Source organism: Anastrepha ludens, chromosome 5 (genome assembly GCF_028408465.1).
Source record: "Anastrepha ludens isolate Willacy chromosome 5, idAnaLude1.1, whole genome shotgun sequence".
NCBI lineage: Eukaryota > Metazoa > Arthropoda > Insecta > Diptera > Tephritidae > Anastrepha > Anastrepha ludens.
This window is the reverse complement of record NC_071501.1, coordinates 111,369,572-111,657,929: the sequence shown is the minus strand read 5'-3', so window position 1 is coordinate 111,657,929 and position 288,358 is coordinate 111,369,572. Positions and strand designations below refer to the sequence as shown.

Below are 288,358 nucleotides of genomic sequence, written 5' to 3'. Positions count from 1 at the left end.
CAACAACCTCAAAACTAGTGGAACAAAGCAGGAATAGATTTACTACATTTCGGTACGTTTTACAATTTTTTTTTTGATAAAGGCGAAATTGCAAGCCAGGCCGCTGAAATTGTGAATGACGTGTAGGGTGCCGACAGCTAGTTACCTGCAATTTTGGTTTCGTCGATTCTGTTAGGCATTTGTGATGTTAAAGAAAATGTCGATAAAAGCTGACCGGCATGTTAGTAGTCGTAGCATCGCTCGGGTGCTAAAGATCGGGATAAAACAGTTTTAAACCATTTGCGCAAAAATAATGGGGTTTTTCTTGTCCAAATTAATATAATGGCCTAGACAAACGGTGGGTGATTCCGAGTGATGATGTCTCAAGTTTTTGATTGTCACTCATCTGGAAGTGTTCAGCAACAATTTTAACTTCGGTCAAACACATTCTGCGTAGCAACCAAATATTCGTTTGAGGACGAGATAAAATAAGAGGACGCACCTCGGGATGCACTTGGAGGTTCACGGCTAACCAAAATTTGTGTTGTAAACTCAGCAATAGATTAGGTTAGATTACGTTGATAGACACTTTTCCTGAGGTTGAGAGTGATTGCCACTCTTCCTGAGAGTATAGAGCGGCCCACTTATTCCTAGCGCCCATTGTGAGACCACAAGTTTCGGCACAAGCTCCCCTTTCTAATTCCCGATGTGGTGTAATCATTTCGCCTCTATCATAAATAATGAGATATTGAGGATGGCTGGTTATTCTATGTCTGCAAGGTATTCAAGGAAGTAAGAGTTTGGACAGCGATAGGTGGACCTGTATGTGGGACTGCCAACGGGAGCAAGAGTCTACAAAGCTAAAAAAATTACAAAATAGTAACAGTCTTAGAAGACGTAAACTTCGTTAAAAAAACTCCCTCAACCCAAGGTGTGATGCGACCCGTGCCTATTGGGTGGGTTTGGCAGCCGGGGGATTAAATAAGGCTGTCTTCGTACGGAGCCCTCCTGATATCAGGCCGCCTCAGGTTGTAACGGTGGCCTTGCCATGGTATGGGGCGCTGCCATGGTCGACCGGATATTTCCCCTTCATCCTCTTTGGTCACCGCGCATGGCGACATGCGCAGCTCCCTTGGCGGGGCAGGTGACCGTACGAACCAGATGAAATGAAACCACAAAAACTTAAAAATTCGGATGACGGGAAAACAAACACGGAACAAACGGACAAAATGACGGGAAAACATACCGACGCATCGACAGCACGGACTGATAAAAAACCAAACATGCGGACAGAACTACAGGACAAGCAAACAGACAGACAGGAGGAAGCGACGGACGCACTTAAAAAACAGTCAGACAATTAGACAAGACGCACAAGCAAGGACGAACTGAGGATGACGGGGTCACCCTCAGAGGATGAGCTCTTGGCCTCCAGCCAAGAAACAGTTGAGGGCAAAGCTGTGGGCCACAGTACGCCAACAACCATAAATGAACCAACAACATCCGCTAAAGCCATGGGGCAAAAGCGCACTAATAAAGGCCCATCAAGGTATAAGCTCTACCAGAGGTCTCTCGCTATCCTTGGCAGGATTCGTAAGAACGAGACCGAAGGTAAAGCTCATCCCAAAGATGAGGCTGACAAGGCAAGGTGTCAAAAGGTGGTGGACGAATACCTGGCATTCCAAACCGCCCGAAAGACAGAGGCCAAAAAACGTAACCGTTCGCAAGACGAAAACAAGAGGGCAACAAAGAAGCACAAGATCTCAGATCAGGGTGCGGTTGTCCCCAAACTTACCAAACAATTAAGTGAGGTGGCACGGGACCATCTTCAAATGGCACTGGTGGACGAAACTTCCAACCGCGGCAAACCTGTGCTTGACAAATGGTCGGAGATTGAGGCACGGTTGTCTCGCATAATCGTCGACCATGTCATGGCGAACCCGGAGGGTCAATCCCCAGGTTTCGACTCGGTGGAAGTGGTTCGCGGTTGCCGGGTAATCAAATGTGATGACCAATACTCATTGCATTTCCTTACAAACGCGATTGGCGAAATTCAGAACAGCTGGGATGGCTTGAGGCTCAAGCTCATTGCAGCTAGCGAGATACCACGAAGGCCGAGGGCTCACATCTGGATACCAAACATGGAGTTTGAAGCCAATCAGTTAATTCCCTATCTCCAGGCTCACAACCGCTCAGTGCCGATGGCCGATTGGTCGATCATCAAAGCGGAGGCTCCGCAAAAGCACAGCATGTCGTTCCTCCTTCAAATCACAGAAGAGAGCCTTGAACCACTGCAAAAAATGGAAAATAAACTTCGGTTTGGCATACGGAAGGCCCAGCTGAAGATATTCCGTTCTGCGAATCCGGAGGAGGAGCAGGATGAGGTCGACGGCACCAGCGAACTGCTGATTGGCATGCAGTTAAATGATGCCGAACCTGCGGAAGCAAACCAATAAAAAATGGTTTTAAAGGTTGTCCAAATTAACCTGCAGCACTCACAAACTGCAACGGACAACCTAACCGTTCTCCTAGGGGAGGAGAACGTTGACATAGCCTTAATCCAGGAACCCTGGGTGCGGAGCAACGAGGTGAAGGGGTTCCCGGGAAAAAACTACAATCTGTACTATAAGCGTACTCAAGGTAATCCTATATCATGTATTGTAGCCAAAAAACCCTTAAACATATTTTTAATCCCATCATACAGTTCACAGGATGTGACGGCCGTTGAGGTGGAAGCTGCTGACGGTGTCAGCATCACACTTGCATCCATCTATATGGCACATGATCGGCCAGCACCGCCCGAGGAGGCTTGTGTGCTTGTGCTTGAAGGAGCCAGGAACAAAACTCTGCTACTCGGATGCGACGCCAACGCGAGGCATGCGTTGTAGGGAAGCTCTGAGACAAACGACCGAGGTGAGTCTTTATATAATTTTATTATTAATACTAACTTATCGGTATGTAACAGGGGTAACACTCCCACTTTCACCTTTCCTAGTACGGAGTACTTCAGAGGATGGGAGGAAGTGATTGATGTTACTCTACTGTCTGAAAATAGCTCAGTAAGGGTAGATAATTGGAGGGTATCCAATAAAAGGTCCTTTTCTGATCATAGTTGGATCCTCTACGATTTAGATCTTAAGGTAGATCCACCCCTACCGTATCGAAATCCTTTAAGAACCAACTGGAAGAGGTTCAAAAATGCAGTAAACAAGAGGATAGGAGAGATTCCTATCCCTCAAATCACTCTCACGGAAAACCTTGAGAGTAGGGTCATAACACTGGAAAAGGCATTTAGTAGGCCCTACAAAACGTCCTGCCCCATAAAATTTAGCAAAAAAACTCACCCTCCTTGGTGGAGCAGTGAGCTCTTAAAACTAAGGGAAAAATCCAGATCAACGTTTAACCTCAGCTACTCGACGGGAAATTGGGAATTGTACAGAGAAAGTCGGAGACAGTACAAGAAGGTAATCAGGGCCGCCAAAAAAGAGAGCTGGAGGGAATTTTGTTCGTCAATCGAATCCACCAGGGATTCTGCTAGGCTCAGCCGTGTTCTTCCCAAAGACCACTCAATGGCTTCTTGGGTCCAGAAACCTGATGGAACTTGGACTGCTACAGCAGAAGAATCGCTAGAGCTTCTGCTAAACATGCATTTTCCGGGATGCAGCGCTTACGAAAGTGAGAGGGGAAACATTAGGCGGAGCCAATATAATCCACAGCATCTTGCAAATGAAATTATTACCAAAGAAAAAGTTGCATGGGCAATCAAATCTTTCTCACCTTTAAATCTCCGGGGCCAGATGGGATCATTCCAAAGATGTTACAGGAAACCTTGGACTGTACCCTACCATGGCTAGAGGAGATTTTTAAAGCGTGTTTAAACTTAGGCCATATTCCAGATAGCTGGAAACTAGTCAAGGTCGTCTTCATACCAAAAGCAGGTAGAAGAGGACATGAATCAGCGAAGGACTTCAGGCCAATCAGTCTTTCGTCTTTCCTGTTAAAAACTTTTGAAAGACTTTCGGATATGCACCTCAGAAGCTCTTTGGAGAGCTCTGGTATATCAACTGCACAACACGCATACCTTAAAGGCAAATCTACGGGGACAGCGCTTCTCGAGGTAATCCGAACTATAGAGGGCTCTCTAGAGAGCAAACATTATACCATGGCGGCATTCTTGGATATCGAAGGCGCCTTTAACAATGTTAGCAGAGATGCCATCCAACGGGCGTTGATAGACCTGGAGGTGGACAGTTGCGTTAGTAACTGGGTCATCTCCATGCTAGAACCCAGAATCATCAAAACTAGTATGGGTAATATCAACATAACCACGAAGGTCCACGGGGGCACTCCACAAGGGGGGAGTATTATATCCACTTCTTTGGCTATGTGTGATCAGCAAAATCTTAACAAAACTTGACGGAGGTGGGGTAAAAGTGGTGGCGTACGCTGATGATGTGGTGTTAATGGTGTCAGGACTGTGTCCAAATACGATCAGTGGGATCATCCAAAGGGCGTTAGGCGAGCTTAACTCGTGGGCCACAGGATGTGGGCTAAGTTTAAACCCACGTAAAACAGAACTTATGCTTTTTACCACCAGATACAAGGTACCAACTTTCACCCTACCAAATATCAACGGCAAACTCTGTCACTATCAACCAGTGCAAAGTACTTAGGAGTAATTCTGGACTCCAAACTTAGCTGGAAGTTAAACGTCGAAGAACGGGTAAGGAAAGCAGAAATTGCTTTATATGCCTGCAAACGTATGCTTGGAAGAAGATGGGGTCTTCAACCTAAGCATACATTATGGCTGTATAAGGCGGTTATACGACCCATTCTATCGTATGGTTCGGTAGTTTGGTGGAAAGCTCTAGGGAGAGAGTACAATACCAAATTACTCGGCAGAATACAAAGATCAGCCTGTGCAATAACGGTCGGTGCAATCAGATCATGTCCTAGAGAGGCTCTCAATGCTCTGACACACGTTATTCCAATAGACCTACATATAAAGAAGACGGCAACCATGAGTGCATTTAGGTTAAATGAAGCGGGTCGCTGGAAAGAAAAAACGTATGGTCACGCTAGTCTATTATTGCGACAAACTCAGTTAACCTCGGCGAGGACTGACTACATCGTCCCGATGGTAACGTTCAATAGGAATTTTGCCACACTCTTTCCATCTAAAAAAGAATGGAATAAGGGATTCTCTCTAAACAACTTCGATACCACAGTCTATACAGATGGTAGTAAAATGGATTGTGGTGTTGGAGCTGGTATATATTCTCATAGACTTGGAATTGAAAAATCTGTGCGTCTCCCTAATACCAGCAGCGTCTTCCAAGCGGAAGTACTAACAATTGGGGAAACCTGTAGGTTACTAATCGCAGATTTCTCTTTCAAGGGCAATATCGCTATTCTTTCGGATAGCCAAGCTGCAATCCAGGCGCTGGACGCGACTATAACCACCTCTAAAGTGGTGGAGCAAAGTAGGAGTAGCCTCACCAACTTGAGTGAAAACCATAGAGTAACCTTAATTTGGGTCCCGGGACACCGGAACATAGAACGTAACGAAAAAGCTGATGAACTGGCAAGAGGGGGATCTGCCATGAATAGCGCTCTTGCAGTACCAGTATTCACTCCACTAGGTGCGGTCAAGAATGCAATTTCCCTAAAATACCTTCGAATTGCAGATTGTAGATGGAGAGACCAGACGAAATGCAAAATCAGCAGAACGTTATGGCCCACCTACAACCTCAAGTAATCGTCGACATTAATAAACATGAAACGACGGGACACCTGTAGACTTACGGCAGTCATAACTGGCTTCTGGTCTATCGGAGAACAAGCCGCCAAAATGGGCATCCCTCATAACACATACTGTCATAGTTGTAAACAGCCGGGGGAAAAAGAAACAATCTTCCATTTCCTCTGTGAATGCCCTGCCCTATGGAAGGACAGAATGTTAACCCTGGGAAAACCGCTGTTCGAGAGTCTCGAGCAGCTGTCTGGCTTAGAAGTCAACAACCTAATAAGGTTCCTAAACCGCACAGACTGGATATAGTCCTGCTGTAAATAACTGTTAAACAATTTGGTAACGAGGATGTGGCAACAAAATGGTGCGGAAGCGCTAGTTGGATTCTGGATGAATCACCACTCTAATCAACCAACCAACCAACCAACAGTCTTAAAGCAAGCGGTTCGCTTTGCAAAACTATTTCAAGGTAAGTAACCAACAAAGTGTAGTTTGTTGGATGTGAAATCCGCTACACAAAGCCAAAGTTAGAAAAAAAGTCCAGTCAACAAACCCTGCTCCCTCTTTTGATGATGTTCACGACAAATTTTTAAAAACCTTTTAATTGATGGTATATTCCAGAAACGTTCGGTCCCTTTCGGTAATGAAGAAGATGCCCTGAAAAACTGATGTCATCGCAAAAGCAAAAGCTAACATTAACGCCAAACCACGATGGAAGGGAAAGGCAGGAGAGTTAATGAATATAAATAAATAAATAATAGGGTGTTTGGTCGAGCCCCTCATTCTATTTACGTCTCGATGTTTTTCGAAGGTTGGCGCGTGACTACCATTTGGAAGTTCGAATCTCCGTGCATGAAACACCAAAATCATAGAAAAATTCTTTTGCTAATAGCACTCGCCCCTCGGCAGGCAATGGCAAACCTCCGAGTATATTTCTGCCATGAAAAAGCTCCTCATAAATAAATATCTGCCGTTCGGAGTTGACTAAAACTGTAGATCCATCTATAATGTCTATCTCTAAAAACGGTACTTTGGTTCCACAGTCGAGGTATTCAGACTCAGCGACGAGATTGCCAAAAACTCGCATTCTCAAACAAATTGAGGCTGGCTACTTGGCTCCCTGAGGATTGGAAGTTAATAATCTGATAGGCGAAAGTAATGCTTTCGAGGTTTTTATTAGGTGTACGTATGATCCGAGGACCTACATGGACCTGACATGTAAATATTCGGCATTGAAGACAACGAAATTCACAGGCCGGAAAATTTTAGAGCGTATCAGCTTTAGTGTAGGGAACAAAGATTCAGAGGCTTCATTGGTTATGTAGTTAAGAAGGAAGGGATAGAAACGGTGCAAGTCTGAAAGAAACAGAATGGTATCTTCTGCGTTGGAAGGACCAAGTAGTGAAAAAATATTTGGCTTAATTACATGTTCCTCATTGGCTCTTGTTAAAGTCATACGATGACTCAATGGACGTGCTATTCCAGAAACAAGCAACCATCTACTGGGTTCCAGGACACAAGGGAAAAAGAAACGAGAAAGCGGATATACCAGCCAAAGCAGACGTAAATGTTCCTGTAGCAAGCAGGAACAGCGTACAACCAGCTCTCTGCAAACAACGACTGGTTATAGCTGCAGCAATGGTTGAAGAAGCGAACTCGAGATGGGAACGAAGCAGCTCATGCAGGATCGCGAAAAACCTGATACGCAAGTACAACGTCAGGTCTACAAACAAAATTTTATCTCTTCCCAGGAAAGAGGGTAAGCTTGCAATGGGGATACTGAAGGGACACTGTCTCACTCCATCGTACGCGGCCAAACTGAAGGTAGTGCAGAATGGTACATACGCGAGAGCTACTCTGGAATACCTACTCTACCACTGCCCTGCACTTAGCAAAGCACGAATAAACTGCTTAGGTTCTGCATCATTTTCAACCTTAGAAAGTGTGGCAGATCAAAAAATTAGCAGCCTAACTAAATTAAGTTTTTATCTAAAGACAAAATATAAGGTTCTTCAACTCTACATACAAACACTTGGTATCACGATGGATCAATTTCTGGTCTATGTGCGATCTACAGGATCAGCCAAGTCCAACCTTACCAAGCAAATGAGCTGCTTTTCGGTCTTCTCCAGCAAACTGACAGCAGTGACCAACACCAAGTGGTTTTTACAAGCAGAGTACGACATCATCTATCGACATCAACTAATAAACGTAATTCACCAAACTATATCGCTGTTTTTTGAAAATCCGTACAGCCAGCCATTATAGCGAAATGAAGGCAATTTTCAGCAACGGTTGCAATAATTCTGTAATACTTTTTTATTTGCTAGCTATTTTTCCTCTTTGAAGCAGCAGTTTTGTATTTTTCTTTTCTTTTCCGCCATCAAGATAAATTTTTAAATCGCATTTTCGTTTCGGCGCCTGAAAGTATGTTGGTGTTTCATTAGGCTAGAGCTTCGCTATCCTGCTGTGCACTCAACTAACTAGTAGCGTCTTGCTTTGCTCCAAAAAAAGGATGCCCTCACATACAAAAGCACATATTTGAATGTGTGTTTGTATGCGCAGCGCTACAATTCGTACTTCGTGTTGCAGTTACCACCTGCCGTCCGTTAAATTATTAACGAATTGGCTTTGGCAGGTTGTGTTGCCACTTTGCATACGATTAGTGTGGCACACGCTCTTGCCACTTTCAATGTACGAATATGTGTGTGTATATGTGTGTAACTGACGCTAGTATGTTGAGTTTGGCGTTTGTTGTTGACACCCTTTGTTGTTGTTGTTTTTGTAATAAAGCTGCTACTTGACGACGGTGTTGACGGCCGCTGCAATGACATTCTTGCTGATGACATTAATTGTGCGCTTTAAATTTGTTTGCTCACAAACATATAATCACCTCGCCAAATACCCTGCAGGGAAAACCACTAGTACGGAACTGATGCAACTGAAGTGAATTAAAACCTACCGAGTTCGCGTTTCTTAAAAGAGGCAGACGAATATTACATGCGATGCCATACGAGATTTCGATTGTCTCTCGCTGTCTCCAGCTGTTTTTTCGTTAGTTCGCCTTTGGCATAAGGTTTGGCAGCTGGGATGTAGTCCTGAAAAAATTGTTAAGGGTGATGTAAGACGGCTAATTTTCACCCTGTGTCAGCTGAGCATTGCGCTCTTGGAAAATCTAATTTTTATTTCAGAGTAAATTCTTATTTCCAGCGTTATCGATAGAGAGGGCTTAAAAGGGTCACGCTTAGTTTTCTTTACGATGACCTTGCCCTTCTGAAATGTAGTCTTTCGCACAACCAATCTTTCTTCCTTTTAGGAGAACTTTTGTCTGTTAACATCTTAACATTGGCAAACAAATCTTTACGAATATCAGTTAATCTTCTAAGAAAGTCTAAGGGAGGTTTCCTGAGACGCCAGGTGAAATCTTTATTGGGACGATACAACCAAAAGAGGTTTAAACGACTCATAACCCTCTCCAAAGGATAAACTGAAAATGCTTACGTGAATTTTCAAAGGCAGGCACTGCGGACTGCTTAGCCATCTGCACATGATCGGGATATGGTCCACTCATTCTTGTCATTTCTGCGGCCAATCCCAGGAGACTCCAATGCACCTTCTCCTTGAATGTAGCGCCACAGCACGGAGAAGGGTGAGACATCTCGGCCAACTAAAGCCAGAAGAAAGGCACATCCCCACCTAGCTCTATTCTGAGTTTAATAAGGGAACTGGGTCTGGATGAGTTACTGTAATGAGCACAGGGCACAAAAGACCATGAGGTCGAAGTATAGGGTTTTTCAGTAAGAGCGCTTCAACTTTTGAACTTTTTTGAATAAAACACAAACGGTTTGACTTTTTTAACTAATTTTTTTTTATTATCGAGTTTGAACATATACATTTAAGTATGAAATTCGATTTCTTTTGCATGACCACCGCGTGCACGTTTTACGAAGTCCAATCGTTGAACCCAATTTTCGACCACTCTTTTGCATAAATCGGCCGAAATTCCAGCAATTTGGCTCTGAGCTCACAAATCGTCGCCGGCTTGTTACTGTAGACCAATGACTTCACATAACCCCAAAACGGGACGGCTTGTTAAATGGACCGTAAAATGGCCGTAATGCTCTTAAAGTAGCAGCAACAGAACGATTATTTTCATAAAAAATTTGCACGATTTGCAATCGTTGCTCAAGTGTTTAGCGATCCATGATGAAATGTATACTAATGAAGTTTACAAATGACAAGCGAAAAATAAAAAATATTGCGTCGTTCGCCCTCCCTATCGGAAAAAAGTTGAAGCGCACCTATTGAATAACCCCAAACCTCGAAGTAATCTATCTATCTATTTAATCTTCTAAGAAATAACAATTCGTACAGTGGCCACCACTATAAGTGCCCTATTTCTCTGTCTACAGCTGTATGTGACAAATCCTCGGGATTAGTTAAGTCAAAAATATAAATAATTAAGGATCATTCTTAAAATAACGTTATATGATTATATCAACCTTTTTCAAATTTTTTACTAACACCTCAGAAAGGACATAAACTTACACACTTACAAATTGCATCACTGTATTGTAACAAAAATCCGAGGACTGTGATCAAGTTGGAGAAACCTCGAAAAAATAGCTCCACAACTCTGCTGCTCATATCCGAAGCGTCCATTGATATATATATATATATAATTGGCGCGTACACCATTTTTAGGTGTTTGGCCGAGCTCCTCTTCTATTTGTGGTGTGCGTCTTGATGTTATTCCACAAATGGAGGGACCTACAGTTTTAAGCCGACTCCAAAAGGCAGATATTTTTATGAGGAGCTTTTTCATGGCAGAAAAACACTCGAAGGTTTGCCATTGCCTGCCGAGGGGCGACCGCTATTAGAAAAACACTTTTTCTTCACCTTGGTGTTTCACCGAGATTCGAACCAAAGTTCTCTCTGTGAATTCCGAATGGTAGTCACGCACTAACCCATTCGGATACGGCGGCCGCCATTGCATCCATTGAAATACTCGAAAAAAGCAGCATAAACTTCGCTTTGGCCTAAGAATGGTAAAATTTAAAATCTTCCTCGCATGTGTTGCCCCGAATAGCAACTTAGACGAAATAGCAGAAGAAGCCAACCAGTCGCCCGACAACGTGGTTCCAGAGTCTAAGGGCTTCATGAAATTCTCGGAACCCGTGGATGCCATTTAACAGAGCTAAGCTTCCTTTAACAAAGTCATATTAAGGGTAGTTCAGATTAACCTTCGCCATGCCAGTCTGGCCACCAATAAGCTCTGTATTATTCTCAAGGAGGAAGAAGAATCATGGGCTCAGCAGTCTAGGATCATAAGTATCCACAGCAGGCACTACGATATTTCTAATTCCAATCGAAAGTAAACCTTAATGCCTTTTGCCTAGTGGCCGTTGCTACTACGAGTATTTGGCTTCTGCATATACGGCCCAAAAAAATGCAGCACCTGCTGAGGAAGTCAAGCCTTTGGTGGGCACACTCACATTTCGAAATAAGGCCGTCCTTATCGGCTGTCACGTAAATGCCAGATATACCATATGGAAAGCTACGAGATTTGATTGTTTTTATTATTTTTGATTTTATTATTAGCTGTAATCTTCTTATTTGGAACAAAGGCAACACCCTCACGTTTATATTCTCAGCATCGAAACCATTAAGCGGTTGGAAGGAGGTTCTTGTTATCGCTCTTTCGACTTATTCGTCTGCCATTAGCGTGGCTAATTTGAAAGTTTTTCAGAGTAATTCTTTTTCGAATCACAGGCCGATTCTTTTCGCATTTAATTTCGCACGTGAAACCATATCTCTTCACAGGAACCTTAAAATATAGGTTCATTGTGTTACCAAATTTTGACTAACAAGAACATCCAATGTGGCTAATGAATCTCATCAGATCCTATAGTTAACACTTGAAGCCTTTTTAATGTGCGAAGGCTCACCACTATTTGACTTTGCGGCTTTGCCATACTGCCATATTCCATAGATAAATGCCACGCAGATTTTCTCACTACTTCATGATTTCCCTGCAGGGTATTGGCTTTCGACAACACCTACACGTGCATGCATTGATGTGGCATGACATTTCACTACATGTGCATTCCGACTGACATACACACATACACAATTATACATATACACTCATTTCTGCTTGCGCCTTCATCTCCCATTCGCTTTGGCCACTTTATGGCTATCCTTCAACGCTTAATCTCTTTTGACACCTTTGCTCCGTGCACTGTCCACACTCGATGTCCATGTTCGCCCCCGTTTCCTTGCACATTTGCATATCTTCACACCACCCCCTCCTAACTTCGTTGACCTTTATCTTGTCTTTAGATCGCCTATTTGCCGTTCACTTGTTCAATCGCCTTGTTCGCGTGTTATAATTTGTAATCCTTTTGGTGCTCGGTTTAATTTTCACACCATTTCGGCGCTGTGTTAGCCAACTTTGCTCATGTGTCAAGGGTTTAATGGGATTTGCACCTTCATTTCAATTTTGGACGTTGGTCAACGATGTCCGAATTAACAAATTGTTTGTAGTTGTACAATTATTTAATTGTACTTTGATGAAGGCTTTGACAAGGATATGAAGGGATTAAAAATTTAATGAAGCTTTGACACTTCTTTCTACACAAAGAAATCGTTTTAGTTTATTATTTAATTTTGATAGACGAAATAAGCCTTGAGGCTGTAAGCTTTAGACATCTGAGTTATGCCATTATTTTGAAGCATTAAAGATGAGAAAAGTCGGATGTTAGTTGTCTCATGACAGAAATACGATTGAAGTTGGTATTTGACTGGCGATGGGCGATGCTATTGTAAAGAATTTTGGTATGATGTGTTTACATCTTAATATGTTACATGTCTGCAATTGATACCCATTGTACCCTCGGTCTACGGAAGATGCCATATACATAATCTGTAATATATATACATATATATATATATATATATATACAAAATCACGCCTACACCCTTTAATGAGTACTTGGCCAAGCTCCTCCTCCAATTTGTGGTGTGTGTCTTGATATTTTAGCACAATCGGAAGGAATAATAGTTGTATGCCTCCTCCGCTGATTTTTTATGAGTAGTCTCTTCCTGGCAGAGACACTCTCAGAGATTTCCCATTGCCTGCCGAGGACAAATCGCTGTTAGAAACCATTTTTTCTATCATTTAATATTTCGTGCTCAGCGTTTTGAATCCATGCACTTCCGAATGGGAGTCACACTGCAACTCATTCGGCCATGGCAGCCATGTGGTATTACATTCGGATTATCTTGATTAGGCAGTAAGTGTCGAGCTCAAGTTTAATTGCTCCAATCTATGTCATTGGGGCTGTCATATAGCTTGTGAAATGATCACTTTATTGCAAAGAAGTTTTGGTGACCGATTCACCGCAAGTGACTATATCATATGATTTTACAACGATACCTATTTTGTCCTATTTTTTAAAGATATGTACGAGTATATCAACTCACTGATCTATACTGATAACTAAACTGGGATTTACGATTTGGGCTTAAGCATTTGATGAGTAAAAAAAATTAAAATTTGTTGAAAAAGTTTTACAAAATTGGATCAACCGGATTTTGATATGACTCGGTCGAGGAAGTCATATGACTGAATATTTCTATTACCACTATTTCAGCGATACTACTGACAATTTATTGACAAAATCTTTATCGAAAAAGCTGCTATGTATGATATAGTTTTTCACTCCACAATAAGGTCCAATTGGACTTTATACCTATTGAAGAAATTCGAACATTTCCTTTGCATAGAAGAAAAGGCTTGATACCTAACCGAAAAAAAGTTGTCAAAAGTCAACGGTACTTTGTAATTACTTGAAACTTGAACTTCGTTATACTAAAATTCAATGAGATATCCAGAAAAATTCTAAGATTTTTTCCTAAAGTGTTGAAGGCTTTGATTAAATCTGAAAAATTGTAAAGTTTAAAACTTTGCGTTACATGGTTTTTGTTGCAGTATAAACTATATTTTTGTAAGAAAAAATAATGCTATTTTAATAATTTTGCAATAGGGGGTATATGAAAAGAAATCGTAGGGGTGCGAATTAATAGTGGTTAAGGCAAATACCTATACACTTTTTATATTTTGTTTATACTCGACTACCAAGTATAATGTGCATTGGCTTTAGAACTTCCGTCTAACTCTCTTAAAGGATTTTCTTGATTTTTATGTTGAATTTTCTTAAAAAATTCCCTTTCGAGAAGCATACATTTTGTATTCATCGTTTTTCAAAGGTGAATTCAGTGCCTCCAACTCTCAACTCCAACTTCACATAAGAGAGTACCAATTCCTTACGTCTTACCAGCGAATGTCCGAAGAGAAACTCAAAATGCCAAGCATCCATTAAATTAAGAAATTTTGAATAAATTCTATGCTTAGAATAAATTTTGAGCTTGTCAAAAGTCACATTAGTGAACTGAACCGAAACGACTTAAGGAATATTATCGTCACATCGAATTTCAAAAACTAAAAACATACATAAATTTAAAAGGAAACGAGGCACTGACAGTTGCAACACGTAAAACTCCCGTTATTTTTGGAAGCATGTTTGTATTACTCGTCTCCATATATATACATATGGTTGTTTGTGTGTGTGAGCATTTTAAGTAAAGCATAAGCTGCTGTGCAGAGAACACGAAAACAATAAATAAAAGACTGGAGGAAAAAAGAATAGCACAGAAATAAAAATAACACTTTTTTTGTGTAGGTAAGCTTATCGTTTACGCCCCCTCCCCGCACTATTGCGGCCAGCTGAAGTTATTTTTAAGCCTCGATTGCGCATTTCAAGCACAGGATTTCCACTGTATGCTAAAGCAGCGTTACAACGGGTGTATGCGCGTCCAAGCACATGAGAATCTACAGTAGAGGCTAAGAAAGTTCGAACAGATAATTTGCTTGCTTACATAAGTACATACATACATTTGCAAATGGGGAGTTAAGAAGCAGACTACTTGAGATATTTTGATTCTGTGGAAAAAGTGCAGAAAAGTGGTAGGGAAGTGAATGAGTATAGACAGTTGCTCATCAGAAAACAGGCAATGCCGCACAGGACGGCCTTGCAAGACTGCTGTAGCCACTTAGGGCTCCCGCGGGGCATTCAAGTGATCTGAAAGCTAGTTTCTTGGAAGAAAGGCGAGCGTTCGGCTTTGGGAGAAGGACGCAGTGGATTGTGAGAGGTGGAGGAATTAAACGGAAGATTTATTTGACCGGAATTTTTTTTTGGGTGGTCGAGGTAGGGTTCAAATGCCTTCGCAAAACAATCTCTCCTCTCCTTCTAGGGAGACACCCTTCACGGGACTACTTTCTGCATTACTTCAGGAAGGCCCAGAACGAAATCCGTTAAGGACCAATTCTATTCAGCCACGTCTGGGTTCACCATATCTGTAGCCAGCTTTCATGCTATAGGCTCGTCTTTTTGTGTCTATATCTGTGAGGCTTCTTTTTGTGGCACTGGGTCGAGGTCTATCTTTTTTTCCGTAATACGTCCTCGATGTGTCTTTTTACCGCGTTCCAGTTGTCCTAGCGTTCGAACAATTTGCTGATCATGTTGCCGGGTGCGATGCCGCCAATCTGCTTCCTCAGAGCATCTCTTCCGCGGGCCATCTGTCACAACATAAAAAACGTGTGTTCAGCGTCATCACTCGACGCTTCGCAGTAAATGCACTTGGGATCGCTTGCCTTACCCATCCAATGTACATAGGTATCTCCGGAAGTATGCGCGGCTTGAGAGTTAAGAAATAATTCACTTCAACAAAGTTCCTTTGAACCCTTTTGTCTATAGATGAAATGAGTTTCGCCGTCCATCTGCAATACGGTTCAGTGTCCCATCGGCTTTGTCCCCGCAGCATGGTTTGGCATCTCCATTCCACGACGCTAATAGTGACTCTGAGTGCCTCTGTTCGTTGCACAGCCTCCAGCGCTTTGCGCTTGACTTTGCAGTTTATGGCCGCCATGATTAGCCTTATTTTGCTTTGTGTTGGCCCCCCGATAGCCACATGCCGTCTCTGGGCCCTAAAAGTAAGCCTGCAGTCAAGTTAAATACATACTTAGATATTTCACTAATCTTTCGGGTCACTAGGGTCGTGTCGCCGTATCATCGTATCATCAGGATGACTTCAGTCTTATGTTTGGCGAGCAGTAGGTCATGGTATATTACTCCTCGTTAAACCATTTTGATTTATGTGCAAATCCATTGTCATAAATCCTAAAGTCATCAGTAGCATTCAAGAAATATAAGTCAAAGTATCTAAATCTAACGCAGGATAGTAACAGAGAAGATGTCTGAAAGTCTCTTCCTCCTCCTCCTTCTTGCAGTTTCTGCAATAGTCGAAATGAGGTACGCTCAATCTTTGAGCATGTCGATTTAGGAGACAGTGGCCTGTGATCAAAGCAACTAGTATAGAGACGTGACGGTCCATTCTGGCCAAATTCTTTTTTTTTTGTTTTTTGCATTTCATGTCAGACTATCAACCCATTTCGTGTTGATACTGCTACTTGTACCAAGCAGTTTATAGGTTGAGGTATAGGTATATTATATACCTACAATCCTCATACCAAGAGGAGGCGAGTGGTAGCATTCTCTCTCGCTAATTTGTCTCCAAATGTTAATTGAAAACACTTAAAGGCAGAGGTGACCTCACGAAGACTGTTCATCGATGAAGATTGTTCAAGTCGAGTTGAAGCTTCTGAGCATCCACTGATTCCTTAACAGGTGAGAAGCTTTGTAAATCATCCCCGAAGTGCAAGCAGCTCGAAAAGAGAAAACATAAATAAAATATTTTTCGTGCTATTGCCGAAAAAGATATCGAAACCATCGAAAATACGCATAAAATTCGGTTGACAGAAGGGCCTACAGCAGGGTCACTAGACACATTCATTTTAATGAAATTAAATTACACAAATAATCGGAATATATAAAATATAGAAAAAGTTAAGTAAAATATATAGGAAAAAATTACCGATGTTGCTTTTACGTTATTTTTAAAATGAAACCAGCTGGTGACCCAATATGATGACTTATCGAATATGCATTTCAAATTCTACTCTTTAGCTCTCTCAATAGAGGATCCTTTGAAAAGTCAGGGAGATGTCACTACTAGAGCGTATCGAGGTTATGTTTAGTTAGTAGCATCTCGTGGAAGAATACACTCTAACTTTCAGCTAGATCGGTATTGTTTTTATGTTTGGCATTCGTTTGAATCGGGAAAGTCAGGTTGTTTTCCTTTTAGATCACGACAACGCAGCAGCTCATGCCTTGGCTGTTTTGATCGCAAAATTATTGGAAATAAGGTTCCGACTTGTTTCACCTCCCTCCTTTTCAACAGACTTGGCTTTCTCGGATCCTCTGGACTACTATTTGTTCCACAATTTGAAGAAATCGCTGCCGGGAAAAATATTTTATACAAACGAGGAGGTGATTGCAGAAACGAGTAGCTATTTTTAAGACTTGGGCAAATTCTATTATTCGGAATGGATCAACAAATTTCGGGAGCTTTGGACGAAGTGTCTACGCCTGAAAGGAGACTATACAGAAAAATTGATTTATTTATAAAAATGAATGCGTAATACTAAAGCTAATACTGAAATGAATACAATTCAGGCCTACAACTCCAAATATAGAAAAAAGGTTTTACCTCAAACAACTAAGTAGTTTTTATTTCTGTATAAACTTTTCAAACAACCCTCGTATATACATGTTGATTTTCCAAAAATATTAAATATTTGCGAGTTCCACACTTTCTCACCGCCACTGTATCCATATGTATACAAGTGAATACTAACACTGCATATACATACATACATACACATAGAAATATTTTGGATGCATGTACCCAGGTACTTATGAGCGCCTTTCAGTAACTTTTGGGCCGGATTTAATCCGATTGCAATTGCTCATTTCCACGAAAGGATAATAAACGCCTCAATGAGCTTGCGATACTGACAAATACACACATACACGCACAAATACAAATACAAAACTTAACGACAAGAACAACATACAATCGGAATTAATGGGCGGACAAATGAACTAGTGAATGAATGAATGAGTGAGTGAAGGAGTGAATGAGCGCATGAGCGAACGAAATGAAATGGTCGCCTGACATGTACAAGGACTAGCACACAAAAGGGACATGGAAATGGACATGGACATGGATATGGACGAGTGGTGTGCCGCAATGTGGTGGAGTGGCAATAACAGTAAACAACAATAATAGTAACAGAGATATTCGCTCCATTCGAGCGTATTTAAGCCGCATTAAACAAGGATGAAATGCCGCTACAGTGAACAGCCAACTGCAAGTAGCTGCATGGCGTATGGTTCGGGTGGCGGCACGCAACTGTAAATGCTTATCAACTGAATTTTAATGTAGCACACACACAAATATACCCTGCATGTGTGTGTGTCAGTGTGTGCAAATGCACCGAAAATATATCTAGCACGAGTATTAAATGTCATTAGGCACCTTACGTTTTACGCTTTGCGCTCTACGCTTTACGCTTATGACGGCACTCGTTGGCATTTCTCTAAGGGTATTTGCTTTTGTTATCATTGCGGCGGCGGCCAATATGAGTTTATGCGCAAAATTTATTATGTTATAAATTAGTGTAAATTAAAGGCATATATTTACATAATATTTATGAGTATAAGTAGTGTTTTATGCGCTTATTTGTTTATGTGTACATTTGCTCACTCATTCGTTTGCCCATTCAGTTGCGGGTGTAAATTTAACGAAAATTGTTTGATTGCATGCCAATAAATTTTACTTTAGTTATTAAAATATTAAATATTCATAAATTAAATCACACCTACATACCTACATACATACACAACTACAGACATAAAAGCATACAAATGCGTCTATAACAAAAGCGAATAAATTATTTGAATAAAATATTGGCTGATAAGTGCATGCGAATGTGTGTGTGTGTTCTGGTTATAAAACAAATATACTCATTGATGAATGATAGAAAAAGTGAAATCACTATTAGACCGCCTCTGGCAATAGATTTTTGCCCTCACACTTAGTGAAAATTTTGCGAACATTCAAGTAGGTAAATGCAATAAATTTTCATTTTTTGGCAAATAAAACAAACATCAAGTAAATCCAATAAATTCTCATTTTGAAAAAATTAAAATTTATTCAATGCATATTTAGAAAATAATTCCCACATTTTTGTAAAACGAAATTAATATTTGCAATTTTTCAAATATCCATATAATGGCAGTAATTAAAAAGAGTGGGAAATTGCAAATTTCACATTTTAAACATGAAAAAGGGCTAAAAAATTCATCTACAGAGCTTTCGAATAGAAAAAGCTTTTAACACCTCACACATTTTTTAAGCACACTATTAGTATTAGTAAAGAATTAGTATATCTAAAAATCTTTTTAGAAAGGTCGAGCCAAGAAGTTCCAAGAGATTTAGCAACTCCTAGACCACCCAAGCTAAAAAGCCCATTGTATTTAAAGCTGTGGAAAGTGAAAGGGTAGATTGTCAAGGAGAAAAGGAGAGAAGCAACAGAAGCCAAACGATAGAATAGAATAGAGGTAGTTAGACCTGTGAGAATTTTCCAGATTCGTTGATAAAACACAATTTACTTGTTCTCATGACATCGGAACCTAAAATTCGTTCCCTTGCTCTAAAAAATGCAGGACAGAATATCATACTAAATTAATCATTATTCTTCTTCTTGAACCGCTTAAGCGATTTGCGCCGAGCTCTACAAACTGTGCCAATGGTTTCTTTCTCGTGCGAACCGGCGCAAGTTGGACACGCTAAGTGAAGCGAAGACCTTCTCCAACTGATCTTTCCAACGCAAAGGAGGCCTTTCTTTTCCGCTGCTACTACCAGCTGGTACCGCATCGAATACTCTGTATACTTTCAGAGCTCGAGCGTTTGTTTCCATTCGGGCGACATGGCCCGTCTTAAAGCTCATATAGCCCATTGTTCCATAGACTGCGATGTTCAAAGGTACAGAAATCTTTACCTTACTTTCGATCACTCCAAAAGACGCCTCATCGGATGTTGTCATCGTCCAAGCTTCTGCACCATACGTTAGAACGGGCACGATGAGAGCTTTGTAAAGTGTTAGTTTTATTCGTCTAGAGAGGACTAAATTGCCTATTTAGTCCAAAGTAGCACTTGTTGGCAAGAGAGATTCTACGTTGGATTTCCAGGCTTACATTGTTATAGGTGTTAATGCTGGTTCCTAAATACACGAAGTCTTTTACAAACTCGTAGTGACAACTGTCAACAGGTACGTGGATGCTAATACGCGAGTGCGCCGACTGTTTGTCTGATGACAGGAGGTACTTCGTTTTGTCCTCGTTCACCACCAGTCCCATTCGCTTTGCCTCTTTATCCAGTTTAGAGAAGGCTGAAATAACAGTGAGGTTGTTAAGGCCGACGATGTCAATATCAACGGAGTACGGCAAAAAATTGTACGCTTTTATAAAAAAAATTGTGTCTGAGCGATTAAGATCTGCGGCTCGCCCGATCTTCTCCATCATCATGTTAAAGAAGTCACACGACAGCGAGTCACCCTGTCTAAAACCTCGTTTGGTGTCAAACGAATCGAGGAGATCCTTCCCAATTCTGACGGCGCTACTGGTATTGAGCAACGTCATCTTGCGTAGCCGTATTAGTTTTGTGGGGATACCAAATTCAGACACCGTGGCATATAGGTAACTCCTTTTCGTACTGTCGAATGCAGCTTTGAAGTCGACGAAAAGATGGAGTGTATCCATTGTCCTTTCATGGGTATTTTCCAAGACTTGGCGTATGGTGAATATCTGGTCGATGCTGGATTTTCCAGGTCTAAATCCACACTGATAAGGTATGATACATGCAGTTGGCGGAGGATGGGTATCAGCCTTTCACACAATACGGTCGCTAGAACCTTATAGGCGTTAATTAGAAGACTAATCTCGCGGTAGTTGGCACAGATTACAGGATCATCCTTCTTATGGATTGGACAGAGCACGCTCAAATTCCAATGGACAGACATGCATTGAAAGCAACCGTTTGGTGAGGCCTATGGGCTGGAGGAATCATCGGTCCCTCATTTATTCAAAGACGAGTCTGGCACCAATTTAACAGTGAATGATAAACGCTATCGCGCCATGATAAACGGCTTTTGGATGCCAGAAATTGAAGTCCGTGAACTCCACAACTTTTGGTTCCAACAAGACGACGCTACTTGCCATATAGCCCGTGCAACTATGGATTTACTACGTTGTCGTTTCGGTATGCAATTTATCTTTCGTCTCAGACCAGTGGATTGCCTAGCAATATTGTGTGATATCGCACATTTGGACTTTTATTTTTGGGGGTATGTAAAGTCTAAATGTTTTGTGGATGAAGCAGCTACGATTGAGCCATTGAAAACCAACATTACTTAAATTTTTCACGAGATTCCGACCGAAGTGCTCCAGCGAGTCATTCAAAATTGATGTTTACGGATGGCTGAATTACCGCGCAGTTCAGGCCAACATTTGAAAGGGATTAGCTTCAAAAAATAAATGTCATGAATGGATCTACATAAAAATAATAAATATTGTCCAATCAATTTGAATTTTCGTTGTTTTATTTCAATTTCAAATCTGATACCTCTAAACTGATGACCCTTTATTTTAGATGTAGCTCGTTTCATTTGTTATTTTATTAATAAAAATTTCAGATTAGCCTGTAAGAATAGGTCAGAAAGAACTCTTCTGTTTTTTTACTAAAATTAAGTAAGTAAATAAATAAAAAAGTAAGAAAAGCAAATGCCTATCTACTCAAATTAGAACCGAAGCAAAAGGGGGGTGTCCAAAATTCTTTAATTTTTTGCACATAATTATTTTATTTAAGCTTTTGATTTCTCCTCTTAGGTTGTCAACCTGATAAGCATTGCTGGTGTTTAAGATACATCGCTGTGATAAAATTACAACAATTAACTGCTATACAACAGCCAAAACAAATGGGGAGGTGCTACAAATAGCCACAAAAACAAGCTACCGCAAACTCATGATATGAAGGCACACATTTATCATTTTCAGCGTAAATCTACATGCAAAACAAATAACTGATGCGATTAGAGTGCACCCGGTAGGACGATGGATGGCGCAAGCGGAGCCTAAATGATATGCATGTTGATGAATCTACTTGCCCTTCACGCGTATGTACGGACGCATGTATGAAGGAATTTATCACTTACACGCATATGGCCTCTACATGCGTACATACATACGAACCAGAGGTGTGGGCATGTGTATTTTCCGAACAATAAATTAAAACCATGTAAGCGTATAATTAAATGCGCGCATTGCGAGTAATCAACTATCGCGGCGGCCAGACTGCGTCAGCGACACACCAGCAACAGAAGGCGCTTATTTAGTTACCTGTGTACGTTCACAAAATGCGACAACATAAATTGGAGCGATAAAGTCAGCAACCGAATTGTTGTAAGCAGGTTTGTTCTTATCAGTTCAACATTGAACATTTACATACTTTGATCAATGAGTATTAGTTGGCATACGTTCAGTCAGTTTGTGGTTGAGCAGGTATTAGCTGCGAAGTTGCACGCAAAAATTATAGCATATGTTGGGGCGCATAGCACAGCAGATGTTTGAATGTGAAAAATGTTTACTCGCTATGAGGCTTCGATTTGCAATAATTTAATGCAGCTAGACAAAAATTGTTTATACATTTTTGCCTTATAATTTTCGCCATGTAACGAATGTATCACAGTTTTTTTTTTTTTTTTTGTGTATAGAGAAACTGCGCAACACCGTCAGGGGAAAAATTATAAAAAATCCACAATATTTTTCATTAACTTCATACTTGCACTTTATTATACTAAAATTTACTATAAAACTGCATCACAAAAATGTTTTCAGAAACTCAAATTAAAAATGTGGAATTGATATTAAAGGTTTATCAAAATTTTCTAATTTTTACGTAAAAAATTTAATATTGCATTTATATGGATTTTGTTAGGCAATAAGCTATACTTTTGTACAAAAATAGTCAACATTCACAAAAAATAGAAACATCGTCAAAATCAGTTCAAAGTGTGATTAGCCAACATTTCGTTGCAGGGTGTAGATGGATCAAAAGTGGACGCACACAGAACCTATAAACGGGCCTGGCAATAAACTCTTTAATGCGATAGGCTAAATGAATTTAATGAAGGTTAAACACATCTCAATTAACGTTAGCATGAAACTTGCAAAAGATTTATTGCTAGACACTTTTTATTAAAACCAACCGGCTTTCAAGACTTTATCCTTTCAAATTTTCATATCTAAGTTAGTAGAGTTATATTACAACACCCATCTGTCTCCATCAGTCCAACATTGATGCGGCACTCAAAAGTTTCAACGTTCCAGATTATCTTGTTCGCATTATTAAGCGAGTGGATTCGGCGATACGAGGGGTGCCTTTTATATGTCGGGATTAGAGAACAAAAACAAATTTTAATTATCGAGAATCACTTTATTGTTTTTCAAAATATTCTCCATGACGATCTATACACTTTTGCATGCGTTTGAACCAATTGTCGAAGCACATTTGCCGCTCTGAAAGAGGTACCTCCAAAACATGTATTCCGAATGCCACAACCGCTTCTTCAGGTGTCGAAAAACGTTGACAGTTTGTTTTTTACGTACGGGAATAAAAAGAAGTCATTCGGTGCCAAGTCAGGACTATACGGCGGATGACCCATTAATTCGATGTTCTGGGTGCTCAAAAATGCAGTTGCTTGAGCCGATGCGTGAGGGCTCGCATTGTCCTGGTGAAGAGTGATCTGTCTTTGGCGATTGGTTTTCCTAATTTCTTGGAAGACAACTGGCAAACAAATGGTTGTGTACCACTCAAAATTTACTGTTCTGCGTTGTTCTAGTGGTACGGTTGCGACATGTCCAGTTTTTCCGAAAAACAGGCGACCATTTGCTTGGAAGTGCTTCGTGCGCGAACAACTTTTGTTGGATTTGGCTCATCTTGAAACACCCATACAGTCGACTGCTGTTTATTTTCGGGCTCATACGCGTAAATTCAAGATGCATCTCCTGTCACGATGTCATAGACGTGTTTCGAAGCCCCGCGATCGTATTTTTTGAGCATTTCCTTCGACCAATCGACACTAGCCTTTTTTTGAGCGATTGACAAATTGTGTGGGATCCAACGCGAACAAATTTTTTTGACAGTCAAATGTTTATGCAATATTGATTGTATGCTGGTCCCATTAGTGCCTAAGATTGTCTCAATCTCCCAATAGGTCACATGACGGTCTTGCAATATCAGTTCGCGCACAGCATCAATGGTTTTCGGAACAACAACTGATTTTGGACGACCTTCACAAAATTCGTCTTGGAGTGTACTACGACCACGATTGAGTTCACCATACCATCGATAAACACTGGTCCTTGATGGAGCTTCATCGCCAAAAAATGAATTAAGTTCATCCATGCAATGTTGCTGAGTTAATCCACGTCGAAAGTTGTAAAAAATAATCGCACGAAAATGTTCACGATTTAATTCCATTTTTGGACCGAGATGATTCTTTTAAGTTACTGTAAACAACACAAATAGCGCTGGTATTTCCAAACGTTCTGAGTACGTAAAAGCCAAAAAATGTCAAACTTTGCGATACAGCTGTCAGTTGCCGGATTGCAACACCAGGCTTGCCAAATCCCGAAATATAAAAGACGCCCCCCGTACAATACAAAGAAGGGCTTAAAAACATACCAGGTGTCTGGCAGAGTACCACAAGGGTCGGTATTGCTTCCAGAAGGTGAAGTTGTCCAAAAGTGCTATATTAGTCGAATATGCTGATGATATCGCCCTGGTTGTTAAAGATATAAAACTAAACAACCTGGACGCTGCAGTAAGAGCCCAATATTGGCGCAACAAAGCGGAAATAGAGTTATCAGTTCAAAAAACTGAAGCAGTTTTGATAAGCCCGTTAATATTAGAATAGGTGATCACCAAATACCATCGAAGAAGGCCATGAAATACTTTGGCGTCTGGATTGACGCAAAGAAAAGCTTCAGAGAGCATTTGATGGCCAGTTCCAAAGCGGTTCTTTGACACGAACCTCTGTTAGGGAAGAGGAGGGCCGCAAGGGTTGTTGATTCTATCATATTGTACCAGCGCTTCGGGAAGCGTGCGCGTATAAAACCGTATCGGACGACGCAATCTGTGTCACTGCAGAAAAGCCTCCCTTTGACTCCAGGGGGACCGGCATACATCGGATCAAAAAGCTTCAGAACAAGCGCTGATAATTAGACGATGGCAGCAGCGTTGGGAACTGTATCAAACTCCATCCGGGCATCGATGAGTGGCTTACAAGAAAACACGGAGACATAGACTACTACCTTACACAATTGCTGAACACAATTGACTGTTTCCAAGAGTACCACGCACTAAAGAAGAAAGAGATGCACTAGAAAAGGTTCTGGAGCATCCAATATACTTAAACACCCTCACTAGAAATATTTGTTCAACAAAGAAGTGGTAGTCAAGCCGCTCAGTCTCTGGCAAGCAAAAACGCGTTACTGCTATGTTGGGTAACAAGACACTTCAGGATTATAGGAATTGAGGTTGCACTCAAGATACTAAGAAGAGGTTCATCCTCTTCATCCAAGCAGTTCATCCTGCTGTTAGTTTTTCTTTTGGCATCGAAACCTATTTCGGTCTTATCTGATCGTGCTCTAGGGGGCAATTAAATCAGAATGCGTACTTATCCTGACTTCCCCAATACTCTGGGAGCACAGAACATCGTCTTGCTGGAAAATAAAGGTCAGCGAACAAGGGGACTATCTAGCGAAATTATGCACTAAACCAAAATGTCATGCACCAGAATCCTTTTGCGGCACATAAAGGAAACTGTCGACAGAACACGGAAATCATACAACATTTAATGGAAAATCTAGACGGAAGCAAACCAATTTATGCCAAGAATGATAGGCGACCAAGTTTGGTATTCCGCTATGATGAAAAATGAAATTGATCGAGTAAATTCGGCTACCACTTCACCGACTACTCGGCAGCAGAGTTCTGCAAGGATGAGAGATTTATAAGGTTTGATGGTGCGAAAGAAAATTGTAAGGGGAACTTCGCACTTCGGCAGCCGAATTCTGCACTCTCATTCCAAATGTATTCACGCACTCGTCCAATCAGTCGTTGTTCAGATGGCAACGAAACAACACGAGCTGAAGCTGTGTTGATTTTTTTCGTAAATCCCCAACACTATCTCAGTTGTTTGTAAACAAACAGCTGTTATGAATTATGTGACATCAGCCAATCAGCTGATTCATTCAAATTCGCTGCGACCCGGTTAGCAATCTGGTCTAGAAAGACCTCTGAAATCTTGTCACCATGAATTTATCATTCCTTTTAGGGGCGTCAAGAAGGCTATTAAATCTAGATGAGGAGCTCTTACGAACTCTCACTGGATACTAAATGAGACATTGTAATCTTACCTATCATTTCAGGAAATTAGGATTAGTAGAAGCAAATATTTGCCATTTTTGCGAGCGGGGCAGTGCAACAACTCTGGGAAAGTGCAGCTCTTGCAATACGAATGCTCACTCACTTAGGTTATGGGGCTCTGAATCCATTGTAATATGGAACAAAAGGTCCGAGGAGGTGCTTAAATTCATTAGAAGCCTTCATATATAGGGTTATGGTCAAGTAAAATAGACCACATCACAAGTCGCAGTGAAAGTATAAAATTAAACTTTTCCGACTAGGGTCCATGGGAGGCCACGGATAAGCAAAGCTTTTTAGACAGCCAGGTAGTACGACTGGCAGAGTTGACTTTAAATTACTTACAGTTTAGCTCAATAGGCCTAATTAAATGCGTTGTATTTGTCTGCACCTTTTTACTGAGAACGAATGCTGACTATGCCTGGAGAAAGCTGCGACGTTCGGTCTTGGCTGAGTGTAGATTAATATTTCATAAGAAATGTATATCTGATTCTATGAGAATTAGAAGTGCGGTTACCAAGAACTTCTCAAGCATCATTTAGAAAAGTGAGTTTTGAAGCAAATCATCCAGGTTCTCTAGGTTTGGTGTCATGCCAATTCAACCATTTCGTTTTGAAAACTGCTATAATTTTCTGAAAGTCCGTAAGGTTCTTCTTACAGTGGAGGTTGTTGAAAGATCACACCAGATCTTATTTCATGTTTCATTTATGAACCGTCTGTTATAATATGAATCTCATATTTGCTTAGATTACACAAAAGACGTTTCAAATATCCTATAAAAAGCAAACGAAAAATAGCATAAAGGATACATCGTTCCTAAATTCACGTATGATTAGATGTAAGCCCATTTGTATGCATTCAATTTACGAAATACATATGTATTTCTTCATTTATTCATGTTTGATATTTTACCAATCACTAAAAGTAACATTTTCATGTTTGGCTTTATCGTTGGCTGTCTTATAATATTTTATCAGCTGGAATTTTAAAATAAGTGAAACTATGTTACATTGGCGGCATACGGATATTACATCAAGACAGAAAACTCTGTGTAAGTATACAGATGCAAAATAGATAATCCATCCGCATACCAACACATATATAAATGTATATATGTATGTGTATGCATAGGCATTAGGGTACTTCTTATTTCTCAAATTTCGAAAAATAGCTGCGTGAACTCGGAATTCGCTTTGATCAGCTTAATAACTACCAAGTGATTTTTTTCTTCTCTTAGATTGAGTTTTAGTCAAAGTTTTAGAAAATGATAATATGATTTCCTAGAAATTATTCTTCAAGTTCAGCCTTCAAATCCTAGTACAGAACTGTAAAGACGTCCAAAAAGATATTTTTATGTGCTCCATTGACTATGAAAAGGCTTTTGATAAGGTACTGCATAGGAAACTGTTTGGCATTTTAAGGCAAATGGACATTAATGAAAAAGAAATAAGGTGCATTTCCAACTCGTATTGGGGACAAACTGCAAACGTAAGACTACAAAATCACGTGGCGAGTGATGTTTCAATAAAAAGAGGAGTTCGCCAAGGATTTGTTTTATCACCAAAGCTCTTCAATTTATTCTCGGAATATATATTTGAAAAAGATTTGACATCAGTCAACTTAGGAATAAAAGTAAACAGGGAAATAATAAATAAAATACGATTTGCCAATGACACCACAATATAGGCTAACAAAATTAATGACCTGCAATATCTCCTTAAAGAAGTCAGCGGAAAACGTCTACTATACGGGCAAAGTAATAACACCCAAAAAACCAAATTCATGGTTGTTTCAAAAAACTCTCTCAATAAATCACGATTTCAAACATTTATGTATATGACAATCCGATCCAAAGAGTATCCCGATTTAAGTATCTAGGATGTTGGCTTAGCGAAACATGGACATATGACAGAGAAATTTGCTGTCGCAGCAGCGAGAGAAGCTTTCTTCAATTACAGGAAAGTTCTTTCGAATAAAAGGTTGAACATGAAATTACGTCTTCAGTACCTTAAACGTTACGTTTGGTCTGTTTTTTAGTACGGTGTGGAGGCATGGATACTAAAGGTTAAGGATATGAATAAATAAGAGACGTTTGAGATGTGGTGTTATCGGCGGATGATGAAAATATCCTGGACAGACAAAGTTGATAACAGAGAAGTTTTAACGAAATTAGAAAGGATAGAGAGCTGTTAATAACGATAGAGCGCCGCAAAACCGCATATTTCGGACATTTTACAAGTGGTCTTAAATATGAGTTGTTGCAACTGATTGTGGAAGGTTTTTTTTTTTTTTTTTTTTTTTTTTTTTTTTTTTTTTTATTGAAACGTTATAAAATTGGTATACATTTCATGGTATTACGCCTAGCATAAGCTAACAAGTAACATTATTCTATCCTTAACATTGAAATTTAAAAACAATTATAAATATTTTACAAACAATTATACAGCGTTGGCGACTAAATCTCGTGGCTTAGTTCTTCGAAGTCTTCTTGTGCAGACTGTTTTGGTAAGCTCTGCGGCCTCCGGGTTTATGTGCTCTTTCAGCCTGGTTTCATGGTTACTTGCAAGAATTTGGATTATATCAGCGACTTTTTTCACCGACAGATCCTTGTGCAGGTCGTGATTTCGGACATACCAAGGTGCGTTGACCATGTCTCTGAGAATCTTATTCTGCAGGCGTTGTACAGCTTCAATGTTTGATTTAGTGGTACATCCCCATAATTGAATGCCGTATGTCCATACCGGCTTAACTACTTGGTTGTATATTAATAATTTATTCTGTATTGACAATGTAGACTTTCTGCCAATTAACCATTTCATTTTTTTAATTTTTAAGTTGATTTCAGTTGCTTTAATTTTGACATGTTCTTTCCATTTGAGCTTTGCATCCAAAGTCATACCCAAGTATTTTGCTGTATTACTATATGGAACAGTAGCAGATGATATTTTCACTGGGTTATAGGCTATTTTCTTGTTTGTAAAGTCTACGTGAACAGACTTGCTTTCATTTAATTTGATTCTCCAGTTTTCAGTCCATGCGACAACTTCGTCTATCGATGCCTGTAACTTTCTAGTTGATTCATTTGCGTTATTTCCATAGGCTAAGATACACGTGTCATCAGCAAAAGTGGCTATCTTACTTGTATTTGAAACAGGTAGATCTGCAGTATAGAGCAAATACAGTACTGGCCCAAGAATGCTGCCTTGTGGTACACCAGCTTCAATTTTTTTAATGTTTGAGTATGCTTGTCTTTGTTTCACTCTAAAATATCTGTCTGTGAGATATGATTCCAATAGCAAAGTATATTGATATGGGAGCATCGCTCTGAGCTTACGGATTAGACCTTCGTGCCACACTTTATCAAACGCCTGTGCGATATCAAGGAATATTGCTGAACACACTTGATTGTTTTCTATGGCCTCTTCTATCATGTGTACTATACGATGTATCTGATCTATCGTTGAATGTTTTTCTCGAAATCCAAATTGGTGAGATGGTATTAATTGTTTATTAGAAATTATATCCTTTAATCGTTTGGAAAATAGTTTTTCAAATAGCTTTCCGATGGCTGGGAGTAATGCTATTGGGCGGTAAGATGTGACTTCGTTGGGATTTTTCCCTGGCTTTGGGATCATTTTAATTTCAGAAATTTTCCAATGCATTGGTATGTATTTAAATTCAATGCATGCATTCATTATTAAAGTGAGTTTGATTAGCGCTTTGTAAGATAAGTTCTTTAGCACTTCGGCTGTGATTAAGTCAAATCCTGGACTTTTCTTTTGTTTTAGTTTGGAGATTTCATTTGCTACCTCATCAGTGGTAATACTTGTAATTTCAACAGATTCTTGCACAGTATGGGGAAACAAAGTGTAATTTATCGTTTCAAATGGCTTAAAAATTTTTTGGAGGTGTTGTGCAAATAACTCAGCTTTTTCCGAATCGGTTTTTGCCCAAGGTTGGTTGCTATTTGGCTGTTTAATTGGGGGATTATGTTGAATTGGTCTTTTCATATGTGCCGTAGTCCGCCATAGAGAGTAATCAGAGGTTTTATCTGCAGATAGGTTTTGTAGCTTTATATTTAAAGTTCTGTTTTTATTTTCTTGAATAGCATATTTCACTGTTTTGGTGAGGTTGTTTAATTGTGTTTTAAGTGATGGAGACCTAATCGACTGCCACTTTTTTCTGATTTTTCTTTTTTCCTTTATGAGTTCAATTATATTGTGGAAGGTAAAATCGAAGGCAAACGAGGAATTGGAAAGAAGCAACTGTCTTGTCTACCTAGGAGAGTGGACAGGATTAAATACTATTGACCAGTTGGCTAAAGCAGCCCGAAGCAGAGACAATTACCATAATATTATATCTAATATTTTATAGTTTTGTTAAATGTAAAAAGATGAGGGAGTTATTTATCACATTTGTATTAAAATTAATGAACAATTTATTACTGTGATCGCTTACATTGTGTATTAAGAATTTGCAGATAAAGAAGAAGAAGAAACTATTCAGGTAGTTATATAAAAGTGATAAAAAAAAAACATTAAACACTTTTATTTCATTGGCATGCCCCTGTCGCTCCTATCGTTCACTCATTGACAAAGTATTAACGATGCTTTTCATTTCAATTCAACCGGGCTATTCGGGACATGTTCTTCGATTTTGATGTAACTCAAATATGTTGCTATCTGGTCGCATATTTTTTTGTTCGCCCGAAAAAAATTTTCTACAAGATTTATCGGCAATTTTGTTTTTTGGCTCGAAATCGATTTTTTTAATTATATGGGGTGGTTAAATTTCAAGGGCCGATGTTGAATGTGAACCACACCTAAACGTCAACGACACCATTGGACTTCTTTCTTTGGGATTATTTGAAAAAAAAGGTGTACGTCAATAAGCCTGCAACAATTCAAGAGCTAAAGGATGAGATAATTCGGCACATTACCGGCATAGAACCTTAATTATGCCTCAGCGTCATCGAATATTTGGACCATCGGATGGAGGTGTGCCGCCGAAACCACGGCCGCCATTTGGCCACAATTTTATTCCATATATAATTGAATCATACCAATATTATTATAGTAAAGAAAAGTTACAATAATTTCTTAAAAAAATTGTATTTTATTCAAAATCAACGCCGGCCCTTAAAACTTAACCACCCTTTATAAGAAACATTTTTTTTAATTGCTCATATCTTAGTCAAAAATGAACCGATTAACCGATTTTAATGATTCTGGGTTCAAAATGATCGTCATTACTTGCACGAATGATTATATTAGATTATATTTGTGGGGAGTTGGACAACTCCAAGCACTCAGTCAGTAGACCAATGTACTACACCCGTATAGATATCAGTAGAAAAAAACAGAGCGATAGGAAAGATCAAATGTGGGTGCTAAATTACTTAGTTTGAGTTCACTTTTTGGTTTTTTTGCAAAATACAAAATTTTCAACTACTGTTGTGCTATTGTTTGTATATGAAGTCGCTCGTGCAAGTAATGGCGATCATTTTGAACCCAGAATCATTGAAAACGGTTCATTTTTGACTAAGTTATGGGCAATTAAAAAAAAAATTTCTTATATAATTAAAAAAATCGAATTTGAGGCGAAAAACAAAATTGCCCATAAATTTTGAAAAAAAATTGTTTCGGGCGAACAAAAAAATACGTGTCTTATTATTTTGACCAGAGAGCAACATATTTGAGTTACATCGAAATCGAAGAACATGTCCCGAATAGCCCGGATGAATTGAAATGGAAGGCATCTAATTTAATCGCTGTGATAAAACGTACATGGGAGCTTCGCTTTTTTAATTAGAAAAAATCCAGAAAATTCTACATTTTCGTTTCCTGATAACAACTGTGAAATATTACTTCAAAAATGACAAAAAAATTTCACTTTTATTAAGTCTTAGAATGGAATAAAAGTATAGCCATGATAAAAATAAAAATAAAAAATTCGGCCATATAAGTAGCACCCTAATATTATAGCATAACCATTCAGTTTAAGTGTAAGATAAAGAAGCTCTCAGAGAATTTATTTCTATTTGAATTACCTATGGTTTAAAGTCGACACACTCCTTTTGGTTATTCATAAAAACAGCACATAAATACATAGAATAAATAACAGCGTATGTATGTATGTAGATAATATACACATATTATATACATAAATAGCATTACCAGTGCACAAAAAATGTATGTATGAAAATAAAGGTATGCAAATTTGTAAAGAAAATTTTAAGATTCTTTCGATATTTCTATTTGGGGCATTTTTTGGTTTCCTAACTGCTTCAAGACTAGTATCATATGTAAACTGAGTTCTATCGGTTTAAGATTAGTGAACTCCACAAGAGGTTGAAAGTGAAAGGAAAATATAGACTTTTCATTTTATTTAGTGAAGACAGAGAGCTGTTATACATTTTATTATAAATAAGGGCGAATTGATTGCTGGCCACACACAAACTCACTCACTAATTCGGCTGTAAAAGCAAGAAAAAATCTAAGGAGTAATATACATACTTTAAATGTTTCCTGGTACAGTTTTTAACCTCGATCGGACTAAACTTTTATATTTTCATGTTTATGTAGTAGGGCAACCAAACAAACTTTGAATCGAAAATCGAAGAGCTTCAAAATTTGGATAATCTTATTTTGCATATAAATTTATTCTTAAATAGGGCTGTTGTTTAAGATCTGCTATTAATGGTTTTTCTAATAAGGAAAGAAATTCATATTATTTTTAATGTAAAAACCTTTAATATGTATAGATTTTTGCATTTTATAGAGAGTGCTTCCGTGTCAAGTGATTTAATTATTTCGCACATTTTCGTCTATTACCAGAGAAATTGGTTTATTTGTAGGCTTGACTTTAATAAAAAGTAAACCGAAAAAATTCAAACGAAAGTTAATAATAGTGAGATTTATTCAATATGGAAAATTGTTTAATACATATATAAAATTTATTTATTTTTTTAATGAAGAAAGAATTTGAATGAATAAAGAAGAAATTGAGTCTGTGCAACACCTCCTCATTGAATGACCTGCACTTCAAAGAAGCCGTGTCAACCTTCTTGGCTATTATTTCTTTAAAGACCTGGGAAATTTGGAAAATGTCTCACTGGAGGGACTAGTTCCCTTCTTAGAAAAATCTAAGCGGTTTAAGCAACTTAGTTAGGGGATGGAAATCAGACGCAGGTATCAAACTGGGCCACCAATTCCATACGTCCAGAAGCGCCCAAAAAGCGCTAAAGTTAGAAGCGCTAAAGTTATTGTTAGAAATGAATATAAAAAAATGTATACATTATTTATTAGTACTTCAACTTTATAAAAAAATGTATTTTAATTTTTCTTTACAAAAATTAGTATATAAAAAATCACTTACAATTTAAAAAAGTTGCTCCACAGTCTGCATTATTTCTCCTCGAAATGTTGAAGGATCTGTAAAAAGTAAAAAAAAATAAAATAAAGTTTTATTTATAATTTGATGAATCGGATTTTTGAATTTCGAAAAACTAACAAAAAAGTATGCGTTTTACGTCATAAATGTCACACTTTAATTATGTTTATAAAATTTTTTAATAAAAATATCAAAAATCCGGCTCTACAGACTATAGAAAAAACACTTTCGAATATTAAAAAAAAGGGATCAAAAAATAATAAAAACTGTATGGGTTATCATACAGACCGTGCCTGAAAAAGTAGTTTCGAGAAAAACGAGTTTAAACTTTCAAGTGCCTCAAACGAAGCTAACTGTGCGCACCAAACTCTCGTCGGGCAGTTACAGTTTCTACCATAACTTTTTTTTTCGTTTTTATTTTCTTATGATAAAATACATATTAAAAAAAAATATTTGTTTATTTATTGCTTTATTATTATTTTCTTTAAGTGAAATATAAAAAAAAATGTTAAATATATTTTTTTACAAAAATTTTATTTTTTTTGGTTAATAATTTGCGGGAATAGTTTTTTGAAATATATTTGATTCCTTCACACTTTTTATTAATTTATTTCGTTTAATTTTTTATTTTGTTTGTTTTAATTTTGTTTTTTTGTTAAGAATTTATGGGCACCATTTCTATTTTTACCACCCTAGTTTTTAATAAATAAATAATACTTTTTCCGTAATTTTTGAAAAAACACCCCCTAACTTTTTTTCTTATATATTTTTATTAGTATACTATGGTCATGAATCACTGCCAGTCTCATAATGGAATTGCCATAACTTTTCGAGTTATATTCAAATAGGTAAATCAGTGATAAAATGTACGCTTCGATCGATTTGCAAGCGAACGAGTAAGCTCAGCGATGGAGGGGTATTTAGCACTGAATCGCTCCATATTATTTTTATAAAATCCCTTTCCTCCATAGCGGGCCCAATTAGTGAGTTTGAACAACCGAAAGCTCGCCCAAGGTGAGATGAAAATATCCGCACTGCTGACAAGGATCCAGAGCGAATTGTATACCAGCTGATCTATTTAATGCCGGTGCCAAAGAATTTTATTTTATTTATATAATTCAAAATTTTTATAAAAATTAACTCAAATATCTGGGCCTTAATGTACTCTACTTAATCCATGCTGACATTCATCATAACTTATAAAGTTTTATCGATAATACTGAGTGAAATACTGAAGTTCGTCATCAACCAGCTCATAGGGCCTTATTAGTGTAATTTCAAACCTAGCTAGAAACACATTGCCACCCAATACTTTCCTAAAGCCGGGATGCTGACTGACTAAATAACCATATTAGTCTGACATCTCAGGGCTATCTTCTCCGATATGCGTTGGCTTGATGATACGGCTAAGCAAACCGATGGTACAGTCCAGCCCGTCATAGATGTACGCAAGCCCAAACAACAATTGTCAAGGTCATAATTTCGTATTGAAATGATGATGCAATAATATACAGTAGATTCTGTTTTTATGCGGTTTTGAAATAGTGCGGTTTTTTTTTAATTAAAAAATGCATGTCGACCTATCGGGAATTGTACATATAAACAAGATTCTGAACCAGCTAAGCAAAAACTCATCACAGATTATATCAAAAATGCTAACCCTACAAGTATGGAACCGCCTGCATCACCATCTAGATCAGACGTGTACATTTCCTCAAGTGACGGAAGTGATTTTACGCCAAATCCTAAACGAATGCGCAACATGCGGGTATTGTCTGATTCTATTTCTGACGATGTAAATTTATTTTTCGATTCTGACGTTTCTTAAATAAAGATATAATTTTCAAAAATACAATTTTTTGTTTATGCGATTTTATTTAATTATTTCAGATTCATGCGGTCTATGGAACGTATCTATTGATTGCGGGGAGAATCAAAAAAAAAGTTTAATGTTGCGATAGGACCAAGTTGATTGAAGCGATGAAAAGATCCGGCTCGAAGGACCTAAATGATGCGGGAATGTTGCGTGGAGAATCCTTAATACATTGCGGGAATGTTGCGGCAAAAGTCCTATTTTTCAATATGAAAGTCTGCTGGTTCAGTTTCGAAATTACAATTTTTTTCTCACAATTTTATTACAAACTATTCCCTATATATACACAATTATTTCAAACAAAACCTACTTATGTTCACAGAAAATTATATCGAATAACATGAGTTGCAAAACATTAAAGTATTTTAAACTAATACTAAACAGGACTCAACATCTATAGTTATAATATGGGACTAGTACCCTGTTTTTATGCGATTTTATTACATTATTTCAGATTTATGCGGTTCTTAGCACTTTTGAAACGTATCTATAGTTTTACTATAGAACTGGTAGCTTTTTTATGCTGTTTTTTTTTAATGCAGTTTCTTGCGGAACGTATATACCGCATAAAAACAGAATCTACTGTATAACCTTTTTCATCTCTTTTTATCTATTTATATCTGTATTCAGCTTATATCTTTGTGCTAGTATGCAATCCAGTTGAAGTTAAAACAAAACAAAAAAAATTAGACTGCATTTTTTCAGTAGATCGAATATATAGGTTATCTAAATGAGCTCGTACATATGCCCCCAAAATTTCCACAATTTCCTCACACGTGGTATAGTCACATGACTTCGGATACACACATATGAACATAAAAGCAAATTTTTTAAAATATTCCATAAAAGGTAAGCCCGCGTTGATTTTGATTTCAACTTTTCTTTTATTTCCGATTATTCGAACTGGTTTCTTAATTTTTCAGGGTTATTTCACCTCATAGTGTCACATATATATGGATGTACATATACATAAACCTAAACAAGTTCTTCCAATAGACTCTGCTTTTGTGCGCAGAGGAAGTTGTATCCTACCAATAAATATCGTCTTCGACGGGAATCAAGTCTCTATGAGATGATGTAAATATGCAAGTACGATGGTTTCTATATTTTTTGAAATTTTTATATTTTTTTCACTTCCGTTTCTATCGTGGTTGGGCTGCATGAACTATTGCTGTGGCTGCTGCTGTGGCACTTGAGCACCACAATTTGTGCGAATAACTGTGCATATTTCATGTGCTCAGTATTTCTTTGCATACTAACCAATGCATATACAATATATGTATGTACATATAATAAACGTATGGACGTGTGTGAGTGAGTGTCAATATTGAATACATGTAAGAAAAATATTTCATTAAATATTCATTGCATTTTCATATGTTCATTTCATTTCAAATGTATACACACTGCGCCTGAACGTATGCAAATAGTCAGTGTTCAGCTCAATTGTGGTGGCCAGTGTTGCCGCGACGTCAGGAAAAAATGTATCGTAAAGAAAATTTAAAAATGAATGAAATGTAGCATTTGATTTTTAAATATGAAAGCTACATTGAAAATCAAATGAAATTTAGAAAAAAGGTGTAAAAATTTAAAAATGCTACTTGGTTTTTTACAACGATAACATCGTGTTTTTTATTATGTAAGGTATTATGAGTGTGCAAACACATGAATTCTGCAGAAGTTGTCTAGACGAAGAAGAAGAATAGACGCAACTTCTGTGTCCCTGTCCTGCTCTATCCAGACGTAGACTCGCCTTTTTGGGTAGACAATTTGAAGATCTCGGCTCTGTCGGAATTAAAGGTCTTACAAAATTTTTTAAAAGTACACTTTGATTTTAGGAGGAATAAGGGCTAGTTCCCTACGCGGCATCACAATGGGCCAAGAACCTGAGTGTGTCCTACAGTGGGCAACCGCTTCAAACTCACCTAACCTAAGTTATTCCCTTAAACGCGAAAAGTGGAAACTCGAAACCCTCGAAAGGTTTTTTACAGTCTCGTAAGAAATACCGAAATTTAGAAATCGTATAGTTCAGTTCGAGACTCTTTGTATAATATATCGTAAGAGCTGAAGTAAATAGAAAATCAGCATTCAAAATGCCATGAAAAAGTGAAAAAATTTAAGTTATATCAACGTACTGAACAAAACGCAGTCAGGCATTGAATGGCGCCCGATATATTTTAGTAAAGTGTACTGTACAGCACCGGGCTGGGTATGGCCCAGAACCATTTTTTTTAAAAGATTGAGTCACAAATAAAAAAGTTATTTCTCCGATTTTCGAAGTTAGCCTCCGAATTCGAGATATGGTCTTGCGAAGTTGTGATCGAAAATATTGGCTCGAAATTGGGGCTTCAGTAAAAAGTTATTTAAAATTAATGTGTGTAAATAACAAAAAAAGTACAAATATGATCGTATTCTGCCTTTTTCACCTATTTTAATGGTATATAACTTTTTTAACGCAAGATTATATAACAGATACTATTAGAGGTCAAAAATCAGACCGAAAATTATTTCCAATTGAAGTTGCATTCAGAGGTGGTCCCCAGGGTATAGAAAATTTTAAAATAGTACGAAATCATACAAACGGGCATCAACTGTCTGTTAGTTGTCTAAATGTCAGTGCAGAGTGTTGTTTACAAGCGCGCGAGTGCAATTTTGCCGAGAGTAAACGCGAAAAAAGAAAATCAGTAATGGATTTCAAACGTAAGAAAGCATTATATTTGGCTGGAAAATCACAACCAGCGGTTATTCCTGAGTTCGAGCACCTTAAAATAAATGAAGTATTAGCTTATCGCACCAATACTCGTTACAATGATACTGGTAGCATCGGGAAACGTCGTGGAGGTGGTCATCAAATGACTGCAACGTCACGTGAAATGATTGAAAAAGTCAAGAAGCGACTTGAGCCAAATCCCCGACGAAGTGCCAATCAAATGGCGAAAGAACAGAAAATATCTGACCTTAGCATCCGCCGCATACTGAGAAATTATCTCAAAGTGAAGCCTGATCTCACACCAAAGCATCAACAAGTCAGACTTGAGAGAGTGAAGGAGTTGCTTCGCTTGGCCGAAAGCGTTCAATTTCCGAACATTGTGTTTTCTGACGAGAAAATTTTTCAAATTGAGCAATTCGCAAACTCCCAAATCGATTTGGTTTATTTGACCGACCGTTCATACGAGAGTTTGAGTCATCGATTGGCCACCAGGAGAGAGCACCCGCCACAGATAATGGTTTCGGCCGCTGTAACCGCAGATAGGCGATCTCCAATCGATTTCATCGAGCCTGGCGTCAAGGTAAGTGCGAAATATTATCGAGTAAGTATTCTGGAGGTTGCTTTGAAGCTGCCCACAGCTGCCCACAAACTTTTCGGTGGCCATGGACGTTTCAATAGGACTCGTCACCGTCTCATAAAGCTCGAGAGAGTGGCTAAAAAACAACGTTGCGAACTTCATAACGTCTACATAATGGCTCTCAAATTCACCAGACGCGAATCCGATGGATTATTTTCTTTAGGCCATTTTGAAGAGCAAGGTCCGAACTAAAAGATTCTCCAATCTCGAGGCGCTGAAAAAATCCATTGTCCGCGAGTGAGCCAAAATACCTGTAAGTCACATTCGGGCTGCTTGCGATTCGTTTCTGGACCGTTTCAAGGTCATAGTCAAGGCAAAAGGTGGTCATTTCGAGCAAAAGCAAATAGATTCTTAATTTTGTATTACTTTCACACGTTTTTGAGTTCGAATTGACTAAAAGTAATTTTCCTAAATTTATGTCCTTTTAATTGGTTACACTTCGAGTGTCAGACCCTGTAGGACTAAGTCATGTTTTTATTACAACAAAAAACAAATTGAAATGTTTTATTGTTTTTTAAAATAGAAATATAATTATTGCATGCTTCGAATCGGTATTTAGAGCCCAACACTCGTGTCCATGTTTTGTCAGTCTTCCTGGCCTTTAAGTTGACCTTTCATCACAATTTTTGCCAACCGATCATCCTCCATTCCCTTGATATGCTATTTCCATTCTTTTCTTCTTTTTGCGGCTTCATTTTACTACGAAAAGTTATGTTATGCGATAAAGTACCTTTCGCAAATTGGCAAAAAACGCATCACTTTTGGTACGGATACGTCTCAAAACGGCAACTCTGTTGGGTGGCATTAAGCGCTTGAGTTTGTGTGTATGAGTGGGCGCGTATGAAGTGTTTTTGCTTAAGCGTATGTGTACATTTAATCATGAAACGAAAGAACATTTCATAGTATTTACCTTCACTTCATAAAATTTTCATATTTATGCAGAACATTTCGTATTTTATTTGTACGCATTTTTTTGATGAATGTAAGTTTTTTATTCTTTTCTTCATGCTATTTTCAAAGAGGCAAATATTATATTTAAACAAAAAAATTTAATTCAAACGCAGGCGTCCACTTTGCCGGATTGCAAATTCATTTCGCTTCATCATTATTGGCTTTTGTGCAAACCATTTAAAGTTTATATCATTTTTTGGAAGTATTTGGCTTAAAAAACCTAAGTATTAATCGAAATGTTGGCTATGTATATTATTATTCTGTTTGGGTGCTAAATTTTTCTGGCTCATAAATGTATGTGTGTACATACATACACTGTGGTGAAGGTTTCTAGTGTAAATACAAGAATTTTGTTGAATTACAAGTAATTCTGAGAATTTGTGCTAGAAAATATTGGATTGTTTTTCAGGGAAACCTAATTCGCGCCCCACCTAGTGATTTATCGATACCTGTACTTGTAAATAAATACCTGAGACTTTTTTCACGAAGCCAGAAGTTTCTTTACTCGTTGCTTTTTTTCGAGTTTAGTACTTAGTATCCACACTCTTTTGCATTATTTGCTATATGGCAACGCTAAAACCATCTCAAATTCATTCCATAATGTCGAAAGTGAGGTTTTGCAATGATTCCAATATCCTCCACGTGAAAAAGCTTCAAAAAAGTTGACTCCAATAAACTTGCTGCGTACAAGTGTTGAGTATTTGTGGATTACGAACGGTACTACTTTGCGGTTATGTTAACCGCTTTATGCTGCTGATGAAGTTCATCAGATTTTTGATATCATGGCCTGCTATATCGGTACGCGTAGGAAAGAAGTGAGAACCAAAATGCTTAAATCTTAATCCCGCGAGAACTGCACCGCTAAGGAGAGGTGCTGAGATGATTGTTCCTCATCCTCCATACAGCTGACGCAAAAAGGACTCTTACCTTCGAGTCCAAGTTTCACGGCATGTATACCTCACGGATAGTGTCCTGTAAGGACACTCAGGAAGTTTGAGAGCTGAGGTTTTTCCATTCTCAGAATATCCGTCAAACGCCTCCAATCCACACTTGGGCAAAAGGATTTCGCAACCTTAGAGGTTTGTGTACTTGCCCAGTGCTCGCTGAGTTGACGCGAATCCAATCGTTACAGGAGTAGAGTGCCGGTTGTCAAGGGGATTCAAATCCTCTCTTTGCAGAAAGCTCCCCCTCCAACCATTCCGACGAACTTCGAGCCCTCCATGAACAGAACACCAAACCCCCTGTCCCCAAAGTTGCACCCAGTGCCCCCCTGGATGGAGAAAGTTGCGCACCCATCCGTCGTCAGAGGGATAAACCCAAAGTTTCTAAGGATACTTGAGTGTCCGTAAGTGAAGTCGAGCCTGAAGCCTGAACCTCTCAGCCAGATTGCAATACGTGCAAAGGCAGTTTTGCGCGCGATGTTTACAGGGAACACATTTACAATTACATTAAGCGCTAGAGTAGGTGTGGTTCAAAGCGCTCAACTGATTCCAAGGAGTACAGATCTTTGAACTCTCCGCAGCTGCTTAACCAATGTCAACCAACAGTGAATTCCACGAGACTATAACTCCATACAACAAAATTGGCTTTATTATGATATTAGAGAGCCAATATTCAACTCTAGGCGGGAGGCCCTATCTTTTGCCAATGATTGCCTTCCTTACTCTCTCCTCATTATTCATCCACAGTAGCTTACTGTTAAGGAGGTGCTTCAATTTGTTAGAAAGCACGAACGGAGCGCCCCCTACTGCGGCGAGGTATATTATAAGTGCGCAACTAAGTTCTCGCTGTTTTTTGTTTTTATGAAAACACAGCTTTATTCTGAAAAATGGTTACAAGTGAATCATTGAAAGTATTGCCCATCGCTGGCTCTCGTATACCGTCGCGGTAAAAGTGCTCATATTTTGAGGCTATCGACGGATCAAGCCATTTTTTGAAGTCTTCATATGAATGGAACTGCTGGTCAGCTACACCCCATCGATCGGAACAGGTGATAATCGGATGGCGCAATATCTGGAGAATATGGCGAGTGAGGTAGGATTTCCCATTTCAGTGTTTCCAGGTAGGTTTTAACGGGTTTGACAACGTGAGGCTGAGCGTTCTCATGCTGTAGAATCACTTTTACATGCCTCTCCGCGTGTTGCGACCGCTTCTCGCGCAGTGCTCGGCTCAATCGCATCAATTGAAGTCGATACCGATCCCCAGTGATGATGGTTTCGTTTGGTTTTAATAGTTCACAATAAATAACATCAACTTGGTCCCACCAAATACATAGTATAACCTTCGCAGCGTGAAACTTTGGCCAAGGCGACGACGTAGAAACATGAACGAGCAGTCCCCCTGACTTTATTTTCTTTGGATTGCTGTAATGAACTCACTTTTCATCACCAGTCACGATGCGATGAATAAAACCCTTCCTTTTTTTGCCGCTGGAGCAGTTGTTCACTGGCGAAAAAACAACGTTCAACATCCCTTGGTTTTAACTCATAAGGAACTCAAGTCCGCTGTTTCTGAATCATTCCCAAAGCATGCAGTCGCTTAGAAATTGATTGGCGGGTAACTCCTAATACTGAAGCAAGCTCTTCCTGCATTTGACACGGATCCTCATTGAGCAATGCCTCCAAGTCAGCGTATTCGAAGGTTGTTTGCCTTCCTTCACACGGACGGTCGTCAACATTAAAATCACCGTCTTTGAAGCGACGGAACCAATCTTGGCACGTTGTTTCACCTAAATCTCCATCTCCATGAACTTTTTGTAACTCTCGATGCGCTTCAGCCGCTGTTGTTTCGAATGAAAGAGGAAAATCAACACTTCCCGCAAATGACGATTATTCGGCACAAAATCATACATTTTCACAAAACCAAAAGCATATGATACCAAAAGAAAATCACTAATGTGTTGAAGCAGTTTGCTTACCATATGTCTAAGCTTGGTTTATGACCTTTAGGTTATGTTAGAATCGATGTTTGGCGGCATCTATTGACAAACAGCGGGAACTTAACTGCGCACCCAATACTTTAGGCTACCCAATTCCATACCGAACCACCTTAGTACGAGTCGGCTTGTAGTAAGAGTGTAGTATTTAGTTTTTTTTTTTTCTTTTCCCTTTTTTTGATGATTGTCACACTACCCCAAAAAAATATTTGCATGCCCACAGTAGCGGATGTTATTAAATCGCCCCACTGTCAATAAGTTTTCATGTTGTTGTCAAATTTTCATATGCCTGATTTAATTTCATGCAATCTACTTCCCTCGACAGCCACTCACCCACCTCCTCTTCACTTCGAAAGTATCCCAAATATATATTTTTTAATTTAGTAGCTACTCAAATTCCTCAATCACTCTCATGTCGAATCAGAAATACTAGGCCAAAAATGTCCACCATACTGCTCGCTCCCATCCCTGTTGTTGCCTTAATTACAGCAAAATGTGGAAAAACCGCTTATGGGCTGATAAAAACCAGTTATCAGAGCCATTTTGTCGAGCAATCAAAAAAAGCAGCAGTCGCCACCAAGTGTTCTATCAACAATGATCCACATGCACACACACATATACATACATATACGAGTATTTGCCCATATGAACATAGTAGATATTATTATTTTCGTTTTCCCCATCGCTATCGCTCGCGTTGTGGGCTAAACAGATTTATTGGTATTGTCACACGTTAAAATGCCATCGATTTAAATGGATTGACGAATGATAGTGTGCTCGATATGTAACTGCATAGGATCGCATACAAACATATGAATACGTACATACATACAAATATTAGTAATTTTTTCCTATACTTATGGTTCATAAGCCAAGTAATCGAACTGAAATTTTACAAAACATGTATGTATGTTTCGGAATTTTGATTATATCTTAACAATAGGACCATTGCTCAGCTTTTAAAAATGTCTCTATTTTCGACAAATTTTAGTAGGGTACAAAAAGTATTTGGGCCTTTTGAGAACGAGTAGTCGATAAGGTTTTCATAGCCTGGGAACCAGCGAGAGCTCCCTGCAACCCTAAACTAAGTCACTACCTTTCCCAACGTTAAGTCCTTCCCTTCATATTTTCAATACCGCTATCCGATGGGTACCCCATCGAATACTTTCAGAGATAGATCTTCCATATCCATTCGTATAACTTATTCTTCCTACCTCTGTCGCCTAATTCAACTTCGTTATATTCGTAAAGCTCCGCAAAATTATTATAGCACAAAACCATGAGAGAACATAGGCGAACCCAAAGGGGCATCACGGGCCATCATACTGGTTTTTCGATCTTCAGGCATTAATAGGTAGGGAACACCGTTCAAAAGGTTCGATCGACAAAGATTAGATCGCTAAGACAACAAGAGTCAAATTCAAGTCATTGCATTACCTAAAACCGGCTGTTGTGGAAGTCGTACCGTGAATGGGGGTTCTATCTCTTTATTACTACATTTTTTCACGCAAAATCTAAGTCCAACAGCACAACGGCATGGCGTGGCACCACAGCGTTTAACGTTAGATATACAAAGATGGGTATACCAAAAGCGTCCCTACGAGAGGATCGATCTAGTTGTGCTGGGTGAATCTAAACAAAGTCAGTAAATGTCACAGTAACAATTAAGAACTTAAGAGTTTTCGAAATAAAAGTATTCTGAAGGGTGTTTGGTCCCAAATGCTACAACGACGAATTTCGAAACTTATACCAGGGAGAAGACATCGTCAGATACATAAAATGCTCAAGACGCCAATAGTTAGGACACACTATGCGCATGGAGGACAGCCGCGAATTCCCTAACGATCCGAACCAAGGTTAACCTGGCAAGCCATAGCCGACCTAGAGCTATGGATAGTGCAGATTGGAAGAAGATTGTGGGTGTCGATAGGATTTGGAAATTTTTACGAACTGAGAGCATATTTAAGAAATACGATCCGTACACGTTCAATTTTCTCAATTGCAAATTGGTGGCATATTCTAATATTGAGCCATCAAAGAAAGCGAACAGTAATTTGAGAGTAGAAGGATCAGAGAACTCAGAGTTATACGCAGAATAAATCTTAAGATAGAGTAAGAAGTAGATACAAAAAAGTTAATGTGGGTATTGAAAGCAAAATAGGATTAAAAAAAGACTTTCAATACTGTAAGATGAATGAAAAGATTTTGCGTTTTGGCGAAAGTAACGTGATCACTTGCGGTCTGCGCCACCTCAGCGAGCGCTGGGCAATACACAATCTCGGGGGCGCTCGAGCGAGCTTCTGAGGTTGGAAAAATCTCAACTGTGGGGTTTTCTCATAGGACACTATCCGTAAGGTTTGCATGCTGTGAGACTTGGAATTACCTCAAGTTCTTTTTGCGTCAACTGTATGAAAGATGAGGTAGAATTATCTCAGCATCTTCTCCTACTTCTTTGCTACGTCTGCTAATGTATTATAAGAGGACTATGAATAAGTTCGTGCGGTTTTTTTCGAAATTTGAAACTTTATTGACGTAAAATGGTTACAAATTTAATATTCAAAATATTGTCCATCGCTTACTACTACTTTTTCCCATCTTTCTGGCAATTCACGGATTCCCTTTGTGAAAAATTCGGTCGGTTTTGCCGCAATCCACGAATCGATCCATTTTTTGACTTCATCGTAATTACGGAAGTGCTGGTCAGCCAGGCCATGTTGCATCGATCGGAAGAGATAGTAATCGGATGGCGCAAGGTCTGGACTATACAGCGGGTGGGGTAGGACATCCCATTTGAGCGTTTCTAAGTATGTTTTGACCACTTGTGCAACATGTGGCCGAGCATTGTCATGTTGCAAAATAACTTTGTCGTGTCTATCGGCGTATTGCGGCCGTTTTTCTCGCAGTGCTCGGCTCAAACGCATCAATTGTCGTCGGTAGACATCCCCCGTAATCGTTTCATTCGGTTTCAGTAGCTCATAATACACAACACCCAGCTGGTCCCACCAGATACACAGCATAACCTTCAGGCCATGAATATTCTGCGCCGACGTCGATGTTGAAGCATGGCCAGGGTATCCATACGTTGCCCGACGTTTTGGATTGTCGTAATGGACCCACTTTTCATCGCCAGTCACAATTCGATGCAAAAAACCCTTTCTTTTGTGCCGTTGAAGCAGTTGTTCGCATGCCATAAAACGGCGTTCAACGTCTCTTGGCTTCAATTCATACGGCACCCAATGGCCTACCTTTCGGATCATTCCCATGGCTTTTAAACGTTTGGAAATGGTTGATTGATCAACTCCCAAAGTTTTTGCAACCTCTTCTTGCGTTTGAGCCGGATCTTGATCGAGCAATTCCTCCAATTCGGTATCCATGAACTTTGGCGGCGCACCCTCGCGTTCTTCGTCTTCCAAGCCAAAATCACCACTTTTAAAGCGTGCAAACCACTTCTGGCACGTTCGCTCAGATAGAGCATGCTCACCATAAACTTCCACCAAGATACGATGACTTTCGGCTGCTTTTTTCTTCATATTAAAATAATGAAGAAGAATTCCCCGCAAAAACACATTATTTGGCACGAAATTCGACATTTTCAAGTGTGGTAAAAATATTGTTGTTTACGCTTCAAATAAAAAACTTATACTGACGTTTGTGCCTTACGACAGTAGCTCTCCAATGAATGTTTGGAAATGTGGATCGATGGAATAATAATCAAGTTACGCCATCTGTTGTAAAACCGTAACGAACTTATTCATAGTCCATTAGTTGGCATTAAAAATGTGATGAGCTTCATCAGCAGCATAAAGCGGTTGACGCAACCGCTGTACAGTCATCGTTCATAATCCACACACCCTACGCCCATCGTACTAAACAGGTACTACTTACTCAGTTAGCTGGCAACTAAAACCGATAGTCGGTTCTGACAGCTACCAAAATGTTGTGACTATCGCCTCTGCATTGCGCGCGTTGACACCAGTTAGAAACACCAAGGTCGACGTCAGGTCGTCGTCGTCTGGTCTTTCCAACGTAGATGAGGTCGTCTTGTTTTACGAGTTCCAACAGTGCATTTCATTGAAAAGAGCATCTTCTTTGCTGGAGTGTTATGGTGCAGTCGCTCAACGTGACCTCGCCAGAGATAGCTATTGAATTTTAATGCGCTTCACTACGTCGATGTCGGCGTACAGCTCGTGGTTCCATCGTATTCATTATGCATCATTCACGCAAATCGGACCATAGATCTTGCGAAGAATTTTTCTCTCGAAAGCTCCTAATAACTGCCCATCGGTGTTCGTGAATTTTCAGGACTTAGCGCCATTCAGTAAGACGTCAGTAAGTGTCGAGAGAGGGTTCTGCTTTTCAATTGCTTTGCGAGCCCGAAGTTGCACCTATTGGCAAGCTTTATTCTTCGTTGGATCGCTTGGAAGACGATGTTGTTGGTGTTAATGCGGAATCTTAGATAGACAAAGTTCTTGACAACCAGTTGTCCAATACGCGTAGACTTTTTGTTTGTTGTCACAAGGTACTTTGTCTTGCCTTCATTTACCGCAAGATTCACTCGACGGGATTCTTTTTTAAATCTGGAGATAGTTGCACTGACTGACCGCTGACTAATGTCAACAATTTCGATATCATCAGCATAAGAGAGCAGCATGACAACAGGTGCTAATATTATTAATAAATAAAACGTCTACTATTCGAAAATACTGCCTTGTAGCACCAATGAAATTTCAATGAAAACTTTCGATCATTCACCCTCAATAATTTCCATATATCATCTATTGGATAAAAAAGATTTCAGCAATTGAAGGAAAACAGAATGAAAACCGAGCGAGGCCAATCTATGTAATCGAATTGTGCGTGAAAGTCGATCAAATGCTTTAGAAAAGTCCGTGTAAACGCAGTCGATTTGAAATCCCTCAGCAAAAGTTGGAAATCAACTAAGGCAGGTTGGAAACTGTCTCTGACCAGTCAGTGACAAATTCACGTTGATTTGGTGAAATTAAACTTTTAGTAGCAATGTACGTCTTATCTTATATAACTGATTTAAGCCATGGTGGCTTATTACGCACCGCTAATCCTTTCAAATAGGCATAGAAATACATATGTCCATCCTACTTTGTCATTTTGACATTAATTTTCTTACAGTCATAAAATTCTGATTCTAATCGAATGTTGCATAGCAATAGCATAATTTTGCATGTGATACAAATTAAATACTTGAAAACCTCAAACCAACTTCACGTAAATAATCGCTACACTCCCACTCCCACTCTATTGCATACACAAACTTATATACGCGCACATACATACATACATTTTATGACGCTTACAAGAACCCTGCCAGCAGAACCCTGTAATATTGTATATTATATTTTGAAATTTATCATTCGGTGTCATCGTAAGGTCATCCTTACACGCAATGGCTGGCAGAAACAAAAGCCAAGCACACCCGCACAACTCATCATACTAACGAATAGTGAACGGACAGCAACTGGCATTTGTGCACGCAGCCACCACCACCACCACCTACAATCGCATGCAACAATAAAAGGTAATTTCTCAGAAATAGAAAAAAAACATCCAGCTAACTTCACGTTACAGCGCAAGCCTATGCCGTTAACTCTACACGCGCCGCAATACAAATCGTTGCATAAGCATAGGCGTCCTAACGTTCCGAGTCAATTGCCATGCCGTGTGACCATCTGCTTATCGCAATTGGCTCATCTACATATGTACAGCTACGTGTAGAGGTCGGTGCAAGAGGATTTTAGCACGGCGAGGATATCGTGACTGCAACTTCGTCATGACTGTTTACGCGCAATCTGACGCTTCCAGTGCTGGCTTTATTTTCGACTTATTCGACTTGAAGTTAATGTGGTTGCAACATGAAAACGTGAATAGGGCAAATTCATACAAGTACAGGAGTAAAAATAATATATGTATTTGCATGTAGGTGTATATGTATGTGTATGTTTATAATTATACAAACATAGATGATGCGCCTCATTCAATATAGGACAGATTGACCAGCAACGGAAGTGACAAGCCCGAAACGCAAAGGAAAGCAGAATGAAATCTGCCTGCTTAGAGCGCAACGCAAGCCTGTAGCTTAAAATATAATAAGAAGCATGCCCTGCTTGCGGAATAGACTAATAAAGTTTACACTACGTCTTTGTTTCATTTCAGGCCATCCAAGAGTTTGATATAAACATTTTGGTTTCACTTTTCCCTTTTGTGCGGTTTCTTTAGTCTAATTTTGTAGAATAAAGTTGGATTTGAAGCATTGAAATGATGTGACCCGCATATCACGGGGAAAGTAAAATTGCTTACATACGAGGGTGGCTATTTATATTTCTAGCTTAACAATGGAGGAATTAGAATTGGCGTTGGAAACGGTTGTTTTTTTTTGGTTTTTTTTTAATATTGTCCGTGATGATCATTACTTTTTTGCATTCGTTTGAATAAATTTTCGAAGCACTTTTTACCAGTCGCATTTCCAAGGCATTTTTAAATTGTGTGCGCACCAAAGTGAACCCACCTTTTCTACCACAAAGTGATTATGCAAAGTCTTACAGCTGCTCATCATACTAATGCCCAAAGCTGTTCAATCGTTTCGAGCGTAGCATCGAAATTTTCCAGCACAACAACTAATTTTCAATGACCTCCATTCCCGGGACAAGAGCAAATTAATTATGGTGCCTATGGTACCTAAATTTCGTAAATGGCAGCGTTGGCCAAAACTGATGTTACTTGCCATGTCCGACCGACTGTTGTAGATCCTCCTGTCATTAAATTTCTGCTTAATGACTGTAAGCAGCTGGTTGGACTGATGACGGGCCACTTTCTGTGGGCAAATCACATGGAAAAGTTAGGCATCTCAGACAGTGCACTATGCCCAGCATGTGGAGCGGAGGATGAGACGGCGGAGCACTATGACAATTGTTCTTCAAGCAACTTAATGTCTTGGGGAAATGTTCATTCCAAGATTTTCTTTGAAGAATATTCTTCTACCTCTCGAGAGAAATCGAGTGGTCACCTCTAGGCGGTAGTTGTTGTTGTCGTAGCAGTATAGTTAACTCTGTGAGTGTACTGTAAATCCCCGGTCATCTTCGTCTAGTTCATCTAACGGTAGGCCCAGGAAACTTGCTGTTGCGTCCGGAGGGAGAGGGGTGTTAGATGAGTGGGTTTGATGGGGCATGTGGAAATGTGGTTAGTGTCGTGCGGGGTGCCTTCACATGTTGTATATATGTTTAATATGTCGGGGTCAATTTTGGATAGGTTAGAGTTTAACCTGCTACAGACCCAGTGCCCATTGTGCCAAAGTTACGTGGGACTCTCGGCGAAGCCGGAACACTTTGTCTGAAATGGATGGTGGTTGGACTCCGATAACGGCATTCGGGAGTCGGGAGCTTAAGAAGGTGGTAAGTGTCTCCCGATGAATGTCGTTTATTGACTGTCTGGTCCAGTAACTGTCTGCCAGTTTTGACCTGGATCTCATCAGCGTAATTGAGGCGATGCCTACCGACGTGCCTAGGAGGCGGTTCGGGCTGAAGCAGGTTTCTGCATGGGTAGGACCTACGGTAGCATCCTAACAGAAACTGTTTGCGGAGCACTTTTTTGCGCTCCTTCACAGGCGGTAAACGATATTGCCTGTGCCTTGAGTACCATCGGATGTTCTAACTTTTATTCAACCCAGTATTAAATCAGTCACCCAGTGAGTGGTTAACCGCAATATTAAGTTTTATGTAGGCAATGAAATTGCCAATAAATTGGCCAACTGCGGAGCAGCGGTTACCACATAGGGGCCGGAGCTAATAAACGGAATCAGTTCTGCAGGAATCATGAAGTGGATCAGCGATTATGTATGAAATTTACATAAAGAACGATGGTCCCGTCTTGAACGCTATGGAACTGCAAAGTGTTTTGTGACAAGCCCGAACAGAAAACTGTCGAACTTTCTTCTAGAACTTCGAGGAAAAGACGTTTGGTTGATGGTAGATATTAGTACAAGGCACAATCCATGGGATCAGCATATGACCATTATTGGAATCATTGCGGACCCGGTTTGCCTTGAGGCGGATAGCACTGAGCATTTTCTTTGTGAGTGTGTGGCATTTGCTGAAGCAAGGCTCTGAATTTTGGATTCCGATGAGATGAGAATGAGTAAATTTCGATCTATCAAACTGAAGGATATTTTCAGATTTACCAAAGAAACTGAAAAATTCTCACAGGTCGATCTACCTCTATCTCTCTATTCTACCCCATCTTTTTCCTTCTGGTACTTCTCTCCTTTCCTCCTTGACTATCTACCCTTTCACTTTCCAGAGGTTTAAATACAATTCGCTTTAGCTTGAGTGTTTTAGGAGTTACCAAATCTCTCGGTGCTTCCTGGCACGTATTTTCAAGTTTCAAGTTATCATTGCAAGTTTTAAGTATTTTTATTCCTTTAAATGCGCAAAACATCCCTCTTTAATTTTCTTGACTTATTTGCCTCTTTTTTTTGTTTATACAACACAAACCACAAAACGGAAACCGGAAAAGGTGCGAAGTCGGTTGTATTGGACGCACCTTAAAATGCCATTTAGCGTCATATAACCAACAGCAGTCATCAAGAAAAAAACACAAAAAAAAGCTTAAAAAGAAGGTAAACAGAAAGTCAAAGTCACACATACACACGCACACACGTATTCCCTCACTTCTTACAGGCAGGAGAACTCGCCTCTACCAACTTGCAAGTCAATGGCGCGGTCAAAATCCAGTCAGTAGTTGGCAAGAGGGCCTGCACATGACAAATTATTGCTGCCGCGCTTTGGGACTTTAGCGGCACGTTGATGAGACTCATTAACTTTTATGCCGCGATGGTTAGCAGTGAGGCAAAACAGATGTCAGATAGGTATGTATTTGTGTCTAAAAACTTTTTTTATTTTACTTTATTCAAAGGTTGGTGTGAAAGCAATCTGTCGTGAATGACAGGATATAAGGGGGTCAATGGGAGCGAGAGTGGTTATCATAGACAAGTTGGTTATTAAAGGGGTAAAATTACCGTTGGCAAGTTGTGCTTTCTAAACGAGGTCAGAACACGCAAGACAACAATTGAATAAATTTACTAGAGTAGTGCCATTATTAGTGGAAGAGAAGCGCAGTGTAGTATCGCCGAACCGTAATTACATCGCACATTTTAGCTAACTTTAGTAAAAGAGTAAATTATTTAGTGCGCGTGGCTCATGCGCTCACACAGTTGCTATACCCTACGATTGCGCTTTTGTTTAACTTTTATTAAAATTTTTTTTATATATTTTGTTCATTCACCCCCTATGCTGTCAGTTTGTTTTGTCATAATTTTGATTGAGCAGCAAAATAAACATGACAAAAAAAGAAGCAAAATAAACAAAATTCGACACTTGTGATTAATTACTATTGGGCCTCCTGAAGTGACTTCACTTAGTCACTCTGACATTGCACATTATCTGTTGCAAGTACAAGTGAACAAATATGTGCATGTATATAGTGATATTTTTTTGGAAAGGGTTGTAAGTGCGCTTATTAAAGTCGATTTGCTCAAACTTATTCATTTGGGTTGTGAGTTAATATGCAGGCATGATTTTTGCTACACAAAAGTGTATATTTACTAATGTTTAATGGACTTGTACTCAATTTTTACAGCTCGGAAAGTTTTACTATTTCATAAAATTAATATCAGTGATTTCGTATATTTTGAGATCAAATACTTTTCAATGCTATTCCAACTTGTGAAGGAGAGAAGTATGTAATCAATGACCCACAAGCAATAAATTATTTTCATCAATACAATAAAGTTAATTTCACATCCATAAAAGGTTTAGGCTAGGCACCTGTCGCATGCCCCACAAACTTTAGGAAAGTAACTCCACATAAACTAGCGGACGTAGCAAGTCACACAGTAGGAGGAGAACAAAGCATTACATGATTTTTATGGAATTCAGAACTAGTTTCGTCCACAATCCTCTTCACGCTGAATAGCAATAGACCTTCAGCTCCTAACTCGTAGCTCTTTCAGGTCGACTATGACCAGGTTAACCTAGATTAACCTTGGACGTTCTCGGGTCCGGTTCAGTAGGGAATTTGTGACTAAACAAATTTTCTGAGGACGGCTGTCTTACACCATGGGTTTTAACCATGGGATTCGAATTTTATGTGTTTAAATGAATTGAAATTTGAAAACGTCGAGCCAAGAAGCACCGAGAGATTTGGTAACTCCTAAAACACTCAAGCTAAAAAAGGAATTGTATTTAAAGCTCTGGAAAGTGATAGGGTAGATAGTCAAGGAGGAAATGAGAGAAGTAGCAGAAGGAAAAAGATAGGATAGAATAGAGAAATAGAGGTAGATAGACCTGTGATAATTTTCCAGATTCTTTGGTAAATCTGAAAATATCCTCCAGTTTGAGAGAACGAATTTTACTCATTCCCATTACATTAGAACCCAAAATTTGAAGCCTCACAGAGAAAATTCTCAATTCTATCCGCCTCCTCTAAGCAAGACATGCAAATCGGGTCCTCGGTGATTTGGTGGGCTTATGTTGACCCCTTGAATTGTGTCCTGTTATAATATCGACCATCTACCGAACGTCTTTCCTTCTAAGTTTTAGTAGAAAGTTTGACAGTTTTCTGTTCGGGCTTGTCACAAAACTCTTTGTAGTTCTGCAGCGTTCTGTACTGCACCATCGTTCTTTATGTAAATTGCATACACAATCACTGTTCCACTTCATGATTCCTGCGGAATTGATTCTGATTATTGGCTCTGGCCCCTGTGTGGTAACCGCTGATCTCCAGTTGTCCAATTCATCGGTAATTTCATTCCCTTGAACACCGCAGGTTCTTCGAACCCATAGATATATAGTAAGAGCAAGCTTATTTTGTCTTCCCCAAGTTCAGCAATTCGTGGTTGTATCGTATTCTGTATGTTCACACTCCAGCACTCTTAGCCGTAAGACAGCGTCGACTATCGGCTATTCACTGGTAGAGACGGGTAAGCAGTTAAGACCTCAGCAATTTTGTGTGGGCGTAATACGCTTTGTTTCCTGCCATTCCACACTGGGCCAGAAGACCCGAGTGAGTGGCCAAAACTCTTTTTTCTTAGGAAAAGGCCATAAAACCGATTAAAACCACGTGTATTATAGTTTTTTAACTCTATGAATGCGAATCTGAAGTCAAAATTAAAAAATTCAAAATGGCGGATCCAAAATGGCGGACATGAATTTTAAAAAATCCGTATTTTTGCTTCAAACTCAGAATCTAGGGGTTTAGAACAATGTACTTTACGAATATAGTGTCAACTTTGAGAAATTCAAAATGGCGGATCCAAAATGGCGGACATAAAATTAAAAAAAACAGTATTTTTGTTTCAAACTCAGAATCTAGGGGTTTAGAACAAAGAAAATACGTCTAGAATTAGCTGTACTCATACACCCAGGATATACCGCGAGGAGGATTCTAGTACGATTTAGTATCCCAATTTTTTTTTTGTAATTTTTGTAATTTTTAATTTTTTTTTTTGTAATTTTTGTAATTTTTAATTTTTTTTAATTTGACTTAATTTTTGAATCTGCATTTAAACTCAATTTATTCAGAATCAGAAGTTTCTTCTTCTGATAGTTCAAGTTCATCTAGAAGTTTGTGAACGTCATTAGACGCAATCATTTCATGATCGCGTTCGGCCTCTGTTTCATCTTCCGATTCATATTCGTCTTCATTTGCTGGCACTGCTATGATCATTTTCCATATTTTGAGTATCTAACAAAAGTAACTGTTTAACTTCTACTGAAAGTGGTAAACGTCTTCTGTTATTAGCTCTAGACAACCTGTTCATACTAGACAGTAATGGATCAGAAGTATCTAGTAATCGATTAAAGAGATTCTCTAAGTTTGTTTTCCTATCACATTGTCTACTGTGCCTGAGTCTGAAGTTTCTGTAATCTTTGTTTCTTGATTCAGATGCCTCTTCTCCATATACACCAACTGGTAAAGTACAATGTCTTATTATTTCTCCAGCATGAATCAAGCATTGGATACCAAGGATACAAGGTAACATACAAGCTTGCAGTGGTTAAACAGAATTCTTCAAATTTTTCTGTGTTGATTGGTAGCTGACAAGAAAGGCAAACTAAAATAATTTTCAAATTATTTACGAACTGGCAATCAATCTTTAAGCATTCAACAAAAATCTCTGCATTTTGAAATGCCTTACGTGCGGAATTTCCGTCGTTAGTTGTACCAGAACCACCTGCTTTTGGTATATCAACTGATAGTCCCAACTTTTCACGTAGAATTTTTGAAATTTGAGCTTTCCGATCTGCAACAAGTTTTTTATCCTGAGGCGTACTTACCCTCCATTTCTTAATATTAATTCCGTAAGCTATATGCAAACAATATTCATAAAATCGAATCCACGCATGTAATGGGCTAATACCATATTGAAGTGCATTTTTATCTGGAAGGAATACGCTTGTTTTTTTACTAATATTTTTTAGATCATTGAACTGTTTTGGAGTTGCCTTACAGATTGGACAGCATTGTGATGATTTTGTTCCTGTTAAAATATTCAAAATCTTCCCATCAACTAAAGTCAAATGTAAAGAGAAGTGAACAGTAATTTTGTGACTCATATTAATAATGTTTAAGACCTGCAGGCTGTTAATCTGGCATCCATTTCAGTTTCTTGGGACAAAACAATGTCTGCTGATTCTTTAACAAATTCTAATTTAATAGGTCGACAAAACCGTGGAGATTGTGAATCATGATTGTACCAAACAATGTGTCCATTTTGAGATGTTAATTGTAAAGGGATGAGAGTAGTAGCAAAGATTCTTTCATCGTCAAAATTGTCGACTTCTGAGCTATTTTCAAAAGATTGCTTGTATCTAGAGTGTCTTGTACTTCCGTCAAAGCCCCAAGAGCAAGTTAAGATTAATTCTATTTCTGTTAAAGAATTTGTATCCATGATTTTCAATAAAATTTGTTCTTGCATTCCCACTATTCGACTACCAGTATGGTTCAGTAAAGACTGCAGACAAACTTTTGCCTCGTGTTCATTGATTTCAATATCATCTTTTGTAGGTCTTAATATTTTTTTTACCTCTCTAACTTCATTATAAGCAGGCCAAATATCAGCTCCGGATAATTTACATTCGTGTCGCATACTAATAGGACTATGAATAAGTTCGTGCGGCTTTTTTCGAAATTTGAAACTTTATTGACGTAAAATGGTTACAAATTTAATATTCAAAATATTGTCCATCGCTTACTACTACTTTTTCCCATCTTTCTGGCAATTCACGGATTCCCTTTGTGAAAAATTCGGTCGGTTTTGCCGCAATCCACGAATCGATCCATTTTTTGACTTCATCGTAATTACGGAAGTGCTGGTCAGCCAGGCCATGTTGCATCGATCGGAAGAGATAGTAATCGGATGGCGCAAGGTCTGGACTATACGGCGGGTGGGGTAGGACATCCCATTTGAGCGTTTCTAAGTATGTTTTGACCACTTGTGCAACATGTGGCCGAGCATTGTCATGTTGCAAAATAACTTTGTCGTGTCTATCGGCGTATTGCGGCCGTTTTTCTCGCAGTGCTCGGCTCAAACGCATCAATTGTCGTCGGTAGACATCCCCCGTAATCGTTTCATTCGGTTTCAGTAGCTCATAATACACAACACCCAGCTGGTCCCACCAGATACACAGCATAACCTTCAGGCCATGAATATTCTGCGCCGACGTCGATGTTGAAGCATGGCCAGGGTATCCATACGTTGCCCGACGTTTTGGATTGTCGTAATGGACCCACTTTTCATCGCCAGTCACAATTCGATGCAAAAAACCCTTTCTTTTGTGCCGTTGAAGCAGTTGTTCGCATGCCATAAAACGGCGTTCAACGTCTCTTGGCTTCAATTCATACGGCACCCAATGGCCTACCTTTCGGATCATTCCCATGGCTTTTAAACGTTTGGAAATGGTTGATTGATCAACTCCCAAAGTTTTTGCAACCTCTTCTTGCGTTTGAGCCGGATCTTGATCGAGCAATTCCTCCAATTCGGTATCCATGAACTTTGGCGGCGCACCCTCGCGTTCTTCGTCTTCCAAGCCAAAATCACCACTTTTAAAGCGTGCAAACCACTTCTGGCACGTTCGCTCAGATAGAGCATGCTCACCATAAACTTCCACCAAGATACGATGACTTTCGGCTGCTTTTTTCTTCATATTAAAATAATGAAGAAGAATTCCCCGCAAAAACACATTATTTGGCACGAAATTCGACATTTTCAAGTGTGGTAAAAATATTGTTGTTTACGCTTCAAATAAAAAACTTATACTGACGTTTGTGCCTTACGACAGTAGCTCTCCAATGAATGTTTGGAAATGTGGATCGATGGAATAATAATCAAGTTACGCCATCTGTTGTAAAACCGAAACGAACTTATTCATAGTCCTATTAATATAAATATCCTTAGATAAAGATTTATCCAGTAAATAATTTAAAGCCTCGATTTTCCCTCGGTAGTTTTGGCTCAAACATTAATGGGTCAGAATTATTTGAGATTTCTCTCACACTAATATCGATATTTCAGACATGTTTATGAAAAGGCGCAAAAAGGCGCATATATACCTTATTTAATACTTCTTTACGAACAATTTGGCATACAATTTAACTCATTTGATAGGGGAACTTCGGGGAACTTTGTTTTCAAAGTAAGTCATGTATGAATAAAAAACAGATTTTGTTGATTAAATGTTAAAAAAAAAACTTATTCAACATAAATACACATGGTTTCAATTATAAATTATTTTTTGATATCCATAAAGAAAATTTATGGACGATAATAACATCTTGAGTAGTATTTTTCACAACAACTTATTGATAAACATTGTTTGAAAGTGTTAAAAATCGAACTAAAACTTTGACTTTGAACTGTTACATAAAAAAAACTAATTGATAAAAGCTAATGAAACTTCATAATTTGGTGTAAAAAATTACTCAAAATAAGATGATGTTATAAATTTCCTGTTTAAATTAAGCCGAAAATTTTTATTTTTGGCCACTCACTCGGGTCTTCTGGCCCAGTGTGCATTCTTCTGTCGGGTATTGCGTCGTGACTGCTTTTGTCATTTTTTATTAGAACCCGCAGATATTTAAAGTGCTGAACACCCTGAGAGGTGAATGTCCCGCCTTCGATGTTTTCAAAATTTCGTCTCTTCGCTGCGCGAGATCTTCAGATATTTAGGTTTCATTTAATAATTTTTGATGAATTAGGTCTCTTAAATTCTCATTTTATTTTACGTGCGGTTTATAAAGACCGTATTTTGACAAAGGACTAGGGTCTCAACAAACAGATTATAATTTGATTTACTACTGTGGGCAAAAACTAAGGTGAATTTATTTGTCAAACTTCCCGGGATTAAAATTTCGCTCTAGTTATTTTTTTCATGAGTTGGCAGCACTGTTAATAACATCTGGACCAACTTTCATGTGAATGTCATTATCAGTAATATATTTACGTTTGTGTTTACCAAACGACCAAGAGTGCATTTTTTGATTTTTACAATGTCTGATTTGATTGAGCAGAGAAGTGCCATCAAATTTTGTTTGCGGAATGAAATTTCGGCTGCGGAAATGTTTAGCATGTTGCAGAAGGCATTTGGTGATTCGACCATGTCGCAGAAAAATGTTTATAAGTGGTCCAAAGACTTCAAAGAGGGTCGAGAACGTGTTGATGACGTGGAGCGCTCCGGACGACCATCGACGACCAACAAATGGCCAACACGTCAATAAAGTGAAGGACTTAGTGCTCAAAAATCGTCGGTTGACTTACTGGCAATTTGTCTAAAACGACCAGAATTATAAGCCAACAACTCTTGGTTTTTGCATCACGATAATGCACCATCTTACACTGCACTCGTTCTTCGTGACCATTTCGCCAAAAATTCCACGCATATTGTTACGCAACCACCGTATTCGCCTGATTTGGCTCCGTGTGACTTCTGGCTATTCCCAAAACTCAAGAGAACACTCCGGGGAACGCGTTTCGAGTCGATTGAGGAGATAAAAGCTGAATCGAAAAAGGTGCTGATGGCCATACCGGAAATGGACTATTTGACATGTTTCGGGGATTGGAAAAATCGTTGGCATAAGTGTATTTCATCGAGAGGGGATTATTTTGAAGGGGATGGAATTGATTTACAAGAATAAATAAAAATTTTTCATTTTACAACCAAATTCACCTTACTTTTTGTCCACCTTACTTTTTGCCCACACTTTGAAGCTAGAAATTTTATTTGTCTTCATGAATAGCCTGCTTTCTGTCGCCTTCAGGTGTCGGCTGATCTCCCACGTCTGCGACTCCCTTGAGGGTTCTAATCCAACGCGGCTTCTGTGATGTCGTCCAGGGGTTTACGCAGTGTTTGGCTTACAACTACATTTGCGACGTCGTGCTTCGAGGAGGATGGGTATTTGTTTAGTAATAGCCCATATGTCGGTGTTACTTATGGCTTTAGCCCAGAATATACGCATGATTTTAAAAAGGCTGCTTTTCTAAGAGAGTTGCCACCTGTTGGAGAAATTAAATTAAATTATTAAATTTGATCAAATATTACAAACCAGGTGTCAAATGAAAAATAGCTTAGAGCTTAATTTTAAAAGTATTTTTTGAGAGTGTTGCCACCTGTTGGAGCCATTAAGTGCACGTACAAATATAATAATAATATAAATTAAATATGCCATCATGAATGGGATAGGAAAGAGGTTTGAAAGATCTTACCCTCGAATATATTTCCGAATAGGATTGCCATCTGTTTAAAACTTGAGTTAAATAAATTAAATAATTAATAAATAAAATATTTCTAAATGGGTATCAAATGAAAGAAACTTAGAAAGCTTGTTTGTCAAATAAAAAAAATTGTATGAGAGCTTAATTTGAAAAATATTTTTGGAGATGGTTGCCACCTATTGGAGGAATTAAGTGCAAGTGCAATTAATAAAATAAATTAAATATAACAATATGGATGTCATGGGAAAGTGGTTTGAAAAATCTGACGAATAATTTTCTGAATAGGATTGCCATCTGTTTAAAAAATAATTGAATATGTTAAATAATAATAAATACAATAATTGATAAAATCAATTTAGACAGGTTGTTTTAGCAAATATTGTTGAAGATGGTTGCTACCTATTAAAACAGGTAAATTAAATTAATTAATTCAATAAAATACTAAAATAAAGAAGCCAACTGATAAAAGTTTTAAGAGCGCTTAATTTCAAAATAATTTTGGAGATGGTTACCACTTATTAAAAAAGTTAAATTAAATTAATAAGTTCAATTAAATACCACAATACAGAGGTCAAAAGAAAAAAGGTTTAAAAGAGTTTAGTTTCAAAAACTTTTTTGGAGGTGGTTGCCACCTGTTAAAAAAGTTACATTAATTTAATAAGTTCATTCAAATACTTAAAAAAGGTGTCAAATTGAAAAAATTTAAGAGACCTTAATTTTAAAAATATTTTTGAAGATAGTTGCCACCTGTTAAAAAAATAAAATTCAATTAATAAGTTCAATCAAGTACTAAAATACAGATTTCAAATGAAAAAATATTTGAGAGAACTTAATTTCAAAAATATTTTTGGAGAAGGTTGCCACCTGTTAAAAAGTTAAATTAAATTAATAAGTTCAATCAAATACTACAATACAGGTACCAAATAAAAAAATTTTAAGAGAGCTTAATTTTAAAAATATTTTTGGCGATGGTTGCCAGCTGTTTGAATGATTTGTTAATTCAACTTAATAAATAAGTTAACTGAGTTACTACTATATGGGTGGCAAGCGAGAGAGGTATGGAGAATTTTAATTTTGAATATATTTTTGATTAGGATTGCCAACAGTTAAAAAATTAAATTCAATCAAATGAGCATACTAATGAATACGATTCGGAGGCCCCCCAAAATTACTGAGAAAATAATACCTTATGTATTAGGAAAGGCATTTTAATAATGTTGTAGAAAAAAATTCTGGTTAAAAAGTTGAAATTTTAATGAAAGTTTGAAATTTTTTTAAATTTTCTACAAAATTTTAAACTTTGCGTTATATGGTTTTTGTTGTAATGTGAACTATTTTTTATAAAATACTAGTAGAGTAATTATTATTTTGCAACGGGGTGTATATGAGAAGAAATCCTAGTGGTACGAATTTATAGTGGTTACGGGAAGTGTGAACAAAAAACAAAAAAAATTGCTATACAAAAAGTGAACGGTAATTTATATTTATCTCTTTGCTTGATTCCTCCAAGATGAACATCTGAAATTGCAGGTATAAGAGCCATTTATTCATTAGGTTGAGTACTATTGCTCGGGGAGTTTAGGGAAAGAGCCCTAATCGCAAGCTATTTCAATAAATTATTTAATATATCATTCATTATTTCATAAGAAATTAAGGCGCATGAAATATTTACAATACAAAGATATTTTTCTATTTCCAATTGAACTACTTATAGATTTTTCCTAGAAGGTCTGGTATTAGTTATTTAGATAAGGCCTCTTGCTTCCTTAAAGGAATAAAAAATTATAGTTTATGAAATATCAAATTTACTCTCCAAAATCAGCTACACATTGCCATTAATAATTTCTCACAATAACATCTTTCGAGTGTTTATCAAACCCTTCATTTACGAAGTGTATCTTACCCAAAACAGTGCCATCCCCAATCCAACTAAAAAAAATCACATTACACACATTCCACAAAAATCTCATACAACAATACCACAGCATTGATTAAAGTGCGAGTATTTTTCTCATTCCCTTAAAATGTTTATACTTAATTGCAAGAGTAATAATAATAAGAAAGTGAGTCCTTCAATTACGAGTGCTGCCGATTGTTTGCCTTCATTAAAGCGAAGTCAAAATTAAACCAAACAATAGACCCGTGGCGACGGCACGACACACTGGGACTATAGAAATCGAAACAAAGAAATTAAAAGATGAAGGCGAAAATAAAATGGGAAAAATAAGAAAAATAGGCGTTTAAAATACAAGTGAAAAATTATTTAGAGAAAAAAAAGCGGAAAAACGGAAAGGACAATAAATCGTGTCCTGTGGTGAGCAACGCGGCAAGTGTACCTTGCCTCTCACCTCGCCACACCATACACTCGGCTTTTCTTTGTTTACGTTCGCTTTGTTGGTTTTTTTGTTTGTTTGTTTACTGCGCTGCATGTCATCAGAAATTGAAAGTGAGTGAGTCTACAAGTACTTCATAAATGTCATCCATAGGCCATCACCAACCCTTCGATGCGAATCCGAATTCATTTCGTAATTTCATGCACATTGTGGCTGTTTAACGGTTTAGCACATTGCAATCACGATACGTTATTTTGATGGGTAAGCAAGTATTGAGCAACAACAACAATAACAACATTGAAATGCAAACGTAAACTTGTATGCATATGAACAAATTAATTAGTAAACTGAGGTGACTGGACTTTGGCAACCATACAAGCAATTTTGATATTTTTTTAGTTTTTTATTTACATTTGACTTTTTTTAATTATTATTTATTTTTTTTATTTTTTTATTTTTTTTTTTAAGCTTATTTAAATTTATTTTTTACTCTTCTTTAAAGATAATTTAAAAAAAATTTTTTTTAAATTAAAATATGATAAATATATATTAGTTTCTTCTCTCGCCTTACTTTATTCTTCTCCTTCTTCTTTTTTCTTCCCTTTTCTTTTTTTTATTCAACCATTTTTCTTTTCATTTTATATTATTTTAAAGTGCATGGTTTTATCTTATTAAGCTTTTTTTTTAATTCTGTGTTTTTCTTTTACTTTTAATTGTCTACTTCATTTTATGCTGTTATTACTTAATTTTTTTTATATTTCTTTTTTTTTCACTTTACAGTATTTTATTTTATTTCGGGATATTTTATTTTATAGCTTTTTATTTTGTTTCCTTTTTTTGCTTTTTTTATTCTTTTATTCATTCAATTTAGTTTATCTTTTTTATGAAAAAAAAAATCATTTTAATTAATATTATTTAATTTTATTTGGATTAATTTTTCTTTATTTTTGCTTTTCGCTTTCATTTTTGTTTTATTCATTTTATTTTATTTTGTTTTACTACTTAATTTTTTAAATTGATTTATTTATATCTTTAATTAATATTTTTTATTTTATTTCATTATGCTTTTTTTTTTTGTGTTTCCCTTTTTCATGCATTTACAGAAATTTCTTTCACTTTTAATAAAAAAATTATTTTATTTTATGCTACTGTAGAATTATTTTTTCTTTTTTGTTAAGTTTTGGTTTTTCGTGTTTTTGTTGGTTTTATGCCTTTCTTTTTCAATTCATCTTATTTTATGATGTTTAATTTTTTAATTTTTAATATTTACTTTATTTTATTTTTATTTTATTAGGTTTTATTTTATTGTGATTTCCCCCCTTTTTTATCATTCGAATTCATTTCATTTTATTTTTAAATAAAAAATGTATATTTCATATTATTGTATTTCATTACTATTTTTTTGTTTTTGTCTTTTTTCTTTTATTTATTATTTTTATTAATTCACTTTTCATTTCACTTAATTTCCATTTAATTCTGTTTGAACATTTGCAATTTCAATTCTTAAATTTTTGTATTTTGCTTTTTTTCTTTTGCACTGTTTTTTATTCATTCATTTTTCATTTCATGCTTTTCATGTTATTTAATTTATATTAATTATTTTTTTAGTTTTTTTATTTGATTTCCTTTTATTTTACCATGTTTTTTTTTCATTTATTTATTTTTTTATATTTTTTCTTTTGTCTTTTTTTATTCATTCTTTAACTCTTTATTTTATTTAAAAATCTTTTTAGTTTACTTTATATTACTTTTAATTTAATATTTTATAGTACTAATATATATTATAACCAGAGAACAGAATTCAATTAAATTAAATAAAAAATCAATGAATACAAAAAAACAAAAAAGACAAAACTTAAAAAAAAACATTTAAAATAAAATAACATTAAATAAAATAAAAGAATTTAAAAATTTTAAACAGAATGAAATAAAAGATAAATGAATAAATGAAAAAAGAAAAGAAAAAAAAAACCGAAAATTAAAAATAACAATAAAATAAAATGAGACTAAATAAAATAAAATAATATAAATAAAAAATAAATAATACAAATTAAATAACATAAAGAAACGAGCTGAAAAATTAATGAATAAAAAAAGTGTAAGATTTTAAAGTTGAAATTGCAAATGTTTAAAGAAATGAAATGAAATCTGAAAGATAAAAAAATCGAAAAAGGGCAAAGACAAAGACATAAAAAATTTAATAAAAAATCCTAATAAAATAAAACAAAACAAAAAATAATAATATTAAATATAAATTAAAAATACAAAATATAACAAGAACAAAAAATAGAATGAAATAAAAATTAAGGAATAAAAAATAATTAAAGAATAAGAAGCCCAAATAGAAAACTAAAAAACCTATATTATTATTTATATTTGGTTTTTCTTGTTATATTTTATACATTTTTATTTGATTTTACATTCATCACATACCACAGTATTCGATCTTTCTTTCTCTTTACGCCAAGTAAGTGTTATTGTTGTTGGTTTTGTTTATTTTTTTTTTCTTGCATACGCACTTGCCTTACACTTGGCTTCTTTATTATTCACTCATTCTTTATTATTACCGACGTCAACATCTATTCTTTTGACTGCGAGTTTTAGATTTCATTGTCCTGCCCCAAGCATAATTCCAAGTACTTCCTTCCCCTGCCTTTACAAGCTTTTTATGACATGCTCGTAAGCCTGTCCACACAATTAGGACTTGAGCGGGACAATATTCGCTAATGCCTCACTCACACACTCGCACACTCTCCCACTGTCACTTTCCATTCGAGTTGAGTGATTTCAATCTGTCACATGAATTCGTATTATTTTGGACATTATTTGCTTGATTCCACCCTTGAGATGATTTCTTTGAATTAAAGTCCATATGGCAGGATTAAAAAATCGTAAAAGTAGGAAAAAAACACAAACACACACACACACAAAATATTTAAGAATAATAGTTGTGATACAAGAGCATGAAGACATTTATTGCTGGCGACATACGGACCCCTGCTGCTAGTTAATTAATTGTGAGGGGTTAAAATTATGCCTACAGTCAGGGCACGACGCTCTGTGATAATTATTCTGTAGTTATACTTACTTAGCTGTGAAATACACAAATACCAACTTACTGAAAAATCTGTGTGTGTATGCAATGTCATTAAAATGGTTTTGTTTAAAGTAAACACCATAATTTTTGTAACCACCTGTGGGAAAAATACCAAAAAAAGGTATATTGGGAGAACACCAAAAACAGTAAATATTTAACGAACTTTTAGACAATAACCTGAAATGTCCAGTTTCTCAGTATGATAAATTCCTCTGCCCGATATATCTGTCACCTATGGACGAATGGGTGAACGCAGGTTTCGGATTCTAGTTCTAACTTCGAATGCGATTTACGAATGCGCCATTCCCATGGCTCATTGGCACTAAATTCTATATACTTTGATCCTTAGAAAACTCCTTGCGATATACTATCTTAGTTGGTTCTACAACTGAAAATTGATGATTTTAGCCGCTGTGCGAAGACCATGTGGTTAGAGTCATAGCTTAGATTTCATCCAATTGTGACGATTCTCCCCCTACAAGGCATAAAAAGAAGGCACACCTAAGCTCTTGGACCTAATATGATGCCTTAATTAGTTTTCTTTCAATATCCATCAACTTTTGATGCTTAGATTTCTAAAGTTCACAATCAAATAAATAAATATAGCAGGTACTTACCCTGGTGTTAGAGCTAGAAGCGTTTTTCTAGCTCGAAATAATAGCAAGACTCTGTACTTAATTGTGTTTTATTTCAATTATATTTTCTATATAATAAATCTTGAAATTATATTAATTTTGAAGACCCAGGCGCGTGGCGTGGTCAAGCGAAGAATGAATGCCTTACTGCTAAAGTATACAATGACGATGACGAAGAATGGTGGATGGCGAAATGGAAAACGAAGAGCAAGACGGTGATATATTGTGGCGTGATCTTTAGCTGCAACCATTGAATAATATATAATTATAATATAACGTCTCAATTGGACCAGTTGGACACAGCAAGTGAAGACAAATCCGTCTCCACCTGATCTTTTCAACACAGAGGAGGCCCTCATCTTTCTCTACTAACAGCAGCTGGTACCACATCGAATACTTTCAAAGCCTGAGCATTTGTATTCATTCGGACGACATGAGCGAGCCAACGTAGCCGCTGGATCTTTATTCGCTGCACTGTGTCCATGTTGTCGTAGAGCTCCTAGAGCTCATTGTTCCATCTTCTACGATACTTGTCGTCGCCAACGTGCAAAGGCCCAAAACTCCTACGCAGAATCTTTCTGTCAAACACTTCAAGGGGCGCCTCATCGGATGTCGTCATCGTCCAAGCTTCTGCGCCATACGATAGGACGGGCATGATGAGAGCCTTATGAAGTGCTAGTTTTGTTCGTCGAGCGAGGACTTTACTACTCAATTTGCCTACTTAGTCCAAAGTAGCACTTGTTGGCAAGAGGGATTCTCCAATTGTCTGATGCGTATTAGCTTGACTCTCTGAAGATTGTGCTTCAAGGTGAGGCATACAATTTTAGCAACCTAAGAAGTGTTTTGCTGTTTTATGTTGATAAAAGTTCAGATCTGATTCAGAACTCTTCCTTTACTGAACCTTATTTTAATTTGAACAAAATTTAAACAAAATTCTTCCGTACAAGGAAAACTAATTCAATTTTTTATGAACTCAAAATCCGTACCACACTAAAATAGTTTTACTTTCAATCAACATTCTACAAAATTCAACTAAACACATTCAATTATTCTACACTCGTAGTAGGGCAATAGGTGCATATGAATTGGCCACCACTATATGTATTGACAGTTATTGCCTGCTGAAAATGTCATTGATAATTTTAAATAAAAATAAAAAAATAATAATAAATAAGAATAAAAAAACTTGATTGCGATCCATGGTGAAATGATTCTTAATGGTGTGGCCAATATCAGACCGTTAGGCGGCTCTCAGCGAATTTGGCAGAATCAGCTGATGTTCTGACGTAAGCAGGGTACTGAATCTGTTTGTTTACGAAAAAAGTAAGAATGTTTTAGTGATATCCAAAAAAAATTAATACAATATAACTTCGTTGCTATCTGGACAACGGGTGTGTGAATACATGTGGCATGTGAGTATTCGGATGGCGAATCCCCCCGTGACGTGGCAATCGAAGTTCACCTCACAATTCTGTTTTTCACAATAGTTATTGGCCAAACGTAGTAAAGCCATCATCCTTGATTATGACCATTTCGGGCTCCCTTTGCGTTCTCGCATCTGATTCACCACGTTTCGTCTGCTGTTAGTCGCCGCCGTTATTATACGAGGGGTGCCTTTTATATTTCGGGATTAGAGAACAAAAACAAATTTTAATCATCGAAAATCACTTAATGGTTTTTCAAAATATTCTCCATGAAGATCTATACACTTTTGTATGCGTTTGAACCAATTGTCGAAGCACTTTTGCCACTCTGAATGAGGTACCTCCAAAACATGCATTCTGAATGCCGCAACCGCTTCTTCAGGTGTCGAAAAACGTTGACCTCTCAGTTTGTTTTTTACGTACGGGAATAAAAAGAAGTCATTCGGTGCAAAGTCAGGACTATACGGCGGATGACCCATTAATTCGATGTTTTGGATGCTCAAATATGCAGTTATTTGAGCCGATGTGTGAGAGCTCCCATTGCCCTGGTGAAGAGTGATCGGTCTTTGGCAATTGGTTTTCCTAATTTCTTGGAAGACAACTGGCAAGCAAATGGTTGTGTACCACTCAGAATTTATTGTTCTGCTTTGTGCTAGTGGTACGGTTGCGACATGTCCAGTTTTTCCGAAAAAACAGGCGACCATTTGCTTGGAAGTGCTTCGTGCGCGAACAACTTTTGTTGGATTTGGCTCATCTTGAAACACCCATACAGTCGACTGCTGTTTACTTTTGGGCTCATACGCGTAAATCTATGATTCATCACCTGTCACGATGTCATAGACGTGTTTCGAAGCCCCGCGATCGTATTTTTTGAGCCTTTCCTTCGACCAATCGACACTAGCCTTTTTTTGAGCGATTGACAAATTGTGTGGGATCCAACGCGAACACATTTTTTTGACAGTCAAATGTTTCTGCATAATTGACTGTATGCTGGTCCCACTAATGCCTAAGATTGTCTCAATCTCACGATAGGTCACATGACGATCTTGCAATATCAGTTCTCGCACAGCATCAATGGTTTTCGGAACAACAACTGATTTTGGACGACCTTCATGAAATTCGTCTTGGAGTGAACTACGACCACGATTGAATTCACCATACCATCGATAAACACTGGTCCTTGATGGAGCTTCATCGCCAAAAGATGAATTAAGTTCATCCATGCAATGTTGCTGAGTTAATCCACGTCGAAAGTTGTAAAAAATAATCGCACGAAAATGTTCACGATTTAATTCCATTTTTGGACCGAGATGAATTTTTTAAGTTACTGTAAACAACACAAATAGCGCTGGTATTTCAAAACGTTCTGAGTACGTAAAAGCCAAAAAATGGCAAACTTTGCGATACATCTGTCAGTTGCCAGATTGCAACACCAGGGTTGCCAAATCCCGACACATAAAAGGCACCCCTCGTACCTACAGCTTCTTGTCGTTGTTTGCTGTTGCGCTACCGCGATCAGTGCGTAACATGCAGGGGAACATTTCAACAGGTTTCTCCTTCCAACGAAATTGAAGGAGTGGTATTGTTTCAATTTTCATGGTTAGCCTGAGTGATGGAATGATTCGGTGGACAGCAAATGCCTAGTCAACCAGAACTTTATGTTATTTAAATATAAATTGCAACTTTAGGCAACTCTATGAAGCAGTGTTTTGCTACATTTCAGATACATTCAGGCTAACCAAATTAACCTAGCCCAGCTTTTTTGCTGACTCCATTTCTTCAAGTTTTAGTTGAAACAAAACACATTTTAAATTTGTTTTAGCACAATTTTATATTTATTTTCATTTTATTTTTGATTTGATTTTGTGAAAAATATAAAAAATATCAAGTGTGTATTCTCTTACAATAAGAATAAAAAAATATTAGATCATCAATTAGTATCGATTATCGATTATCGCATAAATTTTTTATTTTTAATTTTTTTTTTTTTGTTTGAATGAATTTCACAAATTCATTAACAAGAATGTGTAGGTATATATGCATGTGTGTTTGTCAATATTTTATAGTTTTTAGCGGAAACAAATAATTTATAATTAACAAAAAAATCAATGTTGACAATTACATTATAGGAAGATAAAGTAAGTAATAATAAAAAAAAAAAAATAATGGCAATAATACTCGATGCAAACAAAAGGAGAGACAAGATTTCGATAGCAAATACTAAGTAGTCACAAATGAGCAATTAAATAACACATACACATGAACAATAATATATGTAAATAGGAGGGCTGTATATAGGAGACTTGAAGATGAGCAAAAACATGACATACAGGCAAAAACTTATGAAAATACTTAATATGCAGCAAGAAATGTGTGAGCAATAAGTAGTTAAAGCAAATATTTATTATTTTACTTATATATACACGTTGCGAAATATGTATAGCACACTACAAGTGGATCATAACAAATGTATTATTAAAAAAAAAGAGCTTTGCTCTTGGACCACTCCTCACGTGCGCTTAGGTTCCTATTTCACGCACATTCAGCACTGAGGCGGAATGAATGAAAAGGTATTTCCCTACAACTACATATCTTTGGGCTGTTGGCAAAACAAGTTATCTGACTTTAGCAGGTTGTTGCTTTTGCATTAATAATTAGTGGTCTTATATTGTAATATTTTGCCTTTAATTTCAAATTTATTAAGATGAATTATTGAGCTAAGACTAGGCATAAATAATAGTGTGAATTCTGCACTAGAACTTAGCTCTGTCGTGCTTAACAGCTAAAAGGCGCTAAATCGAGTTAAGCTATTTTAACAAAAGTTCACTGGTGTGTGTTATAAGTATTCATATAGTCAAGAGTGGGTATATTCAGAAACGCATTATAAATGCGCAGTAATTGCAGCGCTGGCAGCACTGCCAATGTGACAAGTGTTGCAATTGATAGATTGGCAGTATTGAAATTTTTCCTGCAAATAATGCGCGACGTTTGATACAAAAATGGCGTTTTGGAACGCGATGCATTTGCAGTACTGCCATATTTGCATTTCTGAACGCATTGCCAACACTGCAAAAGTACGTTGCGCATTATAATGCGTTATTGAATATACCCAGTAATAAGCAAAAGCAATAAAAAGCATATAATTTTTAAAAGTTAATGGACAATTATGTTTGCAAGCTTCATTTATTTTTTTAATAATAAAGAAGTTCGTCAGTTCTGATGTTAACGACATAAATTAAAGTTATGTTTCTTGAACCAAATTTTATAACGAAAAAAATTTTAAGGAAATCTTTTTTTTTTTAATGACAGAAATCATTTTTGTTTTTTAAGAAGAAAATTTCTTTAAAACATATTTATTAATAAATAAAATATTTTGTTCTTTTATGAGAAATAATTTTTTCTTTTTTTTTTTTTAAGAAAATAGTTTTTGTTTCATTTTTTTTTAATATTTTTATTTTTAAGCAATAGTTTGTTTTAAGGAACTTATTTTTTAAAGAACTATTGTTTTTGAAGAAATATTTTTTTAAGAACTATTATTTTTGAAAAAATATTCTTTTAAGAAATATTTTTTTATGAATTATTTCATAAGAATTATTTCTTCTTTTTCTTATGGCCAAACTTTTTCGATTTTGGACGTGAATTTAACATATTTCTATTATAGCTTACGACTTGATCTTGCAGATTCTTAAAATTTAATTCTCTTTCGATTTATGGATATAACCTTTTAAAACGGACCCTCGAACAGGACAAAAAAAGGCCAGACACGGGTGTCCAACCCAAAGTTTTAAGGAAGGTTTCCAAGAAACAAATTTTTTTACGAAAACACTTTTTTTTTAAGAAATAATTTTTTTAAAAAATAATTTGTTTTAAAGAACTAATTTTTTTAAGAAATATTTTTTTAATAGTTTTTCTAAGAAAAGTCTTTTTTCATAGAAATAATTTTTCTTTTAATAAAATAAAAATTTGAAGAAATAATTTTTTTAAAGAAATAATGCTTTTTTTATGAAATAACACTTTTCTTAAGAAATAATTTTCAGGCTAGACTTTTTCGATTAAGGATGTGAATTTAACATATTTCATTGGTAACGATTTGAGGTTACAGGTAGCTTTCTAAAATTTCATTCTCTTTCGATTTATGGGCATAACCTTTAAAAAAGAATCCTCGAATAGGTCAAAAAAGGCAAGACCCGGGTGCTCAACCGAAGGTTTTAAAAACGGTGTTCACCGGAGGGTTAAAGAAACATTTTTTTAGGAAATAATTTCTTTCAAAAAAGACCGCTATTGTAAGAAACAAATTTTCTTAACGTAATTTCTTTTTAAGAAATATTTTTTGAAAGAAATAATTTGTTTTAAAATCTAATTTTTTTTAGAGAAAATATATTTTTAAGGAAAACATTTTTTTGAAAGAAGTAATTTTTTTAAACAATTATTTTTTTTAAAGAAATAATTTTTTTGAAGAAATAATTTTTTTAAGAAATAACTTTTTTTAGTGAATTGTTTTTTTTCTAATTTTTTTTTTAATTTAAGTGAAATATGAAATTAGTTTCAAATTTATATGTATGCTATACTTTTTTCGTGCAGTGTATACACTCATTATATTTATTTAAAGAAAATATTTTTTTAAAGAAATAATTTTTTTCAAGAGACACATTTTTTTTAAGAAAATATTTTTTAAAAAATATTTTTTTAAGACATAATTTTTGTTTAAGAAATATTTTGTTTTATAGTTTTTTTTTAAGAAATATTTTTTTAAGTTTAAGTGAAATATGAAATTGGTTTCAAACTTGTATGTATGCTATACTTTTTTCGCGCAGTGTATATTCATATATCGATTCGAGAATGAGCAAAATTAATGGCTTGAATTAAGAGTAGTCTTTGTTAAATAGCGTATTTAGACATGCAAACATAAGGCGTATAAAAAATATTAAGAATAAAAAACTACAGCTATAATTATATTTCTAATTTAGTGCATAAATAATTTACGTTTTAGTGACTTAAAAGCAAAAACAAATAAACAGGAATCGAATGTTACAAAGTTCAAGTACTTATTGATTGCATTCTTCTTATTCTTTCTCGTCCTTTCCTTCTTCTTTTTCTTCTTCTTTTTCAACTTCATTACAAAAAGCGCTAGGTAAAAACTTTACTATCACGTCATTCCGGGTATGTTTTGGTGAATGTGTGTATATTTATTTGTGTAAAGCAAAATTCTAAGATGTCAATAATTTTTAAACTTTATCGCTTCTTCTGCATTTTCATTATTTGTTATTACTGCTTAAATTGGTGCAAAAAGTTATTTATTAATATTTAAATTATTGCGATTATTTACGAACCTACAAATTTATTTTTCACATTTTTGTTTGTTCTACATGTCGTCCCCCCCTATGCCAGAGGCAAGAATGTGCAAATTTCACTAGCTTTTGGATGTTCTTTGTTATACCAAAACCTCTAATTTTCACAGTGCAATAAACTTTCAAACTTGATTGCCCAGCATTTCCATTTTTACACATTCAAGTCTATGCCAAAAAGCGGGCGATGTGTAAGTATGCATGTTTGTGTCATTTGGTAGTAGTATTGGTAAATAATAAATTTCTTGTTTTTTTTTTTCATTTTACTGCTACGAATACGTGTAAGTGAATGTAAATTTTGTTTCTCTATCAATTGGGAAGGCAGTCAAGGATCGTTAAAAATATTCTTCACAAATGACACTCGAAATTGTCAACGCGAATATTTCGATCCAGTCATAAGCGCCGTGTATATGTATTTATTGACTTTTTTGTTTTGTTGTTTTTGATACGTTTAGGTCTTCTCTTTGAGCAAAGCGATTAGATGGTTCTTCTTGGCTTTCTCTGATTTACTATACTCATCCAGAAACTATACGCAAATGGGTTAAAAGGAAATATAGTATATTAGTAAAGGGTCATATTTTTATTACAAAAAAACAACAACAACAAAAACAGAAATTACAAGGGAAGATACATACATATGTACGCGGCATATTGTGTTACAAAAACTGAATTTTGCTTTGATTGCAAGTTCAATTTGAGAGCTAATATACAGTGAGCAAAAAAAGTTTTGGCACCGTGCGTTTTTTTTTTTACAATGTTCGCAATATTTTGCGAATTTTTCCCGCTTAATTTTGTATAAAAATATAACTAATGTCGCAACAAAAGCAGCATACATAAAGTTTCAAATTTTATACAACTTAAAAAAAATTCACCAAATTCTCAACAAAATTTCATACTTTTTGCTCAGAATATTAAATTTTTATGGTATGCAGTTTTATAGCTCATTGAATTCCAGTGTGAGTTTTATTATTTTTTTATTAAGGGGAGGAAATTTAAATAAATAATTTTTTTCAAGACGATAAATTTTTTTTAAAAAATATTTTTAAGGAAATATTGTTTTCAAAGAAATAACTTTTTAAAGAAGATTTTTAAAGAAACAATTTTTGTGAAAGAAATATATTTTTTTCAAGAACTAATTTTTTTAAACAAATATTTTTTTCAAAGAAATAATTTTTTAAAGAAATGTTTTTTAAGAAATAATTTGTTTTTTAAGAAATATTTTTTTATAATTTAATAATTTTTCTTATAATTTTTTTTTTGCAGTTTTATAGCTCATTAAATTCTAGTGCAACGAAGTGCCAATTTGAAGTTGGTGAAAACTCCGCTTGATTTTTTATTAAGGGAAACAAATTTAAATAAACAATTTTCTTGTTTCAAGAAGAATATAGAAGTGTTTTTTTTTTTAAGAAGTATTTTTTTAAACAAATAATTTTTTCGAAAGAAATATGTTTTTTAAAGATATATTTTTGTAAAGAAATAATTTTTGGGAAAGAAATATTTTTTTAAAGAAATAATTTTTGTGAAATAAATATTTTTTTAAAGAAACAATTTTTGTGAAAGAAATATTTTTTATAGAATTACTTTTTTAAAGAAATATTTTTTATAGAAATATTTTTTTAAAGAACTACTTTTTTTTTTAAGAAATATTTTTTTAAGAACTAATTTTTTTAAGAAATACTTAAAAAAAAATATAATTTTTGTGAAAAAAATATTTTGTAAGAAAAACTATTTTTTTTAAATAAATATATTTAAGAATATAATAATATTTGTTTTAAGAATTTTTTTTTAAATTTTTTTTGCAGTCTTATAGCTAATTCAATTGTAGTGCAAGTTTGAATATTTTTTTAAAGAAATAATTTTTGTGAAAAAAATATTTTTTAAGAAAAAAAACTATTTTTTAAGAAACTATTTTTTAAGAAAAACTATTTTTTTAAATAAATTTTTATTTTAAGAAAATTTTTTTTTGCAGTCTTATAGCTCCTTCAATTCTAGCGCAAGTTGGAAGTTTTTGAAAACTCCGCCTGATTTTTATTATTTTTTTGGTCTCCAGCGAAAAAAAAATCGATTTTTTTTTTTTTTCATAATTTTGTTGTATGTGTATGCGAGAATACGCCACAGAAAGGATTTTTTGAAAATCGCATTTTTTCACATTTTTCTGGGCACCGACGTGTACCCTCCTCCGGCCGTTTTCATCATAAACTTTATCTTTAAACGCGTTTCCCCGAAAATCGTGTTTTTTAAGCATTTTGGTCACACTTTTCATAGTAGTTATACTCCGATTCAAAAGGTTCGGAAAACTTACCGCTAAGTTTCCCCGTGTACGATTTTTGAAATTTTTTTTCATTCCATTTTTATAACCTTTTAAAGTTCAAAAAATGAGCAAAAAAAAATTTTTTTTGCAAATTGTTGCATAACTTTTGAAAAAAATTAAAAAAAAAAAAATCTGTCACGGGAAAACTTAACCAGGGCAACTCTGAAGACAACGCATATCTAATTTTTGCTTTCTGATTACCCAGGTGGAAAAACCGTGACCAAAATGGAGACCTGTTTCGTTTGGAGGTGGACGTCTTCAGCGCCATTTCAAGGTCGCGGGTGTTAATTTTTTTCAAAGTCAAAACCATTTTTTAAAAGCCAAGACATGTACCTTTAAAATAAAAAAAAAAATTTTTTTAAATATTCACAGGATTTGTCACAATCAATCCCCAAAAAAACCCTTCATTTCAGGGCCTCGAGACCAGAAGACCCCCTTAAGGGAAGGAAGCTGGTGGCCATCAGCAGTAAGGATAGGATAGAATAAATAGCTGGGCACGCAAGGGGCCCACTTGGACAAAGAATTAAAAATTCATCCATTGTGATACCACACGGGAGAAAAGCATAGGGAAAAGAACCAAGCAGGTGGAACAAGGAAGAAGAGGTTTGAATTAGCGGATGACGACCACAGTGGTTTATTACATTTGCGTTAACCGCTGCAAGCTACTGAAGAAGTTCACCAGGTATGTGATATTTAAATCCGCAATATCCGCAGGTGTAGTAAAAAAGTGAGAGTTCAGTGTCTGAATCGTTGCCCAACGAGAGCAGGGCAGCTTAGAAGAAGGTGCCAAAGAAATGATTCCATCTCACATTCCAGACAGCTTTTGCAGAAAGGACTTTGGCTCATCGGCACAAGAAGCACCCAGTTAATATCTACAACTGGTCTGCAGATTGAATCTCAACAAAAGTACTTACAAGAAAAGCAAAAAAAAATCGCGCAAATGTTGAGTCAAAGACAAGAGACATAGCCGGTCAATGACAACAGAAAAATAATTTTGAATCGTGAGTAGCGTATTTTCCATGCGCTACCATAGCTCATAACAGATCTTCTCTTATAATAAAAAAAATATTAAAAACGCGTATGTGTATATGTAATATATCTTCCCTAGTAACTATAATCAACATAAGGGCATACATAAAGAAGTATGCACGTATTTTTGGTAATTATTTTCATCACTTACTTCTAAATTAAAATCACGTGCTATCACATTGCGAGCATTCTGATTTTGGAACGTTATGGTGACTAAGCAGGGATAAACGACCACATTCAAATGTTCAGGTAATTTGGTTAAGCTCTTAATTATAATGGAACATTGCTCTGAGGTGAGTAGATCCTTTTGCGTTGGGAGGAGATAATAGTAACGAAAAAAAGACAAATGCCGAAAATCAAGTATAAGTAAAAATTTTAAATATTAGCAAAAAACAAAACAACTAAAATTAACTACTTACTTGATTCTTTTTGTTGTTGGCACAGAGGAAACCAATTGTCGCTATAAGATCAATAATCACAGCCTGTGTCTCACTATTTTTAGCCGCCGAACACTTATTGCCGCAATATTTGAGCAAAATGGTGACAACATCGAGGAATTTAAGTGAGAGCGTTTCACTGGACATGACATCCTGTGAGGAAGAAAAAAAGAAAGAAATGGTAAATATGTATGTATAAACATATAAACAATATGTTACATAACATTCAAGAAATTAAAAATGTATAATTGGCGCATACTCCTCTGTTAGGTGTTTGGCCGAGCTCCTTCTCCTCAAATACAAACTCTCACTTAAAATGTGGATCCCTTCTCTCTCATTTCGAATAATAAGTCCCGTAACTTTTTCAATACTTATTTTTGCAATACTTTACCCGAAATGCATATTTTTGCGTTGGAAAACGAAATAGATTTCTAAAGGATGAACGTGTGGTCCATTGAGAGCGAGGATTTACTATTTATACATAGGTAGATAGGTGAAATGGTTGAAGTGCCAGTCTGGCACTCCTCAAGTAGCACTAAACATACATGATACCATTATGAGACCTCCAACAGGAAGATATCAACAGCCAACCAGAGCTGTTGATATAGTGGAGGAGATTGATTGGATTTAGGTTGGCGCACTGCCCCAGGCTGTCTAGCTGCCAAACCCGGACATTTACAGAGAAAATGGTCTACAGTCTCTTTCTCTGTAAGGTCCCCATAGCTTCTGCAATGGGGGTTAAATGATAAACCTAGCTTTTCCGCGTGTGTACCGATCGTCCAGTGATCGGTAAATACAGCTACGAGTTTGGAAATTGAATGGCGAGGAGTCCAAAGGACTTTCTGAGTCCTTCTAATATCGAATTGGGGCCAAAGGGTTTTCGAAATAGCACATGAAGAAATGGAGCTCCATCTATTCTGCGCTTTCCTCAGAAATAATTGCAGGATCGCAAAGACTTCCGCTTGAAAAACACTAGCAGCGCTCAGCAGTTTAAAAGAGATAGATAAATTGACTGATTTAGAAAAAACCCCTGCTCCGACTCCCGATTCCATCTTGGAACCGTCAGTGAAGACAGAGGTGCAAGGTTCGGTGCAGATTTACCCCTCGATCCAATCCTGCCTATTTGAGATAGAGAGATCTGTTCGTAGTTCGGAAAAATACGGTGTTAATTGCCCGAGATTGCCTCCAGAGGCCAATTTCCTTTAACCTGATTGCACTTTGAGCTACGATGGAAATTATGAAAAAGTCGATGGGAAGTAAGTGCGAAAGGACATTCAGGGCAGCACTGGGGCAAGTTTTACATGCTCTAGTGATGCCAATTCATGCAGTCCTTTACACCCTCTCCAGTTGAGTGATATTATAGCCCTTCTGAAGAGCTTCCCACCAAACCAGGCATCCATACGTTAAAATTGGCAAAATCACTGCGTTGTACATTGACAGCACGACCTGTGGCTTGAGTTCCCATTTTTACCGGACATATATTTGCAGGAGTAGAAGGTTATACTGGCCTTCTTTACCCGATTTTGTGTAACTTCCAATGGAATTTGGAGTCAAGTATCACTCCAAGATAAATAACTTCCGACGAGAGCGGGAGAACGTGGTTATTTAATTTGGGAAGTCGAAAGGGTGGAGGTTTATATTTTCTGGTAAATAGCACTAGCTCCGTTTTGTCAGAGTTGACTCGAAGGCCGCAAGTAGCAGCTCAGCGGCTTTTCTTTTGGCAAAGATAAAAAATAAACAAGTTTTTAAAGTGCTCTTATTTACGTATTGTGTTTTAGAAGGCTACGCCACACAATGGGAATATTTCCAACAATTCTGCACAGAAATCCTAGGTAATTTTCCACCAATTCTAATATTTTTTTCAATGCTCCTAAATGAATTGGGAAGAGATTGCCTAGACCTGAATTTACATTTTTTTTATTAAATCAAAATACACCTTTGAATGAAAAAAAAAACTCAAAATTTGTTTAATGAAATTTTGTCAAAAAATCCCCACTGTTCCTTACTTAAAAATTTAATTATTCTTTTTTTTTTATATAGTTGAAAAAATATTTTTGTAATAAAGATAAAGACAAAATTATAAAAACACCAAATATTGCCAAACTTTGACTATTTATTTATTTTTTTATATTTAAAATTTTATTTTTTAATGAAAACATAGGCAATATTAAACCAAGTTTCAAGATTTGTACAAGGTTTAAAAAATACTTCGAAATATTTTCATCAAAAACCTCAATTCTTTTTATTAAGAAATTTTAGAAAAATTTGCGATATGCAGTTTTAAAGCTCATCAAATCCTAGATAATAACGTGCAAGTTTTAAGTGACCCAAAATTTTCGTGGAATTTTCATAATTTTGTTTCTTGGCACTATTGCACATCTTTTCATGTAAATGTTAAAATTGTTGACGCAAATTCCAGGTCGACTATACTATCGAATTTTGGTGCCTTAAACTTGAAAACGTTGTTCTTTACGCAGATCAGGAGAGCAGTAGTGATAGCCATCGGGCCCAACCATCGTTGAACTTTAGCTTGTCTGAGAAAAAAACACACACTGCCACTCCTTTTCCACGCCAAATGATATTTACAAAACAGCAATCACTGAGACTTACATTGAGTGTTAAGTAGTGGAGGTTTTTTTTGCAACTACGTTCTTTTTATATGCTTAGATTTGTTGATTAAACATTTGAAAAATATCCTTTTTGTTGTCTCAATTAATTAAAACACATCTTGCAGAAATTTATTCCTACTACTCTTTGTTTTACAGACATCTGTGTGCGTTTCACTTCAGTCTGGTTATTTTCGCCAATTAAATGTTTACATCGGCAAATCCCCCACTCCACGCCTTTGCATCCGCCTGGCCCCAAATCCTTGTGCTAGCAATTTTTCCGTGTGTACTCGTATTTTATTAAATAAACTTTGGTATTTGTTTTAAATTACCACAAATAGATAAGTGCACAATCGTGCGGCGTCCTAACCAAATTTTAAATGCCAAACAAAAAATGGAGAGCTTGCGCGCGCGTCCGCAAGCAACCCTCTCCCGCAAGGCCAGGCGTTCCTACCCTGCCTCTGCCGCGTATAAATTGGAATGCGTTGAGATTGTGTGTGTGTGTGTTGGGTTGATGGTATTTGTTTAGCAGAGGCAGAGATAATTCAATGCTTTCTAGTTTTCATTTTCTGTTAGTGCCCTGCAGGAAAAGCCGCCTGCGATTATGAAAGAACTGGTGTGACTTTTGAAAATTCAGGCCAATTAAGTGAAAACCCGTTGAAAGGAGAACGCAATTGAATTACTTAACCCTGGATTGAACACCTTTTTTAAAACCTTACGTTGGGCAGCCGGGTCTGGCCTTTTTCCGTCCTGTTCGAGGATTCTTCTTAAAAGGTTTTCTCCATAAATCGATAGAAAATTAAATTTTAGGAAACTTCCTGGAAGCTTAAGTCGTTAGCTATAATATAAACATGTTAAATTCACGTCCAAAGTCGAAAAAGTCTGGCCAGACCCGAGTGCCCAACGGAAGGTTAGAAATAATCATTGAACCTGCTCGCTTAAACGTGCAAACTCTTCAGATTCGACATTTTTCAAGGCAATTCGAAATTGTTTGCCAACGCACCTTTTTGTGGAAAATCTTTTCCGTACCTTTGTTGTACTTTTTCTGTACTGTTGCCTATTTCATCATCAAAATTAAATTAATTTTGTACTCAGTATTAATTGTTTTTTGATTTCTTTCTAGCAAGTAAGATTTAAAAAAAAAAATAGGAATATATATTAGACCAACACTGAAGCATACGAGAAATATGAACTCTTTATACACTAGAGTTCAAAATAATAGAATCACGACGTATTACCAAATTTTAACACATTTTTTTATTTAATCTTTTTTATGCTTTTACAGAAGAATAGTGCATTCTACAACGAAAAGCATATGACTCAGACGCTGCATAATTCAGAAAATTTTAACAAATTTGAAAAAAGATGCATCAAAATTACCAACTTTTTACCCAGAGCTTCTAGAAAAATTCAGGATATACAGTTTTATAGCCCACTAAATTTCAGTACAACAAAATGCAAGTTTCAACTGAGTTAAAAAACTCGTTAATTTTTTATATTTTTCTTTTTTACTGAGATGCTGACACTTTCCTCTACATAAGACTTCTGACGCTTGGGAGTTGCGATATCCAAAACACCATTTTTCTGATTAAAATTTTGGAATTAAGTGTCCAAACTTTTAGCTTTGTTGGAATAAAACTTTGAGATTGCGCCTCATATATTAGTTTGGGGAAAAAGAAGTCCATCGAGTCAGTAGATGACTGTAGTGATCGATACCTCGTAAAGTATTGATCAAACAATTGAAAGTTTACGCTCTTTGTCAAGGTGACATTTCACACTAAAAAAATCATTTGCTGTTTTTTTTGTTCCATTCAGCTATGAGTTACAGGGTGCTAAGATTTTTTTTCGTTTTTTAGCGGTGAGGTTGTGTTAAAAATGGAAATGATGATTTCCCTAAATACATCCCTCCGCTTTTCTTGGAATTTTTCCTCAGCCACGAGACTGCTTCGGCATTGCTTCGAGGTAGAGGTCCAAGAACGCGCAACATTCTGAAGGACACATTCTCTTACTCACCCTGCGTCCAGGGTCGCTTGCTTGGAAAAACATATGCTGTCCATTTTGCGCCTCGTTTTTCGGATAATATCATCCATGAAATTTGTGATGCTTCTTCGCCTATCATCATTTCCTCGATTATTTATTCAAGTGTAAATACACCAATAGCTCGTTGCAGAGCTGTTCTCTCTGTGTTCCACCTCTCGCATTTGAAGAAGGTGTTCTCCGCGTCATCGTATTCAGAATCACCACAAATACTTGCGAAAGGACCCGTGTCCAGACAAAAATTGTGTGAAGTAATAGTTAACTTCACCAAAGTGTGAGCGTTTGAATTCTAATGTCGGAGACGCATGGCTCTGGAATTCCTGAGATTTTCGCCTCCCATTTCCGTGTGCGCTGTTTGTGTTAGAAGATCTATAAGGATACGAAACTTATAACTAAAACCGCTGCTTCTGATACAGTTCTGTATGAAGAAGCCACAGTCAGAGCGCAGTTGCGTTGCACAGATTGTAAGGTTTTCCGCCGGCAGTGCACCCTTAGGGAAGAATCAAGTTGTTATTTTGGCAACGCAATATGATTTATGTGAGCTCAATAAGTTAATCCTGAGCCTGTTGCACTCCCAGGTATGCGACCACTCTTCTCGTCGGAAAACTGGCATTGAGAACTTGTATATCTACTTCTAATGGGCACGTCTGTTGGTTAGAAGGATTAGCTCTGTTGTTTTAATTCCCAGGCGTGTAGCCATGTCTGTAATCGGATCATCACCTGATTTACCTTCCTCTGGCTTAGCCATTGTTTTAGGGTCTTAATAATACAAGTAAATAAAGAGAAAATTCGGTACATCTTAAATTTTTTGTACAGTTTGATAGTACCAGAACCGATCGGCTAAACAACTCTATACGTAACTGAGCTCTAATACCTAATTTTTTCAAGAAGAGTTCCTCTACTGAAAAATGCAATCAGGTCTTCAAAGCGCTGATAACTTCATCTAAAGTATGAAGTTTCAGCCTGGTATTGGGTTTCTTAAGAAATGCAGATTGTTCCCAAATTTTCCTGTCATTTTTTATACGGCAATCTGCATAATGAAAACTGAAATTCATTTTCTAAACCACACTCAAAAACGGGGTATACCAAAATCTGTAGGTACCACAAAATTGTAGCATTCAAATACCAAATTCATAATTTTTCCAATTATTCACTCCCTTTCAACACTTTCGCACCTAAAACCAGAAAAAAATGCACAATGAATTGGCAATCGACACACTTTAACGTACATTGCTACCAAAAATACACCAGTTGCTTAAATTGGCAATGGGAGTTCACTAGCAGAATGTAGAATAGAATAGAAAAGAATCTAACGAATTTCCCTACAGGCTTTTTATTTTGTATGCGCATGTGTGTTGATTTATGTACATAAGCTCATTGTTCTAGTTGTTGCTTTTCTCTTGTTGTTTTTAGTTGTTGTTTTTGCTACAGTACTTCTGCAAATAACTTTATTAGGTTTTAATCATGAGCAAGGCAAAGTATATTCAACGCAATTCAACTTTTGAATGGCTGACTGAATGCTTGTGCGGCTGTGTGTGTATATGGGTATATGGGTATATGCGAGTATTTGTGTGCTTAGTTCAGTTCATTTTCTGCCACAAATATTAAATATTTACACAATCAAATGAAATTTTTAGAGATGCTGCAATTATTTGCTTAGCACATAAATTTCAAATTAAAGCCACGATTACAGTTGGAACGAAGGATTGCACGCGAGAAAGTGGTTATAAAATAGAGATGTACATATGTATTACGTACTTTATAATTATATATGTATGTATGTATAATTGTATAAGTACACAAATAAGCTTGCAAGAATAAATCCTTGTTTATTGTGCCTTTTGAACTTAAAAAAAAAAAAAGTAATATATAATATTTAATTCCATTTTTCTACTTGGAGGCGTCGCCCTTTGTCTAATATCCTTGCCCAATCTTTTTTTAATATTTTCCAACCCTCTTTTTCTATTATAAGCAACACTTAGTTTGAAAATTCATTATTCTTCAGAAGTATATTTTCCTTTACCCTGTCTCGTCAATTGAATTCTCTATCCGAACGCATCATACGAAACGATTTCTTTATAGTGTTTTGTGAAATTGAAAGCCATCATCCATATATGTAATTTTTTTTCCTTCATTTAGACCGACAGAAATCTCACCCAGGCACAGATAGCTGTGCAAATAGAATAGAAAGATTCGAAATGACGGCTTGGTTATGGCTCGCCATTGAAAATAGGGAAATAGGCCACCTTCAATTAAAGCCCCTGGTGTTGATGAAACCATTTATGTATATTTGCCCACCCAGTAGTCATTTAACCTCATGGGAATTAGTAGGTAGAATTCTGCTGCTGAGTCCCTTATGAGGTGGTAGCCGAAGCTACTTTCACAATTTTGTTTTCCACCGTAGAGGTTGGCCCAAGGATGATAGATTACTAGATTTGGCCAACAACTATGGTGAAAAACAAAATTGTGAGGGGAACTCCGTCTGCCACGTCACGAGGGTGATTCGCCAGCCGAATTCTGCACAATAATTTCACACATAAAATCTGTCAAATCTGTCGTTGCTCAGACGGCAAGGAAGTATCATGGTGTTAATTTTTTTCGTATATCACTAACACAATCTTAGTATTTTCATAAACAAACCGATTAGTTACCCGGACTACGTCAGCCCGGCTAACGGTCTGATATCGGCCACACCATTAAAAATCTTTTCACCATGGGGATGGCTAAACCTGGTACTCATCCACGATGGAGAGAATAATAAGGTGGCGCCGATTGTGATACCGTTACTTTGCTCTCAGCGAATTTGACAGACTCACTGTGTGTGTAACGTCGTACTTTTGCATTTTATTTATGGGTTTTAAGGGTATCTTGGTATTGACGAGGCTTAAGGCTCATTTGACGTTTGTTGTTTTTTTTTTTTTTCAAAACCAATTTCTGCATTTTTTGCATATTTACTATAAAAAGGTTAAAGCTTCCGTAATTTTGTGTCAAAAGTTCAACAAAATCGGAGGAAAACTGCGGGAGATATAGAACTTTGATCGAAATAATTTAGCTGGGCCAACTTGGTACAAGTGCGGCTTTAGGCTCATTTGACCGATTTTTTCTTTTTTTTAGACCGATTTTTGTGTGTTTTGCATATTTACAAAGGTTAACGCTTTCATAATTTCACCAAAGCCAAGGAAGTGTTTCTTTCAAGTGAATTTATCGAAAAGAAGTTTCGAACGAGGTTATTAAATTATAAAATTTCCTGATCTGGAAAAAGATTAAGCATTTTTGCAAAAATTATAACCGGCCTTTTCTGACCTGAATCGAAGGTATGAATTTTACCAATCGTTTGCTTTAACAAGAATCTTATTGAGATGAATATCGTCAGAGACGGTTAAAATTATAAACAACAACTACATACAAACATTAAGTCACGGTTGTCCTACACTTCGCACTTCCGGTGCTCAGCCCACAAATGAAATCGATTTTTGCGCTCCGATAGCTCAACGAGTGGTCTGGATGGCTCTGTATACTCTGCAGACTCAGCTGAGTGGTCAGCTGCCTCTCTTTGTTCGACCTCATTGTGTGCCATCTAAATTAGTTTGCACATTGGCCACGAGATTGGCAATTGCACGACGCATTCGTCAAAAAGATACGCAAACAAACATTTGGCATAACAAGCAAATAAACAATGCCAGTAAATATTGACATTTGTTGAAATTGGGAAGAGGTATTGAGCGACAATTGGGAGTGGAAAATGCGTCGACAGAGGAAGTACGGTTAAATTGTAGAGGAAATGAATATTGTGGGGATGAAGACTAGAAGGTGAACTGCACACGACAGCTTTGACCTCCAGATGGTATGCACGGTTTTGTTTTTGTTTTTACATTAATATTTTTTTAATTTTCTATTTATGTTGCATAATTTGATCAACTTAGTATTTAGTATTCTAATTAAAAATCGTGGCATTGGGATGCAAAGTTTGTGAAATTTTGCTCATTTTTTATAAAATTTCAAAATTGGCCTTTTATGGTGTTTGTTAGAGAATAGGCTCGACTTTTGTACAAAAATAATAAACATTCAAAAAAATAAAGAAAACTAGTCCAAACAGCTTCAAAAATGTTGATGTGCTATAATTTGTCGCGCTCTGTATATTCTGCCACGTTCCTGCCTTTTTCATTCTGTCCAATCAGCTGTTCTGATGACAAAGGGCATCTTTATAATCTTTCCAACGATATTCAAAACATACTACAGGAGGTCGCTTATTATGATAGCATGGTGAAAAGATTCAGAAGCTCTGGCCAACATTAGACCTTTAACCGGCTTTCAACGAATTTGACAGAATTAGTCGATTGGCTGACATAACCAGGGCCATGACAGCTGGTTTATTTACGAAGAAACTGAGATTACGTTGGACGAGGGTGTAAGTGCATGTGAAATAATCGTGCAGAATTCGGCTGCCGAATCCCCGATTACGCGGCAGCCGAAGTTCCCCTCACAATATTCTTTTTCACCATAGTTATTGGTGAAACCTGCTAAATCTGGCATCCTAGCGAGTACCCGGTGACATGGCAGCCGAGGTTGTTCGCGGAATTTTGTTTTTACCACAGCAGATTGGCCAAGCTTGGTAATCTATCATCCTTGTTATGATTCTTATGGTCTAATGGAATTAAATGTGACAGTCACACAGCGTTGTTGTTGGTCAGATCTCGTATGTTAATATTGAGAATACGTATTGCATATAAATTCTTAAAATGCACTCTCGAATTTCCTCACTTCTACCCGGACAGTAAACTTTGACCAAAGATTAATATTTGTATGCTCCCAACACCAACAAATGAGCGGTAGTTTTTTAAAAATTATCACATTTGGGTAACTGGCAGTGCAGAAGAGATCCTTTTCCGTCTCATGCAGCTACCGTAAGCCCCTGTTTTATGCGCAATTTGAGAAAACGGAATAATTAATGCCATCACCAACATTGGCGGCTGTTAAAATCCAACGAGCGCCATCAGTCGCGAAACATTCATTTGGCGCCTACTGCGCTCTATGCACAACCTCCATACCTACACTCCTTACTATACACCCCCCAGCGGTGCAGGGGTTAGAATATGGTCGACGTAATGTATGCCTGTCGTAAAACGCGCCTAAAATCTAGGTCTACCAGTGCCTGAGCAGTATAGAAGCTCAACTGGCAGTGTGTTCGAGTACGATGTCTTACCGAAGACCATAACTCGGTAGTACAGGGAACAGGAGCCCTCAGAGTTCGATCTGACCTGTTCTTTGGGAACGGCCCTTCGGGGAGGATTTCGTGGTGGCTGTGGTTAGACCTAAAGCGCGGGTAGGCTTTAGGCCGATGTGGAGTTGCATTGCTACCGGGTGCCGGGACCCATAGAACGGCAGAGGTATGGGTAGGCCTCGAGCCTTAGCAAGGCGGTTAGTGTGACCATACCACACTCCCAATTGGTACCTAAGTTATTAGGGTTTTGAGCAATAATTAATTGTTCCGTGTACCTTTGGGTGCCGTGGATTTGAGCTGTCGCCAGCAGGTACTCACGTTAAAAATAAAGGACTCCTTACTACTATAATAAAAAGATTAGAATTTTTCCAATAAAATTTGCGTTTTCTTTTCAAATTTCATTTTTGACTTAGTTGAGTTCTTAGAAACCTCCAACTCATCCCTCATGCACACCTGCCCTGCCTCCAAATGGATCCCTTCTCACTCTCAATCCATTTAATTTAGCGAAGTCTAATATTTGGAACCAAAGTCACGTTAGCTCTACTTAGATGGATATAAGTTGCACAAAAGGATTAAAGGGGGAGTATTTTGTCATGAACTCTCCATTTATCTTTAATACAGACTTTCAGATTTCGGTAGAATATTTCGGGTACATGTCACTACTATGAAAGGAGTGGTCGATTACTTGTTTAATGTAGCCAATATCTGACGCCTCTTTCGTCCCTTTGTAGACCGTATTTTTGATAGCCGAACTGTGGTTCACCTTGAACTCCTATCGCCAGAGCGAAAAGTAAATGAGACGTACTGCATCGGCTCTGACGTCACATCTTTTAAGGTACAATTTGACCAAAATAAACTTAAAGATGTTCGTAAGCTTCATATTCATCTAATTTAGCTCCATGTGCCTTTTCGCTAAACTCACGCTTCAAATTATTACTTCGCGCAAAGTGCAAATCACTGACGTAATACAATGGAGCCGCAAGAGAAGAAAATAATGGAACCAGCATGTAAAGTGAATGGGAGATGATCGGTGGGCAATATGGTGATGAAAGGTCAACTTAAAGAACAGAATGACTGACAAAGCATTGGGAATAGTGTCGGACGTTTGGATCCGGATCCGAATGATGGCATATCTATGTTATTATTAAAAAAAAACAAAATATAACATATTGTAATTTTCTTCGTTGAAAAATCAGCGCCTAGTCCTACAATAAAGATGAAGAAGAAGAATTAGAAGAAGGAAAGCTTTTTAAGGTGATTAATAAAGGAGAATTGCAGAAGAAGCTATAGATGATCACAAAATCGGCTTAGGAAAAGTGTTTTGAAGATTGGAAAAAGCGTTGGAATATTTGTATAGGTTATCAGAGATATTACTTCTAGGGATTTATACAAGGTGGCGCACAATTAATCATCTAATTTCCTTTCTTTTTTTTAATATTTTTTTATTAAATAAAACAAATGATTCATGGGAATTCTACAAGGTGGCGCAAAATTAATCATCCAATCTTCTCTTTTTGTGTTTTTGTTTTTTTAAATAACTTTTTTACTAAATAAAATAAATGCATCGAGCGAATTACAATAGGGTGGGGAAAAATTAATCATCCAATTTTTTTATATATTAAATTTTTTACTAAATAAAATAAAAAAAGATTTTGAGTGACGGAAATCTCAATTTTGAGTTCTACGCAATCTATTGCTTGTTTGTTTATATGTATACTCGTACTTCAGCTGTTTAGTTCATATCAAATATAATTGACGTTCGACGGCATTTGCGAAAATGTTCTAATAGGGTGATTAATTTTGCGCCACCTTGTATACTAAAAATATCAGTAAATAATTGCAGCGGTTTTATTCTGTAGAACAACAATTTACACAAATTATAAATTTTTCGACAGGGTGATTAATTTTGCGCCAACTTGTATTGTATAATAAAAATATCAGTAAATAATTGCAGAACTTTCATTCTACCTTCATTCAGCAATCCCTTTAAATTTGCACAAAATCTCTTCAAAATCTGCACTCTTCGCATTGCTACTTCAATTTGATATCCCCACCTTACTTTGACAGTCCATAGTATTGCAGTGACTTCGAGTACCACAAACTGTACTCAAACATACCCTCACACACCCTTTCAAGCAAACTCACATTCATTAGCATACTTGGGTATCTCTCTTTGAATTGTAGATGCGCGCCGAAAACGCGAAAAAGCAAAATTAAAAATTTAAAATTTAAATATTTCACTTGTTCGAATCTGCATTTTCAAGTGTCAATCGTGCGAAATAGTAACAAGGAGTATAATGTTTCGACAACAACAACAACAAATATAACAAACTGCTGTCATTCAGTTGTATTAGAAACTTTAGCTTACTACTTTTCCGAAACAGAGCTAGAGAGGGAACCTTCACACCAAGCAAGAGAAGAAAGGAGGAAAACAGTATGTCCATGAGAAGGAGGGGCAAAAGGCGCGACAGTTGCTATTCGCGGTTCGATCGTTCGCTCACAAAGGTAAATATTTTGACATTTTACTTAGAGATGCCGCGAACAAGTATGTTAGCATTCGACGACATTTGACATTTGATGGCATGGCACAGCAGTGAGGGATAACTACGCAGTATACGAGCTCTACACACACACACGGGCACAAATATGCACCATTACTCCTGTGTGTATGTATGTGTGCACATGTTTGTGGCGGTAGCGGTTAACAAACAGCGTCAAGTATATCAGGATTATCAGTTTGTCAAGCAGTCAGTCAATCAGTCAGTCGATGTTGCATTTGGTAGCGCAATAGTGCCTTTGGTTAAGTTTAGCTTCTCAATTCACTAGCTCGTCAAATATTCAGGCTACAAATTTCCGTAGGCAAAAGCGACACTCGAGTTGCGGTGCCGGAGAAAATGTGCTCCGTGGAAGTAGAACATAACTATTACCACACAGAATAAATTATTAATACTGCCACGAAATGCGAAATGTTGGCAGCTGAATGTAAATCAACTCGCGAAATGTACATCCGCATACAGTGCAGCATGCAAATTGTGTATGTATTTAGAATCTAGATTTTGAGCACAAAAAAAAATTAGTTGAACATCTTTTGAAAGGGCGAAAAATGTGTAGCAAATAGTTAAACAAATGAATTTCAATATTTATGCGACGAGTTCTTCAAGCTTAGCCAGCTACAATCTACAAGATGACACAAAATTAATCATGCAACTTTTCTCTGATCTCGGAGCTCAAATTATAACTTCGCGGAAAGGTTTTTAAGGCGAGTAATAAAAGAGAATTTGCGGAAAAAGCTGTAGATGATTTCAAAGTCGGCTTATGAAAAGTGTTTTGAAGATTGCAAGAAGCATTCAAATATTCGTATTGGTTGCCAGAGACATTGTGTCGTAAGGAATTATTAGAGATGTCACAAAATTTTCAATCACTTTTTTAATAAGGTGGTATTCTAGTGTAGAATTTTGAAAAAATCTAAATTTTTTTTTTATATATTTTCAAACTTTAGACATTTAAGAATATGTCATTAAGAGGATTTTTTTAATTTCTATTATTTCACGAGTTATATCCTGTTTGGTGCCATAGTATCGGTTCCAATTCGTCTTGTCTGAAAACTTTGAACGCGTTTTTCACAAAGCTACTTTTTTCGAGCTGGCGGTAAGGATATCTCTAATGAACCGATTTACTTCAAATTTGGGGAGGATATTCTTTATACAGTCCTTCATCGGATGACCATTACTTGAAATTATAACTTTTCATTTAGTATTTTGAAAAAAATCAGAAAAATTGAAAAAATATGCAAAACAAAAAAAAATTTTTTTTTAATTTCAAAAATAAAAAAACAAAAAAAAATGTTTTTTTAATTTCAAAAATTAAAAAACAAAAAAATTTTTTAGAAAAAAAATTTTTTTGTTTTTTTTTAATTTTTTTTTTTTTGTAATATAAAAATTTTTTTTTTAACTTGTCCAAGGCTCATTCGATAGCGACAACTATAGTAATTAAGAATCCGTTTGATTTTTATTTTTCAGATCACCAGGAGGTTTGCAATCATGCACGCCAGGACACCCTGTTTATTTTTTCGGCCCCCTAATTTGACTGCGCATAATTTGACAAATTTTAATAATTTTTTTTGTTTAGTTTTTATGGTAATAATTAATAATCAATAAACATATGATAAAAAATGGATGGTAAAATTTTTTTTTGTTTCCTTTATACGGCGCTTAAAAAAACTGGCGACATTCATGCCTACACTCCCTTAAATAAAAAATGAGTTTGAATGTTGGAAATCTTTATATTAACCTTTATGCGCTCCATTGCTTGACTGTTTGTATACTGATTGACGCACGACGCCATTTCCAGAAATTATAAACCTTGCAATAGGGTGATTAATATTAATTGGGTAGCCTAAAAGTTTGGGGAACAAGGTCGTACGGTCACAGTAAGATTCTCCTACAAGGACCCTCGCTGCTCAAAAACAGATCAGACTACACTGTCCCCGACCATAACTTTAAGAAAGATTTTACCGCGCGTTTTCCACCGAGAGCCGAATGGAGCAAAGGGAAGGTGATTGGAAGATACGATATCGAAATCTATACCGATGGTCCTAAGATGAACTGCGGTGTGGGAGCTGGCTTAAATTCGGAGCCGCTCAACCTATCTTAGTCAATTCGTTTTCCTGACTATGCCGGCGTGTTTCAGGCAAAACTTTTGGCGATCAGAGAAGCATGCAAATCACTAAAACTCTACAAGGAAGTTGGTGCAAGAGACAGTCAAGCAGCTATAAAGGCCTTAGACTCCAACTCCATTTCCTCCAAACTTCTCTTACAGTGTAGAGAGGAGCTGGAAATGCTTAGTCATAGGGTTGAAATCACTTTGATATGGGTCCCCGGTCACAGGAACATACGGCGTAATGAGATAGCGGATGAGCTAGCAAGAAAAGGTTTGACACTAGACTTAGCAGAGGCGGTGGCAGTCTTCACCCCACTGAACATAATAAAAGCATCCACTGCTTCACACTATCATGCTTTAGCCGAAAGAAGATGGAAGAAACTAACTACATGTATTACAACAAAAAACACATGTCCGTCATACAAAATCCAAAGGACGAATGATCTGTTAGGATGCTCTCGGCCAAACATCTCACGCATCACTGCAACCCTTACAGGCCATTGGAAAGTAGGGGATCATGCAACTAGACTCAACCTACCCTGCAATCCTATCTGCAGAAGCTGTCAAGCGGAAGGAGCGAAGAAAAGTCTTTTCCACTACTTATGTGAATGTCCAGGGCTAGCTAGGGCACGACTCCGCTCCTTTGGTAAACCTTTCTTGCGCAAATTAATGAGATCTCAGGCATCGAGATAAAGAATTTGCTGCTATACTTGGAACTCACTAAATGGATCTGACTTAGAACAAAAAACAGAAAAAAAAACAAACATAAGAGGACGGTGGTAGTAAAACGGTGCTGCTCACTAATTAGCATTATTTCAGTCGAAATTTTCAACCACTTCAACAACAACAAGTAAACAGCGAAACTTTTTATGCAAAACGATTAATTTTGATTTCACTTGGCTTTTCCTCATTTTCAATATATCTATTTTATATTTTTTAATATACACCCCTCCTCTATCTCCACAATGCACAATGCGAATCTTTTATTATACGCTTTTTCTTTCGACAGACTGAAATTTGGTTCCTATTAATGCAGATTTGACTTTGGCAAACGGATAGCAGTCACACGCGGCAAAATGCACCGCGAACAAGTTGAACAGTATAACACATTACCTGAAAAGTATTGGGTCTAACAAAGAAAGCACGTGTGTTTTTTGTTTGTGTTCAAAATTAGCTTCATTCAGCAACGGAATTTCCATCAAGAACAATCATTCCAGCGCGTATCTGATATATTGGCATACATTTTGCAGAACAATTTATCTTTTGCCTCAAAATCCTCAAAGGCCACAGTTTCAGCGATAACGTTTCGAGCGAAATTTCTTACCGTTACTATTCACATAGTTTTTTAAAGTTGGAAAATTAAATAAATACCCACGTGGTATACCAACTCAGTTCTTCCCCTACTGCAGCAACAAATCAAGCTCATGCAAATGAACAAACCAACCAACCAATAAACCAACATATTGACAAAGTCACAAACAAACAAATCAACAAACAAACAACGAAGTAAATGCAGAAAAAACTGTTCAAAAGCATTCATTCGCTTCTTTGCTTTGCACTCGGAAAGTTTTTCAAACGTAAAATCGTTACAAAATTAAAATACAGAAGCAGACGATGAGGCAGAAGGAATGTCAACAAAAAGACAAATAAAATTAAAATAAAACACATATGAAAGGCATGAAAGTGAATATAAAGTTCAGGACAAATCGAAAACAGTTCAAAGTTACAGATGATAAGCACACGCACACAATCACAGCTATGCTGGCGTCTATTGAGGCAACAACTCAAACGAATTGAATTTAGGAAAAAGTTTCGAGAGTCGCTGTGGGTCTACGGGTGAATATTGAATGCCACAGGTCCTTTGCTTTGTTTCGAATGGCAACCAACTAAATTGAAGTTGCAATTTCCGGAAAATGCAAAACTTTACCGAACACATTTGGTTTAAAACAAATAAAGAAATAACGATAACTTCCAATAACGGTGTTGTGGGCCAACACCAATAAGCGTAGCGTTGAAGTGAAGGACGAAAGCAAGCAATTGAACTGTCAGTGGAGCGTGTCGTGGGACGATTTTTTTCCTCGCTTGCGGAGCTATTTAAATTGGCTGCAAGAGTTTTTAAAATTCAGTTGTTTTGAAAAGAAGAACTGCTTTTTGTGTCATGAGAGACTTCCCATTTAAAGGCCAAAATTATATTCTGTTTTTAACGTATTTTTATGCTCGAGCGCATTACTGAATAAGGGTATTTGTATAGTTTTGTTCACATAACGGGCGCAGTTAACAGTAACGGTAGGTAGGTAGGTAAGATGGCAAGAGTACCCCAGGTACACTTCAAGTAGCACTTACGTGCCGTTTTGATACCATAATGTGGACCACTTCCTGTGAAAAGATTTAGGGAAGAGAAAACCGTCTACAGCATCCTGTTGATGTAGTGGAGGAAGGGAAAGGGATCTAGGTTGGAGAATTTCTTCAAGGCATCCCCAAAGGGCACGCTAAGGAATCTCAAGCGCCTAGCCGCCGGAGCCGGTCATTTGCAGAGAAAGTGTTCCACAGTCTCTTTCTCTGCAGGATCCCCACAGCTTCTGCAATGGGGGTTGTACGGAATTCCCACGTTCTCCGCATGAGTACCGATCACCCAGTGACCAGTGAACACCGTAATGAGTTTGGATATTGAATGGCGAGGGATTCCCATCACCTTAAGCGTTCTGTTTATATCGTATTGAGGCCATAGTGTTTTCGAAAAAGCACACGATGAGACAGACGATCTGTCTTGCGCTTTTTTACGAAAGAAATTGTGTATTTTCCCTTTAACGACGGCCAAGGGGACACCGATGTCTAAGAAGTGGACAGCTGGAACCGGTTCTGCCGACCCCTTCCTGGCAAGCTCAACGCCAATTTCATTTCCCTCTATATTCCTATGCCCAGATTGCCTGCTCGGAAAGATTGCCCTAGCACAACCCTTAGTTTGCGAATAACAGAGAAAGAAGGGGAGATCTGCTTCAAGATGCTACTATGTCCTACAGGAAGTTGTATCCAAAGGCCAATCTCCTTCAACCTAATAGCACCCTAAGCAGCAATGGATTTAACCTGCAGCTCGGCCGCTGTAGCCGAATGGGTTGTTGCGTGACTACCATTCGGAATTCACAGAGAGAACGTAGGTTCGAATCTCGGTGAAACACCAAAAATAAGAAAAACATGTTCTTAATGTATTTCTGCCACGAAAAAGCTCCTCATAAAAATATCTACCGTTCGGAGTCGGGTTGAAACTGTAGGTCCCTCCATTTGTGGAACAAAATCAAGACGCACACCACAAATAGGAGGAGGAGTTCGGCCAAACACCCAAAAAGGGTGTACGCGCCAATTATATATACACTACTGTGGGCAAAAAGTAAGGTGAATTTATTTGTGAAACTTCGCGGGATTAAAATTTCGCTCTACTTATTTTTTTCATGAGTTGGCAGCACTGTTAATAACATCTGGGCCAACTTTCATGTGAATGTCATTATCAGTATTATATTTACGCTTGTGTTTACCAAACGACCTAGAGTGCATTTTTCGATTTTTACAATGCCTGATTTGATTGAGCCTCTGTTCCAGTGCCATCAAATTTTATTTGCGGAATGAAATTTCGGCTGCGGAATCGTTTAACATGTTGCAGAAGGCATTTGGTGATTCGACCATGTCGCAGCAAAATGTTTACAAGTGGTACAAAGACTTCAAAGAGGGTCGAGAACGTGTTGATGACTTGGAGCGCTCCGGACGACCATCGACGTCAACAGATGATCAACACGTCAATAAAGTGAAGGAGTTAGTGCTCAAAAGTCATCGGTTGACTGTTAAAGACCTTACTGATATGATCGGAATATCAGAAGGATCTGTGAAAACCATTTTGAAAGACCATTTGGGCCTACGAAAAGTCAAATCTCGTTTGGTACCGAAAACTCTCAATTTCTTGGAAAAAAGTCGTCGCTTTGATGTGTGTGAAACAATGCTTTCAGACTATCAGGACAAGCTCAAATGCATCATTACGGGAGATGAGACTTGGATTTATGCTTACGACCCTGAAACAACCGACCAATCAAGCGAATATCGTGCTAAAGGCGAGGCCAGACCGAAAAGAGCACGTCAAAGTCGTTAAAAAATAAAAGTCATGATGACAGTTTTTTTCGATTTTCGTGGTGTGGTGAATTCCTTCTACCTGGCCAAACTGTTAATTAGGAATACTATTTGAGCGTTATGCGTCGTTTACGTGAAGCAATTCGTCTAAAAAGACCAGAATTATGGGCCAACAACTCTTGATTTTAGCATCACGATAATGCACCATCTCACATTGCACTCGTTCTTCGTGACCGTTTCGCCAACAATTCCACGCATATTGTTCCGCAACCACCGTATTCGCCTGATTTGGCTCCGTGTGACTTCTGGCTATTCCCAAAACTCAAGAGACCACTCCGGGGAACGCGTTTCGAGTCGATTGAGGAGATAAAAGCTGAATCGAAGAAGGCGCTGATGGTTATACCGGAAATGGACTATTTGGCATGTTTCGGGGATTGGAAAAAACGTTGGCATAAGTGTATTTCATCGAGAGGGGATTATTTTGAAGGGGATGAAATTGATTTATAGAATAAATTAAGATTTTTAATTTTACAACCAAATTCACCTTACTTTTTGCCCACAGTGATATATATACATATATATTTACTACTATTTTTTGAATAAAATATCAATCAAGTGGCCACCTTTATTAGCTATCACAAACTGCGATCTTTTTTCTGAAGTCGCCTCTTTTTGTCACTAGATGTGCCGGGAATTTTCGTTGCAGAAATTCAATTGTTGCATTCGCAGCGTGGCATGGCGCACCGTCTTGTTGAAACCAGTAACTGTCTAAACCTTTCTCACGCATTTGCGGCAGACATAATGAGCCAACATCCATCGATATCGGTTTTGGCGCAAATGCCGGCCCAAACAGTTACTTTCCGGTCATGCAATGGCATTTCATGAATCTCGTAGGGATTTGGTTTATTCACGCTGCCAGAGAGGTTAAAATGTGCCTCGTCAATCATTAATATTTGCTTCCAAAAATTGGGTTCAGTGTTAACCATTCGAGCGACTGTTTGGCCGTATTCCAAGCGACGTGAATGGTCTGTCGGCAATATTTTTTGTGTCACTTGCTCTTTGTATGGAAACAAATTTAAATCATCCTTTAAAATGCGCCGCATTTTAGTTTCACTGACGCCAAAATGCTGAGCGCGACGACGATACGACACTGTTGGCTCCTGGGCAAAGCTCTCCCTCACCACTTCAACAAGTTCATTGGAATGTCTTGGTCGTTGATGAACGATATTTCGAGGATCTCTTACTGTCCCGTCCTCAAAAAAATTCGACACCAACCGACGAATAGTATTGTCAGACGGCGCCTATTTGCCGCGTTACTTTTTGCGATATGTGCGTTGAGTTAGAACAATAGAACGACTATTTATGATGTACAGCGTCACCATTTCAGTGCGTTGTTTCGGTGTAAAGCGATCCATGGTTAATGGTTAATGGTTGTAGAGGGTTAAGGAGTAGCCCTTTAGCACTGCGACCATATTGATCTATTGTGCACCCTATGCTGTCTATTGACTGTTAAGTATGCTTATGAATTGTACCAGCTCCTTCTGAGGGAGTGATTGAAGGTCTTCATCTGTAAGCATGAACTTGTTTAAAAACCTTTTTCTTCTATGCGTCAACCCCGGACATTCGATAATGAGATGTTCCATAGACTCCTCATCTTCGCAGCAGAATCTGCAGGTGCTGGTGTTAGTTATGCCTAATTTATGTAAGTGTTTGTTGCAGGCGAAGTGACCCATGAGGGCGCCTGTGAGAGTGCGAATGCTCTTTTTGTTTAACGTGAGGGCCATGTTGGCTCTTTTAGCGTTGAAACTTAGGAACTTTTTGGAATGTCTAAGACCCTCTACATTGTTCCAATGCTGATTTAATAGAGTTTTGGCCCAGTATTTTATTTTTTGTTTTAGGTTGTTTTTGTTGAATCCGAACATAGGACTAGGTCCGATGAAGTTTTCATCTGCCCCTTTTTTGGCTTGAACGTCTGCCTTTTCGTTGCCGTCATATCCCTCATGTCCCGGTACCCAAATTAATGAGACATTGTTTTTGGATGCCAGATTATTGAGTGCCTTGTGGCATTCTAAGAGGGTTTTTGAGTTGTAACATATGTATAGCTATCTAGAGCTTTTAGGACTAATTGGCTGTCCGAGAGTATTTTAATTCTTACTCTCTTGTGGTTTCTGCGTTGCATGATGTTTACTGCTTCCATTATTGCGTATAGTTCCGCTTGGAAGATAGTGGTGTCCCTGGTGAGAGTGTATGATTTGTGGATTCTGGGCCCCACTACACCTGCTCCTACACCGTAAGGTGTTTTTGATCCATCAGTGTACCATTTTTGTGAATCATCATTCATCCATTTCGGGTTTGTTTTCCACTCTATCCTCTCTGGAAAGGTAACTGAGTATCCTTTTGTGAAACAGAGGGTTGGGTCAATGTGGTCTGAAACTTGAGCCATGCTTATGGTGTTTTTGATTTTGTTTAGGATATTTAGGTGACCGGTGAGGTTGCCCAATTTGAAATTTACTTTCATGTGTAGCATGAGTGCTTGCGTAGCTGCTTCCTCTTGGATTGCTATATGAAGTGGTGGGAGATTAAGGAGTGCTTCCATGCCAGCTGTTGGGGTAGTTCTCATAGCCCCTGTGATGCATAGGCAAGCAAGCCTTTGTACTTTTCCCAGTTTGGTTATCGTTGTTTGTTGGATAGATTTGCTCCACCATACTAGTGCCCCATACAGTATGATTGGTCTAACCATTTGGGTGTATATCCAGAGGGCCATACTAGGGCTGAGGCCCCAGGATCTCCCTAGTAATTGTTTGGTTGTCCACAAGGATTTCGTGGCTTTTTTTGTTATATTATTTATATGTGATTCCCAAGTGAGTTTTTTATCTAAGGTTAAACCTAGATATTTGACCTCTTCCTTTAGTTCTATCACTGTTTCATTTAGTTTCAATGCAGGAAACTTTAACTTTCTTTTTCTTGTGAAGGGGATTATTGTGGTTTTGTTAGGGTTGATCGACAGCCCCTCCTTTTTACACCATTCCCATGTTGCGTTCAAGGCATTTTGCATTAAGTCTGTTAGTGTACTTTCATGGTTGCCTTTTATTATAACAGATATGTCATCTGCATAACCAATGGTTATGAATCCCTTGTTGTTTAGGTGCTGCACCAAGTCATCAACTAGTAGGGACCATAGCAGTGGAGAAAGAACTCCTCCTTGCGGACATCCCTTTACTGTTGTGACATTCAGTTCAGCTTGTCCTAGCGAGGCTTTAATAATCCTCTGATTAAGCATTTGGCTTATCCAGTGAGTTATTATTGGGTTTGCACCTCTTTTTTCGAGTGCTGTTTCCATGGATTTGTAATTTGCGTTGTCGAAGGCTCCCTCTATGTCCATAAAGGAACATAGGGCTATTTCTTTTTGATTTAGGGCCTTTTCTATATTGACAACGAGTGTGTGCAGTGCTGTGACTGTGGATTTCCCTTTTTGGTAAGCAAATTGCAGCTTATGAAGGGGTTTTTTGAAGATTACTTCTTCTCTTAGATGATATTCGAGTAGTTTTTCCATTGTCTTTAGCATGAACGACGATAGACTGATTGGTCTGTAAGATTTTGGAGAATCAGGGGGTTTGTTACCTCCCTTAGGAATAAATATTACCTTCACTTTCCTCCATATCTTTGGAATGTATTCCAATATTAGGCTAGCTCTGAAGATTTTCACCATGACTCGGATCAGTTCCACAGTGCCTTTGGATAGAAGTGCTGGGAATATCCATGGTCGAAATTGTACTGAACTGACGCATCGAAAACATATATGTTGAAGTCGATCGGTTGATAAATGGCAAAGTTATTCAGCGTTTACATACCGAAATAAAAGATGGCGCACCCTGTATAGCATTCACGTCTTTTTCATGGGGGCTCTACTTCATTAGAAATAACAATAAAACGACTAGCGAAAATTCCTCCTGATTAATAGGACACGAAAATGGTAGAGATGTTTTTACAAGGTGGCGCTCGAATTAACTATTGAATTACTTGCTCTGAGAACAGGTGTATGACTTTATCTGTTTACAATATTCTTAATATTTTTGGTTAATTTTGTATAAAAATTGGAATATATTATAATAAATTGTCTGTGCTTAGGAAGTCAGGTCACTGTAGAAATAAAAAAAAAATTTTTTTTTGTTTCTTGTTTAAACTTGTTTAAAAAATGTCTTAATACAATATATTAAACATTACGTACTCAATTGATTAAGGTAAGAGGAAAGTATTTTTTATTGTTAAAAAATTATACTATTTTTGGGATAAAACGCGCCACTAAAGTTATAAAATTTTATTTGGCTAGATTGTACTGCATCTTATTTTAATTTAATTTCATATTATTTAATTTTTTTTTTATTTCATTGCATTTTAATTTTATTTTTCAATATAATTTTATTTAATTACATTAATTAATTTTATTTTATTTAAATTAATTTTTTCTTTTATTTTATTTCATTTTAATTTAATCTCGGTGAACCTCCAAAATATAATTTAAAAACATTTTTCTAATAGCGGTCGCCCCTCGGCAGGCAATGGAAAACTTTCGAGTGTTTTTCTGCCATGAAAAAGCTCCTCATGAAAATATCTGCCGTTCGGAGTGGGCCTGAAACTGTAGGTCCCTCCATTTGGAGGAGGAGCTCGGTCAAACACCCAAAAAGGGTGTACGGGCCAATTATATATAAATATAATTTTATTTTATTTTATTTTATTTTGATTTCATTTGATATTTCTTTGATTTTATTTGAATATAATTTTATTTTAATTTAATTTGATTTTATTTAATTTTTTATTTCATTTTATTTGAGTTTTTTCAATACAATTTCATTAATTAATTTTATTTTATTGCGTGTAAGTTTGATTAAATTTCTTTTTTTTCAATTTTATGCCATTTTAATTTAGTTTTAGTTTATTTCATTTTCTTTTTTTATTTTACTTTATTTTATTTAATTTTCTTTTTTCATTTTATTTTTATTTAATTTAGTTTAATTTAATTTAATTTTGTTTTATTTTACTTTACTTTATTTAACTTTTTTTGATACATTTTTTGTACTTTTTTTCTTTCATTTTATTTTGTTTTATTTTATTTTATTTCACTTTTTTTATTTCTTATTACTTAAACAAATATTTTAATCAATTTTATATTATTTCATTTTTTATGCTTATTAATTGTATACTTTTCAATTTCGTTTTAATACAATTTAATTAAATGATTTGTAATCCTTCCTATAATCCACCTAATTTCTTATATTTCATTTGCGTCAAATTTAATTAAAGTTCTTAAATGAAATTTCTTCTACTCTATACCAAACTAATCCACCACCTTTGCTTACCTGAAACGTCGCCAAGTCCAGCACCGCCATAGAGACCAATAGATTGAAAGTAGCTGCCGCCAATGAAACCGTACGCGATGGAATGCATTCACCTGCAAAGTGTCCGAATTTCAGAAAAGAAAAAAATTTAAATAGAAGCATTACAACAAAACATTACAGTGGAATGCAACTCTTTCAAGACCTTCATCCACAGGCAACATTTGCACAGCCCGGATATGAAGCCAATAAAAACACAAAAGGGTTAAATAACTAATTTCCGCCTTTGCTCGTATCTCACGTTCCTTTACAAACATTCGACAAAAAGTCAATCAACCGTAAAATGCACTTTGTACTCGATTAGAATGTACTTAGACGAATGATTGTGCGAAAGATGTGAGGCAGTAGAGATACGACTATCAAGAGCAATGCTGAGTGAGTAATGAATCACAACCAAAAAATGTAAAAAAAAACGTATCGACTTTCCACTATCCAAAAATCTCAATTAATTTCCCAATTTTGTTTTTTGTTACTTTTTTTATTGCAGCCGCTACTTACCGATTGGCACAACGCACGCATAGAGCATTGAGACTGAACCGAAGAGCTCCGTGGATTTTGCCGCGCTTAGGAAACGCGTCGTATCTGTGGGTCCTGCAAAAGATTGGAAAAACAGACATTTACGTAAGTGTGTAGGAAAAAAGTTATTCAAAAATGCATTTATAGAAAACTATAAAACAAATTTGTACGTGAAATTAGTCAGTAGATGTTAACAAGCACTAATCGCCGCCATAAAGGCTCTTTTAGCAGTTGCAGCACGTCTCCACAACAAATGTAGAAAATTTATTTATGTATTTATCGAATGCTTGAAACCACGTTGCAGCTACTGGTGTTTAAAAGTGGTTAAACGATTTTGATTGCTTGTTGTTGGGCATTCTCTACCGCCTCCACTTGTGACTCACCTGCTGGACAAACATCAATGAAGCGCGTGAGGAAGCCAAGCGTGGCCAATAATGAGAGTACCACACTTTGATGGTTCTCAATGGACTCGCGTATCTTCATACAGCGGCGCGACAGGATTTCTATGAGGCCAATGATGACGGCATAACTGGAAAGAGGAGAAAAGAAGAAAATTAAGTAGACTGCAGAAGAAATTATAAAGAGTAATGCAATAGGGGGAAAGAATGTATATAAAGTACAACTCGCAGAAAAACTATAGTACCGCAACATTTTGATCAACTATAAAACTGCGTACCCCGATGTTTTCTGAATAATCGATTAAAAAGTTGAAAACTGTGATGAGAATTTTTTGAAATTTTTGAATTTTGTTAATGTTGTACCAAATTTGGAACTTTGATTTATACAATATAAATATATTTAAAAAAAATTAACAAAAAATTTAGGTTGAAAAGTATTGCGAATATTATAAAAAGATAAAGGGGCTTAAGTATGTGAGCAAATCTTTTTTGTTTTATTTTGAATAAAATATTTTTCAATTTTCGACAACCACAACTTCTGACAGTGTCTTGATCAGTTAGTTTTGCCTACTTTTCCTTTTTTTTTGTAATTTTCATTAATTTTTTGTGAAAATATAGCTCATTCTCAAACAATTTTCTTATAAATACGAGTTACAAACTTCGTATAAAATTTCTAAAAATTAAAAAAAAGTCATCAAAATTGCGAACTTTTTAATCAGAATCCCCATATCGCCCTTGTTACTTTAAAGCGTAACAACTCAAAATCTGAACATTTTCAGTAGAGACGAAAAACTGTTTCCGTAAATATTAATAATATATTACAAGGAAAAAAATATGTAATATAATTGCACGAAAATATCATTAAAAACAATATAACGGTTGTTTCACTCTTATTTGTTTAGTAGTTGCGCTAAAATAACAAATTATTGAGTTGTTACTCTTTTCCTGAAATTTTTTTATACACTTAACGAAAGACTAGACAAACCACTGAACGATTTTTACAGTGGGTAGAGATGACCACTGTACATTGTTTTCTTGCAAAAAACTAAAATTTGGAAATTTTGAGTTGTTACGCTTTAACGTAACAAGTGCGATATATTTAAATATTATTGACGGCAATACGGCATGGGTCTATGAATTTACATCGAAATGTATTACATAAACAGAAGAATAATCTTCAGTGCCACTTTCATTAGCTCAGCCTTAATCCAGCAAAACTCCTGTGATGATGCGGTCTTTCGCAACCTCCGCAATGGACTTTTTGGGCGTCACGCCTACGATTTTGGGTATTTTTGCATTAGGCTTACTTTCCTCCAAGGACCGTTGTCTGTTTGAAGCAGATTGCACTGGCTTACAATTGAGGCTGAAGTCGAGCATGATTGCTTTCGCTCTTTCAATTGCTTCCTTCAGCTAGTGTGTGAGCTCATTTTCCTTAGGTTGAGTTTCATTCACACTCCTAAGTAGCCTTTCAGCGTTTCTGCGATCCTGGTAGCCCGCTTTCGCTGGATCTACCACCCTCACAAGCAGACATCCTTCGGTACCGGAGCTATCAGTAGCTGTGCGTCCGGCCGTGACCGTTTTTGCGTGTTGAATCGCAGTTGACTGCTGGGCTAGGGCACTTTTGCTTGTACTGGGACATGTAGGAAGTACTGCTGATGTTATAGCTACCGGCTTGACTTTAACTACAGCTGTCACTAATTGTTTTGTTCGACTTATTAGGCCGATTTGTGGTAGTTTTTGGAGCTCGGTGCAACCGTTGCTTGGTTTGCGAAACTGGTCGTTGCTGTTGGTCTGTTAGGAGGAGGATCGATCTCCTTTTTTGTATAGACTATTCATTTTTGGACCCACTAGTGTCGTAGAAAAGATGTCCGCCCGTGTATAGCTCCGAACTACACGGAGGGTGCCAGATATCCGTAAGCTACTTGGTTATTTATGAAAAAGACCGCAAGTCTGACAGATTTTCGGCACGGGTCGCATTAATCCAGCCCTTCAGCTTCGACCATGTTAAAAATACTTTGAGTAATGCTGTACTATTGAGAAGTATCGAACCGTAGTACCCTAACTTAGTAACAGGGTCCAGCACTCCAAGTGTAACCAATTAAAAATACTACAAATTTAGTTTGGAAAATTAATATACTTTTATTCAATTCAAAGTAAAAATGTGTGAAAAGAATACAAAATTAAGAATCAATTTAATTTTGCTCGATATGACCACCTTTCGCCTTGACTATGGCCTTGAGACGGTCCAGAAACGAATCGTAAGCTGTCGGAATGTGGCTTGCAGGTATTTTGGCCCACTCGCGCAAAATAACTTTTTTCAACGCCTCGAGACTGGTGAATTGTTTAGTTCGGACTTTGCTCTCCAAAATGGCTCAAAGAGTATAATCCATCGGATTAGCGACTGGTGAATTTGGGAGCCATTCTGTGGACGTTATCAAGTTCAAAACGTTGTTTTCAACCATTCTTGGTTCACTTCAGCTTTATAAGACGGTGCCGAGTCCTGTTGAAACGTCCATGGTCTGCCACCGAAATGTGTGTCTGCCCACGGCTTCAAAGCAATCTCCAAAATACTTTCCCGACAATACTTCGCATTTACTTTGACGCCAGACTCGATGAAAACGATTGGAGGGCGCTCATCTCCGGTTACAGCGGACCAAACCATTACCTGTGGGGGGTGCTGCATTCTGGTGAACAATCGATGACTCAAATTCTCGTATGAACGGTCGGTCAAATAAACCATATCGATTTGGGTGTTTACGAACTGCTCAATTTGAAAAATTTTCTCATCAGAAATCACAATGTTCGGAAGCAACTCCTTCGCTCTCTCAAGTCTGACTTGTTGCTGCTTTGCTGTGAGATCATGCGCCTTTTGGATCTTGTAAGGCTTGACTTTGAGATCATTTTTCAGTACGCGGCGGATGCTACGGTCAGATATTTTCAGTTATTTCGCCATTTGATTGGCACTTCGTCGGGGATTTCGCTCAAGTGCATCAGCTGCGCGAGCGGCCTGAAGTTGGTTACTCTTCGAGTTCCGAACTCTGCAAGTATCTCCTAAAATAGGGCAAATGTGGTGCTTATTTCCAGCCGGCACCCTAGCGTAAGGTTCAGTGACGGATTTTCGCCAACCCTTAAGGGTTGTGTTAATTGGTTTATTTGATTGCCGTCGGTGATCCATTCGATACTACCACCGGCAAGCCAAAAAGAACATAAGGACTTGATCCGCTATGGGCGCGAAAACCCAAATGATAGAAAAAGTTTCTTTGCCTCTTGGCAGACAATAGAAAACATCAGAGGGTGTTTCTGCAAAAAAAAAACAAAAAACAAAGTCACCAATCATGGCTCGATTCGGCCGTTTCCTGTGCCCAAGATACAAACTAAGACTGCGATTTGTTTTGAGACAACTGAGGTGATAAAGGAGAATTTACAACTGCAGCAGGCGATTGCTTGATGAAAAATGGTTTGAAGATGACCAAGGGGAATTGGAATACATGGATAGTTTTCGTAGTATACATTTTACCTTAACCGTTACAAACTTTGGTAACCACCTTAGCGTAATAAAAAATTTGAAAAATCAAATTACGCAGTCCAAATATTTTACGAATGTGAAAACACAATTAGAACCGCACTTTTATCAGAAACACCTCATAAAGTCACTGAACCAAAAACAAAAACAACACAAAGCACAGCTCTTGACTATTATCAACGGGCACACTAACAACTCGCCCTGTAAAACTGTAAATTAAAAGCAATAAAAATGTCAACAACTGCCAAAAACTCTTCCGTCAGTAGCAGTCCGACAATAAAATGTGTGGAGAAAAATCTGGACACAAAAAATGAAGCTAACAACTTGAAGCTCAGGCAACGCAACAGATTTTAAGCACGCAATAGGAATGTGCAATGCTCATAATGGCAACACTTTTGAGTACCGTTATAGCATAAATAGCGTACGTGTTTTTAAGTAGCGTGTGGATTTGACACTTGTTAAAATATTTGTCTCTTAGCCAATGCTGGCATACTGCACACACATACATACATATATACACACATACATACACACATAGTATCTACACTATTCATCAACAGGCAAGCTACCATAATCGTGCTTGAGAAAGGCGACATGGTAGTTATCCCTTTTCCCCCAGCTATGTGTGCGTGTGTGTGCTCGAGTGGGTGACAAAAACAGCAACGAAATGGCAAACAAATATAAATATGTGAAGAAGAAAAAATATCATGGAAAATAAAATATGTGGTATAACTACTGAAATGACGAAATGAAATGAAATGAAAGAAAGCACCGGAAAAATCCCACCGAATCGCGCAAACAAACTGTTACAATTCACACAAGCGCCCGGGCGCACAAACACACAGCGAGCAGATCGACCAACAAGAAGGATACACAAGGATGCAGCAGACATTTGGGCAAATAGAGAACTTTGTGTACAATGAAAAAAAAACAAAAAAAAAATAGACAAATACAGAAAGGCGCTCGCATTGCCAGTTTGCGCTTAGGCAGCAATTTGAGTAACACAACATCAACAACAACACAAGGTGGTAGTGAGACAACAACGACTCATCAACACGACATCGACATCGACACGTCAATGACAGCGCTCTTAAGCAACAACAGCAAAAATGACAAGAGCAGCCATCGGCATGCCATGGCGTTATCCTCCTGCCTTTGCTAAGAATATTTAACGAACGTGTTTTTTCAGCTAACAAGGATGTTAATTCTATTTTGTTTACTTCGCTACCATACAACACTTGGGTGCATTTATTCCTGTGCGTGTGTTAGTGCGTCCTTAGCTGCTTCTTAGTTTTCGCCCCTTTTCCAATTGCGCCGCATTGTAGCTCTAAACAATCCACTCGATTTTGGTACAGGGGTTAGATGACTTGTTTATTTTTGTTGCCACTCCACTTCAGCTGCTGCAACTGTTAGCAAACTTTGCGAATATGGCAAGTGCATGTGCATTTACCCGATTGCACGAGAAAAACTAAAATCTAAGACATGTATGTATGTACGTAAATACGAGGGTGGCTACTAAAACCTAAATATGCATGCGCCAAATGTCAACGACCGCCAGCAGTTTAAAGTGGAGACTTCTTTCTCGAATACGGTATCTCTCGCTTCTGTAAATACAACTAGCAGGGTTCTTATGGGTTCTTACTAAAGAAATTTTTAGCATGAATGTATGTATAGGGTTTTCCAAGCATAGGTGTTATTTTGATATTCAAAGAAAAGTGCTATTTTTTAATATATGTAAATGATCGGATGTTTATTTCATTATAAAGAGGAAGGTATGCCGGTAGTAGGCAAATGACCACCACGGCCAAGCTTACAGGACAATATCCTTTTCATGAAATTTTCCATAACCGAATTGCAAAGTGGCTGCCCTATGTCCTCGAAAACCTCACGAATTCCACCTTTGAGGTCTTGAATCGACTCTGGCCTGTTGGCGTAGACCTTCTCTTTCACGTGGCACCAGCGAAAGAACTCACAAGGTGTTAAATCACAACATCTCGGTGGCCAATTGTGATCACCTCTTCGAGAGATAATACGATCCGTATTTTTTTGCTTTGGGGGTTCCAATCGAGTGCTTGCCTGCATATTTCTGTGGGCTCCTTTTGAAGAGTATAACGAATCCACCTCCACCACCTCTGCTTTATTTCAGTCTGAATGCGTAACTGCTTACAATTCGCCCAAAGCGCTCTGTTGCTGATTGCTCTGGGGTACCAATTCCGCAATAAACATCTATAACATTTGTTTAGCTTGTTGCGAGCAAGTCTGTCATAAGCAAAGTCTCACAGCCATACAAAAGAACCGATTTTACATTTGAGTTGAAGATACGCAACTTTGTATGTATGGAAATCAATGTAAAATTCCATATCTTGTTCAGCTGAAAAAACCTCCTACGAGCTTTTGCGATTCTGCTTTGTATGTCGTCTGCTGCGCCTCCGTCCGTAGAAATTATACTTCCCAGGTAGGTGAAGTTCTTGACGTTTTGGATTCATAACGCTAAAGCTTCTGATTGGGCCCACGGCATTTACTTTAAGTGATTTAGTTTTTTCCCCGTTAATCTTTACCTCGATTTTCTTTGATTCTTCCCCCAAAACGTCGAGCGTCTTTGCATATCGAAGTGCTTTGTTGACAATAGGCAGATGTCATGAGCGTAATCTAGGTCTTCGAAGTATTTGCTGAAGTTCCATTGTATGTCTCCGCGGCATCCGTCTACAGATCTTGAAAGCACGACACCAGATATAGAGCCAAAGGTAGACTTCCGATAGACAAACGATAGACTTCCATTATGTTGAACCCTGCATTTGAAGCTTTCGTACTGGGTTTTAATTAGCTGGATGATTTTCTCCCGAATGCCTCAACGATATAGCGCGTCCCAGATGCATCCTCTATAAATGCTGTCGAAAACGGTAGTTCAGTCGACGAAAACGACGTGTAAGATCGCTATCTATTCTGCCAGCGCTCAGCAATGTTTCCATTAGCACTGTTTTTTGTCTTCGGCTTCTCTTCCACTCTGCCTACAACCTAAGATTTATCTTCTTTACTTGCCCAGGCACCCAGTAACTTTACCACAAGCTTTGGATAGCGTGTGAGTGTTCTGAACAACCAGTAAATTCTGCGACGAAGAAGCTGCTTATGAAAAAATACACCTGTACAAGATGGCGGGAATTTAATCATCCCATCACAAGATGTTATAACTTTTGCAAATGGCGTCGTACGTCAGTTATATTTGGCACTTGCTGAACAGCTGTTGTACAAAAACCGAAAAGCAACGGAGCCGCTGGAGGTCCAAATAACGATTGCCATCGCTGAATTTTTTTTGTTTTTTTTTATTCAGTAAAAGAGTCATTCAAAAATGATTGGGTGATTAATTTTGCACCTTGTAGTTGATCAAAAATACCTAACCGCGAATTTATTCAATTTTTTTTCACCCTCCCTTGTGCACCCGGGTCTGGCCAAACTTTTTCAACTTTGGATGTGAATTTAACATATTTCTATTATATCCAACAACTTCAGTTTACAAGTAGTTTCCTAAAATTTAATTTTCTATCGATTTATGGATATAACCTTTGAAAACGGATCCTCAAACAGGACGAAAAAAGGCCAGACCCGGGTGCTCAAAGAAGGTTTTAAAAAATATGACCAATGGAGCATTAAACGTTTGCTAATCCTGCGGCATTTGCGAGTCGCAGTGTGCTTAAGAAATTTCTTCTTTTCTTGCTCAAGTAAGAACCTCAACAATATCCAAAATGAAGCGCTCAAGCACCTTCGGCCTTGGCGACTACATCCATTTATTTGCAGAATGAGTCTTACGTCTTTCTGGACGCGGACTATCTAAGCTCGCTAAAGTGTTCCCGTTTCAGAGGAACAACGGAAGTTCTCCATACCAGCTGTCGAGCTTTTCCTGCAATTCCAAAAGTTGTCAGGTACCCAACAGCGCAATGCTGAGTTTTTTCTTACCAGAAACTGAAGACTGCCATAGAGTAAAAGAGTGACTAGCTTGGATGTGAAAATCCGAATGGACAAAACCTCGATAGTGGCTTCGATACTGAGAATTATAGAATCTCTTTAGCCTTAAGCCTGGTTGGAAATTGTGAGTGTGTAAAATACTCAACACAACATTGGAAAATAATAAAGAGAGCAGCTTTCACAGGCATATATAGGTAAGTGAGCCCTTTGGAAACCCAACAGCAAATTTTGGAGCAAACTCGCCACAAAATACAATAGCAAATGGCAGCGAATATAAAATACATACAAACAAATAAACTGAGCGTCAAATAGGAAAAATGATGGGAATCCTGCTTGTTTACCTAAAGGCTGTAGATTTTCATGCAACTGACCAATGAAGCCCTTCAAAAGGAAGCTGTTGTGGGTGTATGCTGTTAGATCGACCACTCACGCCATGCGTTCACTCACACATGCATACATACATATTTGCGTATGTGTTTGTTTGCAAGGAAAAGAGTGAATGAAGTAGGGATACTCTGTTGATTTAAGAAAATTATTAAGGATATTTTTGTGGTGCTGATGAGTTTGCGTTGTACTTTGTTTGCTTTTTTCCTTTTTTTGACAAGCAAAGTGCCACATAAAATCTACGAATGCATGTGAATAACAGGGCGCTAGAATACTAGAATAAACATTTATGTGTATGTGTATGTAGTTGAATGACGCAGAAGGATGCTGGACACAAGACATAGATTATGGAGTAGGTGGTTAAGGCAATAAATTTGTTGGGTTTGTGGGCATTTAGAAGCGTTTGCGCGTTTGAGTGTGTGTATGTGTGTGCAGAAAAGCTGTCAGCACACAAATGGACACGTACGCTGAGTAGTTGACATTGGCGCATGACGGAGAACTCGAGAGCATGAGGAATGATACGAATGATGGATACGTTGGGGCTTCGAAGTTAGAGCGTAGAAAAGCAGCATAGAAAAAATAAACAAAAATAAAAGGGCAACTAAGAAAAATACAGCAGAAAAGTAGAAAAAGTGCTACGCAAAACGAATGGGCATGTGTTTGCGTACTCAAGCAAACGATTCACGCCCGCAGAATATACACACATGCATACATACATATGTGCGTATGTATGCGAGTGTAAGTAAATAGGCTTCCACACAATGCGGGCGAAACAGTTTGCGATCCAGTTCGAGGCAGTGCTGTGGCTCCTCACTCCAACTCCTCCACTGGTGTCAGAGATTGGGATTGAGTAATGGACACTTTTATTTACCGTGCGCTTTATGCCACTTTTATGTGTCAAAAAGGGTCAAAATGGATTTTGTTTAATGTACAAGTAGATGCGACCTCGCAGCAAACGGAGGACGCAGAAGAGGTGCGAGTAAAGTCACACAATTTATTATTTTAGTTTGTCATGGCACAGTAATCAGTCATATTATAGTAGAAATAGGTTCTACTCCACACCCCAAAAGAAGCTTGAAAAAATAACTCACCCATAAAAGCTATTCAAGCTGTGTGGTGGTGGCCCATTACAAAAAAAAACAAAAACGCGGGTGGAATACGCAACTACTCTAGCATCCATTGTTGTTGTGTTAATATTTACGTGCGTCAAAATATTTGCACACAGCAATTTTCTTTACTGTGTTTATTTGCTTGTATTGTGTTGTCATCAACCACACGCACACACACACACACACACACATACAAGCACACTTATTTGCTAACAATTATTGAACATCACAATCGATTTTGCTCTGGTTGCCACCGACGACTGTGGACCATGAATCTGGCAAATTAGTGGGAGGCGGCGTTGGTGGTCGGCGTGCAAGTGGTTAGTACCGCCTGCGGCTCAAGTGCTCCACCTCCGGTCCTCTTTACCCTTTTCAGCTGATTTGTGCTGTGCTGATTTTGTGGTAATTGATGATGTTGATGATGATTTTGTCATTGCGCTTAGAATCATCCTCATTCATTCAACTCATTCAACTCATTTACTTATTCATTTGTTATGATAAATCACGCATAAATATTGTTTGATTTGATAGTTTTAGTGCACAAATCAACATCACTAATTGAAAGGATAATAAAAACAAGCAGTTGTTATTTACTTTCGGTTAGTTGTTGTTGTTGGTTGATATTTATATGTATGTATTTTTGTTTACGCAAATTTTAGTAGCAATCCTCCAATTATCTGTTTACCATAAGAATATCACATTTCTGGTCATTTATGAGTAAGCTAATGCTGATGGGATGGATTTGTAAATAAACAATTTTTGCATTCATAAAAAAGAAGAATTTGTTTAAAAATACTCTGACTCTCAACGTAATTAGAAAAGGTATGCGTATATGATGAAGGTAATTTTTGGAAGTTGTCAAAGGACTTTTTTCTTGTCCGATAAAATATAGCAAGCATATGATCAAATATTTGAAATTATTGTAAATAAGATACATATATAAAACACAAAAAAAAACACAATTAAAAAAATAAAAAATTAATAAACATAAAATATATATGTACATTAGAGCGTCTCGCCCTACAGGCAAAAAAAAAAGTCGCCCGTACCTCCCCTCATATGAAGTGTTTTTGAAAAACAATTAAAAAAAAATTTTTTTTCTGGCAACCCTAGATGTCGCCCAATTGCATTTTTCTTCATATCTTCGGCATTTATTGTCGGATATTAAAGTGTGATACACCAATTTTTTTGTCTCAAGGAGCGAGTTTTTCCTAAAAAAGCAAGCATATGAAATTAAAAAAATATATTTATATAAAAAATACAAAATAAAAAAGGGCAACACACCAACATCAGTTGCACCCATTTAAATGTACTATTTGGTGCGGTGTTATGGCCACTAGAGTTATGGGTCCATATTTATTCGAAAATGAGGATGAAACGCCGGAATCGATTTCAGGAGCTTCTTACAGAACATTGATTGCAAACTAATTTGTGGTTTCAACAAGATGGAGCAACTGCGCATACTGCTATGCAAACTATGGACCTGCCTTAGTACCGTAGTAGGTCTTATTTGGCCCACTCTGTATTATTGTTTAAAAATAAAATAAAAATATATAATAAAAGAAATACATGCTAAATAAAAAATTAAAATTCAAACAAAAAATATTAAAAAAAAAATTATAAAAAATTTATAAAAGTTGAAAAAATATATAAAATTACAGAAAAAAACAAAATACAAATATGAAATAAATATATAAAAAACTATATTAACTCTAAAAAACTTATTTATACTTAAAACTAAAAAAATGTTTTTATTAAAATATAGAGTTATAAAATAACACAAAAATAAAGGAGATATAAATAATAATATAATATAAAAGAAAAAACAAAACAATGTAATAAAAATTATAAAATAAAACAAAACGAAATGAGACAAAAAAATATGATATAAAAAATATTAATCAAAAACAAATGCTTAAATGAAAAGTAATAAAATAAATATTAATAAAATCAATTTTATAAAAATAAGAAATAAATATAAAATAAGAGACATATAGAAAAAATAAACAAAACAATATTTAATTAAATAACTCAATATAAACCAAAACAAATAAAATAAAAAAATAAATTTAAAAATAGCATAAAATATAAAACTTAAACAAAATAAGTATAAAACTAAACAAAAGAAAAAAAATTAAATAGTATAAAAATAAAATAGATATAAACGAAAAAAGAAAATATTAAATAAATATAAAAAAATATATAAAACTAATTAATATTAACTAAATAAATACAATAAAATAAAACAATATAGAGAGACACAAAAAATATAATATAAACAAATATTTATACAAACATAATAACAAAATATTAATCTAAATAAAATATGATAAGTATGAAACACAATTTACATAAAAATAAAATAAACATAAAATGAATATAAAATAATATAAAAATGAAAGATATAAACAAAAATAACAAAAATATAAAACATAATAAAATAATAAAATAATATGAGGCAAAAAAAGAGCAGTGCAATGCAAAGAACATATTAATCGAAATAAAATAAAATAAAATAAAAAAATATAAAATAAATTAAATAAAAATGATAATTTAAAAATGGTTTATAAACTAATTAAAATAAAACAAAATGAAATTAGACGAAAAAATATTATAAAAAATATATTATTTAATCACAATAAAATAAAATAAATAATAAATACACAATAAAAATAAAATAATATCTAAAATAAAATAAAACAAAATAAATAAAAATAAAATTATTAATGTTACTATTATTTTGAATTATTATTAAAAATGGTTTATTATAAAATAAATATAAACTAAGATATTGTATAGTAAATAAAATAAAACTAGTCAAAAAAATGTAATAAAAATATATCCCTCTCTTGGACACTTTTTTTAAAGCCTTGAGTTGGGCACCCGGGTCTTGACTTTTTTCGCCCTGTTCGAGGATCCTTTTTAAAAGGTCATATCCATAAATCGATAGAGATTTAAATTTAGGAAGCTACCTGGAAGTACAAGTCATTTGCTATAATAGAAATATGTTAAATTCCCGTCCAAAGTCGAAAAGTTCTGGCCAGACCCAAGGTGCCCAACGAAGGGATATTGATCAAAATAGAATAAATGAAAATGAAATAAAATAGAGTACAATAAAATAAATCAGTTAACATAAAGCACTACGAGGGTTGCCATTTACATATCTGGCCTTAAGCTCTTCTAGTACTATCGTCACCTGATCTGACGTTTCCATTGGAGAGTTTGAGATATTTTGCTGTAAACTCACTCAAAAAGTTTTGATGTGCGAGCGCAAGGATGGTAGATTACCAGGTTTAGCCAATCTGTTATGGTGAAAAACAAAATTGTGAAAGCAGCTTCGGCTGTGACGTCACCGGGGACTCGGCAGTCGAATTCTGTACGCTCATTTCACATATACTCACACACTCATCCGCTCATTTCACATGTACTCACACACACACGGTCATTGTTCAGGCGGCAACGAAGTGACATTATGATATTTTTTCGGAAATCACAAACACAATCTCAGTTTTTTCGTAAACAAACCATTGGTATGATCCCGGTGACGTCAGTCAATGAGCTGATTCTTTAACTGTCTGATATTGGCCACACCTTCTACATTCTTTTCACCATGGTGGGAGCCATATTAGTGTTGTTTACAGTTAGTTCAAAATTAAACAAAAATAAAAATTGTCTTTCAAAGATTTGGATAAACGGGTTCCCATATTTTAAATCCAGTTATGTACATTGGCGCATAGACGGGCCAATGATCGCTAAGGAAAAGTACGCAGCTAATACAAGTCCCACCCAGGCACCAAACTTTCCATCGCAATGGGCAAATATTCTGCCGTTTTTAAGGTTGATATCAACCCTGCAGACATTTGGTTGCTTTTGACTAGACTTTTAAGTGCTCCTGTTAGGCTTGTACGTATACTGAGAACGAACTTCCGGTTCGGTTTTCTATCTTGAAGATAATAATACGTGCGAGCATATTTTGTGCAAATATTCGACCTTGGCTAGACAGAATTGGGAGGTTTCAATTCCTGTGCAGTTGTACCTATAAGCTTTAAGAATTCTTTTCTTGGGCAGGTATGACTAGGGATATAGTTATAATATAATAGAGATGTAGCAGTACTTTCAGATTCTAGTATCTCTGCGTTCTACTTAAGCCAATTTTCTAGTAGGTGCCTTCCCCAAAGGACGACACTACACAAATGAGAGAAGAAGCAATGCTTAAATGAGGGATTAAATCTGCTTTCAAAATGGAATGACGGCGCGAAGTAAATGGCACAAGAATGCGGAACTGGCAGCGAAAAACTTAATTGAAGTCTGGCATTGGAATTACATAAATACCAAAATGCTTATAAATGCGCAATCACACATAATTTTCACACATATCTACATACATACATACAAATTATATAAAAAAATATGCCCTTACATATTGCAAAATACAAGTAAATCCTTGAACGCATGCAAATTCGACTGCAAAGAAAAACAACTCATATTCACAAGCAGGAATATTTACGACGAAACAGCTGAAGAAAAACAACAAAAGTAAAAACAAAACGAAAAATTAAGGTTTAATGCGAGAAGCGTGGCAGTAATTTGCATTCACACAGAATAATTTCGACAGGATCAACACCAGCAGAGCGGCACACACACGCGTGCACGCATATCTGGCGAGCATACATTTGGGCGCACTGAGCGAATACAAGTATTATTTATTTATGTGCGTGTGTATGTGTGTATGCGATGGTGCATGCGCTGGAATAGTATTTTTGTTTGCACTTGATATTTTAACTTTAGCAAGAGAAAATTTTGCGTAAATTAAAAGAGCTCAAGTAAAAGAAGAATGAAATAACGGCACAACTGCAGACGAATGCAAAAAACTTTGATGTTTGTTTGTGTAAATAAAGTGGTGCATGACTGGCGCGCATAGTAAATGATGAAGGCGATGCCAGCGGCTGAAAGAATGTGCAATAAGAGAGAAGATGTGGGACAGAAGAAATGTACTTTTTGGACGAATTGGCAATAAATCTTTGATGGGAAACTTATTTGCAGTGACTTGTGCAGCATTCAGTAGTTTTATAACGCGTGAAAAACTTTTTAAATTTTCTTGAGATGGATAATTTATAGACATTAAAAAGGCAGAGAAATATGTGAAATATTATTTATTAATAATTTAATGAAAAAAAAAACAACTTTAAAATAAAGTAAATGGATTATGATAAAATTAAAAAAGAGAAATGAAGGTAATTATCAACCACTGGCATCAACCTGGTAACGGACGTCCAGAGCGTGCTGATGATATGGAGGAGTCACTTCTCAAAACTACTAAATGGTGCTGACGTGAGCACTCCCACCAAACGAGAAATTGATCCGAGTAGTACAGTTTGTGATTGACGTTGTCGACGCTCCACCGCTCGACTATGATGAGGTATTGAGAGATATTTTCCAGCTTAAGAACAACAAAACTGCAGGTGCGGAACGCCTGTTGGCAGAGCTTTTCAAGGCTGGAGGTGATGAGCAAACGAAAAGCTATTTGCATAGTAAAACATGGTCGGGTAAAAGTGCTCTGTTCAATCTACAAGCGTAGTTTGTGAAAGGCTGAAACCTCTCGTCAATAAACTGATTGAGCCTTATCAGCGTGATTTCAGTACTGGTAAATCTGCCATCGACCTGATATTCACATTACGCGAAATCCTAGAACATACCCAAAGAAGCAGATCGAGACCCACCACCACCACCTTTTCTTGCATTACAAAACTGATTTCGACAGTGCGATAAAGGATCACCTGTATGTCGCCATGTCTGAATTTGGCATTCCCGCAAAGCTCATCCGACTTTGTAGGATGTTCCAAATTGATAATGGAGAAAATTATTCGCGCCGCCAATATCAACGTATCCTGCACTATTTTCTATAAAAGAGTCATGCTGAACGCCTACGCTGATCATATTGATATTATTGGCATTAGTCAGCGGGCAGTCAATACAACTTTTCTCAGTTTTGAAAAAGAATCCCGTCAATTGAGTCTTGTGGTCGACGAGAGCAAGACAAAGTACCTTTTGTCAACAATCAAAATGGCTACGCGTATTGGATAGCAGATTGCGATTGTCAATTACGAGTTCGACGCAGTCAAGAGCTTTGCCAACCTAGGATCCAGCATTAACACTAACAACAACGTTAGCAGAGAGATTCAGCGAAGAAAACCGCTTGCCAATAGGTGCTACTTCGGGCTCGGTAGGCAATCGAAAAGCGGAGTCCTCTCTCGTCGCACGAAAAAAACGCTCTATCAAACACTCATCCTCCCGGCCTTACTGTATGACGCTGAGCCATGGACATTAACGAATACCGATGGGCGGTTATTAGGACCTTTCGGCAGAAAAAATTCTACGCGTGAATGATGCATACCGAATAAGATTGAACCACGTGATGCGCGCCGACATCGACGTAGTGAAGCACATTAAAATTCAGCAGCTTTTTCTGGCGAGGTCACGTTGAGCGACTAGACCATAGCTCTTTAGCAAAGAAGATGCTTTTTTCGAAATGCACTGGTGGAACTCGCAAAACAGGACGTCTTCTTCTACGTTGGAAAGACCAGCTCGACGACGACCTCACCGCCATTTGCGTTTCTAACTCGTGTCAACGCGCGCAACCTAGAGACGATTGGCGCAACATTTTGGTAGGGCCACGACCGACCATCGGTTATAGTTGCCAGCTAAGTAAGTAAGTAAGTTATTAACGACAGGGAGAGGTATGCATAACAATGTATCATTCCTTCTAGAAGAGCATCACGCAGGCTCTTCTGCACAGACAAGTATTACGAATACGAAAGACTCACTGGATACCAAATGGAACATTGTAGTTTTAGTTATCATTTCGAGAAAATTAGGATTACTAAAAACGATTATCTGTCGTTTTTGCGAGCTGGACAATGAAACACCAGAGCTCAGCCTCTGCGAATGACGAAGACATTCTTGTCAGACGAAATCTCACTCACCTCGATAATTCGGCTCTAAATCCATTGAAAATATAGAAAAAAAAGCGCGAGGAAGTGTTCAAACTCATCAGAAGCTTTCAATTACAGGCTCGCGGTTAAGTGCAATGAACCACATCGAAGGTCCCAAAGCACTTTTGTCCAACAGAAATAACTTAGAAAGTAACTAACCAAGCGCCACGTAACGAGAATGAACTCATCCAGAGCGCAAAACAAAATTGTTAAGGTTAAGCCATTCTGAAAAAAAGTAAGCAGTAGACTAAAGTTAGGAGAGTCGAAAAGCTGAAGAACGCCCAAGAAGCTGCAGATAAAAGACTGGAGACTTTAAAATACCGGGCCAGGTAATATGAAGATCACACGCGCAGTAAGCTAACGTCATATTTGGGAGTAGCTTCAAACTAATTTTTAGTATACAAATTTTTATTTGTATTTTTCACTGTTATAGAATATAAGGAGTGCTATAATTAAGAAATATATACATAAATATTTTCTTAATTAAGTTAAATGAAAAAAAACTTTAGCTCTATTAAAAAAAAAGCAAATATTGTCAGTATTCGTGGTACAGGACTTTATTAATATAAACCCAAAGCCGACTTCGAAGTACAGCCCATGAAAAAATATCAATGAGAATTTTAATAACTTCAAACTTGTACTTAATTGAACTAAAATTTAGTAAGCTATAAAACTGCATACGAAACATTTTTTTACAAATTCTAATTGAAAGCCGTGGAACTGGAATGAGAAGATAGAGAAATTTTTCTAATTTTTGTATGAAGCTTGAAGCTTTGATTTATTTGTTCAAGAAGCTTTGCGGTTCGATAAGAAGAACCCAATTTTATGGTTACATACACTTTATTATTCCTATAGTCTCACTCAATACAGATGTTCCAGTGCGATCCCAATTTATGAATTCCATTCCTGATGTGAGAATCTAGAGCGGCTGCAAAATATGCTTCCGCAGCTGTTATGATCTCATCATTTGATGAAAAACGCTTTCCGTGCATGCATTTTTCTAGGTATGGAAACAGATGGAAGTCGCTAGTGACCAAATCTGGTGAATACGCGGAGATCTTCCAACAATTCGAACTTTAATTCATAGATTAAACCCTTTGTCAAGATGATCTTGTGAAAGAAAATATTTTTTTCTTTAGCAAACTGTGTCTTTTTCACGAATTTTTTCCTTCAGCTGGTCTAAAAGATTACAATAATATTTGGAATTCATTCTTTCACCCGTTGGCAAGTAATCCACAAACAAAATTCCTCTCGCATCCCAAAAAACTGATGGTAAATCGTTCTTGTCTGATTTCTGTACACGAACTCGTTTTGTAGCCGAAGTACCAGGTTCACAGCACTCTTTAGCCTCTTGTTTTGATTTAGAATCATCGTGATGGACCCAGGTCTCATCCATGAATCAACGCACAAAATCGAAAGGATGAAGTTTCGAAAAAACTCTAAATGTTGCTGGGAAACTGACATTCGTATGTGTTTTTTACAGCTTTCTGAGACTCAATGCTTCAATCAAAATATCAGAATTTTCAAAAAATTGAATTTTTTTTTTACATTTTGTTAAAGTATAATATCTTAAAAATATTATGTGAAAAATTGAAGTAAATCCGACAAATACTTTTCGAGTTATTCAACAATTGACAAAGGGAGCTCGGGCGTTCCGGAGTGTTCGTATGCTGAAAAAATGGATGATGCACGTATGAAAGTGGCAGATAAGCGCGGCAACGATAACACTCGAGAAGGTAGAATGCTACGTAGGCACCAGCAAATCGATATTTTGGAAGCTGCTATGACGACTGAAGGACTATTATATGACCCAGGAATAGATGACACAGTGTGAGTAATTAAATAATTCATATAACTCTACATAAATAAATTGCAAACCTTTAAATGCGTTTTTCTTAAAACTATGTTTTTGAACTGGTGATCACTGTAACTTAAAAACCGCTTGGTAGATTTCAATAAAATTCATACTGCTTTTGAAAAACATAAAAAACTGATTCTGGTCAAAGGATTTTTTTTTTCAAAATTTCGGTTTTTCTCTCAAAAACCTGAAAAATATTTCCTGAGGCCGCCATATTGTTAATTTGCTTCGATTGCCAAAAAAGCTTCGATCAGGCACAAGATTATCTATTAATAAAACTAATTTCTCTTGTCTAGATGAATCTCCAGGGACTTGTGATGATCACCGCAAGGGACTTCTGGAGAAGCGGGCTCCACACAAACAGCGATAACTTTTACAATTATTACTTTTTTTTTTGAATTATGCCAAAGTCAAGTCGAAACATGATGTATTAATACTATGTTTTTATTTTTGTAAAATAAAACCATTGACTAGCAAAAAAAATGTATTGAAAATCATCATTTTTTCGGGCCTCTGACTACCCCTAACCCCTTACACTGCTCAATGAGACGCCAAAAGCTTCTACTAGACCTCTACCAGCCACTCGACGATTACAACTTGTATTTTCATGTTTTTGGACGTCCTTGACGTGGATCGTCTGCAAGGCTTGTACGACCACTTTTAAATTCAGCCTCCCATCTTTCTGCAAATTGATGGCGAAAAGTCCTTCTATACTTTCAACACCCGCTTATAAATTTCCTTTGCTTTTAAACCTTCCAAAAATAAAAATTCAATCACCGCACTGCACGTTACTAGATTCCTTTTTAGAAAATATTGTGGCACGTCGATACTAAATGGCTTGTAATAAAAGAATGAATTGACAGGCTGAAACTTAAGGGGTTATATACAGTTAGAATTTAAAAAAATTGATTTTATATATATATATTTTTTTTTGTTAATGTAAAGAATGTTAAGAATACACACAGAAAATTTAATATCGATCCTGAATATTTTCGAAATTACACGCAAGTTTGAAAAGGCGTTTCAGACTTAGGCTCAGTGCTTTTCAAACTTTTAACGCGTTTTTCTCAAAAAGACGGTTTCAAAGTCGGTGACCAACATTACTCAAGTTTTAACGCGAGCTTCTTAAATATATTTTTAGTAATTAATCGAAGATTTTTTCTCACCGATAAATATTTTTTTTATAAGCAATTTAAGGCCGAAATTTTGGTCAAAGATCGTTTTTTTTTTTTTGAGAAACCGCCATTTTTCCAAAAACATTTATTTTGCTTATTTCTTTGATTAATTACTAGATTTAACATTACTTCAACGAAATCTGTTTGGTTTTTTAATTTCAGTGAATCCAGTTCAGAGATATAAAGGTCACCGCAAAACATCTTTTTTCAGAGGAGCTCCCGGAGATCAGCTGTATCTCCATTCCAAATACATATTTTTACTAATACTAAGCCCTAAAATACAGTTAAAAGATAACATAATATGTGTGCAAATTTTTAGATCAATAAATTTAAAAGTTTTCTCAGAGAACATTCTGGAAAATTCGCTTTTTTCGGTCTTCTAACTGTATATAACCACTTAACATACGCTCATGAGCCAACACAACACAACAAACAAAAATTTAGACTGGTAGCAACGCGCTCTCTTGCCGAACCGCAACACTTATTGAGCAACCTAGTATTTGTTGTATTAAGTTTTGATAATTTTGCAAAAGTGAACAATTTCGCAAATGTAAACCCGCATTTTGTTTTTTTTTTTTAGTTCGCATTATCAAACATATACTGTATTCGTGATTTTACTATTCTAACATTCTCCTTAACTTGATTCAATTATCTCCCGTCCCATATGGGCATATCATATTTCATTTCTTGCTGTCACAAAGCCTTATCATTTTTATCAGCTCAAGTAGCCAACAAATTAGCAATGAATCGGTAGCGAATTTCCATTCCAACTTTCACAAATCTAAACTGAATTTCGTGCCATCTGCTTATCAGCAGCCCTTGCTAGCTGTTGTGTGTACATATCTAAGTAGAAGCAGAAGCAGAAGCTGAAAAGATAAACACAGTTTTTGAGAGTGAAACACCAACAATTACATTGAGTGGCCTTCGAACCGTAAGCGAATGCTATTTGTCATATCAAAACAATTATCTCGATGGCAATCGGCGACAGTGTTGGTAAATCCGTATGCTAACAAAGTGGCGCGACCAAACACCCCTTTAACAAACTGCCATAGGCAAATGTGGACCTTATTACTCCTCGTTTTTCCAACTGTAATTGTTATTGTTATTGTATGTATTTCGTATGCTCGGCAAGGTGTTTGAATTCACAGAAAACCTTGTGTCTCTCTACAGCTACAACTACAACTACAAGAGAAACTGTTGAGTTGACAAGTATTTTGAGGTGAAGTCGTGCTGTCGCATGGTATTGGTGCTTAATTCTACTGCATCTCCTACTTCTAGAAGTCTACTTGTGTAGCTGCTGTTGCTTGTTGCTGTTGTTCCAGCTTTTTCTACAACAATTGCGCTTGTTGCTGTCGCTGTCGTTGCCGCTGCTACATATTAATGCCACTGCCAATCTGTTTTGATTTTAATCCAGCTTATTCACCGACTGCGCACATCCCTTTGAATGAAAACGAAGTTGGTGTATGTGTGCGTGTGTGCATTTGCACGCCTATAAGTATGCTACTTGAAAAAACAATGAAAAAAAAACATCAGCTTATTTATAAGAAGCAGCGGAGAGCTTAATGTACGCTCTGCTGCATGAGTTAAGCATACACTGGCGCCCTCTGAAACCAATCTATCAATCAACCACCTGTAATGCGGCGTGAACGTCTGTGCTTTAAGTCTGCGCTACTTGGTTGACCCCCTTGCAGCTTGAGGCATAAATAGTTAGCTGACGAGGCAATTGTCAGTGTATACGTACAGGCAAAGCAACTAGCGGCTGCTGCTTGTAAAATGATAATCCTTACAACAATAATAATAACCTTCTTTGTGTCACCGTCCCAAATCGCCGTAAACTTTATTGCCACCCTCCTTCCCCTGTGCTTGCTCTCATGCCATTTCGCTCTGCCTTTGCTGCTTGTTTGCTGAGCGCTCGACAGGCAAATCTGCTGATGATTATGTCCTTAAGTGCCGAAATCAATGCACACAAATGAACGAATTACCATTACAAACAAAGGTGCATACAGACATACATACTTCTATATATATATATGTATGTGTATTTGTTGCTGCTGTTGTACCTTCGATCATGCTGAAGCTGCACCAATGCAGCTGCCTGCGGACACAGACTTGCGATACTTACATGCATGCATACATATATACATACATACATACATACGTGCATGGTTGTGTGTGCATGCACACGTCTGTATTTGAACATTGTATTTGCAGAGTTGTATCCTCATTGTCGCGTAAGCATTTTCCAATTGTATTCAAGACCCCATTTTGTCCTTTGGTTGATTTGCTTGCTGGCCTGCCGCATGTTTGCCATTTGGTCAAGGGATAACCATCGTAATTTCACCTATTATGTAAATGCCACCGGAAAGCAAGTACAGACATAAGTACATACATACAGGCATACATGTATACATGCATACATATGTACATATATCCCAACATTCATAAATGTATACATACATACTGCAGAAGAAGAAGACATGCACTGTATTTAGAAGTGTGCGTTCTTGCCTTAGTGTAGGTGCTTTCCTGCTTTTGCTTTAAATTTCTATGTGCACATGGGGATGTGAGTCTAAAGATGTGCTTAAGTTCCGGACTTACGGAAATGTTTGGTTTGTGGCGAATGCAAAGATAAACTTAATTAAAACTACAATTGAAATTTTCAGCAGTGGCTTTTTATTTGCCCGGTAATGCTTTAGGGGACTTAGGTATTTCTTTTGTTGTGAAACATTTTACATTTTAAAGTTTTTTCTTAAGCTATAAAGTTTCACTTTTCTGCCGTTAGCTAAATTTTGAGGAGAACTGGAAAATTCCAACGATTCCAGTTATTTGCAGGTATGGACTTCTACTAGTCAGCTACCTTTTCTTGCTACAAAGTTAACTTCTCTTAGAGGGGAAACCTCTTACGAAATCCCATGATTCTTATATCGCAGGTATCAAATATTTTCATTTGATACATTTTACGGGAAATACTGCTAGCTTCTTGAGCAGATATTTACCCCCTATCACAATCATATATGGATATGCTTTGTCCATTTCAGGTAAAATAGAGAAAAAACAAAACACTTAAGCAGACGGCAAACTTCGACTTAGCCTGTTTTATGCGAATTCGCCACCTAGTCGAATATCGTATCGCAAGGCCATTGGAAAATTGGGTTGACAGGTTGACCTAACTTTGACAAGTTTTACAATTTTTTTTTTACTGTGTATTATTTTATTTTATAAAAGTATAGCAATCTACACCACTAAAATAATAGAAAAACCCATTATGGAAAGATTAATGAGATGGCGCCTATTGTGGTACCGTTACTTTGCTCTTAGCGAATTTGACAATGAGTTACGTCGTATTAGCACCAGCATGGCCAGATTAGCATTTTCGTAACTCGATTTAGAATTTTGTTTTGTGTTATTTAGTCTCGGAGTTTTAGTTCTTTCTTTATGACATTTTTCTAGTCTGTTCTAATTAAAATGTAATCCCTTATAATTTTGAAAAATAAACATTTTTTAAAGATTAGTTCAATAATTCACTCAGCTTTAGCACTCAGCCGAAAAGCATCACGCAAAGCCCGAAGTTTATGCTGAGCTGCACTGCAAATCTTAACGAGTAGTTCAGGCGAACCCTCATCAGCTGCTGAAGAGATTCCGTTAATAATAATATCTGCTGAAACTGCGCTGCTTTCGAGAGCATTGCGCTGAGCCTGGGTAGAGACTAGTTCACTGCGAAGAGCCAAAACATCAGTGAATCTGCGCTCAACAGCACTCACTCTTTTCTCAATGCCCGTTATCGTGAGCTTTAAATTTGCCATTTCAGCAGCCAGCTTATCAATCTTCTGCAATACCCTCTATTCTGATATGGCCATTACTGCAGTCAGTTGTTGGATGATTGAGGCTCTCAGCTCTTCCATTTTTATGTCCATTCTCTCCGACATAGTTGATGCAGACGTAGAGGAGTTTTTAGGGGGGATGCAGGTTTTCTCGTTGGATTTTGTTTTTTGTTGATGACTTATGTATGCACCTTTTAACTTAAACTTAAACTTAAAACAAACTGATGGTTTGGTCAGCTGAATCAACACGTAGATATGTCAGCAACAGGAACAACTGGGAGGAGACATACACACCGGCGGATCAGCAACACTTGGCAAGCTTCGCAAAACAACACCAACATTTAAGAGCACAAACGAAAACACGTCTTACTCAGCTGAGTGCATTAAGTCTAACAAACACCATATACTACGTTGTTCAATAAGTTTTGGGGTTCGATAAGAGAGCGCGTTGCTACTAGCATTCATTAGTTTTTGTTATGTTGTTGCACTCTTCATTTCAATCTGTCAATTCACTCTTTGTTTACAAGCCATTTATTATTGACCTGTCTCAATATTTTCCACAATAGAAAAAATCAGGTATCCTGCAGTGATTGAATTTTTATTTTTGGAAGGTTTAAAAGTAAAGGAAATTTATGAACGAATGTTGAAAGCATGTAAGGTCTTCTTGCTTTTCGCCACGAATTACTACAGTGGAAAAATGGGTTGCAGAATTTAAACGTGGTCGTACAAGCCTTGAAGACCATCTAGGGCAAGCACGCCCAAAAACGGCAACACCACCAGAAATTGAAGAAAATACACAGGATGTGGTATTGGAAAATCGTCGAGTGCCTGAAAGAGATTTATTAGACGCCCTTGGCATCTCATTGGGCAATGTAAGCAATATTTTGACTGAAGCATTGAGTCTCAGAAAACTGTGTGCAAAATGGGTGCCGCATTCGCTAAGAATGGAACAAAAACCCATGCGAATGTGACTTTCTCAGCAATCAGCAAAATTTAGAGCGTTTTCGAAAAGAAAAAATGGATTTTGTGCATCGATTCATCACTAAAGATGAGACCCGCGTCGAACACCATGATCCTAAATCAAAACAAGAGGCTAAAGAGTAGTGTGAACCTGGTTCTTCTGCTCCGAAACGAGTTCGTGTACAGAAATCGGTCAAGAAGGTGTATCCGTTTTTTGGGATGCGAGAGGAATTTTGTTTGTGGATTTCTTGCAAAATGGTAAAACACTAAATTCTGAATATTATTGTAATTTTTTAGACCAGCTGAAGGAAACAATTCATGAAAAAGACACAGTTTGCTATAGAAAAAAATTATTATCTTGACAAAGGCTAAAATCTATGAATTAAAGTTCGAATTGTTGGAACATCTCCCCGTATTCACCAGATTTGGCCACTAGCGAGTTCCATCTGTTTCCAGAACTAAAAAAAAGTGCATGCATGGAAAGAGTTTTCCATCAAATGATGAGGTCATAACAGCTGTGGAAGCGTATTTTGCATCCCTTTCAGATTCGCACTTCAGGGATGGAATTCATAAATTTGGAACCTCTTTGGAACCAGTGTATTGATGTTCAAGGAAACTATACTAGATGACAATAAAGTGTATTTCAAACCATAAAATTGTGTTCTTCTTATCAAACCGCAAAACTGTTTGCACAACCTAGTATTTCACTTATACATATATACAGGAATCTTAAAGCATTATAACCTTTTCAAGCAACATCTCCTGTTGAAGCAGAAAAAATGACTGCCTATTTTAGGTGATTGGAGTTGGAACCCGGCTGTCAGGCAGCTTACGTGACGGAACGAACATAACCTTAAAGTATATGTAGACGTGCCACATTCAGTCTGGGTAATATTATTTTCGAATATAACTTTAGTCCTCATTTTGCCGCATACAACCAGAGAAAAAACCAATGAATAAAGCGTACCCATAAAAACTACTCACCTCAAGAGGATACATTTAAATTACACTGGTACGCAATGTCTCAACGGGAGTGTTTGGTACGAGCGCATCTGATGTACTCGTGTACACATAACGCACATGATGATTACGACATTAAAATAGCGCCAGCCAGTAAACAGCCAACAGCTAACAGCTAACAAAAACAAACGAGGCGTCATCAGGTGTCCTTAACATTGTGGAAATGTAACATTTGGCTATTAAACTCAATTTTGCGCGGCGAATGTGGATTTTGGAGGTGTAAATGCTGATCAAACAATGAAAGCAAAACATAACGGCCATAAAGGGGCCAAACGATGAGATGCAAAATGGGGAAAATTGGGTGAGTGAATGATGGCGACAAAAATTATCAAGCACTACGGCGGATGTGGGTAGGCAATAAACGTGCGGGGAAAGTATGTAGTGTTGAGTGTGCATGACGCTTGCGTAGTTTCGAGAGTAGAAGGGAGTAGTAATTTTTGATGAGCAGCAAAGCGACTTCAATCATTTTCATTTGTGCATATATGTATGTATGTATAGTGTGGGCTTGATACTGCGCTTCCTTAATGATGTCTACTTCAGGAGTTACTTCAGCGATATTTTTTCTCCTTTTGGTTTAATGCCGCTCTTAAATGATGCTGGTAATAGTTTTACGATTGAAATGTTTTGTTGATGAAAATCTTGTTAAGGTAAAAATAGATATGCCTGGTAAGAAAAGAGTGGTTAAGAGAGAGTTCATAGTAGTCTATAACTTCAAGATTCTGATTTAACCGTACTACATCCTGCCAAACGCCTTTTTTTAAGAAACTGAGATGCTCGGGCTGCAGACTTGATCTTACTTGCGGACACTCAAGTATTCTTAGAATCTTTGGGTTTATCCACTACACTACGGATCAATGTACACCCTCGGTAAGTCTAAGCAGAATCTCTCTCTCCGCTCACATTCTATCAAGAGAGGCGTGGGCGGTGGGCAACATGGGAAGGGTTGACGAAGTAGTATTCTGCGACTAGCTCCCTATCAGACTCAAGTTGAGGTTACCGAATCACTGCAGTTCATTCCAAGCAGAGGTAGTCGCAATCAAAGAAGTAGCTGATTGGCTATTCACTCGCGCCTTAACTTTCAACAAAGTAAATATTTATTCCGATAGCCAAGCGGCAATTAAAGGCATGGGCTCAATGACGGTGCACTTGAAATTGGTTAGGGAATGCCTGGTTTCACTTTCGATCGCATCCGAATTCTAAGCCTCAACTGGGTACCTGGTTATAGCGACATAGCAAAAAGCTGTGAGGTGAGGTGGATGAGCTGGCCAGACCAGGGACTTATGAGGTAGTTTCACCATGAAAGGAGAGGACTGGGATCCCCTTGACCACCTACGATTTGCTCCTGGAAAGATGAGCTTCGCGGCAACTTAGCGAGCGCTAGGTAAGCGCACAAACTTGTACGGCCGCGAAATCCTTTTGGCCAAGTGTGGATCGGAGGTGTTCGAGGCATATTCTGAAGTTACAAAATCTCAGCTATCGAATATCGAATTTAAACTGTTCTCACAGGACACTATCCGTAAGGTATGCATGTTGTGAGACTCAGAATTACTCCCAGTCTTTTTTGCGTCAGCTGTTTGGGGGATGAGGTGGAAGCAACTCAGCTGGACTGCTCTCACGGGGCTAAGCTGTAAGCATCTGGGTTTTCATGTCTTGGCCATGTCTGCTGATATAACAGGCCTTGATATTAAAGACCTAAGCGATTAACACAACCGTAACTCAGCCATCCTTCGTAACCTAAAAATACTCAACTCCTTCAACCCAAAATAATTCAAAATAAGAGAATAATAATCTAAATTTTTATTCGGTTGGAAAGTATGAACCTAACAGCAATAGGAATCGACTTACGCGCGAATTGTGCTCTTGTTACGCGGTTTATTACAACTATTTAAAATTGTTTTTGCAGTCACATTAAAATAAAATGTTAAATAATTTACTAAGGATGCGGAAATTGAGTGGAGAACTTCGTTGAACTTGGTTCTACTACTTGGAGAAGCAGAAGGGGAATAAGGTGAAAATAAGCCTTCGTATTAAATAAATTAGTAAGAAGGCCCAAAATTGAGGGCAGGTCTTTCTTGAGGTATTTGGTTTTTCTGCTTGGAGCAGAAGAAGGGGAATAAGGTAAAATAAGCCTTCGTGCAAACTCAACACATCTAAAACTGATATACACATCCAGATGTATTTGATCAGCCAATTTTTAACAAAATAATTGTGAACGCAAATCAGACACTCCCCTTGCAATATTCCCCTTTTATTTCCACACAATACTTAGTGTAAGTCTTCCCTTAATGACTTTCGTGGCATTCAAATTCCACATGGTTTGAATCTGCATAGCTGCAAAAACAAACAGCAACAACACACAGCAGGCGACACCTTTAGCAAAATTCGAATTCAATTTGATTATTTGTACACACACAGGGTGTTAAAAAAAGTATGTTAAATATTTAGTGAAGTAAAAGTAGGAACCAAAAGAAGCACAGACGTCTTAATAAATATGGGAATGCAAACTAATAGTTTTGGAGACTTGGCAAATTATTCATGGTTAGCTGCTTCCCGTGGCCGCATCCATTCGGTAACGCTCGAGTACGAAATCTTGGGTAAGACACACCAATTGATGGAAAAAAATTTCTAACAGCGGTCGCTCCTCTGCAGGTATCTGCCGCTCGGAGTCGGCTTATAACTGTAAATCCCTTCATTTGAGGAGGACCGCGGCCAAACAACCAACAACAAATATGTGTATGTTTTTATCATAATTGGCTGATGGTTTGTGCAATTATTTGTATTGATTTGGAAGAAAATTAGCGCCAACTAGCACCCTCATTAGCCAAAGAATGGGAATTGGGAGTACATTTGTGTGTAGAACGCTCCTTTGTACAGTTAATCCACCTTGTTTGCCACCCATCGATCCAGTTTTCTCGTGACGCCGCGCGAGTATACGAGCTTGTAGGCCTCTGTGTTCTCGCTATTTGGACAGCTTCCATTGGGAGTTTGTCTAGCTGGTGCAAGCCAGATATTACTAAAGCTGCATGGTAGGGCACTGGTTGAAAGGCGTATAATCGGTAGGTAGACTGTAGACCTCAAAAGTATGCGACATGTTGCGTTTGTTCGCCCAAACAGGTGCCATCATGCAAAATTCGACTTTTTACGACAGTAGCCAGGAGCTGACGATGATTTTGTGTTGGTCCTCGTACGTTTAGCATCAGCCTCGATAGCTTTGTGATAGTAGTGGGTGCTTTTTTTGCGGGTGTACTTCAGGTGTGCTTTGAAAGACAGCCTTTTCTCTATCATCATTCCCAGATATTTGCTTACAGAAACGGTCAATATGTTGAAGCCCCCAAATTCCAAAAGTGACCTTTTTTTTGCTCTTTTAACTAGATATAAGAACGGCTTTGCTATTTTCTTGCGATAATTCCAAGTTATTTTGAGCTCACCAAGATTGCATGCTCATGCCTATTAATTTTACTTATTTTTTTTCTTTTGCTCCATTCTATTACCTTCCTAAATATTTTCGCGTCGTCTCACATGTTTTTGGGTACCCTGTATAAGTAGAATCATTTTTCGAATTGCAACCGTTCGCGTTGTGTGCACGCATCTACTCATAACTGCCGCTTGTACACGTAGTCGTGGGCAATCAGCGCACACCCCGCAGCCATTAACAGCGCGCCCGTGCTACGCAGCGTCAACACACCCTTTCGCCCCTATTTCCATTGTGTGCGGCATTGTGGCGTGTAGAGTTTCATTGTTTTGACATTAGGGATATGCGCCGTCGCGCATGCGCACCAGTCTTTCACCACTACCAGCAGATAGACAATGCAGTTGCCTTCTAGCAGGCGCCCCTTGCTGTCTGCTAACCGTTCAGCCAGCCAGCCACCGTATAGCCATCTAGCCAGCTTGACACGTGAGTGAGTGGCATATCGAATACGCAGCAGTGATGCTTATGATCGTCTGGTATTGCCATTTTTGTAATCAACTGTTGACAGCACAAACGAAATTGTATTTTAATGAAGTGCGCTCCAGATGATGATGTCTGTGATAATGTTGATGATTGCTCATTAATGCGACACGCTGAATAGGTTCCGGTTGCTAGTCGGTGGCATGCAGCCTGTGTCTTTTCACTCTAAGCTGCCTGTTTAACCATTAACCACTTCATATTTTGTGTACATTTTTCCGCACACGAGTACTTGTTTCAATTTTTTCCGGGTATTTTCCTGCGTTTCGTCTGTTTTGATTTGCATTTAAAGGACATCGCACCGCAAAAGGGTTGTTAGATTGGAAAATTGTTTTTCTTTAACACCTTTTCTCACTTTTGTAGTTTTCGCCTTTCGCCTTGCGACTTTGTTATTTTAGCTGGCTTGTTCTGGCCTGTTGCTGCCTTCAACGCGTTGTCATGCCGTTCCTGTTTTTGCTTGTAATCCAGAATGTTTTGTTTCAATTTCGGATTTTCGGTTTATTGTTGACTTTATTTCATTGGTGTAACGAAGCGAATTTCAGTCGAATGAATTATGAATTTGGTGAAGTACGAGTGTGAGTGACGTGGGAAATATGTTTTTCTTTTTTTTTTTGCTTTTTTCTTACAGTGAAACTATTCCAGCACAAGCAGATTGGCGGAAAAATTGTCAAAAATTTTAAATTAAAATTAGTAAGGGCCATTCATTCAGCTAACTACTAAAGTGAGCTTTGCTAAACGATCAGAAAAACTAATCTTACCAAGAAAGTAACCCTTAACTCTTTTCGTGGTCGCTATTGAATGACAAAAACAAATATTCTACGCTGTTCTTTATTTCCCAAGCCTTAATGAGTTTCGTTTGTGCTTAAACCTAACCATAAATTTTAAAGGACACTTCAAGTAACTTTTAAATCATCGGCCCGATAGCTTGAAAAGGCATCATGAAATGAGATAAATTGTTAGGAGTCAGTTGAGAGGTCGAAGCTGAAGGTTAGGTTAGGTTTATACAGTTGTCCTCTAGGAAACTCTTAGGCTCATAGGCCATTATGATGCCGAGTGAGGAACTTGTCCCTATCTCTCCTAAAACCAACGGGTGCTTCTTAAAATATGTAGAATATGTCTGATTTCTAATTCATTAAAAAATTGTCTATCTAGAATAGTAGACCTACGTCTAGATAGAGCAGGACGATGGTACAGAAGGTGCGAGATCGACTCTACCTCTTCCTCATCTAGAAGAAGTCATCTTCTGCAGAGGTTATGTGTTTGCACACCCGTCTTCTGAGAGTGCCTACCTATTAGGCAATACCCCGTTATAACAAAAATCAGTGTGCTAAGACTCTGGTTGTGGTGGTGGTTTCATTAAGCCATCTTTCGTTCGCTGGTCTTACGATTTTCTCAAGGATAAATAGCTTACAAGCCAGTAAGGTTATGCCTATGTCATTGTCTATGTACTCATTTGTCAATTTGGGGCCGAGTCTCGTTAGTTCATCGGCCCTACAGTTACCCTCACAATGGCCAGGAACCCATGCTATCTTCAGGTGAAATGACTCTGCCATCTCGTTAAGAGATGTGCGGCATTTCATGGCTACCTTGGACGTTGTCGACGGCTTTGTGTGGTGTTTTATCGCCACCTGGACGTCAGGGAAAATGTAGATATCATTTCCAGAAACCGCATCACATCCAACATCACCAGTATCGCAGCTTTCATTATTACCATCAGTTCAGCCTGAAACACACGGCAGCAGTCCGGAAGCCGAAAACTAAAGGAGATCTGCAGATGTTCGGAATATACACCCCCGCCCACCCTGCCCTCGAGCTTTGAGCCATCTGTGTATACTCGGATGGTCTCACGCTGTCTTACATCGTCCCGTTCCCACTCTTCCTTTGAGGGTAAGAGAATCGTTAATGTTGTAATGGCAAGTGTAGGCAGGAGTGCATAGTCCACCTGTCCGGGAAGCTCCGAAATGTCAGCCAGGATTTTACCACGACCGTAGTCCGTGTTTGACCCTTAAAGTGTTCAGCCTTATTGCCGCACTGCGCGCGTTATACATACCTTGCCCGCAGATCTACCGGAAACAATTTTAATGTCGCATAAATACTTTCAATGGTGTGACTGACATCGCAACGGTTACTAGGACAGATGCTAATCTTTGAACCTTGTCAATTCTTTTGATGTTCACACCCTCCTCAAGGGCATTCCACCATATTACAATACCATAGTAGAGAATTGGCCTAACTAATGCGCTGTAGAGTTAATGTATCATTCTTGGTTCCAACCCCCATTTCTTTCCAATTAGCCCTCCGCAGGAGTAGAACGCCATCATAGCTTTGCGAGCTGAAACGTGCAGTAATCCAAATTTCAAATACAAGAGCACAAGCCAGAGACAATACCGTGAAAGCTTACTCCATTTCCACGGCAGCCGGTTTTACGTACTAGAATGACTCAAGTTTTTCCTCGAACAAATGCTTATGCCCCAGTAAACTAGCCTTGTCTAGCGCGCTGAACCGCACCACTCGCCTATCGTCACTGGAACATCTTCATGCAACAAGGCTGCTCTAATACTTCTTCTTAGAACTGGCGTTGAGCTTAACTCTGGACCGGAAGTTTATTTCTACTGCGTTTTCTAAAGACGGTTCCACCCAAACTCCGCTTAGTTTAGATGTAATAAGTATAATTGGTTGGTACCATCTTAAAACCTGCTCAGGCCTTAAGACCCATGTGGAGTGATCCACACGGTTTGTGGCCACATGTTGCTGCCGTCATCAGGCGCACTTAGCTTCCACGGCCTCTACTTCGCGTAATGCGGTGATGTCAAGCACCAGAGAAGGAACCCCTACGGCGTCTCTGAGCAACATCACTGCCCCCTTTTCTCATACTCATAGACATACTATATATCCGGGATGTGAAGATATGCCACGATACTAGCCACCTATTCAATTTCCCTCTCTAACCCACTCACCTAACACTCGTCTCCGTCTCGACCTAACCCTACGAAACAGCATGTTTTCTGAGCTAGACTATGACGATCGGTGGCTACCATGCACTGGTAGGGCTTGATGAACTGCTACAACTAGAACAACAGCCGTGAAAACTCTGTTTTCCAAGAAACAGAAGTGAGCTTTCAGCAAAGGTCGGCGCTGAGTTATGAGCGGGTCCTGATAATTATTATTTCTTTTTTTTTATGTCCCCCTTTTCACCTTATATCTTGCTGCTGAAAGACAACCAGACTTATTTAAATGTGTGATTCGAAAGCAAACCACATATCTTCTGTAAAGAAGACCCGCTCGCTAGCAGAAACCTCTCAACATGAACACTCCTTGGATGTGATGAACACCTGTTTATTCTTAAATTGTAAAAATTTACTATAAATGGAAGGAGCAGCAAATCTGCCGAACTACTCAATATGCTAAAGCAGCGCTTACACTCAGCAAAAACTGAAAGGCTTCGCAAAGACCAAATCATGTCCAAAAATCCATTACATCTGGTGTAGAGCAAATAATAAGTACTTAAGGAAATGAAGAGTCTCACGCTGAGTGCTGAAAATCACTCAAGCCGCCGTACCACGCCGAAAATCGCCCACTAATAGAGACATTCAATCATCAAACACAACCGAAACGTGCTGAGTGGACACCCCACAGAGCTTTGGAACATAAACTCTCGTACACACTTGCGGAGGACTGTCTTCATTTTTATGCCACGCACACATGCGCGTATTGTTAGCAAGCCCTGAAAAACGCTTGCTCTCTCGGCTGTCCATTGGTCATATTAAATGCTTATGAGAACAACAATAAATAATTCAAGGAACTCAAGAGAAGCGCAAAAAACAGATGGTACAAACGGGCGTGGACGAGAAAACATGCTGAGAATTCGTAAACAATCAGTAGAGAAGGCGTTTTATTGTTACAAGATTGCTCATATACTTACATACTCGTACATACAGTGATGTGCGAGAAAATAAAGCTTTTTTATTTCAATATTTTAAAAGGCAATTTCTGTAGAGAAATAAAAAACTTTTATTACAAAGTCATCATTTTTTTGATATGACGTCGGTAGGAGGTCTCTTCGGGTCAAACTTTAAAAGATCGATGACCAAGTGGGTGATTATTCCACAGTCAGTCAAGCGGAGATCCATGCCATAGAATTTTGCGGCAGTGAATGCGAAGAACGAATGAAGAAAAAGGTACGACTAGGGAGCGCATCAGTCAGTGCACTGCAGTCTCACACAATAACGTCTATACGCGTTGAAGAATGCTTCACTGTATGAAATGTGCTGAAAGCAAGAAACACCGTCTTGCTATACTCGGTACCAGGACACGAAGGTCATTACGGCAACGAAAGTTGCCCAGCGAAATAAAGTCCTACAGCAAAGTTTCATAAACCAGAACTCTACTGCTGGCTGATCAAGGCTCGCAAAAAGAAAATTTTTGAAGGACGGGCAGAAAACGAAATTCATACGACACTGGATGGAAAATCCAGGACAGAAGCAGACAAAATAATTTATATTATAATTCTTTCTAGAAGAGCGTTAGGTTAAGTTGAAGCGGTAGTCCTGTGGGACACACTCAGGCTCATAGCCAATTGTGATGCCGCGTAGGGAGCTTGTCTCAATCTCTTCTAAAATCAGTGTGTGCTTTTCAGAAATTTTAGAATATCTCTGATTTCTGCAGAACTGAGATATTCCAACTCATCAAAAAATTGTCTACCTAGAATAGTAAACCTATGTCTAGATAGAGCAAGACAATGTCACAGAAGGTGCGAGATTGTCTCTTCCTCCTCGTCGTCTAGACAACTTCTACAGAAGTTATGTGTTTGCACTCCCATCTACATATTAGGCAGTGCCTCGTTATGACTGAAATCAATGTGCTAATACTGTGCTTTTTTGGTTTTGCAGAGATTCTATGCGTTTAGCATTGAGAGTCGGCCACAATTCTCGGGCGATTCTGCAGGTGGTTTCATTAATCGATCTTTTGTTTGCTTTTCTTACGATTTCCTCAAGGATAAAAAGTTTATAAGCCAGTAAGGTTATGCCTATGTCATTGTCTATGCACTCATTGGTCAATTTGGTGCCAAGTCTCGCTAGTTCATCGGCTCTACAGTTACCCTCTATGTCACGATGGCCAGGAACCGATGTTAACTTTAGGTGAAATGACTTAGCCATCTCGTTAAGAGCGTTAAGTAAGGTCTTAAATCTGGATAAAAGAGCCTTACAGTATTCAATGTTAAAATAGATTTAATAGCGTTAAGCATCTGTTGTTCTTGAAAGCTGGGCAATGAAATACCAGAGCACATTCTCTGCCAATGTGTAGCTCTCACAAGACAAAGGCTCACTCTCCTAGGTGGTGTGACTCTGGATCCATTAGTAATATGGAACAGAAAGCCAGAGGAAGTACTTAAATTCATAAGAAGCCTTAATTATAGGCACGCGGTCAAGCACAATAGTCCACATCAGAGGTCACAGTGCACTACGGCGCAATAAACCTAAACTAAGAATCAAACCGTCAACCAACTGATTGGACCTTATCAGTGTGGCTTTAGCCCTGGAAAGTCTACCATCGACCAAATATTTACAATACGCCAAATCTTGGAAAATACCCATGAAAGGAGAATCGACACACACCATCTTTTCGTCGATTTCAAAGCTGCATTGGACAGTACGGAAAGAAGTTACTTGTATGCCGCGATGTCTGAATTTGGTATCCCCACAAAACTAATACGGCTATGCAAGATGACGTTGCTCAACACCAGCAGCGCCGTCAGAATTGGGAAAGACCTCTCCGAGCCGTTTGATACCAAACGAGGTTTCAGACAGGGTGGCTCCCTGTCGTGTGACTTCTTTAACCTGATGTTGGAGAGCATCGTACGAGCCGCAGAACTTAATCGCTCAGGCACAATATTTTATAAGAGCGTACAATTGTTGGCGTATGCCGATGATATCGATATCATCGGCCTTAACAACCGCGCTGTTAATTCTGCCTTCTCCAAACCGGATAAAGAGGCAAAGCGAATTGGTTTGGTGGTGAACGAGGACAAAACGAAGTAACTCCTGTCTTCAAACAAACAGTCGGCGCACTCGCGTATCGGCACCCACGTCACTGTAGACAGTTAAGACTTCGTTTATTTAGGAACCAGCATTAGCACCTATAACAATGTCAGCCTTGAAATCCAACGGAGAATCTCTCTTGCCAACAAGTGCTACTTTGGACTAAGTAGGCAAATGAGTAGTAAAGTCCTCTCTCGACGAACAAAACTAACACTCTACAAGACTCTCATCATGCCCGTCCTAACGTATGGCGCAGGAGCGTGGACGATGACAACATCCGATGAAGCGACGCTTGGAGTGTTCGAGAGAAAGATTCTGCGTAAGATTTTTAGACCTTTGCACGTTGGCAACGGCGAATATCGTAGGCAATGGAACAATAAGCAGTATGAACTTTACGACGACATAGACACAGCGCAGCGAATAAAGATCCAGCGGCTACGTTGGCTGGGTCATGTCGTCCGAATGGATACAAACGCTCCGGCTTTGAAAGTATTCGATGCGGTACCAGCTGGTGGTAGCAGAGGAAGAGGAAGGCCTCCTCCGCGTTGGAAAGATCAGGTGGAGAAAGACTTGGCTTCACTTGGTGTGTCCAATTGGCGCCGGTTAGCACGAGAAAGAAACGACTGGCGCGCTTTGTTAAATTTTTTTATTTGACTCATAAAAGAAAAGAACTCGAAGAGATCTAATATTTTTTTAAAGTTTTTTATTTTTTATTCTTTTTGTTTTTCTTTTTTATTAATTTTTTTCTTTTTTTTTTGTTTTTGTTAATTTTTGTTTTTTTGTTTTTATTCATTTTTTTTAATTCATTTTTTTTTTTTATTAATATTTTTTTTCTTTTTGAATATATTTTTAGTTTTAAATCCCAAAACTTCATGAACAACTTCTTGCGTTGAAAACTTTTCTTACAACAGCCGCTATTTTACCACACACCACTGTACCCATGTACGAATGTATGAAATTTGAAATATGTTACATTATGAAAAACGTATTCGCATTCACACTTCAATTACCTTCACGCCAATTTCGGTTTATAAGAGTAAATTAAATGGATTAAGACCACGGGAGATGAATGCGCCGGAAAGGACAATTGAATCAGTGCAGGACATTCAATTCAATTTGGTTGGCGCGACAGCCGTGGGGAGGGGACTTGTGAGAGAAAAAGAAAAAGAGAGAGATTTGTGTGCAACGGAGATTGTTGATGGGTTCCACTTGACGAACGATGACGAATTGTGAAACTGCGTGCAAAATGTGCTTATCTTTATTAATGTACAGGCGATTAATGCGAAAGGGCGCGATAAAGCGGCAAGAGAAAAAGCGGTAGGTTCGTGAGAAGAATAAATAAATAGCGATTTAAAATTTAAAATCAAGCATTTAATAATATCTGAAATACGCACACAATTTTATGAAAAAGTGTACCAAATATTGCAACAATTTTGCGGTCTGCTTAATTACAAAGCATCACCGCACTCTCACCCCGCCCCTAATATCAAACGGCTTCAGCTGCAGTCCTAAATCATTACTACTGCTGCACCTTTTCGTCATTAATTATCGCAAAAATCCACATATTTGGTACACAAAATCACAGTTGGACACCTCTTCACCGCCATAAAAACACAAACCCCGGTGAATGTACAGGCGCGTGCCTCAAATGGCAGAAACGCACTGTGCATAATATTAAATGCACTTTATAGTGTACGCATGTGCGTATGTATGTATGTATGTATGTGTAGCACATAATTCAGCACAGTCGCTGTCCAGTGAGTTTTGATTGAAATCGCCAATCAAATGGCAATATTTTGCAAACAATAAAATTAAAGTGGAAAAAGTAATCATAAAAATTTTATTTTCACTTTTGATTATGGCAATAAATATAAAACTTCAAAATAAAATACAATTGACTATTGAGTGCAAATGTCCAAGCGCACGGCGTCGGGGCGGCATTGAAAATCGTGAAGCGAATTGAAAAATTGATTATAAAATGCTTTTCGGTCATTAAAGCAAAATATGAACGCAATTGTTTTGAAATTGTAAATTACAAAAACACACATACTAATCTATGTATATGTAGTTGTATATACAAGTTAATGGTCGTACATGTTGTGAATTTCACGCTGTGGTTGGATTTATGGGCGTGTGCCATAAATGGAACACCTGGGCGGTTAATTGCGGTTTGAAAGTAAATGTGGGTTTGGAAAGTAACGACTATTTTCTAAAATAAAATATAGATATATGTACAAATATCTAACTGCAGATGCTTGTGCACATTAGGGTGAGTTTATTTAAAAAATATAACAGATTTCGTTCCGGCGCCTGAAGTATTTCACTGGCAATTCAGTAGAAAAAGTCGATGGAAGCATTACTCCAAAATGTATTTCATGCCTTCTTATTTTTGATTTCACTTATTCATTCACAGAGAAAGAAGAGTTTTATGGAAGAATTAATGAGAAATATTTTTGTGGCATATTTTAATCCGTTAGATCACACTTACGATGAAGTAAAATGGTTAAATGGCTTGGCCGAGCCACATTGGATTTTAATAATTTTTAACTCATTGAAAACGGAATTAAAATTAGTTCACTCGCATTTAATGTTATATATACGAGTACATTGGTGAACCAAATAAGAATTGGTTTTTTTAATTTATTTATTTAAAATTTAATTTTCTTAATTTTTTTTTTTGTTTTATTTTTTCTTTTGGTTGGTTGGTTTAAGGGTGACCCCGCATCGGAGTGCCACATAGACCGCAAGTTGGGTCCGTTGTGTTGCCCTAGAGCTCATTATGTTATATGATTTCCCCACCTAACCGAGATTTTTATTGTGGATTTTGGTCAAAGATATTAATTCGTTTCGAGAATTTGATGAGAGATTCGATTTTCAGGTTCGAGAGTACTGAAAGATTGTCAATTGTTGGAGAGCCAAGAAGAGCGAGTCGACTTCTGGCTAGACCGGGACAACTGCACAGCAAATGTCTGCTCGATACTTCCTCATCTTTGTCCTCGCAGTAACTGCACAGGTCGTTTTGAGGAACCCCGAGCCGACGTGCATGAGTGCCCAACAGGCAGTGGCCGGTGATAAGAGATATTTATGCCTTAGTTCGTGTTTCGAAAGACTTATAAGGGTTTTTGTCTGTTCCAGATTGTAGGATGGCCAGATTTGTCTGGTCGTAACGCAAGTAGTTTCCACTCGCCACCTCCGATCAGCAATGCTATGAAATTCTCGATCAATGAATAATTTACATGTTGAGAGCGGAATGTGGATTGTGGGTAAGTTACTAACATTTGATTGCGCAGCTCCAGCTCTTGCGAGCTAATCAGCTTTGCAGACCCGGTATCCAGATAACTTGGACAGAATTCTGAACACTTATCTCGTTAAGAGATAAGAGACAGGATCGAACCACATCTGAGTGGGTATAAGAGGAGCTGAGTGCTCGAACGGCCGCTTGACTGTCGGTGAAAAAGCGGATATCCTCTAGTGATATTCTATTTTCTAAGAGAGTTTTCGCAGCATACCAGATAGCGCATACTTCCGCTTGGGATACGCTACAGTAGTCGGGTAATCTAAATGATAGATCGATGTGAGGGGAATTGGAAAAGATTCCAAATCCCACTTTGCCGTCTTGTTTTGAACCATCTGTATATATAGTCAGAGGCCATTGATTTCGGTTAGATTTGTCTTCCATTCTTCCCTAGTTGGGAGTGAACAGGAGGATAGCAAGGGTGGTGATGGAAGACTTACATGATAGTCTATGTCGCAAGAGAGCACTCTTTATTGGGAAGGGAAGTTTCCACTGTTTGCACCAGTGAATGAAGTGTCGTTTCAGTCGATTTCCCTTTAGTGTAGGCATGTTGTGCCTCAGAGATCAACTTAGTATCAAGTTGGGTTTTGATTTGATCATCTAAGACTTTTTCAAAAGCCTTTAAGCAAAAAGAGGTTAGGCTAATGGGCCTGAAGTCGTTTGGTTTGCAGTGTGAAGGTTTCCCCGTTTTCGGAATGAATACTACCTTCGATTTCTTCCAATTTTTTTCTTTTATTTATTTTTCTTTTTTTTTTTGTTGTAACTACTTTTCTTTAATTTTCTTTTAATTATAAAAAAAAAAAATTAGTTTTTTTTTTCAATTAATTTTTGTAATTAATTTATTTTTTAATTATTTTTAAATTATTTTTAAATTTTTTTTTTTCAACTCATTTTTTTTAATAACTTTTTTTTAATTATTTTTCTTTATTTATTTATTTTATTTTTTTAATAAATTTTGTTGTTATTAATTTTTTCTTATTTTTTTTTAATTCTTTTTTTATTACTTTTTTTAATTTTTTTTTTCAAAATTTTTTTTTTAAATAATTTTTTTTTAATTAATTAGTTTTAATAATTTTTTTTAATTAATTTTTTTGTTTTCAATTCACTTTTTTTGACTTATTTCTTTTTTTATTCTTTTTAATTTTTTTTTTTTTATTCATTTTTTTTTAATTTTTTTTATTCATTTTTTTTTTATTTTTTTTATTCATTTTTTTTTAATCTTTTTTTTATTCATTTTTTTTTTTTATTTTTTTTATTCATTTTTTTTTTTTATTTTTTTTATTCATTTTTTTTTTTATTTTTTTTATTCATTTTTTTTAATCTTTTATATTCATTGTTTTTTTTTGTTTTTTTTTTTCAATTAATTTTTGTAATTAATTTATTTTTTTTATTATTTTTTAATTTTTTTTTCAACTCATTTTTTTAATAACTTTTTTTTATTTTTTTTAATAACTTTTTTTTAATTATTTTTCTTTATTTATTTTATTGTTTTAATAAATTTTGTTGTTATTAATTTTTTCTTATTTTTTTTAATTCTGTTTTTATTACTTTTTTTAATTTTTTTTTTCAAAATTTTTTTTTAAATAATTTTTTTTTAATTAATTATTTTTAATAATTTTTTTTAATTAATTTTTTTGTTTTCAATTCACTTTTTTTAATTATTATTTTATAATTAACTTTTTGACTTATTTCTTTTTTTATTCTTTTTAATTTTTTTTTTTTATTCATTTTTTTTTTTATTTTTTTTATTAATTTTTTTTTAATCTTTTTTATTCATTGTTTTTTTTTTGTTTTTTTTTTTTTGATATTTTTTTATTTTTTACTTTTTTAAATTTTTTTTTAAATTTATTTATTTTTTTACCTTTTTTTATTTTTTTTTTACGTATTTTTTTTTTACTTATTTTTATTTATATTATTTTACTTTTTTTTATTTTTTTTTTTTAATTTTTTTGTTGATTTTTTTTTTTTTTTACTTTTTTATAATATATTTTTTAAATTTTTTTTTATTTTTTACTTTTTGAAATTTTTTTTAAATTTATTTTTTATCCTTTTTTTATTTATTAATTTTTTTTTTATTTATTCATTTTTTATAATTTTTAAATTTGTTTAATATTTTTATTTATTTGTTCAACAAATGACATAAAAATAATCTTAAACCGTGAGGGAAAAATATAATAAGACATACTAAATCAAATTATTTCTATGAATAATTAAGAAGTTCAATGAAAGAGTATTTAAAAAAAGCAAAGTCAATCGCATACGATTTGTAAATAGTATTGAATTCGATCAGAGCTCTCATGTCGAATGCATTCCTTGGATGCAGAGTTGTTACAAAGCCAATACGGAAAAATTCAAAATTACGAAACGGTCTAGATGGGATATTAAGATAGATTCGCTACCGAAGGAATAGGCAATCCACAACACCTTGAATAATATCAAACACGAAATATTAAGACAAAATAGATCGCCAAGACTGCAGAGATTTGAAATTGATAAGCAGGCATCTGGATAGTATGCGAGGGGGGTATGAAAATGAAGGGAACGTAGAGCAAAACCAATGAAAACTTTTTGGATACGTTGAATTCGGGTTATGTGACAGGCTTGATAAGGTCTCCAGACGAAGGATGATCTTTCACTTTAGAACGATTAAATGGTTTCTAGAGGAAGTTAAGAGCATAAGAACATGTAAATCCTGTATTATTACGAAGTAAAACGCCATTCAAATAAAAAAAATCCTACAAAAATTTTAAGTTTTACCTTCACGCTCTGACATTTCTTTCCATATAACTCAAAGCTCCAGACATGGCTCAAGAATTAAATAAATAAAAAGACATAAAATTGTCCACCTGCCTACTGAGACTTTTTTTTTAATTATTTTATATTTTATTTTTTTTCGGTTTGCAGTTGTATAGCCTATTCAATAGCTAGGGCAAGTTTCAAATGGTTCAAAATTCTCGTGGATTTGTCTCTGAAATGGTAAGGATTTTGTTTCATATATAGGGATTCCGAAAATGTGCGTTTTATGGAAGAAAATTCTCAACAGATATACAAAACAAAATTATCAAAAATCAACGCGATTCTTGAGCGACTTCAAACCTACACTTAATTATACTAAAAAAGAACGACCTATAAATCTAAATACATACCTTGAAATTTTTTAAAAATTTTGAATAAAAAGTTAGAAATTTTGATTTTGAGATGTTTGTAAGTTTGTTAAGATTGTTAATTTTGTACAAAAATTCGAGTTATATGGTTTTTGTTTTGTTGTTGTAGAATGCACTATAAGTAGGTAGGTTAGATGGCAAGAGCACTTTAAGCGACCTACTCCTGTCGTACTGAGGTCAAAGTGTTTTTGAGACAGCACACGATAAGATAGAACCCCATCTGTATTGCGCTTTTCTGAGAAAGAAATTGTGCACTTTCCTTTCTTCCTCCTATGTTTCTATGCTCTGGAACTTAGATAAGAGAAATGTTTCCTACACATTTGAGGCGTTTAATCTCCTCCTTACTGGAGTTGACTAAAAGAGAGCTTCTACATGGCGACGACAGGGGCAGTTAATCGACTGAGTACAGAGGAAAGAATGCACTCTACTTTTATAAAAACATAAAAAAAGTAAATACAACAAAGATAGTGGCAACTTGGAAATTCGTTGCGTTTCTATTGTTTTGAACATAGGCGTGTGTAGGCACAAGTAATTTAAAATAGCTGATCCCAGCAAGCCTTAATTTTGCGAATTTTCAGTACAGATATTAGACGAGCTTACCGCACACAAAGCTACTCCTACTGCTGAATAGCCGAGAATGCCAGCGTGAAAAGAAGCGTTTGAATACCGAAAAAATAAATCCGAGGCATAAATAGCATGGAAATACCGCCTGCAGAATTTATTGAATAGCTCAGTTGCAATATTTTCCTGAAATGTTTTTAATTATACGACATTTAGTAGATCTTTTACTACTGAGTTTAATTTGAAGAGTTTGGTAAGCTGCGTCTTGGCCGCGGTGTTAACAACATATGAACCTATTCAAATTCATATTTTCTTGAGTAAGTAAACATACACTAAACCACGTTTTTCTTTAATGTACGAGATTTACTAAAATATGTTAGATATACCAAAATAATGCGATGCTTTCTGTCACTTTCCAAATATAAATCTTTTAATCTTTTAGAATTAAGCTCAAACACTGCAAAATAACTTACAGTTGTGTGTTTGATTAATAATAAATAAAATAAAATCTTCAGTCCGATAAAAAATAAGGTAATTCCCAACGAAGAATTAAAACATCAGAAAACGAAAAATTGGCAACAAAATACAGAAAGAGCACAGTACTAAAAATGCTTTATCAAAATCACGTCAACAACTCGAAAGAAACTCAAGTAAAAAACCACTCACTTCACAACGGCTTTTCGAATATTCATTACCCATCATTAATTTCGCCCGACTTCAGTTGATAATTTAAATTAATGTCAATACGTGTTTATTGTCATTTGCCTTAATTTATTTTGTTCATCTGTTTTTTGTCTTGTTTTTTATTTTCTTATCAGTTCATTTTGTCACTGAGGAGTTATTGGCAGCTCATAAACTTTCATTTCAGGTTTTGCGGTTTTCCTTGGCAAGCAGTCGTGAATCAGCAAAGAGAAGTTTTTAATTGGCAGTAGCCGTTGGGATTTTGCACGCACACACAAGTGTATGTGTATATGTATACATATAAGTACTTATATATGTATATGCGGTCATAAAAACACACATAAAATTGAACTTTCTTGCACATTTTGATTAATTCAACGCCAGCGCTAAGACAAGCCGTTAGCCATTTTCTTTCATATACAAAAACTGACGAATGTAAAAAAAATGTTGTATGCAAAAAATTGTTAAAAATCGATGGTATTGTGTAACTACTTGCAACTTGCACTTTATTACATTAAAATTGATGGGCTATAAAACTGTGTACACAGAATTAATAGGACTATGAATAAGTTCGTGCGGTTTTACAACAGATGGCGTAACTTGATTATTATTCCATCGATCCACATTTCCAAACATTCATTAGAGAGCTACTGTCGTAAGGCACAAACGTCAGTATAAGTTTTTTATTTGAAGCGTAAACAACAATATTTTTACCACACTTGAAAATGTCGAATTTCGTGCCAAATAATGTGTTTTTGCGGGGAATTCTTCTTCATTATTTTAATATGAAGAAAAAAGCAGCCGAAAGTCATCGTATCTTGGTGGAAGTTTATGGTGAGCATGCTCTATCTGAGCGAACGTGCCAGAAGTGGTTTGCACGCTTTAAAAGTGGTGATTTTGGCTTGGAAGACGAAGAACGCGAGGGTGCGCCGCCAAAGTTCATGGATACCGAATTGGAGGAATTGCTCGATCAAGATCCGGCTCAAACGCAAGAAGAGGTTGCAAAAACTTTGGGAGTTGATCAATCAACCATTTCCAAACGTTTAAAAGCCATGGGAATGATCCGAAAGGTAGGCCATTGGGTGCCGTATGAATTGAAGCCAAGAGACGTTGAACGCCGTTTTATGGCATGCGAACAACTGCTTCAACGGCACAAAAGAAAGGGTTTTTTGCATCGAATTGTGACTGGCGATGAAAAGTGGGTCCATTACGACAATCCAAAACGTCGGGCAACGTATGGATACCCTGGCCATGCTTCAACATCGACGTCGGCGCAGAATATTCATGGCCTGAAGGTTATGCTGTGTATCTGGTGGGACCAGCTGGGTGTTGTGTATTATGAGCTACTGAAACCGAATGAAACGATTACGGGGGATGTCTACCGACGACAATTGATGCGTTTGAGCCGAGCACTGCGAGAAAAACGGCCGCAATACGCCGATAGACACGACAAAGTTATTTTGCAACATGACAATGCTCGGCCACATGTTGCACAAGTGGTCAAAACATACTTAGAAACGCTCAAATGGGATGTCCTACCCCACCCGCCGTATAGTCCAGACCTTGCGCCATCCGATTACTATCTCTTCCGATCGATGCAACATGGCCTGGCTGACCAGCACTTCCGTAATTACGATGAAGTCAAAAAATGGATCGATTCGTGGATTGCGGCAAAACCGACCGAATTTTTCACAAAGGGAATCCGTGAATTGCCAGAAAGATGGGAAAAAGTAGTAGTAAGCGATGGACAATATTTTGAATATTAAATTTGTAACCATTTTACGTCAATAAAGTTTCATGAGTGCATGTAGCAGAGGGTCCACACACAGATTATAAATTACAAATGACATATCCCAGATACCCTCACAGGTCTCGATTGCCTTATTCGAGCTCTATTTAGATAATTACGTGCCAAATTTTACCTTTCTAAGCTTCAAATGTGTGTGGTTTATTCAAACAATCCTTTCTGAGACGGCCTCAATATTTCAAAGGCAGGCCGAACTGCTGCAGATATCGTAAAATTTTTCTTTTGGGGAATTTCTTTTCCAAAAAAAATTTATTGTGATTAAAACTGTTTTAGTGGTCTTCAAAAATGGATTAATCTGGATGGATTGGGCTACGGTTTCGGTGCACAGTGCGGCCGATTCCCGAAAAGCTGGCCAAAACTCAAAAAATTAAGTAATTGATTCAAAATTTCTTACTCAGGGGTTGTCGGGGTCGCTGATTACGAATTTGATTTTAAAATTTTGAAAATCCACCCCCTTCCACCCCCTCACGTGAAATAGCGTATATTCAAGAACATAATCAAGATGCATGTAAATTTATATATTTTCGGGGTCGCAAGGTAGCAAGTAGTAGCAGCTGAATCTTTAATTATTCAGTAACCATTACTTTTTTGAGTAACCTTTAATAGGTTTCCAAGCAGCATATGACGGCGTTGTATTACTATACAGTTTGAAAACTCAAATTTTATAAAAAAAATTGCAAAAAATGTATCTACGTATTGCTGCAGCTAAAAATTTTGTGTCGAGGTATTGATATGTACTAAAGATTTCTCATATTTTACTAACCTTCCGAAGATGATTCCATTTGGTTTTGTTCAATTTACTCCATTACAAAATCTTTCAAATGTGTACAACTTTCACTATTCATCGACAGTAATACGATGCTCAAACGAAAGCCACGTTGCGACTGAGGATACTTAGGGTACAGGACGTTGCTATGAACGGTTTTCACTACTCAAGGCATTACTGTAGCCAACCCAAAGACAAAAAAAATCTATCTAGAAACTTCTTTTTTCGACTTTTGGCCAGCTTTTTGGGAATCGGCCGCACTGTGCGGTGCCAGCGAATTCTACTCGCGCGAAATCAGCAAACTTAACTAATACTAGCTTAAGCGTTTTGGCGCGACCGAGTTGGTTTTAGTACCCAGCTTTTATTCGCACATGCTTAGCCTTCTTTGAACTTTAAATTTGTTTGCGCCAACAGTAAAGAGCAGTATACTTTTAAAAAGTGTGGTCTTTGGAATATTATTGTAAAAATGTCAAAAAGTGACCTATTTTTATTGGAAAATTCGTTTTTGAAATTAACTTACATCGACCGCACCATACCAAATGCGAGGATTACAAAATTTTGGCATTTAGCTGCTGCCATAGACTTAATCCGTCTTTGAGCTCACAAAATAAAAACACGAAATATAAAAATTGTTCCATGCCATCAACAGTAAGCCAAAAAAAATTTTTTAGCATACGAAAGGTGGCAGATAAGGCAGCCTAAGGTGCTTAATAAATGAGAAGTATGGTTTTATATTTTTTATTTTCCAATCCAATCCATATTAAGTGAAATACACATTTCACAGTGAGAAATAATGTTTCTACACCACTGAAAAAATATTCTTTAGATTTCTATTCAAAATGGTTTTCCACGCCTACCTTTGTCTCACTCTCGTCCAAAAATCTTCATCCCCATGACTCCTTTTTCAAAGTCACTGGTAGGCTGGTCTAAACTTTAGTCAGTTTCTGTGGATCTCGTAACTTTTACATATACAATTTAAAGGCTGCAAAAGGCGTATGTTCTTCAGATTAGAGGCCGCCACTCGCTATTGCGTATCTGCTCATCTTACAGGTGGAGCTCACCAAATCATACTTAGACTTGTAACATATGGATTTACTGTACGTTTTTCGAGCTACGTCATGAATTTAAGCCTGCGAAGAATACAGTCTGCAAGTGGCACCCACAGAAATGTGCAAAAGCCACCTGCTACGACAGCCCACACATCGGATTTGGAGGTGCAGAATTTGTGTTTATATGAAAATAGTTCTAAAGTGTGATCAATTTAGAAGTACCGGATTTGAAATTGAAATCAAGCAACGAAAATTCAAACTGCCTGGGCAATCTTTATTATTTTTGTGTAGAACCATTCATGACATTTGCTTTTTAAAGATAGTCCCTTTCAAATGTTGACTGCAACTGCGCTGTAATTCGGCCATCCGTAACGCGAAATTTTGAATGACCCGCTGAAGGACTTCGGTCGGTATCTCGTGAATAACTTTAGTAATGTTGGCTTCCAATCCCTTAATCGCAGCGGGTTTATCCACGAAGGGATTTAGATAGCCCCACAAATAAAAGTCCAAAGGTGTGATATCACACGATCTTGGTGGCCAATCCACTGGTCCGAGACGAAAGATAAATTGCACACCGAAACGGCGTCGCAGTAAATCCACTATTTCACGGGCTTCATGGCAAGTAGTCTTGTTGGAACGAAATGTTGAGATCACGGGCTTCGATTTCCGGCATCCGGCATCAAAAAGTCGTTTCGTTTATTAAAGGGCGATAACGTCCGCCATTCACGGTTACATTGGCGCCAGCCTGGTTTTTGAAGAAATATGGGCCTATGATTTCTCCACCCCATAGGCCGTAGCAAACGGTGGTTTTCAATGGATGACTGTTCTTGAATAGCTTCAGGTTGCTCTTTAGCCCAAGCTCAGCAATTTTGCTTATTGACGTAGCGATTAAGCCAAAAACGGGCATATGGGCATATGTTGGTCTAAACGCGCGATGAAGACTTTTCACAGAGCATCGATTTTCGTAATGCAATTTTACGATTTGTAAACGTTGTTCAAGTGTAAGTCTTTCCATGATGAAAATAATTATGTATTTAAGTAGTTTGACAGTAGTCACGCGTGATCTGTCAAAAAACGCTATTGGAAAAAGTACCTCCAATCTGATCACCCTATACAACTGAAACCGAGGCGCTATGTTCCAGTCGGGACAAAAGAAATTGATTCAGGTGACTAAAATTGTTCGAAACATTTTTTAATCTGATCCCTGTTGAGGGATTATAAGGGTGTCAACTCAAAATACGGCGAATAAACTTGAAAGCCTTTTTACAATATCAGCCCAGGACCTTTGGAGAAGGTCTCATAGGCGAGTCGTCTACTGCACGGAAATTGTTTGCAAAGTTCAAAAATGGTGCCTTTGACGTAGATGGCATGTCCCACAGCGGAAGGCCTTCTGAATTCGAGGAAGAACGTCTCAAATAACTTTTGAAGGAAAAGGGTCACCAAATCAGTTGTGAATTGGCGAAAAGCATTAACTGCGACCATAAAACAATTCTCAATCACCCTTATTCAATGAGATTTACCAAAAAATTGAGATCCTGGGAGCCTCACGAGCTCAAAAGAAAAAACAAAGAAAGTCGCCTTCAAATAGCTTCTCAGCATTCCGCCCACCATTGAGCAACACGCTTCCAAAACAGCTTTTTTTGTAACGAATCATCACGGGAAATAAAAAATGTTGCATCTGCATCAATATGAAGCAAAGAAAAGAGTGGGTGGCTCCAAGAGATAGATTCAAGGCAGATCTTCATCCAAAGAAGATCAAGATATGTGTTTGATGGGACTGGGAGGCTATGGTGCACATGGGAATGCTCGAAAAGAATGCCACAGTCAACAAAGAGCTCTACATTGCCCAGCTACACTAAGTGTATGAGGCTATTCGACTGAAAAGACCTGATCGACATAGTCAAACCATACTACTTCACGACAACGTCAGGCCGCATGTTCCGCAAGTCGTCAAAGCCGCACTCCAAGATCACGAATGGGAGATCCTTCAGCATCCGTCGTATTCTCCGATGTTTGCACTGGCCGACTACCATATTTTCCGCTCTCTGTCAAACCATACGAAGGGTTTTACCTTCGATAACAAAGAGGTCCTTAAAAATTGGCTCAACAACTTTTTTGGCATCAGACCAGGCGATTTTTGGCGGAACGGCATCAACAAATTGATCGAGAGGCCGGAAGAGGTTATAAACAGCAACGCCAAATATATAATTGATTAACTGATTGATATAATTATTGTTTTTTGTTTAAATAAGTTTTCGGTAAAAACACTACGAACTTATTCTCCAACCTAATAGAAATCGGTTTCATCATACGGAAACTTTTTAATTAAAAAAATATTAAAAAAAAAATTAAGACGCTGTCTTCTCCATAAATCTACTTAAGATATCCTTACAAGACGCATTAAGGTTACTCGTTTTAAAAAAATTGTCTTTTTTTTCATTTTATAACAGTCATCAGTTATTAATTAATTGACACGCAACTGTTGGAAATAAACTCGGCTATGCATCATTAATCCTGATGAAAAAGTGTAACAATGATAGCACATAAATCCACACATTAAACAGATATATGGCACATTTATTTTTAGGTGTATAGGTGTGTGTCTACGTCGATACGAGAGCAAACAAACACCACCATATTCGCCACAAAGATGTGTGCCATTAATGCAAATTAAGGAAATATGCAGTCATATGTCGCGAAAAAAACGGATGCAGCTTACATACCTACATCTGAAGCGTACCTCATCACAATATGGGAAAGTACACGGGTAAAATGTGCATGTATGTATGTGTGCCGCATGCTGCCCGCCCCATTTTCGCATGTCATTACACATTATCATTCATAAATCAAACTTCAAATTGAATACAAGCGCAACAAAAATTACAAGTAAAATAAGGGAATCATCGAAGCAGGCAAAACAGGCAAAGCCGGCGAAGCTGGAAGGCAGGCAGGCAGTCAGTCAGCCGGCGAGTGAAATATTTGCATGAACTTTTCCTTGTTGCGACAGAGGTGCATGAATATTCAAAATTTTCAATGACGCTGGCTGCCGCAAAAGCGTAACAGCAGCAGCAACACACGCAACAAAAACAAAAGCAAGTTAGTCAAGACACACTGCGCCGCTGAAGCATGAAGGAAGCGCGTCAGCAGTGACGGCAACGAGAAGGCGTTAACGCCAAATTTTCCAAATAAATGTACAGCATACAGCGAAACGGCGGGAAACCCATAAAAAAGTTACTAGCGGCGCACACTTACCGGCGAAAAATACAATACAAAAAACTTAGCGAAACAAAAACAAGGAAGTCATCAGCGTCGTCATCATCACGCACCATAAGGCAGACGGCGGAAACGTGCACATTTACACCAACACACACACACACGCACAAAATGTTCGTAAAACAAGGATGACAAGGACACCCCGACATTGGTGCGCTGTGTTTTAGAGCGAGCTGCGTCGTGTACCCTTCTGCGGCCGCCAGGCAGCGAAAATCAGGCACATGTTTCGCTCGTCGCTCGAACGAATGGTGAACAATGCTAACATAGCTGTAAATTTTTGGACGAAGAGGGGGAGAAATTTCCAAAAAAGAAAACAAAAAGGGTGAGATAACATTTTGAATTTTTTTAGTAATAGTGACATAAGAATTATCAGCTAAAGGGCTCACCCCTTTTTTGCTGTATCATCGACATATCCACAAATACCAACTCCTTTGAATGAACCCTCCTCCTCCATGGGTTATTGGTGTGCGTGAGCACCTAATAAAAAATATTATGAATAAATTAAAATCAAAATAAGAGCTGAGGAAAACTAGTCTGCATATCAACCAAAAGCAAGCAAAAAAAATGTTATACAAAAAAGGGTGTGCTGCGGTGCCGCTCATTGTTGCTCATTTTAACGGTTGGCTGTCAAACTATTAAATTCATATTAAGTGAATCAAAATAGCTGTGGGCATTTATGTGCATACATATTTTCATGCATTCACACATACACATACATAAATACACTCATATGTTGTAGCCGTGAGGTCCTTACGCAAAGTGGCGCATCAAGTGAAATCCAGTCGCATTGGTTTTAAAATTATGTTGTCAAAAAAATTAAAAACAAAAAAAATAAAAAAATTTTGTCAGGTTGATGCATGAAATGGTTGAAATATTGAAATTTAGCACATATGTTGGAAAATTTGCATTTGTCTCAAGAAGTGGTGGATTTGCAAGCGGGAGCAGCGCGCATGAAAAAAACGAAATCTGTCAATTGAACTTAATCCCAACCAGAGGGTTAATGAATTGCTATTAAATCGGTAGTAATTTGTGGATTGAACAGATGATGAATAAATCTTTACTGTCATGGAAACTTTAGGGGGATTATGAATATACAGTAGGGCGGGTCGATTTAAAAATCGCTCATTGCTCTGTGAAAATTGTATTCTAGAGATCAAAATAAGAAACTTTGCCGAAGGAACCATATCTCTAAAACGAATTCTCATGTCCCTCAATTTGGGTCGAACGAAAAATCCCACTTTGACCCATTTAGAGTGCTCCAATCGAGTCCAAATGTATGACCGACCCCCACTAACTTTGGACGGCCGATCCACCCATGCCAGTGGCACACCCCCTGAAACTCCCCTGGGGGGTTTCCCTCGTTTTAGAGGTATGGTTCCTTCGGCAAAGTTTCTTATTTTGATCCCTAGAATATGATTTTCACAGAGAAATGGGCGATTTTTTTGCCTCCCCACAAATCGAGCCGGCCTAATATACAGGTTGACTGGGTAGAATTTGAATAGGCCGGCAGCTCAGAATTGCAAAGCTTAGAGTGATTAACCCAACTCAAAAACGAAGCTAAGACAGAAAATGCATGCATGATATTCTAAGATTGAAACTCCGCCTCAAATTGTACTCAAACTTAAATACTTGTAGATGTGCATTATACTTGAAAGCTAAGAAGGAAAGTGTAGATGGAGAAAACGGGAGGATATTGCCAGATAGAAACTTTCCTACAAACTTTTGATTTCTTAATGAGGCCGAGATATACAAAGTGAAGTCCAAAATAAACAATACTGAGCTAAAACGAAACAAAACGACAGGAGCTTTGTTCTGATAACTTCGAATTTATTTATTCAAAATAGTCCCCTCTGGCCTCGATACACTAGGCCTTGCGCGATCTAAAAGCTTTTCGAAAGAGTGTTTCAGGCCTCTACGGACGCAAAACGTGTTCCTTTCATGGCCAAATACAGTTTACTGAATAGGTAGAAGTCACAGGGAGCCATATCAGGCGAATACGAATTGCATTGACGGTTTGGCCCGTGGACAATTCCCTTGGTATCGTAAAAACAAATGAGCATCGACTTTTTGACTTCTCTAAACTCGATTGTTTGGGTGGTGGCTCGTCTGAGGCCCTCCATTCGGCACTTTAACGCTCAGTTTCAGGTTCATGTTAGAAACACCACGTTTCATCACCCGTTACAATGTTGTAAAGGAAATTCGCGTCTTTTCGCGGCTCTTTCGAATATTGAATTCGGAGCAATTTTTGGTCCTCAGTTAGCTTGCGCGGAATGAAACGTGGACAGACCTTTCGTAAGCCCAAATGATCAGTTAAAATGCAATAAATCGATGTTTTGGAGATATTTAACTCCGATTTCACGACTTTTAACGATAATTTCGGTTCATTTTTGATCAATTTACGAACGATTTCGATGGAGTTTTCGGTGATTACTGATTTTGGGCGGGCCGTATGTTCATTGTCATTTATGTATGTCTCTGAAAAATGTAAGCCACTCATGAACTCTGGCACGAGATAGACAATCATCGCCATTAACTTTTTTCATCGATTCAAATGTTTCAGTAAACGTTTTACAGATTTTAAAACAAAATTTGATATTAGCTTTTTATTCGAAACTCATTTTTGTACCGATGACACAAATGTACTGATGCTTTAGACGCAATAACTTCGCTTCCACTGAACCGAATGACACCAAGCTTTCACTGGAAGTCAAAAACATTTTTATGACACCATATCTTTCTATTTGAAATATTTGATCCAAAAATGTTCCTCCTTAGACGTATGGCCGGAAAAGGTATTACAAAATTCTAATTCCGCCTCAAACTTCTTTGATTTCTTAATAAGGCTGCGAAATCAGTTGAGGATGGCAAAACTGCGCCTGTTATTAAAAAATAAGGCTCCTTAGCCTAGCGTACGCCGAACAAAGACAAAGAAACTGTTCTCTATTGTCATCCTTTTCCCAACAGGAGACACACAGTGGACTGTACTCTATCTAACGAGCGATCGGAGCTACCTTCTTTTCGACTTGATAAGAAATTCTGCAATTGCGTTTCGGCTTATTCGTGAAGCGCTTTAGTCTCGAAGGCTCCCAAGAGTACCTGCACTGATAATTGGCGCTGATCCCATCGGGTGAGCGACAGCTCTATAGTTCGCTACTTCATCAATAAGTTCGTTAAGCTTTATTATATGCATACAAAATAAAACAACTAATAAAAACTAGAGCTAATAACTTTTAACTACAGTAGAAACTCGATACTTGCGATACAATTTTTCTTGTTGTTGTATTGTGAGAATAAAGCTAGGGTAAGTACCGTCGATGTCCTTCTCGTAATGGCATTCTTTAAATTGAATCAGCTGAATGAATTTAGGGGAAGTACCGTCCAATTCATTTGCTGACGAAATGACAGTTTTGCCTTAACTTATGCATGGTGTGGCCTTATAATGACAAAGAGAAAATTTACGCTGCTTACAATAAAAGAAAAAGCTGACATTCTGAAAAAATTAAATGCGGAAATTTCCATTAAAGCATTATCTCAAAACTTCCACGAGCATAGAGCAACAACAATTCGTATTAAAACAAAAATGAACAGTCCATAAAGAAGTTAGCTACGCGATCAGATTCAGGGTCCAGGTAAAAGGAAAACTCTTTCAATTTCTGAGTTTCCAAAAATGGAAAAGGCGTTGTTCAGTTGGTTTGTGGAGCGAAGGACCAAAAACGTACCAATTACAAGTGAGATGCTAAAAGAGAAACCCAAGTTATTAGATGCCAAAATACAAGAAAAGCCTGGAGTTTTCCACGCTAGCAATGGTTGGATTGCAAACTTTAAAAATAGGCACGAAATACGATGGCTGAAAATTTGCGGAACAAAATTATCAAATAAAAGTGACTTCATCAAACTATTTTTGAAGAAATTAAAAAAAAAAATTCTGGATTTAAGTTTAACAAAAAGCAGATATACAATGCCGATGTCTGACTTATTTTGGAAGCTTTTACCCGATAAAACTCGTGTACGCTCAAAAAAAACCGTGGCTCTGGAGCTCTCGTGCAATGGATTGTTGCACCTCATTCGGGACACACAACTTTAAGCGAAGAATACTGTAATGAAGACGACGAAACAGTCGGTGAAGGAACTAACTGTGAATAAAATTACATGGGAGGTGGCAATAGCAGCATTCAATATATGCTTGAATTAGGCAGAGCAAAACAATGGTAGCTTAAACGAGGCTCCGAACCAATGTGACATAGAACAAGCGAGTGTGTGCAACGCAACAAAAAATCGGAAAATTCTTTAATTTCAAATGAAACTTATCGCTTTAAGTGTATTTAATTAATACAATGAAAGCAAATAAACTTGGATTGCTATCAGTAAAAAAACTGTTTTAATTTGTACGGAGCACGGTTTTCATTACGTGCAAAAATCGAGTTTCTACTGTATTTTCGTGCATTCTACAACAAAAACCATATAACTCAAAACTCCGAACTTTGTACAAAATTCACAAAAATGCAATACATTTGAAAAAATAAACACAAAAATTTCACTACTTTTATTCAGAGCTTTGAAAAAAAAATGTTGGATATGCTGTTGATTTTTGACAATTTTGTTTTTTTGCTGAGGTGTTGCGCATTTGTATGGCAGAAAATTGTCAACATCGCATGCAAAAAAAAACATCATTATAAAAATTTTCAAATTTGATTTTTGACAATTTTTGTTTGCATACAAAGCAAATTTTTAAATTTTTATGCAGAGTTTTGAAAAAAATTTTTAATATACTCTCTTAAAGCTCATTCAAAATTATTATATTGGTTTTTGATATATTTTTTTTATGTTGTTGCGGAGTTGAGCATTTTTTCACTATAAAAGACTTGCGAACCTGTGCTTTGTATGCAAATAAAAATTGTCAAAAATCAACGCGATTTTCGCGCGACTTCAGATTTACACTTTATTATACTAAAATTTAATGGACTATAAAACTGCACACACAGAATTTTTCTAGAAATTCGGAATAAAAAGTTGGAAATTTGTATGACCGTTTTTTGTTAATATATATTATTAAATATTTGCGATTTTCGTGCAAATTTTGGAGCTTAGAGTTATGTGAATCTTGTTGTAGTTGTTGTTGAACGCACTAAACTTTTATAGAAACATAAAAAAATAAATATCAAAAAAATATACAGTCAAACTTCCATAACTCGAACTTCTAAAACTCGAATTTTCTATTACACGAAATAAATAGAGTGGCAATAAGTTTTAGAGAGCAAATGACTCAATTTAAGTCGCATAACTCGAACTTCTCAGGCGCCCATTATGATGCCGCATGGAGAAAGACTCTTCTAAAACCAGTCTGTACTTTTCACTAATCTTAGAATATCCCCGATTTATGCCGAACTGAGATTTTCCAATTCATCAAAAAATTGTCTACCTAAACTAGTAACTCTACCTTTGAATAGAGCAGGACAATGGCACAGAAGGTGTGCGATCGTCTCTTCCTCTTCCTCATCTAGAAGAAGTCATATTCTGTAAAGATCATGTGTTTGCACACCCATCCTATCAGGCAGCGAGATCAGCGTGCTAAGACTGTGCTTATTTTGGCTCTATAACTCAAATAAGAATTTTGGCACATATTTTTCTAGGCAGAATTATTTATTATTATTATTTAGAGACAACCCCAAATTATGCAGTTGTTTAGCCTAAAAGGCTTAGAACAAATTAGAATATCTTTTTAATGAAAACTCCAAAAAGGAATTAGGTTTTCAGTCACTAACCAAAATAAAAAAAAGAAATTCAAAAAAAAATTTAAAAAAAACATTAAAAAAAAAATTAAAAACAAAAACATTAAACATTTTTTCTATTTTATTTAAAAAATTGCCGCCTACATTCTGTTAGCTGTTTGGCCGAGCTCCTCCTCCTATCTGTGGTGTGCGTCTTGTTGTTGTTCAAATGGAACTCCTCCACAAAGGGAGGCGTGTACAGTTTTAAGCCGACTCCGAACGACAAATGGTTTTAAGAGAAGAAATGCATTCGGAGGTTTGCCATTGCTTGCCGAAGGGCGACCGCCATTAGAAATTTTCTTTTTTATTATTTGATGTTCTCGCACGGAACCTGCGAACATCCGAACGGTAGTTTCGCACCAGCTCATTTGGCCACGGCGGCCGGGTTTGCAGTCAATCATTTCTGATTATTTTAATGCATTGTTTTATTTGCAGTTTCTTAAAAAACTTAATAATATTATCTTTATACATTTAACTCGAAGTCTCTACCAGTCGAACATTTTCATTGCGTAATGGTGATTCAAGTTATAGAAGTTTGACTGTACTTAAAACTTGGTAGCTGTAGCGTCAAATGATGATGATGATGATGAATTCGCCGCGTTACTATTATTTTGAACAGAGGAGTACATACATACGTTTTTTAAATGTTGGACTGAGAATGCCATGCATTTAACAAAAATAATTTTACGTTAGATTTTTATGTATGTAAGTTAAGATTAGAAATTCTGTACCGTTAAGCTTTTTTTTTTAACTAAATTAATTGGTAATTAAAACAAACAAAAATATTGAATTTTGAATACGAATACAAAAAACCCGCTCCATATTTCAAGTCAAAACAAACCTCAGTCAACTACTGAAATAATTCAATGAACAACAAATAGTCGCCGTCACATGGCACGTCAACGCCAACGCAATGACAGTGTGTCTGCCATCAAACAACACAAACACACCACACAATTTTTGGGGACCTCTCCCGCACTTGAATTCACCTTGCAAGCACGAGATGTGTTCCCTCTCCGCTCGCTGCAAACCTGCGCGCTGTCAACTTGACAGCTTCAAAAGGGAACAAAAATCTTTTGCTAAGATTTCAGTCAACTGTCAAAATAAAGCAACGAAATAAATGCCTGCTTACAGCAACTTGCCAAAAACAAAATCAAAAATAAAAGAAATCAATTTCTCCACAACGCTGATGGTGGTATTTTCTGTGGCAGGGCACCCCTTTCGTCGTGCATTGCTGCCGCAGCCTATTTGCATACTTCATACATACCGATTAGTCAAATATTTTCTCAAGAAAATGAAGCGTTCGCTTGATGGACTACGAGTAAATGGAAAACTCGTTGGGTGGCAAAAAAACGCGCTGCTAAATGGAAGCGAAGAAAAGAGACTGGCAAAGCGTTCCAAAGAAAACACTTGGCGTTGGTGGCGCTGAGATGGCAGCGGCGGCGGCGGCGACGACGGCGGTGGTGACGTTGTTGAAATCTCATTTACTCCTTGACAGGATTCATGATTGCCACATCCGTGTTTGCTTTGACGCACACGCCGCGCGCACCAACCAACGGCGGCCACAGAAGTAGAGAGGCGCACAACCGCATTTTCATAGCGGTGACGCATTCCATTCGCTTCACTTTGTCTAGTTGTATATTAGGCGGCAGCCCTTTCAACACGCGCAACGCACAAAACGAGATATTAACTAACACACATTTCAGCCGCTTTTACTCGAAATTTTTTTTTTTTTTTAATGTATTTCTGTTGTTTGAATTTTGAAAATATGTGCAACAGTCAACGCTGGGAAATACAAAGGATTATTCTATTTTTTTTTTTTTTTTTGATGCGTCTGTATATGTATTTCCCTGTATTTGTTTTAGATTTTTTGGTGCTGTCTACACATTTATGTGGCAGCGAAAGCAACTCAGACGTCTCAAATTACAACGAAACAGCACTGGAGGCCTGGCCGCCCCACACATGGCCAATGTTGCCACGTATAACCAGGATGCTGGAATTATTACAAAAAAAAGGGAAAATATGCTTAATTTGAAATAAATTTCTGCTCGGAGGAAGTCAATATTCTCGTAAATATTTCGAAATTTAAATTTAGTGAACAATCAGTGCTATGAAGTAATATTAAGTTTGCATTTTCTGAAGCCGTTTGATGTTCTTCCAAGAATCATATGCAATTTGCTCTCTGTGGCACAAAATATTATTCGCTTTTTTCTACAAATTGTTTGTTGGATACAAGAAAGCACAAAAAGATCACACATTTCATAAACTTACACTAAACTTTCGAATCTCCGAGCATGAAACAGCAAAATTATAGAAAAAAGTTGTTTTTTTTCTAATAGCAGTCGCCCTCGGCAGGCAATGACAAACCTCCGAGTGTATTTCTACCATGAAAAATATCCTCATAAAAATATCTGCCGTTCGGAGTCAGCTTAAAACTGTAAGTCCCTCCAATTGTGGAACAACATCAAGCGCACACCTCAAATAGGAGTAGGAGCTCGGCCAAATACCTAACAGAAGTGTATGCGCCAATTACTTATTTTTTATTTTTAACAAAAGGCGGCGCACCTATGAATTTACAGAATTCCGGTTTCATTCAATAAAACTCATATTTTCTACTTATTTGCATACATAAAGTATCGCAGAGATATGGAAGCAGCATAAACTTTGAGGAGAGCTCAAAACGAAGTGCCTCCTGTCATCCAACAAACAATCAGCGCTCTCGCGTATTTTGAGGTTGTAAAAGACTTCGTTTATTTAGGAACCAGCATTAACACCGATAACAATATCAGCCTGGAAATCCAACGTAGAAGCTCTCTTGCCAACAAGTGCAACTTGGACTGAGTAGGCAATTGAGTAGTAAAGTCCTCTGTCGATCAACAAAACTAGCACTCTACAAGCTGCGGCTCTGAAAGTATTCGATGCAGTACTAGCTAATGGTAGCAGAGGAAGGGGAAGACCTCCTCTACGCTGGAAGGAATAGGTGGAGAAGGACTTGGCTGCATGCCAAGAAGAATCAGAAGAAGAAAAAGAAGAAGAAACTTAAAGGAAGTGTGGCCGTTGAAATCCATTTCAGAATCGAAAAAGTCGAAATTGGATAGCCGATTAGATACTCAACATAGAGAAATTAGAAGGTAAACTAAATAATTAGAATAACTAAAAAAAAAAAATTTTAAAAACTAAACAACAACAATAGAAAAATAAGTAAAAATAACAAAACATAGGTATAAAAACGAAAAAAAAATATAAAAAAATATAAAAAAAATTAAAAAAAAAATAAAAATAAAAAAAAATTAGTTAAAAAAAATTAAAAATATATAAAAAATTAACAAAAATAAAAAAATAGAAATAGTAAAGACCAATAGAAAAATACCAAGAAATTCTGAATAATTAAAAAATAAAAAAATGTTTAAGTAAACAAAAATATAAAAAAATTAAGAATAAAAACAAAAACGTAAAAAATGAAGAATAATGAAAAATAAAAACAAATACACAAAAATAAAAAAAAATATGAAAAATATAAAAGAATTAACAAAAATATACAAAATTAGAAATAGTAAAAAAAATATAAAAAATACAAAAAACAAAAAAATTAAGAATAAGAAAGAAATTTAAAAACTTAAAAAAAATAAGAATATTGAAAAAATTAGATAAAAAAAATTAAATAACAAATTAAAAATTAAAAATTATAAAAAAAATTAAATAAAAAATAAAAAGGTGAACAACATTTTAGAAAATTTTAGTCTTTCAGAAAAAACCACTCGGTTGCGTTTTTTTGTGGATATGTAAACTATTTTTTTCTTTTGGATTTTCGATAGCCCTCTAAAAAGCTGTGAAGAACTAAGTATGCGTTAAAGCCACTATAAACAAAAGGGCGGTAATAAAAAATAAAAATTAAAAAAATTTAAAAATAAAGAATATATAAAAAAATTTTGAATAAAAAATATGAAAAAAATTTAAGAATAATGAAAAAAATAAAAACAAATATACAAAAACTAAAAAACAATATAAAAAATATACAAAAGAAAAAAACTAAGAAAAATATAAAAAATAGAAATTGTAAAAAAACACATAAAATAAAAAAAATACAAAAAAATTAGGAGCAATAAAAAAAATGTAAAAAATTAAAAAAAAATATAAAAAAGTTAACAATAAAGAAAAAAATAAAAACAAATATAAAAAAACAATTAAAAAAAAAATAAAAACGTGAACAGCTTTTTCGAAAATTTTAGTGTTTCAGAAAAAACCACTCGGTTGTGTTTTTTGTTTTTGTGCGAATGTAAAATATTTTTTTCTTTTGGATTTTCGATAGCCCTCTAAGAACCTATAAAAACTAAGTAGGCGTGAAAGCCGTTATAAACAAAAGGCAAAAAAAATATATACTCATACACCTTTATGACTTAGAAAAAAATTATGATTAACCAAATATAACTTTAATGTTTGTATATTAGCTGCATTCGTGAGGGCCCAGTAATGCTTAGATCTGAACATTTTGGCCGCACGCTCTAATGGCAGTCATAAAAAGTGAATGCCATATAACGAAAACAAACACACAATCAGCCAGTCAAAGCAATTTATAAAGCACTAAAATTACAAAAACAAAAACAGCCTTAAAATGTTGGAGACATTGGCTGGTGTCATTTACTTTTTAATGTTGCGAATAGTTTTACAAGCTAAAAATATGTATACAAGCATAAGTAACGGGTGTTTTTGCAGGCGTATACATATATAGATCAAGCTAGCCCTTTGAATAAAAAACGAATGTTTCTGAAATGTTTTAGTTCAGTAAATTCTGACAAATTATCAAGCAAGGAATTACACTCGAAATATCAAGTGATTAAAAGTACGGCCCATTTTCATTAAGAACTTAACTGCAGTTAAGAAATAGATAACAAATAAAGCTCAACTGCAATAGAGGTAACTGAAACAGCTGATTTTTTTTACACTTGAGGTTATAATGCTATGTAGTAGAGGAGCATCTGCCAGTTTCATGGTATTCATTATTTCCAAGAAAGTCGAATATCAGAGAAAATATGTATGTATACCTGTTATTTTTGGTGAGAATGAAAGGCAAAATCAATTTTATGTTAGCAAACGCAGATACGGCTGCATCGCTGCATCTGAGGAACCTTGTAAGAAAGAGTTGATATTTGCACAGTTAGCATAACATTTCCTGTTAAGTCAGTTCAGTTGGATAGTTACTTCTCTGAGAGTGTTTAAGAGCTGTGATACACAAGCCATTACATGGGAAAAGCATATACCCACCTTGATCAAAAAGTTCCCGGAATATATTCAGAAAAGGAAGCACCTTGAGATCGCTCTTATTTGGGTTATTTATTATTGATATTTAGAATTTACTAAATTGTTGCTTTATACTGATGGCCTCATGATCTTTCCCACGATCAACACTCAAGAGGATGCAATCAATCTTAATGGTAGATACCGGAATTTTTCTCAAATGTGGCCGTCGGTCTCTGAACTTTATTGATCCCGTGTCAGCATATTCTGCTCGTCTCAAGTTTTTAACACTCAAATCCTTAGAAATTCGTAGGTCCATTACTGTGTCTTATAATATTATTACTGGATTACATTGATTGTCCTTACTTGTTCGAAAGGATTCTATTTAATGATCCCCAGCGATCTCTTACGAACTTTTACCCTTTTTATGTGGAAAACTTTAAAACTAAGTATGCCAGGACTGCTCTCATGACTCGTTCTTTACGTCAATTAAATTCTATTAATTATAATGTTATTCTCGATTTTTCGTTTTCAAAGATTGTTTTTTAAATCTCTTGAATTCAGGGTTCAAAATGTACCAGTTCTTTTCCCTCAAATCATTTCTTTTTTGTCGAATCGCTTCACGTAAATATCTCATAATGCCCAAATAATTTTTCTTATTAACTATCTGACCTTCTGGCAAAAGTTCGGATGTGCAATACCGTTCTAATCTATAAGAATCGTTGTAATCCATAAAATCCGTGAGCATCGGTTTCTTTTTTGACTGAAAACGACGTGGTCTTTTTGGTCTTGGCTCATTCGGAGCTCTCCACTCACTCGCCTGACGTCTGGATTGCATGTCGTACTCATAAATCCACGTCTCGTCTCCAGTTATGTAGCATTCGATGAATGTTGGATCGGATTCAGTCTTGGAAATGAAATTCAAGTACCTTGCGATCAAGCCTGCAGCAAAACGGCATAAACCCAAGTCATTAACTACAATGTCCTAAACGGATCCATAAGCAATGTTCAAGTCTTCTACCAACTCTTTGAAGATTAATTTGCGATTGTTGATCAACTTTTTTCACTTAATTGATGTTTTCATCAGTTTTCGATGTCAACCGCCTGCCACTAAATTCGTCCTTCTCGATGGGCTCACGAAGCGTAGATTTACTCAGTTACGGCGTAACTTTTACAAATGTCAAGCAATGGCGGTAAAATTTGGGGGGAAATGTTAGTCACGGGTGTGGCAACCTTACCAAAAAGCAGAACTCAAATCAGTTGACTTAGAGCGTCACCTGGGGTTCGTCCGGGAACTTTTTTATCAAGTTAGTATTTAATTGAGTTCGTGTGAAGCTGATTTCCTATGAGAAAGGCTGCTAAAAGTCAGTCATGTTTACTCCGCATCGTTCTAACTCATGCAAACTACCAAAAGAGGACAAGTGAACCATCAATTACATCACTGATGACAGAGTAGATATGAAAATAAAGCAGAGCGAAAGAATAATCCGTCTATTTTGTGCAGACTTGAAATTGATTAAGTCACATCGTGCACCATACAAAGGAATCGGATTAACAAAATAAAGCGAGTTGAGAGCGAAACGAAGAAAAACTTTGAATTTAAACGAAGAAGAAATTTGAATCATAAACCGAATTAATAATAATTGTTAATATGAAGGCAAGCTAAAAAAAGATCGCTCATACTGTAATTTAATAAATACCGATTAAGCTTTGTGTGTCGCGACGAGATAATGCAGATAGTTTTGCTTTTAGAGGGAGCAGCCTCTCCGCAAAGGAGCCGAGATCGCGGTCTACCAAAAAACACTTGGAGAGTCAAATGCCGACATCTCATGGGACGGTGCAAAAACAACAGTACAGAACCGTGTACGATGGAAGAGTCTTGTCGAGGCCCTATGCTCCCGAGAGATGTGAACAAGGAAAAAACAAAATTAATTTCATAAGTCGGTTGAGAATTGCACGCAAATGCACTAGACTAATGAAATAATAAGCAAATTAATTAATAAGCAATTTACTTAAACGGCAGACAACGTAGAAATTTCGAAAAAATATGAATAAATAGTTTAAATTAAGAAACTTATATGAAAGTCATTAAAAACAAACTTACTTAAACGCTATTGACTCACCCTGTATGCACTTTCTGTATCTAAAAGGGTGATTTTTTAAGAGCTACATGAAAGTGTTTAAAAAAAAACACACGTAAAATTCAGAAAAATTCGTGAAATTTTTAATTTAAATCGGTAGTACAGTCCCTATAATATATTATAATGTTTGAAGATTATTTCATGCAAATGTTGACCGCGACTGCGCTTCAAATGGTCCATCCGCTTAGTCCAATTTTGGCATACTCTTTCCAATGTTTCGGCCGATATCTCACATATAAATGCTTTAATGTTGTCTTCCAATGCGTTAATTGAAGCAGGCTTGTCTGAATAGACATGAGCTTTAACATAGCCCCACAAAAAAATAATCTAAAGGCGTTATATCGCACGATCTGGGTGGCCAATTGACAGGTCCCGAACGTGAAATATAATGTTCACCGAACTCGCCTCTCAACAAGTCCATTGTTACGCGTGCTGCGTGGCATGTGGCACCGTTTTGCTGAAACCACATGTCATGCAAGTCAAGCTCTTGCATTTTGAGCAAAAGAAAGTTAGATATCATTACGGTAGCGCTCACCATCCACAGTTACGTTACGATTCGGAGCATCTTTGAAGAAGTACGGTCCAATGATACCTCCAGCCCATAAAGCGCACCAAACTTTGACCTTTTCTGGATACATTGGTAGCTCTTGCGATTCTTCTGACTGATCTTCACTCCAAAATCGACAATTCTCCTTATTTACGTACCCATTGATCCAAAAATGATTTTCGTCGCTTAACACAATTTTTCAATAAAAAACGTGGATCTTCGGCCAACTTTCCAAGAGCCCATTCACCAAAAATTTTGCGTTGCGGTAGGTCGTTCGGCTGTAATTCTTGCACCAGCTGTATTTTGAAAGGCTTCACACCTAAATCCTTTCGCAAAATTATCCACGTTGTTGAGTAACAGGTAACAGAGGCCCAATTGCTGCGAACGGCGACGAATCGATAATTGATGGTCATCATTAACACTGGCCGATACAGCTGCAATATTTTCTTCAGTTCGCACTCTACGTAAGCGTGTTGGTGGGTTGATATCCAATAATGTAAATTTTTGTTCTAAATTTAGTCACAATAGCTCGAATAGCCGCTTCAGTGGGTCGATTAAACTGACCATAAAATGGAAGAAGCGCGCGATAAACTTTTTTAACAGAGCACGCATTTTTATAATAATTCAATGATTTGCAAGCGTTGTTCGTTTGTAAGCGATTCATGGTAGACCAAACTGAAGATGTTTACAGTGAAACAAAACACGAAACGTGCGTCAGCTGTTTAAACCAACTGTTTAAAAAGATAATAGTTAAAAAATCACCCGTTATATACATTATATCGCATTTATGTACTAAACATATGTACGTGCATACTTACACATATGTATGTATGCCTGCGCCTGAGACAGTCGAAGTGCGAACTGTTGAGATTTTTGATGTCTTAATAAATTCTAATTTCATTTTCCGCCAAAGTGCCATAAGAGAGCGCCATTTATGGCTATGTATGTAGAAACAAGTGTATTTCTATACATTCACACAAATACATACATTGCAATTTGGTACGGGGTTCATAAGAACCAAGTCTACACAGACCGACCACAAACTTGCAGCCGCGTAATAGCGTAGAGCACAGCAGCTAAGGCACTCAACAGAGCAAAGCCTTTATGGCTGAGCTTTAAATAACAAAATAAAATAAAAAACTCGTAAAAAAGCAACATTTCATATGTTGTTGTTCTTATTGTATGCTTTTGTGTTTTTCAGTGTTAACAATATTTTGTGAGCATATAATTCTTTTACGATAGCAATTCTGGCGACAAACGCAAATACTGGGTGGCACAAAAAGCATGAATACACACACACACATACATACACACGTTAAATTTCCCCTCACTCGTTCAAAGCTGCTAACAACTCGATTACCCGTACTACCTACACAAACGACTGCATGCATGGAAGCTCTGCGCCTAGTCTAGTGCGTTCGACCTCCTCTACCCCTACGCTGATTGAACCTTTCCCCAGCGCTGCATTGGCGCTTAAGCGCGTACGAGTATGTGGCCGTAATATCACAGGTCGTCTTTGCCATTGTCGCCGTCGCCATTGACTCGTTTAACGACGCACTAACTTCGCAAAATGGTTGCGGGCTTGTGTGGCGCCAATGTTTTCTTCTTGTATTTAGTATATTTTCCATTATTTCTTACTACTGCATATTAAAGATAGCAGATAGAGGTGCCCAGAACGTGAGTTTGCTGCTTTTAAGCATCTAAAAGGCTCCAAAAAAAAAAAAAAAAAAGCAAAAGTGATCACATTGAGGTCAGGTTAAAATTGGAAGAAGAAAATATTGTGGAATGCATTCAAGCGTTGAATATAAGTTTTTAAAGTTTTGTTGACTCTGATATAGCAGCAACTTTTGTATATTATTAATTATGAACTTTTATTAATATCGCCAGCAAAAGTTTTTGGCGCATTCACTGGGATTATCTTAAAATTCCTACAATTTCATTTTTTCTTGTTCTTCTTCGTTCTTGCCTTGTTGGAAGTTATCAAATCAATTCAATTGCGCTCACCATGAAAAAATACATTTTCGGTCGTAACAGTTCTGGTGCCATTTAAGCCGAATCAGGCATTTACTAAACGTGCAGCATTTTGAAATAACAGGCACAAAAGGGCTTAAAATGGAGTTGAGTCTACACTACTGTAGCATAAGAAGTCTTGTGGAAAGAGCACGTGTATGCAAGAGGAAGGGATTGCACAAGTTTCTGAGCCAAAATAAAAATTTAAAAAATCCTCATAGTGTGCAACTGTTCATTACTGCCTTAATATCGACTCTTTTAGGTCCAGTTGTTCAGTGCTAGTTTTCTAGTATAAACTTTCCACTTATACTCTATTGAAATGCCCAATTTTGCAGTCTTAACCTCCAAGGCCCCCCAAGCCATAAGGCTTGATAATTTAACAATCAAGAAGAAGATAATAAATCCATATTTCCTCTAGGTTTAACACTTCTTTTTGAACATTTTGATGCGTCAAAAAAATATAATAACTTCCCCTTATTTTATAGCAACACTTCATGAAAATGCGATTATGAGAATATCCAGATTGCAATTTTAGTGCATACGCACAATCCAAAGATGGACAGACACTTGCCATACTAAACAGCTTTCCACAAACGAGCATTGAGAAGTATAAAAAGTACTTACATTTTATCAAAGCAGTAGTGATTTGGCATACAGAAATAAAATTACAGAACTTTTTCATTCAACTGCTTTCAAAATGCCTTGGACTACTGTGTACATACATACTTCTCTTCTTCTTCTTCAACAAAAAATTTTGCTCATACATTTTTCTCCCCCAACAGCATTTTCCTCAGCAGTCAGGCATATAATTTAATTTCAATCAAAACTGTCAAAAGCGCAGCTCAAATGTCACAAAATTGCACCCTTCCTCAACTCGCTATCATTGGCAACTCACTGCATAACAGTTGTGCGTGTTTGTTGTTGTCGTTGCACTGTATAGTTGTATTCATTGTAACAACATTCAAACTGTCATAAAGTCAGTGTCAATTAAAAACGGCCAAAGTGAAGTGAAAATGAACTGAAAGTGGAGAAGAAAACAGGAAAAGGGAAAAACAAAAAAAAAATAGTGAAATAAATGAAATAAAACAGGAGTGCATGCAGATTCGGAACTATCAAAACAAAACGGCGATGATATTGTCAAACAAAAACAAGAGAGGAAGGCGAGGGTGAGCATGACAACCAAGCAGCTATTGAATTAGGGGTGTAGGTGGGGAAAGTATTAATTCCGCACATGTAAGCAGAATGTTATCGAGTGGATCTTCTACACAAGCAGGAAATATACACATTAATTACGTCGAGAACTATTCTGGATAGCTTGACTTTTCGGCTGTTAATACCATTGTACACGCGTAAAATAAACACGATTTTTAAAGAATTTTTTTGTATAGAAGGAAAGGGAAAATAATCACTCTGATTTGGGAAGTTATTACTTATATACTAAAATACAAAACTACAAAGTTTGATCGAAAAATTTTACAAAATGGCGGCATTGGAGACATTTTTGTAATGTGGTTTCTCTTGAAGGAGCTCCGCGGCACGCAGCACAGAGGGTGCAAATTTTAATCTGGAACAAAGAAACATTTTTTTTCTTAATCTAGATAAGAATAGCTAGAATTAGCAAGCATTTGAAGGAAAAAACTCTATTTTGGACTAAAAAAACGGCACTTAAATAATTATAACAATCGTTTAAATTAATCTATCGAAAATCCCCTACGCTCTTCTCTTAAGAAGGTTATTATACAGACGTAGTGAAAAACCTGATTAAAAATATTTAAAATTGTTTGAGTTATGCTGCGTGCCAATTTCAGAAAACGTGTTTTGAGAAAAACGCGTTTAAAGTTTGGAAATTTGGAGAAGTCGTTAGGTAGCAGTCACTAACGCTTGGTTAAAAGCTTAAAATATTTATGAAATAAACTTCGGTAACGTATAAAACTTTTTGTTCTGTATTTTAAAAGGTTCAAAGAATTTTTTAAGCTTATAAAAAAAAAAAAAAATTTTTTTGAAATTTCTACAGTGGTGTTACCCCTTAACCTGCCTTGGTTAAACAGAGGTATCCCAGATACTTTGATGTTGCAGCCTATCAAAAGCCTTGTCAAAATCCACAAAAATAATGTGAAGGGGTAGCTGCAATTCGGGGAGTTCCTGAAGCCACAAGGAACGCACCGCAGGGGGTGCCCAAAAGCATCTTGGCGGCATAGCTTTACTGAGGAGTTTTTAGAAATTGACGAATCTCTCTCATAGACTGAAATTAAAAGGAAAGTGAGAAGTAGATAACATTTGCGAATATTTGTTGGCGCTTACACCCTGTTCCTATTTGTGGAGTGTGTCTTGATGTTGTTCCACAAATGGAGGACCCGCCTACAGTTTTAAGCCGACTCCGAACAGCAAATGGTTTTTTATGAGAAGCTTTTTCATGGCAGAAATACACTCGGAGGTTTGCCTTCGTTACAGATCAAATGACAAACCAGGCAGCGACAAGGGGATTAAGATCGTCACATGTAAGGAAAATTGAAGAGGGCTCCTTGAACGCAAAATCTGGACTACTCACTACGCCAGAGTATGCGTACAAGTTGATATCGACTGCAATTCTGTTTTTTCTGTGTGAAGAATAACTGCATGGCAAAAACCATTTTTGACAATTCAATAACAAAAGCAACAACAACAACAACAACAACAACCACAAAAAAGTTACACACAAAGCATAACCTTGCCTGGCTGCCATATGCATCAAAAATGCGTTGCACGCAAAGTACATAACTGAGATATCAGGATGATATGCCTGCGAATTTTTCGTGTTGTGTTGTTGTTTGCTGTCACGGCCGCTGCATGTCAAAAAATTGTAAGTGCGACTGATGTCTGTCAAAAAGGTCAGTCAATGTGATGCTTGCTTGCACGACAAGCAGGTCAGTCAGCAAAGGCTATTGAATTACCAAACACCCAGGCGCAAACAGACTGAATGCAACAGAGAGCAAGCGAGGTAAGGGGAAAAAATATAACAGCAGCTTGGATGTACATATCTACGATTTGATTTAAAGCTATGGGGAATACAAGCGCATACATTTACGAGTATACGAGTACCAACAACTCACAACTCAATTCAGCTCGACATTGACTTACCGATTTCAAATAAAAATGAAATACAACAACTCAAACGAACGAAATGCACTTTGGTCATTTCATCAGAGATTCAATGAGGGAAACGTGATAAAGTTGGAGCGGTAGCGGGAGCGGAAGAATAAGATGAGCAACGAGGCTGTTACGGCAGCAGTAGCGGTATATCAAAGCGTCCAAGAAAATTAAATCTCGTTGCAACGCATCAAAGGCAAAGGATAATAGGGGAAAAAAGTGTGCTTGGGGAAAAAAACAACATGAAAAGATTGCATACACAGAGGTTGTCGAGATGTTCGAGCGAGTCAAGATGTGTGACAAGTAGTATTTCGCTGGCAGTATTTTAAGTGCGCCATATGTATATGTATATGTGTGCTCGCACGTACACGCCTGTTCACATACACTTTAATGAGTGGGTGCTCAAATTAATGCTCTTCAACTGACCAATCAGGAGCCAATATGCACTGCAAAGCACACAAAAGCTTAACAGCCAGAGAGTCAAGCACTTGCTGACTTAAAACGCGTTTTTAAGGCTCCCTCTTACACCCCAGCGAGAGGATGATGGAGGAAAGCAACGAAGGGTGCCTTGAGGGTGTTCATAACAAAATAGCCGATTTTTAGGTTATTTAATTAGTTTCGAATAGTTTTTCAATAGTTTATCAAAATAAAAAGATATGATTATTCAGTGTTCAAGTTCATAGTTGCCGAAAAAGCTATCGAGACATTGCTAAAGGCTTCAAAAGCATGCAATAAAACGCCAAAAAAATTAGAATCGAATACAACAAAAAAAAACGAGTAAAACAGGATTTTCAATGACGTTCGATACTCCGAAAAGAGGGGAATGACGTGAAATTAAAGGCACTCAAACATTGTGGTTCCTGATGTTTCTCCACATAAGGAAGTTTTCTATACCAATAAAGAAGAAGAAGATATATTGTAGAGGCTAGAGAGTAACGTGCCGGCATAGTCCAAATATCTAACGTTTAGAGAACTTTTATAAAAGTAAAAGATTATTATTTTGAATTTTTTTTTTGATTATCAATTAACAAAAATAAAAAATTTAAAAAAATATTGTAACTAATACTAAAGGCTTGTTCCCTTATTTTATAAGAACTTTTTATTTGTAACAAAACTTATGTAAAATGCATGTGTGTGCCGATTATTCTCGTGAAGTCCGTTTTGCTGATTTTTTTTTGCACACACATTGACATTTTCCATTCACTGGCTCATAAATTTCTCCAAAGTCGTCTTAAATCACTTTAATCCCCCGAAACAATTACCAGCAACCGTAAAAGTGCAATGTTAATAACTGTTGTATGTAATTGAAATTTCGCGCTAAATATACACTTGCGCACATAAGCATATATGCAGCTCTCAATCCCTCAGCCCATAATGCTGCCTCTAACCGCCAACCCCGCGCTTACTTTGTGCGCGTAAACATTATTTCTGCAACATTGCACCCATTCAAGTACTTATCGTGTTAACTTACCAGCACGACGCAAGGCTTTTGTGCCCGGCTAGACTATGCGTGCTCTATAAATTACCAACAAATGCCACAATAATAGCAACAACAACGCCAAGTAACTGCCAGTAATAAGGGTGCTAAGTCAAAGCAGCGGGAGTGTTCCGCTGTTGCTGGTCAATAAAAGAGAAAGGAAAAAAAAAACATCGACAATTACAACATCATCAACATCAGCCAAGGATACGAACATATACATACATACATGCAAGCATATATGCATAGTGTAAAAGTGTATCAAATCATTAACATTAACAAGATTGCTAGCATTTTTGTAGCCAGTTAGAATGCAAAGCGTCAGTTGGTCACAACAGCAGGAGCAGCAGGAGTAGCAGCAGCGGGTGGTGTGGCCTGCGCTGCCGGCAACGCGACTAGTGTGTTGTATTTGTATTTATAATATTTTGGTGAGTGTCCTTTTTTGTTTTGGGATTTTGCATCGCGGCGACAGATGGTTTTGTTGTTTTTGTGCCTATATTCTTATTTTGCTCTAATTTCAAGCACCCTTTCAGCGGTATCTGTTTGCGTTTGCTAAGCCTACCAAAAATTGTGATTTGATTGACTACAGATCGGCGTTGGTTTTTGCACCGCACACGACAATGCAGTCGCGCTGTTATTATTGCTGTAATACGGCACATAACACTGTTTAAAAAATAAAAAAAAAACTTTAATAGAGTCCTGGCACAAGTTGTAGGGCCTATAAAATTAAGAAAAAAGTTATACGCGAAAGTTATACGCACATCCAAAATCTCTTTCATTAACATATTGGAGGTATACGAGATGTGTTAGAAAACTATCGCGAATTTAAGTGTGTTTTTTTTTTTCAAAAATTTTTTATTTATTCATTAATATTTATTTTGTCCCCTTCAAAGTAATCCCCATGAGATATTATGCACTTGTGCCAACGTTTTTTCCAATCTTCGAAGCACTTCAAAAACAATTTTTTTTATCTTGTTCGGCTCCTCCTTCGATGCCGTCTTTATCTCGTCAATCGTAGCGTAGCGTCGTCCTTTCATGGGCCTCTTCAGTTTCGGGAACAAGAAAAAGTCACAGGGGCCAGATCTGGGGAATACGGTGGCTGTGGCATCATTAGTGTGTTGTTTTTGGCCAAAAAGTTGCGCACAAGCAACGATGTGAGACCAGGCGCGTTATCGTGATGCAAGAGCCAATTTTTGTTCTTCCACAAATCCGGGCGTTTCTGGCGGATTGTTTCGCGCAAATTGCGCATAACTTGCAGGTAATATTCCTCATTGACCGCTTTACCCTATGGCAAGAACTCATGATGCACAACGCCCCTGCAATCGAAGAAAACGGTAAGCAAAACTTTTACATTCGACCGAACTTGGCGCGCTTTTTTCGGTATTGGTTCGTGCGGCAGCTTCCATTGAGATGATTGAGCTTTGGTTTCCACGTCATAACCATAAACCCACGATTCTTCACCAGTTATGACCCTCTGGAGCAAATTTAGGTCGTCGCGAACAGAGTCCAACATCTCATTAGCAATGTTCATGCGACGCTGCTTTTGGTCGAGATTGAGCAGTTTTGCGACGGGCCGTCTCATGCCCAAATAATTGAAAAAAATCGAATGGCACGAGCCAATCGATATGTCTAGGTCCTCAGCAACTTCTCTAATGGTGATTCGACGATTGGCCAATACCATTTTCTTCACTTCATAAATTTTTTTGTCTGTTGTTGAAGTGCTCGGGCGTCCGGCACGCTTTTCGTCGTTTACATCTTCTCGGCCTTCTGAGAACATTTTGTACCACCGATAAACGTTGCTTTGGTCCAAAGTAACTTCTCCGTATGACACAGTCCACATTCGGAATGCATCCGTGCACTTAATTTCGTTTTTCACACAAAATTTGATACAGGTTCTTGGATCCATCTTTTTGAATAGGTAAAAATAGAAGACGAGCCGAAACACGTGCAAGCAAGGCAGCTGTCAACAATTAACTGATCATTCAAAATGGCCGAACTCGTCAGCATGAGTGAGAGACATGAGTACCGAGTACCGCCATAAAAAAATTGAAACTCGAATATACGTAACCTGCGAAAATTCAAAATTCGCGACACTTTTTTAGCACACCTCGTAACTCATCTAAACTTCCAATTGAAAAGGTCACACCTATAAACTGATGGTTTCAAACGCTACATGGTCAGTTTAGAATTTACTTAAGGGGGAAGTCTACTGTGACAAGGGAAAAAACAGGCTTATTTTCCGGATTTTATTTCTAACAAAATATTGCTCGTACATAAAATCTATTTAAACTCTTATCTTTATTATATATTTAAGTTTTTGAAAAAAAAATTTTAAGTCAAAATATTCAAAATGGCCGCTGTGGCACTTCTGCAAGCGCAGGTCCGCTTTTCTTAGTTGCCTAAACGGTGTACATGAAATCTTACGTTTCGGTGATCTAAAACAAAAAAACAAAATATTGTTATCATATACATAGTATTGACTCTCGTCTGACGTAGGATTATGTCGATAAAAAATTTTGGCGTTGAAAAAAAAATTCTTGACATTTTTTTCTTTTTTTTTGCCTAAAATTGATGTTACTATTGTTTATAACAATTTAACAAATAACGATATCAAAAAAATCCTATGTCAGACGAGAGACACTATTACAGAGAATATATAATTAAATTTTTAAGCTGATTCATTTATCAGAACTCGAGATATCGTGTACACCGTATACAAAAACTTAGTTTCGAGAAAAATGCGTTTAAAGTTTCAGTATAGCAGGTACGCGCTTTGGAGCGCTTCGGGAAAAGGTCGAAATTTCAACGAAGAAAAATTTAGCCAGCTGTAACACATATTGTACCTTATTTAAGAGGGTTCAAAGTATTTTTTAAGCTAATAAAAAAAAAAATCGATTTTTTGAAAAATTCACAGTAGACTTCCGCCTTAAGGAACTCAGAAAAAAATTAGGTAAAGCGCTAAAAATCGCGGATAAAAAAAGTAGTGAAAAATGATGACAAAATACATGGCGGCGAAGTTTTTTTTTTGTTTTTGTAAATATATTGCAGTGCAAAGTCTTCGGGTGTATTCTCCGTTAACCGTTTGGTGAAAATCCACCTGAAATTGCTCCACAAATCTGCTTATTTTCTTCGTCTTTAAATGTTTTTACTACGGTTAAGTGGCGTTGATGCTTCTCAAGATCACTTTCATTTGAAAATAGCTACAGCAGTGCAAAAATTGTTAACTTTTTCAAAAAGCAGTTTTGGGGAATATATTAAAATTCCGTAAAATAAACCAAACGTGAAATTTAAGAATAGGCAGTAAGTCACAGTGAAAATCATAACAATCCTAACAAGGCTGGCTTTGCACGGACTTTTTTAACGTCTCTCGTACACTCATTATACTTTTTGGAACTAAGACGGCTTTTGACCTATTCTTCCACGTGTTTGAACGTCATTTTTTTTTGTTATTGTTTTTATTCAACAAAACATCAACCTGAAACATAAAACCCACCCTGTATTTATTCAGTCAACTACAAAGCCAAATTACAACATAAAACCAAAGTGACATTTGTGCTAAATTCTATGAAGACTTAACAAATTTCTCTAAGCATCAAACTATTAGATTTCATTGTTAATATTTGCTTGGATCGCCTATTGTTCGTTGCACATTTTGTTTGTTTAGAGTCGAATAGAGCCGTGGCAATAGGGGGCTTGTGGCAGCCTCATATGTATGAGGTATACAGAGTCTATTCTACTTGGTAAGGATGCACGCCATTTTTTTGAATTTGTATTGAAATCGATGCGATGTTTTTGCGTTGAATTCGCACACAAAGCTGCAAGTATACTAACAAAACAAAAAACAAAACAACAACAAAAAAGTATTGGTAATATAATATGCTGCGTGACTTTTGCAGGGACTACAAGGAGGCATCGCCTTTTCGACAAAACTACCGAGTTTGCACTCACATTTAAACGCTGTGTTAAAATCGGGAACAGTTCCATTAACGGACTAGTTCTTAAGGACACATATGTAACTAATGTCAAAGGGATGAAGAGTGGTCAGAGCCGAAACGTTATGGCACAAATATGCAGATCTAGACGAGCAAATCGATAATTGACTACTTTCTCTTCTACCGAAAGCTATTTATTGCTGATTCAAATACAATATTATGTAGATTGAAATAGATTTTTAAGAGTTTATTTGTTATGACGTAATTTTAAAATGGAGAAGAAAAAGAAGTGAAGAAGAAGAAGTAATTTTAGAAGAGCTAAGAGAGAAAATTGAATCTAAAGTGTTTTTAATGCTTACTAATAAAATGTTGTCGGCCGCCGTAACCGAATGGGTTGGTGCGTGACTACCATTCGTGAGTGCGTAGGTTCGAAGCTCCGTGCATGGAACAGCAAAATGATAGAATAAAGTTTTTTCTAATAACGGTCGCCCCTCGGAAGGCAATGGCAAACCTCAGAGTGTATTTCTGCCCGAAAAAAGCTCTTCATAAAAAACCATTTGTCGTTCAGAGTCGGCTTAACCCTCCGTTGGACACCTTTTTTAAAACCTTGGGATGGGCACCCGGCTCTGGCCCTTTTTCGCCCTCTTCGAGGAACCTTTTTAAGAGGTTATACCCATAAATTGATAGAAAATTAAATTTTAAGAAGCTATGAACCTGGAAGCTCAAGTCTTTTTCTATAATAAAAATATATTAAATTCTCGCCCAAAGTCGAAAAAGTCTGGCCAGAACCGGTTGCCCAATGGAGGGTTACAATTGTAGGTCCTTCAATTTGTGGAACAACATCAAAACTTACACCATAAACAAGGGGAGGAGCTCGGCCAAACACATAACAAAAGTGTACATGCAAATTATTTATTTATTTTTATTTAATAAAATGTTGAAGGCCAAAAATGACGAAAATCACTAATGAGGATAGTAGGATTTGGTAACGAAAATCGAATATTGAAAGGTCGAAAACAAACAACCCATCTTAAACGCTTGAAGTTTGGTAATCAGCTATTTATGCGATGTCGATGGCCTTCCTTATGCCTTCCCTTTTGTTGAAGTACTTCCCTTTTGTTGAAGGCAGTTAAAGCCTTTGTTATTCAGACAGTCCAAAAACTAGTCAGGTCCTTAAGACTAAGGCAAATAAGGCAGTAGAGTGAGATAGAACCAACAGGACCTTAGAAAACCTGGATAACAGATGTGAACGGATACGAGGAAAAGACCAGAGCGAGTATCAAAAGATTCTAACGGTAAATATATTTCGACTTTAATGATATTTTACATACTCGAGCCCAAGCACAAAAGAAAACGGCCTGCTTACGTAATGTAGGATCTCTGGGGATTCTGTGTTCCAAAATAGCATTTTTTTTGTCGGGACAAGTAGAACGTACAGCACTCAGGCAGCATTAAGTCTATTGTACTGTACAGGGTACTCGAGCGCAGTAATTTAATTTTCTTTAAATCTATCCAACCTCCGAAGAAATCTGAGCAGATCTTGTCAAAGACCAGTAGATCAGTGCCAAAGACCTCAAGCTTGATTCGAGAGAAGGCCGGGCAAAGGCACAAGAAGTGGTCCGCGATCTCATCCTCCTCTCCATGTGCTTCGCCCATCGAAAGTGGCCCGTCATCAGCCCAACCAGTCTGCTTAATGGTTGGAAGATCTGCGAGATTCGGTCGGATATGAGAATTAACATCAGCTTTGTGCATCTGGCGATGATGTAATAAGTTCTGAGCGCCTTGATGTCTTTAATAATTCGAATTTCACGATGCAAACATCGATTCGATTCCTACTATGGGTTAGGTTAGACTGGTTGCTTGGCTAAGACAACACACTCGATCCTAAGGCCCATTTTAATACCTGCATTTGATTTCTATGCCCTAACTAAGTTACTTAAATCGCTTAGATCCCTTTAAGAATGTAACTAGTCCCTCCAGACAGACATTTTGCAAATTTCCCAGGTCTTTAAAGAAATAATCGCCAAAATATTTGGCACGGCTTCTTTGAAGTGCAGGTCATTCAAAGAGGAGGTGTTGTGTCGACTCAATTTCTTCTTCATCTCCACACCTCCTGCAGAAGTCAGTGTGAGGTACACCCATTTTACTGGATAGGGTGCCAATAGCGCAGTGATCCGTTATAACACCTGTGAGGACGCTGGTAGTTGGTCTGTTGAATCCAAGCAGACATTTTATGATTTTAAGATTCAGTTTTAGTCAGAACACTTTGGAGACCTTGCAGTTAATAGTCAGAGACCAGCTTCTATCGGTTTCCGTGATTACGTTCAAGTCAATCGCAATAATTTCATTAGAGGAATGATTATGTCCTCTATCACTCGCTGAAGGTCGAGCTGAGAGCCTTTCCTCGCACACGCATGCGCTCTTTCATTTCGCCCCAGAGTGGCCGGGAGCCTAACAAAGTGTGGCGTTGTGTCTGTCATTGGATAAGCGAGAGCGAACTCCTGCATTCATTAGCATATTTTCAATTGATGCATGTTGAGGCCGATGCCTTAATCGCCGCGTGACTATCAACAAAAATGGTAAGGTTTGCCGGGGGTAAGACCATTAGTCTGTCGTTTTTGCTGCTTTGTCTATAGCGCAGATCTCAGCTTGGAAGACGCTAAACCGCCTTGAGAGTGTGAGTCTAAAAGAGCAATTTAATTTTTCCGAGTGTACTTCCGATCCAGTGTCATTGTCCATCTTTGAGCCGTCAGTGTAAATATTGGGACCACCATCATCTAATTTGTCTCAGGTCTGTCTATCCTACCTGTCGGGTATTTGTAGTTTATAGTCTTTGTTCAGAATCAATATGGTGGTCAAATAAATTTGCGCTGTTGGTGAGAATTCAACGATTCCAACAATTCCGGTTTTGTACTATGGAGACTTGGGTTTTTGTACTATGAGGCGCGCTCTGATAGGCCAATCGTGTCGATAAAACCATTTCATTGCCCAGGAGTCCAAATACACTTGGAGATTTACCATTGCCTGCCGAGAAGCGGTCGCTACTATTGTAGAAAAAGCTTTTTCTGTCACACAAGGAGACCGCACCCAGCCATTCGACTACGGCTGTAGCATTAAAGGTGAAGAATATTATATTAAAACAAAAAAAAAAAAACAATTTAGCGAAAGAAGAGCCTCATCGAACCGCCATATCTTCACAACAAAGAAAACCACCAAACGCGAGCGTACTAAAAAATGCCAATTTCAGCGGTCTCCGCACTTTCTATAAGTACCATTTTGACCCTTGCGATTGTGGTAATATGAAGAATGGATGACGAACTGTAACCATACGAAATCTAGTAAATTCCGTCCCATTTTGGAAATAATACAATTTACTACAGGGTAATCATAAATGTTGCTATGACTGGGTAGCATACATTTTGGGTGCGTTACATGCGTCGTGTAGTGGAGGATCTCACTATGGGACTGACTGCACAATTTCAATATTTACCTAACAGTATTGAATGGTTGCCACAACAGTGGTGCATGCAACATTGACTTGTCCGCGCGACCGCCTATGTACCGCAACGGTAATATGTATTTATGTATGTACTTGCATAGGTACACGAAGCTATGTCAGACGCCTTCACCAATTCATTTTTTGTTTCTTTACTTTTTTTTGTTTGTTTTGCTTATTTTTCTTCTATTTTTTTGTTTGTTTTGTTGCATGCACGTTCCATGTTTCGCCTTTCTTGTCCCCTTCCTCTCTTCCGCTCTGCCATTTTGGTTGCACTCTGCGGATAGTATGCAAGTATGAAAAAAAGTATTATTTTACCTTACTGTCTATTGTCATCTGCTCCGTCATAGTCCAAATAGTCCATAGTCTATAGTCTACTTTCTATTATACTTTACTGCGTTGCATGTGTCTTCGTTTGTGGCAAGACGACTAAGATACGAGGGGCGCACACGCCATAGTACACTCGCCTTCATTTTTCTACTTTTTCCTCCTTTTGTTTGCTACTTCTCGGTCGCTTTTATCCTTTTGTTATTGCTCTGCTTTATTTGTATCTTCTGTCCACTGCACTTCCGCCGTTGTGTTTTCACGCTTTTGTTGTCCCGCTGTAGCTTTGTGTGCTTTGTTTATTGTTAATATTCTTTGCGCTTCTGTTTATTATTTTTGGCCATTTTTTATTATTATTATTTTTGTGCAAGTTGACGACTTTTTTCTTGACTTCAATTTTATGACTGTTTTGAGGTTTACATTAAATATCTAGTTTCAATTTTCATTCTTGTTGATTTTTCAGCAAAACATTGTTCCAAGTGGACAAAGGTGCACACATACATACATATACACATAGTACATATATGTATGTATATAGCGGGGTGTACAAAATTAAAAAAAAAATTAAAAAATATAGTTATGGAAGTGGTTCGCCTAGTTTAAGTTTAAGAAGAAGATTACTTAGAGAGACTTGAATCTTTAATTAAAGATGTACCGTTAGCTGAAAATTACAACAAAAAAACATCAATGCAAAACACAAATAAAATTAAGATTTCCACTGATTAGTGATGCCGTTTTTTGAAGATTCCGTGAAAAACTTCTATTAATAGATACAGGGTGGTCCTTTTCAAAATATAAAAAAATAAGAAAAATTTATTTTTTTTTCGAAAGAGCAAAAAGCATTCCCATTCCCATTATTTATCGAAAACGATTTCATTAGCGTGGCTGCCTCTACTGACTTCGCAATAGCGCACCCTGTTAACCCAGTTTTCTAAGACCTTAGTGACGGTTTCTGGCTCTATCTGCTGAACGACATGCTCGATATTCACCTTCAGAGCCTGAATTGTCAATAGATTGTTCGCATAACATCGTTTCTACACGACATCTCACAAATAACAAAGCCTAACGTTGTCAAATCGTAGCCAATTGACATGGCGTAGACGGCTGATAACACGATTTCCAGGCTTGGCGCGCAGAAGATAGATTGTGACATAGGCTATATGGCATGGCGCCACATTCTGCTGAAACCAAAGACCGCCCACCAAAGTCCATATCTTCAATAATCTGGCACAACAAAACGTTTATCATGCCACTGCAGCGCTAACCATTGATCGAAATTGCATTTTCAACAGATTTATCAAAGAAAAAAGGGCCAATGATGCGCCAGCGCTCCAAACTGCGCACCAAACTGTCGCTCTCTGAGGATGTATTGACTTCCCGACGTTCGCATGCGAGCTCCCCAGATGCAGCATAACAGCTGAAATGAAGCCGAGAAAAGTTGATTTTGACTTCTTAGCAATAAACGCCGCATTGTTAGGCCTATCCAAAGACTTTAAACTATTGGTTGAAGTGCTGACGGGACACTGTCTCACCCCGCATCACGCAACCAAAATGGGATTAGTCCAGAGCGATGCTTGTAAGACATGTAACGAAGCGAATGCTACGCGTACTTTGGAAGACCGACTTTGCCACTGCCCAGTTCTTTGTAGGACCTGTGATGAACATATTTTCCATCGCTGAAGGATATTGCTGACAAAAGGCTGAGCGGCTTGTCAAAACTCGCGAAGACGTGCATTAAGAATTACATAAAATAATATCTTCAACTCCATATGCATAGCACTGCCAACACAACGGACCCTAGAGGTCTAAGTAGGATCTTTTTACACGTCAGCCAGCACTACCTAACCTAACCGAAGGCTATACAATCGAGATTTTGGAAATAAGTTTGGAATATTTTCCAACATTTTTTAAACGCAAAGCGATGCACTTCGTTCCGTGGAGATATGATACTGATTTATGTAAAAAATGTAAAATTCATGGCAAGGAAATCCCCAATGTGAGATTGACCTTCATGAACGTAATGACTACTTTATTAATGTTGGTAAGAAAACAAATTGTGTTCCTATTTTAAAAGATTCCTCACCTTGTACTACTCTAAAAAAAACAGTTTTAATTATATGACAGCTAGTGAGGTAAATGTCCAGCAGTATGGAAAAAAAGCTATAGTTTTCCCAGCCGCAAAAAAAGACAAATGCTATTTGGGATTTGGATTAGAAAGAGCATCACCAGTCGAAAACATTTCGTACAAACGTTTATTGCTTTTCTTAGAAGACGCACTTTTCACATTATTTAATTTTTTGTACGCACGTTGAGTTTTCACAATTGACTTCTTTTGTTGAATATAAATTTCAAGAATTTGGGAGCGCTCGCGTGGCGTGTACTGTTCCATGGTAAAAATCTGCTTGAACTGTCGCTTCCAACGCGGTATGTCATTAAGCGATCTGACGTCTCTGTCAAAAGATACAGGGTTGGCAGATGGGTCCGTCGAATATTGGCAACCCTGTACATTGCGTAAGCTGAGAGTCTGTGCAACATTCACGCGAGAGAAAACGAAGCGCAAATTAGTCCTCCAGCTAATTATGCTTCTCATTATCTACTCTGAGGTGGTATTCAGCAAACTTGGCTCCACATCCTCCCATAAATTTAATGTGGCATTTAATAATGTCACGCGGTATGTATATGGGATTGGTAGATATGATCATATCTCTGCCTGGCGAACAAGTTTACTAGGTTGTTGCCTTAACAGTTATTTGTCTGCTAGAAATTGCATATTTATGTGCAAACTTACATTAATCAAGTCACCTCCCTACCTGAAAGAGAAGTTGACACCAGTAAGGTCTCGCAGACACAACAAATTCATCGTTCCAACATTTATTTTATTTAGTCTTGGGTCTTAGGAGGATAAGGAAGAACGATTTGGTGATAGTGTCAGCAATTTTTATTTTAGTTGTGTTTTTTTTTTTTTTAATTTAAAATAGTGTTTTTCTTAATAATCTGTCGATTTAATGGCGTCGAGACAAAGCAAGATAATCTTATAAAAAAAACGCTTAGTTACTTCGCATTTTATAAGCAACGGTCAAAAAGGCAGTAAAATGGATTTTTAGCTGTACGGCAGAAAAGCAAAATATGCACAAACAACTGCAGTGAAAAGAAGCATCAAGCAATATGAAAAAAAGGAGCCATTTATCGAATTCTATTGAAATAGAAACAAGCACGTACAGCAGACCTTGTGGGAGGTCTCATTAAAATAATAAACCTGAAAGTGGAAATACCTCAGAAAAGCGCCAATGTAACGCGAAGAATTAAGTGCAACAAAAGTTACACAAACCTCATTGGTTTGTCCAAAGAAAGTTAGCAGAATATTCGTTGGTCTGATGAACTTCAAATTTACAATTTTAGCACAGAGCGAGGCGTTCAGCAACTTATAAGGACTGCCAATGAGCAAAAGGAGCCAACAGCATTTCCGTATGAGAGCTTCGCCCAGCATACACGGCACCAAATGTGACTAAAAAATTGTGGCATGAACAAAAAGTGTCGATCCATCGAACAGTGATGAATTATGCCAACTTATGAAGACTTCTTGAAACATATCTACTACTGTCTTCCGTCTGCCAAAACTGCCCAGATGATTTCATTTTGAATGCTTATTTTTTAATGTTGAATTACACTGTGCAACAAATCCAGGTTAGCAAAACTTAGGTCCATTTTGAGAGTGGCGGGTGAAAATAGAGGCGAAATTAGAAGACCCGTATCGCGCCGTTTTTTTATGTTAGTTCGAATTTTTTTTTAATCGGCCTTCGAAGTTCGAAATCGGAGCAAAATTGTTTATATGGTTTTTTGGCTATAACTCGTCGACTAATTGATATTTTTTCAATCTGTAAAAGCCAAATTATTGCTAGAGACCTGTGAAACAATTATATTACAATTTTTGAAAAAATTGATTTCGAAAATTTTTGTGATACTTATGAAACAATATACTGAAAATCGGCATTTGACTGCAAACTTCGAAGGCCGATTAAAAAAAAATTCGAACTAACATAAAAAAACGGCGCGATACGGGCCTTCTAATTTCGCCTCTATTTTCACCCGCCACTCTCAGAATGGACCTAATTTTTGCTAACCTGAATTTGTTCCACAGTGTTATTTAATGCTGAAGAAAATGTTTTGCTTTGAAAACATTAAACGAGAAAGTGAAATTATTAGCGATACACAAAAATGTAAAAAAAAGAGATAACCTAACCGTTTTAGACGAAGCTGATTTTTTCCTCCCGGTAGAGATTTGCGGTACCACTGCGCTTGGTATTTTTTGAGCTGTGTGTGCATTCAAAAAAATAGGTATTTGGAACAAATTTTAAAAGTGCCAAATTCAAATACAGATTGGAGAGCACAAAGAAGATGGCGCAAACACTATGGTTTTAGTAAGTCAATGTTTACACACTTTTCCGTTACGGGCTATTCAACTGCGCCACCCATTTAATGGCAGCCAATTTGTATTTTTATGCACAGTTTTTCGTTTTTTTTTTTTTTTGTGCCTTTGGAAATATTCCTTAAAAAGCGCACAAATACAATCACTCACATCTGCGTAACTAAAATTTTTATTTGAAAACAAAATAAACCAGCATTTTTGCTATTATTTGGTCAGCGCGCCTTATTGTTATGACAAAATTATTCAATTTGTTATTTACGCTTTCAAGCAACGTCCTCCTATTGTGATTTTGTACACTACGTGCAAACGAATTTCATTACAAAAGGCGCTGTAATTTTCTAGGCTTTGTTCGCTGCGGACTGAAGACTGAAAGGAGGAAAGAAAAACTGAATGAGAAAATAAGGGAACAACTTAAACAGAAAAATGTTATTGAACTGAAAAGAAAATATGCTTATTGACTTCAATAAAGTAAGAGAATAAATTGAATAAAACCGAATTTCTTTTCTGCAATCCAAAAAAAAACAAAAAAAAAAACTTGACACACATATTTTTGAGGACTAAAACGCGATGTGCTGGTACGTAGGAGAAAAATAAAGATTCTAATAATACCAATGACAAACGCCCTGCAAAGCAGTAGGACAAGTATGAAACATTAAAATATAAAAAAGTGGAAAATATTATTTGTTTAAATTGGTTTAAAACTGTTTTATGACCGATTTTTAGTTCCTGAGCGATGCTACGACTACTAACATGTCGGTCAACTTCGATTATTTCTGTGATTTTATTCACATTTTCGACGACGGACCTACCTGAGCGAGAGGCATATTTAACATCAAAAATGCCTGAATGAATTCTACGGAACCAAAATTCCACGAAATTAGTTGTTAGAGTATCGGCTCCACAACCACCATTCGCAATTTCAGCGGCCTGGCTTGCATTTTCGCCTTTATCAAAGAAAAACTGTAAAATCTACCAAATTTTCTCTTTGTTGACACCCTGTAACTCACAACTAAATGGAACTAACAAAAAACAGCAAAATAATTTTTTTAATGTGAAATGCCACCTTGGCAACGAGCTTAAATTTTCAATTGCCTGATCGATACTTTACGAGATATCGATGACTACAGCCATTTACCGAGAAAAATAATGGATTTCTTTCTTCTGTTTCTGCCTCATTTTTCCAAAAATATATTGAAACATGAAAATAAAGAAACTTCAAAGCCACAGGCTGTCTGGTTGCCGAATTAGGTTTTAAATTCAAATTTCTCCATAAGTGCTGAGCGCATGAGCGGCGAGTGCACCACGTTAGCTTCGTTATTCGTGCGGGTTATTTGGTCACAATGTGGCAGTGGACGGGTGAACAACGTGCGTTCGCAATCGAAGCATATTTCAAGGCCAATGGTTCGTGTGCAACTGCTCGTCGTAGATTTGGTTCACCTTGCAAAGTTTGATTCGTTCATGGGTGCGAACATTCCGAGCAACAAGCAGCCCTCGTGCGGGGCCCAACCGGACATCGAAAACAGATGAAAATATTGAACTCGTCGCTACAAATTTGTGCCATAATCCCCAACAGTCTATGTGCAAGAGACTGGCTGCCTTGGGATTTCAAGATATTGTTGCGCGAGAAATCTTAGACTTCAAAAAACATAATTCAAAATTGAAATCATACAAGCGCTTGATTACAATTTGCGTAAAAATGTCTGCGATACAAGGTTGGATCGAATTCGTGTACGGTTAACACTATCTGGGAGATTTCGTTTAGGTTAGCTTAGGTTTGGGAGCCCCATCGCACATAGAAACAGCGATGCCACTTAGACCACGAAATGGATCCGTTGTGAGCCGCAGGGCTGGGCTACATTTCCCTTTCCATATTGAACCATCGTGAGCGTTTGACAAAGCGTAAAAGGTTGTTGATACCTAAAGTGTATAGATTATCTATATTCGTTAAAAAGTAGGACCTTAAATATCGATTCCTGCTTCTGGCTAGAGCCGGGTATGTGCAAAAAAGGTGTTGAATTGTTTCCAACTCCTCATTTCTGCAGCTAGGAAGGAAATCATGCATGTAAACGCCTAATCTCCTTGCATGATTTCCTATGAGACAATGTCCTGTTAGGCCCCCTACTAAAGTCCTAATTAGAAGTCTACTCAATTTTATAATATCCGTGGACAGACGTAGATTTAGCCTTGGCCATGTGTGCCTAGCAATTTCACAGGTATTGGCACTAATCCATCTTTGATTTACAGAACTGATTAGTGCGTCCATAAAAAGAAGCTTAAAGTTGCGAGAGGTACCCCCATAAAATTATTTATGTTTGGCATACAGGCACCTTCTCTTGCAAGTTGGTCAGCCCTACAGTTCCCTGGTATATCTCTGCGGCCTGGAACCCAACATAAGGTAATACGATATTTTTTAGCCATCTCATTAAGAGATTGACGGCGACAATGGAAGACACTCCTTAATGTTATTTGGAATGCATACAGGGTCCGTAGAGGAGCTTGGCTGTCTGAATCTGTTGATGATATTCTGTTTATCTCTAAGGCTTCCGCTACATTAAGGCACTACACTGATCCAGTAGTTTAAAGGATTGACTGATAGAAAGCTCTTTGCAATATAACCCTGATCCTACACCGGTGTCCATTTTAGATCCGTGTAGATCTTAACGAGTGTGTTGGGTGATGGATCTTCTTCAAGCCATTCCAGTCTAGAACGGATTTTCATTAAGAAATTCCATTGGGACAGTCTTCCATTGTGAGCTCGCTCTGAGCCTTAAAGCGGAACAGGCCCCTGAGTATTTGCAGAAGAAGGGGAGTGCTGAGGTCCATTTTCATTTAAATGGCAGCGTAAATAAGCAAAATTGCCACATCCACTTCACAGTCCCAAAGTGACGGTTTTGTGAGCATTGCCAAGCAATGTAATAATTTGATCATTTTTTTTTTTTTTTTTGAAAATCGTCGAGGTCAAGCAATTTCTGTGGACGGTGTCTCATATAGGCGCATGCTGAATGATTATTCCCTGCCAATAATAACAGATCATTTTTTCTTCAATACACACAAGATGGCGCTTTGCAAGATGGTTTCAGCAAGATGGTGTCACGCCGCGCACTGCCACAAAGACCATGGCGATGCTTCGTGATTGCTTCCCTAACAAAGTGATAAACCATTTCGGTGTCATATCCTTGCTACCCTTGCTCGCCCGTTGGCTAAACTTGGCTAGTGCTGAGAGACCTCACGTTTGACGCAATTCAGGGATAAAAAAAACATATTCTACCTCTGGGAACTCCTGGACTGTCTGTCATCGGTCTTTTCATTAACAAGAATGTGACAATGCCCACCCAATATCCGGCTAATTCATGGTAACGTAACGCCGGCGACTAAATCCAGCTCGAGTCCGTATCGCTGATTAGCTATCCAAAAATATAGCAATACCAGTCACGCGCTATTCCGAGGATTTGCCTCCCAAATGGCAAAGAGTTCCCACTAAATCATGCTTGTTGTTGCTGTAGCATCGTAAAATATTCACCATACATTTTTGGAAGCAGCATTCCAAAAGGCACTCGATGAGACTGGTAATCGACTAAATTTCTCGATGTGAATGGACTCCAGTGGTTACTCCAGAGTTCATTTAGGAGCCTTCGGTGAAGTTAGATGCTACGCTAGACAGCATAGGGTGCACAATAGATCAATATGGTTCGCTACCGAAAACCTTTATAAAGGGAACGTCTTGCAAACTAACCAATATGTAAATTATTTCATTACCTTTTTTTCATTTCATTAAAAAAACTGCTATACTTCTAAAAACAACACCCGTTAATTAGAAAATATACGCTTCCAAAATGTGGAAATTTTCTTGGAAAAAAAGAAATCTGTTGAAGTGTTGAAGAAGACGCCGAAATGTCGATTCGTCGTCGTCCGCTACTTGTTGGTCTTTGTCCTTCGACTACGTGGAATTTTTTACGTAAGAATCCTGGCTTACATGGCTATAAAATACAGCTCGTACAAGAGCTCAGCTAAGATTTCGCTCATGACCATCGCTTGCGTCACATTTTTGCTGTTTGGGCTCCTTTAGACTTATTATTCAGTTCTATTGGAAAAATTAGTCGAATATTTAATTGAACGAATGGGTCATGTAACTCGTAGTCGCGACGGGCATATACCGGATATCATTTTCAAAAATAGATGCCATGAAATGATCTACCAGATTATCAGATTATAATAAAAAAAAGTGCGTGTAGCGTAGTACACATAACAGAAGTGAAACTTTCAAGGCAGACAAAGAAAGAGGGGGAGTCCCAAGAGAGAATGAGAGAAAGAGAGAGAGAGAATATATATCTAAATAAATTCAGAACATTTTCAGAGAATACAAATAGACAAAATTTACAAAAACGGGAGAAGGGTCGACCGATGTAGGTAAACGCCGGACACAAACCGTGGCAACAACGCGCACTACTTCGAGCGTTTATCACCCGCACAAACGCAGCGATTCCAGGACCACAGCAACGGCACCGCAATTGCCGCAAGGCAATACCACAAGCACTAGCCAGGAAACGGAAATAAGCGCCAAAAAGTAGGCACCAAAAACAAACGCCAAAAAATTGGGACCAAAAAACGCCCCAAACAGTAGGCACCAAGGAAATATAACGCCAAAAAGTAGGCATCAAAAATATATTTCCTACAAGTTTGCGCCAACAAACAAGTGCCAAAAAGTAGGCAGTGATATTTCTCACTAGAAATTAGCAACCACAAGAAAAAAATCAGGAAAGTAGCCTAAAGTGTATCTAAGATATATACAAGGTATAGCTCTCTCTCTCCTTTTCCTCTACGTTACATCTTTTTTCTCTCTCGCGGAACGAAAATGCCCAAAATGTTGCATGGCCTTAAAATTTTACTCTCCATTTTCGCTCGTCCATCGACGTCTAAGAAGTTTCACTTCAAAAATTCATTCCAACAATATTTCTGTTTTTTATTACCATCTTAAGTTCTTAAGCTCTAAAAAAAAACACCCGATGCATGCGTATTTATTTCAACAAAATATATAAATTTAAGTATCATCCACCAGCAAAACAGCAATAGCTGAAATTCGATACGGCTACTCAAAGGGTGGTTCGGTATAATTAATTTATTGCTCCTTAATAATCATTGGTACACAGATCAAAGTTGCGGGCTTTAGTTTGTCCTTTAGATATGCTGTGCTCTGTTTTTTACTATCCTAGCAGACCTTCTTACGTTTTTATATTCATAAAGAAAATTGAATTAGCTCACACCTATCGCGTGCCAAATTATCATTATTTGTATAAAATTAATGATTAAAACATGATTGAAATATTTACCGCACAAAAATATTAAGGCTCGAAAAATAAGGGTTGCTGCAATTGAGCAGAATTGTAATAAGTGGCAATATGATAAATTGTAGGAAGGCTTTGAGTATGAAGGATGCAAGAGAGGGGTTGTTGTTACAAAGCAAAAAAATATTAATAAGGTTAAATAATAGAAAAAATGCATACTTAAAAAATGATTACCAGCAAAAATTAATTAAAATATTTTAACTGCATTCCTTATGGCATAATTAAATTCAACCTCTCTAAAGGTCAACCGTATAAAAGTACGAAAATGGAGTTGGATAGCCCACACACTGCGAAAGGATGCAACGAAAGTCCATCGACAAGCTCTTGATTGGAAAGCCGCAAGATAGGCCGACCTAAGACTACAGGGAGAAGGCGCTACATCAAAGAAGCCGATTAATGAGGGAAATCGTGGAGCGAACTAAAGTTGCTAGCCAAAAACAGGACCAGGTTGAAATGCTTTATTGGGGCCCTATACTCCAATAATGATGATGAATCTAAAACAAACACTTCTGGACATTAAAAACACGAATCAGATTTCATAGCAAAATCCCTACTGCTCGTGCTACCGTAAGGTCAAATAGAGATAGAGTCCATAACCTTACAGTAAGCATCGTTTGACGATAAAGACAGAATAGATGAAAAGCAGAAGATTGGCAAGCCAATTAATATTTACGATCGAGTCGAATATTTTTGGTTTTATATCCACATTTGGACGCATCAAGTTCTGCAGCAAAGAACGACTGCTCGGACTACTGTAAACTCAAAGAGAGAGTGGCTTTAAAATTACAGTAAGCTTCTTCTGGTGGATACAGAGAGAATAGAGGAAACCTAGTTCGCCTTCTAGGAAATATTTATGTAAGTTGGATAGAACAATAGGTAACTTCTGAACCCTGGGATCTCGCTAAAGATCTGAGACCTAATTTCATTCATTAAAGCCTAAAACAACTGACAAAGAACTTATAAATCCCCGAATTAAATTCAGCAACAAATTGGCCAAACCAGTAGATCGTTAAATATATAAAATTTGAAAATTAGCAGAGAACGAAGAGCCACTGCTCTGTGGTTGCCCAAAACGCCTTCAGCATCCCTTACGAGCACTAACAGCTCAGCCATTCGACTATAAAAGTGTTTTAATATTTACCTGGTTGGGTATGTACAAAAAAAATGTTAATGGATGTATCATCCTCCTTAAGAGAAAGCCGCCACCCTACCCCAATAGACAGGCCTTACCGGAGAGTAGTCTAATGTCAGCCCTACATAACGATTCAATGGATAACTGAATAGCTTCGTCTATCTGAGATCCCTATTGTGCCGCAGTGGATACCTCGTTCTAGTAAATTGTAAATTGAATAGCTCCAGTGAATTGTACATTTGGAAGATGACCAGTTAAGCCTATAGAATGGTTTTGGTTCATCACGAGAGTCTTCATGCTGACGAAGGTCGAGATTGCTGGCACTCAAGCCTGAATCACGGTGACACCTCTACGAATTACAAAGGAAAGTTTGGCGTTTGATTCATATATACCTGCTACTCATCCAACCTTAACACAACCCTGTTCTAAGTTTTTCAAAACTTCTCGATCTTTGTATTTCATGCGGAAACACTCACCGCCAGTCAGCTTTTGCCCGCCCAAAAGAGATTTCCACTCAAAAGAGGGTAACTTCTTCCGATAGAAAAATATGTCCGATCAAGGGAAGTGTCCGACTAACAGAGTTGTCCATTGGGAGAGGTTGCACTGTAAATATGCAAAGCTTCATCAGTTTAGTGAGTTCTCTTTAACTCCTTGAACGACAGTTCAGCCAGTGGCTGTAGTCTGTTTATTTAACTGTAGTTTAGCGATTTTTTAATATTTTCACCCATGAAACGACGAAAGCTGTAACAATTGTAACAATTGGGCAGAAGATAGCATCACGAGAATGGCACTGGACTGGAACCCGCAAGAGAGCAGAGGTCGCGGTCGACCAAAAAACACTTGGAGAAGGTCGATGCTCCCGAGAGAAGTGAACAAGGAAAAAAACACAAGCCTTATGTCGCAAAAATAGTCAAATTAAGGTAAGGTTTATATTTTCTTATGAACAGTAAAAGAGCAGTTTCTTTCGTGTTTTCACTGAGATCCTCCTAGGCCAACCACGCGAACCAAAGATAATGGAAAACCCCATCTTAGCAAGCAAATACATTGGCGCATCGCTCTTGCCAAAATGTAAAAGATCTCATCCAACGGGCACAACTTACAAATTTATATGCATACATTCACATTCATAATTTAATAATAAAAAAAAATATAACAAACATAAATTAGAAGGAAAACATGAAATTCTTGTAAATGTAAAGAAATTACGCTTTTAATCAAACAAATAGCATTACGAAATTTTCGGCCCAACATTGAAAGTTTTTCAATTTTATTTGCTAACTAAATTTGTTATGAAGCAAGACAGCTATTCGCATAGCAGCAAAAATAACAGCAACGACAACAAAAGTGATAACAAAGAAAAACATAAAACTTCAAAGACATTTATTACGACTAAAAATGCAAAGTGAAATTTAATATTCATAAACAAAAAATATGCGCCATGAAATAGTGCACAGAAAAACTGTGGAAAGTAGCTTGAAGCTTCAAGTTTCAAGTTTAGCACAAAAGCGTCGAAATTTGCTTTGAGAAATAACTGAATAACCGAATGAAATAAAATCGTATTCTAGTCAAAACTTTACTGGCAACCAAAAGACAAAGTGGACGCCGGAAGGACGTGCGTTGTTGGGGAGCTGCTGCTATAAACAAAAGGCTCAAACCATATCAATGGTCGCCCCACCCACTCCCCTGCTTGGGAGTCTATGACCAAATCGTATTGTTGGGCAAATAAAAGCGCAACAAAATGCCTGCCTTCCATCAGTCCCGCTGGTGTGGTACAGTAAATTTAATCTAGTTACCAAAACAAAAATCTCAGCTACAAAACAACAACAAAAATAGTTGAATGGCAGCAAGAAGCAGCAGCTCAAAATATATAGTATTTCCAAAGCAATGCAACAATGCAGTGGTGCGAAATATACAGTAAACGACAAATAGCTGGAGTATAAAATATTTTAAAGAAATTTAAAGGAATTTTTTTTTATGAAATTTGAAGAAATGTATTTTTAAATAAATTTAAAGTAATGTTTTTTAGAAAAAGTACAGCCATATCTGCACAACGATTAATTATTTTATTTTCGTCAAACTTTTTTTTTAACGTATATATCCGGCCAAGAACTGTCGCTTTCAAAAATATATGGGGAATATTTTATTTTATTATTGTACAATAACAATAACAACCGTAACGCTTAGCATTATTTTATCACAATTTCGTTGGTTTTCCTGAAGTTTTACTGCGTTACGAGGATATGAAAAAACTTGACGCTTTCTGGGCAATATCAAATAATTTTTTGGCAAATAAGAATATTTCAGATAATTCGGCATAGTATTTTAATTAATTTAATATATATTCATAGGGTCTTTCAAAAGAAATGCTTAGATGTCTGTGGTGAATAATTCCTAGACGGCAACTTTTTATGTTATCTTGACTTCAAAGTGTAAGGATCCGTAAAATCGGAAGCAAAATGCCGAATGAAGGCAAGTGTAGAATATGATTTGGCGATGGCAAAATTCAAATTACTAAGAAACTGAAAAGTGGAGTCAAATATCACTGTGGAACAAATTCAGGTTAGCAAAAATTAGGTCCATTCTGAGAGTGGCGGGTGAAAATAGAGGCGAAATTAGAAGACCCGTATCGCGCCGTTTTTTTATGTTAGTTCGAATTCGCCACTCTCAGAATGGACCTAATTTTTGCTAACCTGAATTTGTTCCACAGTGTATTACTCCCAAATCAGTAATTTCATTAAGAGTATTTAGACGCGAATTCTTTATAAAATATGAGGTAGAGATGAAAAGCTTTGACTTAGAAAACGGAGAAAATGGCATATGAGAGCATATCATAATGTTTAGTTGAAGTAGACTCCTCCTCTCACACCATGCCACGACGTTGTTGAGGCCTGATTGAAGGTTGTATGAATCAGAAAGGCTTAGTACAGTTTTAAAAATTTGTAAGTCGTCTGCATATAAAAGAAACTCAGAGAAATGGAAACATTCAGATATGCCATTAATAAAAATTACAAAGAACAAAGGGCTCAAAATGCTGACCTTCGGGAAACCGGAAGAGGCAATAAAAGGATAAGAAGAAGATACATTATCGACAACCACTACACATTCACAATTGAAAAGGTACGACTTTATGCATTTAAGGAAAATAGAGTGAAACCCAAAACTTATTAGTTTTGAGATTAGAGTTGAGTGGCAGACTTTCTGGAAAGCCTTGGAAATTACCGTATAAACAGCATCAACTTGAAGGCTCTTATTGAATAGTGAAACCTGAAAGAGTCTAAATTATTAATTGTTTTATTTTAAAACAATATCCAGGCGGCCACCACAGCTAAATGGATTGGTGCATGACTACCATTCGAAAGTATGTAGGTTCGAATCTAGGTGGAACACCAATATTAAGAAAAAGTTTTTTTTCTAATAGCGGTCGCTCTCGGCAGGCAATGGCAAACCTCCGAGTGTATTTCTGCCATGAAAAAGCTCCTCACAAAAATATCTGCCGTTCGGAGTCGGCTTGAAGTTGTAGGTCCCTCCATTTGTGGAACAACTTCAAGGCGCACATCACAAATAGGAGGAGGAGCTCGGCCAAACACCCAAAAAGGGTGTACGCGCCAATTATATATATATATATATATATATATATATATATATATGTATATATTGGTTATGTGAAAACTACAGCACTTTGGGTTTTTTGAATCTTAACTGGACAGCCATTTTTAACTCAGAGATAACCTAATATTGTCCTACGTAGAAGTTGGTTGTGGTCCGATATAAAAAATAAGAATTAAGCAAGCATTAAAATGCACTATACTTTTAACGCTGACTGTATACATTTGAGCATGTGCGTGTATGTGTGTTGTTTTGCATGTACTACAGTAATAGTAGTAGCCTGTAGCGAGAAGTGGCTGCATAAAATGAAACTTTGTCCAATTAAAAGTAAACAAAAATTTAATTACGTATCCAAAGTACCAACACAACTGCAAAATGCAAAGGCAAACCAGCATACCAACAAGAACAACAACACGGTTTTAAAACTCCCGCACAGTATCCACTGTCCTATGCATGTACACAGGCGTTGTTGTAGTACACAATGGCAAAAAGCCAAAGCCATAGTCAGTCAGCCAGTCAGTTAAGCAACTTGATTGGTGGACGAAAGGGTGATCGGACGGGAGACGGGATGTTGGTGATGCGATTTCGACAGAGAAGCGGCGCAGAATTTAAATTACTATAGTAACTCAGATTGTGAGTTTACTTTCAATTTGTTGCTAGTTCATTTCTATGTGTGTGCGTGTGTGTGTATGTATACTTGTAAGTGTATTGCTATTCAAAAAAGGTGAAGGCACAAACCGTCACTTGGCTGGGTCAAAGAGTCAATACACAAATTCAGACACACGCACACTGACTACAAAAACAATATATATACGAATATAAAATGACAGAACAATAGCAAAGAGCGTAAGTGTCTATGTGTTTGTGAAAAGGTGAATTTGGCTGAGGAACTGGGGAACCATAGATCGTGGCAGCCAACCAACTCATAGCCAATACAAAATTAAAACATATACAAAATAAATCTGAATTGGAGCAAGTGTTGCGAGGGGTAGTGTTATACTGGTACATACACACACACACACACACACATATGTATGGAAATTGAAAACTTTGCCTTCTTAAACTAAAAAGACAATTGAGGAAAATTTAGGTTCGCAAAAGTTTAAATTAGTTTCGTGTTTGTTTTTTAATCACAGGCAGATATTAACGCATAACAAAAACCGGCAAACAAAAACAACCTTTCCAGAATAAACAGTCTATTGCCAATTTTTGCATTAAGCTTGGCGTCGTAACACCTACGAGCGAGTACTTTTAAATTAATATCACTGGGAAAGCTAAAAATTTGGGCAAAGATTTGGCCAGGTGATCTTACGTCATTGAGGCCTTTTAAATTCGTTGGCGTCTCCGGTTTCGGCAGACTGGCTACAGGTTGCGAAAGAGCCACATTTGAAAATTTCCCTTGGGGCTGCGGAGATGCGAAAAACTATTTTCAATGCATTTTAATGTGTTTTTTATTTATTAACAAAGTTACTTAAATTTTAGATTTTTCAGTTTTAAATATATTCTGCCAAAAAAACAGCGGATCACATTAACAAAAGTTGGAAAATTATTTCCAAATAAGCTCTCAGCGGTCCAGGGTTCATTTTCAAATACCGTTACCCCTAAAACTGTTGCCAATGGATAAAACGGAAGTCGCCGTTGAATATAAAAGGCCCCAATCAAGAGGTATCCACTATAAAAACTTTTGCCAAAAATAAATTGAAAATTCGAGCGCAAAAAAAAATAATTTCGAAAACTAAACGTAATGCGACTCAGGCGTGGAAGAACTTTAAAATTGGGCACCAAAAATTTTTGGATACTATTGCCGAAACTCTTGAGAATTTGAATAGTCCTCCATTAATTTGAAAATCAATCATTTCTGGCGGGAATGAGTGCAAAAATGTTGCAGATCTAGAATCGCCATTAGTTCAAAGCTAAACGAAAGTGTAAGTAGCGAAATTTACTCAAAATGACTTTTACTGATCATTGCAACGTCTTTCTAGCTAAAGAAACAGTAATGCCGAAGGTCGCTCTTTCACCCAAGGATTTTACCACAGCAATGAAATAGTTTGCGATTTCTTCTTGATAGCCAAGCTAGCCACGCCACGATATATACCACGAGCCACGTCGGAGAATGGATTTTACGCCGAAAGAATTTTTTTGGCACTTTGATGTTATGCGTGGATAATCCAGACACAATCTAGAGCCAGAAAAACTTCTCATAAAAACTACTCAGCCAGAAATAGCGAAAAATAAATTATTTGGAACCAGTTCAAACAGTCAAAAATTGCAGTCAAATATCCCCTGGTTCGCAACCAAACACTCTATGGATGGCGAGGTCAATTATGATGATGAGGCGATAATTTTTAAATTTTTCACGAAAATCATGAAAAACTATCATGAAAAACTTCATTAAATAATTTTAGCTATTTCGAATTAACCGCTGGGATGATGAAAAATGACTTACTGCAATTCAAAACAAAAAAAAAAAGAGTCGAGTCCCTACAATGCGAGCAGATTGAGAGCTGCGACTTGAAAAAGAAAAAGGGGCGTAGACCTACTACTGAAACTTTTTCATGACAGACACGAATTTTGCGGTTGTTGTTAACTGCCGACAGGTAAACGCTAATAGAAAAAGCTACTGTTTCCGCCTTTTACTTCTTGTTTCCCAATCCTAATGCCTAATCAATATCCATTAAACAACAACAAGGGCAATAATTGTTTAAATTGAGTTAAGAAATATTTTTGAGAAAGCAAAATAATAATAAAAATAAAAGTAAGGTAAATTGTTTTTGTTACCAAAGAACAAAAAAGTCTGACACAGCAAAACAAAAATTGTTATATGCATCAATATGTACATAAGTATGTATGCATGGATGTATGTATGTGTGCATGTATGTAATAGGCATCTCCATACCTACGATGGGTAAAATAAAAGAAATACATATTTCCCAAGTTTTCAACACATTCAAATGAAAAGTTTAAAGCAAATGGAAAACATAACAACAACAATTCAATTTACGACAATCAAAGGAAAACAGTCGGGGCATAGCAAGGACAAGATGCTCCGTTATCTGAGAAGAAAGAAAAGAGCGTGCGTTGCCAAAACAGTAGCGAGTGAGTGCAAAGCAAGTACTGAGTACCCAAAAGTGAAGTGGAGCGCAACAAGCCAACACAAACAATGTACACACACCAGAGGGAAGAATACTTGGCGATAGGAGAATTAAAAACGACGAACAGCAACAAAAACACTGAAAATTATTAAAACAACAAAACGGCAAAGTTGTCGACAAAGCGAAATATAAATTTCGAATTTAACGAAACGGAATGACAGCAGGAAGAGCATGCAAGCACCTGAAGCGAAACGCGCAAAATGGCGAACTGAGTAGAAGAAGGGGAACGTTGAACGAACACATAAATGCGGCAATACCGAAAGTTTGAGGCAACGATTTGAAATCTTTGCTGCAGTTTTGAATAAACAAACAATTATATACATATGTATGTATGTAGGTATGCAGATTTGCAGATATATACATAAAGGTGTATGCAAATTGCTACAACAAAAAACAAACTTGCAAAAGCAGTGACAGCTCAACTGTAACGCAAAGATTTCCGAGAGAAAAAGGAGTAAAAAGGCAAAAGTTCTGAAATATTTGTAGCGGAACGAGAATTTGAAAATTAGTTTAAAATTTTTACAGAAAAATAAGGAGGATAGGACAAATGTACAAATAAAACAATAATATAAAAGAATGCAAAAATACTTTGAAGAAAAATTAAATTAAATAAATTGAAATAAAATCTGATACATTTAAATAGAATATAATAAATTAAAAAAATATAGTAAATTAAAATAAACTGCAATAAAAAAATAAAATAGAATAAAACAACAAAAAAGAATTAAATAGAATAAAACGAAATACAATAAGAGACAATCAAGTAAATTAAAGCAAAATAAAAAATAAATAAACTGCAATAAAGTAAAGTAAACTACAATAAAACAAAATTAAATAAATAACCAAAGTCCAGTGGTTCAGTTTTAAGGGGAACTTTTAATTGTTTTTGTAATTTTTTTAATTTTCAATAATAAAAAAATTAAGTAATACAATATAAGATGAAATAAAATGTAATGAACATCAAAGTGTAAAAGAAAAGAAAATAATAACAGTAAAATAAAAATTGTGCAAGCAAAATAAATCATTTAAATTAAATACGGGAAAAATGGCAAATGGCAAACCTTCGAATGGATTTCTGTCATGAAAAAACTTCTCAAAAAAACTATCTGTCGTTCGGAATTGGCACAAAACTGTAGGTACCCCCATTTGAGGAAAAGCTTCAACTCGCACAGGAGGAGCTTGACCAAGCACCCATCAAAGGGTGTTCGAGCAAATTATATATTATTATATATGTATATACAATACATATGTATATAAATCAAATACAACAAAAATAAATATAACAAAATGAAATAAAATCGTTGAAATTAAATTTAAAAAATGCTATGTAATAAAATAAAAGTAAACTATATTATGTTTAAGTAAACTAAAGACCATAAGCTACTAAATACTTGAAATACTAATACTTTTGAAATTTACATCGAAATTTGGGTTGATAAAAAATATGAAATATAAAGGAAAAGTGATTTAAAAAAACTGACAAATTAAATGAACTACAAGATACGAGAGGAAACCAAATCAACCCAATTGAACTGTGATGTAATGCCATTAAAATAAAACAAAACTAATTCAAGCGATTTGAATTGCATTAATTGCATAATAATATGATAATAAAAAATAAATAAATAATGATTCATAATAAAAAAAAAAAATAATATATAAGAGATAACAAAAAAACATACAAAAAGTATAATAAATAATAAAAAAATAATAAATAACAAAAAAAATAATAAGTAATAGATAATAAAAATAAAAAAAATACTCAAAAATTAATAAATAATAAATAATAAAAAAATAATAATAAATATTAAAAAATAATAATATATAATAGATAGTAAAAAACATAGGGAAAATAATAATAAATAATAGATAATAAAAAAACAATTGAAAAAATGTATTTGCAAACATCAAGTAATAAATTAGGTCGACAGCCTACACTCCGAAAACAAGTAATGAGTAGCTTTTACTGCTTCTTCAAGTATATTCTGCTATAAAAAAACTTTCCGTAAAAACCCAGAATCGGCACAGACCGTATGATCCTACAAGTTTGAAGTGGCTGAAAATCGCATTAATTTTATAATTTTTTTTTGCTGACGATCTTGTGACAAATGTTCTTTTTTTTACATAAGAAAGCACACACTTACACATTATGATAGCAAAATGGACTATAAGCTTGCATACCCGCAATTTTCCTAAAAATTATGATTAAAAAGTTTGAAAATTTGTTTTTTTTCGAAATTTACACCAATTTTGAAACTTAAGTTTGTATGGCTTCTGTAGGAGTATGAAATAGGTATATTAAATAAATTATTAAAATTAAGTAATAAACAAATAAATTTAATACAAAAAAATTATTAAAATTAAATCATAAACAAATAAATTTAATAAAAAAAATATTAAAATTAAATAATAAACAAAAAAATATTTAAAAAAAGTATTCAAATAAAATAATAAACAAAAAAATTACAGAAATTTGTGCTATAGTTATTAAACGGACTGTGTGTTAAATTGTAGAAATTTTTGTATTTGAAACTTTTCGCTCTAAATAAATCAGATTGTGCCTTTTAAAATTTTCAAAGTGCAAAGTGGCACAAATCAGCTGAAAACTTTCTTACCCGTAATTTTCCAGACTTGAAATTACTAAAACTCTCAAAAATTCGAAACGGCTATGCGAGCGATGCCATGCAGCTATGCATTTCGTAGTAAAATGCAACTGTGAAAATGTTGCAGTATTAACCCAAATTATTTTGGGTTGTACATATAATTTAAGATTAAAGCAAATCAAGTTTGAATATGATAAATAAAATTAAACAGCTACTATGTACACATACATACATGCACAGTTTATATGTTTATCAAACTTTAGTTGCTCAATGGCAGCTCTTTAATATCGAAAATTTGTCCCATTAAAGCAAGCCAAGCTTTAAGATTTCAGCAGCTAGGCGAAATTATCAGTAAATGCTCCAAAAAATTACGCCGCATAAACAAGCGAGTACGATATGGTACGGTATGTGAGGGCGTAACAACAAAAACAACGCCGCAAACAACCAACCAACAACAAAAACAATGATTGTAATAAAATGCAGAATGGCGTAACACAAACAAGCAAAATGGCAACAACTGCCAGGCAGACAATAAAAGCACAAATAGGACGATTGGGCAAGCCCCCAATGCGCCCATTTCGCCGCCAACAAACGCTGCCAGTCAGCCACCAGGTAGATCGTCAACGGCGGTGGCGGCATGAACGTATTTAAGTCAGCCTACGATGCGAAAGTGCTGAAATTTGCATGAAAACATGCAAACAACAGCGGCAACAACAACAAAAACAAAAATATATAAAACTGCAAAAACGACAAAAAATCGAAGAAAAAAACTCACACGATGTCGCGCAATAAGCAAAAACAAGAAAGAAAAAAACATTTAATATCCCCTCAGCAGTAAAATTTAGCATATGTACGCGGCTGGCAGCCACACAGCTGCAGCGTTGAGCAGTTAGTATCGAGTGAAATAAGCACCGCGCGGCATTAATACTGTGGTAATGCCGTTACGCGCGCAGCGGCTATAAGGATTGTGGTGTCCACCTACACCAGTGGCGGTGACGCTCCGCGCCCTGCAGCCAACAAAAAAGTAGCCGCGTTGAATGCTGCGAACTGCGTGCTGCAAGTGTATACCTGCCGCGCTTATTTACACGGACGTACCGCAGCTGAACAAGAAAAAGCACCAACAACAACAAATAGAAAATCGCTTGCCACAAACAGCAAAACACTTATCCCTTTCACGCGGCGCACACACACGCGTATTAATAGACGCGCATTACATTGCGCGTGGCATGCGGTTGCAGGTGGCAGCAGCAAAAAGAACTAAATACCAACGCTAGGCCACACCTTTTTTCGAACTCGCTCTTCGCACTTCCCAGCGTGGCGTCAAAGACAAAGTTGTGCACAGCCGCACTGAGCGCCATTTCTCATCGCACTATAGTCATTTCTTTCGCTCGCGCACAGTGGCTGAGCGAGCAGTGTATACGATGTTTCGAAGTTCGAAGGTATTTCCCCTGCAAACAACACCCTGTAATTTGCTACGATTCATGCGAGAGTTAAGCGCCTCTCTTAGGCTCTCACAGAAATATGAATAAGTACTTATTCATAATTTTACACACACACACACCCATGCACACTCGCTCACGCACTGATTGTTGACTTACCTTATCAAATCCGGTAGGCGTTCCAATACTTTGGGGTGGGTATGCTTCTTCGTGTAGGACGGTGACATGGCTACCGTGCAGGCGAGCATTAATTCAGTGGATAACTCGACAGGATGTTGCGGTGATTTTTCTTCGGGAAGCTGCAAATAAAATGAAAGGAGAAAATATTAAAAGAATAAATAAAAAAGTAACAAATCGATGCAAGGAACATAATGAGAAGAAGTATAAAGCAGGAACGGAAAACAATACGGATTATCGCCTTCATCATATTGACATTAAAGCGGATCTGTAAGCAGCAAATTAATAAAAAATGGGAAAAGAACGATAAGGAGAAAAATTAAAGAGGAAAATGTCGAAAAATGAATAACAGTTGGCAGCCATGGCGCGGATTGCTGAAATTGTCCAACAGCGTAGTAGACAAATCTAAGTAGAATTAAAAAGAAATCAAAAGCACGTACAAAGAGATAAGAAAAGCAATAAATTCCGCAAAATACTAGGGTGATCAATTATTTGCATTATTTTTCCCGCACTCTGAAATTTCGGCTTATTAAATCTCTTGCAAAAGAATATAAATAAGGCCAATAACGTTTATTTTTCTTTACTTATTTTAACACTTTAACTGATTAATGCAAATTTTTTGCATTTTGTTCAGTTTATGTACATATACAGTGCTGGTCAAAATAATAGGAACGCGTCATATTGTCGCACATATCTACATGACTACATTATTTTTTTTAATTAAAAGCAATTTTTTTTAATTGTTTTTAAACTTTTTTTGTTTGTTTTTTATTTATTTATATATATTTATTTATTTCTATATATTTGTTATATTTTTTGTAGACATTTTTTTAACAAAAAACATTTTTGTTTTTCTTCAAATTTGTTTTTATTTGTTTTTACTTTTATATATTTTTTATTTTATTATTTAAAAAAAATATTTATTATTCTTTTAATTTTTTTATTTGATTTTAATTTTGAAAATTTTTTATTATTAAAAAAAATTTTATTTTTTTATAATTTTTTTTTTTAATTTTTTATAATTTTTTTTTTTTAATTTTTTATAATTTTTTCAAATCTTTTTATTTTATTTGTTTATAAAATTTATAGTTCATACATAAAAAACCATATCACTCAAAATTTCAAATTTTGTACCAAATTAAAAAAAATCAATAAATTTTTATAGAAATTTCGAACATTTTAGAAAAACTCTGGACATGTAGTTTTGATTTTTCTTTAATTTCTTTTTAGTTTTAGAAAAAAAAAATGTTTGGTTGGTTGATTGGTTGGTTTAAGGGTGACCCCGCATCGAAGTGCCACATAGACCGCAAGTTGGGTCCGTTGTGTTGCCCTAGAGCTCATTATATTATATGATTTCCCCACCTAACAGATATTTTTATTATAGATTTTGGTCAAAGATATTAATTCGTTTTGAGAATTTAATGAGAGATTCGATTTTCAGGCCTCGGACCTGAAAGATTGTCAATTGTTGGAGAGCCTAGAAGAGCGAGTCGACTTCTGGCTAGGCCGGGATAAGTGCACAGCAAATTCCTGCACGATACTTCCTTCGTCCTCGCAGTATCTGCACAGGTCGTTCTGAGGAACCCCGAGCCGACGTGCATGAGTGCCCAAAAGGCAGTGGACGGTGATAAGAGATATTATATGCCTTCGTGTACGTGTTTCGAAAGACTTATAAGGGTTTTTGTCTGTTTCAGATTGTAGGATGGCCAGATTTGTCTGGTTTGTCTTTTTTTATATTTTTTACTTATTTTTTATATTTTTTATTTTTTTTTATACTTTATTTAATTTTATATATTTTTTTATATTTTTTATTTACGTTTTTATATATTCTATTTATTATTTGATTTATTTAGTATATATTTTATGAATTTTTTTATATTTTTTATTTAATTTTTTTATATTTTTTTATTTCTTTTTTATATTTTTTTATATATTTTATTTATTTTTTTTAGTTTTTATTTAATATTTTTTGTATTTTTTACTTGGTCGGTTGGTTGGTTTAAGGATGCCCCCGAATCGGAGTGCCACATAGACCGCAAGTTGGGTCCATTGTGTTGCCCTAGAGTTCCTTATATTATATGATTTCCTCACCTAACCGAGATTTTTACTATAGATTTTGGTCCAAGATATTAATTCGTTTCGAGAATTTAATGAGAGATTCGATTTTCAGATCCGAGAGTACTGAAAGATTGTCAATTGTTGGAGAGCCTAGAAAACAATTTTAGTTTTTAATTTTTTAATCTTTCTTTTAATATAATTTTTTTTATATTTTTTTTTTTATGAAAATATAGTTCATATCATATAACTCAAAGTTTCAAACTTTGTACCAAATTAAAAAAATCAACAAATTTTCACCAGTTTTATGCAGTTTTGATTTTTTTTTTTTTAATTTTTTGTATCTTTTTTTTACTTTTTTTATCTTTTTTGAATTATTTAACTTTTTTAAATTTTTTTATCTTTTTTCAATTTATGTTTTCTTTTTATTTTAATTTTTTTTTAATTTTTTAATTTTATTTATTTTTTCTTTTAATTAAAAAAATATATATATAAAACTATAGTTCATACCAAGTAACTCAAAGTTTCAAATTTTGTACCAAATAAAAAAATTAACAGATTTTCATCAAAATTTCGAACATTTTAGAAAAATTCTGGATATGCAGTTTTTTAATATTTTTTTATTTTTATATTTTTTTTATTTCTTAATGTTTTTTTACAATATTTTTATTTTATTTTTTTATATTCTTTTTTTATACAATATATTTTTATATTTTTATGAATTGTTTAACTTTATTTATACTATTTTCAAATGGCGCCCCATTGCTTAGCATATTATCAATATTTTCTTCAATTAAAGGAAAATTGCAGTTTATATTGTTTTAATATTTTCCTTAATATAGAAATTAATAATTTTTAACAAAAAACTGTGCCCTTTTATGTTGCTAAGTATTTAATTAAAAATTAATTAATTTTTTGCATACAAAGACTAGGTGTGCTATTTATGTGTCCAAGACTGTAGATCTATTTTTTTGGGTGAAACACATTTTTCAACCCAATGTAACGTTCTGAGTATATTTACACTAAATAAATGTTAAACTTTGAATTGGAGGCACCAGATTGCAATTAGCAACATTTAATATTGCATTGGTGTGCATAATATTTGAAGCAGCAGCTCTCGTTCTAATATAGATTCAGTGAAGGCTGATCAAGTGAGCTGTATAAGCTTTACGAGGGCATAGACATAATGCTACGAATAAAGACACAACGGCCACGTTGGCTAGTTCATATCGTCCGAATGGATACAAACGCTCCGGCTCTGGAAGTATTCGAGCCAATATCAGCTGATGGTAGTAGAGGAAGAGGTAAGTTATTGCGCCAAACAAGAAGAAGAAGACTACTGACTAACTTATCATTGACCCGAAATTGGCGCTTTTAATGTGGAAACATTTTAATTTAAACAGTACGGAACTACAAAGCACACAAGAAGTCTTCAAACAAGCACCCAACTTTTGAGAATGAATAATTCTAATTCAACGTGAATGAATAATTCTAACTCTCTTCGATTGCCTTTGGCGTTTTAAATTAATTTTATTTTACAAACTCAACAAACAAACTTTTCAGACAATGACCCGCTTCGCACACGCGCTGCACTCATAACTCAACCATTTCCTTATTTACAGGCTATTTTACTTTTCGTCTGAGCGAAATTTTGTTTTTGACACTTTTGGTCGCTGCAATCAAAATTTTATTTAATATACATATATTAAAAAAGTAGCCGACGCTCTAAATCTTGAACCAGCTAGATCGGTTTTTTATGGCCGCTACTGTAAGTGAAGTATAATAGGTATGTAGATTGTATGAAGTATGCACATTAGGGTGCAACAATTTCCGTACAAAAATTGTACAATACAGTACAAACACAAAAATTGGTATTATTCTTTCATCGGTATTATAAAATTCATTATATTTTAAGACTTCCGCAAAAATATTTTGGTATAATATTAGGATATATAAGGACAAGTCCAAAGTAAATGAGACTGGCGTCATAAAAATGTAATGCCAAAATCAGCGAAAACTCTATAGAAATTGTTCGTAAATTTATCAGAAATTAACCGAAATCATCGTTGAAATTCATGGAATAGGAGTTTAATATCTCTAAAACATCGATTTATCGCATTTTGGCTGATAATTTTGGCATATGAAAGGTATGCGCACGTTTCATTCCGCACAAGTTAACCGAGGACCAAAAATTGCTCAACATTCGAAAGACCTCTTTAAAGAGGCGAGAAAAGACGAGAACTTCATTTACAACATTGTAAGAGGTGATGAAACCTGGTCTTTCCAACATGAACGTGAAACTAAGCGTGAAAGTGCCGAATGGAAGGCCCCAGACGAGCCACCACCCAAGAAATCGCGTTTGGAGAAGTCAAAAATCAAGTCGATGCTCATTTACTTTTACGATTCCAAGGGAACTGTCCACAAGGAGTTCGTGCCAACGGGCAAACCGTCAATGCAATTTTGTATCTTGGCCTTTTGAAGCGTTTGTTGCATCGCATTTGTCGAATCCGCCCTGAATACCGCGAAGGAGGAAGCTGGCGCTGACTGATTTTTTTTATATAAATCGCATTTTAACCATCACTTACTCACCGTATTCGCCTGATACGTCTTCCTGTGACCTCTATCTATTCGGAAAATTGCATTTGGCCATGAAAGGAAAACGTTTTGCGTCCGTAGAGACGTCCTGAAGGAGATTCCGGTCAATGACCTGAAACACTCTTTCGAAAAGCTTTTAGATCGCGCAAGGCCTAGTGTATCGAGGCCAGAGGGGCTATTTTGAATAAATAAACTCGAAGTTATCAGAACAAAGTTTCTGTCGTTTCTATTTTAGCTCAGTCTTGTTTATTTAAGACTTCACCTTCTATGTAAACTGGATCGATTTGTAAGTACCTCCGAAAGTCGAGTTTTTTATAAATTAAATTAGTTAACAAAAATTCACAAAACGTAAATCAAATGGTAGAAGAGCTTAAAAGCTTAAGCTTAAAAGGTTTGCATAAAAATGTTTAAAAATTTTATCAACGGAATCAAAATGATGAGATTTTTTATGTTAGTTTTACCTTTTTTTGTAAGATAGGTTTGAGAAAAGCTAGAATAAGTCAATCAAAACCGGACCGATTGAGACTTCTAAGATATCAGTAAGTAATTTCTCATGCTTTTAATTTCAAAATTTTTGAAACTGTGATAGGATTTATAAAATCTCAGAGGATAAGATGGCTCGGGCACATGTTTAGAATGCCCAAAAAGAAAACACCTCGAAAGGCAGTTGAATTACGCCCTGTTGCAGGCCGAAGAAGGAACATGCGGCGGTGGAAGGAGGTGGTAGCCTTAGATGGAGACAGAATGGCGCAAGGTTGTGAATGAAGCAATGATTCACCAAGGACTGTGATGCTAGGAAGAAGAAGTTCCAAAATTTTCGCAAATATCAACAAACCTCAGTTCCTTTTTTTTATGCTGACCTTTTAAGGTTAAACTCGTCGAATATTTGGGATGATTTTCTGGAAAAAATATATTTCAAAAATAGTTGACAACAATGGACCTATATCAATATCTTCTATCTACTGTCCACCACGACACTTGATAAAGACGGATCAATATGATGATTACTTTAAGACATTAGACAACAGATTCATTGCTGGAGGAGACTTAAACGCAAAGCATACTGACTGGGGTTCAAGGTTGACTAATAAAAAAGGTATATATTTAATTAACGTTTATAAGTACGGGTGAACCAACTTACTGGCCTACGGATGTTAAAAAAATTCCAGATTTAATCTACTTCTGTATAACAAAAAATATTAACCATAACCAACTGAAGCTTAAACCAAGTTATGAACTATCTTCTGACCACTCGCCGATAATACTTAACTATGCATCAAAAATGTCCCCTATAGAGATAACACCACAAATATTTACAAAGAGGACTGACTGGGATGAGTATCGAAAACACATCTCCCAACAACTCATTCTAAGTACACCTTTGAAAACACAACTTGACATTGAGCGTAGCATCATAGATTTTGACATAGTTATTGACGCAGGATTCATATTCACACCGCAGCAAAAATTTAGCGCACAAAACACTTCAAATGACATTTCTATTAAGAAGCAAATCAAGGAAAAAAGAAAATTGAGAAAAAGATGGTAAACAACCAGATCTCCTGCAGACAAACAGAGGTTAAACTTAGCTACAAAAAAATTGAAGGCTTGTTTATGTGACATAAAAAATAAGGAAATTGAAAAATATCTAAAAAATTTAACTCCTACACATGACACAAATTATTCCTTGTGGAAATGTACAAAAAAACTTAAAAACCAGATAAAGCATCAACCCCCACTAAGAAAAGATGACAACACATGGGCTTTTACAAATGATGAAAAAGCAGCGACATTGGGAAATTATTTTGAAAATGTCCTATCGAACGATGAACATAAGCAAATTGACACGATTAGTAATGTTAAGACTGATACCATCACAAAAATAACAAAAACAAGCACACAAGAAGTGATATTATGCATCAAAACTCGAATTAAAGCACCCGGATATGATATGCTGACAGGCAAAGCACTTACCAATTGAGGCTTACCTATTCCTTAGAAACGTATTTAATGCAATGTTTCGCTTACAATACTTCCGAAAAGTATGGAAAGTCGCAGAAATCATTGCGCTACCACAACCGGGTAAAAACACAACAGCTTTAACTTCATATCGACCTATAAGCCTACTTCCGACTATATCTAAAATTGCAGAAAAACTTTTACATGACAGAATTACCCCAATACTTGACATCAATCATCAATTCGGTTTTCGAAAAAAACACTCAACTATCCAACAAATACATCGAGTTACACAAAAAATAATTTCAGACATGGAAAATAAACGATACTGCGTTGCTGTATTTTTGGACGTCGCAAAAGCTTTTGACAAAGTTTGGCACAAAGGCCTCTTGCATAAAATTAGGACAATATTACCACTCGACTATTATTTAATTATTATTTAATCAAGAGCTACCTTACTGACCGATGCTTCTACATTAAATACAATGGTAAATACTCACATATATGTACATCCAATAACAGCAGGAGTTCCTCAAGGCAGCGTTCTAGGGCCACTATATGTCTTATTTACCTCTGACATACCACTCCCAGACGAAACTAATTCTACTATAGCAACATTCGCAGACAACACAATTTTATTGTCATCTGACAAAAACCTCTCAACCGCAACAACAAAATTACAGATGTACACCAACAATGTAAAGAAGTGGTTGACAAATGGAGTTTAAAAGTAAACGAGGACAAATCTGTACAAGTAATATTTACGACAAGAACAGAGATTGCTGCTATGCCGATTAAGCTCAACAATAAAAATATACAAATTGAAACATCTGCAAAATATCTTGGAATCCATCTGGACACAAAACTAACTTGGAAGGATCATATCAAAAAGAAAATAAAACAAATATAGGAAAAATTTCGACAATTGCATTGGCTAATAGGCAGAAATTCTAAGCTCAATATTTCCAACAAACTTTTAGTATACAAGGCGGTCATTAAACCAATCTGGACCTACGGACTTCAAGTGTGGGGAACTGCAAAAAGAACTCACATAAACAAAGTACAGCGACAACAATCAAAAATCTTACGTATAATAACAATGCCCGACAGGTACACAAAAATGATGACATCCATACTACGTTCAATATACCATTAATCGACGAAGAAATAAAAGCGATATCAACAAGGTATTTTAACGAAATAAACCTGCACAAAAATCGAGAAGTCAATAGACTCTCACAACTTGAAAGAAGAACTTTACGACGTCTGAAGAGACACCGACCAATTGACCTATTAAATTAAATATTAATTCTCGTATGCTAAAATAACTATTCTATATACAGTGAGTCACAGTCAAAGTGAGCCAGCAATTCCTTGAAGATATTTGTTTAAACAACTTTTGTAAATACTTTCAAACACCCATTATTTTTAGTCAACTTTATCAAGTGAGCATGCTTGTATAATCTAACTGTATTTTTTCTGTTTGTTTGCTGCCGAAGTAAGAGTAATAATGAAGAACAGAAACAAACACACAAACTAACGTCACACTCAAAGTGAGCCACCTAACATTGTTTCTTTTAAAATAACGGGATATGTATTTTTGGATATTAATTTTCGCTTGCATCTTATTCTTAGTTTTAGTTGTTTATTATTAAGCGGGTTATAAAGATGGGTCGACAAACAAGTGTTGAAATTAGACAGTTAGTAATTGATCTTTTTAAAAAAGGAAAATCCCAAAGAAAAATTGCGGAATATGTGAATAAAAGTCGAGGAACTGTCCAGCACATCATACATCGCTTTACTAGAGGAGGAAGAGTAGGTAACAAGCAGAAAGAAAGCAAAAAAAAGGGCGTTTTCACAAAGGGGAGGCATTTATTTTGCGGAAAGTGAAGAAAAATCCTCATCTTAGTGCTCCAAAATTGACGAAGATGGTTGAGGAGCAGCTAAATATCCACGTTAACCCCGAAACTGTAAGAAGAGTTCTCAGAAAGCAAGGTTATAATGGTCGTACGGCCAGAAACAAGCCATTTATTAGCAGCAAAAATCGAAAAAAAAGGTTGGAGTTTGCGCTGAAATATGTCTACAAGGATATGAGTTTCTGGCAAAAGGTTCATAACGGTATAATGCAACGTAGAGGCTATAATAATATTTTTGTAGGTGCTCTTTACAGACGAAAGTAAATTTAACTTATTTGGCTCTGACGGTAAGAAGATGGTATGGCGACAAAAAAACACTGAGTTTCAGCCGAAAAACCTAACTCCCAGTATCAAGCACGGCGGTGGCTCCGTCATGTTTTGGGGCTGCATGGCAGGTGGTGGAACTGGAAATGTTCAACATATTCCAGGCATAATGGATAAATACGTTTATATAGACGTTTTGAAGCAAAATCTTAAGCCAAGTGTCGAAAAACTAGGGATCGAAGACGACTTCTATTTTTACCAGGGCAATGATCCTAAGAGCAAGTCGTTTGTTGCGCGGGAATATCTATTATATAACTGCCCCCACGTATTGGAAGTACCACCGCAGTCTGCAGATATAAATATAATTGAAAACTTATGGTTCCGTCTTGACCAAAACCAGCGGAAACATAGCATTTCTTCAAAACAAAGCCTTTTAGAAAGCCTTACAAGACGAGTGGCGTGCAATTCCTTCCACATATACCTGTAAGTTATTATAATCAATGCCCCGACGTCTAAAAGCCGTAATTTCTGCCAAAGGTGGCCCAACAAAGTATTAATTTGTTATTTAAGTTCAGTTCATCTAAGGTGGCTCACTTTCACTGTGAGATAGATTTGTGAATTATTTTAGTTTTTGTTCATTTTTTTATAATAAACAAAGAAAGTTCTTCATGTAAGCGATAAATTATTGAAGCTAATATTCAAACAATAAAAACACATAAACCTTTTTTCCAATCTGTGGTATTTTTCAACAAATTTCTACTAAATCTGATGACTAGGAAGTGTGGCTCACTTTGACTGTGACTCACTGTAAAATGTAATTGTTTCCCTAAAATGTAATATTTAATTATTTTCCTAGCTAATTGTTAAAAAATGTACTAGATGTCAGTATGACAGATGTATGATTAATGTAGGAATAAATAAAAAAAATAGTTTTATAAAAATAAAAAAACTAGTTTTGTAAAAATCTAGGTTTTCTGCGGTATTTTGAAATCTAACTTGAATCTTAATATTATTCCAAAATATTTTGACGGAAGTCTTGCAATAAAATATATTTTATAAATCCGGTAGAAAAACATTCACTTTTTCTGGTGAGCCACCCTAATGCGCATATTTATATGTACTATATGCATATATACATATGTATATTACATATTTTTGTTATCAACTTTTTGCTTATTTTATTGAAGTAGCAATTATGTGCGCCTTTATAATCATTACTATTTTTCCTTCACTCAACTTTTGATTGGTGCCAACCATTTGTCTGCACGGACATAAATCACGCAAGTATTCACACAGTCATCAGAAGTGTCAGTCTCGAAAAGAGCATCAGTAGCATAGTGCTTTAATAGCAAACCTCATAGTCATCCAACAAAAACAGCCATTCACAGTGTTCCAGTGTTACCAGCAACATTCTCAACGTCATTACGACTCGCTGGCAGGCAAACGTTTCCACCTCCATCATCAAGGCATTCGAGTAAACTTCGCTCACTCCTTTGACTGCGCCTGGTGTTTTTCTATTTTGTCTTTTTGCTCCCGCTAGCTTTTGCACTTTTAGCACTTACCCTGCAGGAAAATACTTGCTACTAGTGGCGAAAAACTTGCGCATGGTGAAAAGATTTCTATCATCGCTCACTCCTTTGACTGCGCCTGGTGTTTTCCTATTTTGTCTTTTTGCTCCCGCCAGCTTTTGCACTTTTAGCACTTACCCTGCAGGAAAATACTTGCTACTAGTGACGAAAAACTTACGCATGGTGAAAAGATTTCTATCATCCTCAATTATTACGCAACCGAAAATTCACCGCAGTCACAATTGCATTTTTTTCAAAATTCATGTTTTGATATTCCTATAAAAGCTTAAACCATCTTAATTTAAAGAACCAGGTCACAAAGAAAGCAAAGCACAAAAACAAAGCCGTCTGCGTGGTTTTTTAGAAAAGCGAGTGGCGAGTGTGGAACGAGGAAAGTGCATTTATCTAAAATCGTTTCGTTTTCCAAAAGTGTTACGCCAACAACCAATTCAGCAATTGGAACCAAGGATGATAGATTACCAGGTTTGGCCTACGAGTATAGTGAAAAACGAAATTGAGCGAGTAAACTTCGTCTGCCACGTCACCGGGTACTCGGCAGCAGAATTCTGACCACTCATTTCACACGTATTCACACACTCGTCCAATCAGTCGTTGTTCAGATGGCAACGAAGAACATGAGCGAAGGCTGCGTTGATTTTTTTCGCACCAACACAATCTCAATTTTTTCGTAAACAACCCGCTGTCATGACCCTGGTGGCGTCAGCCTATCAGCTGATTCTCTCAAATTCGCTGAGAACCGGTTATTGGTCTGATCTTGGTCACACCTTCTGGATTCTTGTCACCATGAGATTCAAATGTGCTATCAGTTAAGAATAGATCTATTGGTATTAAATTATACAACTATACTTTGCGCATGAGAACTTTAAACAATTTTGACAGTTGTTGCTTCACTTGCTCCTTCTATGGCATTTTAGATAAATTTGTGGAATATAATTGTAACGATGGGACAGTATACGGCTGGAGAATGTGCAGGAATCGTGAAATTTAATTTGGAAAAAAAAACTCTTCGAATATAGTATCTTAACTCAACGTGTATACCGGCGCAAATACCGCAATCTCCCATCGACTTCAGTGAACACAAAATCTACCGTGCGGAAATGTTCAAATTGTCCATCGCGGAATTTGGAAAAGATGTTCGTGAGAACTCCGCGACCTCTTATCGCATAAGTTACATCGCTTGGAAGTCGGTGATGAAGCACATGTCACTCTCAACGCACTCTCCCAAAGAAATTGTCTGTTCACAACTCGGTGTTGTGTGTGTTCTATGAACATTACGCGACATTCTTTCTCGAGAGTGACGAAGGTCGTATCATAACTGTCAATAGTGACCGATATCGGTCCTTAATCTTCGAATTTTTACAGCTATTAATCGAAGACGAAACACCAAGTGATAGAAAAAGTTTTTTCTAATAACGATCGCCTCTCGACAGGTCATGCCAAGTCTCTGGGTTTATTTCGACCAAAAATCAAGCGTCTCCTAAAAAACCAACTGCCGTAAAGAGGCGGCATAAAAGTGTAGGACAAGAAGCTCGGCCATACACCTTACACCTTACGTTTTTATTTAACATACGCTTTTTGTTATTATTATTATTATTCGAGAAAAATCAGTTGGAGGATTATTGGTTCCAACAAGACGGCGCAACATCCCATACCGTGCGGGAGATGATGTCGCTCGCTCGAATTTACTGCGACGGATTTTTTCCTGTGGCGCTACTTAAGAGGAAATTAATAAACCTCAAACCCTTGATTCTTTGAAGGCCAATATTTGCGAGGACCATAACCCCAGAAATGCTCCAAAATGTTACGAAAAATGCAGAGAAAGAGCCCAAATGTGCGTCACTAGAAATGGTGACCAACTCCTCGATATTGTTTAGGGTGACTAACCCAGTAAATTGTATTAGGAAAATATCAAATAAGACTCGAACCATAGGAAATCGAAATTGATGAATTTTTCGCTAAATTATTCTTAGTTCTCGGGTATCAAGTATAGGTAAAATACTTTAAAGGCTTATAGAGCAAAAATAGCCTTCTGGGTTCGATCTTCAATTTGCGAATTTCAGTAAAGTACGGTACACTAGACAGGGCTAGCTTACTGGGGCGACAGCCTTTGGTCGGCAAAAATCCTAGTGGGAATGCGCAAATTCCAGTCGAACTATGAAGCGAAGTATTTTTCCTTTTGAGAATTGAGGATGCGTGCTCCACCGATGGATCCAAAACGCTCCGCGGGCTTAAGAGCAGGAATAGTGGGTCTAGAGCACACACATCTTTAACACTGAGAAAAGATTCAACAATTTTCCATGCGGAGATTTCGCCATGATGGAAACAGTGGAAATCGCATCAAAAAGAGGGTTCGAAAAAGTAAAATTTAAAATACTTTCGGACAGCCAAACGGTCCGCAAAGCCTAAAATAGCTTTACGTTTAATTCATTTCAAAAAATCCTTATAGAGTGCGACAAGGCACTCAACAAACTGGCGACTCTTAATCAGGTCTCCAAAAAAATGGATCCAAATAAAATCCAGAGAACACTGGAACGACACAAGCGGCCTTAATCATTACAAAAGTTCCTAAACTGTAATGCCAATAGCGCAAAATCTGCTCTATCCCAAGACAAAAGGGGGCTCAGATTACTCAGTGGAGCACTTACAGGCCGCAATAGGACTATCTAGTTTATACAGGTTCTGCGGTGATGAGGAGAAATCCATGGAACACTCAATCACCAGGTGTGAAGCTTTAGGTCACAGGAGACACAGAATCCTGGGCTGGTACCTACTAGAGGATGATGACTTGCAAATACTCGCTCCTCCTAAGGAGAAGGTTCGATTCCTCGCAATACTAAATAATTCAAATTAAGCACTTAGGAGCGCACAATAGATCAATGTAGTCGCAGTGCCTAAAGGCCTTAGCCCAACCCGTACAACCATTACCATTACCACACCGTTTAGGCCAAGTAGCTTACTTTTCCTTTCGCAACAGTACCATTTAAAGGCTTCTAGAGACTATCGGAGAAGGATATTTGAATTTCTTGTGTATTGCCGATGTACGCAAACACTCTGTATCAAGAAAGCAGGGTACAGAAGCCTAAGTTTTATGGCGTAATTAGCTTTTTCATTGCCTTGAAGCGTTTTACGACTCAGATTCGGCACTACCTGCCTGATCCTATTTGCCCCTCTACGAAAACATTCGCTGCAAACACAGATTTCTATAGAAAACAAAGCGTTCCTTGAACACAATAAAAAGAAATTATTTGTAACTCACCTGCAAACTCTGGAATAGCACATCGAATAGCGCGCTCAATGTATTTCCAAGTATGGCATGACGCGCGATTTGCGGACAAAGCGTGCAAGCATTGCGGTACAATTGCACAGCGAGCACAACAGCTCTGCAAATATACCGAAATTATTGAAAAAAAAGTAGAAGTAATGCCAGTTTCATGTTGTCATACCTCTTTGGAATGTCATTGTTCTCCTGCATACTTTTGCTTATCACATTCGTGGTGATAACACCCAGCCCATCCATCAGCAGGAAGCACTGAAAATCGAATACTTGCGCTTTACTCATAAGACGCAGCAGCTGGCTGACAGCGCGTTCCAAGCCTTGAGCGCCACCACCTTTGCTCACGAGATTCAAATATTTCGGCACTTGACTTTCACGTTTCATATGCAATGGCACCGGTTGTTGTTCCTTCATGTACTCCTCGGCACTGACAATAATTGGAAAAAAATTAAAAAATTAAAAACCAAAATTATTATTCTCCAGACTCACCTCTGTGCCATGCGCTGCTTCAACTTTTTGAGTTTCTTTTTGTAGCCGCGCGTGTGTTCGCGACTGCCCACATCTGACACGGTCGACGACAAGTCGCCATCTTCCGTCACTATTTCGCCGTTTTCATCGCGCTGCACACCATTCTCGTCCGTGTTGCGCGTGGGCAGTGTCAGTTCGAGCGCGCGTTGGCGTATATGCTCGATGTTCTCCTCATGACGGCGCGCCGAATCCTGCTGCTTTTGCAATATCTTACGCTGCAGCTCCTCAGTGGTCTGTTGTTGTTGTGTTTGACGTGCCAGCAAACGCTCTTCACGGTCGCGCGCCTTCTCGCGTGCCAATGCCTGTCGCTGGCGCTCTTTTTGCTCCTGCATTTTACCAATACGTTGCTCTTTTTCCAAACGCGTCTCATTCATTTTTTCCAACTTACGTTGGCGCTCTTTTTCCAACTCTTGGCGTCGTCGCTCCACTGCTGCCTCGCGCGCAGCTTTCTCTTCCAAGCGCTTTTGCCGCTCTTGCTCCAAATCTTGTAGCCGACCCTCAGCATCTTTAGACGATTCGAGTAAATCTAAGCGCTTATTTTGCGCTTCGATATTTTTGATGAAATTTATCTCCTTTAATTTCTTGTCCTCATCGTGCGCTTTCTCCACTATTTGCCGTAAATATTGTTCGCGGTTCTCTGCGGCGCGCTGCATTTTATCCTCCATTTTTAGCCGTTTGTCCTCGATAAGCTGGCGCTTGGCCGCCTTCACATCTTCTACGCGCGCGAGCAGTTGTTGTATTTTAATGGTTTTCTCCTTTTGCACCTGCTCACGTTTTTGTTGCGCACGCGCATGCTTTGCCTGATATTTCTTGAGTGTTTCGTGCAGTGAACGTCGGCGCGACGGCGAGGACAGCTTCTGATGCAGCTCCTGTGCGCGTCCAGGATGGCGCGCCACATACGCCTGCAGCGTGGCCAATGCTTCCTCACGTTCAACGCGCGACATTTCCGAAAGTAAAGCATGATAGCGCATTTCCAAACTGAGATTCGGATCCATGCCATCTTCACCGGCTGACAGCAAGGCAATCGATGAGGCGTCATCGAGCAATTGATCTGCCGCTTCGTTGCAATCGTGATCATGCTCCAATGCCACCTCACCATCAGTCTCATCTGTTTCAGTATCAACATCGATTTCGGTGTTTTCCAATTCTCGTATCTGTCGCTCCAATGATTCTTGTTCCTCCACCAGCATGCGCTGATCTTCGTCACAATCTGTTTCACTGGCAAAAGTCTCCTCGCTCTCATCGCAGCTTGAGAGTTTGCCGGCGCCACTAGCAATGCCGATATTATTGCTGCCGTATGTGGCGGCCTTGGCAGTTTGGGCAATACTCTCGTAGAGATCACCAATGGTTTTGGAAAAGTCACGATTGGTTTGTATTTTTATGTCAATTTTGTTTTGATCAGTGGATTCGGGGATGTCAGCGGCATTGTCGTGGCTGGCCAGTTCATCACTTGCTGTAATATGGAAAACATTTAATGATGGCATAACTCAGACATTAACCACATTTTCACTTACCGTCCACAACTGTCTCGGTCGAGTCGGCGGCTGAGCTCTCTAGCGAGCCTGCACGTCCATTTTGCTTGCGTTGCGCGTACTTCTCGCTCCGCATATATTCCTTATGCAATGAAGTCATCTTCAGACCCGTCAAATCAGACTTCTGCCGCTTAATAATCGCCTCGCGTGTTGGCACATGAGAGGCGCGTGCCGAATTGGCGCCATTAGCGCTGCCTCCACTACGCTGCGTTGCGGACGCGTGTGATGTGGCAGTGGCATTTTTGCGCGGTACAGGCAGTGAATTAACTTTTGCCTTGGCATTTTTTATTTCCGGGCGCGTCACACTTTTCAACGGCTTTTCTGCGCTCTTTTGCGCTTTGAGTGCTTTCGCTTGTTTCGCCGTTGGTTGTGTGGAGTTGGTAGCGTTGCTATTTTCTGGCGTTGGCTCCTTCTTTGGTGCTATGTTTTTGTGGCGCTGGTGTTCTTCCTTTTCGGCTAACTGCTCGTTGAAGAGCGCTAATGTTGGAAGACTGGCATATCCTGTTGGCTGGCTGAAGCGATTGGCCCAATGCATGCTGGAGCGACGCCGATTTTTCACTGTAAACCAACCATCGTTAGCTTCGGACGGCAACTGTTTCGGCTCCGAACGACGTTCGTCTATGTGAACAGCACCGGCAGCGGCCTGCGATAGGCTATTTCTTGAGGACGATATAAGTTCTGTGCTCGCTTTCAGCGTTGAGCTTGAGCTGCCAATATCTTCGCGCGAGGATTTTCTCGAGGACGCCGCCGTAGGTGCATAACGTTGTGGCTGTTGTGGACGTTCAGCGCGTGACTTTTGTTCCTTTGGCTGCATTTCAATCATAGTGCGCGAACGCGCTGACAAGCGTGAAGCGACATGTGTTGGCGGTCCATAATTGTCGGTCTTACTGGATGGACGTGGCGTCATGTAGCGTCCGCCAACTCCGGGGCCGGAGCCTGTTCCTCCGGCTGATAAACGCGTAGCTGAAGTTTTTCCCAACGCGGCAGGAGTGGCAGAGCGGCGTAAGCTGGTGTTGAACGCAGACTTCTGCGCTTGTGATGGCACTGGTTTATTAACTGCCGAAACAGTGGCTAAAGGACGTGCCGCAATTGATGGCTTTGATGCATTCACAGTTGCAGCGCGCGCAGCAGCAGGACGATTCAACACACTGGAATACTTTAGAGGACCATTTGGAGCTGTCGCGGGCACTGGTGCGGCTGCTTTCTTCGCAGCATCTGGCACGGCAGCGGGGGCAGTAGGTTTTATGTCAGCTATGGGCTCTACCTTCTTCAGTTCAGCTGTTGGTGGAGTTGGCATTTTATTAGCATCTTTGAGCAGAATATCGTTCTCCATCTGATTCAGCCGTTGCACAGTCATCTCTAATGCCGTTGGCTCACGATGAATGCCAAAATGTGAATCATCAGTATCCGTGGCGCTAGATTCGTTTCCATTTCCTACAAGCACATCCACAGCTGGCGCACCTACTAAGTTCTTCTGTGTTTCTTGCTGCATCTGTTCATTTGTCACTTTGTGCTCCTCCTCAAACTGCTGCTGCTGCTGCTGCTGTTCAATCAAGTGTTGCTCTGCCTTCTCCAGTTCCCGCTCGCGTTGCCACTGTTGGTGTTCCAAATGGCGTTGCCTTTCAAACTCTTCCTCTTGCCACAAACGTTCTTGCTCTGCATGCTCAGCCATCTGTCGTTCCTCGGCTTCTCTTTGCATCTTCATTCTTACATCTGCCAAAGTCAAATGATCATCTTCAAGATCAGTCTGCGCATACTGATGGCACCTATTTGGCAAATCCATCGGTTCGGCCTCTACATGGGCGTCCGATTCAGTCTCTATGCACTTCTTTGAATCTGACGCATCTGATGAACGTTCACTACCCGTTCCAGTTTTACTTGGGGCGAATAGCTCACGCACATTAACGCGCATAGCACCTTTTGGTAGCGGATCACATGCGCGCAAGCTTTTGCGTGGTGATGCCGAGTCCCCACAGCAGGGTGATGACTTTCCTGACGCGCACAGACATGCTGAAGGACTTGACTTGCCCGACATAGTGGGACTAGTTAAACTTTTAGCACGTACACGTGGTGCCGGATTGCTTTTCCGAACTTCCCACGCAAGCGAATGCGGTCGCTGCTGTAAAGGCCGTGACTCGTAATCCCATGAAACCTTGAACCACTCACTGAGCGCTTTGAAATCGCGCACATAGTTTTCGAGCACCAAAATCGCCTCCTGACACCATGATATGTTCTCACAGCACTCTACTGTCTGATAGATTTCATTGACAGCGCGCTGCAGATTGCCAAACAACAACGCCCAGTAACGTGCTTGAAGCTCTGATTTTTTGTCGCGGCCTGTTGAAGCACTACGCACACGCGGCCCAGTCTTTTGCACTTTCGCAGTATGTATAGGCGAAAGTGCGCCCTTGAGCGAGTTGGGTGACTTCGAGGGTGCAACTGGCGGCTTGCGTACGTTTAGCGACAAAGGTGAAGTTTCTGGTAACCATTTGCAGAAAATGAAAAGGCATTAATAATATTTAAAAACACACATTTACACCAAATACTTACTTCCCGTAGCGGGTTGGCAGCCATCGGTTGGCAGTTGATCGTCGCGAAATTGGTAGATAAGTAAATTTTTCGCGTCTCGCCCCTCACGATGCAACACATCTTTTACTTCCATAATGGAGCAATTGTTCTTGTTGAGCAACAAAGAGCGGTTTTTGACCCAAGTGTGTGTGTATGCAGCTGTGACTTCACCTGCTTCAGTCGCTGCCGCAATACCGCCCACACACCACACCTGTGAAATATTCACAGCCTTTTAAGTAAACAGGGCCGACAAATTCTGCCCAACTTTAATGTAAAACACTGGTTGAGGTAAAAAATGTTTCTTAAAAATCTGCTTTTCAATTAAACACGCCTTGGGAGTGCGTGCCTCCAACGATGGTGTGCTTCCTTGTCTCTTGTTGCTTTTGTGAAGTTGATGTTGCTGTTCTTTACCGTTGTTCTTTTTTTGTTATTTCCACTTAAAACACTATTGCGCAATTCTTTCTCACTTTTCTTGTAATTTCACACAAATTTTGCAATTTTGACATCATTAGCTTATTGTCACATTAGTAATATGATCACTAGCTCTGTTTAATTAGTAATTCAAGTCAAGTAAAACAAATAGCGCACGAAAATTCGCACACAATTTAGTTCCTGGCTTTTTCGTTGCTGTATGCTTTTCACGATGTTTTCCTTTCTTTTCTAATTGTATATTTTGCGTTTGACAACTTTTTTTAGTGTGAATGTGTGTGCTTAAAGAACACTACAGCTGATAACAGGGTCGCAGTGTTATTCGTTAGACTAATTGGAAACGGTAGGATTGCCTGCATTTAATCTTTACAAAGGTTTAATATAAAATATTATCAATTATAAATTGCAAGCATAGGTATATAATCATAGCAGGCTGCGAGCATTTACTACACGAGGGCCACTTATTAGGTATATTTGTTTCTATTATATTGGAATAATTAAGTAGCAATGCTATCAACCGAACGCATATGATCCAACCTGTTATTTCTTAGTTTGCCAGTGTGACACTAAGAAAAACCACATATTAAGCCATTCACGCAAAAACATTTCCAGGCAAAAGTTGTACTATTTTCTTTACTTCTAAGCGCACGTACCTTTATAAAATCTTTTTTATTCCTTCTAAAGATAAATAATCATTGTATAACTCAGTTTCTTTAAAATAATAGTTTTCTGGTAAAAAAAATAAGATTTTATAACGAAGAACAGTACTAACTATTTTTTACCTCCAATGTAATTCTTAATATTAGAATTACCGTTATCCTGACTTTTAAGAAAATCGCTTTTGTGGTGAAGAATTGGCACTAATAAAAATTAATATTGTTACTTAAAGTAATACATTAAATTTTTTATCAAAATTACATATGTTTTATAAAAAATAAAACAACATACCCAAATTAAAAAAATTTTAATAAGGTCAAATTTGCCATCAGAATTACTAAAAAATTCCATAGAAATTAAAATAACAATATCAAAATAGTTTTAAAAATCGTGCGATTCTGAAAATGAGCATCATGTGTTCTGCTTTTGAAATAACATGTTGTTCCCATAATTGAATGTCGTCGAAACAATTTCTCTAATATCTAAACATAAATAAATAAATATTAGAACCACTATTGAATATTCTTCATAATTAAGTTTTTCGTGTCTATTACTCAATTTTAAACATATTTATCAATAACTTGAAAAATTGCTCCATTTATTTTGCTTTCCCATGTAAAAGTTTAGAAATAATATGTCATAATTTTTATATCGACAATGTTAGTGACTTTACTGTTATGTCGTTACAAGATTGTATTCAAGAAGTGCTATAAATGAAAGCTGTGAAATTTTTAATAAAAATTTATATGTCTTAACCATTATAAATAATAACTTGGATAAATTGAATAGCTTAAGAATTTCCTTCAATCCCGTTACTATGACTCATGTTATGTTCCCAACCTTATTCCACATGCAACTCTGTCTAATTTTGACATTCTGACAAAGTATACGCAAAAGAGAGAATGCAAAATTTTCACACACACATTCCGTTAGTCACTCACGAAAAGAAAAGACGTGTATAGTGTGAATAGTCTTTTTAGCGTTTTAACAAAGATTTTCCACTTTTGGGGATATCTTTTATAGAAATCGCAGCATACAAACCTTTTTAAAGTTCTGCCCTTTAATTTAATACAAAAAATAATAGTGAAGCAAGAGAATTTAAGTGAACAATTTCTTCTCATTCCCTGCTAAAGGGGTGGTGAAAAGCCTGTGTGTGTGGAGACTCCAGGTGGAAGTTGACGTATGCAGTGTTGGTGAGAAGTAAAAAGGCGCTCCGTCGTGATGTCACTGCTTCCCATTTTTCGTTAATTGGATCATTTTAATTCAGTGCGTCTTTCAAGTTTTAGACGCATTTATTTCTTTGGATTGGATATTGTTAGTGTTTACTTCAGCTTAATCTACTTGCGCTCATTTACCTCTACATACAAAGCTTGTGTGTTTTCGTTAATTTGGCTTAGTAGATGTGCATTGTAGCAATTTAATTTAATTTAATAATTGACTACAATTTGTTAATTAAATTGCAAATTGAAGTGAGACCGATGTGACAGGCGAAATTCAATATTCATTCCACTTCAGTAATTTGCAAAACGTTATAAAAAATTACCAAAGAGGGCAATAAAAGCACAAAGCACATAACGTAAAAATAGAGAATAAAGCATGTTACCAAAGAAAGAGTTGTGGTAAGCGATAACGGCAACAACGGAAGTGGAGAGAAAAGTGGAGTAAAGTCGAGGAATTTAAAAAAAAAAATACGTCCAACAGAATAGAGTAGTGTGAGTGCAAAGTGAAATTTTAGTATTGGTGCTAAAACTGCTAGCGAATACGGCTAAACGGGTTAGCAACAAAAAAAAAAAAAAAACACTAACCAAAGCGACATAAATACATACACGTCCCTCTAAACGCAACGATTCGAAACGCTATACAGGCGAACACATCACAATTCCGCCCACAACAACCTGCCACACCCACTATTGATGATCTGTAGTCGCCGTTATATAAATTCAAGCACGGCTGCCGTCCACTGCAGATTAAGAACTCAAAACGAGTACCAAAACCGAAATTGGATATAGATATATCCCACCGCTGCAACAAACTATATTTCTGGAGCGACTTCTCCCATTCCGTCTAATACACATCATACATACAACATTAACACAAATACGATTCGTCTGAGCGTATCAACCGTTTGACTATTTAATCCCTTAATCATCCCCTCCAAAAATAAACCACCCGTCCATTACAAAACCAATACACAAACACGCAAGACGGCTGCAGTATGTCTGAATTGGAAAATGCCGCAACAGCCGGCAAAACTAATGAGGAGTTGCGTATGGAAGTTGAGCGGCTGACGCGCGAACTAGATCAGGCGGCCAGTGAGCGAGCACAATCTGCACAATATGGACTGTCGCTGTTGGAGGAGAAATCGACTCTTGAACAAAAATGTGAGGAGTTGGAGACGTTGTACGATCATGCCAAACACGAGTTAGACATCACACAGGAGGTAAGTTGAGAATACATTTGCAAGCATTCTAAATTTATCAGATAATCTTTGTTTTATACTTATATAATATATAGTGGCGGTCAAAAAAATAGTAGTGCCCTGAAATACATAGTATATATTTTATTATCCATAACTTTCGTTTTACTACATATAAATTATTTTGGGTTTTCATTTTGCCCATGCATATACCAACAATCGTTTCGAATACCTTTCGAATAAAGATTGATGAGCTCTCTGAAGTTATTTGGTTTAAGGAAATCATATATATATATACATATATATATAATTGGGGCGTACACCCTTTTTGGGTGAGCTCCTCTTCCTATTTGTGGTGTGCGTCTTGATATTGTTCCACAAATGGAGGGACCTACAGTTTCAAGCCGACTCCGAATGGCAGATATTTTTATAAGAAGCTTTTTTATGGCAGAAATACACTCGGAGGTTTGCCATTGCCTGCCGAGGGGCGACCGCTATTAGAAAAATGTTTTTCTTAATTGTGATGTTTCACCGAGATTCGAACTAACGTTCTCTCTGTGAATTCCGAATGGTAATTACGCACCAACCCATTCGGCTACGGCGGAAATCATATACATATTCGAAATAAGCTTATATAAACTCTTGATTGCTCTTTAAGTACCATTGTCTATTCTCTTTCAAACAACAAATTACTCAAGAAATCCTTGTTTGGCGTCCACGTTCTTCTTACAAATTATTACCGAAGCACTCCCCGTACATGTATGGGAAATGTTTTTGCTGCTACAACAACAACGCTTGTGACTAGACAGCTGCAGTATACGAGCAGACAAATCATGGGCGCGTAAAAGTCACGATAAAGATTTCCATCACTGAAAATATTTTTTTTATTAAATAAAAAAGTTATTCGAAATCGAAATTGGATTGATTAAATTCGCGCCACCTTGTATAATTAAATCGATAAGCGAAAATTAAACCATTGTTATGATGAAAAGTTGTCGACGGGGTAGTCGCGCCAAGTTTTAACAGCTCACAGTAAATCCTTCACTTCTCACTACTGATCATACCAAAAATACATGACTTATGCAGCATGAATATGTTTTCCTGTGTTCACGGTAGTGAGGCTCAGCGTACTAGATGGGCTAATTCACAGGGCGGCCGCGCTTGATCGGGGAAAAACCCGAGTCATTCCGGTAGGTAGAACTGGCTGGCATGGGAATGGCATTCGTTTACTATATTATTCGCAATTACCGGTCAATGCATAAATGGTTTTTTTAGGCTTTCGAAGAAGTATTTCTAACATATGAGAACGTCACACTCAAATTGCGTCATTTATAACAATTCTAGCAAAGGTCTTCTCTGAAAGGTGGCTAAAACTTCGTCTCTTCCTTGCCTTCAGTGCCAAACTTACTACTATAACTAACAAGAAGTATGTTCAGATGGACAAAACTGATGTTGCCTGTCACGTCCGACCGACTGTCGCAGATCCTTCTGTCATTGAGCAGAAGGGACTGTAGGCAGCTGGTTGGACTGATGACGGGCCATTTTCTATGGGCGAAGCACATGGAAAAGGTAGGCATTTCAGACAGTGTACTCTGTCCAGCAAGTGGAGAGGAGGATGAGACGGCGCACCACTTTCTATGCGTCTGTCCGGAGTTCGCTCGAATCAGGCTTGAGGTCTTTGGCACTGATGTGTGTTATGAAGCGACCACCTTGGCTCCTTGGTACCACAAGATCTGCTCAGATTTCTTCGGAGGTCGGATAGATTTAAAGAAAATTAAAAAGGGAACCCGAGTGTAGTATAATGGACTTAATGTTGCCTGAATGCCATACTTGCTAGTCTGTCCAAAACAAAAAAAAAAAATGTTCAGCGTAAACGTCCGACGACTTTCGATCAATTTCAGCAACACTTTACTTTGAATAGGATAAAAAAGTTACTTATCTTGTTGTCTTTGCCTAATACGCTTAAGTTATCATTTGTTGCCGTCTATGCAGAACTTTTCTTTCAATGGAGGCTTGCAAAATGTACTTGAACCAAATATTCGCTCAGAAAGCCCATCATCGAGGAAAGGGGCACATGCATATGGGCATTTTCACAAAAAGGTCAACCACGAGTGCAAAACTCAAACTGTTCCTGAGAACTTTTTGTTGATGAATAATAAATCTCAAATGTGTTTACTTTATAAATATAAAAGAATTTTTCTTTTCTTTTAATTTTGAACCGAAATATACAACGAATATGCAAAATTTACAAAAATCTAACTCTTTTGACCAAATATACCAACTTTTTTCCTTGTAATATTCCCTTATTCAAAGCAATACAATGATGTTTTTATAATTTAAAAATCTTCTACTGATAGTAACATAATGTTTAACAAGCAGAGAGACTTAGTGGAGATCGAATAACGGTAGTTTTTTTTTTTTTGATTACTTCTGCTTATATTCGTATGTCGCGTCCGTTACCGAAAAATAGCATTTATTGTTCTCATTAGTGCAAAAAGTGTTGAAGTATAAAATGCTTTCAGACTTTAAGCAAATAACTTATTTCACTTAAGAAAAGTAGCCATTGACTCTCGACAAAAACGATTAATAAAATTTATTGGTGTTCGAAATTCGTCGCGTCCGTTACCGCGAACTTTAAATTTTAAATAAACTCGTAGAGATTGCACAAGATTAAAATTTTATAGATGGCAAAAACGGCAAAAGAAACAAGAAAAGCAATAACAACGAAATATAGAGAGAAAATGAAAGAAAACGTCGAGAAATGGCAGGAAGACAAGAAGAAAGAAGCTAAACGAAAGCAAGAGTACCGAAAAAGATTATCGCAAAAAATGAAAAGTGATAGCAATTTATTAGAAAAGAAGAAAGAAAAGGACCGTGTTAGGCAGCAAATTTTGCGGCAAAAAAAGAGAGTAAATAATATTGTTAGTTTGAATTGCGAAATTTACAGCTGTAAGCAAACGATGGGAAAACCAATAAAAAAAGTTGAGCGTGCGTTACCTAAAAACCTGAATAGAAAAATAGCTATCCTCAAATCTTTAGGCAATAAATAAATAAGATTATACCGCAGATTCCTGCCAAAGCTGATTTATTTCTTACATCAGTTTGCTGCGACGTTATGAATGAAAAGTGCATGGCTAATACCTGTGACAGCTGTGTACGCGATATTAAAGACGATCTAGTTCCAATACAGTTTATTAATCAATTTGATACGCAAATCAAATGGAAACAGTGGAGAAAAGTAGACGATCGCATAACTTGAAACTATTGGTCTTTAAGCTACTTAATTCATGATGTAGAGATTCAGCTACCAGCTTTTAAAATGCGTTGTTTTATTAAACGTCACCAACAAAATTACTTTGAAATTAAAAAGAAAAATTTAGCAGCTAATGAAATTGTTATTCCAGTTGATTTTGCTGAAAATTATCGCTTGACATGCCAAAACGAAATTCAAGATGCCCACTTTAGTTATAACCAAGTAAGAGTGTTTACGTGCGTAGCTTGGGTTCTTGGTGAAATCAAGTCCTATGCTGTTATCAGTGATAGATTGACTCACAGTAAATTCGACGTTTACTGCTTTATTTCCAAAATTATCAATATCTTACAAAACCAGTACAAAGGAGATACCAGCATTTATATTTTCTCTGATGGAAGCACTTCCCAATTCAAAAATAAATTTATTCTTTCTAGTATTCCAAGACTTGCAGCTGAATTTCATTGCGGAATCTTAGGGTGTAATTTTTTCGCCACTTCATATGGCAAAGGTGCTGTAGACGGAATAGGTGCCGTAGTTAAACGAAAAGTCTGGCAAATCGTTAAAGCAAGAAATATCATTCTCGGTGATGCCTTATGCTTCTATGAATGTGCTAAGAACAACATTGATGGAGTAAAATTTTGTATATCTCTGAAACACAAATTGATAGTTTTTCTAATCAACTGTCAGAGTTATGGCAAAATGTTCCAAATATCAAAGGAGTTAAAAGTATGCATTGGTTTTCATACTTCGACAGTAAATGTATTGAAGTTGCTCGGACGGCCTATTCATTAAAGAAAATAATTAAAATAGACCATCCTAAAAACTAATAACTTTCTTCTTAATTTTTTAAGTCGTTTCTACTGTAATATTACTTGAGTTTTTATTTTCAATAAAATTGAAGTGCTATAATGAAAAAAATTCTATTTCCTAGCTCATGGAAAATTTTGTCGCGTCCGCTATGTCGCGTCCGTATTTCTTCTATACTCAACTAAAAAAACGAAGAGAAAATTATCATATTTCATAAACCTACGAATAACAGTCATCTGTTCGCATTTATTAACATATATATTGTATATATATAAAAATCCTTAATTTGCTGAATTTTGTATATTTCTGAATGCGCCTCAAAAAAACTTCTATTTTTTGTCGCGTCCGTATCACTTTATAATTGCTTATAACTACGTACTTATTTGTAACAGATCTTTCCCGTATATATTAAAATCTAGCACTCCGTCAGCCCTTTAAAACAATATCTATATATATAAACTTTTACTTTGTCTTCATTGTTTTGGACGCGTCCGTTACCGTGAAAATGCCCATATGTATCTATTTTCATAAAATTTCTTAAAAATCAATTAAATTCTGCTCAAATTTGTAACCGAACTGCTTGAAGGCTGATTAGCCGAAAGACTGAATTTTAGTCAAAACATTTTACATCCATGCATTCGGCCGGTCGGCTAACCAAGAAGTTGCCTTTTTATGTTTATTACATCTTATTTCTATAAACATTCGCTTCTAATAACCAGCTTGCTTTCAAATGGAGCATCGCCGTGCGTTCTTCGATCTATTATAACGAAAGTCTACTGTTGTTGGCGCTCTCAGCGTTCAGCGCTCGGCAACAAGTAAGCAAAAAGTTAAACAATTCAGCTGGCTACGAGTAAAAAATGATTGGTATGCTCCACCGCACCACCGTACCGTCGTACCTCGCGCCACCCCTCACATGGTTTAATTATTTTGCATTCTCTTTTTGTTTAACCTCATTCGTTTACTTGTATTTTATTTTTGCTTTACTTCAGTAAGTTCGAAAAACACGTAATCATCTAAAAAATGTTCGTTGGCTATTTGTTAACAGATTTCGGTGCGCTGTGGGTAGCATAGTTATTGAACAATGTTTAAAAAAATTTGCACATAGTTTGCTAATTTGCCAAATGTCTGCGCGAGAGTAGCTATGTACGAATATATATCTTTGTATATGGCGGTGAGTCCGTGTGCTTGCGAAGTATTCGTATGCGGATAAGTCACATGGTTGTGATAAGAGAGAAAATAGATTAATTTTGGCTAACAGATTGTCGCTAGCCTGACTAGAATATTCATAAACTGGTTTACTAAATTATTCAACAACAACTTCCATTGCCCAACTCGCTTGCGCAACACAACCAACTGGCCCACACTAAATTGAGGATAAATAAATCGAACTTATGGCATTGGCATGCAACCGCTTCCACCCAAAATGGGGTATATGCATGGTGCAAGGACACATCCACGCCCTTCACTACATAGTCATAAATTTGATTTTGCTACTAACTACATTGCAAGCAAAAAAAAAAAAAAAAAATACAAAATTGCGCCTCCGCTTCGCCACTAGAGTATTGTCCATACATACATATGTACGCATATACGTTAGAATCGCTTTGGTTATTTACCTGTCTACTTGGTTAGCTCCGTAGATGCAACAATTTACACCGGGTAATGTAATACAGCACAAGAATAACAACAACAAGCATAGCAATTAATTGTATACATTGCACTTGTAGTGCAATGTTAGTGTATCTGTTAATTGCTTTTCTACTTCGTATTAAAATGGGTAAGAGGGGGCGTTGGAGTGTGCAAACAGGTTCCACGCAAACGCAGCACTTTTTTCCACCTTACTCAGTTTTGTTGTTACGAGTATTCGTACGTCGATTACTTGTGCCCACAATGCCGTCATGGGCATTAACCAAAGTTGGAATGTTTCCAATTTCGACAGTAGTTTATACATTTGTTTGTATGTGTGTATGCATGTGTTGGTGTGCATTCCTTTGCTCGGCATAAAGCTACCTCATTAATTTTTATTCCCTACTGCATTGCTTGCACTCGATTGGTTGGAAGAAAGAATTACTCATAATTAGGAGCGCACTTCGTCGGGATTCGTAATTAGAGGTGAAATAACAATTAGAAATAATGTACTAGTCTACACGGATGGAATTTTTTTATTTTGTAAAAGTTGTTGCAATTTTTGTGGTCACCATTTATTGTTTGTATACTTGCCCTAACCACTATCCATTCATACCCTTACGACCTCTTTGAAAGTTATAAACACACCACTATTTTTTATAAAAATATACTTCATAGCACAACAAAAACCATATAACGCAACGTTTTAACCATTTTATAAAGATTTAACAATTTTATCATGGTATAGAGTTGATTAGCGCTTATTCTTCGCAGCGAAGCGGAAATGGTATCGCTCATTGACCTTTTCATGGCTCTTCGTTTCGATATACCTAAGTATAGGTGTTGGTGAGACAAGTGACATAGGTATTACAAAAAACTTTATACCTAACGAAGAGTATCAAGCGTGACCTGTTGAATATTACTAGGGAAGGTTTCGGTAGTGGAAAAGTGATATCATCTAAGAACATGGAGTTGCTAAGTCTGCAACTCCCAGCTACCCAGAGATGATATAGCCAAAGTCATCAAATTCGAAAAAAGTTCAGAATTGAACTGGACTACTAGGTACACCTGCATTTGAAAGGAAATCCCATTAGTGTACTCTGCACTGGTATACAACCAGATAGCTCGAAGACACCAGAAAGCATAGGCGCTGGAATATATGGCCGCAGAACAAAGCGTTCTGTGCCGTTGGGATACAACCAAAAGAGGTTTAAAAAACGCAAAAGAATAAACTTATAGCGCTAACGGGCACTCTCACTGCATACAACACAGTCATCTGCACACGATCGTGTTATGGCCCACTAATTCTTGTAATTTCTGAGAGCAATCCCAGGAGACTACATTGCACCTTTCCCTTGAACGCAACATTATAGCGCGGAGAACTTTGTGACATCTCGGCATTTCGAAGTCAAAAGAAAGGCACATACGCTCAGTCTAACCCAGCTCTAACCAGAGTTTAATAAGGAAAGTGGGTCTGGACGAGGTATTGTGATGAGTAGAGGGAACGAAAGACCGTGAGGTCGAAGTGCAAACCTCAAATTAATCTGAAATGATAAAGGGAAGAAGTGTGCTAAATCACTTGAAGAGGTCATGTTAAAATTCGATAGTATCATACCAGGCCTATAGAAAATAAATAGATGTCTGACTAGACAACTTGAGCTTTTATTGTTGTTGCTGTAGATATTAATGTAGCAGCATAAATATTCTCCATACATGTTTGGGGAATGCTGCTGGAGTGGCATATATATACCGAAATAAACCCGGGTCGTTCCGGTTACGCAGAACCGACTGTCGTGGGAACATACTCAGCTTTTCGTTTGTATTGGTGAATGATGATTTCGAAAATAGCACACACGCAGCGAACGCTTGTGAATTTGTTATTTGTTCATCAGTGGATGTCAACATACTTAATCCATAAGCTTTAAAAATTCGTGTTCTAGAATTCCTTTCGATAGTTTTTACACTTCACAGATAAGAGAAAAACAATTCCTCGAAAGACGATGTGAGAAAACAATTGATGATTGGTATAGTAAATATGTAGTAAAGACTCCATTTGTGCTAAATGGTAAAATTTGATGATGTTTTAAGGTATTTTGCTTAAGAAAGTCACAGAAAAACTGGACCTGGACTGTCGCATTGAAGTCGACCTTTTGTCCCACATTTTTTGTTCGTTTTATATTCATGTTTGTTATTATTATGTTTTATACATACATACATAAATGGAGAATTCTTAGATGCCAGCACTGGACGGCAAATAATTTTTGTGGGTAGATTTTTCATGACAGAATTGCAGTTGAAGGCCAACCTTGGCCCTTTTGGAAAACTTTTGATATTTTGTGTGTGGGAAATTGGCATCTAAAGCATAATCTTCAGCGCATTAGTTGATGAGCCAAGTAAAAATAGCTTAAGTAAAATAGCCATAAATTTAAAGCATTGGCATTTTAGTTTAACATGTGTCCATTTATTTATTTATGTGCTTTTTTGTGTACACAATTCGTATTTGTATTTGTGTTTATACGCAAAAACACATTCCAGTTTATGGCTTTAATTGTTTATTTTCAAAATAACTTTACTTAAGGGGTTATATACCTTGTGTTTTTCAAAAAAATCAAAATAAATTTTATTTCTTTATCGTAAAGTACAATCCCTTGAGAACATTTTCCAAAAATTTCATAGAGATCTGAGCAATAGATCGAAAGTTACAGCGTTTTAAATTGTGCGTCGTCACGTCCTGAGCGTACGGCCTCATGCGGCGCTTGAAACTTTAAACGCGATTATCTCAAAAACGTGTTTTTCCAAAAATGCTTTTGCGGTGGACGCGATTGCAAAAAAAGTATTCAACCGATTTTTATAATTTTTTTTTTAAATTGTTCGTAATTGATGTCGCCTCTTAGTGAACGATCAACTTTTTTTTTCTTTAAACATTGTAATATCCAATAATAAAAACTTTTATACAATAAAATTATTGCTACATATCTTTAAAAAAAACCCAACTTTCGCTAATTTCACCGGACCACAAGGTATATAACCCCTTAAATAAAATACAACAAGTAATCATTCAATTTAGACACATTGAGTCAGAAAAGTTTTCGACCATTTTTTTTTCAGCGGTTTGCGAACTAAATTGTTTATTTATATATTTTTTTTTATTATTATTTTTTATTATTACTATTTTTTTTTGTTACTATTAGTTTTTTAAATTTAAATCATTTTTTTTTTTTACATAATAATTATTATTTTATTATTTTTATATTTTTATTTTGTTTGTTTTATGTTTTACTTTTTTATTGCTTAGCATAATACACACCCATACTATTTTCTCTTTATTTTGTTTTGTAGCTTTCAAAACTTCACTTATAGGTATATTTTTTCGCCATGTATTCGAGTATATGTTATTAGTTGGCGTACGTAAACTTTTTTTATACACTGTACATAGATTATGAAGTCGAGTGATTGTGTGAGGCGATGTGTCGACTTTAGCACAGATAAAATTAACGCTCTAACTTTTGATGCTTTTCGCACGCTGGTGTAAATTGAGAAGAATTAATTAGATAAGCTATAAATACGTTTCTTCATCTGTAAACATGCTTCAGCGCAAGCTCAATATTCTTCAAATTATCATATTATATTAACTGGTACAGCATTTTACAACAAAAAACTTTGGAATGCAGTTGAAAGCTAAAAATATTGAAAACCGGTTTCCAGTCATTCTGCAGGTCCACACTCCTTATGAACGAAAGTTTTTTATTTTTATCATTTCATTTTGTAATGTCTTTCTTAGTCTAAAATAGTACTTGTTGCTTTTTATAGTAGAGCGCACTAGTGTATCAATGCATCGTTGACTTTCAAATAAATAAATAAAAAATCCAAAGATTTTAGACATTGCTGATGAACACTACTTGGTGACTCCATACAACTATAAATATATGTACAATATATATATGGATATTCAAACTATGGAGAAAACTGAGTGATTGCCACGGTTAAGTTTCTTACGCCAAAAATCAGTATGTTAAAGATGCCATAGGGTTACGATAACCGTTGAACAGGAGAAGCAATTATTCATAAATAGCCTGGACTGTTCAAGCAAGGTAGACAGTGAAGTCAGCACGGCCAGCGCTCACGCCGGCTGATCGTGGCGAAATTAGCCTCAGATATTGTTGAAAAGTCCAAAAACTTGTTTTGGAAGATGCCTGTTCGGAGCAAGAAACGAAAGGCAGAAGTGGTTGGAGTATCAACTATGAAAGGTTTTGAACACCCTCCATGATCATCTCAATATGTTTGAGGCATGAGCAAGATGTGGAATGAGAATGCATACGAGTGTTTAAGCGAGTTTTTTTCATTTTTTATTTATTCTTATTATTTATTTTCTCCATCTGGTATCGCTAGGGGCCAAAAGGTCTATGCGTGGCTTATTGCCAACCAGGCTAACCTAACCTAACCTATTATTTATTTTTATTTTTTTATTTATATTTTATCTTTTTTTATTTTTCCCTTCTTCTCTCCACTCGGGAGTCTCGACAAGACTCAGGCTTGCGTTGTTTTCGTTAATCTATTTTGATTTCTGACAGGGTAGGTGATTAGGTTGCCGCTACCAGTCCTAAATAGTGGGAATGCCCACCTGTCGTTGCTTAGGCACAACGCCTTCTAACCGTTTAGAGCGACATCACATTTTTCTAGCGAAGGATCGCACAGATGGTTGAGGACTTCGCTAAATTTGGTGTGCCTGCGCTATTAAAGCGGTTACCCATTTCCTCTTGCTGGCGCCACTGATGCAATGTGTAACTGTGTGCTATTTCTTTGGGTTTTGCCTGTTTTAGCGGCCACAATGCAAATAATGCGCTGACTATTGTGTGGGAGTAAGGATGGAAAGGATAAGTTTTTGGGTTGAGGAATAATTTTTTTTTTTTAGAAATAGGGTAGGTAAATTTGGAAAAGTGCGAGGGCCGTGCTTTACGTGGGACTCGAACCCACAACCTCTGGGATGGCAGGCTAGTGCACTTATGCTACACTACCGAGGCCATTTTTTACTATAACTTTTTTATTAATTGTATTTTATTTAGAAGGCATCGTGTTATCATTAATATTATTATAATGAATATTTTCTCAATATGACGCTTTACCTTTAGCAACAGTTAAAAGATAGATTCGGGGCCGATGCGTCCGTTCGCATGGGTCTTGCTGCGAAGACAGCTCAGAGTGATTTCGAAATATAAAATCAGCAATCCGTAAAGTCAAGATTGAGTCATCTCTTTAGCTGAAATATTTATTTCCAAAAATGAAAAAAGGAGCTTCGAGGAAAACGATTTTGCTAATGATTGCTGCATGTTTGGAACGTATCGACAATTTTTGAAATTTTTTGATGGAAAGTTCGGAAGTCTTTTATATGGAGAAAACGCACAACATGGCGCAAAATTAATCATCCTCTTATATTGATATTCATATTTGAATAAATTATTTGCTAAATAAAAACAAAATTATTTTGAGTGATGAAAACCTTTATTTTGACTTTCACGCGCTCCTTTGTTTGTATGTTTGTATGCTGCAGGTGTTTAGTTCACAAGTGTCAAATATGATTGACGTTCGACGTCAGTTTGCCGAAATTGTAAATCTTCAAATAGCATGATTAATTTTGCACCACCTTGTACTAAAATTGAATGGGATAAAAAACTGAACATATAGAAGTTTTCTAAAAGTTCTGAAGTTGAAAAAATATGAAATTTTTTAGAAATTCGTTGAATTTTTGTGAATTTTGTACCAGATCTGGAAGCTTGAATTAAAAGGTTTTTGTTATACAATAAACTATATTTTTATAAAAAATGTGAGCACAAGTGTACATACACTTTTTACAATTCTAGCAAAGGTCTAGCTTTGAAGCAGAATAAATCAAACAGAAAAAAATTGTGAACTTTTTCACATCCACTCGCAATGGTTTTTGTTGAATGTCCGGGCTTGCAATCCCACCACCTATCATTTGATATGAAGTTTTAGGTCGTTTACTGCGTATGAGTCCCTCCAAAACGACTTCGCTTTTGCATAGAAGGGTTTTCGGTTAATTTCTTGCATAAGGCAGGCCATTCCATTTCCTCTGTGAATGCCCTGGGAAGAAAATAATGTCAACCCTGTTCGATAGTGTCGAACAACTGTCAGGCTTAGACGTCAACAACCTTAAAACCACACAGAGTGGATATAGTCAAATAACTCTTAAACAAGTTGGTAGCGAGGATGTGACAACAAATTGGGGCGGAAGTGCTAATTGGATTCTGGATGAATCACCACTTCAACTAACCAACAGCTTGCGCAAAACAATGTTCAACACTTCAATATTTCGTAATTAGTAGATGATGTCGACAACAAGAAAGGTTTTCTATCTTTTATAAGCTTTTCGGTATTGAAAACAAATGAATACACAATACAAATGAATACACCTCAAAATGCAAGCTGGGATTGTTTTCTGATAACAATGAAATGAGAGCAAGAAAACGCTAAAAAGTGTATTTTGGCCAAAGAGTTTTAAAAACCCCCTGCGAAAACGAAATGCGCATCTAAGTGGCTGCTCATGTACTGCTGCCTCAAGGTATCAAGAGTATAAAAATATTTTTCACATACACAAAATTTGCATATCTTTTATTTTATAAAATGTGCGGATTACTATTATTTGAGCTGAATTTTTATTTTTGTATAATATGTATATACCGCAAAAATCGCCATAAATGTGTCCTGCGTACCTCTTTCCAAAGGCAGTCTATTAAGAATAATTTCTTTGCAAAATAAACAGACACATGCAGAAAATTCAACCGTAGTTTTGTGACCTCAATCTGCCAACAGCAGCAAAGTTTAATTAACTAAAGCAAACAAAAGACATTTATTGCACCCAAAACACTTGAGCGACTCACAGGCGGGCAAGCGGACGGAGACAAGCCTCCAACACCTGCGTTGAAAAGATGCTTAAAAATTATATGCCTTCTCTAAGGGATCCTTATTAAACAACAATTCATGCGTCGAGCTGTGAAATGACAAAAGCAAAAATAAAAAGAAAAATAACCGAGCAAACTACTGGTGTAAGCATTTTCGCTAAAACAAAAACAACAACTAAAGTGAATATATTTCCTTTACACTTTAAGGCCAAAACGGATTGGCTTAATTTCTGCTTGCCAACTAACTACCCCAACAATGTAGAAAGTTGGCTAACAAACTATGTGCACTGTATGTATGTATGTCTCAAAGTAAGAGTATAAATTTCGTCGTAAAGGCGGTTGGGCGCAGGATAAGCACAAACGCAGGCACAAGCATACAGATAAGCGCCAAGAAAAACTTACAATATATGAATTCCATGAATAAATCAGCCAGTTTATAAGGATGTAAGTATTTTGGTATGTACAAATGTGAGCATGAAAGTGTGTGTGGAAATATGTCCATATGTATGTATGTATGCTTGTCTGTACGTACACGCAAGTATGTGCCCTTGCCCGGCAGTTTGAGCTCTGGAACTGTTGCCGTTTACTGATTTATTTTGCTAGTAGTTTCTCTTGGTCTCACAGCGAGTACACACGAACTTGGACAAGTGCATGCATAATATGTGTGATATACAGTGGCGAAGATGAAAATAGCAGAGTCATTATATTTTATATTTTAGAGTCAAATATTTAGTAAATCTGAACTTTTCATTTTATGAATACAAAACTTTTGATTTTTGATTATTTTAAAGAAAAAGTTTTATCTCTTCTTACACAAAGGAAAAACATAAAATTCCAATTAATACTAAATAACAAAAAACTAAAAAAAAATTAAATTAAAATAAAAAAAAAATTAAATTTAAATTAAAAAAAAAAATAAAACTAAAGAACATCTCATAAAGTAAAAGGTTTATCTCTTTTAACACAAAGAAAAAATATATTGAATTAAATTAATTAATTAACTAAGTTTAATTAATCTTAATTAAAAAAAAATTAAAAAACAAATAAAATTAGAATTAAGACATTTTTTAATTTAAATTAAGATTAAAAAATTAAATTAAGATGAATTAAAAAAGTAAAAAAAAAAATTTATTTAAATTAAATAAAAAAGCTAAAAAAATTTAAATTAAAAATCAACTCATAATTCTCATAAAAACAAACTCAATAGGTGGCGCAAGGGTCTGGAGAAGTAAAACAGACACAATGCACATATTTACGATTGGTTTTAAAACGGTAAAATTGGTAGTAGCGACTCTGAACTGGATATCAGCAGCTTCTTTAAGCTGACGGATTATTGCAATCAGAGCTTTGGAACCAGAGGATGACGAACAACAGTGGATATTTACATTGGTATTAGCCGATTCAAGCTACTGATGAATTTTACCTGATGTGTGATATTTCAACCCGCAATATCCGTAGGTGTAGCGAAAAAGGTGCTACGTCGTCCTTCAGACAGTTTCTGCTGAAAGGACTTGAAGCAATCACAAGTCTCACCGCATAGACACCTAACGGACAATGTCCGGTAAGGATGCCTACCAAATTCGAGAGCTGCAGCTTAGTTAGTTTTAGAAGTTCCTCGAACGCCCCCGATCTACCCTCGACCGCCCCCACACTAGCCCATCGCTCGCTGAGTTGACGCAAGACCTATTTTTCCAGGAGCAAACCACACGTTCTCAAGGGATAGTAGGCGAGTTTTCATCGATAATAGTCACTTGACTGCTAAGGCACAAGACTGCAAAGAGGTTAGTTATAACTACACTTATGAGGCTTTACTGGATTGCGGTACATAAATGCATAGAAGGCAATGTAAAGGCCTGATAAGCTAGACAAAGGATGGGTATGACTAAACGAGTGATATCATGAACGACATAACTACCAATTAGCAGGTACGAACGCCAGGCAATCGGGTGCACGTTACTGGAACGACTCGGATTTATATCCGGTCGAGGACTGTCACTCCAGCAGCATTTCCCGTACATGTATGGGAAATGTTTATGCTTCTGCAACAACAACAACAACTATACAGGAGTTGAAATGTTACAACTTCTGTCTGGTCATGGTCGGACATTTACACACATATGCTCGGACGTCTCATCATCCTCAAGACAAAGCCAACAATGTCAACAACAACAGATAGCGAGGCGGTCGCCATAGCCGAATGGATTAACGCGCGACTACCATTCGAAAGTGCACGGGTTCTAATAGTGACCGCACCTTGGCAGGCAATGACAAACCCCCGAGTGTATTTCTGCCATGAAAAAGCTCCTCATAAAAAATAGGGGGCAAAAACTGTAGGAGGAGGAGCTCGTCCAAACATCCAAAAGCGTGTGAGCGCCAATTATATATTTCTACCAAAATAGCGTCGACTGATCTATGCTCCTTTATTATATACCAGTGCTTACTCGGCTCTATGTTTACCCATTCTTTAATTTGAAATCTAAGAATCTCTGTAAGCTAAGGTCACAGACTAGTTCCGGTCTCATAATGATGTTTGCCGATCCTCCTCTTGTCAGCTCATCGCTTGCCTCATTACAACGAAGTGCTACACCAGTTTATTTTAATTGAAAAAGTTATACTTTTTCCGTTTCTCAATTACTATGCACAGTTTCGGAAAGAAAAATTCATAAGTGGTACTAATATTTTCATCTTCACAGCTGCCTGTATACAAACTTGAATGAATGCCAGATGCAGTCCGTAGTTGAGCCTGAGCAGTGGCTGTGTAACCGGGTGGCGGTATGTGGTAAAAGATAAGAGCATTTAAGGAGCAAGCCACAACATGAAACGTTGTCGACTGAGATTTGCCACATTGGACAAATATTGCATGTAGTAATTGCAAGGAGGTAGGCAAACACGCGCACACAAAGCCACGCACATACTAGCATACTTCTTATGCATGTGTATGTAATAAGCGTGTAATATACTTTGGCATTGTACACTGCTTGCCACGCGCGACACTGCAGATTGTAATAATGCAGGCTGTGCAGTGCTGGAGCGGAGAATACCGTACCGGAAGAGAAATGTCATGCAGCACAGGAATCTGTTGATAAAGCGCTCGTAAATGTCATATTATATGTAAAGAATTGCTTACAAAAGCTACCGCACAAGCATGTGTTTGTTTTGGAGGTATGTGTGATTATAGTAAGTATGGAATGTGCCACACCTCTTATTCTACTGCCGTGCCACTCTTGTAACAAACAATGGCATTACTGTGACCTGCTCACCGCTCACTGTTCACTGTCAATGCGAGTCAATTCGAAATCCAATTACGTTGCTATTTCTATTATAAAAACGCCGTATGCTTATAAACATACATACTTGGATATGTGGAGTATGGGATCGATGCGTGTTTGTACGTTACATCTGCATGTAGGATAAGGCAAAGGCTACAGCAGCACTTCCGTCACCGCTGGCATGCGTGCTATGCGTTTGTGAAACTTTTTTACTTTCTCATTGATCAAAAGTGGAATAATGTCATTGAATTTTTAAATAACTTTTTTCCATTAACGTTTACTCAAAAGTTAGTTCTCATTTACTGTAAGAAGATGTTGAAAATAGCTAGTAACACAGAGTAGAGCGAGCCAACACTATGCAGGTGCTTAAGCTACAACTTCATACCATGCGATATGGGGGCTGTGGCCTTCAGCAAGCAATTCCTAGAGCTGAATAATAGCCTAGGCAGACGACAGCGTTAATCCGGATTACGTATGGGCAAAACAGGCGGGCTTTCGAGTGCCTGATAAAATAATATCTTTAATACTGCGTGCTACATAAAGGGAAACTGTCTGACCCCTTTGATGTACTTGTACAAAGCGGCGTTCAATTTCAGTAAGATACAAATTTTAAGTTTGTCTAGCAACTCAACTGCAACTGTAAATATGTCGGGCGCACCAGTGGAACGTGTTAAGCAGCTTCCAAGATATGTAAGCTGCAGCTTAAGATGGCAAATCTCGCATTGGTAAAGGTAGAGCCACCTTTGCTATAATGTCTTCCGTGTGGCGCAATAACAACATCAGCGTTCACACAAAAATGGGAATTTTCAAATCTAAGGTAGTGTCGGCTATACTTTATGCTTGCTGTACATTGAAAGGGACCAAATCCGTTACTACGAGCCAACAGGTTTTTATAAATCGCTGTCTGAGGAACATCTTTCTTCTTTGGAGTGGAACTGTCCCACGAATGTTGGTCGCAAGCCTGGTAGACCAAGGGAAGACTTGGAGGCGAACAATTGAAAGAGAAGCTGGAAACATCGGAAAGAGTTGGAACCACCAATTAATGTACATTGCCATAAATCGCACAAGATGGCGCGCAAGCGTGGTTGGTGCCCTATGTCCCACGAGGGATTAAGGAGCGAAGAAGTAGGACTGGTTCAGTTAATTCTGATTAAAATTGTAGTGTGACAGACGTTTGTTGTGTTTTAGTGAACTGCTGATTTGCTTATTGGATAGTTCTGTCAATAAAAGATGACCCGCAGACAATAATTACGGGTATGAGCTGCCCTGGTACTGAGAAATAATTATTTATGTAAAAAAATTTAATGCAATTTCTCAAACTGCTCCGAAATATCAGAACAAACTGCAAACTAGCATTGCATCCAGTCATTCTTTTTTCTTCTCTTTAAAAGATTCATTATTTTTCATTCACAATAGATATTAGCTGTAATTTTTGGCAATGTTGCCATCGAAAATTCGCCTCATCCGCTTACATTATGAAAATTAAGTCCAGTTGTCAATCCTCATTAGTTGCACTTAATTCCTGAGATAATTCCGAATTAAGTCATTAATCCTGATTAACACCACCTTCTGTCTAGGCCATTGTACAAAAATGCTAATAAAACACTCTTATTCTTCCTATTTTTTGATAGACAGTCTTGATGTGAGTTTGACAGGTAGTCAAGTGTGTGATGGTGTGAATACTTGGTCTTTTTGCTGAAGCATATTGGCGGGGTTGCTATACCAAATTAGAATTTTATGCTAATATTAAAAGCAATAGAATATACACAACCAAAAAAATACAAAATAATAGCTTTGACTTGAAAAATTTACAATAACAAATATTTCTAATGTATTTCTTAGCTATAATAATGCTTTTTATTGAGAAATATCTTTATTTTTACGTCATTATTTAGACTTTTTGATACATTTTTTAATGAAATTTAATAATTTTTTATGCAACCCTGTTACATAAAAGAGCGTTTTGGTATCAGGTGATCTCAGCTGTGCGCATTTTTTGACAACCAGCTGAGAGTGTTTTTACTTATGGATCTGTACAATGGTCTAGGCCATAAAGCGTTGAAAGCCACAATGCCTGGGACACATCGTACGGGGTTCTAGCTTTAAGCCGGCACCCTTCAATCTTTGGCCTGCTTCTTGATTCTGTTCTATAAATGAGGAGTCTTGAATGTCAAGGCTTCTTCGAATTGCAAGTGGATTTTGTGAGAATATTTTTTGTGGTAGAAATTTACTCCAAGATTTACCATTGCCTGCCGAGTGTTAACTGGTATAAGAAAACAGGCTTTTTTTACTTTGATTTTCGTTGTTCGTTATCTAGTATAGTAAGCCACATGAAGCACTAAGCGACTTTGGCGGCTGATAATGAAATTTATAATCATCGATAACCAAAATCATAATTTTCAATTATTAGTTTATCATTTATTCATGCATTGGCAACCTCTGTACTTAGTAGGGAGTTGCTTGTATTTTTGGTTTCTTTGTTACAATAAAAGTTTATTATGAATTACCATTTAATAAGAAAAGTATATATTTAACTGCTCTATACTTTATTAGCTCGTACCCCTACGATTTCTTTTCCTATACACCCCGTTACAAAATTATAGACACACCACTATTTTTTTTATAAAATATATAGTTCATACTACAACAAAAACCTTCTAACGCAAGGTTTCAAACTTTGTAAAAATTAAAAAAAAGTAAACTTTTTAATCAGAATTCTTTAAAATTTTCTGTATGTGAAGTTTTATAAAAATTACTATAATAATTGGCGCGTACACTTCTTTTAAGTATTTGGCCTCGTTTTTCTTCCTATTTCTGGCGTGCGTCTTGATATTACTCGACAAATGGAGCGACCTACCGTTTTTAAGCCAACTTATCGCAGAAATACACTCGGAGGTTTGCCATCGCCTGCCGAGAAGCGAACGCTATTATGTAGACAAAGCTTTTTCCATCATTCTGCTTCATGTACGGAGATTCGAATCTACGCACTCCCGAAGTGTAGTCACGCACCAATCCATTAAGTTACGGCGGCCCTTAATAGCCTTTGGTCGGATGAAATTTGAGTCACTTCGTGCTAGGAACCGTTGGTCATAGAAGCAAAAGGCTAAAAAGGCTTTTCGGGTTTAGAGCTGTTTACCTGCTATTCCACCGTAATCCAATGAACACCAATTAATCCTAAATTATTAGGAACTATCTTTGACAGATCTTCGTCTGATGTAAAGCTGGGGAAAAATCATCGATAATCAAAGAGTTAATACAACAATTGAAATTAAATTTTTAGGTTTTTTTTTTATTTAATAATTGGTCTTAATTTATCATCAACTTCATTATCATTAACTTTATTCCTCTTGCCCCTTATTTCAGGCGCTCGCCAAATTCCAAACTTCACAAAAAGTCACCACAAAAACTGGCATCGAACAGGAGGAGTCACTGCTCACCGAAACCGCAGCACTCGAAACAACTTTGAACAGCAAAATTTTAGACTTAGAAAATGACACGAAGCAATTGCGCCACGAATTGGAGCGAGTGCGCAACGAACGCGATCGTATGCTGCAAGAGAACGCCGACATTGGGCGTGACAAGTCGGACAATGAGGCCGAAAAGTTACGTCTTAAGGCCGAGCTGAAGGATCTGAAGTTTCGTGAGACACGCATGCTAACGGAATACACAGAACTGGAGGAAGAAAACATATCGCTGCAAAAGCAGGTGTCAAGCTTGAGGAGTTCACAGGTAAGCGTGATCGAAACAAAATTTAAATACGAAACGAAAAGTGAGTGTAGATTATATAAATACTCTTTACTGTTTTAAGGTTGAATTTGAAGGTGCCAAACACGAGATACGTCGCCTCACCGAAGAGGTGGAACTATTAAATTCACAAGTTGATGAATTGGCCAATCTAAAAAAAATTGCTGAAAAACAAATGGAAGAAGCCTTAGAGGCTTTGCAAGTAAGTGTCGAAACGAAGTTTTCTAATTTGGCTTTTCACTTTTAAAATATCTACTTTGCTCATCCATCTATATATTTTTCGCTTTTACGCTTGCATAGTGTGAACGTGAGGCAAAATATGCACTCAAGAAAGAATTGGATAGCCATTTGAATCGTGAATCCATGTACAAGATAAGCAATTTGGCTTATCTACGTAGTAACATGGATGACAACATCAGCGCCAATAGTGATGGCGAAGAGGAAAATTTGGCTTTGAAACGGCTTGAGGCCGACTTGACTACTGAATTGAATGCAACCGATGGCACCAAATGTGATCTCTTCTCGGAGGTGCATCTCAATGAATTGAAGAAGTTGGAAAAACAACTGGAATCCATTGAGAATGAGAAAATGTTACTCACTGCGAATTTACGAGAGGCACAAACCAGTTTGGATAAATCACAAAATGAAATACAAAATTTCATGGCTCGCTTAGCGCTCCTAACTGCACATGTCGATGCACTACTACAGCTGAAGAAACAGCTGGATATCAAGGATGATTCCATGGAGGCGGTGAAGCGTCGCAATGATGAGCAAAATGTGCGACAACAACTATTGGATATACTCTCACAGTATAATAGTTGGTTCACACTCTCTTCCAAGGAGATTGACGGTCTCAAGACTGATTTGGTTGAGCTGCAAAAGGGTTTCAACTACACTGACGCAATGACAACCCTTCGTAATGAGGTCACAAATTTGAAAAATAAACTGCTTGCCACCGAGCAGAAATCACTAGACCTGCAAAGTGACGTGCAGACACTCACAAGTATTTCACAAAATGCCGGACAAAGTTTGGGTTCGGCACGCTCCACTTTGGTGGCCTTAAGTGATGATTTAGCGCAGCTGTATCATTTAGTTTGCACGGTGAACGGTGAGATACCGACACGTATTATGCTCGATCCAAAGAGTGATGACATGAGGTATGTTTAGATAAATTTTTATACTTTTCGTTATTTCATTACTTTTTTCCCCCTTTTTCCAGTTTTGAAAACGATTCGCTTACTGCCATACAGTCGCAGTTCAAGTCCGATATTTTCACTTCCCGCTCGCATACAATTGAAGATCTGCAAGGACTTGCCGATTCTGTAGAAATTAAAAAGTATGTCGACACTGTGGGTGATCAGATTAAGCATTTGAAAACCGCTGTGGAGCACACAATTGAACACAACAAAAACAAAGTGCGCGGTGATGTTACTGAAGGTAATTATTGTGCACTTCAGTAGGGGATATGCAATTTTTACATCTACTTCTTTATTATTCTTTTATTTACTCCGCATAGCTGACAAATATAACCGCGAAGAAGTCGAGGAATTGCAAGAACAAATCGTACGACTCAAGGGCTTGCTATCACTCAAACGTGACCAAATCGCTACATTGCGTACTGTATTGAAATCAAATAAACAGACCGCTGAGGTGGCACTCACCAATCTCAAATCGAAATACGAAAATGAGAAGACAGTGGTCAGCGAGACAATGGCCAAATTGCGAAATGAGCTGAAGATACTCAAAGAAGATGCAGCGACATTCTCAAGTAAGTAGTAGTGAATATAGGAAGAAGAGTAGCGAGAGAGAGAGTAGGACTGCTATTTTCACTCCGCTCAGGCGCAGGGCGAAAATCAAATTCAAAATCCGTTTGTGCTTTGAAAATTGAAGAAAGTTAGTTAATCCGGGGCTTGTCGCTAGGGAAATACAAACACAAACGGTCGCAACCGGGTAAATATTACCATGGTATACCATGTATAATTAATTAAATATTTATTTTACGTAGGAAGCGCGTCTTTTGTTTCTATGCAGAAAGGTACTTGAAGCGGCAGGTCACGATATTTTGTGGGAAAAAAGTTAGAAGTGATTTTATTATCTGTGTAATATTTTTACTCAGTAACGACGAACGCCGGTTTAAAAAAATCCAATTAAATGGAGAGTCATTAAATTGCATTATGAAAAAATTTAACAGAAAAAAATATTTATCCGAATTATTCAAATTTTTCAAATACACCTTCCCCCTTTCAAATACAGCTCCCCCCTCCCATTTGTGGTGTGTGTCTTAATGTTGTTCCACAAATGGAGGGACCTACAGTTTCAGGCCCACTCCGAACGGCACATATTTTTTATGAGGAGCTTTTTCATGGCAGAAATACGCTCGGATACTTTGCCATTGCCTGCCGAGAGACAACCGCTAGTAGTAAAAACTTTTTCATTTTTGTGTTCCGTGCACGAAGATTCGTACCTGCGCACTCCCAAATCGTACTCACGCCCCAACGCATACGGCTACGGCGGCCGCCGTTAGTGAATTAATTTTAGCCGATTCTTTAACACGGAATGATATCAGAGACGAAGCAAATGTAACTCTTTAAAATTTAAATTATTAAAATAGGCGTGGCACCGCCTACCTAAGTTTATTTGAGGTCCTTTTAATATATATGAAGTTGGATTTCGCCGAACTTAGACGACTCTTCTATACTTGTTTGTTTATGATTTTATTACAAAAATTCTAGATTACTTTTTACCGCTTCCTCTCTTTTAGGTTTGCGCGCCATGTTCGCCGCGCGTTGCGAAGAGTACGTAACACAAGTGGATGATTTGAATCGCAAATTGGAGGCAGCTGAAGAGGAGAAGAAGACGCTGAATCAGCTGCTGCGTCTGGCTGTACAGCAGAAAATTGAATTGACTCAGCGTATGGAGGAAATGGAAATTGATCGGTGGGTGCCCATGCGACGTTAGGCTATATGCCTTTAAAGTGTATATGCCTAGAAAATCAGAAAAAGAAACAAAGATATACTACAATCAAGCCAACAAAGCGCAGACAATTTCCCCCTGCCCCCCATAAATTATATGCTCGAATACGGTTTTTTAAATCAGAAATGTGCGTGTGTCCGCGTCCAAAATTAGTGCTTAGTGCTTGCTATTCACATGTATATATATATCTATATATATATTTCTACAATAAGTATTTTGGCAAACGCATATTTTGTTTTGTCGTTTATCCTGTTTCCTCCACCCTGCCAACGAACATTAATTTAGCCTGTACGTTTTAATTGTGTCCATCTTACGTTTAACTTTACCAACAACTATACACTTTAAGCCGTATTTCGAATTGGTAAGCCGCAAAAAAAATTATGACAAAGATGCTTATATATGGATTTGTAAAAAACCAGAAAAAACACGATGATTATATAAAGCATGTTTTGTAAAATACGAATGAAATGCTTTTGATGCGTCGCACAACAACAGAAAAAATACTCGGTTATTGGTCACAAATGAACACTGTAAATTATAAAAAAAAAAAAATGCTAATGAAAGTTGAAGCAGTTATTGAGCGAACGATAACATTTATTGCTAGGAAAAATTCAAGTGCTAACACATTTTTGAGCAGAGGTCTTTTATATGCATTACAACAACGGAATATTTTCGAAAATGTAAATTAATACCAAAAAGCAAACCCTCCACATTACTATGCATTTTATATACTTAGTCTTGCCATAAAGAATTCTGTGACAAATTTTACAATACATACGGCGAGAACAAATTCGCAGAAAAAAGTTCTGTTAGTTTTGCTTTTGTTTGTACGCATTGTCTATGCATACATTATACTTAGTTTCGTGGTGAATTTCGCTTATTGACAATGGAGTGGATGATTGCATTACAACGGTGTAGTGAAAGTGCAAGTGAGGTTTACGAATTGCTGAAAAAACTTAATATTTCGAGAATGTTTGTTTACCGCACGATCAATCGCTTTTCACAAACATCTGAAGTGACAGACAGAAGAAGAAGTGGTCGTCCCCTCGTGGTTCAAACCAGTGCTATAAAAGCCGTTCGAGAAAGAATTCACAGAAGTCCCCTTAGAAAGCAGAAATCGTGTCCAGGGAAATGAATATATCGACGAGATCCGTGTAAAGACGAGTTAGAGATGATCTCCACATAAAAGCCTTCCGTCGCTTAACCGGTCATCTTTTGACAACGCGCTCGAAGACAATTAGACTCGACAGATGCAAGTAGCTTCTTCGGCGGCACGCGGTGAACGGTCATGAAAATAACCTTTTCTCATATGACAAAATTTTCACTGTTGAAGAAGTTTTTAATAAGCAAAACAATAAAGTGAATGATAAAACTTCTAAAGATGCAAAAAATGTTGTTCTAAGAGTTCAGCGTGGCCACCATCCAGTCTCCGTTATGGTTTGGTGCGGAGTGTCTTGTAAAGGCGTTACATTGCTTAATTTCTTTTAAAAAGGGGTAAAGACCGAGGCAAAAGTGTACCAGAGGAATGTTTTAGAAGGCGTTGTGTAGCAGTTGAGCAGTACTCTCTTCAATGGAGAGCGTTAGATCATCCAGCAAGATTCCGCTCCAGCTCATAAGGCACGCAGCATAACCACGCAGCAGTGGCTAAAAAAAATCTTCCTGGGTTCATAGCCGCAGAAGATTGGCCGTCTGGAAGTCTAGATCTGAATCCATTGGACTACAGTTTGTGGTCAGAATTGGAGAATTTGGCCTGTCGAAGACCTCACAGAAATTTGGAGACTCTAAAAAAATCTTTGGTTAAAGTTACGAAGTCAATATCCATGGAAAACGTGCGTGCTGCAATAGCTGAGTGGCCTGACCTAAACGTTTAAAGGCTTGTGCAAAAGCGAATGGTGACCATTTTGAATGAAAATTGGAATTGTGTTTTTTTTTTAATATTTGCAAAATATTTATATTACTAACTGCATTAAAAAAAAGTGTTATAATTTCATATTGATAACGAACTTAACTTGTAACAGAACTTATGGCAGGACTAAGTAGAAGACGCTGCATGTGCTTTTGTTTTGTTTGTTTAAGAAAATCTTATCTACCTCACTTCTAAAATGTCTCTTCTATGAATAACAATTAACTATTTTGCACATTTATTTGCCTTTTACGCTTATTAATTAAAGAAAATCTGACATTTTCTCCATTTTACAGAGAAACTCGTTTCGCGCGTCGTTCGATGCCTCCACAACGCGGCAGCAGCGGCAAATCGTTCTCGTCACGGCCCTCAACACGCAATCCGACTGGCAGCAATCAGAATCAATTCTAACATAAAATAAGTGTGCAGCGAAAACTTTTAGCCTTAGTTTATACACTGCTTAAGTTATAAAGTCATTTTTATGCAAACTGTCACACAGTCTCGTGCCACTTCTACGGTAATGAGGTATCTTATATTCACCACAGCAAAATATTAATGTGTAACGTGTTAAATTTTAGGAAGAAAGATAAAAATAGGTACGTTTTTTATACAAAGACATGGGGGGAAATGAAAATGCACACAAAAAACAACAGATGTTTTTTCCCGAAAAAAGCACAATGATTCTGAAACTTTGAATGATTTATGACAAGTTGTGCTTGCGAGACATTTTCAACTCCTATCTGCGTACGAAAAATACTTCCGCCCTTAAAATGAAGGCACACAATGCATATAAATGCGTAAAAGTGACTGCAATCAATTAATTTGATTTTATCAACTTTGTATTAATCATTCAAATAGCATACAAAGCAGGGTCTTTTTTTATAATACTGTATATTCTAACGGCACAATTGGGGGTAAAAGTTAATTTTTAAGAATTCTCAGATGACGGCATAACTAGCATTGAATAATGCATTGTAGCGCCTGGTAAAAAATGTCCAATTTTTTTTTATTCAACATTGGACTACAAATTTCAATAGATATCATGGCGTTGGCGATGGTAAGCAACATAGAATTTGTAGAATACTGTCAAGTGACTTGCCACTGGGTTTGCTTTTCTGCTGGAATTTAAACAAAATTGCTGCTCAGATGCATGGCACGGCCTTCAAGGCTTAAGCTAATCGCTAAAACAAACCTTCGCCCTGTGAGTAATGGCATCAAAGATTTAGAAGTGGTAAATCTACGACCCAAAGCAGCCGTCAAAATTAACTTCTGCCCCCAATTTTTTGAACATTAATATATTATATATGTTTTTGTTGTTTTTGCACACAGCTGTACCAGTTTACAACAAATGAGCAATTTGCAGAAAGAATTTAGGTACACAATATATAATATTTATTTTCCATATCTGAAGTAATAATAATTTTTTTTTTTCATAACCCGCAAATTGTGCGCCATTACTTTAGTACGACTTCGCGTGTGGTGGATTTTTGAGCTAACACTAAGCCTACGAGATCGGATGTTTAACCCTCCATTGGTCACACGGGTCTGATCAGACGTTTCTGAAAATTTAATTTTCTATCGATTTATGGAAATAACCTTTTAAAAAGGATCCTCGAACAGAACGAAAAAAGGCCAGACCCGGGTGCCCAACCGAAGATTTTAAAAAAGGTTTCCAACGGAAGTTTGAATTTAGTTTACTTGGTGAGCGGAATTAAACTTACACTGAAAACTGTTCCTTAAATATTTTTGAAAACGAATGAGCTTAGAGCTGTTGATCACTTGAGCACTAAAAACTGAAATTTACATAAAGCGCTCTAAACAGCAGCGAATTTGGACAATTTTGACTTGCAATAATAAAAGAAAATTTTTTTATTAATTTTTCTAGTGGAAACCAAGCTGAGGTGAATATTTAAACGGCGTTCAAGCTTGGGGCCAGTTTTTCAGTGCAAGTTTCGCTCTGTTTTCCTGGTAAATGTCAAATTTTGAGAAGTTAACGTCTTGAGCACATTTCACGTCCGGGACACGTCATGCACTTGTTTGCCCTAGGTGCCAATGACGTGTTTTGTTTTTATTAATCTTTCTTTGATTTTCAATTCTAATTACCTGAAGTCATCTTAAGACTCAGTATTTCACTAATATTTTAGAAATAAATGAATTCTTACGTAAAATGTACGGCTTTTACATACAAATCCAAGCAAACAAAAATTCAATCCGTTCCACATGCAAATATAATATTTTCTCAAATAAATCCGTACCCAAGTGGTTGAACTCAGTTTAAAAATTCACCACCGTTAAAGCAACACCAATGTGCCTCAGTAAAGCTGGTAAATAGCGCTGAAAAATCTGGACGATTAAAATGCATTTGTTCGGCACTTTTTAACTTTCTTCAAAAGCTCAAGCAGTGCAAAAAGTGTTTCAAACTTTTAGAAAATCACCAAACACTTTGAGTATCTCTCCGGAATACTTAATGATGTGCAATAAGTATAAACGAGTTGAGATGCACCTGTATTCTGCTCGAAAAAATCGGAGGTGTTCTAGAAAAACGTTTTTCTTCATTGTTTTGGGTATCCTATTCAACATCTTGGCGCACAAGTAACTAGCATATCTTTTTCTAAAACATAAAATTTTAATTATGACCAAGCGAATAGGAGAGAAGTGTGGATTATCACTATAAGTTAGCTCTCGATAGCGACTCTACGCCTCTTCTATTCGCCGCTTCTCTGCTCGGCTCACTTGACGAAAAATTTGCCTGTGAAAGTTATGGAGCAAAATACCCCGCTAGCGATTGTTGTTATAGGCCTCTTCTATTCGCCACTTCTCTGCTCGCTGTAACTCTGCTCAGCTCATTTGATGAAAAATTTGCCTGTGAAAGCAACAACAAAGCTATCGAGCACGATCTTAAGCTAGCGAGTATGGTTTTATCTAATAAAACTGGTTGAACTCACTATTTTCAGTGCTGCGAAATCTCTCTTCTGATATTAGGAAGTTTCATTAGACCGCATTCATACAGAGCAAAACTTGTTGCTTCAACTTTGCCAATTCTCTGTTGGTGTTGCGCATCGCGTTCAAACTCCGGAAATTGTTTAGTTTTTGATCTACAGTCAACTAAAACACTGAGAAGAACGTGAACTCAAAGAGTGTTCGCAGAGCACGAGCAACGAGTTGAAGCAACAAATGTTTCCTTGTATGAATGCGATCTTACTAATTCTCATTAAGTGTTTTCAAATTAATATAATTTTAGGCAGCTCTATTCCAGCGGGGCCTAGATATGTTTATTTATACTAGTTGTGTTATCTATTTGCCACTTGATAGCGCTTGGCTAAAAGAAGAGGCCTTCTTTAAAAAAAAATGATTTCCCCCTACTGAACCAAATGCATTCATATAACAGCCCACACATTTAAAAACTTATAAGAGTTCCTTTTCAGACCTGTTCTACAAACCGCTGGGAATTGTACCCTGTTTGTGGCCACCTTTAGCAAAAATAAGAGGCCTTCCATAAAAAAATGATTTCCCCCAACTGAGCCAATTGTATTCATATAATAGCCCACACCTTTAAAAAGAGTTATAAAAGTTCCTTTTCAGACCTGTTCAATATTTAAAATTTGACTGATTTAGTAAGCTAAGATTTCGTATGTTACTACTGTTGGCACATAGAAGAAGATAGCAAACTACAGCAGCACCAAATTGCACTACGGGTTCCTACGACAGTCGGGGTTCTACGTTACTGGCATGACCAGGATTTATTTCGGGCAGCATTCCGTAAAAATGTATGAGGAATGTTTTAAGCTATCACGACAACAACAACAACAATGTTGATCAGATGCTAGCTCACATGACTGTCAGTTTTTTGTTAGGAGAAGCGCACGACGCCAAGTCAAGGCATTAAACGTTTACAATTTTGGTGAAACCTTTAATTTGTTTCTTAATATTTTTTCTGCATACATTTTCTCATTTGTGTTGTTAGATTGAAAGAAAAACCTACTGTGTGCAATTTTGTATTTTTATTTTTTTGTTGTTTTTGTTTTTTGTACTATCGCATAGCAGTTATGTCTGACACTATTGCTACTGTTGAGTTGTTGGTCAAAGATAACTAATAGTATTGTTTAGAATGGTTTGTTACTTACATTTGCTTATATATGCATATATAATAAATTTAATTATTATTAAGAGATTTTTTCTAATATACATGCAAACATATATTTATAAATACAAAACTAAGTTCCATTATCGCTCCAAAAGCAGCTAACCGCATATTAAATGTATTATTTCAACAGAATTAAAAGCTAACCGAAACAAGAAGAAAAAAAAAACATTTTGAAGTGCACTTTATATTTTTTTTCTTATACAATGAAAAATTCCTTTCTTCGGATCGCAGCTGTACGCTAAAAAAAAATTATTGTATTGAAATATTTATGTTTTAAAAAGTTAATATTTGCGCATTGGAAATTGTAAATGTAAAAGCAAAACGCAAAACGCAAAAAGCAAAAATGAAATTTATGATTAGAAATTTATTATAAAGCGAAAACTTGAAAAGTATTTATTTGTAAAGCAGCTTTAGAGCAGCGTACATTTTTGTATGACTAAGCCAATTAAAAAAAAAGAGACAAAAAACATTCGTAGCGCTCATGAGCAGCATGAAAAGTGTCAAGTGGCTGCTGGGAATTTCACTATGGACTTCTAAGAATGTGAATTGTTTGCAATTCATATCAGAAATTCGCTGGCATTCATTTACCACTTGTGCAGGCTGTTCACCGCGTGCGCCCAATTAAATCCATACATACAAACATACAAGTATGTGTGTGTATTTAATCACCGCGTCGGGGCGCTTAAATTAGCAATTTATCCAAACCTACTTACTATGCATACATATATAGTTAGCCGAAACACACAGCCACACACACAACATCACAACTGTGAGCGACAACGCTTGGAAAGCTGTAGCACTGCACAACGTCCCCTGCAGACACGCGCACACGCTTGGCTTGGCGCAAGTGCAGCTGTATTCCTAGTTAAAAGTAAATAAAATGAAAAATAAAAATAAAACACAATTATTTGCATAAGTAATTTATGATATAACTATGCTAAAGATATTATTTAATAATACTTACGAAAAATATTTTGTTGTAGGCAAATATGTTGTATAAATAATCAAATTAAATTAGTTAAACAAAACTTAAAGAAAACCAAATAAAAACCTAAAAAATACTAGTACACAAATACATAAAAGCTATATAATATATAACGTCCAAGGAAGCAGAAAATTAATTCGATTAATATAATTTTTTATGCAGCAGCACAAAGCTAAACCCGATGTTTCATAGAAAGTATGGACAAGGTGGCGCAAAATTAATCATCCAATTGTGTTTTTGAATAACCTTTTTACGAAGTACAACAACAAATCGTTTTGAGTGATAGAAATCTTTACTTTGGCGCAAAATTAATCATCCAATTGTGTTTTTGAATAACCTTTTTACTAAATACAACAACAAATCGTTTTGAGTGATAGAAATCCTTACTTTGGCGCAAAATTAATCATCCAATTGTGTTTTTGAACAATTTTTTTACTAAATACAACAACAAATCATTTTGAGTAATGGCAATCTTTACTTTGGCGCAAAATTAATCATCCAATTGTGTTTTTGAACAATTTTTTTACTAAATACAACAACAAATCATTTTGAGTAATGGAAATCTTTACTTTGGCGCAAAATTAATCATCCAATTGTGTTTTTGAACAATTTTTTTACTAAATACAACAACGAATCATTTTGAGTGATGGAAATCTTTACTTTGGCGCAAAATTAATTATCCTATAGTCTTTTTGAATAACTTTTTTACTAAATACAACAACTCATTTTGAGTGATGGAAATCTTCACCTTGGCGCAAAATCAGTCATCCAATTTTGTTTTTGATTACATTTTTTACTAAATACAAAAACAAATCATTTTGAGAATGAAAATATTTATTTCGACACTCACGCTCTCCATTGCTTGTCTGTTTGTATACTGCAATCTGCATCTGTCTAGCTCACAAGTGTGAAATATGATTGACGTATGTCGCTCTCAAAAATTATAAATCTTCCGATAGGGTGATTGCCCTTTTGCATCATTCGACGAAATAGTCCGTGGAAACAAAAACTCTTTTCACCAAAAACGGAATAATCCGGAATAAATTATTTTTGTTGTTAAAGTTTGAGGAAAATAAATAATTTTGGTAACCCTGAGACATTCTTTTTCATTAGAATAAACAGTAAACGTCTTGCCGACGCAAGGTATTTTGAGTACATCGCGCATTTCGAGCGGTGATGCAAAAGGGTTCATTTTGCGCCACCTTGTATGTACCATGAACGTTGTACGTTTTTAAAAGCATCATTTTTTAATGTTTGTCAAGCCTTCTTCAGTGAAAATAGGCAAATGAAAAATTAAATACTTATTTGTATTACGCGTGCGTTAAATTGAGAGTGAACAAGAGCTATCATCATTAAGGTAGGGTTGCGAGGGCAGATCGTCCGATTCCCAAAAAGCTGGCCAAAAGTCGAAAAAAAAGTTTCTAGATAGAGTTTTTTTTGTCTTTGGGTTGGCTACAGTAATGCCTTGAGTAGTGAAAACCGTTCATAGCAACGTCCTGTACCCTAAGTATCCTCTGTATTTTCAGTCGCAACGTGGCCTTCGTTTGAGCATCGTATTACTGTCGATGAATAGTGAAAGTTGTACACATTTGAAAGATTTTGTAATGGAGTAAATTGAACAAAACCAAATGTGGAATCATCTTCGGAAGGTTAGTAAAATACGAGAAATCTTATCTTTAGTACATATCAATACCTCGACACAAAATTTTTAGCTGCAGCAATACGTAGATACATTTTTTGCAATTTTTTTTTATAAAATTTGAGTTTTCAAACTGTATAGTAATACAACGCCGTCATATGCTGCTTTGAAACCTATTAAAGGTTACTCAAAAAAGTAATGGTTACTGAATAAAACAAGATTCAGCTGCTACCACTTGCTACCTTGCGACCCCGAAAACATATAAATTTACATGCATCTTGATTATGTTCTAGAATATACGCTATTTCACGTGAGGGGGTGGCCAATAGGGGTGGAAGGGGGTGGATTTTCAAAATTTTAAGATCAAATTCGTAATCAGCGACCCCGACAACCCCCGAGTAAGAAATTTTGAATCAATTACTTAATTTTTTGAGTTTTGGCCAGCTTTTCGGGAATCGGCCGCACTGTGTGCCGGGAGGAACGCCCAGGGGAAAGAATGAAAGTATACACATTGAAAAGCACAAGTTGATTGAAACGCCATAACAGTTGCGTCGACATAGAATTTTTCCCTAGCCTAAAGGTGCTGACTCAATGCAGGTTGGCTTTGCTTGCTGTACTTGTTTTGCTTGGGTTTGATAACTTGTATGACTAAATAAGCTCTTTGAACGCTGTCATAACAATCAGATGATTCATAAAAGAGAAAAGGTAACAGAGATGTTAACCATATTCAATTACACATAATACATTTTTCAATCATGAATAAATATTGCGAATTTTCCTTTTAATAGTAAAAATATACAAGGCAAGACGCCAATCACGCCAACGACGAAAGTTTTGGGTCTTATGTCAAAAGCGCTGCAAATATGTAGATAATTGAGCTATTTGAAACTACGCCGTACTTCAGCGCTTCAAGCAAATTTGCTATTTGGCCTCATTTCACATATTTCAGTATTGTTATATTTATTTTTGACAGTTTTCGAAGCCAAACAATCAAAGGCAGTCTGCATTGGGCCAGCACTTTAAGGCAGCCGACAAGTGTAGCAGTCGAAGCAGCAGATTTCCCAACTTTCTGTAATAATTTTCTGCTCTTACTAGAATGACTGGTGAGGTTAGTTTTTTCTTTGGAAAAATGTTAAACATTTTAGTGAATTTTTTAACTTTAATCGACTACTTTACGAAGTGAGAATATATTTGTAGAATATTTAATCTCCAACACTGCCTTTAAGAGCCTTTTTGACACTCTCATTGAGAAGTGATATTTTAACCCTTTGAGCATTAATACAAAGAGTCAATGCGATAGAAAGGTAATAGAATCTCACGGTGAAAAAAATTTAGAAATTGTGGCCAATATCAGACCGTTAATCTGCTCTCGGCGTATTTAAAAGAATTAGCTGATCGGTTGACGTAACCGGGCTCATGATAACGGTTTGTTTGCAAAGAACTGAGATTGTGTTGGTGCTGAACAAAAAAAAAATCAACGTAATAATCACTTATCTTACTTTGGTACCGTCTAAATAACGACTAATTGGACGAGTGTGTGAATACGTGTGAAATTCGTTTAAACTAAGTGTTCAAACACACCACAGTTAAGCTCGCGCTGAAAAACTGGCATTGAGAAATAAAGAAATAATATTGTATAAAAATTTAACCAAAAAAAAAAAAAAAAAACAATAGTGTAGACATTAAAACTCAGTTTTTTTAAGAAAATATAACCTTTGAAAGTGAAATGATTTTCAAAAAGACAATTGATCAAATGGTTGACTTTCCCGGGATCATTGATTCTGTGCTATCGCAAGGATTTGCTATTACATAAAGATTATATGTACATATATGTATATATATTCGATTAAAGGCCGTCAACCTAGAGAAATTTATTTGTTGAAGTTTGTTGCCCACCGCTTTCTGCTTTACAGCTGCAATCACTTTTTGCAGCTTAAAGTTAGGGCTTCAGATCGCAACGCACTTTCTATGGAACAGAAAAGGTTTAGCGTGCAAGTAGTTTTTTGCTTTTTATGATGGGAAGAAATGTTCTTTTTTTTAATATGAAAACTATTAGCTGCTGAACTTGCAATATTGCAGCAAGCGAAGTCCATCACTAAAATAAATATGCAATGCCTGAAAGTATGCAACATAATTTTTATTTATTTCTATTACAGTAATGGCTAGTAAATTATACTTGAAACTTTTTAAATACAACTTTATTTTCAATAAGCGTGTTCTATCTTTAAAATTAAAGAAAAAAAAAAATATTGATATAATTAAGATAAAGCATTTTTTGTTTCTTTTCTTGATAATTTTGACTATGAAATTATTGATGGTATAATATTTTTTATTTATTGTATGTAATAACATGATCAACATAATTAAAGGTGGTGTGTCATTAGACCAACAACAATATTTAGTACGTTTGATTCTCAAAGAAAAGTATTAGAAAGTAGAAAACAAAGAATGAGTTCGCTTGCGCTGAACTGACAGCCGCATGGACACGGCGAAATAAAAAAAAATAAATCAGCTGATTTACCGATACCACCTTTAAAAGATTCGTCTCGATTTGAAGATAGAACACCCTACTGAAAAGCCTGCTTAATTAACCGTTTTGTAGAAAGTATGACGACCAAGCACCTAATAGGAGTGTAGGCGCGAATTATTCATTATTTATTTTTTATTTATGTCTTATGCACTTTATATTGACAAAACGTTGTCTCTAAAGTTGGCGTTTGACTTCTAAACGCCAAATTGCTGCTTCTAAGCGCCACTTTACTCTGACCAGGAGCAAAGGTTTTTTAATATTTTGATGTAAAATATTTTTTATTTTTTCGTTATCAGTTTAATATATGTATATGTGTGACAATTTTAAATCGTATACATACATACTTTATATACTTACATCTGTATTTGTAAAATCACCTGAACACATTTTGTACTCATACCGAGCCATTCAATGGAATTTCGTTGAAGTAAAACTCTTAAGAAAAACTAACGAATATTATACGCATTCGCATTTGTTCTAAACTATTTACGTATATTACATATACTCTATTACATAAATATACTCTATACATACTATACATCGGAGAATACAGTGCAATATGCACTTGAACTACTTATTCAAGATTTAGAATATGTTTTGTTGAAAAATTGAAATTTGGTGTTTTTTAATTATTACTAAACCACAAAAAACTCTTTTGATGAGATTTGAAAGCCAATACGAGCAACATTTTGAAAGTACACAGTTGAAAAAATATACTTCAACATAATAAAATACTTTCATAGGTAAAAATTTTCACGTTAACTTTATGGAAATTCCCCAAAAAAAAGTTTGAAATTATTACACAACTTGAAATTACTTACATATACGAAAAACTTGTACTTCGAAATTAAAGCAGTAAAAATGATTTTAGTGTAAGTAAATTTTACCGTCCCTTTTTGAATTAAAAGCCGAGTTTGTTTTAAGTCCAAAACTCGGTGAAGTGAAGAAAATATTTATTGCAAACACTGAAAGTTGATGTGATATGCTATCAAGAAACAAGTAAAAAATACAGGATACGCAGCCAACAACAATAAAAGCAGAAGCAGAAAAAAAAACAAAAAAATAAATAAATAAAGTTGAAATATTTGGGAAAAAACTTAACCTATTTCCTCAAGCATTTCTTTATTCAAACTACATACATACATATTTGAAATAACAAAAACAAAAAAAAAACGAAATTGTAAAAGAGCCCTAAGCAAAACATAAATAAATAAAAATAAAATTACATAAATAAATATAAAGAAAAATATTTTCATACTTGCATTAATGAGTATACATATACATACACGTATGTATGCATGCATAAAACACATACATGCACACATAAATATAGAGATAACAAAAATGTTTTTATTGATGAATAAATTAAATATAATATTAAAGTAGGTGCATAAAAATTAACCAACAAAACACACACACAAACACACCCACACACTTATAAATAGGATTACCAAAAACAAAAACTCAAAATTTAGGCATGCGATAGATCAACAAAACATAAATACATACGAGTGCATGCCCACGGCAGTCGGTTCTACGCTACCGAAGCGACGCGGATTTACATCCGTGCATACAGTGCCGGACAAAAGTATAGGCAGAATAAGCTTTCCCCATTCATTTAAGGAATTACAACATTTGCGTATTGTTCTCCGTTTTCGTTTCAATTACATGTTATTCATCCATTAATTAAATTTTTATACCTGGTTTTATATTTCGTATATTTGTTACGAGAAAGGTGATCGAATCTAAAATGTAAAAAATGTGAGCTTTCATGGGGACAAAAGTATAGGCACAATTTTTCACAATTTCTTTTCCCATTTCAAACACTTTGTGTATAGCTAGCAACTCTTTTTTACAAAACATATGTTCTAATATACCGTTACTTAAATTTACTAGTTTTGTGTGCAAGGTTAGTGAAAATTAGTGCGTTGTGTAAGATTTTCCGTCACAATGAGTCCAAAGGGAAAGAAAATCGCAGAATCACAGCGTAAAAAATAATAATGTATTTGCATTTAAAAGGAAATTCGCTTGCGGAGATCGCAGAAATGATGGATCGAAGCCGTTTCACCATACGCACTATTGTTAACCGCTTCAAAGGACAAACGAATTTCACAAGTTCGCAGCGAAGTGGTCGTCCGCGCAAATCAACAGGCCGAGAGCGATCGCAAATTGTGCGAAAAGTGATTCGAAAATTACATGAACGCAAATCGCGGCGGGGCTAATACAAGATTTTGGCAAAGAAGTCCATGCCAAAACAATTAGACGAGTACTGAATCAGGCTGGGTACAAAGCATGTGTGGCTAGGCGCAAGCACTTCATATCTGCAACCAACCCAAAACAATTCGAAAACCAGCCTCTTAGTTGCTGGGGCAATGTATTGTTTTCAGATGAAAGCAAATTTAATACTTTTCGTTCAGACGGCCACATAACTGTGTGGCGGAAACGTAACACAGCTTACGCTGCACAAAATCTACAATAGCACCAAATGTGAAGTACGGTGGTGGAGGATTAATGGTTTGGGTATGCATGTCTGCTGCAGGTGTGGGGGAGCTTATATTTATTGAAGGACTAATGGGCAAATCAGTTTATTTGAACATATTGAAAGAAAATCTCAAAAAAAAAGTGCAGATCAGTTGAATCTATCAAGCTCCTTAACATTTCAGCATGACAATGACCCTAAGCACACGGCGCATGATGTAAAGATGTGGCTTGCTTATCACACGGCACATGTTCTGCCGCACCCCCACACTCTCCGGACCTCAATCCTATAGAGCACTTGTGGGAGGAATTGGAACGACGCGTCAGAAAATGTGTGATTTTCACGAAGCCTGAATTGAAAGCATCATTAAAAGTAGAATGGCTTAATATTGACAAAGATTCTACGCAAAAATTAGTGCACTCAATGCCGAATAGATTGAAAGTCGTATTAAAACAAAAAGGCCTTCCAACGAAGTACTAACCTTTAATTGTATCTTTAAAGTATAAACATACAAAAGAACTGTGCCTATACTTTTGTCCAGCAAATATTGCTTTACTTTTTCTTTTACTTTTCTTTTAATGCGCTTTAAGGGTTTAAGCGCTTTAAATTTTCAAAAATTAAAACTAGATTTCTTAACTAAAATGTATGAGTATGCGTAACTTATGCGGAATAAACAGTTTTTCTTTTGTTGATTGGAAAAACTTGATTTTTCTTTCAATGTCGTTATTGTGTCTATACTTATGTCCGTCCCTGTATATGGGGATGTTTATGCTGCTATAACAACAACAACAACATACCAACATAAACAAATGTACGTTTAAACACAAAATTATTATTATTATACAAAAATATGTACGTAGTCGTATGTGGCATGTTTGCAGAGACCGTCACATGCATATGTGAATATACACTTAAAAAATATGTCTAGTTTTCATACCGAAACATAAAATATTTGAAAGTTATATTGTACAATAGCGATGTTTTAACGAAATTACAAAGTGACAGTAGTAGTTGTCATGGATATCAAATAAATTTACATACAAACATACATACATAACGAGTAAAGGAAGTCTGGTATATTTGCAACTTACCTAACAAAACATTTTAGTCAAAATATCAGTAAAGCGGTGCTTATGTATGTATGTGTGTACATACATATGTATGTATATGAGAACCGTTAAATACACGCTAATATTAATATCATAAAACTACTTATGGATCGTGGTAGAAATATTTAAGTTATACGAGTAATGCCAAAACCATGACAACAAAATAATACAAAAAAAAAACGAATAAAATAAAATGAAATTGAATTGAATTTGTCAATTATATGTTTTGGATTTATTTATTGGATATGAGAATAAGTTTCCGCCCTCGCAAAAGAGGTGTCGCTGCTGATACTAACGGGTGATTTTTTAGCTATTATCTTTTTAAACAGTTGGTTTAAACAGCTGACGCACGTTTCGTGTTTTGTTTCACTGTCAAACATCTTCAGTTTGGTCTATAATTTAACCATGAATCGTCTTACAAACGAACAAAAAAAATATTATAAAAATGCGTGTTCTGTTAAGAAAGTTTAAGATCCACTTTTTTATCGAAAAATTGTGTTCAGCGACGAAGCTCATTCTTGGATCAATGGGTACGTAAATAAGCAGAATTGTCGATTTTGGAGTGAAGATCAGCCAGAAGAATTGCAAGAGCTACCAATGTATCCAGAAAAGGTCACAGTTTGGTGCGGTTTATGGGCTGGAGGTATCATTGGACCGTACTTCTTCAAAGATACTGCGAATCGTAACGTAACTGTGAATGGTGAGCGCTTCCGTGAAATGATATCCGCCTTTTTTTGCCCAAAATGCAAGAGCGGTGCCACATGCCACACAGCACGCGTAACAATGGACTTGTTGAGAGGCGGTGCGATATAACGCATTTAGATAATTTTTTGTGGGGTTATGTTAAAGCTCATGTCTATTCAGACAAGCCTGCTTCAATTAACGCATTGGAAGACAACATTAAAGCATTTATATGTGAGATATTGGCCGAAACATTGGAAAGAGTATGCTAAAATTGGACTAAGCGGATGGACCATTTGAAGCGCAGTCGCGGTCAACATTTGCATGAAATAATCTTCAACCGTTAAATTATATGGACTGTACTATCGATTTAAATACAAATTTAATGCATTTTTCTGAATTTTATGTGTGTTTTTTGAAAAACTTTCCTATAGCTCTTAAAAAGTCAACCTTTATTTTTGTGTTCCCTGGTAGTGGTGATTTGAAGGTGTATATGTGAGGTCTCGATCGCAGTAGTTGACATTATTTTGAAGCGAAAAGATTCTTTTTTATCTGACGTCAAAAATGACTAGGTTCGTCCCGAAAAAAAAGCAGCTTTTGCGGGAAGTCATGCTTCATTATTACCTTTTAACGAAAATTGCAGGTTACGTATATTCGAATTTCGATTTTTTTATGGCGATATGTTGGTACTCATGTCTCTCACTCATGCCGACGAGTTCGGTCATTTTGAATGTTCAGTTAATTGTTGACAGCTGCCTTGCTTGCACGTGTTTCGGCTCGTCTTGGATTTTTACCTATTCAAAAAGATGGATCCAAGAACCTGTATCAAATTTTGTGTGAAAAACGAAATTAAGTGCGCGGTTGCATTCCGAATGTTGACTGTGTCATACGGAGAAGCTACTTTGGACCAAAGCAACGTTTATCGGTGGTACAAAATGTTCTCAGAAGGGCGAGAAGATGTAAACGACGAAAAGCGTGCCGGACGCCCGATCACTTCAACAACAGACAAAAAAATTTATGAAGTGAAGAAAATGGTAATGGGCAATCGTCGAATCACCGTTAGAGAAGTTGCTGAGGACCTAGACATATCGATTGGCTCGTGCCATTCGATTTTTTTCAATGATTTGGGCATGAGACGGGCCGTCGCAAAACTGCTCAATTTCGACCAAAAGCAGCGTCGCATGAACATTACTAATGAGATGTTGGACTCTGTCCGCGACGACCCAAATTTTCTCCAGAGGGTCATAACTGGTGACGAATCGTGGACTTATGGTTATGACGTGGAAACCAAAGATCAATCATCTCAATGGTAGCTGCCGCACGAACCAAGACCGAAAAAAGCGCGACAAGTTCGGTCGAATGTAAAAGTTTTGCTTACCGTTTTCTTCAATTGCAGGGGCGTTGTGCATCATGAGTTCTTGTCACAGTGTAAAATGGTCAATACGGAATATTACATGCAAGTTATGCGCAATTTGCGCGAAGCAATCCGCCAGAAACGCCCGGATTTGTGGAATAACAAAAATTAGCTCTTGCATCACGATAACGCGCCTGGTAACACATCGTTGCTTGTGCGCGACTTTTTGGCCAAAAACACCACACTAATGATGCCACATGCCACAGCCACCATATTCTCCCGAAACTTAAAAGCCCCATGAAAGGACGACACAAAATTCGCGATACTTTTTGAACACACCTCGTATAACTTGTAAAGAGTGCTTTCGACGCTTCCAAAGTGGCAATTTCGACTTGAGTGATAAAGGTCGCGGAGGGGTACCGAAAAAATTCGAAGATACTCAAGTGCAACAATGCTTGGATTATTTTGTTTGATATATTTCTCTGAAATACGAGTATTAGGAAAAAAACTAAACATATTATTACTTATACTAAATAAATCAACAGCATTTTTTAACGAATTCTTTTGTCACAGGGATTATTTTCGGAGGATGTCTTATTTTCGGAAAACGACGGTATTATGATACTTAACCTGCTAGATCTGCAAATAGACTAGGGTTACCAAATAAGTAGTATGATACGGATGACGGTCTAAAGACATATAAAGTCACTGGTGGCGTCCCTCAGGGATCAGTCTTTGGACCCTCACTGTAGAATGCCATGTACGACGGAGCACTTAGCTTAACATTGCCGGATAAAGCAACACTGCTAGACTATGCCGTTGACATTGCTCACGTGGTTACGGACAAGAAGCTAGACCACCTGCAGGAGAAGTGTAATGATGCAGCAGCTAGGGTCCAACTGTGGCTTTCTGCAGCGGGGCAGAAGTTGGCCGTACAAAAAACAGAAGCGGTCCTCGTAACTGCGCGAAGAAAAAAAGATTTCATGAAATTGCGAATAGGTGGCCATGAAAAACTGTCGCAAGAGGCAAAAAGTATCTAGGCGTAATGATTGATGCACGGCTCTGCTTTAAGCAACATTTAGCAAGTGTGGGTTCCAAAGCAGCGGCATTCAACGGTGTCCTTACAAGAATTCTTCCAAAGGCGGACCGCAAGGCGCCAGAAGGCATCTCTTGGCAAGTGTGGTGGATTCAGTTATCTTACATGCTGTTCCTATATGGGCAGGAGCTGAGCCATCGAGTGTTGGACCAGTAGCTCAAGTGCACCGACGAAATGCTCTAAGAGTCGCGTGCGCATACAGGACCGTATCAGACGACGCGAGTTACGTCATCGCCGGAAAGATCCCAATAGATATACTTGTACAGGATATGGAACAACTTTATGGCAGACAAGGAGAAAAAACCGACAATTCAAGCGAAAGCTGCAGAACGTCTGCATTCGTTAGAAAAATGGCAAAGCAGTGGGACTCATCTGTTAACGGACATTGCACCTATAGACTTATCCCCATAATTCGCCAATGGATGATCAGAAGGCACGGTGACGTAGACCACCATTTAACCCAAATATTGAGCGGTCACGGATGTTTCTTGGAGTACCTCCATCGTTTTCACATGGAGGACACTTCGTTCTGTCCAGGCTGCAACAATGCAATAGAAAGAGCGCAACACGTGTTCTTCTACTGTGATCGTTTCAACGAAGAACGCCGAACGCTTGAGTTACTCTTGGGTGAACAACTGAGTCCAGACAGGTTAATCAACAATATGTGTGCATCACATGACAGCTAGAACTCTGTTCAAATTTTTGCAAAGAGGGTAATGCTGCACCTGCAACGCGCGGAGAAAAACAAATCAGCCCTCGATAGGAGATAGACTGTTTCCAAATTGACGACAAATAACAGGCGGTCGAGTCATGTGCTCACAACGGCATAAGACGGTATAATATTACCGCAACATCTTCTTTGCTGCAGATGCAAAAGAAACCTCGGTAGCGTATAACATCCATACGCCTAGGTGAGAGGGGCCTGAGAGCATGCCACACATACCACTGTTATGACGGCATCGAGACATTAGAAGACGAGCCTATAGCATGGATCTGGCTACAAATATGTTGGACCCAGATGTGGGTGAATAGTATTGGACACCGTTCTGGGCCTTTCCGAAGTAATGCAAGGTAGTTCGGGGAAAGGAGTCTTCCCAGAAGAGGAGGAGGGATTGTTTTAGTGGCTACACCATTCGACGCAGTTGACGGCGGTCGCTGTAAGTGCGAAGGCATTTTAAACCATCCTCATCCACCACAAAAAAAGAAGAAAAAAGGGTTACCACATAATGACTTTTGTTAAAGTTGTCAAGATACTGAAGAAGAGGAAACCGTGGAACACAGCCTGCGTACATGCATTGCTCTATACAGAGAAAGGCTTTCCACAGAGCTTTTCACACTCGGATTCGCCTTTCTTGACAGCATTGAAGAGGTCTCTCAAATAGGGCTGCCGAAATTAACTAACGAAATTCGTTAAATCCAACCTGTCAGAGAAAATTCAGAAGTGTAAATGACGAGATCCAGTGGTATCACAATGAGACTATTCAGAACTAAGTGCGCCGAAAGACAGCCACTCAACATAACCTAACCTAACCTGCTAGAGTAGCAAAAAATTAAAAGGTAGTAAAAAGTTTTTTTTTGTTTTTTTGAATATCATTACCTATATATGTATATTTTTTTTAATATTTTATTAAAGTATTTTATATTTCTTAGTAACTTCTACGTACATATACTTCAGGGTGAATCGAATCGCAATGGTGTGGTGCGCCTATTAATTTTTTTTGCAAATACAAAATATGTAATTTGATGTGCTTGAACTAACCACTGCTTATGCCAAAAATCTACGTATGAAACGCAAATACAACAATTTGCTATATAATATTATTAATCTATATATTTTTTTTTAGGATTTCCAATTAAATGAGCGACAATTTTTCGACGCGCGTTAATAAGGGCGAATCGCAATGATATTCCAAATTTTTCACCGCAAAATCACCAACATTATTGGTGAAACACTTCAGTGTCGATATGGCAAATGTGCGAATAGGATAATTGTAGTAGGTAAAATATTGCCCATTCACCGCAATTATGAATGCCTTGTCGCCAATGCCGAATGCGATTTTGAAGATCTTGCCACGTTGAAATGGAAATTCGCCATCAGTTTCCTCATCATCCGATGAAAAACTGGAAATAGCAACATGCAAATTTTTAATAATTGCGCGAAAAGGCAGAAAAAAAACGAATAGGAGGGTAGTAAATTTTTTGCTTGCCTGTTATCGGGCCGCTCGTAAGTACGTGACACGGTTGTAGTCTCAAAATTCACATGAAACTTGAGCACAATGCGCCCTGTGTCATTGCATTGGAAGCAAATGGAGAAAGCCGTATTCGGTGGACCTTTAGCAATGCACTCCATAGCAACAACGGTACCTGTTGCAATAAAATGAAATTTAAAGTGGGTGAAAGTGCAAAATATTTTAAGGTATGAAATTGAAAAAAAAAATTGTTTGTTTTTTGGAAATGCCAAATTGCTATTCATTTATTTACACGTACTTTGAAACAAATTCTATTAATAATGAAAAGTAAGAAAAATATTTATAAATACAAATCGAGATGGCGCAAAATTAATCATCCTATGTCGTTTTTCAACGACTTTTTTACTAAGTAAAAAAATTGTTTGAGTGATGGAAGTTTTTATTTTGATATTTACGCGCCTCATTGCTTGCCTGTAGCTGCCTACTTCGCAGGTGTCAATTATCATTGACGTACGAGGCCATTTGCAAAAATTATAAATCTTCCGATAAGGTGATTAATTTTGTGCCACCTTGTGCATATATTCTCTTAATGTTTATTTTCCTCTCTCTCTCTCTCTCTCTCTTTTCTCTCAATCTCTTTTTTCAGCTTACCAACTTCGTATTTCTTTGGTACATCACTTTGAAAAGCAATTTTCTCCGGACAAATCAAACTTCTCGGAAAGACGAGCGGAAATAGCATTCGTTGATGGAATTGTGTGATTTTTTCAAAATCACCGTAAACCATTACGAAGTTTATTGGTTTGGGAAATTTCACAAATTCGAAGGCTCCATAGAGATTGTCGTTTATGTAGATTTCGAAGCATTTTTGTAGAACAGCAATGCGAAATGTGAATGTTTTTCCTGAGCATACAATAAAAAGGTAGGAAAAATTATTTAATTTTTAAATGTTCATTTAATTTACGTATTAGCGCAAAAATATCAAGCTTATACCTATGAAACCGGAATTGAAAAAAAAAATACACTCACACACTTTTTATTCAATTAGGGCAGTAAACATACTAACGATTTTCGCTGAATACAAAAAAGGTAATTAATTTAAATTCCGCGTGCTATTTGGCGACAATTAGAAACAACCAATGCCAACCCAAGATCTTCTCCACTTAGTGTGGTGAACGTAGAAGACGTCGTCAACTTCTTTTAGCACCCCCAGCAGGTCCAAGTCGATTACTTTCAAAACTGCATCATTTGTATTTCTTTCTCGTTTTTATTTTTATTTTTGTTTTATTTACCTTATTTTATTTAATTGAATTTCATATTATTTTATTGTATTTGTATTCATTTTCATCCAGTTTTATTTATTTATTTATTTTTTTATAATTTTTTTTTTACGTTATTTCTTTTTTCATTTGCTTACATTCCTATCATTTTAAAGCTCATATATGTAGGTCATTCTCCCTTCATTTGCGGTTCACAAATCTTCCGCCGAATCTTTCTCTCGGACGCTTCACATATGAGTTCACAAAGCGCTTGAGAGAAAAATATACGAGGGATATTTTTGCGATGGCGAATGCCGCACACGATAGAATGATGAGAGTCATGAGTTTCACGAAGACCAGCGAATAAAGGCTGGCTAGGTCATGCCGCATGAACACCTCGATAGGACGAAAAGAAAAGGGGTGGGGAGGGTTGAGTGTTTATGGACTATGAACGGTGACTAATTTGTGGTTGTGTTAGCCTCTTATACTGCTGATGAAGTTAATCAGATTTTTGATATTAAAACCTGCTATATCAGCAGGCGCAGAAAAGAAGTGAGAACCAAGATGCTTGAATCTTAGTCCGGCGACAGCTGGGCAGCTAAGCAACAGGTTCTGAGATGATTCCACCTCATCCTCCATACAGCTGACGCAAAAAGGACTCGAAGTAATTCCGAGTCTCTCGGCATGTATACCCCGCGGATAGTGCCGCGTGAGGATACCCACGAAATTTGAGAGATGAGATTTTGTGATCCTCAGAATATCTCTCGAACGCCTCTTATCCAAACGTGGCCAGAAGGACTTCGCGACCTTACACGTTCGCTGAGTTGGTGCAAAGCCCATCCTTCCAGGAGTAGAGCGTTGTCATGGGAATCCCGATCCTCTCCTTTCGCGGGCACACTACCTCACTGGTCCCTTGTCTGGCCAGCTCGTCGGCTTCGCAGTTTCCAGCAATGTCACTGTGACCAGGCACCCAAATTATCTTTATCGAAGAATTCTGATGGAATCGACAGAGAGAGACCAGACATTCCCTAACCAGTTTCGAATGCACCATAATAGAGCCTAGGGCCCTAATTGCCGCTTGGCTATCGGAGTAAATATTATATTTACCTTCTTAACAGTTATTACGCAAGTGAGTAGCCAGTCAGTTGCTTCTTTGATTGCGGCTACCTCTGCTTGGAACACACTGCAGTGGTCCGGTAACCTGAATTTGAGTTTGATGGGGAGCTCTTTGCAGAATACTCCTCCTCCAACCCTACCGTTCAACTTTATAGGAACATATATATTTCCGCGCTGAATAAGAATCAACATCAAAAATAGTCCACCACGTCAGGAATAATTCCAGGACAATAATGAAGGCCATATTTTGCACATTGCCGTTTTTTAACAATTTTTTACACGACGTCACCGTTATGACGTTGACCTATTTCCAAACCATATCAAAAGCATCTTATGCACGGTGGATCTAATTTTTATGTTAAGTTAATTTTTAATCTAAATTTAAAGAAATGAATATCATTTTATCGATTTATAACTTAACAAATTTAAAACAACAAAAATTAAAACATGAGAAAGCTGGAAAATAAGAATGCGCACCGTCGTGTTGACGTTGATGAAGAAGACGGTTTGAAAAATGATAGTCAAAGATTAAAGAATAATAATTTATATTAGCAAAATGAAACCTTTTACTACACAATATTAAATTTAGAAACCATTTTTATAAAAGTTATAAACATTTAATTTTATGAAATTTGTTGTCATAAATTCAAATATTCGTAATTTTTATTGTAAGTCACTTTTTGAAAATGATGTTTAAGGGTTAGGAGTAGTCAGACGCCCGAAAAAATGATGACTTTCAATAATTTTTTTTACTAGTCAATCGTTTTATTTTACAAAAATAAAAATTTGCATTAAAAATAGCATTAATAAAATAAAAAATAGCATTAATAAATTATGTTTCGACTTGCCTTAGCAAAATTTCAACAAAAAAAATTAATAATTGTAAAAGATATCGCTGTTTGTGTGGAGCCCGTTTCTTTCGAAAGTCCCTTGTGGGGATCATCAAAGTCCTTGGAGATTCATCTAAAATCAATCGGACAAGAGAAATTAGTTTCATTAATAGATAATCTTGTGCCTGATCGAAGGTTTTTTTCAAAATTAACAATATGGCGGCCTCAGGAAATATTTTTCAGATTTTCGAGAAAAAAACCGACAATTACTTGTTAAGAAAAAATCAACATTTTTGAAATAAATCCTTAGATCAGGCACGAGTTTTTTTATGTTTTTCACAAGCAGTATAAATTTTATTGAAATCTACTGAGCGGTTTTTAAGTAACAAAAATCACTAGCTCAAAAAGCATAGTTTTGAGAAAAACGTACTTAAAGTTTTGCCCCGGAGCGCCCGAGCGCCCTTTGTTAGTTGCAGAGTGCGTAGAGCGCTCAAAATTCGCTCCTACTTTTTCAAGCTATCACCAAAAGTAATAAAACTCATACAAAATATTATCTGAGTAAATCATTGAGAGGATCTATTTTGCGTAAACTCCTCAAATACTTTTATTACTCATTTGTTTGTATACAAAGTGTTGGTCGTTCTGTGAGCATTCGCTTTGTTTTCATCCCCCGAGTTTTGTAAATGATGCGCTCTTTATTTGAGCTCAAGTTTATATGAATTTATCAATGATAAGTAATTTGATATTCAATATTGTCCCTTTTTGCATTGCTCAATTATAAATATGCATTTCGAGCATACCCTAACAAATTTCTGCTTTATTTAATGAAAGTAAATATAAATAATAAATAAAACTTATATGAAAATAAAAATTTCAAAGAATTTCAAACAAAGAAAGTAAAAGAAAATTCATTAAAGTTGAGGTTCATTGAATTTAATGAAAGTCTATTAAATATATTATTTAAGACTGATCGTCATTCGGTTCGTCAAAATCTGTACTTTTGAATAAACTTTCATTCAATTTGATAAACAGCTAGAAAATCTGCCCATTTTTTACACTTTTTACGCACGCGAAACTCTTGCAAACGCAAACTAGCCACAAAAATGCTTTAATATAAACACGCGGCGATAGAAATTCAAGTAGGAAAATGTGTCACTATAAAAGAGTGATAAAAAATGATGCTTTCAAAGAAAACTCACTGAGCATACAAAATGATTGCTACTGTTGAATAGAGTTTATCATTTTTAAATAATCTGAGAGGAGAGAATTGAATTGATGCTTTCAAAGAGCGCATGTTAAAAGAATGTCGAAAGAGGAATGTTAATAAATGATTTTTTCGCTCTTTCAAAAAATATCTGATGCTCTCTTGTTTGGTTTTAAGCAGAAATGAAAAACTCAAAACAAAATGCATTGAGTTGAGTTTTTATCAGCTGAATGAGGGATATTTTACTCATCAATGATAAGTATTTACGAACTCTGGTTAGTTGTTGAATAATTCGAAAAATATTTTTCGGATTCACTTCAAATTTTCACACAATATTTTTAAAATATTATACTTTAAGAAAATGCAATTGTTGGCGTATGCCGATGATATTGATATCATCGGCCTCAACAACCGCGCTGTTAGTTCTGTCTTCTACAAACTGGATAAAGAGGCAAAGCGAATGGGTTTGGTGGTGAACGAGGACAAAACGAAGTACCTCCTGTCTTCAAACAAACAGTCGGCGCACTCGCGTATCGGCACCCACGCCACTGTAGACAGTTATAATTTCGAGGTTGTAAAAGACTTCGTTTATTTAGGAGCCAACATTAACACCGATAACAATGTCAGCCTTAAAATCCAACGTAGAATCTCTCTTGCCAACAAGTGCTACTTTGGACTAAGTAGGTAACTGAGCAGTAAAGTCCTCTCTCGACGAACAAAACTAACACTCTACAAGACTCTCATCATGCCCGTCCTAACGTATGGCGCAGAAGCTTGGACGATGACAACATCCGATGAAGCGACGCTTGGAGTGTTCGAGAGAAAGATTTTGGGTAAGATTTTTGGACCTTTGCACGTTGGCAACGGCGAATATCGCAGACGATGGAACGATGAGCTGTATGAGCTTTACGGCGGCATAGACATAGCGCAGCGAATAAAGATCCAACGGCTTCGTTGGCTGGGTCATGTCGTCCGAATGGATACAAACGCTCCGGCTTTGAAAGTATTCGATGCGGTACCAGCTGGTGGTAGCAGAGGAAGAGGAAGGCCTCCTCTGCGTTGGAAAGATCAGATGGAGAAGGACTTGGATTCACTTGGTGTGTCCAATTGGCGCCGGTTAGCACGAGAAAGAAACGGCTGGCGCGCTTTGTTAAGCTCGGCCAAAATCGCGTAAGCGGCTATCGCGCCAATTAAGAAGAAGAAGAAGAAAATGCAAAAACAAAAATTCCAATTTTTTGAAAATTCTGAATACCCCTAACCCCTTAAAGTTAAGAGTGCGTACTATGCATGCATTATTTAGGAAAGCTAAAAAAAAGTTGGTTTGCCAAAAAAAAAAATATTTTTGGCGCTAAATCACTCAAAATTCAGCCTTACTGAACAGTTTGAGGGGTCACGCATGCAGCGTGAAAAGATACACAATAATTGTCACATTATAGTTCTTGTAATTAACACTCGCAGACCTGTCTTATCAATATCAAATACATTTTGTAATCAAATAATGATTACATTTTTATACATCATTTTGGTAATTATATTATTTTAATTTAATTTAATTTAAAACTTTTATTTTATCTACTTTATTTTTTTTTATTTTTTATGTTTAGGTAGGTAGGTAGGTTTGGCAGTCGCATCGCACATAGAAACACCGCACATATATAGATGCCACTTAAACCCCGAAATGGGTCCTTTGCATAAAAGGTGCTTGATACCTAAAGTGTTAATTTTTATTTTTACTTTGATTTTATTTATTTAATTTAATCTTATTGAATTTGATTTAATTTTGTTAATTTTTTTTTGTTTTTCCTTGTTCACTCCTCTCGGGAGCATGCCTGTAGGCCCTCGACAAGACTTGTCTTGCGTTGGTTCCGTTAATCTTTTTGTTAATTTTACGTTATTTTATATTTATTTCTACATTATTTTTCTTCATTTTTCTTTTATTTTTTTAGTTTTTTCATATTTGAATTTTATTACATTTGATTTAATTTAAGTAAATACAATTTCTGTTACTTTATGTTATTTTATTTTGGTGTTATTTTAGTTTATTTATTATATTTCTTAAATTTTTTTGTTGTTGTATTTACTTAATTTTATTTTATTTAATTGAAGTTCATATTACTTTATTGTATTTGTATTTATTTTCATCTTGTTTTATTTTTAAATTTTTTTTTATTTTTTATCTTATTTTATTTCACTTATTTTATTTCTTATTTTTATTTCTGTTTTTTTTAAATTTAATTTAATTTGTTATTGAGGTCCATTACATCTGATTTATTTTTTTTGAGCTAATTTAATTTCATTTTACGTTATTTTATTTCGTTTTTTGTTATATTTATTTTATACACTTTATTTTTTTTAATTTATTATTTAATTTTTATTTGTTATTTTTGTTGTACTTACTTAATTTTATTATATTTAATTGAATTTCATATTAAATTTGTTTATTAAATTTGTATTTATTTTCATCTTGTTTTACTTGTTTTTTATTTTTTATCTTGTTTTACTTTACTTATTTTATTTTTTATTTTTATTTCTATTTTTTTATATTTAGTTTAATTTAGTTTTATGTTGTTGAATTTCATTACACCTGATTTATTTTATTTGAGCTTATTTAATTTCATTTTACGATATTTTATTTCGTTTTTTGCTATATTAATTTTTATGTATTTATTTTTTCATTTTATTTATTGAATTTTAGTACATCTTATATTTTATTTTAAAATATTTTTTATTTTTTTTTTACTAATTTGTATTTTATTTTATTTAGTTCAATTTCATTGCGTTGATTTAATTAATTAACTTTTTATTATGTTTTTATTTTTTTTCATCTTACTTTATTTTTTCCACTTTATTTTAACCTATTTTTGTTTTATTTAAATTAATTTTTTTATTATGTTTTTTTTCTTCCTGTTTTATTTTATTCTACTTGTTTTCAAGCTCTTTCTGTTTGATTTTTATTAATTTATTTTTTTCGATTTTTAATTGAATTTCACTACTTGAATTTTATTTAATTTTACTTTATTGTACTTTTATTTGTTATTATTATGTTTTTCATCTTTTTTATTTTGATTTAGTTTATTTTAAGCTATTTTTGTTTTATTTTATATTTTTTTGTTTTTTACTTTATTGCATTTATTTTTTTTTACTTTATTTATTTTACCTCAATTTAACTCCCGTTCAAAAAATTTCATTTTATAGTACATCCCCATTCGCTTCTCACTCATATCACATAACTCATACGCCCCGTCGTCCACACGTTGTACTCATGATTTGATGTACTTGCCTGGCACCAATGGATTTTTCGGTCCATCAGATTTCCAATTCTTTGAGATCTCTTCCTGTTGCCAACCTTCGCCGGGCATAAACATACTCCTTATTATTTGATTCTCCCTAAAATTCGCCTCAATTTTCAAATAAACCGTTTCGCTCTCATTTTGACCCTTAATATTATCGGTTATGTCCAAGCAAATTCTTAAAAACAATCAGAAACATTATTGAAATGATTACAGTATTCGCTCGTCAAGCTTTCATGTTTACTTATTCGGATTTGGTTTCACTTTCCCACTCACTATGAGCACATTACCGAATGGCACATCCGCCAGCAATTTTCCTTTCCAAATGTTCATTTCGCTTTGACTGCCACAGAAGGACTGATTCAAATCATCTATCGACGACATTTATTGGTTGTTAACTGGAAAATGCCACTTGCACTGCGACTATGAATTTTTATTTATTACAATTCGTAGGAATTTTCGTAAGTTTGGAATTTAAATATCTATTTTTACATATGCGCTTCTTCACTCATTGCCGTTAAAAATAGCAAATAGATGATTATGTAAAGGAATGTACCAAGTATTTATTACGATTTGAAGCATAAATGCAAATGGCTGCACGCGGAAAGGATTTATTAACTCACTGGCTGGCGAGTAGCAGCAGAGTGGATTGAATGCGAAAATTAAATGCTGTAAATGCCTATGAAATTGGAATGACTACCGTTTGGTTTTGCCTATGTTTTTTCATTTGGCTACAAATTGGTAAGCAATTGTGTTTCGTGTCACCCCAAGCAGCCTTGCCTCCATCCACAATACCACGAAATGGCTACATTGTCTTGGTGTGTTCAGCAGCTTTTGTTGGTTCTTTATTTATATTAAAATACAATCATTCTTCTACGGCATACTAAATAATCTGCCTCACGCTCCCTGCCTCGCCAAATTTGCTTGTCAAAGTATTAATGCACATGCATTCATATATATTTACATACATACATACATGTCAAAGGGTATCTTCTATTGGGTATGTGCTCGTATGATATGTATATCAATCTGTATAACTTTTCTTGCTTCTTGTTGTTGTTCATATTGTTTAATTTAGTTGCTACTGTTGCGCTGTTTGCTGTTTGCTGTTGCGTGTCTTTGAAATCACGAAATTGATTCCCTGTCTGAAGTTTTGCATTTTCACCTCCTTCACAACAAAACTATATGCATACTTACATATAGCTGGGAAAAGCAATACTAAATCTGCAAATCTTTGTATAGGATTTTGTATATAATGCCAACAAGCCTTATTTGTATAAACCGCTACTTCACCTCTAAACTTACCGCTGTTCCATGCCACCCGGTTACCTGAAGACTTGGGCAACTTTCAGGGTTTTATTTTTGAAGGTGAGGTAGTTGTCTCAGCTTGTGCAGTACAAGTAATTCACTTGTTAGCCCACTTTTGTGTCAGTTCTGGGAACATTCGCTTTCATGTCATTTCCTTTCGAACCAAGAACATTATTAAAATGTTAAAATATTTGCCTACATAAAGGGTGGTTCAAGTATATGTATTTACAAAGTATCTATTTTACAATGAAATAAAATGAAAAAAGAAATTCAACCTGTTTTAACCCTTTGGGGACGGATTCGCTCGACGGGCGAGCGTCGCTTAGGAAGAGAGATAAAGGAGTGCGCAATAAAAAAAAACTAAGCCTTAATTTAACACAAGAAAAATCAAAAAATAATTATAAAGAAACAAAAATAAATTATAGAAGTTTGGTTGTATTTATGTATACATTCTATATTCCGGCATTGTGTGGTATCGTTCAAATTGACGAAATAATGCCGTCACCTTCCGTCTTATCAAATTCAAAGTAATATTTGTCAGAATTGTCACTATCTAACGTATCATCTCTAGATCGCTTAGCCATCGTGCGTTGGATAAAATATATTAAAAGCCTGCTAGTTCCTCTGCCAGAGATCCTGAGAACTGAATCGAGGAACTGAAATTCGTTCTGACATCGTAAGTTTACATTATAAGGAAGATATGACATCATCGGTAATGGCCCCTAATGTCTTTGAATGAAAACGTGACTCCTTTACTATACCTACTATACGTGACTCCTACACCTATACCTACCGCTCAGAACTACAGACGTCGCGTGCCTTACAGTTACGAACTAATTTGGGCGGCTAAATGCCGACACGCGTCCGTAACGTTAAACGGCTTGGGCGGTTATATGTTGACACTCGTCCCCAAAGGATTAACAAACGAGGTGTGGTTAATAAATAACGAGACTGATGCTACTACGTGTAGAGGACGTACTGTGCCAAGCGCCAGCGACTGGGGCTCGAGTGGGATTTGTGACATTGTAAGCTATTATTTATTTATTTAAATATATAAAGTCTATGAACAACAAATTCCTAGCGACTACGAACACTAATTAAATATGATTCTATACAAGATTTCGGAAGTTTAATGAAAACAACATTAGACAAAGAAAAATCGAGCTCGATAAGAGATGAGATCCGGTTGAATTCTTTAAGAGCGCAAGGAATTAACGCGCTTCGGGGATAATTTGTTTTGTTATTACTTCCCCAAAATGGGTAGGAGTTTCGGAGTTCACTTCTTGCAACATTAAAGTTTAGTTTTTTCAGAATGGCAGCACAGTCAAAATCTCCCTTTGTAATGTCATATACAAAATTTATGAAGAGAACAGATCTTCTAATTTCTTGAGGTTTCAGATTTAAAAGAAGTAAACGAGCATTATATGAAGGAAGAGGTGCAGTAAATCGTAAGGACCGCAAATATTAAACCATACTTAAAAAAAACATTTTGAATTTTCTCAATCCCATTGATTGAGAATTGATAATAAGGCCATCAAATAATAGTAGCATACTCAAGGTGAGAATGCATAAAAGGGGTGTAAGGCAATTCTAATGTTTATGGGTCAGAAAACTCCGAGCTATTCCGCCGAATGAAACCAAACATCGCACAAGATTTTGAAGCCAAAGCTCATGTTGAAACTCATATCTATCTATCGATTCTATCGATCTACAGTCCTCATCGTTGACCAAAACGATGCCATTACTCCAAAATCTATACCAAACTGGCACTTTCAATGAATGTATTGGGCTTTTAAGAATTACGGGCGTGTATGTCGATCACCAGCTGGGACCATTTTTTTAGGCACGAAGCGATTGATTTCATTCCGCCGTGTTATGGTAATTGGTAGCCAAGCTTTCGATCGAGAAAGAAAAAAAAAACCTATGATTGAAAAAGATAGCCGTATTTGGGTCACCCTACATGTAATTATTTCCTGAAAAATGCGAAATTTCTATAAATATTTAAAATTAGAATTAAAAAATAAATATTGTAAGCAAAGGGTCTTTCAAAAGGCGTGCCTAGATGTTGTTTTAAAATAAAACATGTCAAAATGTGATTCATTACTTCAGGTTTCACTATTTTTATTCAAAATACGGCTCTTAACTTAAATTATCTTAAGGGGTTATATTTTTCAATAATTTTTTTTTTTTTGCTAATTAATTGCTTTATTTTACAAAAATAAAAACAAAATTTCAAAAACAAAAAAATAATAATTGTAAAAGTTATCGCTGTTTGTGTGGAGCCCGTTTCTCCAGAAGTCCCTTGCGGTGATCATCGCAAGTCCTTGGAGATTAATCTAAAATAAATCGGACAAGAGAAATTAGTTTTATTAAAGGATAATCTTGTGCCTGATCGAGGATTTTTTCAAAATTAACAATATGGCGGCCTCAGGAAATATTTTTCAGATTTTCGATGAATAATTGTTTAAAAAAATCGAAATGATTGAAAAAAAATCCTTCGATCAGGCACGACTTTTGCTGTATAAATTTTATCAAAATCTACCAAGCGGGTTTTGAGGTACAGTGATTACCAGTTCAAAAAACATAGTTTTGAGAAAAACGCATTTACAGTTTTGGTACTTGCTCTCGAACGCTTTGGAGCGCCCGAGCGTGCTATGTTAATTATTGAATAAATCGATAAATTTTTTGAAAATTCTGACTACCTCTAACCCCTTAACAGCATGCGCAGGTCAACAGGCTGTTATGCGAAAGATCCGCCAAAAAGTCAATTCATGAATGTCTAACTGTTGAAAACGTCGATGTTCGAGAATATCGATGTTGAAGGTTGTTCAGCAACACTGTGCTAAATCACTGTGCTAAATAATCTCAATGGAACATCCTGTTTTTGGTCTACTAGTTCTTTGCTTTGAATGGTCTACTCATTCGGGCGACTATTTCCACCAAAAAAATCACGAATTTTGCGATATGTTGTTCTTAAACTACTACTACTACTCTTCGACTATTTTCATAATAAGTTTCATATACATAAAAAAGGGATCGTATAGGAATTACCCACTACTGCACCTAGGCGTCGCTTTTGAAAAATCCTTTACCAGAAGCAGATTACAGTTCTGGCTCTAATGCTCATCTCGCCTACTAAGCAAATTTCCGACCATTGTTATTAGAAGTCCATATGACAATTAGAAACTCCAAGCAAGTAGGAACCTTCTCAACTTAATCATGTCAAAGAGGAAAGCTTTGCCTTCTCCTCGTTTGTCAGAGAAATGTTCTAATTTTGGCATATAGTCAATAAATACGCAGCTGGTGGCTGATTCGCCAGATACGGTATCACGATTATATGCGATATTAAGAGACTTTTTTCGCAATAGTTTGCTTAGATTGTAGTATCACTTTGCTAATGGGTGGATACAAGTAACACATGGGCTGAAAAGTCCCAAGCCTAACACATAGATGGCACTAGTTTCATTGTATTCACCTATTTTTCCGTTAGTACAAACCTTAAAAAGACAGTTGTCAAAATTGCATTATTTATTTATTTATTTATTTATTAGAATTAATATATAATACTAAAACTAATACAAGAACGAGTACTAGCTGCCAGGGCCTACAACTCGGTAGATAGATAGAACAGTCTGTGTTATTATTAGCAAGTCATATTAAATCATAGTAGTTAAGTTACAATCTTTCAAAAAATTATTTAAAGCAGTTATATTGATGGTAGAAACCGTAGCCAGCAGAGCAGACGGTTTGGTAGATCCGAAGTGTTTTTTCCTGAAACTTTCTAAGGTACGACAATCGTTTAAAAGATGGTCAGCTGATGCGTTATTATCACAAAATGGACATTGTTGTTGGGCACCTCCTTTGAGGAGGTGTTGGTGTGTGAGTTTAGTATGTCCGATTCTGAGTCTGGCGAACTGGCTTGATAAATATCGAGGTGTATTGCTTGGGTATAGAGATGGTTTGCGCCTGGCGTTGAATTCAGTATACCGATGCCTAAACGTATACCATTCTGCCAGCTTAATCGAGTCAATATGTTTTTTTATATGCCTATGTAAATCCTTCTCTGAATAAACTGGAAACAATGAGCTTGTTGCTGGCATAAGTCGAGCTGTTTCGTCGGCTCGCTCGTTGCCTCGGATGCCTTTATGGCCTGGTACCCACATAATGTTGATCTTTTTTAAGTTCCGAATACAAAGGTCTCTTATTTTGTCAACCAATTTGCTACTACTATAAATGTTTTGTATGGCTTTAATAGACGACATGCTATCCGTACAAATGAGGAATTTTCCTTTATTACTCTGCGCGAAATCTGCTGCTTTGTATATGGCCATTGCTTCCGCTGTGAACACCGAGCAGTGTTTAGATAACTGACCTCCAGAAATGAGCAATCCTTGTTGATTAACTACAGCGAACGTGGTGTTTGTGCTGGTTTTTGATCCATCCGTATATAAAAAATTCCAATTGTTGTTCCGGTAGTTTCTTTCCTGTTCTGCGAAGAGTTGTTGATAGGTCGAACTACTTGTCGTAGATTTATTAAGTGCGTGAAGCACGGTGTTGAAATTCGATTTATATATAAACCACGATGGTTGGCAGTTTAATTTAGTGCAGCTCCTAGGTGGAGTCAAATCAATCTCTAAGCCATACGAAATACAGCGGCAAATTGTGGACTTGAGCCTATATCTACGTTTGTGTCGAAACGCCGATATGTAATCCTTGTGCAAAATATGATTAGTAGTAGAAAAGAGTTTCGGAATTAGTAGCCATGTCGCTTCGATTACACGTTCCTTTATAGTAGGGAGACCAGCTTCTGCCAAAACGCATTTTACGGGGGATGTTGGGAACGCGTTTATACTACGACGAACAGCAGTATGGTATGGAGCATCAAGTAGCTTAATATTAGTATTGGCAGTCCATCCGTACACAGGTAGACCGTAGTCTATCTTAGAAAGTATCATTGCTCTAGTGATATTGACTAAGGTGTTTGTATGGATTAAAGAGTGTTTGGATGACAAATACTTGAGTATATTGAGACTGGCAGCTAGATTTTTTCTTAAACCTAAACAATGTTGCTTAAATGTAAATCTTTTATCAAATGTTATGCCTAAAATTCTTAAGAAGTTTACATTTTCTATATTCAAGTTATTAATTGACAAAGTAGGGTATAAACAGTTACGTTTTTTACAAATATGCAATATTTTACATTTTCCAATTGATAGGTTTGCTCCGGAAAGCGCACCCCACGTATTTATGTCTGTAATTATGTTTTTAAATGTGTTGTTTACTTTAGTTAAATTCTTTTCTTTAGTAAAAATTACTGCGTCATCTGCATAAACAGATACAGATATGTTTCTATATTTTAAAATAATTTTATTAAATTGTTCAAATGCTATGACAAATAGTACAACTGACAAAGGGGATCCTTGAGGGATCCCATTGTTGAGTGGGTGACAATTGGAGAGGTTGCCATTTATTCTAACCTGAAACTTGCGCCCAGTCATAAAGTTTTTAACGAGATTAAAAACCCTAGGACCGACTCTCCAAGCCTCGAGTTGAGATAACACCACATGAATCCCCACGCGATCGAATGCCCTTTCGAAGTCCGTCGCTAGAACAGAGACGTGACTTTTGGTTGAAAGTGCTTTAGACACGTAATGTTGGAGATGAAGCAGTGCGTCGGTTGAGCTATGTTTGTTCTTAAAAGCTACTTGATTATGGCTAATTAGTTTGCACTTCGTTATGTACCACATAAGCCGTTTGGCCAACATTTTGTCCAAAGTCTTACTAATGCACGAAATAAAAGAGATTGGTCGGTAACTATTGACGTCAAGTAGAGCTTTATTAGGCTTTAGTATAGGTATAACAACGGCCGACCTCCACACATGGGGGTAAACTCCGTTTAGCAAGATATTGTTATATAGATACAATAATCTATTTTTTGCAAATATCGGGAGATACTTCAACATGGAATACGAAATTCGGTCAGCACCAGGGGTTTTGCCTTTCGCATGAGTTAATGCAAACTCTAGTTCAATTAATGTAAATTCAGTTTCCAAGTGCCTTGCTTCACGGGATACGTGGCTTTGTCTATATATACTTGAAATAATTTCGTCTTTTTTTGAGCAATATTCACTTGAAAAATTGTTGTCTGCCGAATTTGTAGACCAGGTGTTGGCGAAAGCTTCAGCTATAATATTTGGGGATGTTAGAAAGGAATCATTGTGTTTTATGGCTTTAATAGGGATATGCGGGTTGCCGGTTAATGTTTTTATATCAGCCCATATCTTGCTAGGAGTGGAGGCGGGTGTAATTTTCGACGTAAATTCTTCTAGGCTTTTTCTTTTGGCTTCTTTTACGGATTTTTTAAAAATTGCGTTCACTTTTTTATATTCTATCAAATTCGCGATGGTCATACAGAGTTTGTAGTTGTGCCAAAGTCGTTGCTTCTTTTGTCTCAACCTATTTAATTCGCTGTTCCACCAGTGGATGAAACGTTTGCCAGAGCTTGGCTTGCTCTGAGGTATGGCTATATTAGCAGCTGTTCTAATGGCCTTGTTAATTTTCGCCACTTCTTGGTTAACATTGGTGGTCGACCAACTTTGAAAGTTTACATTACATTCACTTTGATATAAATCCCAGTTAGCATGATCAAGCTTGAATTTAGGAACATGTTTTTTAATTATGAAGGTGCTTTGCAGTGTTAATGTAGTGAAGACTGGGTAGTGATCACTTCCGTATAGCGAGTCACTGACATTCCAACTACAGCTTGGACTAATCTGGGATGAAACTAAGGTTAGGTCGATGTGCGTAAATGTATTGTGCGTAGTGAAGTGCGTAGCCGATCCATCATTGAGGACAACTAAGTCTTCGCAGAAAACTAGGTTTTCAATTTTAGTCCCCCTTCTATTGGTAGTACTGGAGCCCCAGAGAGGGCTCCAAGCGTTGAAATCCCCAGCTATTATTAACTGAGAGTTAACTCAGTTAAATTGCATTATATTCTATTCATTAGTGTGTGAGTTATTGTGCTAAGAGTGACGCTACATCTGTTATTTCCAAAGCAATGGATAAACAAATTTTTCATTTCTTCTTGACGGGGAAAAATACTGTTCAAGCGAAGCAATAGCTTGAAAAGTGTTATGGGGACTCCGCTCCATCAGAAACAGCAATAAAACGATGGATTGTTGACTTCAAACGTGGCCGTAGATACACCGATGCAGAACGCAGTGGATGTAGAAATGAGGCAGTAACACTAGAAAACAGCAAAAATCCACAAAATGGTTTGAATGATCGAAAAGTGAAGTTGCGTGAGTTAGCTGACATCGCAAAGATATCAAAAGAAGGACTTGGCTTCATATTGTATGAGCAGCTGACTATGAAAAAGCTCTGTTCAAAGTGGATGCCACGTTTGTTCACTTTCATGACAACGCAGCGTGTCACAAGTCAATAAAAAAGGTGGCTAAACTACTTAGATTGAAATTTGAATTGCTCCCACATCCACCCATCCATCGCCATCGCCAGCGTCTATTGGCTGTTCGCAGACCTAAACAGAAATGCTCGTCGGTAAGAAATTTTGCTAAATGAATGAAGAGGTTATCGCTGAAACTGGGGCCCTTGAGGACTTTGAAGCAAGAGATAAATCGTTCCATAAAAGTGGTATTGAAATGTTAGAGCGGCGCTGGAATGATTGCCTTCGAAATTACGTTACTTTTTTTGTTGTTGTTTTTTTTTTTGCAGAATACGTTTACGTCATAGGTATGTATGTACCGATATATGCTGAATTTGCGATGAATTGCTAAGCAGCAAATATTATCTGCTAATATTTGATACTAAAACTGAAAGTGAAAAAGTATTGAACTCAGATAGTGGGCTGTGCAAAAGTTGTTACAAGCTCATTGTCCTTGAGCAAACTTCAAATGCGATTATACAGTCTGTGTCAGAAGAAAAGAACCAGTTTTTTGAAGTGAAAACTTCTTTAGAATCGTTGGGAGTGATTTGAGAAAAAGTGAAACGAAAAAAGCGACACTCTTGGCTACGAATATTACATATACACGTAGCGACGAACTAAATAACTTTTAGGCCAGCGCCGACAGCATGGCGCGATAGCCGAGCGGCTAGCAATGTGAGCTTCCGATCCAAAATCCTTGGTTCGAATCACAAGAAAAAAAAATTTTTTATACAGTTATTTTATTTTTTTATTTTATGATATGTTTATGAGGAGCTTTTTTTCATGGCAGAAATACACTCGGAGTTTTGCCATTGCCTGCTGAGGGGTGAGCGCTATTAGAAAAATAGTTTTCCTTAATTTTGGTGTTTTCACCGAGATTCGAACTGACGTTCTCTCTGTGAATTCTGAATAGTAGTCACGCACCAACCCATTCGGCTACGGCGTTTGTTTAATTTTACTGATGCAAAAATGAGGAAAAATATATGAATAAAGTTTGCTTACTGTTTACACATTTTCCAAAGGTGACGGAGAACCAAAAAAAAAAGTCGATTTTCAAACAAATACGAGTGCATATGTGTAATTGTGTTAGAGTTTCGGTCACGCCCCAGCAAAACCTGCGTGCATATGTGTTTGTAACATTCAAAAAAATGTAATTGTGTTAGAGTTTCGGTCACGCAGGTTTTGCTGGGGACGCTCATAATAGCAACCGCGTGTGTATTTTTATATTCGTAAATATTTTCATTTTTAAATATTTACCGCATTTATGCCGAAAAATAATGCAGAAAAGTGTCGTGAATATCGACAGAAAAAAAAATCAATAAATAGCATCACGGAATTCATTCACGAAAATTTAATAAAGTATACACCAGAAGTATCGCGGATACTTAGAAAAGATTACAATAAAGTTCCAATGATTTTAAGTGGCGATTTTAACGTAAATTTTGCATTGGACACAGCGGTTCCTTTAATTGACGTTCTCAATACAACATTCAATTTAAAAATGTGTAACAATCGCACTGAATCGACAACACGATCAAAAACAACCATTGACGCGGTATTTCAAAGACATGTTGACAACATCGAAACCAAAGCATTTGTATCATATTTTAGCTATCATAAGCCACTCGTATCATTTGTTGAAATTGAAAACATTGAGGATGAATAATAATAAAATGAAGAAAATAAAATATGAACTTTATAGCAATATTATAATGAACCTATAATTATCTTGCTCCTAATGCTGCTTTCGTCTTATTCTCTCTCAGTTTGTTTTACGGAAGGTTTCACTTCTATCGCGTCTAACCGTTAGACTGGTATTTTTTTTCTTGTACCTTCGAAATATATTTCGGTCTGCTTTCTGCTGCGCAATAGTCCCACTCAAGATCTACGACGCCAATGCTAATTCAGGTTAGTGTTGTTCGAAACTTTCCCGTTAACGCAACCAAACAAAAATGAGTGAAAAGTACGCGATGCTTTTTGAGGCGGTATTTTTATGCACGCATTCGAAAGGGCCAAAATTGTCTTACGCCGCGGCTGCAAAAGTAATTAAAAAATCAAAAAAGTTTGTTATGATGTGGAATCAGCAGTACTAGGTGTACAAAAATGTTGATGACTCTTCCGAGCGGGGCTTCAAGCGAGTGACTCCAAAAAAGCAGGATAAAGTGATCGTCCAACTTTTTAAGCGAAACTCTTCTTTGTGACTACGCCCAGCACGATCAGGTCTTGCTAAAAAGGGAATCGATGTGAGTATCAACCACATCGAACGTCGACTGAAAGAGGCGAACATATCCTACCGTCCCACATCATCCAAAACCACTGCTCTCAGAAAAACACATTGAGAAACAGCAAAACAAGAAAATGACGTCACAGTATTCGACTGACCTACCCAGTCCCCAGACGCCAGCCCCATTGAAAATGTGTGGGGAACTATGAAAACGTATGTTGTCGGAAGGCCAGCTCACAATTTAAAGCATCGCAAAATCTAATCCTGTTTGACGACGAGCTACGCAGAAAAGCTGTTTCAAAGCATGAAGAAGATGTCAGGCTACACTCGACAACGATGAAGACTACACAGCTTATTGAGTAATTGTGACTCGTAGTTTTGTACATACTTTCATGTACACATTTTTTAAATATATATCTTTTATACTTCATGAAAAATCTCGGTTCCTTTTTTCTGACACAGACTGTATATCCGTACTTATGCACAAACTTGATTTATTTTATTTGTAAGAGGTTACGTATCGAATTGTTTATTAATAAGTGTTTTTTGACTTTGACTGGAATGCAAAGTCGACTAATTTGCCCAAATATAGTTACATATACAGTGAAACTGGTGGCCGCCGTAGTGGAATGGGTTGGCGCGTGACTGCATGAAACACCAAAATGATGGAACAAGTTTTTGTCTAATGGCGGTCGCTCCTCCACAGGCAACGGCAAACCTCCGAGTGTATTTCTGCCATGAAAAAGCTCCTCATAAAAAATATCTGCCGTTCGGAGATAGCTTAAAACTGTAGGTCCTTGCATTTGTGGAACAAACACCCAAAACAGGTGTAAGCGCCAATAAGTACATAAAATGTCTGGTATATACAGAAACTCATTCAAAAATCGCTTTTGTCAGCGAATCAAATAGTTTTTGAATTTTTTTTTTGACTGAATAATTATGGCTTCACATATCGGGAGAAACCAAAAGTCATTCTGTAACATTCATCTTTTGCTCTTTTCTTCTTTTTCTTCTTCTTCTTCTTCTTCTTCTTCTTCTTAATTGGCGCGGTAACCGCTTACGTGATTTTGGTACCGGTAACCGGAGCCAGTTGGACACACCAAGTGAAGCCAAGTCCTTCTCCACCTGATCTTTCCAACGCAGAGGAGGCCGCCCTCTTCCTCTGCTACCATCAGCTGGTACCGCATCGAATGCTTTCAGTGCCGGAGCGTTTGTATCCATTCGGACGACATGACTCAGTCAGCATAGCTGCTGGATCTTTATTCGCTGCGCTATATCTTTGTCGTCGTAAAGCTCATACAGTTCATCGTTCTATCGCCTGCGATATTCTCCTTCGCAAGATTTTTGGACCTGCGCAGAATCTTTCTATCAAAGATTCCAAGCGTAGCTTCATCGGATGTTGTCATCGTCCACGCTTTTGCGCCATACGTTAGGACGGGCAGGATGAGAGCCTTGTAGAGGGTTAGTTTTGTTCGTGCCTAGTTTTACTACTCAGTTGCCTACTTAGTCCAATGTAGCACTTGTTGGCAAGATAGATTCTGCGTTGGATTTCAAGGCTGACATTGTTATCGGTGTTAATGCTGGTTCCTAAATACACGAAGTCTTTTACAACCTCGAAATTATATCTGTCAACAGTGACGTGGGTGCCGATACGCGAGTATGCCGACTGTTAGTTTGACAACAGGAGGTACTTTGTTTTGTCCTCGTTCACTACCAGATCCATTCGCTTTGCCTCTTTATCCAGTTTGGAGAAGGCAGAACTAACAGCGCGATTGTCGTACCTGAGCGATTAAGTTCTGCGGCTCGTACGATGCTTGGTATCAAACGGCTCGGAGAGGTCCTTCCCAATTCTGACGGTGCTGCTGGTATTGAGCAACGTCATCTTACACAGCCATATTAGTTTTGCAGGGATACCAAATTCAGACATAGCGGCATACAGGTAACTCCTTTCCGTACTGTCGAATGCAGCTTTGAAGTCGACGAAAAGATGGTGTGTGTCGATTCTCCTTTCATGGGTCTTTTCCAAGATTTGGCGTATTGTGAATATTTGGTCGATGGTAGACTTTCCAGGTCTGAAGCCACACTGATAAGGTCCAATCAGTTGGTTGACGGTGGGCTTCAGCCTTTCACACAATACGCTCGCTAGGACCTTATAGGCGATATTTAGAAGACTAACCAGCAATAATTGGCACAGATTTCAGGATCACCCTTCTCATGGATTGGGCAGAGTATACTTAAATTCCAATGTTCCTATTGGCCAGCATCTCAAGCTCCTCGCACTTACGTATTTCGGTCTCTCGTTTTTTCTGTTTTGCTCTCTTAGTCACTCCAAAGTTCTACATGAAGCATGACCACAGCGATAAAATCAAATTCGACTGCATTGAGTTCCTTGAAATCCACAAATGTAATAACCCGATTACAAACGAGTGAAAAAAAGAGGGATCGTGAACTCTGAGCGCTAATGAACGCTAGCATATCACAAGTGTTTCATAGAAACTTTGCTTCTAGAAACTCTTTAGCTCTTATCGTGAGTCCCGCCTGTATCATCAAAAACATCACGTTATAATTTTGTTCTCTTTGTCATCTAAACTTGCTCTCCATTCACGCTGTAAGCATCTTGGTTGCTCGATTTACTCGATTACTTCTTTTAATTTTTAATTAAATTTGAAGAAACGAACTTTTTTCCGTAAGCAAAGTCAACATTTTGATTTATTCCACTTCTCATAATTGTGTGCCACGCGCCACGCGCAACTTTTAGGGTGGATGTAAAAATTTACACACATACATTCCCGTTACGATTGAATGGCGTTTGCGGTTGTTGTTAATCGCTTAGGACTTGATGTTGTTGTTTGTAACTGCAGCAAAATGAAAACGCTTTGATTTATTGTAAAGAAAGAGAATAATCGAAAAATTAGTGGTAGTAGAAGTTTTTTCGCATGGAAATAACGAAATATCGCACGTTTGCTGAAAGAATGTCGTAACTCCAAAAATCAAAAATTCGAGAAAACGGCCTCATTTTATTTATTTTTGTTTTTGAATAACTTTTTTACTAAATAAAAAAACTACAAGTTTGAGGTATGGAAATTTGTATTTTGATTTTTACGCACTCCAATGCTTGTATGTTTGTACCTATACTGCAGCACAAGTGTCAAATGTGGTTGACGTACGACTCCATTTCCAAAAATACATACAAAATACATCTTCCGGGTGTACAGGGGGTTTTAGAAAAGCTGAAGTAGCCGTTATCAGCAATCTAACTCCTTAGTTCCTACTCTCACCTCCACGTGGTACATCCTGGTAACCTGAGCAACCATACTGAAGATGGGGTAACCAATCACCGCACAAGAGAGGGGGCTTCGGAAGAGCTACTTCGTCATATATGATTTAAAGGTCCTCCGAAATTTTCCAGCGTCTGTCTCGGAGCGAGCGGCTGCAAAATGCGTCTGATCCTCAGGTTAGAGGCAGCCTCTTTTTATAGATTATTGGGTTATCTTATAGGTGGAGCTTACCATATCCTCTTTAGGCTTGTAAATTATTGATGCACTCCGCCTTTCTCGAACTAATCGAAATTTCAGATCTAGCATTCAAAACGGCGAAAAACTTCACCAACTTGGGAAGTGTAATTTCTACGGATGAAAGTGCAGCAGACGACATACAAAGCAGAATTGCAAAAGCTCGTAGCGCGTTTGCTCAGCGGAACAAGATATGGAATTCTACATGGATGGATACAAACTGCGTATATTCAACTCTTATGTAAAATCGGTCCTTTTGTGTAGCTGTGAGACCTGACTGATAAGAGACTTGCTCGCAAATAAGCTGCAAGTTATTGTCAACAAATGTTTAAGACGTTTATTGCGAACTTGGTGGCCCAGAACAGTCAACAACAGAGGCCTTTGGGCGATTCGTAAGCTATTACTCAACCAGAGTGAAATAAAGCAGAGGAAGTGTCCATACTCTTTGAAAGGATCCCACAGAAATATGTAGGCAAGCACTCGCTTGGAAGCCCCAAGGTAGTAGAAAAAAGGTGCAAATGGAAGCGAACTCTCGCAAAAGAACTTAAAGCTGCAGGGAAGTCTTTCAATGAAGTCAAAGTCATCGCAAAGGATCGTGACCGTTGGCAGCGTTTTGTGAGGCCTTATGTCCCATCAGGGAGGGCAGGAATAAAGAGAGAGACTTTCTAGAACAAGGGCTGGTGGTTTTTTCTATCTAACTTAGAAAATTTGCTTTCTTGATTATAACACCCTTCCAGCGGACGAACGGTAAGTAGATAGGTGAAATGGTTGATGTACCACTCAGGCACTCCCCAAGTAGCACTAAATTGCCGTTTTGGTACCATTATGAGACCTTCAACAGGCAGATATCAATAGCCAGCTAGAGCTGCCAGGGACCTTAGTCATCTAGCTGCCAAACCCGGACATTTACAGAGAAAATGCCCTACAGTCTCCTTCTCTGAAAGGTCCCCACAGCTTCTGCAATGGGGGTTAAATAGTGAACCTAGTGTTTCCGCGTGTGTCCTGATCGTCCAATTACAAGTAAACACAGCTACGAGTTTGGAAATTGAGTGGCGTAAATCCCCAGTCCTAAATTGTGCAATGCCACTTTAACAACAATCAGGGCGATGCCGATTACCGGGTCGCAGGTCTCTGACACCAATTCAGTTGACCGCTTCCTGGAAAGCTCATCAGCAATTTCACTTCCCTCTATGTTCTTATGCACTGAAACAAATATCGGAGAAATGTTAGCTGCACACCCAAGATATTTGATCTCCTCCTTACAGGAACTGACTAGTTTAGATCTGCACCATGGTT

At 36.9% G+C, this 288,358-nt stretch overlaps 4 protein-coding genes across 6 annotated transcripts; 2 read left to right on the top strand and 2 right to left on the bottom strand.

The window, feature by feature from the left end:
• The first annotated feature begins 1,373 nt into the window (after positions 1-1,373).
• LOC128864845 (uncharacterized) lies at positions 1,374-2,435 on the top strand. The gene has a single exon (XM_054104603.1). The coding sequence runs from the start codon at positions 1,374-1,376 to the stop codon at positions 2,433-2,435; it is 1,062 nt and encodes a 353-aa protein (XP_053960578.1).
• Positions 2,436-70,992: 68,557 nt separating this feature from the next.
• On the bottom strand, positions 70,993-219,420 carry LOC128862994 (S phase cyclin A-associated protein in the endoplasmic reticulum). 2 transcript variants are annotated; one of them, XR_008454567.1, is made up of 13 exons: positions 218,664-219,420; positions 216,096-218,591; positions 214,543-216,034; positions 214,223-214,480; positions 214,036-214,159; positions 200,384-200,523; positions 101,072-101,217; positions 100,671-100,763; positions 100,137-100,228; positions 76,126-76,296; positions 75,858-76,010; positions 72,352-72,892; positions 70,993-72,289 (listed from the first exon to the last, which is right to left on the bottom strand). XR_008454567.1 is itself a non-coding variant. In XM_054101860.1 (12 exons), exons 1-12 carry the CDS (start codon positions 218,773-218,775, stop codon positions 72,818-72,820), a joined length of 5,352 nt encoding a protein of 1,783 aa, XP_053957835.1. In that variant the 5' UTR covers positions 218,776-219,420; the 3' UTR covers positions 70,993-72,817. The 2 variants fall into 2 exon arrangements, 1 of the variants encoding a protein (XP_053957835.1); XM_054101860.1 differs by having other exon boundaries at positions 70,993-72,892.
• Positions 219,421-220,675: 1,255 nt separating this feature from the next.
• Positions 220,676-248,981, top strand: LOC128862992 (protein bicaudal D). Of its 2 annotated transcripts, XR_008454566.1 has the most exons (9): positions 220,676-222,207; positions 241,419-241,784; positions 241,864-242,001; positions 242,100-242,956; positions 243,019-243,236; positions 243,316-243,567; positions 244,561-244,735; positions 246,972-247,192; positions 247,254-248,981. XR_008454566.1 is itself a non-coding variant. In XM_054101859.1 (8 exons), the coding sequence occupies exons 1-8, from the start codon at positions 221,983-221,985 to the stop codon at positions 247,084-247,086; spliced, it is 2,346 nt and encodes a 781-aa protein (XP_053957834.1). In that variant the 5' UTR covers positions 220,676-221,982; the 3' UTR covers positions 247,087-248,981. The 2 variants fall into 2 exon arrangements, 1 of the variants encoding a protein (XP_053957834.1); XM_054101859.1 differs by having other exon boundaries at positions 246,972-248,981.
• A 15,376-nt stretch (positions 248,982-264,357) lies between these two features.
• Positions 264,358-273,176, bottom strand: LOC128863987 (uncharacterized). The gene is made up of 5 exons (XM_054103440.1): positions 272,822-273,176; positions 272,568-272,755; positions 265,533-265,781; positions 264,900-265,056; positions 264,358-264,813 (listed from the first exon to the last, which is right to left on the bottom strand). The coding sequence occupies exons 1-5, from the start codon at positions 272,959-272,961 to the stop codon at positions 264,546-264,548; spliced, it is 1,002 nt and encodes a 333-aa protein (XP_053959415.1). The 5' UTR covers positions 272,962-273,176; the 3' UTR covers positions 264,358-264,545.
• Between the last annotated feature and the right edge of the window lie 15,182 nt (positions 273,177-288,358).

Coding starts and splice junctions, on each gene's coding strand:
- LOC128864845 (XM_054104603.1), top strand. CDS start 1,374: ATGACGGGGTCACCCTCAGAGGATGAGCTCTTGGCCTCCAGCCAAGAA.
- LOC128862992 (XM_054101859.1), top strand. CDS start 221,983: ATGTCTGAATTGGAAAATGCCGCAACAGCCGGCAAAACTAATGAGGAG. Junction 222,208..241,418: donor AGTTAGACATCACACAGGAG/GTAAGTTGAGAA, acceptor CCCTTATTTCAG/GCGCTCGCCAAATTCCAAAC. Junction 244,736..246,971: donor GAGGAAATGGAAATTGATCG/GTGGGTGCCCAT, acceptor TCCATTTTACAG/AGAAACTCGTTTCGCGCGTC.
- LOC128863987 (XM_054103440.1), bottom strand. CDS start 272,961: ATGTCGTCGATAGATGATTTGAATCAGTCCTTCTGTGGCAGTCAAAGC. Junction 265,057..265,532: donor ACCAAAGAAATACGAAGTTG/GTAAGCTGAAAA, acceptor TTATTGCAACAG/GTACCGTTGTTGCTATGGAG. Junction 264,814..264,899: donor TACGAGCGGCCCGATAACAG/GCAAGCAAAAAA, acceptor TGCTATTTCCAG/TTTTTCATCGGATGATGAGG.
- LOC128862994 (XM_054101860.1), bottom strand. CDS start 218,775: ATGGAAGTAAAAGATGTGTTGCATCGTGAGGGGCGAGACGCGAAAAAT. Junction 214,481..214,542: donor AAGCAGCGCATGGCACAGAG/GTGAGTCTGGAG, acceptor AATTATTGTCAG/TGCCGAGGAGTACATGAAGG. Junction 200,524..214,035: donor TGCTATTCCAGAGTTTGCAG/GTGAGTTACAAA, acceptor TTTTATTTGCAG/CTTCCCGAAGAAAAATCACC.